The 268,072-nt window shown below is 46.2% G+C and overlaps 4 protein-coding genes, 5 long non-coding RNA genes, 1 other non-coding gene and 1 pseudogene across 16 annotated transcripts; 5 read left to right on the top strand and 6 right to left on the bottom strand.

Annotated features, from left to right (window-relative positions):
- Positions 1-32,732: 32,732 nt before the first annotated feature.
- On the bottom strand, positions 32,733-34,864 carry LOC131504105 (uncharacterized). The gene is made up of 3 exons (XR_009257776.1): positions 34,689-34,864; positions 34,377-34,576; positions 32,733-33,739 (listed from the first exon to the last, which is right to left on the bottom strand). It is a non-coding gene; the product is annotated as an uncharacterized LOC131504105 (long non-coding RNA).
- On the top strand, positions 34,738-120,434 carry PTGFRN (prostaglandin F2 receptor inhibitor). Its single transcript, XM_058716076.1, has 9 exons — positions 34,738-35,139; positions 76,412-76,780; positions 79,636-80,049; positions 84,374-84,754; positions 97,547-97,972; positions 102,910-103,329; positions 112,276-112,383; positions 116,869-117,174; positions 118,683-120,434. Exons 1-9 carry the CDS (start codon positions 34,743-34,745, stop codon positions 118,847-118,849), a joined length of 2,988 nt encoding a protein of 995 aa, XP_058572059.1. The 5' UTR covers positions 34,738-34,742; the 3' UTR covers positions 118,850-120,434.
- A 1,311-nt stretch (positions 120,435-121,745) lies between these two features.
- LOC131504106 (uncharacterized) lies at positions 121,746-124,237 on the bottom strand. Its single transcript, XR_009257777.1, has 2 exons — positions 123,744-124,237; positions 121,746-122,427 (listed from the first exon to the last, which is right to left on the bottom strand). It is a non-coding gene; the product is annotated as an uncharacterized LOC131504106 (long non-coding RNA).
- An 8,670-nt stretch (positions 124,238-132,907) lies between these two features.
- CD101 (CD101 molecule) lies at positions 132,908-172,341 on the top strand. Its single transcript, XM_058716074.1, has 9 exons — positions 132,908-134,162; positions 142,268-142,648; positions 144,198-144,614; positions 149,401-149,787; positions 153,108-153,491; positions 154,171-154,575; positions 156,661-157,071; positions 160,141-160,536; positions 168,869-172,341. The coding sequence occupies exons 1-9, from the start codon at positions 134,120-134,122 to the stop codon at positions 169,096-169,098; spliced, it is 3,054 nt and encodes a 1,017-aa protein (XP_058572057.1). The 5' UTR covers positions 132,908-134,119; the 3' UTR covers positions 169,099-172,341.
- A 3,161-nt stretch (positions 172,342-175,502) lies between these two features.
- Positions 175,503-188,560, bottom strand: LOC131504103 (uncharacterized). Its single transcript, XR_009257775.1, has 2 exons — positions 188,397-188,560; positions 175,503-178,873 (listed from the first exon to the last, which is right to left on the bottom strand). It is a non-coding gene; the product is annotated as an uncharacterized LOC131504103 (long non-coding RNA).
- LOC131505814 (U6 spliceosomal RNA) lies at positions 181,221-181,323 on the top strand. Its single transcript, XR_009258586.1, has one exon. It is a non-coding gene; the product is annotated as a U6 spliceosomal RNA (small nuclear RNA).
- Positions 188,561-188,639: 79 nt separating the features above from the next.
- TTF2 (transcription termination factor 2) lies at positions 188,640-231,027 on the top strand. Of its 3 annotated transcripts, XM_058716068.1 has the most exons (23): positions 188,640-188,720; positions 188,805-188,907; positions 191,501-191,587; positions 202,966-203,032; positions 203,877-204,836; positions 205,403-205,517; positions 205,888-206,070; positions 207,584-207,711; positions 209,153-209,234; positions 211,503-211,622; positions 212,992-213,142; positions 214,915-215,023; positions 217,325-217,509; positions 218,470-218,623; positions 218,890-218,981; positions 219,848-219,933; positions 220,546-220,682; positions 221,643-221,813; positions 224,051-224,109; positions 225,626-225,776; positions 226,466-226,548; positions 228,252-228,326; positions 230,245-231,027. In XM_058716068.1, the coding sequence occupies exons 1-23, from the start codon at positions 188,693-188,695 to the stop codon at positions 230,387-230,389; spliced, it is 3,471 nt and encodes a 1,156-aa protein (XP_058572051.1). In that variant the 5' UTR covers positions 188,640-188,692; the 3' UTR covers positions 230,390-231,027. The 3 variants fall into 3 exon arrangements, 2 of the variants coding, with proteins under 2 accessions (XP_058572051.1, XP_058572052.1); XR_009257769.1 differs by lacking the exons at positions 224,051-224,109; positions 230,245-231,027 and having other exon boundaries at positions 228,252-228,306; XM_058716069.1 differs by lacking the exons at positions 188,640-188,720; positions 188,805-188,907; positions 202,966-203,032 and having other exon boundaries at positions 191,515-191,587.
- Positions 197,268-197,623, bottom strand: LOC131504099 (large ribosomal subunit protein eL36-like; annotated as a pseudogene).
- Positions 231,028-236,626: 5,599 nt separating the features above from the next.
- On the bottom strand, positions 236,627-239,651 carry LOC131504101 (uncharacterized). The gene is made up of 2 exons (XR_009257774.1): positions 239,141-239,651; positions 236,627-236,907 (listed from the first exon to the last, which is right to left on the bottom strand). It is a non-coding gene; the product is annotated as an uncharacterized LOC131504101 (long non-coding RNA).
- A 1,349-nt stretch (positions 239,652-241,000) lies between these two features.
- On the bottom strand, positions 241,001-249,387 carry TRIM45 (tripartite motif containing 45). 2 transcript variants are annotated; one of them, XM_058716072.1, is made up of 6 exons: positions 248,562-249,387; positions 246,160-246,893; positions 244,754-244,883; positions 244,061-244,175; positions 242,127-242,287; positions 241,001-241,268 (listed from the first exon to the last, which is right to left on the bottom strand). In XM_058716072.1, exons 1-6 carry the CDS (start codon positions 249,047-249,049, stop codon positions 241,190-241,192), a joined length of 1,707 nt encoding a protein of 568 aa, XP_058572055.1. In that variant the 5' UTR covers positions 249,050-249,387; the 3' UTR covers positions 241,001-241,189. The 2 variants fall into 2 exon arrangements, with proteins under 2 accessions (XP_058572055.1, XP_058572054.1); XM_058716071.1 differs by having other exon boundaries at positions 242,127-242,253; positions 248,562-249,385.
- Positions 249,388-249,664: 277 nt separating this feature from the next.
- LOC131504100 (uncharacterized) lies at positions 249,665-267,855 on the top strand. 4 transcript variants are annotated; one of them, XR_009257770.1, is made up of 5 exons: positions 250,052-250,385; positions 250,601-250,690; positions 256,435-256,568; positions 258,285-258,373; positions 267,366-267,855. It is a non-coding gene; the product is annotated as an uncharacterized LOC131504100 (long non-coding RNA). The 4 variants fall into 4 exon arrangements; XR_009257771.1 differs by having other exon boundaries at positions 250,081-250,228; XR_009257772.1 differs by lacking the exons at positions 250,052-250,385; positions 250,601-250,690 and adding an exon at positions 249,665-249,752.
- The last annotated feature ends 217 nt before the right edge of the window (positions 267,856-268,072 follow it).

The raw sequence follows: 268,072 nt of genomic DNA, 5'->3' as shown, positions 1-268,072 counted from the left end.
ATCCGAAGCAGGCTCCAGGCTCTGAGCTGTCAGCACAGAGCCGGACGCAGGGCTTGAACCCGCAAACCATGAGAAACTTCAGGGGCGCCTGGGTGGCTTGGTCGGTTGAACGTCTGACTTCAGCTCAGGTCATGATCTCACGGTCCGTGAGACATCCCATCCAAGACATCACCATGTCTTTCCTGTGTGGTTAAAAAGTTCCTAATGGGCCTGCATTTCTGTGTTTGTCTTTTCTGTTTTCAATGCAGCAACGGGAGTGCTCTTGTTCAGTCATAAGCCAAATGACATCACTCAACAGCTCAAGGCCTTCCAGCGGTTCCCAACCCATCCAGAATGAAGGCCAAAGTCCTTGCTCTGACTCACAAGGCCCTGCTGATCTGTGCCCCCAACGTCTTCAACCTCATCACCAGCGACCTCACCCTCCTTCCCTCCGTCCCAGCTGCATTTGCCTCTATGCTTCTTGATTCTCCCAGATGTGCTGCCATTTCAGGGCCTCTGCAGTCACTGTTGGTGCCCCGGGGCATGACCCAGGTAGCCACATGGCTAACTCCCACTACTTTTAGTTTCTGACTCAAAAATCTTCTTCTCAGGGATCCTTCACCAGCAACCCTAGCCAAGCCTTCCCCAGCCCCCTCTCCTCTCCTTTTCTACTTTATTTTCTCTCCTGGGCCTTTATTACTATTTGTGTATTTACCTTTTTTATTGGCTACCTTTCCTGCTAGCCTGTGGATTCAGGAGGGATCACATTTTCATTCATTTTGCTCACTCTCCAATCTCTAGAACAGTGCCTGGCTCATTTAAATTATCTATTGCTGTGTCATAAGCCATCCTATAAAATGTAGTGACTTAAAGCAACAGTCAGTTCTAATCTCACAATCCCATGGGTTGACTGGGCTTGGCTGGGTGGTTCTTCATGGGGAATCTTCCGTGTGGTTGGAGTCAATGGCACCTGGGCTGGAGTCATCCGGAGTGCACGTGACTGGCACCCAGTGCTCACTACTGTCTACGAGTTCGGCTGGGGCTGTGGTCTAGAGTGCCTACACATGACCTCTCCAAGTTCATTGGGGGTGACATTTTTGAAGATTAGCTACCACCGCATTCGAGAAGTATCCGTGGGTGGCAGGAAGGCAGAAGGGAGGAGAGGTGGTAGGAGGGAAAGAAGTAGGACTTTAGAAAGGAGAAAATGAGGAAGAGAGGGAGAAATGGAGCTCCACGTCCATCTATGAATATGCACGATAGCCCTGGAATAAAACCCTTTTCCTATCTGACTCTCCTTTCCCATCTCCCTCAAGTTGCACAATGACCTGGCCTGAAAGCAGAAATTCATCCAACACTGTATATCAGAACTAGAGTGCTCTTGGCAGAATCTTTTACAATTTATACCCCAAGTTCCAATTTGAGCCAAGGCATATTTCCAAGGGAAGAACAACACAGCACTTTATCTTGATGTAGCTTTTTCCCCCCTTGGTAATTTCAAAGCAGTTTTATAAACAAGCACCATCATTGTACAAGAGAGGAAACGGAAGGGAGCTAGTGATATTTAGGTAACCAATAGCAAAATCATTGAATCAGTGTTTATACCGAGGTGATTAAATAATGATGTGGGATCAGAGGCAGGCTTCAACGGCAGCAAATTCATAAAATATAATTTGGAAGAAACAGAATCTGAAAATTTCCATATAAAAAACGTAGCCTATGAAGATATAAGGAGTTAAGAAATAAAAATAGATTTATACCGAACTAGATGGAACAGAATTTCCACAGTTGTTGGGATATTAAGAATGGATTTGCTTTTAAAATAGTTTGGAATAGTTTAGTCATTTTCCAGAGCCACAGATATTCTGTGCCAGTCGGGAAATTTTTCCTAAACCAACCTGGCAGACACTGGTCTAATAAGGGAGCTCTTTGCAGACAAGCTCCCTGGCTAAAACCCAGGAAGTAAATGAATTTGGGTTTCTGAAGTTCCAGTGTCTCAATACAGAGGGAGAGGGAATTCCCTGAGCACGGGATTCTCCTCTAATTTCTGTATCATGGGACAAGGTGGCATCTTGTTTAATTCTGTTGATGGCCTCTGCAAGCCATTTTCGGTCTTCAGCCTCCAAAATATGCTCACCTTTAGGAAAATCGGGATAACTCAAGAAAGTAACTTCTCACGTATTAGTTAGGATTAGGTTTGCCAAGCAGGAGGTTGAACTCTCCTTACCCTTCTCCCCTACAAAACCAAACCAAAAACAAACAAACAAAAACCAAAACACACACAGTGGCTTAACCAACATGAAAGTTTATTTCTTTTTTTTAATAAGCCTGGGTAAGGAGTCCACAGATTGTAAAGTGCCTCCAGTATCAGGGACTCAGATTCCTTTTCCTCAATTTTCTGCCTTGCATAATCTCGAGTTCCCAAACCATTTCATGGTCCAAAATAGCTGCTTTAGCTCCAGCCCTCACATCCCATTCCAACTAGGAGGAAGAAACTCCTCCTTCCTTTAAGAACACTTGTTAGAAGTTGCTCACACTACTACTTACATCCAAGCGACCAAACCTTAATCGCGTGACCTTATCTAACTGGAAGGGAGCCAGGAAGACTAGGAAGTGGAGTCTTTCCAGCAGTATGTGCCTGCCTAAATATGAGATGTTCTGATACTATAGAATTAAGGAAAACAAATGTTTTCAGACAATTAAGCAGTCACTGCCGTAGTTCAACTCTTGACTTCCCCAAAATATGTATGAACCTTTCTTTCCTCACACAGGACATTTTCCTTCCCCAAGAGAAGAAACACCAAAATTTTATCAAGGGTCTGCCTTCAGCTCAAAATCGAGCTCAGCGGGTATCATGCAGTCTCCTTGCTTGAGTCCAGATGTGATGTTACACGATCTCGCAAACCACCAATTAAAAACTAGCTGTCTGCCCCCAACCACACTACATACACGGCGATGCAGTAGGAACAGGAAAACCACAATTAAAGCTACCGTTCCGAAAATGGGAAAGCCTAAGCAGTCACAGTCTACAGCAATTATCAAATCCTGCCGAGCAAGAATAGAGGAGGTTGCCTTCTCCCACAGAAGAGGTCAGCCAGCCGTCCTCTGGGAGGCACCTGTATGTCCATTATCCTCCGTGGCCCTCGCGGGGGCATGAAGCAGCGAGCATGCCCTCTGGGGGTGCACAGCTTTCATTGCCTGTTTCCCGCTGTTGCAGATTTGGAGGTACCAAGGTTGCTTTGACACTGCTTTTGCAGGCACAGGCTTTTGCACGTCACGTCTATGGTTTCTTTGGGAATGCAATTCTTTCAAAACCTCAGTAGGTATCTCTTCCATTTCCCTTCCATCACGTCCATGGACCAGTAACGGCAGCCAAGGATCTTGTCTAAAAATAGGTTTTAAATGTGAAGACTCCGGCTTGTACTTATACACCTTGGTCCTCTGTCCACCCCCCCCCCCCTCAGTTTAATGGCAGTTAGTTGACGTTACTTGAAACAATGCATTCTGGAAGGAAAGCAACACCTTTACCCTTTTAAGTTTACTTTCATTTTTGAGAGAGTGAGTGAGCGGGGGAGGGGCAGAGCGAGAGGGAGAGAGAGAATCCCAAGCAGATCCTGCACTGCCAGAGCAGAGCCTGACATGGGGCTTGAATGAAGTCCTGAACCGTGAGATCATGACCAGAGCCAAAATCAAGAGCTGGATGCTTACCCAACTGAGCCACCCAGGTGCCCCATGGAAAGCATCACTTCTTTTCTTTAAATGTTTATTTACTTTTGAGAAAGAGAGAGAGAGTGATTGAGAGAGAGAGAGAGAGACAGTGTGAGTGGGCGAGGAGCAGAAAGAGGGAGACACAGAATCCGAAGCAGGCTGCAGGCTCTGAGTTGTCAGCACAGAGCCCCACTCGGGGCTCAAACTCAGGAACTACGAGATCATGACCTGAGCCAGAGTCAGACGCTCAACTGACAGAGCCACCCAGGCGCCCCAGAAAGCATCGCTTTTAATTGCATCCTAACAGCTAAGCTGTCACCCATTGTCTAGCAGAGAGTTTTTTTGTTTGTTTGTTTTTAATGTTTTTTGAGAGAGTGCAAATGGGGGAGGGGCAGAGAGAGGAGGACAGAGGATCCGAAGCAGGTCCTACATTGAGCATCGAGCCTGATGTGGGGCTTGAACTCATGAACTGTGAGATTAGGACTTGAGCCTAAGTCAGATGCTCCACTTACTGAGCCACTCAGACGCCCTCGGCAGAGAGCTTTTAATGGCACTTAGAAGAATGCAACTTACTATAGTTTTAGAGCCACTGCTATGAATGCATGTTTTGAGGGGGTGAGGATAATTGTCTTTTTCCCTTTTTAAAAAAATGTTTATTTATTCTTGAGAGACAGAGAGAGAGCATGAGTGGGGGAGGGGCAGAGAGCGCAAACCCAAGCAGGCTTTGAGCTGTTGGCCCAGAGCCCAATGCAGGGCTCCTTCTCACCAACTGAGAGATCATGACCTGAGCCAAAACTATGAGTCGGACACTCAACCGACTGAGCCACCCAGGCACCCTGTTGTCTTTTTCACTTTTCACTTCCCAAACCACTGGACTGTTCATCAATTTAGATGGCAGGCCAATGGCAGGAAGCCATTATCGCTTATTGCTTTTCTGATATCTTACAGATTGGGTAGACTGAGCTTCAGTTTTCTACTCTTCCTGATGTTCAAGGATTTTAGGAATATGTAATGACGATACTCCACAAACCCCCAATCCTGATACTAATTTTATGTGTGAGCCAAGATAGATCCACTACCAAAAGCGGACCCAAGAATTTTACCACGCTAATACAAAAGAAATGAATTTTCCTTTGACGTAACTATTGGAGATAGGTGTTCCAGAGATCTAGGGTCCCAGACCACCCGAGGCCATCTTCATCAACTTCAGCCATACTAATTCTAGAGAATAGGTTGACTAAGGGCCTCTTATCCTAGGCCCTGGCCTGTCAAGAGATACTGATGGAACCTACCTGCAATCTACACAGCAGATTGCTATGTAGGCAAGACTCAACGTTTCCAACTAGTATTTCATGTGTGTGACCACAGAGCATCTGTATTAGAGAATGTCCATTCCCTAACCGAGAGATTGGCTTCCCTCAGTTCCCCAATCTGAACCTGTGGCTCTAGGGAACTCCTGGGCTTTACACAAACCTGGGTTCCTATATCCCCTACTGTCATTATTTACTATCGCTGTGACTTTGGGCAAATTGACTTAACCTTCCTGCTTCTCAGTTTGCTTAACTGTAGAATACAGATTAAAAAACAAAACTACCTATTGTGTAGATGTTTATATATATATATTATATATATATATTAATGTATTATATATATAAAAATATATATTAATGTAATATATATATATTATATATATATATAATGGTGTTTGGCATTTAGGAAGTGTTTTATAAATGGTAGCTATACCTATTTAAAAACATGTGATCAGGATGTTCGAATTGGGTCTTTATTTGGATAATCTCTGCTTGGATTCTCATTCTGTCTCCTGCAATTTGTGTCACCACGGGCAAACTCTCTCCATGTCAGTTTCCTCTTCAGTTAAATGGGGATCATAATGCTCATCTTAGAGTGTGGCTGTGAGGATATAATAATATAAAATAGCAATGAGCATAGAGCATAGCAATGATCACGTAATAGTCATTCAGTATGAGGTTATAATTTTTTTTAATTTTTTAAAATATTTATTTTTGAGAGAGAGAGAGATTGAGAGAGAGAGAGAATGAGCAGGGGAGGTACAGAGAGAGAGGGAGATGCAGAATCCGAAACAGGCTCCAGGCTCCGAGCTGTCAGCACAGAGCCCGACGCGGGGCTCCAACCCACCAACCGTGAGATCCTGACTGAGCCGAGATCAGATGCTCAACTGACTGAGCCCCCCAGGCACCCTGAGATGATCATGTTTGCTTTTATTTTTCATCACTTTCTGATTAAGACAACGTGTGCTTGGGGCACTCGGGTGGCTCAGTCAGTTAAGTGTCGAACTTTGGCTCAGGGCTCAGGTATGATCTCATAGTTCATGGGTTCCAGCCCTACTTTGGGCTCTCTCTCTCTCTCTCTCTCTCTCAAAAATAAATTAAAAAAGAAAAAAAAAAAGAACATGTGCTCAACTAAGTTTGGAAAATACAAAAAGTTAGGAAGGAGAAAATAAAAATCAGCTGAACCCCTACCACCCAGGATGACACTATGAGTATTGTATCTCAGCGACTTCATCACAGTCTTCCTTTTTCTATCAGGCTATTATTTTTAATGCTGTGGGCCCTGTGGTGTCCTTTGATTATACACACAGGCAGCTCCCCACTCTGTTGCGGAAGGGAAGCCAGAAGTCCATGAGTGTGAAAATAACTCCCCCATTAGAAACAAAAAGGCTTTGTGAATACATACCAAGTTTCAAGGGACTGGAGAGTAGCCTTTCCTAAATGAGGAGGCAGTGGGATGATCCAGGGGCGTGGGTGAGTCTAGGGCTACTGTAGACGTTGAACCAGTTCACCATCTCGCCTCAGGCCAGCTCTGCTGAGGAACGTCCAGTGCTCATTCCAGTCAATAGGGTATTTTAGTCACAGAGGGGTTGTGAGATTTGGCAGAGAGCACAAAGCAAGAAATGCAGACAGAAACACTTACAAATTGCAGCTCGGCACAGGGCAGAAAATAAAACCCCGAACTCTGGATTTGCATATTCTGACATACCCAGTCGAACGGGAACAAAGATCAAAAAATTTAAATTGGACAGCTACCAGCCAGGACTTATTTCTTCCCCGATGGACTGTGGAGAAATTGGCACTCAAGGTCTATTTTTATAATAATCAGCGATAACCTGATAATAGAATAACAGATCAGTTTGTCATTTTTAATTTCTAGACCTCTCCTTGCTATTAGTATTGAATAGACATTTTTGCATTCGTCCTTAAAATGTAAATTTACCTGCAGCTATTCATTCTGCCTATTCTAAAGCCTGTCAAACAGAGATGAAAGAAAGCTGTGCCAAGGCAAGTCTGAGATCTTTGTCTCAATCAGTAAAATCTTCCGTGGAAGATTCTGTGGAACCCTGCACTACTCAGGCAAGACAGATCTGAGCTCCTGATATGGTTAGAAAATGTGACCTACTTTAAAACCCAGCAGTGTGCGTGTGATGAAATGAAAGTGAATTGTTTTGCTGAAATCTGACACTAAAAATAGGGCACCGGATCCTTCCCCTGCTGGAAAAAAAAAAAAAATAGGCATTAAAATGAGTGTGTGTCTGTATGTCTGGGAATATGTCTCCATAGCAACCATTGTCCCACCTCCCCTATCAACAGCATTACCCCTTTCTACAGAAAGAGGTCATATGAACGCCTTTCCCCAAACCCCTCCCAATCCCTTACTCCATGAAATCTAATTAAAGAGTGAAATGAATTTTAGCGATGGTTCCAGAGGCTGGGAGAAGTCCAAGGTTGGGGGGGGGGGGGTGCGCAGGGTTGGGGGAAGATGTCTGGGGAGAGGGACCAGGAGATCTGTCTTTCCACATCGGAGCAGCGACATGCAACTCTGTTCTCATGTTTAAAAAGAGCCACCACTCCCCCGCTGAGGGACTGCCAGGGAGTGATAAACCTGGCCCGCTCCGATGTTATTACTTTAATGGATACAGGACTGGTTGAGCACTTTATTTCCACCAGGGCTGTTTTACGTGCGTCTTCTCCCCTTCACGCAACATCCAATTTTCCTCGGGTCCCCCCCTCCCCCTTTATTAAGGAACATTGTTCCCAATTCTAATCACACTCTCACGAGGCATAAAGAAAGCATCACTTGAGATAATAGGTCTGCCTCTAGAATGAGGTGTGTGAGACAATCACGCATAGGGACAGCCCCCCTCCCCTCCCTCAAGCGCCCTTTTTTGTACAGATTGGAAGGCCGAAAAGAATGGGGTGGGGTGGAGTGGTTGAATGTCTTCCTGACACTCTGGGGGAGGTTGAAGAAGATTTGTGCAAACCAGCTTCACATTTTGGGGTTTTTTTTTTGGTTTTTTTTAGCATCTGCTGGGGCCTCCCTTCTTCCTTTCCAGCAGCTGCCTCCCTCCCTCGTCCCCACATCTTTAGTGTCCAGTCAACAGCATTCTCAAGCACCCCCTCTCCCTCCACTCTCACTATCCCTGCCCTTGCCATCTAGGCATCTGTGCCTCGTTTCTGCATCCCAATGTTTTCTCCAGGCTGTACGTCAGTCTGGCGTTGAGCTGCACGGGGTCCCAGCTGGAGCAGAACTGTCCTCCTGTGGGGATGTGGTCAAGTCTGGGCTTGTCCCACTGGTAGGAAGGAGGCGGGTGGCAGGAAGGCCTGTGGGGCCTCAAGGGAAAGAAAGGAGCATCTGTCACACACAGTTTTCAACCCTTGCAGTGACTTAGGGGCGGAGAGGAGGGGCAGAGTGAAGAGAAATGGAGCGTTTGCCACCCAGACTTGCCTCCATCCGAAAGGGCTGAGTGTGTGTGGGGTGCATGCATGTAAAAAGTGGAAGCCATGCTGTCACCAGGACCGGGTGGCAGGGCACAGGGGAGACTGGCGTGGGGCAGCTGGCGGGTGACTCTGGGCATCCACAGGAGACGGCACCAGCTGTGGCATCTGGGGTAGCCGCCACCTCGGCTGCCAGGCTGCAGCTTGAGCAACAGGCACCTCCCTGTCCTTGGAAGAGATGGCCAGCCTCTCTGCAGTGGGCCGTAAGCCCGCAGCTAGTGACCCAGGGCTTTTCTCTTGCCAGCCTGCCCAGGCAGCAAGGACCCCTTGCTGGCCAAATACCCCCGGAGCCTCCTGGCAAAAAAAATCGGGAAAGATTTGCAAGACCAGGTCATGGCCAAGCCAGAGAAATTTCTATGATCTTGGTTTTTTGCCCGGGCTGATGCGGCTTGGGGCGTATGGCTTATCCACAATATAATCACGAGAGCTGATATTTACGGAGGGCTCACTCTGGGCCAGGGATTTTTCCAAGCCCTAGATATATACTAACTTAGAGTTCCATTTGCCGATGAGGTAGACAGCATTCTTATCTCCGTCTGACAGGTGAGATAAGAACATGTTCAAGGTCATATAGCTCGAGAGTGGCCAAGTATCTCAAACCAGACAGTGAAAGCCAGAGCCCATGCTCCAGCTTCTGAGTGGACACAGACCCACCCCCCACCCTGTGTGCATCAGACCTTCTTCATTTTTTCCAAAGTGCTTAGAAATTTTTCAAGCACCAATATCGTTATATAAATAACATCATTAAGAACATGCTTCAACTGGCGGGGGGGGGGGGGTCGGGGAGCAGTGACTGCTGCTAAAATCACTTTCTTGATTTTATATACGCATGTTTCCACAGTCCAGACACTCGCATAGTTCACAGACCGAACATATAATTCTGTGTTCTGTGGGCTTTTTCATGTAACATTATAAGGATATTTTCTTTTTTAAAAAAAAATTGTCTTAATGTTTATTTTTGAGACAGACAGAGACAGAGCATGGCGGGGAGGGAGGGACAGAGACAGAGGGAGACACAGATAACCCACAGAGCCACTCAGGCACCCCAGGATTTTCTCTAATTTTAATCGCCGCATAACACTCCTCCGAGTCGATGCACTGTAATTCGCTTAGCCGGTCCCCTATTTTGGACATGTAGGTTATTTGCACCATGTCACCATTTTCAAGAGGAAAAGACACAACAGTCTTTGCTCCCATGTTTTCCTTTTATTGAACACATCAACTGTGTTTAGACAGAGGAGAGCCGCTTGAGCTGTGCAGCTGGAGCCATTCTGATAACCTCTGGCCTGCTCTCAAGCTTTCCTCAAAGCTCAGAGGTGTGTGAGCTGGGAGGATTTCATCAGGTGCTATTTTTCGCGGAAGGATGTGGAAGCCGTGAAAGAGCGAACGGAATTCTGCTCCTTCTGGAATGGAATGTTGCCGCCGAGGCGTCAGAAGCTGTGTGTGTAACAGACACCAGCAAAGCGGGCTGAGCAGCAGACTTGCAGGGGTGACATTTTTAACTTGGTAACAGATGGCCCACTGGCCAGAGCGCAAAAGGTCGGGGCTCCTTAAACCGACAGGCCACAGGCATACAATTCAAATGAACTGCCACCGTCTAATTGCCGAGGGCCACCGTGCTGCGTGTGAATATGCAGGAGATGTGAATTATTTCTGCTCCTTTAACCTCTCTTATCCCTATTTCATTTTCCTAGCCTCAGGTAGAGGCTTTTAAAACTCTGAATCGCCACCAACTGCATTCCCAGCTCCATCTGGCCTGAGCTCCTCTGGACTGATGGGAAAACCTCAGGATCTAGTATAGGTTTAGACCGGTTGGAACTCCGCTTCAACCCTGGTGAAAATGGTCCCTCTCACCATATCTTAGAAGGCACCTCCCTGGCCTCACCCTAGTCCTGGCCCTGCCCTCACATCCCAGTAAGGCTCTGGCTCGATCATTGCCACCTTTCAGAAGCCCACCTCCCCGTCGGACTCTGAATAACTAGTTAAACGTGGTAGGTTAAAAAAAAAAAAAAAAAAAGGTCACCTCCACTAAAAGATAGCAACAGTGGAAGGGGTAGGCTAACAGCCTTTCTGTGCCTAGTTTGCAAACGTGAGCCCACGTACACCCACCGGCTGCCAGCCAAGGCTTACAGACAAACGAGAGGCACAGACAACCCAGAGCATGACTTCAGGCGGACGGGTGGGCATGGTTTTTGGCCTGCCGAGAGAATTAACATTCAACGGCTGCTCATATTCACACTGCTGAATGCGTCTTACACAATTTTATCAGACATTCTTCTACGCGGAGCAGCATTATTGGCCCACCGGGTGGGTGATTCACAAGGTTCCAACGCCACCAGGGAAAGAGACCATCAAGATTTGGGGCATGAGAGAAATTGTAGCACATGGTAACAGAGGAAGATGGACCAGATATCTTTTTGGGCTGGATCAAGGAAAAGCTTTGACAGACTGAGATATGATTTTCCTTTATTCGACATGCCGCAGGTCTAGAGAACTCGGTGCAATTTGTTCTGTGTGTGGAACAATGCAGTGAGGATTTCTGTCCTGAACAGCTGGGAAAGGAGAGACGTGAAAAGCACAGAGGGAGTCAGGTGAGTCCACGCTTGAATAAGAGGTTCTCTCGGTAACAAAACCACAGAGGAGGCCAGGGCCAGCCCAGGTCTGGAGTTAACACGCACCTCTTCTCGACCAGCTTAGACGTCCTCATCTGCCACCTTGGCCATGCCTCTCCCGGGAGCAAGACTCTTTTCAAAGCTTTCCCGGTGGCTGAGCCAGTGGCCTCTAAGGTGGCACGTATGTACTGATCAATTGGGGGTAACCGAACATATATTAGATTGTCTTTGATAATTATTTGGCCCCTGCCTCGATGTCTAGTCTGGAACAGGTTGTAGAGCATACATCGTATATTAGCACAGCCGTGATGAATCTTCGTTTGACAAGGAGCAATCGAAAGGTGTCAGACTCACAGGTTGCACGATCAAAGAGATGTACAAGTGATTGGTCTAAGCAAGATGAAACCTTAGCCTATTGCCCCAAGTCCTCTGCAGTTATCGGTTCTACCTCCTGTCCTGCTAGTTCACCTCTCAGCCCACCTACTGCAGTAAAATGGATCTGATTATCCAGAGATTCTGGAGTTTTTTGTTTTTGCTTTTTTTTTTTTTTTTAGGTCTATTTATTTATATTTTGAGACAGGGAGTGTGAGTCTGGGAGAAGCAGAGAGAGAGGGGGAAAGAGAGAGTCCCAAGTAGGCTCTGCACTATCCGTGCACAGCCCCGTGAGGGGCTTGAACTCACAAACCATGAGATCATGACCTGAAGCTGAACTCAAAAGTCAGACGCTTAACCAACTGAGCCGCCCAGGCACCCGTTTTTGTTTCTAACACGTTCTGTCTTTTGTGTATAGGCTGGTAGAACACCAGCAAGTGAGGTCGTGTTTGCTTGGATACATGGAGCCTCCAACCACTTTACCAGCAGAGATTCCAGTCCATTCTAGGACACCCCTTCCTAAATAAGCTTCCTAAATAAGTAACTAGTATGTTCGTAGTTCTCAGTGAAACAGAGCCCACTGTTGTCTGGAGAGGCGGTGACTCAGATATAATCAACTCTCGTGGACAAATTAGCTATAGTTACTGCCTCCCCCACTCACAGCTGCCCCCCACCCTCTACCCCATGCTCTCTAGACTATGGAGCATCAACATCATAAGGATCATTACTACCTGCGTACCTAGCCACACCAGCCTGGGTGAGAAGACAGTGGCATCACAAAGGAAAAATAGGGGCACCTGGATGGCTCAGTCGGTTAAGCATCCGACTCTGGCTCAGGTCACAATCTCACGGTTCATGAGTTCGAGCCTGCGTCAGGCTCTGTGCTGATAGCTCAGAGCCTGGAGCCTACTTCAGATTCTGTGTCTCCTCTCTCTGCTACTCCCCTGATCATGCTCTGTCTCTGTTTCTGTCTCTCTCTCTCTCTCAAAAACAAATAAACATTAAAAAAAATTTAAGGAAAAATAATTCCAGGAGGTACAGTATGGGGGGGATCCAGAAAACATTCCTACCCTTCAATTCACTCAGTCAGGGGTCTTCTAAAGCGAAACTGCTGGGACTGAGGGTGCCATATGTGTTTCTGTAACAGGTGCACTGCACAATCGCGCTCAGCGGGGCAGTAGATGAAGCCTTCAATCTCCTACCTTTTCCCAACGTACCCCCTGGCAGACGGCATTTTCCAAACATAGCAACCTCAGAATCTCCTAACCATCTTGTTCTTCTGACAACGTGACGTGGCCACTCCTCCCATCTAGTGGTGAGGCCGCACTCCCTTCCCTTTAAACGTGCATAGATCTTTGTGACTGCTTTGATGAGTATGGCAGAAATGATGTGTGACCTCTGAAGCTAGGTCAGAAAACTGCCATGCCCTTCTACAAACATCTCCCCAGATACTTCATCATCTGTGGCACCTACCGTGGTTGGCACCAGACAAGCTGTGGGACTGGGGGCAAGCTGCCCAAATTCTGGGAACCTTAATTTCCCCATCTGTGGAATGGGGATGATACTAATGCCTGTTACACGAGGATGAAATAAGGCAATCCAAGCAGGTGCTTAGTGTAATGCCTGGCATATGGTAAACTCTCATGGTTAGCAATTACTATTATCACCATCTGCCATTGGGTAAGGGGCCAATTAACATTTGCCCACTAATCAATCAAATTGTGCTGTACCCAGACTAAAAAAAAAAAAAAAAAAAAAAAAAGATGAAGATCCAGTTGGTATCCAAAGGCACGGAAGGCTCTTTGTGTCCTGGCTCCATTCATGTCTCCGGCCTCCCGCCTGTGCACCAGCTGCCCTGTGCACACCCCCATGCAGCATTCTACTGCTGTGCCCCCCGGCCCCAGTCTTCTCTGCACCTTCCCTCAGACCCCATGTTGGCTCTTGGCATTTGTTTTTGCAGTTCCCTCTTCCCGAGGGATTCCCTTCCGCTCCTCATTCCTCTTTCAATGAATTTTCACAGGCACTTCCGTTCCCAGCCTTGAGGGCACCTCTTTAGAAGCCTTTCCTGACCTCAAGGTTAGCTAAAGTCCTCTCTCTGCTCACCCTGTCGTAAGCTTCAGTTATCTGGAAAAATAATTTGCTCGCAGTGCTTTAACAGAAGATGTTAAGTAAACGAGAATGCTCTCTAGTTTTTTCGTTGGCCTCTCTGCTGGATAAGCTCTTGGGAGGGCGGGGGTGGGAAGGAAAAAAAAGCACATGACTTCCACAATGCCAGGGATGGAGCATTGAACGCTTAGTTGCACAATCGATGTTTGACGACAGACTTGTAGAGATTTAAAGCCATAAGGGAACTTGATGGCTGACGGAAGATTGATTGAAAACTGAACCGAGTAGGAGCCCAGGGAGTGGAGCACAGAGCCAATGTCACCAGCCAGGAGGAGAAAGGAATACCCCTGTTGCACCAAGTGCCTCAGGTGTCTGAACTGAATAGCTTTCCAGGAACCCAGTGGCCCCTGTGAAGGCTGCATTTTCTGGACTTTTTGTCCAAATGCGATTATCACAGCATTCTGTCGTATTCCTTTCCCTACTGAAGCTGGGAAAACACCCAAAATTTCTGTTGTGATGGGATCCCCCAGGGTGAGGTTAACATCGATTACTAACATAACTCAGGCCATTTAAATTTCCCACAGAAAGCTTTCTACCACCCAAGGCTCGGCCTTGCTTTGCGTGGCCAGAACCTGTTGGAACAGTGCATGCCATGACCTGTACCTCTCCGTATGTTGCCTGTTATCAGAGTGCCCAAGACAATGACATAATGGCAATAACCTGCAGAATCCCAAATGAGTCTTCTCCTTGCTTGGGAAAGTCCTCTTCTAGACAGGATATGACATGTTGGTCTGGGAGATCTTGAGTTAAATTTTTCGGCCACCACCCAGGGTTATTACCCTGGAGGTAGGTGTGTCCATCATTTCTAAACCTGCCTTAGTTTCTTCCCCCCAACAGGTACCACACCGACAGTCCTGCCCAATGAAGTCTAGTATGTGATTCAAACTTATGCCAAGTTTCAGCACAGTATGAAAAAATGGGGGGGGGGGTGTCCAAAGAGCCGGAGCTGCTGGGTTGCCCAACTCCAGGGGGCGCTGTTCACAGATATTCTGCCAACAACCTGGAGTTGGCCATCTCACATCATTTCTCAGTTCTTTTGGCACAAATATAAAATCTCTAACATTGGAGTCCTGGGTACCTCTCTCGTCTTACAGCCCCTTCCCTTAGGCTATGACCTCGGGAGTTGACATTTCTTCCGGTTAACAAGAATAGCTTACTTTCATTTATGGTTAAGAAAACACTTTCAAGTACTTTGTAGCACATGAAACTCAATATGCCTTTGAAGGGGTTAGGCAGTCATGGTGGCCATGTTTTACACGGGAGAAAACTGAGGCTTAGAGAGGTCACTGACTTGCCAACGGTCCCCCAGCCAGGGGAAAGCAGAGCGCCAGACTCTTAGTTTATTGTTTATGCCATCAGAACAAACAAGCTTCGGGATGTGAACAGAATTACCCTCCTAAGTGCTATCGCTGGCTCTCCAGTCAAGCTTGAAGTCTCTCGTACTCATGTTTGGGGCCCCCGGAAGACTCTTGTGTGCTCATGCACAAGCCCTTTCAGCTGTCATGTGGCCTCCTCCATTCTCCTCCCCTCATTTTCTGGCTTCCACCAGTCCTGTGACGTTCTGCTGCTGGCGCCTACAGCGAGGAACCCTGGATCGAGTCCTCAGTGCCCGAGCCACCATTCTGGGTCAGGGCCAACAGTGGAGAGGGGGAGGGGAGGAAGCCAGGGAACAGCCCAACGGCCCCTACTGTCGTCCTAGGGCGAACAGAGGTACCACCACAGAATGGGAGGTCTTGACACAAGACTATAGGTCTTGCTTTTTGGGATGACTTTTTCCAACAGTCCAAACACTCCCCGTCTCTTTATGCCAATAGTCTCCTGGCAGCCTGTGCCTTGACTCCTCCAGATATGCCCAGATGCATCTGAATTGAAGTCAGAGCTGAATTAAGAAGATCCAACCAAGCCACTACCCAGGGTAGCAGCATGTTACAAATGGGAAGGGTTGCCACTTCCTTCAGATTTCCCTCCAAGTCATGGGAACATTGGTCTCTTTCCTGAAACCACACAGCACGCTTGAGCGATAGATTTAAAAACACTGCCAGTGGAGCGCCTGGGTGGCTCAGTCGGTTAAGCGTCCGATTTTGGCTCAGGTCATGATCTCACAGTTCGTGAGTTCGAGCCCCACATTGGGCTCTGTGCTGACAGCTCAGAGCCTGGGTCCTGCTTCAGACTCAGTGTCTCCCTCTCCCTCTGCCCTTCGCCCACTCATGCTCTGCCTCTCTCTGTCTCTGTCTCTCAAAAATAAATAAACATTAAAAAAAAATTTTTAAAAACACTGCCAGATTGAAGTATCTCTGTGGATTATGCTCAGATATGCCACATACACGTGTTTGATGTAACCAAACCAAAAGTCACAATTAAATGAATTCCGAAAGGCAACAGGGCAACATAGTGCTACTTACTAAGGCTGAATAATCTAACTCTTTTTGTTGAAATTTTAAACCCTTTCGTATTCCTGTCATGAAGCTGTCTTGTTTAGAAAATCGTGAAAGAAAACTGAATCGAGAACAAGAACATCAGAAGAGAGGACAACATTGTGCCAAGTTTTTTGCAAAAACATAGAGTCTGTTTTGGCCAGTGGGTGTAAACGAACAAGAGAATCTGTTTCTAGATGCAATTTTCATTAATAGATCAGTTTACTCTGACAGGCATTAAATAAATGTTGAACAAATATTTCAAAACAACTCACGGGCGCCTGGGTGGCTCAGTCGGTTAAGCATCCGACTCTTGATTTCCACTCAGGTCATGATCTCACGGTTCGTGGGTTCAGCTCCCGCGTCAAATTGGGATTCTCTCTCTCTCTCTCTGCCCCTCCCCCATGCACGCATGTGGGCGCCCTCTCTCTCAAAATAAATTAATTAGTTAATTTAAAACAGAAACCAAAAAACAACTCATTAGCCTGGCAGGTGCTGACAATTTTGCTCTCGCCCTGATCCTCGGGGGGCAAATCAGCTTAGGCAACTCCCTCACTGGGCCTTTGGTTTGCTCTCCTGTGAAAGGAAGGAATTAAAGTCCAAGCTTAACACACGTTTGTTAATTGAGTGCCTTTAAAAATCACACAAATTTGGGGCACCTGGGTGGCTCAGTCGGTTGAGCTTCCGACTTCAGCTCAGGTCATGATCCTGCAGTCCATGAGTTCGAGCCCCACATCGGGCTCTGCTGACAGCTCAGAGCATGGAGCCTGCCTCAGATTCTGTGTCTCCCTCTCTCTCTGATCCTCCCCCATTCATGCTCTCTCTCTGTCTCAAAAATAAATAAACATTAAAATTTTTTTTTTTAAATCACACAAATCTTTGACGTCCTTCCTTGAAGGAAGTAGACAGTCAGCTGGAATGTAGAAGTCACCATGCTAGGGACCGTACCACACCTGTTTTGCTGTGATGACAAGATTTCATCTGAGAAGGGCATCACTGTTCCATCGCGCTGAACGGAGCCTCGCCCAGGCGGGCTGGATTCCTCCCCACGCAGCTCATTTCTGTCTTCTTCTTATATAACGTAAGGAACATTGTGGGCCAGATGAGAGCCAGCTTGAGTGATGGGAGGAGGTGCTTCCAGAGGCTACCAAGCCCCTTGTATGGGGTCAGACCCCATAAAAAGGGCATGTGATTTCATAAACTCAAGCTCATGCTCACCATTCACTTCCGTTAGCTTCTAACCCAGGGCTTCTCAAACTGGAATACAGATCACCTAGAGCCTAGAAAAGTCAGTTTCTGATTAAATCGGTCTGGGGTGGGGCCTGGGAGTCCTCATTTTTTTTTTTTTTTAATTTTTCACGTTTATTCGTTTTTGAGAGACAGAGATAGCATGAGCAGGGAAGGTGCAGAGAGAGAGGGAGACACAGAATCTGAAGCAGGCTCCAGGCTGTGAGCTGTCAGCACAGAGCCTGACACGGGGCTTGAACTTGCGAACTGCGAGATCATGACCTGAGCCAAAGTCGGACGCTCAACCGACTGAGCCACCCAGGCGCCCTGAGTCCTCGTTGTTAATAAGCTTCCAACCAAGTGATGCTGGTGGTGCTAAGGGTCTGTAGACCACACCTGGAAGAGTGAGGCTCTCATCTGACACGGGAGCACAGCATTCGTGGCCTTATGGTCCAGGGACCGTGGATCAGGGAACTCAAGGGCTAACTACGTGTGCCGACGATCACGTTATAATTAGTAAGCGTGGGGTGTCTGGGTGGCTCAGTCGGTTGGGCGTCCGACCTTGGCTCAGGTCATGGTCTCGTGGTTCGTGAGTTTGAGCCCCGCATTCAGCTCTGTGCTGGCAGCTCTCGGAGCCCGGAGCCTGCTATGTATGGATTCTGTGTCTCCTCCTCTCTCTGCCCCTCTCTTGCTCTGTCTCTCAATAATAAATAAACATTAAAAACTGCTTTTTTATAGTGTAGTAAGCGTTAACAAAGGTACGTATAAATATATACAAGCACAGGGGAGAAAAGGACAGAGCAAAAGGGCTTAAAGACTTAAAAAAAGAAAAACAGAAAGAAAAGGTCAGGCAGAATTAGGATAATTCCCAATTCATTAAGGATAACTCCCCATTCCCCCCTTCTCCCTGCCCCCCTGGCAACCACCATTCTGTTGTCTGTGTCTCTCAACTTAACGACTCTAGGTACCTCATAAAAGTAGAATCATAAGACATTCATGGTTTTGTGCTCGGCTCATTTACTGAGCACCGTATCTTCAAGGTCCATCCATGTGGTGGTGTGTCAGAATCTCCTTTTTTGAGGCTGAATAATACTCCATTGTATATTTACACCACATTTTGTTTGCTCACTCACCTGTTGGTGGATGTTTGGGTTGTTTCCACCTTTTTGGCTACTGTGAATAATGCTGCTGTGAAGGTGGCTGTGCAAATACCTGCAGTCCCTCCTTCCGATTCTTTGCGATATATACTCAGAAGCGGAACTGACTAGGTCGTATGGTAATTCTATGTTTAACTTCTCTGAGGAGCCTCCATACTATTTCATCTCATTTTAAATTTTAAACATTTAATTAAGTAGTACAGGAGATAAGCAATTTAAACATCTAGGTTCTCCTTGTTGGGAGAAGGGAGGAATGACCTTCAAAGCTGGTGATTTAGAAAATGGTTTAGCTTTGTTTAACCTCCCTTACCAGATGTGCCTAAAGGTAAGCTGGAGGCTGGATGGACCTCTCAGCAGGGGGACTGTCAGGCCTTTGCATTTCTTGACCGACCAGCCCAGACCTTTCAAGAGTCTCTCTGCCCACCCTACCGCTGCAGAGAAGAGAGGTGGCCCCAGGTCAGTGCTGCGTGGCTTGATCCCACGGGAGAGCCTAGGGAAAGGAAAGTCAGCAAGGCTCCTTGTGCCAAAGGCAGGCTGGTTTCCGCAACTGGTGATACTGGCAGTAACATTTTCCAGGGAGCCAATCTAACTCAGAGACAGTCAAACCTCTGGAAGCACAGCCTGCGGGAGGAGCAGAGTGCTGAGGGTGTGGCTAAGGCCCCCGGAGGGGCTGGTCCGGCAGCTGGAGGCCATTAAAATGTGGCAAAGGCTCCCTTCTTTGTTCTCAGGATCAATTTAAAGTGCTACCAACCTCTTGAGCGGGGATTCAATTCCAGGAACAGGGACTCGGGCCTATGCACACAGAATCCTGACTCTCAGACCCGGGATGTCATTTTGAAAAAGGTATTTTTCGAAATAACAGACTTAAAAAAAAATCATTCACAGTTCCACCCCACCCCCATCCCCAGCAAATTCACTGTTTGCATTTTTCCATGCTGCCCTCCATAGCTAATGCAATTTTTATTGCTTTTTTTACTCAGTCAGCCATGCCTAGATTTCTCTTGTCTCCTCCCCTATCTCTGAAGGCAGTTCTACCCAAACTAGTGTCATTTGTCGGTTTTTGGGATCGGAGGGGGGAAGAGTGGCTCTTCCTTCTCTGTCTCTTGGCTCACACCTCCCAACACACACACACACACACACACACACACACACACACACACACACACACAGACACTCCTTCACTCCCACCCTCTAGGTGCCTTCCTTTCTATTGGTGATGTGTCTTCACTGACTAGCTGACTCACTCCAGTTTATTGCCCACCTTCTTTGGGAAAGGTACTTGTTAGGAACAGAAACGTGCGTTTTCAGCCTCATGCCCGTTCTGGTGGTGAGCCTGCCTGGAGTGTGTCATTGCAGAAGGATGTGCGAGTGCAGCTGACCTCCTGGAGCCCAGCCTGGGCATGCTGCCCTGTGCCAGATCGCCCCTCCCCTCTCCCTGCTCCCGTTCTCTGCTCCTGCTCTGGAGTTCTCTCTCTCTGCTAACAGCTCTCAGAACCTCCACTTACGTTAAGTGACTAAGGGAAGAGTTTTCTAAAGGATTTATGGTGTTTGTACACTGTCATAATGCATCCCATCTTTTACATTTCTCAAAGTCTTAAAACTATGACTTTGGTATTCCTAGCAGGCAGAGTGTGATTTAGGGATTGTGATTCTTTGCAGTCCCTCTAAACTAGCACCATTCACGTTCCTGCCATAACAGGACCCTGACGTGGGCCGTGGGCCATGGGGGCTCTTCCCCAGCCCCTTCTGTTTCCCACCTGCTGTGTCACTCACTCCCAGTTCATCCTTCCATTCTGATGTCCCTGATAATGCTCCCTGGCTGCTTGATCAACCTTGCCCCACATCTGGACCTTTTGTTTCTGGGGACCTAACTATTTCCTGAGTGCTCGCTTGCTTAGGTTTCCTGTTCAGCTATTTTGTATTACGACTTGGCTAGCTGCCATGACTTAGCAGAAAGCGTGCGGACTCTTTTTCTCAGAAATGTGCAGGCCGGGGAAGTCAGGACACAGGATTCGGATTAGGACTCTCCTCACACTGAATCTGGACTAACACTCACTGCCTTGGATCCCTGTCTTGCAAGGTAATTTTTTTCATTCATCGTTTTTCTTCTTTTTTAGTGAAAAGAACTTTGGTCTAAATTAAATTCAAGGACTTGAAAACCAATGTTGGAAGACTAAACAACTGTGTAACTTTGAAGGTAGAGAGGCCGTGATTGGATCTTGGCTGGGCCATAGACTAAACATTGTACGCTTAAAAAATGTGCTGGTCTCTTAGCCTCAAGTTCTACATATATAAAATGGGGTTAATACTAACCACCTCCTGGGGGTGCCTGGATGGCTCAGTCGGTTAAGCGTCCGACTTAGGGTCAGGTCATGAGTTCGAGTTCGTCTCACAGTCCGTGAGTTCGAGCCCCGCATCAGGCTCTGTACTGACACCTCACAGCCTGGAGCCTGCTTTGGACTCTGTGTCTCCGTCTCTTTCTGCCCCTTTCCAGCTTGCATGCTCTCTCTCTCTCTCAAAAATAAATAAAAATGAAAAAAAAATACTAACTCCCTCCTAGGTTTGCTATGGCATTAAGTGCAATATTGTATATAAAACTCTTAACACCCTACCTAGGTAGCACACAGTACACTACAACTGTACTTTTAAAATTGCCCACTGGCCATTACTGAGCAGTTACCATTTTATTAGTACATTAATTTGTATTAATTAGGGCACTTTAAGTGACAAATAACAAAAATCCCAACCCAACTGGCATAAAAATTAAGAAAAACATTTTTTTCACGTAGAGGTAAGTCTCCAAAGTGGGGGGGGGGGGGGGGCTCCAGGTTAAAATGATCAGTGGATCAACAATGTCTCCAAGGACCCAGGTGATTTCCATCTTTGTTTCCTGCCGTTCTTGTCGTGTTGGCTCTGTCTGTAGGGCAGCTCTCTTCGTGTCTATAGATTGGCTTACACACAGCCAACATCACAACCAGGAACGACAGCTTCCAAGAAAGAGATCATATGTGTGTGTGAATTTTTGTTTTGTTTTGTTTAAAAAAAAGAGAAGTTTCCATTTCTGGCCATGAAACTGTAGCTGATATTGGAATTGCCTTTTTGCCATAAAGAATGACAAAACTGGACAAAATATATTGAAAAGTTGTTTCCCACCATTGTATGCAGGCAGGGCAGGATGATTCTCCAGAGAAGGGGGAAAATTAGATGAGCCCTACAATTGCCCTGGCTTTCTTCCTGGAGATATTTCTGGATCCCGGAGCAGGAAGGGGACCACACAGAGCATGGCAACCTCTTTATGTTTGGGAGACAGAGATCAGTTGAAGATGGAGTTTGGAATGGGGGTCAGAGTCCTGGAGAGATGACAAAAAGACCCCCTAGGAATCTGCTTAAGGGGAAACTCTGAATCTTTGGATGAAACCTAAATTCAGAGGAAAACTGCACAAGGCTGGGCAATAAAACAAAATTCCATATTCACGCAGGAATGACAGCTGTTTGTATTCTAGCCAGCTAGAGTGGAGAGTCTTTTCTGGAGACCTGGGCATTCACTGGGGACTCCAGATGGGTCATGCCTTAGTAGTAAGGCTAAACGAACCCTAGATTAAAGGCAACTTGCTTAACAAAGGTTAAAAAGTACTCAAAAGAATCAAGTTTTGTTTTTGTTTTTGTTTTTGTCTCATGCAATATTTAGGATATACTTGTACTAAAAATATCACTCATTGTCTGAGGTTCAAGGTTAACTGGGCATTCTGTGTTTTTAGTTGCTAAATCTGGCAACTAAATGTACTGTAGTTATGGAGATGTTAACATCAAGGGAAGCTTGGGTGAAGGAGACACAGGAATTCTGTGCTACCTTTGCAACTCTTTTGTAAATCTAACATTACTTCAAAATAAAAGGGCAAAAAATTATGTTTATACAAGATTTTTAATGATATGAGAAAATATTTTTTATAGGAAAACAGAACTGTGTGTTCATCGTGATAATACCTATGTATTTTTAAAAAACAAAATGTATTCTTACGGGGTAAAAAACATTGAAAAGAAATATATAAATATTAACAGTGGTTATTGCTGGATAATTATATTTTGGACTGCTTTATTTTATTTTTTATATTTTTCAGATTTCCAAGTCTTGTATAAAAAACAAACATTACTTGTTTAAAAATTTTTTCCTTAATTTTTTATTTGAAAGAGAGAGAGAGAGCATGCAAGTTGGGGAGAGGGGCAGAGGCGGGGAGAGGGGCAGAGGGAGGGAGAGAGAGAATCCTATGCTCAGCATGGAGTCTGACAAAGGGCTTGATCCCATGACCCTGGGATCATGGTCTGAGCCTAAATCAAGAGTCAGACGCTCAGCCAACTGAGCCACCCAGGCACCTCTAAATATTACTTCTAATAACAAAAACATCTTAAGTAGTTAAAAAGAACCAAGCTGATCTGCAGGTAACCTAATTGCCTCTGCATGAGAAGCCTTTAAAAGACAGCAAAATCCAGATACTTAACATAACCTTCACAAAGCCTAGCATCCAATAGTTACTGAACATGCAAAGAAGCAGAAAAATGTGTCTTAACCAGAAAAAAAAAAAAATCAGACTTAAGGTGACAGTCATGGTGGAATTTTCAAAAAAGGAATTTAAATGGTTATTATAAACATATCCAAGAATTCAAGACAAAACTGAAAATAATAAAGATATAGATAAACTACAAAAATAATGAAATAGAATGTCCAGAACTGAAAATGCAATATCTGAGATAAAAAACATTTACTGGATGGGCTTCCCAGAATAATCAACACTGAAGAAAAGATCAATGACCTTGAAGACGTAGCAATAAAAGCTATCAACACTGAAGCACAGACTGAAAAAAAGTTCTTTTTTTAAATAATGGGCAGAGCCACAGTGACCTATGGAATAATACCAAGTGACTAATAAACATATGATTGGAGTTTAGGAAGAGAAAAAAAGCACAATGAGGGCCAAAAATATATTTGAAGAAATAGTAGCCAACATTTTTCAAAATTCGCTAAAAACTATACAAACACAGGTCTTAAAATTTTCATAAGCTTCCTGACAGGATAAACACAAAGAAAATCACAGCAGAACACATCATAATAAAATTGCTGAAAACCAGTGATAAAGAGGAAATCTTAAAAGTAACCAGAGAAAGAGATACATTGTAAACAGCAAACAAAGATAAGAGTAATGGCTGACTACTTGTCAAAAACCCTGCAAGCCAGAGACAACGAAATGACATCTTTAAAGTTCTGAAAGAAAAAGAAAACTTACAACCTAGAATTCCATATCCAGGGGAAATAATATCCTTCAAAAATGAAGACGAAACAAAGACATTTTTAGGCAAACAAAAGCTGAGAGAATTTATCACCAGCAGACATATATTATAAGACATGTGAAGAAATTTTTTGAAGTGGCGGGAAAACAACACCAGATGTAAATTGGGAACCCCACAAAGAAACGAAAAGCTCTGGAAATGTAAGCATGTGTACTAATATGAGACATTTTTTCTTATTTAAAAAAATTTTAAAGTAATTGTCTAAAGCAAAAGTAACAATGATGTAGTCTGAGATTTATAACATATGTAGAACAAAATTAATGGAAAAGAAATAGTACAAAGGAGGAGAAGGGGGAATGGTCGTAGAGTGTTGTAAGATTTTTATATTTACATGAGGTAGATCATGACAAGTTGAAGATATATACTGTAAACTCAAAAACCACTTTAAAAAGAGTAGCAGAGAGATACAGCTAAAAGCCAAAATAAGAAATAAAATGGAATACTAAAAACAAAATAAAACTCAATCCAAATAAAGGCAGAAAAAGAACAGATGAGACAAATAGAAAACAAATAGCAAGTTCATAGACTTAAACTCAATTACGTTGAAATTGCATTAAATGTAAATGTTGCAGACATCCTGATTATGAGGCAGAGATTGTCAGAATGGATAAGAAAGCAAAACCCAACTGTATACGATCTACTACAATTGTACTTTAAATATAAAGCCACCAACAGGTAAAGGTAAAAGGATGAAAAAAGACAGACCATGAAAACATGATGGTGGAAAAAACAGATGTATAACATATATTGGATAAAGAACTTGTATTCAAAATATATAATGAACTCTTATAACTCATTAATAAGAAGACAAACATCCCAATTAAAAATGGGCAAAATATTTGAATAGACATTTTATCACAGAAGATATACAGATGGTGAAATAAGCACATGAAAAGATACTCCACATAATTACTCACCAAGGAAATGCAAATTAAAAGCACAATGAAGGGTGCTTAGGTCCTCAGGAGTTGAGTGTCTGACTCTTGATTTCAGCTCAGGTCATGATCTCACAGTTTGTGGGATCAAGCCCCGCTCTTAGAGCCTGCTTGGGATTTTCCCTCTCTCTCTCTGACCCTCCCCCACTTACGTGTGCGTGTGTGTCTGAGTGTGCGTGCATGCACGCTCTCTCCCTCTCAAAATAAATAAATAAACTTAAAAAAGAAACCGCAGGGCACCTGGGTAGCTCAGTCACTTAAGCATCCTACTTTGGCTCGGGTCATGATCTCGTAGTTCATGAGTTCAAGCCCTGCATTGGGTTCTGCACTGTCACTACAGAGCCTGCTTGGGATATTCTCTCTCTCTCTCTCTCTCTCTGTCTCTCTCTCTCCCTCTGCCTCTGTCCTGCTTGTGCACACTCTCTCCCTCTCTCTATCAAATTAAATAAGTAAACTTAAAAAAAAACACAATGAGATTCTACTACAGACCCACTGGGATAGCTTAAAATTAAACACAGCTGACAATACCAAGTGTGGACAAGGATGCAGAGCAATGGAAACTCTCACATGTTTTGGGTAGAAATGCCAAATGATAAATCCCAAAATGTTATTTTGGAAACAGTTGGGTGATGTCTTATATAAATTTAAACTTAAAACTTAACACATGATCCAATAACACCATTTCCAGGTATTTTCCGAAGAGACACGAAAACATACGTCCAAGCAAACACTCTCCTGCACGTGCTTATAGTGCCTTTAATCATAAGAAACAAAGACTGGAAAGAGCCCAGATATGCATCAGTGGGTCAATGGAGAAGCAAATTGTGCTATATCTGTACAACGGAATAGTCCTCAGCAATCATAGGGTATGAACTACTGATCCATGCAGCGACATTGATGACTCTCCAAAGCATTATGCTAGGCGAAAGAAGCCAGACATATAAGACTATTGAATCTGTAGGATTCAATTTATGTAAAATTGTAGAAGGGTAAGACTGTAGTGATAGAAGACAGATTGGAGGATGCCAGAGCCCAAGTGTGAAGAGGGGAGACTGACTACAAAGGGGCATGGGGATGTTTAGTGGGAGACGGCAGTATTCTTCTTTGCAACTGTCGTGATGGTTACAGGACTTTATAGAAACTCCTCAAACTGTATATTTAAATTGGTGAATTTTGTTGTATATAAATTATACCTCAATAAAGCTTACAAATAAAATAAAAGGAAATAAAAGGAAAACAGAGACAAGAGAAAGCAGTAATCGTAAGTGACATTGATATAAGAAAAGGACCTTTGCAAGGCTTCCCTCACATCTCGTTGGCCAGTTTCCTCACCCGGTCATGTTTAAACCAATCCCTGACAAGGGTATTAAACTTATACGCCTTCAAGAGTAGGGGGTGCCTGGGTGGCTCCATCGGTTGAGCGTCAAACCCTTGATTTCAGCTCAGGTCATGATCTCATGAGTTCATGAGTTCGAGCCCCACATTGGGCTCCACACTGAGCACGGAGCCTGCTTGAGGCCTCTGCTTCCAACTAGCAGATGGGAAGAAAGTATGAGAAAGCCACGTAACTACTTTTTAACCTGCTCCCCTAGGTGTAAGTTCTGTCATTTCATCTAGGCGGAGAGGGAGCTGGGAACGTGGTCCCCGGCAGCTGGACCGATTTCCGGTGACGGTCCCACACTGCGGAACGGGGCACACATTTCGGTAGGCAGCCACGGTGCTCGTGGGGACACCCACTGCTGAGTGGCGCACCAGCAGCTTCTACCTCATAAATATGTCATGAGCCCTTTCTCAGTTCCCAAAATAATGCTTGGCCATAAATATCACTATCGTCCCCGTTTTACAGACACGGAAACTGAGCCCCAGACAGGTTAAATGACTCGTGCCAGGTCAGAGAACTTTTGTAAGAGGCACAGCCTGAATGGGTGACTCCGGTTCAGGTCTCTTGGCTTCATTCTGCATCGCCTGCAGAAAAACATCACCACTTTATCACTTGGCTTTCGGGGCTTCCGGCTCAGGGGAGTGTCAGAAGGAAAACTGTGGAGAATGGACCACACAGGGGAGAAGCAGGTGTCTGCTTTACATTCATCAAGTTGTTTGTTTGTATGTTTTTTGTTTTTGTTCTTTTGTCACGGTATGATGGACTGTGAAAATGCTAAACTGGCCCCTCTTTCCTAAAGTAATGTTGGCCCGTGTCTGGGCAAATAAGAAAAGTTTAGTGGGAGTATGTCTGCTCAAGCAAGTCCTAACTCTCTCATTTGGCAGGCCAACTAGCTCCCATGACTCACAATCTCCCCCGTCCACTCAAGTTAAAGTGTTTCACTGCTGGGTTTTTTTTGTTTTTTTTGTTTTTTTTACATTGGCATGCAATGAGGAGTGGTAAACTTTTATTTCTCTGGGCTCTCATCATAATCTTTGACCATCCCTGGCATTCTGAATCTCACACACGTGCCCAAGACTGCAGCAGAAGGTTTTCTAGAGGTAGGAGGGAGCATAGGTGAAGGGGAGGGCTGGCCGAGGTTTTTTTTTTTTCTTTCAATTTATTAAGATAGTTGTGCCATCCAAATCTCGTTGTTGTTGTTTTTTTTTTTTTTTTAAATGAAAATGCCTCTCCCTATAGCTGCCACAGTCGGATGAATGGGTTGGAGGAAGAGAATGCTAAGTAAGTTCATTCTGATTCAAAGTCCTTGGTACATTACTTGAAAATGTGTTTACAGAGGGCGAATTTCTTCTCCTAGAAGAGAGAGCCCCATTCAAGCCATTCACCTCTTTAATCAGAGCTCAGGAACTTTCCAAGTTAATTTATTTTGAGCAATTTCCTGCTGGAAATCCAGCACAGAATGGTCATACCCTCCATTTCAAGTGCTAATAATTTACATTGTAACTCCGGCTGGCTCCCCTGTCTGCATTTGGCATACTTTGTGGAATCATTTTAATATTCCATAATCACTTTAATATACTGTGTAATCTCAGACAACTTACTTAGGCTCTCTGGGCCTCCGATGCCTCATCTGTAACGTGAGAGGGTTGGACTAGATAAGTGGCTTTGGATATTTTTTTCCCCCAAATAAAATTTTACGTGGCACTCCCCTGGATGAAGGAGATAAAGCTACATTCGTTGGAGCTGACACATTTATTGAGCAGACCTACTCTGTGTCAGGCACTGTGCTGGCTGCTGGGGTACGAAGCTGAGTAGAAATCAGCCTCTGCTGTCATTAGTGTAACGATATGTCGTGTAACTATAAGACGTGCCTTCAGTAAAGAGCTGGAGATACTCACAGGGTACTGTGGGAGGGGGACACCAGCCTGGAGATAGGAGTGATGAGTAAGCTCCAGCAGATGCCCCAAGTCACAACCCTCGGCCCCTCCTGGGGTTTCCATAAAGCGGTGGGGGACAGTTCAGTGTGTGCCATCAGTGGCCCACCTCAAGCACACCTGTGTCCCTCCTGCCTGCTAGGCCAGGACAGGTGCAGACCAGAGAGAGGCATGAAGGAGTTAACGTCCCCGCGGGCCAATTCCAACTGTTGGAGCTGGAAAATCAGAGGGTAATGCCTGACCCTTCTGTTTCCACTGGGGGCAAGGGCGACGGTTCAGAGGCACAGAAGTGTGAACAGTGTTTCAGAGGCTGGGTATGGTGGCAGCAAATGTTCAAAAATGAGAAGCAGCAGAGTGCAGGGGACACTGAACAGTTCAGGGCCGGCTGGACCAGCGCACTGGAGCTGTTAACTACATAGAACCCAAGGTCCATTACCATCCTTCCGCCCGGAACGTTCTCAGACCACCCCAACCCTCCACCCGTTGTGTGCTTGGAGAAAGCGAGTTGATTCTAACATTTGCTAGCCAGTGCTGCGGACACACGAACAGTGCGCTGAGCTAGGGTTAGGGGAGGACAGGCAGTTGTCTGTCTGCTGCTCTCAGAAAGGATTTCCTTTCTCAGGAGCTCCAGGGGCTCTGATGGGATGTCATGCCTCTCTCACACAGGCCCCGAGTTCAAGGGCAGCTGCCTGGGCTTAATCACATTCCAGACTTTCCCTGCAAGCAGAGTTCATTGTGATTATTACCTCATTGTATTTAATCTGCAAATGAGGAGTTAGAATTTAAAATGTCTCTTGAAGGGCAGGAGGTGTGGAACAGAGTATCACCGTGGCAGGGAGGACGGGAAGCGGGTTCCTACGTGGTGCAAGCGCAGGAATGTAAAAGAAAGGAAAATGAAGAAAGTCAAATGAGGGCAAGGGAAAAGAACAGGGGCGAGTGAGGCTATGCAAAATTTGTGCTTTTTGTCTTAGGCATCTGTTGGGGGCCGGGGAGGTGCGGATTTCACCATAACCTGTCTAGTCACTAGCATGAAAAGAGAAATACCACCAGTTATAACATTTACGGAGCCCGCGAGGTAAAAAGAAAGCAGTCACTAAGGAAAAGCGCAATCGTTTGTAGTGCTGAGAACAGAGTAACCTTTTTCCGTGATCTCCTAAGCAGAGAGGCTGCTGCCTGATGTAATGACCTGTCCTTCCAGGAAAAGACAATGACAAAGTGCGTCGGACTGTTTGTTAGGTCATCCCTCATTATAAACTGATGGCATCAGGACAATCTGGAATTCAGTGAAAGCAACGTCATGGGGGTGCCCATATGAGATAGCTAGGTATGAGCTCACTGTCTGCTTAACTCATAATTCAGGGGTAGACCGTAGGGTATTTAGAAGAATGTACAGACTGCATTTACTTCAGGTAATCTTCCATAAATGTTGTTTCTCTCAGGTGGGCTTTTGAAAATGCTGCGGAGCGGTGAGTTTGCAATCATCATCTGGATGGTGGCTGTTCTGGGTGGCTGGTTAAGCACAGAGGCACTTGCCCGGCCCGTCAAGCAGCTGACATCCTGTCGTGACGATGCAGGGGCCATGCGAGGCCAGCCCACCGAGGCTCAGAAGCGGGGCCTCCTGTGTTTTCATGGGCAAGATGCCCAAGATTCTCCTCAGAAGGTAACTTTGCATTCTTCCTAACTCAGAGGCAAATGGATGATCAAGACCCCCACAGCTTTATGTCACAGAGCATGGATGCAATTTCAGGCCAGAAAAAAAAAAAAGAAAGAAACACATTAAAATGGGTGCTACAAACCGGCCTCTGCTACAGGGGACAAAAGTCATTCAGTAAAGTACCACGAAGTGGCTGGCTGGCAAAATGCCACTCCCCATGCACCTTCCAAGGTAGACAAAATTGCAAAATGTACCCCTCTGCTAAATGACTTGCTGAGGGGGGTTTATGAGCTACGGAGTGGATAAAAATGGGGAGATGTCCACCCAAACCGACAGCTGGGTTTTAGAATAACTTAGCTATGGGTCCTCTTCAGTAGAGAGTAGGTAGGTAGGTAGCAGGGGTAGCAATCCCAGCTTTCCACGAGAAAGCTGTGGCTGGTGCATGAATTCACCCTGTTCTCTAAGCTCCAGGGCAGACAGCCAGCCCCACCCAAAGGGGTGGAAGTTCCAGAAAAGGGAAGAGCAGCATGGACAAAGATTTCACTTTGGAAGAGGGACTAGACAAGAGAGTTGGCTGGCCTTAGATAAATCACAGGATCTTGAGGTTGGAAAGGATTGCCTCTGAGGTCAGCTTCTCTGTCCCATCCCCCCCCACCACGCAATAATCCCCCCACAGCCTCCCTTACAGGTAGGCATTTAATGTCTGCCTGAAGGCTTTATAGAGAGAGCAGGATACTGACACATAATGCAGCTCCCCTCATCATTGAGCTCACTCTGGTTGTGACAAACTAGGCCGATTCTGTCTCTTGGCAATTTTTACCCAGTGACTCAACATAACACCCCGAAGCAAGTCTATTCCTCCTTTGAAATGCAAAACTTCAAAATAATCAGAAGATAACTACTGAGAGCTCCCTGTTGTCCTTCTCCAAGTCTTTTGGAAGAACCTATTTCCATATAAGGTAACTCCTCTCTGGACAAGGGTTGCCAGACTCAGCAAATAAAAATACAGGATGCCTAGTTGACTTCAAGTTCTGGATAAACAAGGAATACTTTTCCCAGTATGAGTGTGCTGCATGTGATATTTGGGACATACTTACCCTAAAGAAGTATTCCGTGTTTATCTGGAATTCAGTTTAACTGGGCATCCTGTAGTTGAGGTCGCATCCCTACTCTGAGTGAATTTTAGGTTGCAAATATTTTTACAATGTCGTGCCAAGAACTGGAGACCATATTCCAGTTAAGCCCTGAAGCAGAGCTCAAGTGGGGTGAAAAAGGCTGGTGGGAGGTAATGGCAAGGGGAAGGAAGGCGGACATTCAATGAGGGGTAGATCTGGTCATCTAAGAACATTTTCTCCACTATCTCCCATTCCAGCCTGAGGCCTGAGGTCACAGAGCTCAGCTCTCCGCAGGACCATGCTTAACCCAGTCCAAACAGATGAAGCCCTTACTGTCTTTAAGTTTGTCACTTGGGCATTTCGTAACATCCTCCACAGGCTCACCGGCTTTGAATGACTGTCACTCATCAGGAAACGAAGGCTTCCCCTCCCCACTCTTCCTTTCTAACTTTTAATTCCATCCTCTAATTTGATGATTAAATCTTACATTTCTTTTTGATTGGTAACCCCCTCCGTACCTTCAATGGGGGGAAAAGACACCTGCAAAGAAAACAAGGACTATGTTAACGAGAATGATTACTGGAATGGAAAGGTTGGACACCTTCCCTTGCCACTCTGCTCAAGTAGGGCCAGGGGCATCTGGAGACTGTGTGTGTGTGTGTGTGTGTGTGTGTGTGTGTGCGCGCGCGCGTGCGTACATGGGCTGGTGCGGATGGCATCACTAACACACCACGTGTGGGTGAATCTTGGAACAATCAGCAAATTCATTCACAGGGACCTTTTAATAATTCCATTCTTAACTTTAAATAATAGGGCGTCTTTCCTGATCTCAGCAGGAATATCTGTCAGGAGTGAGTGTGAGGACATTCATGGGGTTTTCAGGGGGACATGCCCGAAGACAGAGAAGCGTAATCAAGAGACAAATCCTGGCTGTCTTGACCAGAGCCTCCAAGGGTCCTTTGTGATCTGGCAAAGGAAACCCAGGGTAGGACTCACCTCCTTGGGGATTGGGTGTGGGTCAGAGTTGCTGGAGAGTGAGTCTTGCCTTAGGCAAGCCCACAGATGAACCAAACTGAGAACAATTGGTTGGGGCAAAAGCCTTACCTGTATAGGAGGTTACTCACTCTGGCATAAATATCTTTCATAAGCAAAGCATCATTGGATTCCAGAGTCATGAATTAATAAATTGTGCTAGTCTGCTGCAGGTGTTCTGTTTCTTCAGGATTTTATCCTTTGGTAGTCAGGGCTATGCAAAGAGCAGTGGTTATGAGCAACTGTCTGGAGTTGAGTTATTAATTTACACCCATTTTCTGCAACAAAACGGCTGACTTGGGCTGACTCTCATGACACAGCTCACTGCCCGCTACCAACAGGCTATCCACTTCTGTCATCATTCTGCCTGCCCTGCCTGGGCAGTCTTATTTATTATTTCCATTTCAACTACTAACCACTGCTATTTCCATGATTGAAAATGCACCATTAATTTAATAACACCTGGGGGTGGAGAGGGGAGGGGAGGGGAGAAGAATCCCTATCATGTTAAATATACAACATCTATTATAAGCACATCCCTACACCTCACAGCTAAAGACCTCCCAATCATTCGAAACTCATTTCACAGACATACTCTCTGATCAGCTTTATTTGACAACTTTTCCTGGGACCGACCACTCCCTGTGTCACACCTGCATCTCGCCTACGCTGTCACACCTTCCAAGTCATGATGCGTGGACACTAAGCACCTCAAGGGCAGGAAATGCCTTGTCCATCTCTGTATTCCCAGGGTCTAGCCCTGTGCCTGGCATTAATTCGCTGTATAAATATTTGCTGAAGACCTATCATGTGTCCAGACTTGTACTTATTTGTTGAACAAAAGAGTTTTTAGCACCGACTCTTTCCTTTATTACACAAAAATACGAGTAGTATGCATGTTGTACCATTTTAGTCGGCTCAAGCTGCTATGGCAAATGCCATAGACTAGGTAGCTTAAACAAAAAAACACTTATTTATCATAGTTCTGGAGGCTTTAAGACCAAGATCAAGCTGCTAGATGGTTTAGTTCCTAGTGAGGGCCTTCTTCCTGGTTTGCAGACAGATATCATCTTGCTGTCTCTTTACATGGTGCAGAGATCTTCTTATAAGGGCACTGATTCCATTCATGAGGGCCCCATCCCATCCTCAGGACCTAATTACCCCCTAAAAGCCCCACCTCCAAATACCTTTTGGGATTAGGGCTTTAATGCATAAATTTGTGGCGGGTGGGGGCGGGGTAGATACAACCATTCAGTCCATAGCACGTGCTCACTTGAATGTGACCAAGTGCCAAGACATGTGGTCCAGACATTAAGCGCTGTGGTGGGGTTAAGAAAGGAAAAGATCCCAGCTTCTGGAGGGGCCCAGCCTTCCTCTTCTCTGTGGTTCCAGCATCTCCCAAGGCCTAACATCAGGCGTGCATTTAAGGTGGATTGAATTAAATTCAAAAACTTCCCAGAGAAATTCTAGAGGGTTCCATGGGATGGCAAGTGGAAAGGGATTTCAGGGTGGGTGAACAGAACGAAGAGCACCTCGGTGGCAAAAATGAAATAAAAATGTTTTCTTTATTGTGTTAAACTAGGATTTACCATTTTAACCGTGTTTAAGTATACAGTTCGGTGGCATTAAGACATTCATATTGTTGTGCCACCTGGGATGAATTTTTTTTAATGTTGATTTATATATTTTGAGAGAGAGAGAGCATGCATGCACACGCATGCAGGAGTGGGGGGGGGGGTGCAGAAGGAGGGAGGGAGACAGAATCCCAAGCAAGCTCTGTCCGCCCTGTCAGCCCCAAAAGGCTGGATCCGAAATCAAGAGTGGGACGCTTAACCCACTGAGCCACCCAGGCGCTCCTTTAAGAGTCCTTTTGGGAAGGTCCATACCTGGCTAACCACACACCTGTTAATGGAAATGATGCATCAGAGTAAAAACAGGGTTCCCCTCCCCAACCCAGGCAGTTTGTCCATTAACATCTGTGATCTGTTTTGCGTGTATTAATGAAAGGCCTTGGTGTTGGGGGGGCATGGCACTCCACGATGGTCCCTTATAGGAGCACTGGGTGGGGGGCACTCTTGTGAATCACCTTTGTGAAGTTTTAAACGAGGAACGCTAACAATTTTTTTTTTCAATACTGTGCCTTTTGTATTCAAATCGGAAGCTCAGAACCCTATTGTAGGGAAAAAAAAGAGTATTGGTAACCAGTTGTGTCCGCTTAAAGCAACACCCGTTTAGTCTTAAGAGTACATTCCATACCAAGAACTGTAGCTATTCATACATGGATTTTTGGTCTTGTTTTTTTGTCTTTTCCCCATGGGTGTATTTGTGGGAAGTGTTCTAATCAATGCCATAGGCACCCGGGAGAGGGAAGAGGCCCACCCGGCCACAGGGCGGTGAGCAGAGCCTGTGAGATCGAGGCTCTGGTCTTGCCACTAGGCCATGAGTCCTTGGGCAGGTCACCTGAACACGAGGTCTCGGTACCACGAAGAGATTGGAATCGGTGACCGTTAAAGTCCTCTCACCTCTGGGGAAGTCCTACCTGAACAATGTTTGGCAAGAGCCCAGCGGCTTGTCGGTGGGGTGCTGGGCTGGAGACGAGCGGTGGTGGGGGTGGGGGTGAGTGGGAGGCAGCTGAGGGAACAGCAGACACGCGTGGGTGCGTCCAGAGTGGCGGGACGCGGGCTGTCGGGGAAGAGAGCTGCAGCGATGGGGCTTCCAGCGGAGTCCTTCCAAGGCCAACTTTTAAAGGTCGGAGGAAAGTTGGTCGTGGGGCGGGGGCCCGAGGGGAGAGTGGGGTGGGCTCCGCCGCCTCCTCCCCTTTAAGCGGGTGGCCGGGCGCTGCCTCCGTTACCTGGAGCGGGGAGGGGCTTGGGAAAGTTTGTGTTTGTTGCTGGCAGAGCGCCGGATGGGAGGCGCGGGCGGGCGGGCGCTGCGGCTCTTCCCTTTTGCTTTCGGGAAGCGGTCGGGGCTGCGCGCTCGGCTCGGCGGGGCGGCTCCGGCGCCCGGCTCCCGGTGCCCGGCCGGCGGGAGGCGCGAGGCGGGAGGCGGGCGGGGGCAGGCGGGCGGGCGGCGCGGAGCGAGGGGCTCACGTACGGCCCAGCGCTGGGATTTCTCGGCTCGCGAGGAGAGCGGAGCAGGCGCGCGGCCCGGGCGGGGGAGCGCGGACTCTGGAGCAGCCGGAGCTGGAGGAGGAGGAGGAGGAGAGGCGGCGGGGACGCAGGAGGCGGGGGAGAGCCGCTCCCGCCCGGCGAGCATGGGGCGCCTGGCGCCGAGGCCGCTGCTGCTGGCGCTCCTGGGGCTGGGTGAGTGCACGCGCGGGGCTCGGCGGGGCGCGGGGGGCCCGGGGGAGGCTCGGCGGGGCGCAGCTGCGGCGCGCGGCCTGGGGCGCCGAGGTGCCGGGCGGCTCCCGGGAGAGGCGGCGGGGTACGCGGGCGGCGCGGGCCGGCGGGGAACGGCGCCGAGCCGCCCGGAGCGGGGCGCGAATCCAGCGGGGCCGCCCGGCCAGGCCGCGCGCCTCGCCCCACCTGTGCGGGGAGGGCGGGGGAGTGGCCCGTGGCCGGCTTCCCCCCGCCGCCCCGCAGCCCTCCCTACCTGTTGGCCGCCGGGAGCCGGCTCACCTTGAACTCCCGGCCTCGGAAGGTGCCCGCGGTCCCCAGCCGCGTCCCCAGGAGGGGGGCGGAAATATGCGCCTTTGATGTGCCCCGCCGTAGCCGAGACGGGCCGAATCGCCCCTGGCACATGCCAGCCCACGCTGAGTTGCCTTTCCAGGGATGGCAGGGAATCCGCCAACTTCCTTCTACGAAGGTCACGGGGTGGCCCAGAGCGCTACAGGAAAAATCGGTGTGCGCGTCCTTCGTCATGTTGGCGGTGGCTCGATATTCTGCCTCAGCCTTTTCCTTCAGCTCTTCTTCAAGCTGCCTAGCTGCACATTTGCACACAAAGACCTGGGAGCCGTGGCTTCTCCAACTTTTCCTACCTGTTACTTTTCTTCCCTTTCCCCTGTCTTCCACCCTCCCCAAATCTGGGTGCCTCTGGATAATTTGGCCCAGAGCCTTCCCCCAACCCAAGGAATCTTTGGGGTGTGTGTGTGTGTTTTCTCTCCATTTTCCTTTTACCCCATACACACAGACACCATCTTCGTGTAAATCTACGTGATTATCATAGTAGGGTTATTTAACATAACCATGCTGTTAGCAACAGTAGAAATGCATATGTTTGTTAAGTGACCACCAAGGTACCTGAGGTTCTGACCCCAGTGCTTTGATGTTCTTTAATATTCTTGGATCCCTTTGGTCTGTGTCAACCAGAACAGAAGGAGGCCTACGACCTGACCCGGGGTTCCCTTCCAAACCCCGAGAGAAGGCAGATCTGAATCATTTGCAGAATGCATGGTGTATGGTGTTTGTCCCAGCCAGGCCCCAGCTGCACACAGGGCAGATGACTACTCTGCACTTACAGGCAGAGGTCCCAGTGGAAGCCTTCCACAGCCACTCCTTTTCTGCTGACACCAGGGCCCACACTGTCCCAACCCCCACGACTCCTGCTGCTGGTGGGCCAGCCTTTCTAGCTGCTACTGGGTTTTCTTTCTTCACCTTTGAGGGCTTTTTCTATAATCCACTCCCTAAGAGAGCTCGTCCAGCCATATTGCTTTAGCTGCAACCATGTGCAGAAAGCTTCCAGATCTTTCACTTAGTTTTGTAGCATGCCTTGTATGGTCTCGGATCCTAAGGCTTTCCCCTTCACGCTGGGACCCTTGAAGTTTTCTGCTGTGATAGTCCATACCCGTTAATGGACTGATGTATCAGGATCAAACCAAGCCCATGGCCCATGGTTGGTTGCACAGATCGTGCACTGCACAACTCTAGGCCACGTTATTCACATTGTAGCCAATGTGAGTGACTCCCCCTAGAGTTGTGCAGTTTACAACCTGTGCACCAGTTCAGATGGTGGGCTCAGGTGGAAGTTTGAAAAGAGTGCCCTTGGGTGTAACTACATCGAGGGAAAGGCAAAGGGGGAAAAGAGATTGGCAAGAGCAAAAATAGAAACGGGGAAAGCACAGCTTGTAGAAGTCTTGGTTGTATGTGTCCCAGTGTATCCTATGCTGGTTGGGCATTTCGTGTTAACTATACATGAACGTCTATGGTGTTACCAGCTAGTGCCTTTTCCTCTAACAGCTCCTGAGCTTGGTATTCCAGATGATAGCTCTGCCCTACAGCATCACACTCGCTGTGGCTTCGTTGTGACCTCTGGGAAGCCCTCCGTGCTGTACTGCCTCCAGAAACTTAATATGTTGATGAACAAGCTCATCTTTCCTCTTGTGTTGCATCCTGGTGTAATCTTGCTGTCACTGCTCTTTTTTGACCTCTGTGTTCACACAGTCCCTCGATTTTGTGGCTTTTTTCCCCTAGCACAGACTCCAGCTTCTTCCCATTCTTCTTGTTTCTGCAGCTACTATCCTACTAGCCCAGGTTCTGATAGTTCCCCCCACAGATAACTTCTGACATCTTCCTGGTTGACCTTTTCCTCTAACCTCCCTTCTCAGTTCATCATTGTTCAGAAGGTTCGTTTTTGGGGGTCCCACCTGTGCTCATTGGTTCTTTATGATTTTTTCCTCCAAGGTTGCTATGCCCCTTGTGGTCTTTTCTCTCTGGTTTTCTCTCTGAATCAAATACTTCGTTCTGGGTAATGTTTGCTGTCCTTTGCATAGATTGTATGTGAACCTTCTGGACTTTCTATTTCCCATGGCCTAGGAATGTTTTTCCTGCTTCTCCCCTCTCGCCTGTGTATTCCCTTTCCCCCTAAAACTCGCTTCCTCCATGAAATTTTCCTACATCTGCCTCTCCGTGATCACATCAGAATCCACTCAGCTTCGCAGAGAAGGCTTTCACTTCTGTTGCCTGCGTCTGACCCGTCTTGTCCATCCATTCAAATACAGCATTTCTCGAATACCCATTAGAGCCCACAGAACGTCCCAGATGGATGCCTCATGGAGTGGTCGGTGCGGGTGGATGGACAAATAATGAAACAGCTAACTATAAGACAGAATGAAATACCTGACAGAGGAACCATGTGCTGGTAGGAAGCAAGGAAGAGGATGATTAATTTTGACTTGGGGTTGGGGTTGATTTTGCTGAAGAGGTGACATTTGAGCTGAGCTTTGAGGATAATTAGAATTTTGAAAGAAGGGGTGGGAGAGCATTCCAGGAAATGCACACTTGTGGGAAGGCATCAAGTTCAGATGAGTGAGAGTGTGTGGCTGCTTCAGGAAGGGCAGGGAAGCTCCTTGGAGCTGGAGGGAGGAGGAACAGGTGGGAGGGGAAAGGTGGGTGTGGGGTAGGTCCTGAAGGCTTTCTGTGCTGTGCTGAGAAGTCTGGGCTGCGAGGGATGAGTTTGTTGGCCTCATGGGTGTATTCTCCAGTCGTGTCACTTATTTATCTCACTGTATATAATTGTCTGTTTCTGGGCTAAATCCCCACCCTGATTATAACCCTAGAGCCAGGGACCATGGTCATCTTGTTCACTGTAGTATCCTTACTACTAATAGGGCACCTGGCCCATAGTAGGTATTTGGTAAGTGTTGGCTGACTGAATGAATACACGTATATATCCCTCAATCTGCGGGTAATGGGTAGCCATTAAAAGCTTTCAGGGTAAGGGGCGCCTGGGTGGCTCAGTCGGTTAAGTGCTGACTTCAGCTTAGGTCATGATCTTGTGGTTTGTGAGTTCGAGCCCTGCGTCGGGGCTCTGTGCTGACAGCTTGGAGCCTGGAGCCTGCTTTGGACTCTGTCTCCCTCTCTCTCTCGAAAACAAAATAAACATTAAAAAAAAAAAAAAAGCTCTCAGGGTGAGAGGAACACAACGTGGGGATGTATTCGAGGAGGTACGTCTTGCTAACACACAGCATGGATTAGAGAGTGAAAGGTACAAAGATCTGGGGAGGGTTTCAGATATTCTCCATGTGTGTCTTTAAAGAAAGGAATAACTTGCAAATCCATCGAAATCGTTTTTAAATGACAAAAGCATTACATCTATATTTTAAAATTCAAATAGGATAGAAGAATTTTGTACTAATTAGGCCAGACTGCTTTAACAAAGAAAGATTCTCGAAGCATAGTGGTTCAAACGATATAGAAGTGTCTTTCCAAACAGTCCCAAGGGGATGTTAAAGGTATCCCTGCCCCTCGCAGCCCTTCTGGCACCCTGGCTGATGGCAGTCCCCTGTCTTCAGCCCACCTAATGTCAGCTTGGTTGTCACCATCACTGTGCCAGCCCCATATTGAGGAAAGATCATAGAGGAGAACACCTGGGGGTTTCATAGGCCAGGCTTGGAAGGGGCGCTCATCATTTCTGTACACATTCCATTCAAGAGAACTTGGTCTGGTCACCCTAGCTGCAAGGGAAGCTGAGAAAAAGTGGCCTGGCAGCAATGGAGTGCCAGCTGCTGTGGAAGAGAAGAGTGGATTTGGCTGGGGGGGGGGGGGGGGTGGGTGGGATGGGGGGAGGACCAGCAGTCTCTGTCAGTTACAAAGGATGTAAGGTAAAAAGCAAATATGCCCACCCTTGCACGGCCCAGGCTCAGCCACTCGCATGATGTGCGTGTGTCCATATACTGAATGTTTCATTGGTTCTTGTTGTTTCTTTTTAAAAAAAGTTTTTTTAATGTTTGTTTATTTTTGAGACAGAGAGAGACAGTGTGAGTGAGGGGAGGGGCAGAGAGAGAGGGAGACACGGAATCCGAAGCAGGCTCCAGGCTCTGAGCTGTCATCACAGAGCCCGACGCGGGGCTCAGACCCATCGACTGCGAGGTCATGACCTGAGCCAAGGTCGGACACTCAACCGACCGAGCCACCCAGGCGCCCCGGTTCTTTTCGTTTCTGTAGAGGGCTCTGCACGTGACAGTAACGATATTTGCTGTTTCTAGAGCGCATATCAAGCATCAGGTTTTATTGTGCATTCTCTTACTGAATCCTCACAATACGTTGAGAAAGGTGCTGTTCTTTTCCCCATGTTGCACATGAGGAAACTGACTTCCCGTGTCCCGAGTCATTCAGCTGTTCCATGGCGGAGCCAGGATTTGATCACTGGAGTCCACTGTGCCTGTTACCACGGAAAAGTTGACCGATGTTCGCCATCATCTTATGCTGTTTGTTGCATGAGATTAGTTTCGCCAGAAAAGGGCAGCAGCATTTGGACACTCGGAGCGCAGTCAAACAGAGGAGGGTCTGGGACAAGTGCAGTCCAAGTGCAATTCCTGAAGGGGCCATCGCAGGAGCCACCTCCCAAATGTGGCAACTCTGCAACCCTTAGGTCACCGGGGACCCAAGGGCAACTTCCTCCAGAAAGCATGGGAGGAGGGGAAGGCTGGCAGGAGGAACCTAGTGAATGCATCCAGCTTAACGGTCTTTGAAGTGCCGTGGCCTTCAGAGATTCCTTGGCACTCATTTTAGCCTTGTTAACAGAATTCCTGTATCTGCCAAGCTGATTAATGCCTGCCCTGGCTATAATTATTCTTATTAGCCTGCTGAATAGGAAGCCTAGTTGTCAGTGATGGCTCCTTACAAGGCGGTCCGGCCGGTCGGCATTCGTATGACTATTTTGTTTTAGCGTTTTCTACCCCCCCCCCCCCGCCCCCGTAGATTGAACATACATTTTCATATCAGCACGGTGTGTGGAAGTCCCAGAAGCTGTGTGCTTGTCCGGCAGTGTGTCTGCATCTCACTTTATATCAAATGCAGCTGAGGGGAACCTGTCAGGGCACTTCGTAGCTGGTCAGTTTAATTGCCTTGCTTCCTTAAAGGCAGGGGAGCAAGGCCATATGACTCTGTGCCTTGGGAAAATAACTTGAACTGGCAAAGACGCTTCATAATTTATCTTCTGGAAAAGGCGAAGTGCTGCAGTTGGCACAGTCAGTGGTTTTTAGGTCTTGGAATAATCACTCCCCCCTCACACCCCCCCACCCCCAACTGTAGAGTCTTTGCAAAGCACCAGAATGAGACCCGGTCGTTAACGCAGTTGCGGACCGGCAATGTGATTTCCCGGAGACTAGAGATAATGGCACCGTGTACACGTTTGTGTTCTTCGAATGCTGATTTCTCCACAATGCTCCCTAAGTGTTTGTGTGAGATTACGGAGTCGCTCAGCAGCATGATTCAAGTTTAAGTATGATGTTTCTGGGACCTTAATTGCATCCTGCTTTGCACCTTTATAAGCAGCTGGAACGTGAGCATTTGCATCATTCGGGATATTTCAGGGGAGTCGAGAAACACTGGCTAGGGTTGCTGTGTCTCAGATGAATTTTTCTCGGCACTGTGAAGGACAGGATTACGTTGAAGGGTTCAGGACGCATTTCAGAATGGGTGCTCCCTTTGAATCCTAATGAAATAGAAGCAGTGTGCAGATGGTTAGGTTACTTCTCAGACCTTCAAAGTGGCACCAAGGGGCGCCTGGGTGGCTCAGTCGGTTAAGCGTCCGACATCGGCTCAGGTCATGATCTCGCGGTCTGTGGGTTCGAGCCTTGCGTCGGGCTCTGTGCCGACAGCTCAGAGCCTGGAGCCTGCTTCAGATTCTATGTCCCTCTCTCTGCCCCTCCCCCACTTGTGCTCTGTCTCTCTCTGTCTCTCAATAATAAAGAAAACATTAAAAAAATTTTTTTAAATAGAAGTGACACCAAGCCAAGAATGTCCTGGTAACGATTCTTCTCCATCCTTATGTAGAGCGGGACTGGGCCAGAACTTCGCAGCCTGTCGGCCATGGTAAGAGGAGCCAGTGTCATGATGCAGATGCTCTCAGCCCCCGGAGCCCACAGGTCGGAGCTGCCTCTAAACCAGACGCCCTGTTTACTGAAGAAGGCCCTGCAGATATTATCACTTCCCGTGTGCGCTCCGGTTTGACCGCGATTGCTAGTTGTCTCTTACCGGTGAACCACAACCCTTTCGCCCCGTTCTGGCCTTGGGAGGTGCTGTTTGAAGGTGGAAATTGAGCAGTCCAGTGACCTGGTGAGAGGTCACTTATCCATTCAGTGACTACTGAGAGCGTGCACACTCCTCGGCCCAGGCATTGTTTTGACTGCCGATTGGACAGTGAACCGAGCTGACTCAGGTCTGCCGTCCCTCAGGTGGGACGGGATGCATGGGTGTGTGGTGGGTGGTGTCCCCACAGGGTGCAGCACCTCCTGGATGATGGAGGTGAGGGTCAAGGGCATGCAGCCGGGGATGGCAGCAGCTAGGGAGCAGGACCAGGAAAGGAGAGTTCTAGAAGGAATAGTCAGGGCTGGAGGAAGATCCAGGAGAGCCCCCTGCCAGAAGCAAGCAGAGAGGGTTTGAGGAGACCCGCTATGGGGGTTGGCCAAATGCTGCTGAAAATGCAGGAAGATCAAGGTGAAGAGAAGCCTTGGATTGCGAGATTGTGATTGTGACCCAACAGTGAAGGACGAGGCGGAATCGCCGACGTCGAGGAGTGAGTGAAGTGGGACCGCCATAGCAGGTGCCACAGCCCACCTTTTCAGGGTGTTGCCTGCTGGGAGGCCAGGCTGAGCGGGGCAGAGGGCTGCTACAGGATGATTGCTGGGGCTGCACTCCAGGGACGGGAGGCAGCAGGGTGGGAGGCTTCCAGAGCGCCCTGGCCTTGGAGGTCAGAGTGCCAGGCAGTCTCCCCGAGAGGAGGGAAGGGCGAGGTGGAGGGGGGATGTGCAGGGAGCAGTGTGGCATGGGAACCATGGGCTCGGCCACGCTTGCAGCCTTTTTAGCCTGAAGAGTGGTCACAGAGTCCCCAGACATGCCCGATAGAGGTTGTCCGTGTGTTCCCTTTCTCTGCACAAACTGAAAGTGTTTCCCGTGTTCCTCTGGACGTCTTCTTCCTTGTTGATTGGTGGAATTAGCCTCCTTTCTGATGGCTGCTTTTAGACCTTTAGCTGCTAGGTGGGACTTCCAGCACAGGGACTTTGTGGCCATTTTTATAACCCATCTTTATCTCATGCTCACCGGCTAAGAAGATTTCAGCAGTTTGTATTCCATGTGCTTTTTCTAAACTCTTTCTGCTCTCAGAAATCACTTTCCTGGAGGCCAAGTAGGGATCAGGCTTTGGAATGTGCCCTTTAGCAGCCCTCCAACATCGGACGGGTTTCTTCACCTCTCTGACCTTGGCTTCTACATCTGTCAAGTGGGACTAATATCTCGCTCGCAGGTTTGTCACGAAGATAAAAATCTAGAAAAATGCAAACCTACACTTTCTGTGCTCCTTAGACCTTTGCTACTCAAAGTGGGGTTCGGGGACCGGCTGCGTTGGTGGCATCAGGGAGAATCTCAGGGCCTGCACTCCAGTCTGTGGAGTCAGAGTCTGTGTTTTAACTGGATCCCCCGGGGATTCAAATGCCTGCTAAAGTTTGAGAAGCACTGGCCTGGAAGAGAGCTTGGCATGTATCTGGTGGCCTTGGCTTCCCTTGGTGAGCTCTGTCTGAGGCAAAGGCCGTGGTCAGGGTTAGAGCTAGAAGTGAGCTGGGGTGGGCTCTATGGGAATGTGACAGGCGCTCAGTTGGCCACGAAGGATGCGGTTCACGTAGGTCTGTTGTGGTGGCAATTATATCGCGTCCAGGTGTTGTAGGGAAAAGGCAGGATCCTGTGACTAGCAGGAGTTGGGGGCTGGAGAGCAGGTATGCCAGGGAGAAGCCAATATGGGGATTATTCCTCCCTAAGAAATTCCTCCCTACCTCTTACATAGCACTTAGTTTGTGCCTGGCACTGCACTTACCGTATATGAAGTCCTTTAGCGAGCTTCAGAACCCATGAGGCAGGTGCTGTTACCACCCCCATTTGAGAGATGATAACACTGAGTCACAGAGACATGGAGCAAACTGCTCCAGGTTACGGGCAGTGGCGTTGCTGCTGGGATTCAAGCCCACACCGCCTGGCTCCAGAGTCTGGGCGTGTTACCACAGTAGGCTGTTCTGCTTCTCTGTGTCAGTACAGATATGCAGAGTCTGACCTGGGTTGGAAAACAGACAGAGGAATTGATACAATTAGCCAAAATGTGATAACATGTGTTTCCTTGTCTTTTAAAACAGCAGGTGCAGATTCTGGCCCTGATCTTCCACTCACTAGTTTTGTGACCTTGGACAAGTTGCTGACTAGCTCTTAGCCTCAGTCCAGTAAGGCCTGGGCTAGCTGATCCCGAAGGCCCCCTTCCATCTCCAGAACTGCTGGAATCCGCGCTGACCCCTGCTGGCGGCCATATGGGCTGCTTGGTCCAGCCCTGGGATCCCTGGCTCCTGGCCTACCTTCCCCAGCTCTCCTCCTGTCTATAGCCTGTGCCTCTCACCTCTCACCTGCCTGGCACCTTTCCACAGAGGGACGGCTGGGGACCCAGAGGGCTCTGGGAATTGTTTGTTGTTCTGTGTCCGTGTTGGTAACTGCTTCCTCCTTCCAGACCACTTCCCGTGCTGGGAAACAGGGTATCTTTCCCTGTGGTTCTTGAGGTCACGGAGGTATCCCAACCACCAGGCCAACTGCGCCTTCAGACGGACTTTCTGGGAGAAGTTGCAGAAACAGTAAAACCAATTAGGCATTTCTAGATGGCGGACATTTTCTTATTACTGATTCAGTTGTTTGCAAGTGTTGTTGAGGAAATCAGCCATTAGTGAGTGAGTCGGGGTGGAGATAATCAAGTCTCAGCCCTCAGAAATGTGACTTGTGTTTTCTTCCACATTTAGCCTTCCAATCTAGGAGAGAGCCTGGGAGACGGTTACTTTGCATAGACTCTCTTTTTCCTAACAGTCTCCACCCCACAGTGAGAAGAGACAAAGACATCTTTAAATGTGTCCACATATCGACACTAGTTTGGATTTTCCACTTGCCTAAAGGATAAGAGGGTCGAAATTCCGACATTTCCAATCAAGAGCCTTAACTGGCTCAGGAATGTGTTTCTCGTGTGTGGGGACTTTCTTCCTTCTCATTCTGTTAGTCTGAAGGAGGAAGGTAAAAACGACGTTGGATGTGATACCAACGAAAAGGGTGTACCCGGAGGACCTCCGTGTTGTTGCTGTGGCCTTGGTCTTTGCTGCGTCCTGGCTGCCTTGAGATGTAATGTGTGCTGCTGACCTAACAGTGCTCCTCACTCATCTTGGATGTGGAGATTTTCCCAGGCTTACCAGGAGCCTTCCAGGAGTGAGTTCTTGCATGTGTTTGAAGGTGAAGGGCTGGCTCGTGCGGTATAAATGCACCGTCCCCTAGGATGTCCTAAGAGCGGAGTGCCAGCCGATTTGGTGTCTGTCCAGTGCGCTGCCGCTCTGCTTCTGTTGCGGCGAGGACTTCAGAAAGCGAAGCCAAGCCACTTTGGGCATGGCGATTCATTTTTCCATTTTCCGAAGGCTGGCACATCCAAATGTTTTCTTATTTATTACAGGGCACCGTAGTCCGTCATCTTCGACTGAGGAATCCGTACAGTAAGCCTGAAACTCAGGCCATGGTGCCTAGCCCAGAGCCTGGCATGTGGCGGGCCCCTGGATTGCGCAAAGTGGTGGCAGTTGTGGATTAATGATTTGTGCCCAGTTGCTACCCTACTCTGCCGTATGAGACGTTCCTGCTTTTCCTCGGGAGCTTACCTTTTAGTGCTTCAGCAGCACTTAGGGACTATTTACTGTGTTTCTGACACTGGGAAATTACAAAGGAACTAGGAAAGGGGGGGCCAACGTGGAGACAGAACCCGTTATAACAGAGTGGATCGCCGGTGCTTTTGAAACGTCGAAGTGGCTGAATCGTTAGATAGCTGTGCATATGGGGCTGTCAGGATCCCAGGGACAAAAGCGAGGCCAGGAGCTGTTAATTATGGAAAGGCTCCACGGAGCAGGTGGGACTAGAAAGCACTTTGAGCCAGGAGCAGGCAGAGCATTTCAAGTTAGGAAAATGACCCGCACAGTGTCTCAGAGGTGGGAGTAGATCGGTGTCGTGCCGGTTGGCATTCCGTCCGGGAATTAGCTGACTTAAACTGGAACGGTACGAGAGACCTCAGGGGATGTGGATATTAAGCTCTGAGGAGGGGAGGTTGGCGGAGAGGACGAATGTGAGCAAAGTCACCCTGAGAGGTGTTGTCAGTGCCCACATAGCAGCTCAGAGCCCACGTGCATAAGGCTGGTGAGGTCTGCTGGGGCTTGCAGGGAGCTTGCCTGCTAAATTAAGGTGGTAAGTCAGGCCCTAATCCTATTCTGGGTTGTTTCCTACAAGGAAAATGGCTCACAAAACAATTACTGATGTTCCCCATAGGTGGTCGGTCAGAACATTTCTTCAAAGGACTAACACCTGATAAGAGACACAGATACCTCGTAGAGGAGAAAAGGGGGATTTTAGATGCTTTTCTCTGGAAACCCAGTTTATGCAACCGCGTGGTCCGTTCATCAGAGCCCCCGCTTTAATAACAATTTATCCCGCAAATAAGCGTGCAGTCGAAACACCAGGATGAGTCTCAGCTCAAGGGTTGTACCTCGTGCAGTCGAAACACCAGGATGAGTCTCAGCTCAAGTGTTGTACCTGGCTCGTAAGTGGCAGAGGAGGGAGCTCTGTGGGCGCATCTCCGGAATATCACAGCGGTGTAGTAAGGTGGGGGTATACTGCCCAGTTGTAGCCTCAGGATCCACGAGCCTTACGGGAGTTAACCCCAAGGCCGGGTGTGAGTTTGGTCCTAAGGAAACAGCAGTGCTCACACGAGCTCTGTGTCCCGTCCAGCACGTTCATCGAAGGCATCCGGGCCTCAGAACAGACAAGTGTGAAAACCGAACCCGTGATCGTTTTCCCCAGTCACCCTCACTCCATGCCCTTAGGAACCGACTCTACAGCCTATGTATGCAGTGCCCCTCTTCTGTTCATATGTCATCTTGGAATTAATTCCATTTGTTTGAGTCTCTGGGGCTCAGGTCAAGCCTTGCTGCCCTGAGAGAGGATGACACGTTCTGACCCAGGGTGAGGCTGCCTGTAGCACATTCCTTTGTCATTGGCTCTCGTTGAGCCACGTTCCTTCACAGCACAGCCATCAATTGATGGTCTGTTTATTAGGAAGGGTTTTATCTCCCCCCAGCTGGAAGGCCCGTGAAAACGGGACGGTGTCCGTTTTTGTTTACCCTGGCGTGTAGGCATGCAAGCCTGCGGATGATTAGATTAGTGTGTGTGCTTAGAAAACGTCTGTAGAGGGGCGCCTGGGTGGCACAGTCGGTTAAGCGTCCGACTTCAGCCAGGTCACGATCTCGCGGTCCGTGAGTTCGATCCCCGCGTCAGGCTCTGGGCTGATGGCTCGGAGCCTGGAGCCTGTTTCCGATTCTGTGTCTCCCTCTCTCTCTGTCCCTCCCCCGTTCATGCTCTGTCTCTCTCTGTCCCAAAAAATAAAAAATAAACGTTGAAAAAAAAAAAAAAAAAAAAAGAAAACGTCTGTAGATATCTTGCATATGTACGTGTGCAAATAGCGTGTGTACTGTAGAGGGCATGTACCGCACCTCTGTGAGATGCACATGTAAAATCTGTGTTGTGGAACCTTAATCACAGGATTCAGAGGTGACCTGTGTGTCCTTCTCTCTTTTGCATGTGTGCTTGCGGTCTCTTTTTGTGACTACCACAGTATTTCTGGAGGACTTGACTGTGACTCCATTTCTAGGACAGAGGGTTGTGGAGTGGGCTAGGAGAAAATGGAGTCCACACGTGAAGAAGAAGGGACGGGAAAGCCTCCAGTCTTGCTTGGGAGGTTTTCCTCAGTTCTTTTCCTTGGCAGCTGGTGTGGAGGACCGACGACTCGTGGGCTCTGGCTATTGTCTTTCCACCACCTCCACCCCTTCCTCCCTTTGTGGGGTTGACATAACCTCTCCCATCCCCAACTAGCATCTCCTCCCTTCCTGGGCTTCCTCGTGCTCACAGCGTGGAGAAGCAGGATTCTCTACTCGCAGTGCGAGCCTCAGGGGCCCCGTGGCGGGGTCAGTCCAGACCACAGCCCGCAGGGCCTGTCACCCCTGCTCCGGCCAGCAGCCAGCTCTGGCCACGTCTGAGGGAAGGGGCAGTGTGCTGCTGCCTGCGGCCCGTGGCTCGCCCCTCCGTTTGCCTCCTTCGTAACTACTACTTCCTCTCCACCCTGTGCCAGGCGTTACTCTAGAGCTCTGGCACGTAGGGACGTAGACACAGTCCCTCGACCCCTGTAGCTGCCAGTCTAGATGTGGAGGCGTGACCCACACACGGGAAGCGAGGTGACGTTGAAGAGGTGTCCGAGATCATTCGAGACGAAAACGTGTGGAGAGAAGGGAGAGTATTGGGGGCTGGTTTAGACGGAGGCGCTCTTGCAGGAGAGGTAAGGTGACGGACATAATGCTCCATACCTGTGTGTGTTACTACCTGTGTCTCCTCTGTACCTGTCTGTGCGTTTTTTAGGCTTTGGTACCGTGTCTGGAACGAGAACCTTTTATAAGGATCCAAAGCACCCAGCTGTGTTGGCTCCTCTAGCCCCACGGCTGAGTGATAATAACCCTGAGGTGTCAAAATGTGGGCTTTGGAATATTGGGATTGCGTCGCCTCCCGAGGTGCCGAGGTCCCCACCCCGCGGTGTTCTTGACCGATGCTGTGTGTGACAGGTACCCTAGCCCTGTGCTCTTTGCTTTCTGCGCTGAGCTTAGCAAAGAGCTCTTCTGGAAGTTACTGATCAGGGGTCATTTCTGATATCAGTGAGATGAAGTAACTCCTGTTCACCCCCCTAGACGATGATCCAAAGATCAGTTTGGGTTCTGACATTCCAGTTTGCCAAAGCCCACTGAGGTAGAAGTGAGTGATCAGTCATTCTGTCACCAGGCACGTTGCTGGGCTGGGAATGTGGTGATGAGGAGGCAACGATCTGCCCCTTCAAGGGGCTCACAGTCCTATGAGGGCAGCACACGAGCTTCCTACGAGCGGTGGCTGAGCCGAGTTGCCCCTCAGAGGCACATTCACAACTCTGGCTGGGGACTGAGGCAGGGGGAAGGGGGAGGTTGGGGATCAGGAACGGCTTCCGTCAGGTGAACTTCTATGAGCTTACTGAATCTTGTCGATCATCGGGGTTTTGTCTGACAGAGAAGGGGTGGGGTATTTGTTTCAGGCAGAGGGGAGAGCAAGGGTAGGGAAATTGACCCATTTGTAAGGGCATTTTTGGGGCTAGAGCTGAGGGCCTCTCCAGAGGGAAAGGGTTGGGACGGGAGAGAAAATCGTAAGATTGGGAAGCGCTTTGAATGCCACCTGGAGGAGTTTAAGTCTGATGTTGTAGGTGAGTGTCTGTTTTGTTTTGTTTTTTCAGGTGCTGTGTTCCCTAGAATGCTTTAAGCCCCTCCTGTCCTTTATTTACTTATATCTTAGGATTCCCATTGTTGGAGAACTCCTCTCCTCCTGGCCTTTCTGCAAAGCTGCCACACTGTTTCCGCCTCCTCAGCTCTGGCACTTGGCTAGGTATTGGCTCAGTCACCTTACCTGGTGATGTGGTTCAGCACACGGTAGGTGTGTGAAATATCAGACTGATAGAGCTAAAGTCTTCTCCTTAAAGGGCGTGTGAACCCAGAGTCTTCTGTTGAAGACCACCACAGTGTATTGCTTACTGAGCCTCAGTGGGGAAGATGGGCAGGGACGTCCACACCACCCATGGCAACTGGCAGTGTGCCTAGAGGTGTCAAGGGTGGGCTTGAGTGAGGCCTCGCTAGGGAAGAAGGGTGGACAAGGCTAAGAAAGAGCAGGGAAAGGGTACCGGAGACAGTAAAATAGAGAGAGAGAGGACAAAGCTGGCTACGGTAGGAGTAGGGGAGTATTTCACCGACGACTGTCTCAGGTGCCTTCCACGCACAAATGCGAGTTTAAACCCAATGTGAATCCCCCATTCTCTTGAAACTAGAGGCTGAAAGGAGGGCCAGGTGTTCGCCCAGAACTTGGCAGACCACGCTGGCCAGTTCGAACATGGGGAGAATTGAAAATGGCTGAGCAGTGAGGGATGCTGCTCAGTGCTTGGGCCGCTAGCAGCTGTTAATTTTACAGAACGCTCCAAACTAATCCTTCTGGATAGATCTTGCCGCAGCCTTTTCTGTCTCTGGTCCTTGGGCAGAGAATTGTTTAAATCATTCTACACGTAGAGAGTTATTTTGGTTATTCATTAGCGCAGGTTGCCTCAAAGTGGTCTCTGCGCGTGTCGTTTGGCCACCTAACTTCTCGGAACCTCAGTTTCCTTATTTAATCCTCTCAAGGTTGAGTATTAAATCATGTGAGCAGGCTTTGCAAACTGTAAAGCAGGGCTATAAATGTAAGGTGGTTTCTGTCCATTACTGAGTCTTTGAGGGCAAAGCTGTCTGCTCAATACTTGGCCTACTGTGTCCGTTAGGGTTCCATCAGGGAAGCAGAGCCACTGTAAATATGGTGGAACAAGGCCCGTGTCAGAGGAATTAATCTTTACACAATTATGGGAGATGCTGAGGAAGTGAAGGCTTGAAAGGGGGAGCCAGAGGAGCCGAGGAAAACCACCGGTCAGGCCTCCTGAAGCACCGGTGGCCAGGTTGGGGCTTACAGAGGACCTGGGAGCCACGCAGAGTGGGACGGTGAAGCGGGGGAGGGGGTGGCAAAGGGTCTGGGAAAAGCCTGTTTAGAGCTACCGCCTCTGCCTTTGCAGCCGAGCTGGTGGTGGTCTTGGGGTCACGCTGGTCGCTAGGGATAGTGCTTGGGAAGAAACCTGGAGCAGAAAGAAAAACCGGGACAAAACTAGTGCTCGCGAGTGCCCGCGCATCTGTCTCTCGCCATCTTTAGCCATGGCGACCACCAGAGCGTAATGGCTGCAGCTTCCCTTCCCTCTGCCTCCCAAGTCTCACAGGTGCTTCTGAAAAATTCTGGGTTCCTCTCAACCCGGAGCTGCACAGGGAGGAGGATGCTGGGAGATGTAGTGCCAGCTTGGCCGAGCTGACACAGTAGAGAACCCCCACGATTTCATAACGTAGAATTAAAGATTTCGCAAGGCTCTGCCCCCACCCCGGGGTCTCTCAGAGGCCCCGGAACTGGAAGCAATGTCATGCTTATAGGATACAGCATTTTACTAGGAAGAAGTTCAGTCAGTTCGTGATCCAGTCTTTTTTTTTTTTTTAACATGAAATTTATTGTCAAACTGGTTTCCATACAACGCCCAGTGCTCATCCCAACAGGGGCCCTCATGAACCAGTCTTTTAAGAAGTGGCTTGCAGTTGCGTTTTTCAGCCGCTGGGGGCCCTGCATCTCTCCTGTTGTCCTCGCCCTCCTGTCCATCATGCCAGAGGTAATGGTTATCTCAGCACCAGAAGCTAAGTGAAGGCGGGTTGTTCCTGAAGAGCCTGTCAGTTCCGGTGGAGTCAGTGTTGTTCGTGTCACCGGGTTCTTGTTTGACCCACGGCATATGGATACTAGCTCCGCCTTGCCCTGGATGAAGGCTACCCCATGCCCATGAGCAGGTATGAGCAGCTACAGACCAGAGCCAGATATCACCGGAGATAGATGTTAGGTGAGAACAAGGCTTGCCTGACTGGACCGCCCTTCCCCGCCCCGTGGTCTGTTCGCCACCCTGCCCCTCCCTCATGTTGCGGCAGCCAGCCTGGGCCAGCAAAGACTCAGGGAGGGTCTTCTACGGTAAGCTCAGCCCCTAGGAAAATCCCACTGTGTGAGATTTAATGGCCATACCTGGACCTTGTTGTCACTCAGAATTCTTCTACTGTTTTTTTTTTCTTTTAACATTTATTTATTTGTGGGGGAGAGCACAAGCAGGGGAGGGGCAGAGAAGGGACAGAGGATCCGAAGAGGGCTCTGCGCTGACAGGCTGACACTCACGAGCCCGACGTGGGGCTCGAACTCACGAACTGCAAGATCACACCTGAACCCAAGTCAGACGCTCAACTGACTGAGCCACCCGTGTGCCCCTCTTTTCCCTTTTTGATTGTCCACTCTGATTTTCCTCATGACCACAGCTTCTTCCTTCTTGCCCCTTTTAAGTTCCCTTGTATCTCTTGAACCTAATCTTCATCCTCACTGTGATCGCTCGATCTTGAATGTTCCTGTTGTCCAGTCCACCAGGCCACGCTCACTGTCCTGGGCTCTACTCCTAGTGTGGCGTGCATTTCAACGGTGGGCTTGTCAATATCCCATAACCCACTCCCATAGTCCTTTGCCAGTTCTTGCACGTGGTTGAGTTATCCACACCGACCATTGTCTCTGATCCTGAGCTGTATCATGCTGCTGGGGAAAATCTCGAAACCTGCCCGCCTGAGTTTCCTCCAAATCAGGGGGTCATTACTGCATTTCAGCCCTCCCTTGTGTTCATTCTGTAATGGTTTCCTATTACAATCCTTTTTTTTAATGCTTTTATTTAAAAATTTTTAACGTTTATTAATTTTTGAGAGAGAGAGAGAGAGAGAGACAGAACATGAGCAGGGGAGGGGCAGAGAGAGGGAGACACAGAATCCAAAACAGCTCCAGGCTCTGAGCTGTCAGCACAGAGCCCGATGCGGAGCTCGACCTCACAAACTATGAGTGAAATCATGACTTGAACTAAAGTCGGGTGCTTAACCGACTGAGCCACCCAGGCGCCCCTCTATTATATTCCTTCTAATGGCTTATTCTAAACCTTTTCCATGATAAGATCTAAACCCCTCTCTGCTGCTTTACTGAGACATTGGGGATGGACTTAATGTTCCTCAAGCTTTTGCCTCAAAACTTTATTATAATTTGGGCATCTGGGTGGCTCAGTTGGTTAAGCATCCAATTTCGGTGAGCTCCGGTCATGATCTCACTGCTTGTGAGTTTGAGCCCCGCGTCGGGCTCTGCTGACAGCTTGGAGCCTGGAGCCTGCTTTAGATTCTGTCTCTATCTCTCTATCCCTCCCCTGCTCGCTCTCTGTCTCTCTCTCTCTCTCTCTCTCAAATATAAAATAAAACATAAGAAAAAGGGGGGGCTTTAATTTTACCCATCCTTTTCTCCTAAATTCTAACAAAAGTAAGGGCCCTGTCTTTGGCTCCTTTTGTCTCTATAATTATGTATACATTCTGTCTCCCTGTATGACCCCAGGCAACCTGTGGCTTTAAATATCATCTATGTGCTGGTGACTCTTCAATGAAGCTCTTTGCTTGGGCCTCCCCCCAGCTCCAGATATACACAGTTGACTCTTGGTCAACGTGGGTTTGAACTATATATGCAGGTTCGCTTACATGTGGACTTTTTACAGTACCATACAATAAATGTATTTTCTTTCTTCTGATTTTCATAATATTTTCCTTTTCTCTAGCTTACTTTATTTTAAGAATATAATATACACTCCGTAGGACATACAAAATGTTGTGTTCGTCAACTATGTTATTAGGAAGGCTTTCGGTCAACAACAGTAGGCTATTCGTAGCTAAGCTTTTGGAGAGTCAAAACTTATATGTGTATATTTGGCTGCCTGGGGGGTTGGCACCCCTAACCCCCATGTGGTTTAAGGATCGACTAACTATGCAAGGTGTATCCTGAGTCTGACCACTCTGAGAATGACTACCATTATAGCCTGAGGACAGGTGCCCATCATCGTGTACTTGATCTACTGTACCTTGTCCTCGCTTCCCAGTTGGGTCCACCACAATCCGTCTTTCACACAGCAGCCGGGGGGAGCTTTCTAAAAAGCAGGGTCTGGGGGCGCCTGGGTGGCGCAGTCGGTTAAGCGTCCGACTTCAGCCAGGTCACGATCTCGCGTTCCGTGAGTTCGAGCCCCGCGTCAGGCTCTGGGCTGATGGCTCGGAGCCTGGAGCCTGTTTCCGACTCTGTGTCTCCCTCTCTCTCTGCCCCTCCCCTGTTCATGCTCTGTCTCTCTCTGTCCCAGAAATAAATAAAAAAAGTTGAAAAAAAAAAAAAAATTAAAAAGCAGGGTCTGTCTGTCATTCCCTAGCTGATGTGCTTCCCATTCCAACCAGAGTCAAGGCCTCTGCCCCCTCCTTCATTACAGTCCAGTCACACTGACATTTTTTCTATTCCGTGAACACCCCAAGCTTGCTCTGTCTTGGTGCCTTTATACTAGCTGTTCTCTCTGCCCGGAGCAGTCTTGCCCCAGCATTCAGCCCCTGCCTCCTCCTCATTCTGGTCTGAACTCAAGGTCAAGTTGACCTTGTGAGAGGATCACCTTTCCTGACCTTGTTGGCAAAAGCAGCCTGCTACCCCTCCCCCACCCATCCCTGTCACTATCCTATCAGGTTATTTATCAGCACTCTGGGTTTGTTCCTTGCCCCCTTCCTTACTAGAACACCAGCTTCTTACGAGCAGGGACACTGAGCTGCGTGTCCCCAGTGCCTAGAAGGTGCTTGGAGAACTGACTGGTTGACTTTGCAGGATCAACTTCCCACTTGTGCCCTTTGTCTTGCCGGCTTTGGATCTTTTTCATGGTTGTGCCCTCTCTGGATTGCATCCTTGACCGTTCCCTTTCCCCTGGCTCTCTCTCTGGAAATCCCACACTGCATCACTGAGAATGCATTTCCGTGGTTACCAGTGACCAGTAGTTATCAATTCAGTAGTCGTTTCTCAGCAGCGCTCTGCCTTGACTTTTCTGCAGGTTTGACATTGCTATTCGTTTTTTGTTTGTTTTTTTCCAAACCGAAACCTATCGCAGGAGTCTGCTCTCAATACTGTGCAGGATGCAGGGTAGGGAGCAGGTCCCGCCTGACCAGCTTGCAGGCTGCCAGGAGCAAGGAGATGGGTATGTGCATAAGGGAATGGCACGTTACTCTCAGCCTTTTAATCTTGAAAGCCTTGCATCCCATGGCTGCCAGGATAGAAGCCTTTCCTGTTTTTTCCCTAACTCTGTGTCTGTGATTTTTTGTTTTCTTTGCTTTTGCTAAGTCTTTTTCGGCTGCTTGTGTCTTAAATGCAAGAGATCACGGTGGTTTGTCCCTCCTGCTCTTGTCTGCACTCTGTTTCGTGGTGACCTCAGTGATCCCACGTCTTTACCTTTACACAGATGCCCTCTTCACCCACCTCCCTCCATGCGTGTGACTCCACATTCATTTTGGGCTCAGATACCTTTTGGGGGTTTTCCATCCCCACTGCCTGGCGGACCTTTCAACCTGCCTATGTGTCACTGGCTCTTTTTCTCCACTGTTTCCTTAGGCAGCTGTTAGCCCTTCCTTGCTGTCTCTAATGCCACAGGTCTATCAGTTGAGGCTGCTTCTTAGCGTGGCCCTCAGAGCTGCTGCCTTTCCATTGCCTGCATTGCCCTAGTTTTGGTTCTCCTCTGTCCCGCCTGTCCTCGTGCAGAGGGCTCCCGACGGACCTCCCATGTGTCCACTCCTGTCTGCCCTCAGTCACTGCTCCAACCCCCCTGCTCCCCATGGGTCCCTCCCCCGACCCCAGGCTCTTTCCTTATGCTCCTCCCTTCTGCAAAGGATTTTTTTTTTTTTTTTTTTGCGAAAAAAAGCACTTTGATCCTCAGTGTCCCCAGTCCAGCACCATTCTCAAAAGGCCTAATTCAACTGTTGACACCCATGAAGCTTTCCACTAAACCCTTTGGGTGGACATGCCCTCACTTTCAAACCCCATGGCACTCGTTAGTACCTCTCTTTGGTTTCTCATATTCTTCCTTTTATTACAGTTTTCATGTGCACCTTATGGCTCTTAACACACTCTAAGTCTCCCAAGAGAAGTTCCAGAGGCTGGTTAGCCCTTCTCTCTCCTGTCGTCTCGCACAGGGGCTTCCTGCTCGGTAGCTGTTTGTCGAGTGAGTAATGCTGTCTTATATTTGTCTAGTGCATCCCGGGGAGGTCTGAGCCAAACCTTGCTTTTTTTCTTTTTCTTTTTTTTTTAAATGATTATACGACCTGCTCTTGTAGAACCTGATTTGCGTTCAGATGGGATTTTGAAGTACCACCATATGTGACTCCATTACACGTTCTCTGCTGGCTCTGACTTGTTTCGTGTGTACATGGCTGCATTTTTGTCACTTAGGGAGAGCTGCCACCGTCTCTTCCTGCCAGACCTCGCGATGGCAGACGTGAAGAGACAAAGGTTTTTCATTTGGTGAGTCCGACACGCCAGGAAAGGCTCTACTAGAGTTTGCAAGTTTGACCTTCTCTGTGTTCATCTCTAGCTCACATGTGGACTGGGGATTCCGTGTGGAAATCCGTACCCCGTGCGCCCCCCCCCCCTCCCCGCCCCCGGTCTCTTTTAGTGGCCTTGTAAGGACTCAGAAAAGAGGGATTTAGATGTCCTTTGACAAGGCAGACTGCAATACCATAAGCTCTTTGTTGCAGTATTTCAGCTCTCCCTGTACCAATGGATTCAGTAACTGCCAATATTCATCTTACAAATGGCTCAGGTTGGAAAGTCAGATTATTTGCTTCCGGGCAGCTCAGTGAGATGATAAAGTTTGTGCAATAATGGAAACAATCGCAAAAAAAAAAAAAAAAAAAAAAAAATCCTTTACAGATACACTGTACTCTGTGGGTCTTGATTTAGAATAATGTTGATGATAACCCAAGAAATAAAATCTGCATATTTCCCATGGATATCATGAAGGGGTGGAAGAGGGTAGATAAATACGGTTTAGTCTTCATTAGCTTGTCTCTCTTAATGATTCCTCACGGTTGCCAGTAAGCACTTATTGAAATAAGTGTTGCAGGAATAGCTTACCTTGAAAAACTTGCCTGACTTTTCTTTCCCATCCCTATCCATTCGGCACGCTACAAGAAAGTTGAAGGCCTTTACTAATTTTCTTGAATACTTCAAAGGTAGGGAAATGGTAATCTGGAAGCGATTACCTCTTGCTTCTTAGTTATCCCTACTGCTGAAAAGTCACAGCAGTAGGGATTGCAGAAGTCCTTCCTATATGGGAAGGGATAAAGTTCTTTTCCCTTTTTTGAATATGATTGTGTGAAATGTTCAGGTTAGTATCGCTTAAAATAATGAAGGAACAGGTCCGAGAAGGTTTTGAAGAAACTGGAAATGGTTTATGACAATTCTCTTTCTCTCTATCTACATCATACTGAGAACGTGTAATATTTCCTCTCTTAGTGACTCGTTGTTACGTTGCTGCCTAGCCGGTCCACACTGCCCTTGGAGAATTTGAAATATTTCATATGGAATTTCGAGCGGTTTCTTCTTCCTACTAGGAGCAAGGACAAAACCAACTGAAGGTGGTGATATCAACAATGCAGTCGAAAGCAAACCATTCCGGCCCATCTTTGGACAGGGCAGCACATAGGCCAGATGAATCTGGGTGGGAGTCCCTCCTTTAATAGCTGTGATGGCCTTCTGCAAGTTGTTTAACTTCTTTGCATCTGTTGTCTCAGCTTCGGTCCTCAGTTTCATCAGTTCTCTGATAGGGGAGGTAGTGTCTACCTTCTGGTTCTGTTCTGTGGATTCATTAAGGGAAGTTTTGAATAGCACCCAGCTCGGTGCATGGTATAAGAGACACACAGCGGATTATACCCAACTTATTGTTGGCAGCTATTTGCTGATGAATCGAAGTGAATAGATTACAGAATAAATGAGAAGTGCTTCTATGAAGTTAGCTGAAATGATGGCTTCTTTGATTAATCAGATATTTTTTCATTACTCCCCTCCCTCCATTAGTTTGTTTGTTATTCATTCTGCCATTTTGGTGGTTATTTTAGAGGTTGGAACATACATCGTTGACTTATTAGTGTCTACCGGTGGTCCTTTTTATCACTTCCAGGATCATGCAAGACCTTAGAACATCGAAGCTCCGCCTCGCTTTTGTGCTGTTGATGTCATATATTTTGATTATGCATATATGTTAAATTCTAGAAGACATTACTAATATTGGACTGTATAGTCAGCATCCAGTAGATTTGCCACAGAGTTATCCTTTCTGTTGCTCTTTATGCCTTCTTACATCCATGATTCCATCTGGGATCATTTTCCTTCCGTTTGAAGAACTCCCTTTAGTATTTCTTTTGGTATTTCTTTAGTATTTTTTCAATTAATTCTCTTTCGCTTGTTGAGAGTTGGTTGAAGCATATTTATTCTGTCTGCCTTTTAAGGAAATTTTTTTCTGTACACAGTTGTAGGTCGGCAGTTATTCTCTGTCATTACTTTAATTTTATTTTTTATTGTTTTGAATTTACATCCAAATTAGCATAAAGTGCAACAATGATTTCAGGAGTAGATTCCTTAGTGCCCCTTCCCCATTTAGCCCATCCCGCCTCCCACATCCCCTCCAGCAACCCTCTGTTTATTCTCCATATTTATGAGTCTCTTATGTTTTGTCCCCCTCCCTGTTTTTATATTATTTTTGTTTCCGCTCCCTCATGTTCATCTGTTTTATCTGTTGAGGTCCTCATATGAGTGAAGTCATATGATTTTTGTCTTTCTCTGAGTGACTAATATCACTTAGCATAATACCCTCCAGTTCCATCCACGTAGTTGCAAATGGCAAGATTTAATTCTTTTTGATTGCCAAGTAATATTCCAAGTAATACTTCTTCTTTATCCATTCATCCATCGATGGGCATCTGGGCTCTTTCCATACTTTGGCTATTGTTGATAGTGCTGCTATAGACATGGGGGTGCATGTGTCCCTTCGAAACAGCACACCCGTATCCCGTGGACAAATGCCTAGTAGTGCAATTGCTGGGTCATAGGGTAGTTCTATTTTTCGGTTTTTGAGGAACCTCCATACTGTTTTCCAGAGTGGCTGCACCGGCTTGCATTCCCACCTCTGTCATTACTTTAAAAATGTCATCCCATTGTCTTATGAGCAGTGTCTGTTAAAAGTCAGCTGTTGGTTGGATTCTTGCTCCCTTCTCTGCCTTTAGAGTTTTACCACAATGTTCCTAGGTGTGGTTTTCTCTGTATTCCTCCTGCGCAGGATATGTAGCACTTCTTGAATCTGGGACATGATGTCTTCTGTTAATTTAACATCTTGGCCATTATCTCTTCAAAAATTAATTTTGCCTACTTCTACCACATTCTTTCTTTCTCCTGTAGGACTCTCTTACACTTGTGTTTAACCTTTTTACTGTTTTTTATGTGTCTTGTACACTATTTTCTGTATTTTGCATCCTTTTTTTTACCCTGGGCTTCAGTTTGGATAACTTGTATTGACTTTTTTCCTGCTCCTTCTAGTCTACTATTAAACCTGTTTATTGAGCTCTTTTAAAAAAATTTTTTTAATGTTTATTTTTGAGAGAGAGACAGACAGAGACAGGGCACGAGAAGGGGAGGAGCAGAGAGGGAGGGAGACCCAGAATCCGAAGCAGGCTCCAGGCTCCCAGCCGTCAGCACAGAGCCCGACGCGGGGCTTGAATCCACAAGCCATGAGATCATGACCTGAGCCGAAGTCAGACACTCAACTGACTGAGCCACCCAGGCACCCCCGTTTATTGAGCTCTTAATTTCAAATATGTGTTTTTTATTTTGTTTTTTAGTTCTAATATTTCAATTTGATTATTTTAATAGATTTCAGTTAAGGGGTCAAATTCTGTTGTCTATTTCTGTAGTAAATTAATCATAGTTATTTTCAAGTCCACGCTGATAACAGCAGTATCTGGATCCCTGTGGATCTATTTCTCTTGTCTGTTTTTCTTTTTTTTTTTTTTTTTTTTCTTTTTTCTTCCTCTTTTGTAATTCAGTCATTTGGTCCTATCATCTGGAACGTCAGATAAGTTTCAATTGAATACTGAAAAGCCACAGAGACTCTGCACCTCTGCACGATGCTCTCTTTTTCCTAAGAAGATGTGCTTGTTTTTCTGGCAGTCCAGCAGAATAAGAGCTCACCACGATCCCGTGAGGGACTGAGATGTTTTGAGACTGGATCTCAGTGTCGATGACAGCTGATTCTTTGAGCTTTGCTCTCACTCTGAGGGCATGGCCCTTCAGGGCTGTCCCCAAACGCCTGGGGTGTTTACTACAGTCTACCTTCCTTTGTGAACTCAGAATTCCAATTTTCGTCTCCCCAGTACTGTGAGATGGTTGAAAACTTTGCTTAACCTTTTAGCCTCCTACTGTTTACTTTCTTCTTAGCTTCTCAGCCACTTACCCAGCCCTGTCCCCCTGAGTGTAGCTTTCATGTCAGTTCGCCTTGAGGAAAAATCAGTGCAGCAGGTCAGGCTGGCTTCTCTGTTTTTGCCTTTTTCTCTGGGATCCTGACTTCTCCAGCTATGACTTCCTAAAGGGGTTTGAACTTCAGTTATCGTCTTGGCCCTGTGAGGCACTGGGAAGCACCTACGTCGCTTAAAAATCGGCAAATGTCTTGGGGCGTGTGGGTGGCTCAGTCCGTTAAGCGTCTGACTTCCGCTCAGGTCATGAGCTCATGGTTTGTGAGTTCAAGCCCTGCATCGGGCTCTGTGCTGACAGCTGAGAGCCAGGAGCCTGCTTTGGATTCTGTGTCTCCCTTTCTCTCTGCTCCTACCCCACTCATGCTCACTCTCTCTCTTTCTCTCTCTCTCTCTCTCAAAAATAAACATTTAAAAAAATTGGCAAATGTCTCAAGAGAAAAAGCAGTAGACATTGTGGGGCCCACGTTGGTGTGTTTCTGGGATCTTGGTCCCCTGATCCTACATACCTTGATTACTGACAATGCATTCAATTAGCTGTTTCTTGTATTTTAGCCATCTTTTGTAGTTGCGAGGCTGGAGTTGATCTGATACAAGCTACTCTCCTTCATAGCAGAAAGGGAAAATCTCCCTAAAGAGGAAATCTTAATTATTGGTCTTTAGAAATGTATACCCTACTTCCTTCCCCTCCTTCCAAAAAAGCATTGGAGGCAATTTACAAAGACATCCATGTACATACATGCAATAAAAACCTTAAGATGAAGGTAAAAAAAAAAAAAAAAAAAGTACAAGGGCAGTAGGGACATATAGAGATAGAGAAAGGTATGGAGATAGAGAACAGATTATTATTAGAAGTTTAAACTGTGTATGGTTTCCATAGTTGACCATATTTAGTACTGACTTGAAGCTAAGGTATGGACGGACACATGAGTTTTGTATATGTTGGGGGAAACAGGAGTTGGAAGTTGGGATAGAGAAAAGAGAGATGAAGTTAGCAGTAACAATTGCATTAGGTATTTTTTCTTCGAGGTTGTTTTGTAGGCTTAGGCAAATTATTTGTTTAAAGTTTATTTATTTTGAGAGAGACAGAGTGCAAGTGGGAGAGAGGCAGAGAGAGAGGGAGAGAAAGAATCCCAACGCAAGGCTTGACCTCACGAAACCACGAGACCTTGACCTGAGCTGAAACCGAGAGTCAGATGCTTAACCGACTGAGTCACCCAGGCGCCCCGCAAAATTTATTTAGAACGGGAGTTAGGAGACAGTAGAAGCTTCTGAGACTTACCTGTAAGGGTTTGGGATGTGGTGCTGGGCCACTTAGTAACTGGGAATGCTAATGCTTTGGCACAGAAGCTTTCATACCGCTACACAGATGTGAAGTTGCTGTGCCCTTTTTTTGTCTTGAATAACAAAGGCACTCTTGGCTGTGCCAACTGGCTTGAACGCAAGGAATGCCCGCGTACTTCTTGTTTTCTGGGGAAAGAATGTACAATGGTCCATCAACAGGTATTTTTTTCTGGTACTACATTTTGAGGGAATTTTAACATACGGACGGTTGAGTCATTGAACAACACAGTAGTGTCCTCAGTGGTGCTTTTAAGGCTGATGAAGAAATGCTTTTCGTATGAGGGGTTCTTACACTGAACCCTAAAAACAAATGAAAGCACAGGTTAAAATCGTTCCTTTGTAAAGACCTCTTTGTGGAGAGCTAAATTAATACGTTTCAGTTGCCATTAAGTGTCTGGGGCTCTTAATTTGAAATACTGGTAGAATTTGGAAAACCAAAGGAGAAAATTGTTCTTTTTCCATCAGTTATGAACTGATACAAGAGGTTTTGACAAAAATTGGCAGTGGGTGGCTCTGCAGACACTCTTTTTGATTTGAAAAGGGCCATATGCTTTAATTTTTACAAACTATATTTAAAAATATTATTAGCTGTTATTTAACAATATTAAAGGAAATCTGTGCTAAATACCAGACTGCTCAGAGCAAGTTGAAATTCTGTTACCAAAATTTAACATCTTGGTTTGTACGGATGAGGGAACATCTCTGTTCTGCATGCAAGATGCTGGCTGGGTTTATATCTTTTTAGATTAGAATTTGATCTTTCGAGCATCTGTTCATACCTGCTTTACTTTTCCCAGTGGCACGCTAACGTAGCCAGCACTGAAGGTATTTTTGCAGGTTGAGCTGGAACATGGAGGCAGGAGTGCCCAAGTGATCCCAGGAGAGAGGGGGAAGGCTTCACCGAGGAGGTGCTTCTGGGACAGTGTCTTCCAAGAGGATGAGGAGATTGCTGGGAGGCATTCCAGGTGAAGGAGATACAGAAGCAGGGGCCATGAGACCTCAGAAAGCATGGCATTTCCAGAAAATGAAGGGTCCTCTGTTTTGTCAGAGGCTGAACTTTAGAGGGTGGAAAAGTGGCAGGAGACAAAGCCACCCGGAGTGGCCAGCCTGCCGGTGACCTCGTATGTCTTTTATTCATTCACTCATTAAGCAAATGTTTATTGAACAAACTGCTAGGTACCAGGCCCTGTTCTGGGCACTGGCATTCAGCAGTGAACAAAGTAGATAACCATCGCTGCTCCTGTAGAAACTCACATTCTAGTGGGAAGAGACAGACAATAAATGATAGTAAAAATATACAAATACACATAGAGTCTATTAGTGATGAGTGATAAGAAAATCTGGCAGGAGTAAGAATGGGGGGTGTGGGTGTGTGCACAAGATGCTGACCCGGGAATAAAGATCTGAATCCAGTGAAGGAGGCTTCGAGGTGGAGTGTGCTCTGAACTCTGGACCCGCGGAAGAGCACGGAGGTTGGAGAAGATCTGGTTTGTTGCAGGAATGTTAGGGGGAAGGCTTGGCTGGCTACCATCCAGCGTGGGAGAGGAGCAGGAGGTTCGAGAAGCAGCGCTGGGTCCCGTGAGGCCTCAGATGCTAGTCTGTGAGGCCTCTGTGGGTTTGGGCTTTGACCTGAGATGGGGAGCCATCAGCAAGTTTGCAGCAGGGTGATGACCTAATCCAGCCTAAGTGTTTAAAATAGTGCCTCAACTGCTGGGTTGGGAGTACAGGGCACGAGTGGAAGCCAGAGGCCAGCTGGGAGGCTCTTGCAATAATTCAGGTGAGAGGGATGGTGGCGTGAACTGGGGGAATCACGTGGGGGGGCCGTTGGGAAAGATCGATTGTATCCTGGAGGTGGTAAGGAGCCATCACAGACCTTGACTAGTGAACGGACGCATGATTCGTGGGTTAAAAAGATGATTTTGGCAACCACGTGGGAAACGGATTACAGAGCTGAGACTAGGGGCTGGGTTGGGTGCCAAAGCTCCAATCACTAAGAAGAGGGAGAGAGACGGCAGAGAGACCTTATAAGGGATGTAGGCTCCTGCCTGAGGGTGCTGTGGGCAGCTTGCTAACCCTGGTCAAGTTCTTGACCACTGACAGAAATTGACAAGATTTGTACATTAGGGAATTCCTTTGTAAACCTTGCCAAGAAAGCAGCGTGGAAGGTTGTGATGAGGTTAGCTCCTTACCACCGCAGGGCACTGCGGTGAGGGTCCACAACTCAGTGACTCCTTACACAGTATGGGTGTGTGTTGGGGGGGGGTGGTGGTTATTGCTGTCTCCATTTCACGGATGATGAAACTTGGCCCCAAGGAGGTTAAGCACCGGGCTGCACTGCCTCTTTTTTTTTTTTTTTTTTTTAATGTTTTATTTATTTTTAAGACAGAGAGCATGAGTGGGGATGGGGCAGAGAGAGAGGAAGACACAGAATCCAAAGCAGGCTCCAGGCTCCAAGATGTCAGCACAGAGCCCAACGCGGGGCTTGAACTCACGAACTGTGAGATCATGACCTGAGGCAAAGTCGGACTCTCAACCGACTGAGCCACCCAGGCACCCCTGGGCTACGCTGCCTCTTAAGGGTCTCCCCCACAACATTTCCTTCTGAAAGTTCTCTTAGGGATCTTCACAATTGTCTGGTCATCACTAAAAGTAAATATAAAAAAGAGATTGCATATGTCCTTTGTGAACTCTGGTGACGAATGGGTTCAGGGCTGAATGGTCATGTAGGATTCCAAGGCCCTGGGTTGCCAGTGATAGAAATTCACTGAAGGGATATGAGTGGGAGTGAGTGAAATTGCAAGATACTGAAATGTGCGGGGGAAGAAGTATGTACACGTGTGTGTGTGTGTGAGTGGAGTGATTGAGGTGGTGTGGCTGGATCCAGTGGCTCGTGATGCCAGGTGAGGTTCAATTCACCTGTCTGATCCAGGTGCCTGCCTGGCTCTCTTTGCTGTAGATGGCCTCCTCACATAGTCAGGAGGGCTGTGCAAATATGGCTTCAGAGCAAATCATCTCTTTTTTTTTTATTAAAAAAATTTTTTTTTAATGTTTTATTTATTTTTGAGAGAGACAGAGACAGAATGCGAGTGGGTTAGGGGCAGAGAGAGAGGGAGACACAGAATCCGAAGCAGGCTCCAGGCTCCAAGTTGTCAGCACAGAGCCCGACGTGGGGCTCAAACTCACGAGCTGTGAGATCATGACCTGAGCTAAAGTCGGATGCTCAACCGACTGAGTCACCCAGGCGCCCTTCTCTTTTTTTTTTAAACTGAAGTATAATTGACGCAAATACATTCGTTTCGTACAGAATAGTGATCCAGCCTTTGTATGTATTGTAAAATTATCACCTCAGTAAGTGTAGTTACCATCTGTCTCCATACAAAGTTAATACACTATTGTTGACTGTGTTCCCCAGGCTGTCCATTATATCCCATTAACTTATTTCATAACTAGAAGTTTGTACTTGTTCATCCCTTTCACCCATTTCACCTCCCCCAAGCCTCCTCTCCTTGGGCGACCACCAGTCTGTTCTCCGTATCTATGAGTTGGACTTTTGTTCTATTGCTTTGTATTTTAGATTCCACGTGTAAGTGAAAGCAAATGTTATTTGTCTTTTTCTGTCTGACTTGTTTCATTTAGCATGGTACCCTCAAGGTTGGATAGATACCCAGGAGTGAAATTGCTGGATCATAGGGTAGTTCAATTTTTAATTTTTTGAGGGACCTCCACACTGTTTTCCTGAGTGGCTGCACCAATTTGCATCCCCACCAACAGTGCACAAGGGTTCCCTTTTCTCCACATCCTCGCCAATACTTGTTATTTCTTCTCTTTTTGGGGATACCTCGTTGTGATTTTGATTTGTATTTCCATCATTATCAGTGATCTTGACCATCTTTTCATGTGCCTTTTGGCCATCTGTATGTTTTCTTCTTTCTTTAAAAAAAAATTTTTTTTTTTACATTTATTTATTTTTGAGAGACAGAGAGAGACAGAGCATAAGTGGGAGAAGGGCAGAGAGAGAAAGAGACACAGAATCTGAAGCAGGCTCCAGGCTCTGAGCTGTCAGCACAGAGCCCAATGCAGGGCTCTAACTCACAAACCATGAGATCATGACCTGAGCCAAAGTCGGACGCTTAACCTACTGAACCACCCAGGCACCCCTCTTCTTTCTTTTTCGGAGAGAGAGTGCAAGCAGGGTCGGGGGTGGGGAGAGGAAGGGCAGAGAGGGAGAAAGAGATTGAGACTCTTAAGCGGCCTCCACACAGCACAGAGCCTGATGCAGGGCTCAATCTTACGACCCTGGGATCATGACCTGAGCCAAAATCAAGAGTCAGACACTCAACTGATTGAGCCACCCAGGTGCCCTTGCCCTCTATATTGTCTTTAGAAAAAAGGTCTGTGCAGATTTTCTACCCATTTTTAATTTAAATCAGATTGTTTGGGCTCTTTTGTAATTGAGTAGTATGAGTTCTTTATATGTTTTGAATATTAACTCCCTACTGAATATATGATTTACAAATATCTTCTCCTGTTCAGCGTGTTGCCTTTCCATTTTGTTGATGGTTTTCTTTGCTGTACAGAAGCATTTTAGTTTGATGTAGTCCCATTTGTTTATTTTTGCTTTTGTTACCCTTGCCTTTGAAGTCAGATCCAAAAAAACATCACTAAGACCAACTTCATAGAGCTTAACACCTATGTTTTCTTCTAGGAACTTTGTAGTTTTATGTCTTACATTCAAGTGTCTAATTCATTTTGAGTTGATTTTTGTATATGGTGTAAGATGGAGGTCCAGTTCCATTCTTTTGCCTGTAGTTGTTCAGTTTTTCCAGCACCATTTTGTATTCTTGCCTTTTTTGTAAATTAATTGACCACATGTGCATGGGTTTATTGCTGGGCTCTGTTCTCTTCCATTTATCTTTGTAGCTGTTTTTATGCCAGTACCATACTGTTTTGATTGCCGTAGTTTTGTAGTATAGGTTGAAATCTGGGAGTATGGTACTTCTGACTTTGTTCTTGCTTCTCAAGATTGCTCTGATGATTTAGGGTCTTTGGGGTCTTTTGCAATTCCATATAAATTTTAGAATTATTTGTTCTAGTATTGTGAAAAGTGCCATTGGAATTTTGATAGGGATTACGCTGAATCTGTAGATTGCTTTGAGTGGTATGGAGATTTTAACAATGTTAATTCTTCCAATCCATGAACATGGAGTATCTTCCCATTTATTTGTGTCTTCTTCCATTTCTGACATCAGTGTCTTATAGTTTTCAGTATACAGGTCTTTTATCTCCTTGGTTTATTCCTAGGTATTGTATTCTTTTTTTTTTTTAATTTTTTTTTAATGTTTACTTATTTTTGAGAGAGAGAGAGGCAGAGAGAGGGAGACACAGAATCTGAAACAGGCTCCAGGCTCAAGCTGTCAGCACAGAGCCCAACGCGGGGCTCGAACGCTTGAACCTTGAGATCATGACCTGAGCTGAAGTCGGATGCTTAACCGACTGAGCCACCCAGGCGTACCATCTAGGTATCGTATTCTTATTGATGCAGTTGTAAATGGGATTGTTTTCTTGATTTCCATTTCTAATGATTTGTTATTACTGCATAGAAATGCAACAGATTTTTGTATGTTAATTTTGTGTTCTGTAGCTTTACTGAATTCATTTTTTCTAACACTTTTTTTGGTGGAATCTTTAGGGTTTTCTATCTCTAGCATTAGTCATCTGCAGATAGTGAAAGTTTTATCTCTTCTTTTCCAATTTGGTTGCGTTTTATTTATTTTTCTTGCCTAATTATTGTGGCTAGAACCCCCATACTATGTTGAATAAAAGTGGGGAGAGTGGGTATTTGTCTTATTTCTTATCTTTCTTATCTTATTTCTTATCATTTGTCTTCTTTCTTTCTTATTGAACATGATATTAGCTGTGGTTTGTCATATATGGTTCTTGTTGGGGTATGTTTCTTCAGTACCCACTTTGATGAGAGTTCTTATTGTAAATGGATGTTGAATTTTGCCAAATGCTTTTTCTGCATTTATTGAGATGATCATATGATTTTTATCTTGCGTTTTGTTAATGTGGTGTATGACACTGATCAATTCGTGGATGTTGAACAAGACTTGCTCCCCTGAAATAAATCTCATTTGTTGGTGGTGATCCCTTTAATGTATTGTTGATGGTATATGACGGTGTGTGTGTGAATGGGTGTGATCCATTTAATGCATTGTTGAATTTTGTTTGCTAATGTTTTATTGAAGATTTTTGCATCTGTGTTCATCAGGCATATTGGCCTATAATTTTTTTTTTTTTTTTAATGGTGGTGCTATGTGGTTTTGGTATCAGAGGAATGTTGGCTTCATAAAATGAATTTGAAAGCATTCCCTCCTCTTCAATGTTTCTTTGAATGTTTGGTAAAACTCGGAGAAACCATCTGGTACTGGACTTTTATTTGTTGGGAGGTTTTTGATTACTGATTCAGTCTCCTGAGTAATCAGTCTTTTCTGATTTTCTACTTCTTCCTGATTCATTCTTGAAGATCAACTATTTCTAGGAATTTATCCATTTCTTCTAGGTTGTCCAATTTGTCGGCATATATTTATTCACAGTAGTGTCATAATCCTTTGTATTTCTGTGGTATCAGTTGCAGCTTCTCTTTCATTTCTGATTTTGTTGATTTTTCCTTTTTTGCCTGATGAGTCTAGCTAAAGCCTTGTCAATTTTGTTTGTTAAAGAATTTTGTTTATCTTCTCAAGGTTCTTAGCTTCATTGATTTTTTTTCCCCCTGTTCTCTTTATTTCCTTTTAGTCTTTATTAATTTCCACTCGTGATCTTTATTATTCCTTTCCTTGCACTAACTTTGGGCTTCTTTGGTTCTTCTTTTTCTAGTTCCTTTAGGCATAAAGTTAGGTTATTTATTTGATATTTCTCTTGTTTCTAGAGGTAAGCCTGCATTGTTACGAATTTCCCTCTCAGGACCACTTTTGCTGCATCCCATAGATTTTGGTATGTCGTATTTCTGTTCATTTTCCTCTAGGTGTTTTTTTAATTTCTCTTTTGATTTCTTTGTTGTCCCAGTTGTTTAATCTCCACGTATTTGTGTTTTTTTTAAGTAAGTTTTCTTCTTGTAGATGATTTCTAGTTTCATACCATTGTGATTGGGAAAGATGCTTGATATCATTTAAGTTTTCTTGAATTTATTGAGACTTGTTTCATGGCCTAACGTGAGCTGTCTGGAGAATGTTCCATGTGCACTTGAGAAGAATGTATATTTTGCTGCTTTTGAGTGGAATGTTCTGTATATATCTGTTAAGTCCACCTGGTCTGATAATGTGCTGTTCAAAGCTGATATGCTTACTGATTTTCTGTCTCGATGATGTATCTATTGATGTAAGTGGGGTGTTAAAACCCTCTACTATTATTATATTGCTGTCAACTTCCCTCTTTAGGTCTGTTAATATTTGCTTTAACATTTTACTTTATTTTATTATTTTTTAACGTTTATTTTTGATAGAGAGAGAAACAGAGTGCAAGCAGGGAAGGGGCGAAGAGGGAGGGAGACACAAAATCTGAAGCAGACTCCAGGCTCCGAGCTGTCAGCACAGAGCCCGACGCGGGACTTGAACTTAAAAAGCGCGAGATCATGACCTGAGCTGAAGTCACATGCTTTCCTGACTGAGCCTGACCAGTGGCCCCTGTTAATATTTGCTTTAAATATTTTGGTGCTTCTATGTTGGGTACATGAGTATATATAAATGTTGTATCTTCTTGCTTGCTTGTACCTTTTATCATTATGTAGTGGTCCTCTTTGTCTTCTATTACAGTCTTTGTTTTAACATCTATTTTGTGTGATATGAGTATAGCTACACCAACTTTCTTTTCGTTTCTGTTTGCATGGAATATCTTTCTCCATCCCTTCATTTTCAGTCAGTGTATATCCTAAAGTAAGTCTCTTGTAGGCAGTATACAGAAGAGACTTGTTTTTTAAAATGCATTCAGCCCCTCTATGTCTTTTTATTGGAGAATTTAGTTCATTTACATTTAAAATAATTAAAGATAGGTATGTACTTCTTGCTATTTTGTTCACTGTTTTCTGGCTGTTTTGTAGTTCCTCTCTGTTCCTTTCTTCTCTTTTTCTCTTGCCTTGTGGTATGATTTCTTTCTTTAGTGTTACATTCGTTTCTCATTTTCTTTTGTGTATTTACTATAAGTTTTTGCTTTGTAGTCACCATTAGGTGCACATATACTGTCCCATGTACATGACAGTCTATTTGGATCGATAGCAACTTAAATGTGAACACATTCCAAAACTCTACACTTTTACGCCCTGCCAGCTCACATTTTGTTTTTGATGTCACATTTTACTTCTTTTTTATTTTATGCATTTATTAACTAATTATTGTAATTTTAATTTTATTACTTTTGTCTTTCAACTTTTATACAAGCTTTACAAGTGATTAATCCCCTACTTTTAATATATACTTACCTTTTCTGATGAGATTTTTTACTTTTGTATGGTTTCTCATTGTTAATTAGTGACATTTTTTTTCAGCTTTAAGAAGTCCCTTTAATATTTCTTGTAAGGCTGGCTTAGGGTGATGAACTCCCTTAGCTTTTGCTTATCTAGGAAACTCTCTCTCCTTCAATTCTGAATGATAACTTTACCAGGTAGAGTATTCTTGGTCAGAAGTTTTTTCCTTTCGGCATTTTGAATATGTCATGCCACCCTCTTCTGGCCTGCAGAATTTCTGCTGAAAAATTGCTGATAACTTTATGAGGCTTCCCTTGTATGTAAGAAGTTGGTCTTCTCTTGCTGCTTTAAAGGTTCTCTTTTTTTCTTTGACTTTTGACATCTTAATTATAATGTGTCTTGGTGTGGCTCTCTTTGGGTATATTTTATTTAGAATTCTCTGTGCTTATTGGACTTGGTTTTCTATTTCTGTCCTCAGGTTAGGGACGTTTTCGGCCATTATTTCTTGAATTAAGTTTTCCACACCTTTCTCTGTCTCTTCTCCTTCTAGGACCCCTATGATGTGAATGTTATTCCATTTAATATTGTCCTACAGATCTCTTTTTTTTTTTTTTTAATTTTTTTTTTTTTCAACATTTTTTATTTATTTTTGGGACAGAGAGAGACAGAGCATGAACGGGGGAGGGGCAGAGAGAGAGGGAGACACAGAATCGGAAACAGGCTCCAGGCTCCGAGCCATCGGCCCAGAGCCTGACGCGGGGCTCGAACTCACGGACCGCGAGATCGTGACCTGGCTGAAGTCGGACGCTTAACCGACTGCGCCACCCAGGCGCCCCAGTCCTACAGATCTCTTAAGTTATCTTCATTTTTTATTTTTTTATCTAAAAAAACCATTTTATAATGTTTGTTTATTTTTGAGAGAGAGCACAAGCGGGGGAGGGCCAGAGAGATAGAGACATAGAATCCAAACCAGGCTCCAGCTCTGAGCTTGTCAGTGTCACAGAGCCTCATGTGGGGCTTGAACCCACCAACCGTAAGATCATGCCACGAGCCAGAGTTGGATGCTTAACTGACTGAGCCTCCCAGGTACCCCATATCTTCATCTTTTAAAATTCTTTTTTCTTCTTGCTGCTCTGTCTGAGTGATTTCCAATGCTTTGTCTTCCAGTTCACTGATCCATTCTTTTGCTTCATCCAGTCTGCTCTGAATTCCTCTACTGTATATTTCAGTTCAGTCATTGTATTCTTCAGCTCTGTAACTTTTGGTTGGTACTTTCCTCTATTTTCTTATCTTTGTTGAAATTCTCACTGGGTTCATGCATTCTTCTCCCCCAAGTTTGGTGAGCATCTTTATGACCATTACTCTGATTTCTTTATTAGGGAGATTACTTATCTCCATATCATTAAGGTCTTCTTCTGAGGTGTGTGTGTGTGTGTGTTCTCTTGTTTGGAACATATTTCTCTGTCTTACTTTGCTTGACTCTCCGTTAGTTTTTGGGTATTAGGTGAAATAGCTACCTCTCGGGCATGAAGGAGTGGCCTTGTGTAGGTAATGATCGTTCTTGTTCGACCTTGCCGTAGCTCTTAGTTGTCTCTCAAACCTTTGTGATTGTCTAAGTAGCCTGATTTATTCTTGATATGTCCCTATTGTTGAGGGTGTGCCAGGATCTGTCACTGCTCCAAGGGGACAAATCTCATTTATCACCTCGTTTCAGGCTGAGTAGAAGCCAGACCCTTAGGCAGCAGTTTTTAAATTATGCAAATGTATACAGTCCTGTGGGACTGCACTTGTAAACCCTGCTGGCCTCCAGACCAGGAGATCTGGAGGTGTCCCTTGGGGAACAGTTGCAAAAATTGGGGCCCTGAGAGAGTGTACAATCTTATTGGAAGTTCTCATCAAGCTGTAGTGAGGCCAGTGGGGTGCACAAGGATGGTGTCTCTTTGCTTATGTTCCCTGGGAATGCCTGCATAGCCTCCGGATGTGTTGGAAACCTGAGGGTTATCCTGCAGGCTGAAGCTTCAGGATAAGTAAATAGGCCTTTTTTCGCAGGAAGACCCTAAGTGTGTTGCCGTCTGCTGTCTGGGCAGTGTCCTGTGGGTGTTGGCTTGCTAAGAACTGTCTTTCTGATTGTCCTAGTCCCCTGGAGTTCAGGAACACCAGCCCCCTTGGCCACCAGGGCCAGGCAGATAGGGGGTATCTCCTGTGTGGTTTCTGCATGTCTGCTGGCTTTAGCAGATCAGCTAGCGAATGTAGGGGTGGGGTACCCTGCCAGCTTCAGAAAGGCAGTGGGAAGATGCCCGTGGGCTTCAGCAGTGCAGCAGGAGAGTGCCCTGTCTGCATGCATGCTTTGGCCCGAGTTGAGGGTGGGAGAATGCCATGACCACTAGGGCTTGCCAGCCCCAGCCAGGGTGTAGGGGAGCATCACAACTGCCACCTGCACTCATCAGCTTTGGCAAGGGAGGCCGAGAATGCCGTGATTGTTCTTGCTTGCTTACGCCTGCCAGGGAGCCGGTATTATTGCAGTCACCCAAGATCTCCAGCCTCAGCAAGGCGGCAGGATGGTTCCATGACCACTCACCCCTACCCAGCCCAGTGAGGCCATGGGAGGGTGCTGAGTTGTGCCCAAGCACCCAGTCTACACCAGCAGGGTAGGTAGAGAGCTACAAATGGTCTCTGCCAGTGCCCCCATCTCTGGAGAGAGCGCCAGCTGTCTTTCCAGCAGATGCCCCAGACCAGCAAATGAATCTCCTTCACATACAGTCTGGGTGCTTTTGGAATGGGTGCTTTTTCACTGGATTCTGGGGCAAGTGAGACTGCAGGTAATCCCTTAAATTTTTTTTTTAACGTTTGTTTATTTTTGACAGACAGAGCACGAGCTGGGGTGGGAGTGGGGGGTGGCGGGCAGAGAGAAAGGGAGACATAGAATCCGAAGCAGGCTCCAGGCTCTGAGTGTCAGCACAGAGCCCAGCGCGGGGCCCGAACCCACAGACCGCAAGATCATGACCTGAGCCGAAGTCTGACGCTTACCTGACTGAGCCACCCAGGCATCCCTAAGCAGGTGATCCCTTTAAAAGAAGAATCTCCATTTCCCGTGGCACCGTAGGTTCTTTGGATGTCAGCCCTGTTGGATTCTAAGCCAGATGTTTTGGGGCGCTCGTGTCTCCAACATGGATCCCAAGGGTTGGAGTGTCTGATGTGGGGCCCTGACCCCTTGCTCCTCCAGGAGAAATGCCTGTCTGGCGAGATGTTCCTGCAGTGGGGGGGTGGTTGTTTTAGTGCGACAGTGTTCCTAATTCTCCCACCCATCTCAGTGTAGTCCTTTTGTCTTCTGTTGTGTGGACACAGTTCATCTAGTTTTCAGATCTTTTTCAAAGGGAAGTGATCCCTACATAGCTGTAGATTGCATATGTCCTTGGGAGGAAGTGAGTTCAGGATCTTCCTACACAACCATCTTGGATGCTTTCTTTTTTTCTTTTTTTTTTTTTTATATGAAATTTATTGTCAAATTGGTTTCCATACAACACCCAGTGCTCATCCCAACAGGTGCCCTCCTCAATGCCCATCACCCACTTTCCCCTCCATCCCACCCTCCATTGGACTCTTTCTTTTTGAAAATCATCTCTATAGTACCCTGATTCCAAGGGAACTGAAAGTTTCTGATTGGCTTCCACAAAAGTGAGCCAGAATGATTCTGATTGACCCGGTTTCCACCAGAGTCAGCCCGATCTGAGGAGCACTTGAGGAATGCTGGGCAGCAGGAAGGCTATATGCTGTGTGTTTGCCAGAAGCAGTAGATGTGAGGTCATGGGCCACATCCTGTAAGCACCGGGTTGTCCTAGGAAGAAAGCAGCAGCATGTTTGAGTGCTGTTCCGTAACAATATGACAGTCCTGTTGTCTGCAGGAAGACACGTGACCCGCAGTTCCGAGTTATTAGCACCAATAACTCTATTTTTAAGGAGAGTGTTTTAGGGTGTGGCATCTTTTCTTTGAACGGGGCAGCAGTCCAGACCTGCCCCCCGGTAGGCTGACAGACAGCCCCCTGCATAGAGCACACACTAACCTTATCACTATTTCTGTTGTAGGGATGCTTCCTTTTCCCCCCCTTCAAGGAAATGGTAATGGGTGCAGAAAATAAGAGATGGATTTTAAAAAGTGTTCAACTTGTTTTTCTTTTTTTTACCCCAATACAAATTAAGATATATAATTTTCATCATCATCTGGTACACACACACCTTTGTGTACTTAACTTTGAATGCAACAGTATTTATTCCGTACTAAATGCAGTGGACTCTAATATTTCCTCTTCTGTTGCGTTGTATTAAGACACACACACACATGCTGGTCACAGCCACTACAAATTCGTTTCACAACCACCGAATGGCAACTCAGACTTTGAAAACCATGAAGTGAATCATTGGAGAGCGAGCAACAATGGTGTATCCGTCTGCTCGGGCTGCTGTAACAAAGAACCACTACCTGGGGGCTTCAACAGCAGACAGGTGCTCTCTCACAGCTCTGGAGACTAGCAGACCGCATGCCAGCGGGGTCGATTCCTTCGGAGGATGAGGGAGAGTCTTCTCCAGGCCTCCCTGCCCGCTTCCGGTGGTTTGTGGGCAACCTTTGGTGTTCCTTGGCTTGTAAACACCTCACCTCCCGTCTCTGCCCTCATTTTCACGTGGTGTCTTCCCTTTATACACGTCTGTGCATAAAGAGAGGCTTCCCTCTCTTTAAGGATACCAGTCATAGGGTTAGGGTCCTGCTCTGTTCTCGTATGACCTCAACCGATGATGTCTAATAACAACTGATAACCTCTGCGGTGACCCCATTCCCAAGTATGGTCACCCGTTGAGATACTGTGGGCTTGGTCTTCACCATAGGGGTATTGTTGGGTGGGGATCGTAATTCAACCCTTAACAAATGATAGAAATACAAAATTGAAAATACATAACAGAAGTTCCCTTTTTATTGAGCTCTTATTACACGGCAGACTCTCAGCCAGGCATTTTCCGTTTCACAAATTCAGTAAATCCTTCTTTCCCCATTTTATAGTTGAGGCAGCCAGAGCTAAGAGAGGTCAGTCTCTTCGGTTTCCTTCAGAGTGTATACTCCTATCAGCGTGTATTTGAGGGCAAATCTGGTGTGGTAGTTGTTCTTACAACTAAACTTTCTAGGGAAATTACTCAATTATGTATGTGATTTCTGTATAAGACATAACTGATTCCCTTATAAAAATCTAATTTCTTTGTATTGGGAATGAGCTCTTTCCAGTCCTTCTAATCACTTCATACTTGCTTTTTTAAAAAATTTTTTTTCATGTTTATTTAGTTTTGAGAGAGAAAGAGAGAGCGCAAGCAGGGGAGGGGCAGAGGGAGAGAGAGACAGAGACAGAGACAGAGACAGACAGAATCTGAAGCAGGCTCCAGGCTCCCAGCTGTCCGCACAGAGCCTGATGGCGGGGCTCGAACTCACAAACCCTGAGGTCATGACCTGAGCCGAAGTCGGACGCCTAACCGAGCCACCCAGGTGCCCCTCTTGTCTTTCCATTATAATTGTTAGTATAGTGTTGATTTTGTTCAGTTTTTTTTTTAAACAAGGAGTATTTTATTTTTTTAATTCTTGTGATTTTTGAGTGATGTTCCTTTTGACCTAGCCATACCTGACGTTAATACTGAAGAAAGAAAAAGAGTTAATTTCGAGAAATCTAGTGAATGTGCACTCATCCTAGTACAAGGTATATGAATACCCAAACTTAGACCTCCTGGATGTCAGAGCCCATGGCTTCCCCTCTGCCTTAGTATTGTACCAGTTTGTTCATAAAACTGGTACATCAGGCAGGAGCCAGACAAGTTCATTTGGTCCAAATTGAAATGCTGTACACAGGTCATAAATGTACCACAAAATCACCCTCAAGTTCATGGGAAAGATGACATCTTAAAGGCCACATAGGTGCGGTCCCCCTGGCCCTATCAGAGGCCTGGGAGGTATGTGCTCTCGGGGCAGGGAACACCAGTAAACTCTTGGCTTTGTCCTCTGAACTCGGCAAGCTGCCGCGTTCCTAACAACGCCCAGCAACCAGCCAGACAAGGCGCTGTCTCCCTTTGTGTTTCCCTATCCTCATTCTGAATTTAGATCAGGGTGAAGAGTAGAGAGAAGGAAATGAGCCAGAAAATAGAAAATTAATACTTGGTGGAGTCGTCATATTTTAATATTAATTTATAGGCAATGTCAGATAACCGGAGTTAAATCTTTTTATCAGCAGGCTGCTCTCGGGTTTCGGGATTGGCATCCATCAGTGTAAATCAGGTCTCAGGAGCCCTAGGGAATGGTCTCCAGGGATGAGGGTTGATCCAGGGTGGGCAGAAATGTAAATACTTGATTAGCTGTGTCCTTTTCTTTCGCACCAACCCTAAAATATTTCTGCATCACGCTGAGTGACAATGGTATGTTAAATAGTAACGGGAGGGAAGAAGCCTTTCAGGTTTATGGTTAGCCTACTTTTAATACTTGTCTTCTTCCCCGCCAATCCTAGGAAACTGTTGTGTGAGAGGCACGCACTTGAGGGTTGTATTCCTGGCTCGGGGTTCTAGGGATGGGCTTAACCTTCTCAGATCGAGGCAGCGCCTCATTTTTCCCAGCTGGCCACATGTCACATTTTTGCCACAAGCCTGTGAGCAGGAACACCCAACGGGGTTTTGACCCATTTATCCTGGGATGACCTTCCACGACTCAACGCCCGCCCGTCCTCTCTTGTCATTGCAGCTCTGTGTCGAGGGCGTGTGGTGAGAGTCCCCTCGGGGAGCCTGGTGCGGGTGGTGGGCACCGAGCTGGTCATCCCCTGCAACGTGAGCGACTATGACGGCCCCAGCGAGCAGAACTTCGACTGGAGCTTCTCGTCTTCGGGCAGCAGCTTCGTGGAGCTGGCCAGCACCTGGGAGGCGGGCTTCCCGGCCCAGCCGTACCGGGAGCGCCTGCAGAGGGGCGAGATCCTGCTGCGGCGGACCGCCAACGATGGCGTGGAGCTCCACATCAAGAATGTCCAGCCCTCGGACCAGGGCCACTACAAGTGTTCCACCCCCAGCACTGACGCCACCGTCCAGGGCAACTATGAGGATATAGTGCAGGTTAAAGGTATAGCCTCTCGGGGGGGGGGGGGGGGGGGGGGTGCATCGCGTCAGGGGCCAGACCTTCCCCGGCCACTCGGCTGGGGGTGACTTTGCCAAGAAAGGAGACTCCTCTGGGGCTCTGCTCCCTCCGTCCAATGGACAGAAAGAAGCACCTTACCTGCTTAACAGCAGAGGGTAGGCGGGGTCACCTGGGAGGGTCCTTTCTCTTCACTGTGATTCTGACCCATCCTTGGCTGGCGTGGTGGCAGGGCCCAGGTCTGGGCCAGGCTGCCCGCACTCGCTCCAATGACTGGCGTGGCCGTGGGCATGCTACATGGCTCCACTTCTCCTCTGTGAAACGGTGCTCCCCTTAAAGGCTCCGAGCACAAGGTGATTAGCAGATTTGCAATGAGAAGGTGACGGTCATGATAATGTTCACTCTCATGAGACTATCACATACTTCCAAGCTTATGCCCTTCTTCGTGCCCTTCATGATCTCAGTGCCCACTCTAGAATTTGTGTGGGTTCTCTGTAGAGACAGGACGACGTGGTCACTGCTAGCTTACAACGGACTCTGCTAGCTTACTGGCCTCTCTGCGGAGAATCATACCTTACGTACCTGGAATGTTTGGGGTTTGGTTTTGTTTGTTTGCTTGTTTTCCATTTCCCAAGTCCTATTAGATTTATTCCCACCTTTGATTCTCTGAACCCAATGAAGAAGACCAGGCAGGATATTTGCCTAATTTACACACGAGGAAGTAGAAGAGCATAGGTTAATTACTTGCCTAAAATTCTCTCAGCTAATTAGTAAATAAGCAAGAACAAACTATTTTCATTTGGGGCCAGCAAAATAGAAACATTATTATCGTTATTACTTAATTATGCATTTATTTGTACCCTGCCTTGTTCCAAAAAAGTATTTATTTATGTATTTTTTTAAGTTTGTTTATTTTTGAGAGAGAGAGAGAGAGAGCGAGAGTGCACGAGCAGAGGAGGGGCAGAGAGAGGGGCACAGAGGATGCGAAGCCGGCTGACAGCAGGGAGACTGATGAGGGGCTCAAATTGATGAACCGTGAGATCCTGACCTGAGCCCCAGTCGGACGCTGAACTGACTGAGCCACCCAGGCGCCCCGCCATAAAGCATTTATATTAGAGCAGGGACTGTAGGTAACGATTGGGCAAGTAGAAGATGTACACGATGATCTAAAAAAAGAGGGCAGACCCAAGTATCTGGTCCCTCCGTAATCATGCGCAGAACTCTGCCATGTCTCAGCTGCTGTTCCCCTGCCCCCCACCCCGTTCAACCATCGTGAGGGAATAAAACAGCCACATGCATTATGTAGGTGTTGACACATCAAATCTGCCTCTTCCGTCACCTCTTCCTTATTCTAACAGAAAATCCTAAAGATGTTTTTTAGAAAAAAGTCCCATGAGACATTCTTGATTGCAGTTCAGTAATGTGTTGCTTTTAGTCACAAACACGCTCTGCCTCTATTAGGTCAGATGCACACTTATGTCCCCTGTAATTCTCATGTTGAGGAGTAGGGGGCAGCCGGAGAATTTCCCCCACCCTGTTCCCCCAGTGGTTTCCTGTTTCTTCTCCAGTCTTTGGAAGGAAGAAGCAAGGAGAGGCTTTCCTTGGGTGAGGAAAGGAGATAGATAAACGGTCACAAAAGAGACTGGCTGGCTCCCCAGGTGGTGCCTCCGGTGCCTGCCCGGCACAGTCCAGGGTCTGTGTGGCCCTCGGCTTTGTGGCTGTGTGCTAACAGATAACTGGCCACGGGAACTGAGTCATGTGAACCAGACTCACAGACCGATGTATATACTAGAAGGTCATTCATTGTGCAGTAGAGATGGTCTTTAGGATAGGTCTTTCTAAAGATGTAGTTTTGTCTTAAGGACGCTGAATTCCTTTCTCGGTGTGGAATGTCGAGAAAAACGGAAGAGATCATGAATAGGGGTGTTTGAGGATTCTTTTATCCAGCTTGTAGACCAGCCTGGGAGATTGTCCTTGCCCCCTGGTAGAGGCCACTTTTCTGGTTACCTCGGTTATCACTTCCCTTCCTAACGTGCACTCACCAACACTTTCTTGATTTCTGGCCCCTTATTCTAGACTCTGTAAAGAGGCAGCCTTTTTGCAAATGGCCCTAATAGAGTAAATAGCTGAGGCTTCAGGTTTCCTTAAAGGGTTCCTATCCTGCAGAAACTTTCTGCTCACCCTAGTTATTCTTAGGCATTTCCTGGGCCTCAGGACACAGGCAGCTCATGCCATGCTTTTGCCGTCTTCCCATCATGCTGCTTTATCTGCTAGGAGATTCTTCAGGCTCCCTATTGCAGCCCTGTGCCCGAACAGAGGAGTGTTTGACAGTAACAGCTAGTTATCTTCCAGCTTTGCCGAGTGCCAGGTACCTTCCCTTATCACTCCTTCAACTCCCTCAACTCCCTGAGATGGGTCCAGTTGTCACCCCTGTTTAGAGATGAGGAAACTGAGGCACAGGGTAGTAAAGCAACTTGTTCAAGGGTGGCAGAAACGCATCCCCAGGGCACAACTCCCAAAAGGGAGTGTTTTCCATCCAGCTCGGGGAGGGGGGGGGGGGAGTCTTCTTAGTGCCTCTTCTTTTTTCTTTTTTCTTTTCTTTTTTTCTTTTCCTTTTTTCTTTTTCCTTTTTTTTCTTTTTTCCTTCCTTTTTCTTTTCTTTTTTTCTTTTTTTTTTTTTTTTTTGCCTTACGCACAAATTAAAACGGGGAGTGTACCCACGTGGGCGTAAACAGGGCAGGGGCACACGGCCGCTTCCCCTGGGGCCAGAAAGCCCTAGAAGGGGCTGGTGCCTGCAGGGGCGGGGGGCGCGGCGCGACTGACGCCTCTCCTTCCTCCCGCAGTGTTGGCCGATGCCCTGCAGGTGGGTGCCGGTGCGCCGCCCGAGCCGGGCCTGAGCCTGCGCCTGGGCGAGCCGTTCGAGCTGCGCTGCTCGGCCTCCACGGCGTCGCTGCTGCACACACACCTGGCGCTGCTGTGGGAGCTGCAGCGGGGCACGGCCCGGCGGAGCGTGCTGGCCCTGACCCACGAGGGCCGCTTCCGCCCGGGGCCCGGCTACGAGCAGCGCTACCGTGTGGGAGACGTGCGCCTGGACACCGTGGGCGCCGACGGCTACCGTCTGTCCGTGGCCCGCGCCCTGGCCGCCGACCAGGGCTCCTACAGGTGCGTGGTCAGCGAGTGGATCGGAGAGCAGGGCAGCTGGCAGGAGATTCAGGAGAAAGCCGTGGACGTGGCCACCGTGCTGATCCAGCCGACAGGTGAGCTCCTGGGACTTATCCGGTTGACACCCTGGCCTGTGTTCTGGCCGGTGCCGGGGAAAGAAACAGTCAGGAGGGAGCCCTGTCCTTTGCTGACAGGTCACCTGCGGCCCGGCTTTGAGGGGATGGGGGAGTAGGTGGTGGTGACAGCTGGGGAAAGGCGCATTGGTGTTGTGCCGTGTGCCTGTAGTGTGGCTTTACAGCTGCTTCCCGTCTGGATTCATACTCAGGGGACGCTGCAGGTTGCAGAAAATACTAAGACAGTTTGTTGACTGAAAGCTTAAGTCCCTTTAAGTGTCAGAGTGAGGTCCGACCTGGTGTTCCGAGGGGCTTTGGGGCCGAGCTGTCCCCACCCTGCTCCCTTTATTGTGTTTTGGCTTTATCTTGCTCGGGTGTTTCCTGAATTTCTGAATCCTCCATTTTGCACAGCTGGTGGGGATGTGTGTCTGTCTCATGTGCAGACCTCTCGTCTATCTTGGGTCCTCTGGGTCCCCTCAGATGGGCCGTGCCCTGCTAGGTGAGACTTCTCTAGGGCTGGGCCTCTTCTCATTCCATGTATGACACACACCCCAGGAGCAAGCATCTGGCCCTGGGGTCTCCGTGCAAGAAGTTCTGAGTCCTCTCATCTGTGAAGTAGCCTTTGTTTAAAAAAAAAAAAAAAAAAAAAAAGCCAACGCTTTCCTATTCCTACTGGAGAAGTAAGAAAATACAAGAGACATTCAGGAAAAGCCATGAAAAGACAGGTACGAGAGAAAAACAAGCTGTTGTTGACTCAGCATCCAACAGGCATTAATGGAGAACCTACCAGGCGGTCAGCCCTGTCTGGGCCCTGGGGTCAGAGGGGTTTGAGGAACGTTTCCAGGCACCGTAGAACCTCCAGCTTTGACAAAGACAGCGTAAAGAGACCATCTCAAGATGTGGCCCTTGCTGTGGATGGATGGCTGTCCTTGGTTTTCTGGGAATCTAACGTGTTCACATCTGTTGCTGCCACCCCCTGCTTTGTACGGTGGGAAGACAGACTCATTTCCTCAGTGTAAATGCGAATGTGTGGCCACTCTGTAACTCAGACGGGAAGGAAAACAGGAAACCGTGCACACGGGGAGTATTTTTCCTCTGCAGACTGCATGGTCCTGAGCATTTTGCTCTGCCTTTATACCACTGCCCAGGAATTGGGTTTGGTAAAAAAGCAGGTTCCTGAGTGAGGTTCCCGAGTGACCGCAGCCATTAGTGAGGTGAGGCAGGAGGTGCTCTTGCCGAGGAAGGATGCTACCCATCGCAGTCAGTCTTGGTTCCACTGGCCGCAGAAATCACTTTCTAAATGGACTCAGGTCACCTTCCTTTGAGGAGGTGGTCTGCCTGGAATCTGCCCTAAGAAGCTGGGATGTTCAGCTTGTATCAGACAACTGTTCTCACAGGGCAGAGGATTAGGGGTTTCAGCTTTGCAACAAGTTACCTTTTTGTGCAGGAATCTCAACTGTAAAGGTATTTGTTATTTCAAACAAGCCACAGAACCCGTAATAGCTAGTATGAGACTTGAAGACTCTGAGCCTGCATGTACTAGCCTCTGACTCTCACCTGAGCCTGGGGTTCGTAACCATTTTGTGCCATGGGCCGCTTTGACGGTCTTTTGACAGTCCACAGATGCTTTCTCAGAATTAACGTGTTTTAACTTCTAAAACGCATATTTGAGGTGACAAAGGAAAACAATTACATTAAAATAGTTATCAGAATATTTTAAGACAAATTTGTTATGTAGTAATATTGTGCTTTATTCATTCATTAAATAATCTGTAGTGGCAGGCTTAGTAACTACTGTACTTTCCAAGTAGCAGTGGATGCAAATGATATTTTAAGATACGTGCAACAATTACAACGTCCTTTGAAAATATCTGTGGCTTCTTTTTTTTTTTTTTTGAGAGCAAGAGAGAGATCACACATGTGCACAAAGGCAAGATTTTTTTCCCATCCATGTCACAGAGTTTCTAAACTGCCTTCTTGGACTCCAGGTTGAGAGCCACCACACTGGAGTGCTGGCCTTTCTCTTTTGTCAACACCTGCACTCTCCAGAATTACCTTCTTAAATATTCTTATTGCATTGTTATGATAAACAGCCCAAAGCCACTTAAACAGTGGGGCTGTGTAATGTATGTGGCAATACCCGCCTCCCCGCCATGTCGGGAGTGGTCTGGTTCATGCACATCTTGGTGTCTGATTTATGGGTTCAGTTCTGTCCAGCCCGAGAAAGCTTCACCACCACAGGCTTTGTCTGAGGTATCCCCTTGCGTTACGAGTCCTTAGAAATGATTCTTTTTCTTTCGCCTGCACTTTCCTGTCTCCCAGCTGTGAACCAGCCTCCCCCGCTCCCCCCCCCCCCCCCCCCGCCCCCCAGTCCAGAACATACGGGAACAATGGTTAGTGATGTGACAAGCTATTTCGCAACTTGCGGAGAGAAAATTACAAAGTGAACTGTTCAGTTGAAGAGCCGTTTCTGCCGATATTCCTAAAGCTAAGAATCCGTTTTCTCCATATGTGCAGTCTACAGCTGTGTATTTACCCCTGCTTCCCTCACGTGGCTCTCTCCCGAGCCTCCTGCCTCCAGCCACACAGAGGGACGCTAGCAGCATTCCAGGGTCTCTGACCACAAGCATCATGTGTGGGGCTGTTCACCACAGCACAAGCTCAGAGCAGAAGTTTCCATACTGACTCCTCTCAAAAGATGCCCTCAAATTACTTTTGGCCCCTTTCAAGACGTGAAGGAGGAAGCACAATTTGGAGGGTGAAAAATTCGACTTATCAGTTCTCTTTTATACTATTATACCCACTTCGTTTTCCATCTTCGTCAAGGTGGGTCTTGAACGTGGCCTGAAATGGTTGTCGGAAATATTGTCGGCTCTGGAAGTACTCCTGTGAAAACCATCTACTCCAGAGGGCCTGGGCTTTGGGGTTGGGCCATTTCTGAACTAGGCACCAGGCTTTGTTACTGAGCTTCCTCAGGATAGCTGAAGCTGAGCCAGTATTGCTGGAAGACCAGGACTGCGCCTGCACTTGAACCCCCTGGGAGGCGTTAGCTATTTCTCATTTAAGCAGTTGTTCCCAGAGCATTACCACGAATTGAATGTTTTTCTACTCTGATTACAGATGTTCAACTTCTTAAAAAAAAACAAAAACAAAAACAAACACGCTCGAATAAAGTAAAACGTTTCCATGTAAAAAGCTTTGACAGGGGAATGCTGAAACCAGATCTGTCTTGAGACTATGACCCCAAATACTTCAATGCTTCATCTAAATATAGTCTACTTTTAATCATCCACACTCATGCGAGAAGGCAGTGGTGTGGGGAGGTCAAAAGTCATGGCGTTTTGCAAAGTTTTAGAATATATGCTTTATGTTTGACTTTAAGGTGGGCGTGCCTAACGGAATATGTGATGCTCTAAGTACATTGCATTTTGAAGACTTGACTCATAAGGCATATTGTCTGGTTTCACTTTCCTGGTCCTTCTGTTTAGGATTTTCTCCTGTTGTGCCCAGAAGATGTTTCCACCCTTACCTCCTGCCCGCCAGCCTCCAACCCCAAGGCCCTAGTCCCAAACTAGTTACGTCAGCCAGTCAGAACTGAGCTGTCCTTTCTCTGTAGAAGCACCCAAGTTTTATCACACACATGGTGAAACTATAATTGTAGTTTTGCGATGTTCCGACTTCTTTTCAAACAGTCGCCTGTGTGACCTTGGGCAACTCACTTAACTTCTCTGTGCTTCGGTTTCCTTGTCAGTAAAAGGGAGATAATGCTAGTACTTACCTCCTAGGGTTGTTTTGAAGGTTAATATTTACAAGGCACTCAGAACAGTGCCTGGCACATAGTAAGTGTATTAGTGTTTGCTGCTGTTAGTATTTTCATGGAATGAAAAGAAACGAGTTATAGTTCCTTAATTTATTCAGTAAATATTTCTCACACACTTACAATTGCACAGAGCCTTCTGACTTTAATGCCATAAATAAGATAAACGGAGAGGAGGATCTAGGAGCACATGGGTGGCTCAGCCGGTTGAGCATCCGACTTCGGCTCAGGTCATGATCTCATGGTTTGTGAGTTCGGGCCACACATCGGACTCTGTGCCATCAGCCAGAGTCTGGCTGGGATCCTCTCTTCCCCGCCTCTCTCTGCGCTTACCTGTCTTGCACATGCACTCTGGGTCTCAAAATAAACATTAAATAAATAAATAAATTAATTAATTAATTAAAAAAAGGATCTAAAGCAGGGAGGGGCAAACATAACCCTGTTTATCTAGATGGGTTTTGTTTCTTTTTTTTTTTTTTCTTTTTCAAGTTCTGCGAGTGGCTGTGGCCAGGAATGTGTCTGTGGCTGAAGGAAAGGGGTTGGACCTGACCTGCAACATCACAACCGACCGAGCAGACGACGTCCGACCCGAGGTGACATGGTACTTCAGCAGGACGCCCGATGGCACTTGGCCTGGCGCCCCCGTGCTGGCACGGCTGGACCGGGATTCCCTGGTGCACAGCTCTCCTCACGTGGCCCTGAGTCACGTGGATGCACGCTCCTACCATTTACTGGTTCGAGACGTTAGCAAGGAAAACTCCGGCTACTATTTCTGCCACGTGGCACTCTGGGCACCCGGACACAACAGGAGCTGGCACAAGGTGGCAGAGGCCAGGTCTGCCCCAGCCAGTGTGGATGTGACCTGGCTAGGTGAGTGCCTGGTCGGGGGGGGGGACGGGGTGGCTCTTAGCCTTGCTGGCTCCCTCCCTTCCCTGGGATATCCGGATGAGTTAGAGCACTGTGCCTTTTGTGTGATCTTGGCGTTCTTTACATCGGGACCAGCATACTCTAGCCTGGCTAGATCCCAAGGTGGGGGGAAGGAGGGGCAAAGCAGGCTGAAATAGAATCTGGCAGGCAAGGGCAATGTTTGGATAATGTGGCCTCAGTTGTCTCAATACCCTCATTTGAGAGGATATAGTTTCCTTTTGTTGTCAAGATTTGCAGGGTCGGCCCCTCCGAAGGGCTCTTTGAAATGGATCTTTGTTGGAGCGAGAGCACTGCCATTCTCCTTTTCCTTTGCCTATACTCTGAGGTGCTCACTGGCAGGAGCCGGTGCCTTCCTAAAGCCCAGAGCAGAAAGAGAATTCCTTCAGTTAATGGAATGCATTTTTTTTTTTTTTTCTGCTGAATGCCCTGGAATCCCCAAATGATTTTATTTGCAGCTGCCAGTTCAGTGCAGGGGTCTTCCTGCTCCCCAGGCTCTTCTGGTGGGCCCTCTCACCGGCTGCCAGTTCCCGCTGGAGGAGCAGGGCCGTTCTCACCTGTCGACCACCTTAACCCTCACTTTATAACAACTGCGCATGTATGTGACATTGTCGTGCCCTCGTCCTTTTTTGCCATTCTCATCTCCCCCGGCCCTTGTTTTCCTACACGCTTGCCCCCACCCAGGGCTGACTTTCCTCATTTTTGTTCCTCTCTTATAATTAATTACAGAGAAGCTTAAGCAGGATCGGGGATGAGCGGAGATCGGGGTGCACCATTAGACAGGTGGGGACGGGCCCACTGTCAGACTCTTCTGTTTTGAGCTTGATCTCTCCGCCATCCCATGGCTGCTCTGAGCCCTGATGCAGGCATTGGGCTCTGCTGTGATTGTTAGTAGGTAAACCAGATCTGTAAAGGCCAGGAAATCATTTCCTCCATTGTCTGATGCTAAGTGCCCTCCCACCATGACCCCCATCCCACACTTAGCTCTTCCTCGTCTCAGTGTCAAAAGTCTCCCGGGTCAGTGGCACAATCACGGTCTGTTTCTTCCTAATTTATCAGCAGAGAGGGGGAGCCGGCAAGTGGGGAACAGAGGGGGCAGGGAGGGGACGAGGAATAAGAGTGTGAGCAGAAGGTATGGCCGATTCAGAGCGAGACCAGGCAGGGTGTTAATCATCCCTGGTAGCAAAGTGATTCTTTGATATCTGCACAGTAAAAGGAGCAGGGTTTATCTGGCGAGCTTTTATTCCTGCCGTCTGAGCCCTGTGCGAGAGTCTCACTATGAAGTACTGAACTGGAACAATGTTGGCCCAGCTAGAACTCTCCTTAGCAACCTTCAAAATAAAACAGATGTTGTCAGCACCAAAAGAAGATTTTTCATCTCTGGAGCTGAATTTGTCTCCCGGCTCTGATCCTTGGTGCATTGTATGGTGCGTCAAATCCCAGCGCCAACTCCTGGTCCCCCCTCCTCTCCAACTTAGAATCACAGCTCTGGTGGGTTTTTTTTTTTTTTTTTTTTTTTTTTTTTTTTTTTTAGAAAGCGCCGCCTGCAATCCAGTGTGAGGGCCTCTCTGAAGTGCTGGTGCACTGATCCCGGCGTCGCCTGGGGGAGATGCAGGGACTGTCAGAAAGCAGGAGGGTTGCTCCGGGAGGGAATGGGCTCTTTTAACTGGAAAGGAATTGTTGCTGGCCGTGTCCTCCAGAGAGTGAGAAGAAATAGAGAGACTAAATGGTGGGAAAAGGCTCCATTATTGTCCCAAGGATCCAGCCGTTTGTTTGCCTGCAGAGCGCCTGCACCACTGTCAGGAAAGTCATCAGCGTGCTTTACCCTGACCGATGGAAGGTTCGCAGAACGCCCACACCTTGTGCGGCGCTCTGCACTTGGTGGGCACTCGGGCAACATTGGCTGAATGGGTAGATAAACATGGAGAGTATTAAAGCATGTGCATAGGAAAACAAGAATTGCAAGGACAGCAATCATGTTTAGCTTCCAGAATGCACAGAGATATGTGCAGAAGGATAACTTTCTGGGGGTGTAAGTGGTAGGGACCCCGCCTGTGTTCTTTTTCTTCCTCTTAAACCTCCTCCTTCCCCGTGCCTGTGACTCACTCCATTACAGCTGCCGGGACACTTATCAGGGGTGAGTCGGGCACGAGTACAGCAGCAGACCTTTCTCCAGGACCTCCCCTTTGGACTCTGCCCAGAGACGGATGGGCCTGGCCTGACACTCTATGATTATCTCTAGATACTCGACGTGTATGTGCGTGCGTGTGGACACCTTTCCGCAGGCACCTTGGGGGCTGTTGGAGGTGACTGAGAGGTGTCCAAGAAAAATAGGAAGACAGGCGACCTGCCAAGGACTCTGTTTATGTAGGTCATTTTACATTATGTGACTATGGAATGTTGTCACAAAACTGCATCTTGCCAAAGTTGCTTCCCTAGGCAGGTGTTACACAGAACTTTCCGTTTTGCTACTTGACACGTTAAAAATAATAATTACCGTTTATCAAACACTTACTGTACACCGGGCACTGAGCTAAGGGCTTTACATGCATTAAATATTTGATCCCCACGATAACCTCATGAGTGAGGTACTGCCTTATTCCCATCTGAAAACCACTGATTTTTATTTTGGTTATGATTTTGAGGGTTAGGATTTAGGGGAGGACCCTCCAGCATTCATTTCTTTAAAAAAAAAATTTTTTTAAACATTTATTCACTTTTGAGAGACAGAGACAGAGCTCACATGAGCAGGGGAGGGGCAGAGAGAGAGGAAGACACAGAATCTGAAGCAGGCTCCAGGCTCTGAGCTGTCAGCACAGAGCCCAGTGCAGGGCTCGAACCTACGAATTGAGATCATGACCTGAGCCAAAGTCAGATGCTTGACTGACTGAGCCACCCAGGCACCCTGAGACCCCATTTCTTTTTTTTTTTTTTTTTTTTAACATTTTTATTCATTTTTGAGAGACAGAGACAGTGTGAGCAGGGGAGGGGCAGAGAGAGGGGGAGACACAGAATCCGAAGCAGGCTCCAGGCTCCGAGCTGTCAGCACAGAGCCCGATGCGGGGCTCGAACTCATGAACCGCGAGATCATGACCTGAGCTGAAGTCGGATGCTCAACTGACTGAGCCACCCAGGCGCCCTGGGACCCCATTTCTTAATGAGAGAGTAGCAAGGTCATATTCCGAAAGGGCATGTAGGCTTGGAAACATAACTGCAGACATGTGTGGAAAATAGAATCTACCAAATGGTGAATGCTTGTTTCTTTTATTTCAGAAGAAACGTTTAGAATGGCTTATAGAGAATTATGTCGCAGTCAAATCTGTTCCAAGTATTGTCATATTTTTTTTTAATGTTTATTTTTGAGAGAGAAAGAGTGTGAGCAGGGGAGAGGCAGAGAGAGAGGGAGATACAAAATCCGAAGCAGGCTCCGGGCTCCAAGCTATCAGGACAGAGCCTGACCTGGGGTTTGAACTCACGAACCACGAGATCACGACCTGAGCCAAAGTCAGACGCCTGACTGGCTGAGCCACCCAGGCCCCCCCAAGTATTATTATCTTATGTAGAAACATTCTGGGCTTTGGGAATCCGCTTTACCCCTGAAACTGTAAAGCATAAAGTTTTAAAAGCTGGGCCGTTCTTGTCCTGATGGCTTGGGGTTAGTGCACTGAGCAGAGGAGGGAGTCGAAGCTGATTGGGGTCTTCTCGTCTCGTACGTGCCATTGTGTTAACCAGACAGAGATGCATGGGTCTGGTGAGTCCAAGAGCACTTGAAGCAGCCGGGAGGGCTGTGATGGTTTTGTAGAGGGTAAGAAAAAGCCTCTTTTACTTAGGATTTGTGTCCTACTTTTGAAGGAGAGAAAAAAGATTTAAGTTGGCTTGCAAAATGAAGCCCGATTTAAAGCAGGAGATATAAAAATAAAAGCAAGATCAAAAGGGGTGAGAAACAAATCAAAGAATAGATATCGCAAGGTGGTTGGGATCCATTAGTTAGCTCCACTTGAGTGCTGAATTTGCTTCTGAAGTTTTGAAGAGTCGGGGCAAGAAGAAATGTGATTGTACGGTTCACCTCTGATGAAGGAAAACAGAGAGAGCCAAACTTTCTGTTGGCACTGAATTTATCATGTGCTTTTTTTTATGTAAGGGCATCAGAGAACATAATGGACAGTGCTTTCAACTGTTCCTTTATGAAAGGCTCTGAGTGATTGTTTAAATGGATGTTTCTCATATCCACTCTATAAAAGCTGAGGGCGTAAATCTTAAGTGTGTGAAGGAGTTTCTGTAAGAAGCTGTTACTATGGAGGACAAACGTTGCTTTGTGTTGACCCAATTTGGTATATGGCTAAAACGAGAGGCTCTGGAGGAAGGGTTGGTTGATCTACACAGCAGGCCACCTCTCTCTGCAGTCAGATGCCTGAAATGAGTCTTTGGCACGAGTTGGATCCTAATCAGTTTATGGTTGAGCTGTCTGCCCAAAGTACCAGACCTCTGCGGTGTTAATTGGAGGGCGTTCCGTGGGTTTCGGCTACAAGAACAGGAGGAGGCAGAGCTGAGCCAGGCTTTTCAGTCCCAAGAACCTGATTTGCATTCTTCCCCACCAGAGGACTGTCCCTTCTTCCAGCCGTGTGCCAGCGAGGAAGGTAATTATTTTCCTTTAAAGGGAGCTGCTAATCTGCTAAGTACTTGGTAGAGACTTCAGAGTTCTGGGCCGTCCACAGGAGATAAGATTCAGATCTGCAGAACTTATGGGCGACTGTTATCAGCTGTCTGTCCGGGGTTATCTCCGGAGGCAGAGTAGCATGTGGGCCGGTGCTGGAGAGCGGGGATGTGCTCCACCGCTCTCTAGGCATGTTATCTTGGGTCCGTTGCTAAGGTTGTGAGGCTTCGGTTTTCTAGGTTTCCGTGGAACGCTGCCTATGAAGTGCTTTTAGCACAGTGACCGGCGCTCGAGTCCTCTCGACATCCTCTTGGCGGCGATAACGAGGATTTATTGGAAGGGAGGGTCAATATATAACGTACTCTTCCGCACCAAGTCCTTAACCAAGTAAGACGTGGGAGTGTGTCTCAGAGGATGGAGGGACTAAGGATGTGGGTCCCAGAGGCAGCTGCTCCCAAGGAGAGGGGGTCGAGCTGACCATGCCCAGCCCCTTTCCTGCCCCTGCTCCCCCCAAACCCGGCAATTCACTCTTCCTTCTCTGGGATCGGTGAGGAGGATGAAGCGAGAGAGGAAACTGCGTGAGGTCGTCCAAACGTTGCTACTTTCTTCTCTGAAGTGGCTGACGCTGAAAACAACCTCCCAATCATGGTCCTGTAAGGTGGGGTGGGGGTCTCCCCCAAACAATGAGTTTTTATAGACTGTTTAAACCTCAGAGAATACGCAGTAATTGTTACGCAGATGGCGAGAGCGGCCACTCTGACAATTAGCCAGCCGGTTCGCTGCCCCCGTAGTACCTTCCCAGTGCAAGGCAACAGAACTGGCATCGGCAGACACGGGGGCACGCCCTCTCCCGTTCCCTCTAACTCGTGCGTGCAGCCTGCCCATCTGATTAGCTGTCCCAAGTTAACAAGGCTGCAGAGCGGGTATTAGAGCTGGGCCCTGTTGCACACAGTTTGGGATTAGTGCCTCGGCTGTGATTACCACTCTCGTCTTCTGGGATGTTGGTGGGTCTTGAGAAAGTGTTCACAACCGGGTATGTAAGGAGGCTGTGCACTTCGGTCCTGGTCGGGGAGCCAGGCCAGGATCCTGCTCACATGTGCGGTGCAAGACCTGAGGCTTCCAACTTCACACCTCTGGGCTCTGGGTTTTGTTTTGCTTTTTTTGTTTTTTTTTTCTATTTAGGAAACGTACGTGGAAATAGTACCTATATTCAAAGGTTGTTAAGATTAAGCAAGAACGCGAGGAAATGTATATGGCACGGTGTGTGGTGTATGGAAAGTCCTCAATAAATGCCGGCCGCTATGATTGTCATTGTAAAACAAGTATAATAATACCATTGTTGTGTAATTCCTGTTCAAGGAAAGGAGGTGATCTGTGTGAAAATGTCCACTGCAGGCCCTACACACAGTAGGCACAAATTACCTGCTTTATCAAATGAGCCAAGCCTTGTGACAGCTCCTCATTGTGTTTGAAAGTTGTAACAAGGGAGTTCAGTGACATATATTGAAAGAACCAAGCCTTTCTTTGGGCAGGGGGTGGGGAGTCTATTAGAGACTGTAGCTTTGGTGGGGGGGTGGGGGTGTGTATATGAGCGGAGAGCCTCGTGGAGCCAGATTAGGGAGCAGACCCTTGTTTCTAAGAATAGTAGTGATGATGTCATGCTTAGTCTGGTCTCTGTACTCTGTGAAAGGGCTTACAGTGTGGGTGAGTTGTTTGTTAATTTTTTTAAACTTTTTGGAATATAAATGTAAAAAAAACTCACGCAGAAGCGGAAAGAGCCATCAGCTTCAGTAATTGCCAGTAGGTTGCTAATTGTATTTTGTCTCTCTTCCCTCCTGCAGACAGACAGACACACACACTTTTTCTGGTAGAATTTAAAGCATATCCCAGACATCATGTCATTTTGCCATTAAGTACTTTCGTGTGCATCCTTAACTGATAAGCAGGTTTTTAAACATAACCACCATTGCATTCTTAGCTGATTTCTTTTTTTTAAAATTTTTTTTTCAACGTTTTTTATTTATTTTTGGGACAGAGAGAGACAGAGCATGAACAGGGGAGGGGCAGAGAGAGAGGGAGGCACAGAAGCGGAAACAGGCTCCAGGCTCTGAGCCATCAGCCCAGAGCCTGACGCGGGGCTCGAACTCACGGACTGCGAGATCGTGACCTGGCTGAAGTCGGACGCTTAACCGACTGCGCCACCCAGGCGCCCCTCTTAGCTGATTTCTTGATGAGATCAAGCAGGATACATCAGTAGTGAAATGCTTATGCCACAAACGAGCATTTTTATGCAAAATATTAAATATACTCCAATTCGGCAAACGGTTTAATATCATTTACGTACAAGGCGCTACATGCCTGGCACAGAAGGAGGAATTAGGTAGCTGGTCTCTGGCCCTGGGAAGCGACGTACAGAAGGTCCATAAGACATACCTATGATAATCAAAGTTCAAGGCAGTGTTCAGATAAAAGGCTTGGAGAGCAGGGAGCCTGGTGGGTGTTGGGTCTCTGTGAAGATTTGTTGAACAAGAAGCAGAGGTATGACAGGTGAATTCCAAGTAGGCGTTCTCTGGTCAGTAGAGAAGGCTATACAGAAGACAAATGTGCGTGATGGAGTTCGAGGAACGGGCACGGTTCTCCACAAACAAGGTTTAAAATCGCAAAACAACAAAAAAGGGAAAATTTCTACCCATGTGCCAAAACAAAACTGAAAGAAGAACCCACCTGTACTCCCGCTGTTCTGACATAGAGGGGCCGTGTATGCCTCCTCCAGGAGTCCAAGTCCAAAGTCGGCCTGAAAGGCTGGTGGGTAGTTCACATGGCCTTTGAACATCCTTTAAATCACTGGAACCTGTGCCTTGTAAGTTCACAAGCCGAGCACCCACTTGTTTTTGTTCGTCTTTGCAGTAGGGGGGCCTAAGATTTAGTCTTAACAGAGAAGGAGACCAGCCAGTCAATGAGAATCTCCTGTCCTGCTGAACTAGACGTTCACATGCTGCAGCCCCGCCGTGCTCTGCCTTCTCTGTGTTTGGATTCATCGGGTTTAAACTGACTCACTTGGGGGTGGGGTGTGGAGTGGAACGGGGGAGTCTGTTCAGTCGTCTCTTCAACAGCCACCGAGCAGGTGTCGCAGGTGCCGGGGCAGAGGGAGTGGCAGGAAGGGAGGTAGAAAGCCTGGAAGCGTGGGAGGAGGTCAGGGAATGAGAAGAGGTGTCACCCCAGGGGAATGTAGAATAGATATAAGAAGGCAGCAGGCGGTGAGGCCAGATAAATGGGGTAGACTCACACTCACGAGAGCCTCGTGTGCCAGGCTGGGGAGTGTGCCCATCACCCTGGAGGTGAGAAGGAAAGCCATGGGAAGTTTATGGTACAGATGACCTGATACCTGTGTCCGCCTGGAGGTGGGTTGATTACTTATAATAGTCTCGGCCAGAGGCAGAGAGGGCCGGGATGAGGGCGGTGTTCATGAGCCTCCCACTTTTGTTCACAGATACTTACAGAGACCTACTGTGTGCAGGTCCTGGAATGGGAGCAGTGTGAGGCTTAGGGCCCCTCAGAGTGGAGAGTCGGACACGGCACACGCCTTGAGCAGAGGTGACCTGGAGAGCGAATGGTGGGTGTGGCAGCAGGAACACTAATTGGGAAGTTAGGAGGAGGAGCTGGCCGAGTCTGGAGCGGGAGTCAGCTGTGTGTGCGTGCGCGTATGTGCGAGTGTGTATGAGTGTGCGTGTGTTTGTGAACGTGTGCTTGCGTATGTGTGTGCGTGCGTGTGTGTATGAGTGTGCATGTGTATGAACGTGTGCTTATGTGTGTGCATGCGTGTGTGTATGAGTGTGTATGTGTATGAATGTGTGCTTATGTATGTGTGTGCGTGTGTGTGTGTAGGAGTGCGTGTGTGTATGAATGTGTGCTTACGTATGTGTGCATGTGTGTGTACGAGTATGTGTATGAATGTGTGCTTACATGCATGTGTGTGCATGTGTACAAGTGTGTGTGAATGTGTGCTTATGTATGTGTGCATGTGTGTACGAGTGTGTATGTGTATGAATGCGTGTTTGCGTATGTGTGTCCCTGCATGTATGAGTGTGTGTACGTATGCGTACGAATGTGTACGTGTGTGTGTAATGCATGAATGTGTGCTTTGTGTGAGCATATGAATGTGCTTGTATATGTGAGCATGTGTGCATATATGAATGTGCGTATGTGTGTGCATGCATGTATGGATGTGCTTGTGCATGTGTGTGCCTGCATGCATGTGTGTGTATTATATATTTGCATGCGTGTTTGTGTGCGTGTGCATTGGCAGAGGCAGGTGGGGAGCGAGGTGATGGTACAAATGTGGTACGCTGGCCATGCCACAGACACACCCACCTGAGATGCCTAGAAGCCAGCTCTGTGCTGGTGTTCGGGTCTGAGCCTAAGGAGGAACCCAGGGGAGCAGCTGGATTCCAATATCCAGGGAATGAGCTGTGGGGGTGCCTTGTGGTCTGACCACAGACAGATGTCACTGCTTCTCTACCATCCGTCTTTCATGGTAATTTTAATAGCTTTATTTTCAGCATGCCTCTGGAGGAATATGCTCAGGGAAAGAAAGTAAACCAGCAAGGACTGAGGGCTTATTTAAAAAAATATTTTTGGGGTGGGGGGTGCCTGGGTGCTCAGTCAGTTAGGCGTCCGACTTCAACTCAGGTCATGATCTCACGGTTCGTGGGTTCAAACCCCCACGTCGGGCTCTGTGCTGACAGCTTGGAGTCTGGAGCCTGCTTTGGATTCTGTGTCTGCCTCTCTCTCTGCTTCTCCCCCACTCATGCTCTGTCTCTCTCTCAAAAATAAACAAACATTAAAAACATTAATTTAAAAAAATTAAAAAAAAATTTTTTTTTAAGTTTGTTTATTTCTGAGAGAAAGAGAGCATGAATGGGAAGGGCAGAGAGAAAGAGGGAGACACAGAATCCGAAGCAGGCTCCAGGCTCCGAGCTGTCAGCACAGAGCCCGACGCGGGGCTTGAACCCACGAACCGTGAGATCATGACCTGAGCCGAAGTCAGACGCTTAACCGACTGAGCCCCCCAGGTGCCCCCTGAAGGGCTTATTTTTAAGAGCTGGTGACTGCTAAGGAAACAGAAGAAAAATCCGACAGCTTGCTTCTCGGCCATTTGGATGGTGCTGGTCATCCAGGCTTAGGTGACGGCATGTGGAGGGGAGCTGCCTCTGTGGGTGAGATTCCTGGTGATGGTGCCATACCAGTGTCGTTGCCAGGCACGACATCCCGTGATGCTACAGGTCATTGTGCCAGTCAGTGGGAGTGAGAAAATAGTTTCCAAGACGGAACGTGGTTTATCCGGGAAGCGAGGCTGTCCTTGAAAGGCATTAGAAAGGATATGGCCCTGGGTTCAGATCCCACTTTGGAGCTGTATGGGCACGTGACTGACCTCTTTAAAGCTCTGCTTCCTCAAATATGAGCTGGGAATGGTGAATGGAGTTTGCCAATATGCACGTGTGTCCATATATATACGTATATGTGTGTGTGCATAGGCATACACACACGTGCCAGGCACCAGTGTAAGCACTTTTGTGTATATTTTAACTCCTTTTTTAAAAAAACATCTTATTTTTAAGTGATCTCTATACCCAACGTGGGGCTCGAACTTACAAGCCTGAGATCAAGAGTCACACGCTCTACCGACAGAGCCAGCCGCGTGCAGCCTGTATAGTTTAACTCTTAGTCCTCACAAGCAGCATTGCGAGCCAGTAACTGTTACTATCTCTATTTTTATAGGTGAGGCACCAGAGAGGTTAAGTAGTCTGCCCAAGTGCACAGCAAGTAGATGGCCAAGCCAGGATTTGAACGGTCTGCCTCCGGATCCCTGGCTCTTCACCACTGCCCTTTACTGCCTCAGTTTGTTGTTCTGGTTAACATGGAACTACATGAAGGGTCTTTGTGTTCTGCTCGTAATGGGGGTGGGATCCGTGCATGGCAGTGGCTTCTACTGCCGTGTCACGAGCACTCTTGGTGTGGCTCTCCAGGTCAGTCCTGACAGAGCAGTGCGATCTTGCCATGCGCCCGGCCAGTCCACTGCTGTCCTTGCCGCGCAAGAGGAACCTGGTTGTCCTGTCTGCGCTCAGGTAGCTCTGGCAAAGTCTGCGAGGAGGAAAGGGTCTGAAGCCTGGGATGTAGGGTAATCTGGGAAGGTCTTAGGCACGGGACGGTGTAAAGGCATTTGGGTGGTATTTATTCCGCAGGCGGTGTCATTGCCGAGGCAGCATGGGGTGCCGGCCCTGTGCCTAGGAGGCAGGACACCCCCCAGCTGTGCGACTCTAGCGCATTCACCTGTCCGATGAGGAGGCAGCGTGGCATTCTGGCAGCCCATGCTGTTTCCGTAACCTCCACCCCGCAGCACGGCGTGCTCCCGTTGGTGGGCCAGGTCCCCTTGGTTTAACTGTATATGCCACAGGGCCTACCCTCACTTGCAATGAAATGCTTGTGAAGATGCCATTTGAAGGCATTAGGATTTTGCGTTCTTTCCATTTCCTGGCCACTGAATCATTCTTGGAGAAGTCATGATGTTACACATTTTATTAGAGGTGTAAATCACAGAACAGTTCCTTGACCTCAGCAGTTTATAATCTGAATGAGTCATCAATAAAAGCAACGTTAAATAAAACTAAACTGTTTGGGGTGATGGGAATAAAGATCGCCGTAGCAGATGGAAAGTTCCCTCTAGGGAGAATTAGTTTTCTCCTGGCGGACCATATGCCACAAGAGAAGAATGTGACTTTCTGTAAAAGCCAGGCAGCACACATTGATTGAGTGCCCGCTGCATACAAGGCTGTGTATCTGGCACTCGGGGATGAGATCTTCAACGGTAATAACAGGGACGCTGCTGTACGAGCGTACCTCCACGGCTTATGGGAGCAGGGAGAAAGGGTGCCACACTCTGGGGACCCCGAAGGCGGACACAGAGGAGGTTACAGTGAAGGATGAGTGGAAGTTTGCAGGGCGGTCAGGAGGAGACGGCCACTGCCAGCAGGTGACCACAGTGGTGTGACACGGTGTGGGGGCTGGAGAACCTCAGATCGTTGAAAATGACCCGAGGAGGGGGTGGAAGGCCACAGAGAGGTTCTAATGCCAGTTCCTTGGCAAGTGTGGAGGAAGGCCTTGGGGACAGCAGAGACAGAAACGTGGAGTGGTAAAAATGGATGAGATGGGTACAGCGAACCTCCGAGGAAGGAGGGTTTTCACACGAGGGAAGAATAAAAGTGAGAGGGCTGTGACGGCAGTCAGGGGACGCCAGGAGGGTGCTGCCTTCCCTCCCACCCCCGGCAGAACGTGCACCTGGCAGGGAAGTGGCGTGGTCCCAAGAGAGCCCGCTCTGCTCTCCCGTGTGCGGGAACTATGCAGGAGAGTCACGTGGGGCAGCGAAGACAGTGTCGTGTGGGGAGGCTGTACTGACTACTGAACACATTGAGAGGAAAAAAGTCAGAGGACCAGGAAAGTGAGGATGAGAATCTTCGGGGCGAATGGTGACCTGAGGGCCTTGCCTTTGGAGCCTGGCCAAGGGTGGCAGGAACCAGGCCAGGGTGGGGATCGGCCTCGAGTGCTGGAATGTACTCTGGGATGGGGTTTTCCCGTGCTGCTCCAGCGGGGGCTTCGGAACTCTGTCGGCACAGCCTGGCAGGCTGGCTTTACCGGGCAAAACCTCAGTAGAGCATGAGCACTGAGCCTCTCGGCTCCCTCGCGGAAGACCGACCTGCTGGGGTAACTGACACAGCCCCCGAGCCTATGGAAAGGTCAGGACTCTGATTACAGGCATTTGGCTTCTGGCCTTGGGAGGTTTCCTGGGTGGCAGCGTTGTACAAGTTTTGCAGGAACTGACTCTTTCTAGACCCTTCCTCTCCAGCGCAAAGACTTTGATTCCTGAGTCGGCAAAGACCGACTTCCCTGTGGTCAGTAGGATGGGCATTTGACGGTCAGGACGGGAGTAGCGCTTGTCTCGTTCTTTTTGCTAATTCTTAGTATGTTGCTGTCTGGTTTTATTTATCCTGTCCCTTCCCCCCACCTCTCTCCCTCTCCCCCTCGTTCAGAACCAGACTATCAGGTGTACCTGAATGCTTCTAAGGTCCCCGAGTTTTCAGACGACCTCACGGAGCTGGAGTGCCGCATAGTGGACATGAAGAGCTTGCAGGCCAGCGTCCGTTTCACGGTGTCCTGGTACTACAGGGTGAACCGGCGCAGCGATGACCTGGTGGCCAGCGAGCTGCTTGCAGTCATGAACGGGGACTGGACGCTGAAGTATGGAGACCGGAGCAAGCAGCGGGCCCAGGACGGAGACTTCATTTTTTCTAAGGAGCGTACGGACACGTTCAGTTTCCGAATCCAAAGGACCACAGAGGAAGACCGAGGCAGTTATTACTGTGCTGTGTCTGCATGGACCAAACAGCGTAACGACAGCTGGGTCAAGAGCAAGGACGTCTTCTCCAAACCCGTCAACATATTTTGGGCATCGGAAGGTAGGCGCGTTAGTCTTGTTCAGGGACGGTCCGTTTTCTCGTTTGGGCCTGGGTCGTCCCACTGCGCGTTTTTACGTGCCCGGCCCACCTGCAGGCTCCCTTGCTGCCAGGAAGCCCAGAGAATGCAAACTCGAGTGACTACTGCATTTATCAACAGCGTGAACCCCTTCAAGAGGCTGATGCTCGAGGAGGCTCAGTCCCGGGGAGAGAGGTGGGGCTGGGTGGGTGGTAGACGCTCATCTCGTAGGTGCCCGCAGTGTGGAGGGGCTCCGCCCTTGACACTTGCTCTGCTGGGTGGTCTGGGGTGTTTGGGGTGGGTTCGTGTCTGCGAGTTCCTGCTGGATGCAGGCATGTTTGCAGTGCCACAGATGAAAGGGCAGCCACGGGCCACTGCACCTGCCCCTGAGGCGTCAGTCATACATTCAGAGAGATTGTTTCTGGGGAGAGGTGACAAGAACTTGGGGGAAGCAATTTTGTCTGCCTTGGGACGCCCGACTCATCAAGTCCTTCACTGCAGGGAGCCCAGGCTTCCTAGGTCCCCCTCGCGCCCGAGGTGTTACGTACCACATGCCCTTCGACACACCTCAGTTGACTGGTTGCCACCCCCTCCGTACTACACGCCCCCCCCAAACCCAAACAGGCCCCTCTCAGACTCCGTGGGATCTCCTGTTGCCTGAAGCTCAGCTTGGAACATTCCTTTCTCTTTCCCACCTGAAACATGACCAGCCTCGCTCTGTCCCCTGAGGCCGCTGTTTCCCCTGGGGTCTCCTGAGTAGAGGGGTTTCCTCCCCACGCTCCTTCTACAGCAGGGCCTATTCATCAGCTCATGCCACCCCTTCATTGGACTCCTGGTCCTCATTCCTTCTGGGAAGGGAGGCACTTTTGTTTCACGGCCACACCCTCCAGTCCTCTTACTGACTTGCTAGCTTCTCTCTGCGTACAGCGCTGGCCCACACTTCGGCTGCACATTGCAAATACCCGCGGAGCTTCCAAAAAACCCTGATGCCTGGGACGCCTGGGTGGCTCAATCGGTGAAGCGTCCGACATCGGTGAAGCGTCCGACTTCGGCTCAGGTCATGATCTCGCGGTCAGTGAGTTCGAGCCCCGCTGTCTGTGCTGACAGCTCGGAGCCTGGAACTTGCTTCGGATTCTGTCTCCCTCTCTCTGCCCCTCCCCCACTCATGCTCTGTCTCTGTCTCTTTCTCTCTCTTTGTCAAAAAGAAATAAACGTTTAAAAAAAAAACAAAACACCCTGATACTTAAGTCCCCCAAGGGGTCCTGTCTTAATTGGCCTGAGGGTATATGCAGTCTGGGCTTTGGAATTTTTAAATGCTGCCACGCCACTTCTCCTATGTGGCCAGGGTGGAAAAGCCTGGTGAAGATAAACCTTTCTGTCTCAGTCCCCTGCCCTCCTCCCGAGTCATCGTGTCCTCTGCGTGGCTTGGTCATTTCCTCCCACGTTCACACCCTACACTAGACCGTCTGAGTTGTGATCACCAAAAACCTTCTGCGCCCTCCATTCCAGGCGTCCTGTTCAATAAACACACCTTCCGTTTCTTCCCACCACCCCCTCCGGTACTCCCGCATCAGCCCTTTAATCCTACCGGACTGGCAGTCCATGACCTTGTATGTACTGGCCTTCATTTCTCTCTCCTGTCATAGCACCACTTGTCAAGGGCAGTCCAGTCTACACCTGTTGCCCTGTGTCTTTTTTTTTTTTTTTAATTTTTGAGACAGAGAGAGACAGAGCATAAGCAGGGGAAGGGCAGAGAGAGAGGGAGACACAGAACCCGAAGCAGGCCCCAGGCTCCGAGCTGTCAGCACAGAGCCTGACGCGGGGCTCGAACTCACAGACTGTGAGATCATGACCTGAGCCGAGGTCGGACGCTTCACCGACTGAGCCACCCAGGTGCCCCTGCCCTTTTTTTTTTTTTCAACGTTTTTTATTTATTTTTTTGGGACAGAGAGAGACAGAGCATGAACAGGGGAGGGGCAGAGAGAGAGGGAGACACAGAATCGGAAACAGGCTCCAGGCTCCGAGCCATCAGCCCAGAGCCTGACGCGGGGCTCGAACTCACGGACCGCGAGATCGTGACCTGGCTGAAGTCGGACGCTTAACCGACTGCGCCACCCAGGCGCCCCCCCTGCCCTTTTTTTTTTTTTTTAATTTTTTTTTTTTTAACGTTTATTTTTGAGACAGAGAGAGACAGAGCATGAATGGGGGAGGGTCACAGAGAGAGGGAGACACAGAATCGGAAACAGGCTCCAGGCTCTGAGCTGTCAGCACAGAGCCCGACGCGGGGCTCGAACTCACGGACCGCGAGATCATGACCTGAGCCAAAGTCGGACACTTAACCGACCGAGCCACCCAGGCGCCCCGCCCTGCCCTTTTTTTAATAGCCCCTGCTTTCATTCTGAGGTATGTCTGGGGGTGGAAGGGAGAGGGTAGATGTGCAGTCACCTTGCTTAGATTCCCAGCCAGCCGTCACCGCCCCCTTGCACACTGAGCTTTCTTTTGCCCTGCTCTGGTTTTGCATGGTGCTCTGACCTAACCAGGGGCCAGTTCAAAGCCACCTGCTCTCCCCCCTACCTGCATTTGTCATTGGACAGAAACATTTAAACGTGTGGGCTGGCTTCTCTTTAAATCTCAGATCGTTTATGGCAGCGGAGCTCTTAACGCTGCCTGGCAATCATTCTGCATTTCCCTAATCTGTTCACTTCCCTCCTCTCCACAGTGATTATTGCATACCACCTTCTCTGAAATCCTCCTCTCCCAGCCTTACCTTCAGCTGTTTGCCCTGCTTTCTCTTTCCCTAAAGAAGCAGAAACCATCAGAGGAGAATTTCCCCACGCTCGCCCCCAGCCCAGGTCCTTGCAAAGGGCAGCTTCTCCCACCAGTCAGGCATGTGGCTCCCCCCTCTTCTGTTGTCAACATTACTACAATTTCCAGACCTTTCCTGTTGACCTATAAACGTACTGTTAGACCTCTTGTCTTTTACTTTTGTATTTTATGAAGTAACTTTTTTAATATTTATTTTTGAGAGTGGCGGTGGGGGGGGAGGGGGAGGAGCAGAGAGAGAGGGAGACAAGTTCCGAAGCAGGCTCCACGCTGTCAGCACAAAGCTCCACGTGGGGCTTGAACTCACGAACCATGAGATCGTGACCTGAGCTGAAGTGGGATGCTCAACCAACTGAGCCACCCAGAGGTCCCTTTAAAGGAATTTTTTTTAAGTTTATGTATTTATTTTGAGAGATAGAGAGCATGCATGCATGTGCATGTGCAGGGGAGGGGCAGAGAGAGAGAGAGAGAGAGAGAGAGAGAGAGAGAGAGAATCCCAAGCAGGCTCCATGCTTAGTGTGGAGCCTGACTCTGGGGCTTGAACCCACAAACTGTGAGATCATGACCTGAGCCGAAATCAAGAGTTAAATGCTTAACCGTGTCACCCAGGTGCCCCTATAGAGTAATTTTGATCTCACTTCACCCTCCATCTTTCCATTCCCCAAGCCCCTTGGCCCCCACTCACTGCTCTTTCTTTCGTTTTATAGCCAAAGCATTTGATTTGTCTGTACTGGGTGTCTCCAGTTCCTTTTTTCCTATTCCTTCTGGCACCTGCCCTGATCAGGCTTTTGTCCCCGGTCCTCACGTTAAGGTCGCTAGTGATTGACATACTGCACAATCCAGTTGTTGGCTGTCCTACTTGACTTAGGATTTAGTGCCGGTGATCATTCCCTCCTCCCAGAAGTACTTTGGTTTTTTCTTGGCTGTGGGACGCCGTCCTCTCTGGTCTTCCCTTGGCTGTGGGACAGTGTCCTCCCTAGGCTTCCCTCCTACCTCACAGCTCTTTCTTCTCCGCCTCGTTTGCTGGCTCATCTTCATTTTCTCACACATGATCCCCCGCTAACCATACTGTATATTTTACTTATTTATTTTGTTCCTCTTCCTCTGCTAGCATATAAGGCATTCTTTGTTTATCGCCAGTGCCTGGAATATGGGAGGCTCTAAGTACTTGGGTAATTAATCAGTGGATTACCAAACTCATGGGAGAACCAAGAAAGAATGTGGGTGGCTCCATGGGACCTCAGGAACCGGTGACACTGGACAGACACTATATAACACACGTGTTCTGCCTAATAGGTTTGGTGCTCCCGCAAAAACCCAATATAAAAATTTCAGTTTTTAGCTAGGCAGATTATAGAATTAATAATCTTATTAAAGGATAAAAAGAATATGTTTAATTCATTTATTCATCCATTCAACCAATATTGAAGTACCTTCCGCATGCCTGACATTGAGCTGTCATAATATAGATGACTCCTAATGTGTATATGCTTAGGGATTTCTGTTTTCACAGAGAAGCAGGGAGTACCGTGCTTAAACGTAAAGTTAGTGTAGCCATGGACACTCGCCCAAAATGTTAAAACAGTGTCTCTGTGGGAAGGACTAGAGCTACAGGTGCGTGTTCCAGTCACTTGAGTAATAACCCCATTCTGACCGAGAGCATCATATGATGTAACAGAAAGAACCCATTTCTCCCTTGCTCTGCTCCTCCCAGCGGACTCTCCCTCACCCAGCAGAACCTCAGGGGAGGGCAGGCAACTGGCATGGCCTAGAGTCCCCCTTGGGTGTTGGGTTCAACCACGTCTCCTCCCGTCCTCTAAGCGTGAGCTCTGCCTCCTGTCCTTGAGGGCACCACAAGTCTCCCAGATTCCCTCACGCCCACCAGATCGTTCCAGACTCTTCTGCTTCATCCAGCATGGTGGCCTGTAGCCTGCTTCCAGATCCGTGTGGTTTTCTTTCCGGGTTTCCAGATTTTCTTAAGTGCTGTCGTGTGGCAGTTTGCGCCTAAATTCCAATTCCCCCGTCATTGTGCTCTCAGACGTATGTCCATTTTAACCAGGCCTGTTGGAAATCACCTCTTTCTGGTACTTCGTTCCAGATTCCGTGCTTGTGGTGAAGGCAAGGCAGCCAAAGCCTTTCTTTGCTGCAGGAAATACATTTGAGATGACGTGCAAAGTGTCTTCCAAGAATATTAAGTCGCCGCGCTACTCTGTTCTCATCACCGCTGAGAAGCCTGTTGGGGACCTCTCCAGCCCCAATGAAACCAAGTACATCATCTCCCTGGACCAGGATTCCGTGGTGAAGCTGGAGAACTGGACAGACGCATCGCGGGTGGATGGCGTTGTGCTAGAGAAGGTGCAGGAAGATGAGTTTCGCTATCGAATGTACCAGACTCAGGTGTCGGATGCGGGGCTGTACCGCTGCGTGGTGACAGCCTGGTCTCCTGTCCGGGGCAGCCTGTGGCGAGAAGCAGCAACCAGTCTGTCCAATCCTATTGAGATCGACTTCCAGACTGCTGGTGAGTAGGGAGCCCTGTTGAACCACACACTGCACTAGAGAGACCCTAGGATCTTGATCCAGTGGCTTACTTTTTTTTTTTTTTAAAATGGCTTTCTTTATTGAGGTGTGATTCACGTGCCATACAGTTTACCCATTCAGGGGGCATAATTCAGTGGCTTTGAGGACAGTCACAGCTGTGCAGCCATCACCACAGTCGATTGGAGAATATTTTCCTCATATGCCTGCAGAAATCCTGTACCCCTCCGCCGACACCCTTCAATCCCTAGTCTCCCAGCAAGCACTCCCCTTCTTTCTGTCTCTATAAACGTACCCGTTCTGGACACTTTACGTTAATGGAATATAATATATGGTCTTCGTGTCTTTTTTTTTTTTCCACCTTAACATAGGGTTTTCTGTTTTTTGTTTGCCTGTATTCTTAATTGTTAAACAGTGTCCTCAAGGATATCCATGTTGTAGCATGTATCAGTAATTCATCCATTTTTATGGCTGAATAATACTCCAGTGTGCAGAGACACTACGTTTTGTTTGTCTGTTTATCAGCTTGTGACCATTCGGGTGTTTTCTAGTTCCTGGACCATTGCGAATAATCCTTGTGAACATTCGTGTATCAGTTTTTGTGTGTAAAAACTACCTTTTTTTTTTTTAAATAGATGAACCCAAACTCAGCTATTTTAGATCCTTTAGAGAACACGGTGGAGTACAAAGAGAAGAGGGAGCTGAACCCCCAGAGGGGTTGTAAATGGCTTGCCAGAAGTGCAAGGTTCAGAGCCAAGACCCCCGTGGCATCCAACCCCATAGCTTTCACTCTTTAGTGGGTCTTTAGGGGTCCCCAGGACTGAAGGTGATGGGCACTAGTTTTGGTCCAACTTACAGAGCAGTATTTCCCCGTAGGGGATGAGCTTCTGACCTTATGCCTCCCCTTGCTTTGGGACTGGAGGAAGATTTCCCGTCAGTTAATCGAGTTACCAGAGCTGTGGTGGTATGGATGAATGAATGTACCTGTCACCAGTTCGTTAGGAATAATTATTGGTGGTGTTCAGGTATGGGAAGATCAGTTAAAACAAGGGCATTTTTGTGTCTATTTCCGACTTGATTTTATCTTTGGTTAAGTAGAATGTTTTTATGCCTGTAAGGCAGAAAGGTCCACTTTTTTTTTTTTTTAATGGCATGGATACATAGAGAAATGTTTCTTTTCCATCTGTGTAATTCATGAAGCTCTTCTGAAATCTCTGGGTATGTGTGTGCATTTTGGTAGGTAGGTCAGTTAAAAGTTTTTGATCCCCAGTTTTGTTTAGGATATCAAGGTGAACGATCATCATTTGTGAGTTTAATGTTGAATGTTTTCAGTCAATCTCCCATGGATCGCAGGGAGAAATTTCTGAACGTGTACATTTATGCTCACCTGTAAAAATTCAAGTGTTAATTGAATCAGCATAGTGAATACGAGATATTTGTTGAATTAAATGATTACTTTTTATATTAAAGGTAAACTAGACCTTAAAGTTTATTTTTTTCTGTTAAAGTTTTTTTTTAGTATTATTTTGTATTAACATAAACTTTAATACTATAATGAAATTATCTTGGGGCACCTGGGTGGCTCAGTTGGTTAAGCATCTGACTCTTGATTTTGGCTCAGGTCATGATCTCATGGTTCCTGAGTTTGAGCCCTGTGTTGACATCAGCCTCTGTTGATAGCTGACAGTATGGAGCCTACTTGGGATTCATTCTCTCTCTCTGTCACTCTCTCAAAATAAATTTTTATTATTTATTTTTTATTTATTTTTATTTATTATTATTTTTTTTAACATTTATTTATTTTTGGGACAGAGAGAGACAGAGCATGAACGGGGGAGGGGCAGAGAGAGAGGGAGACACAGAATCAGAAACAGGCTCCAGGCTCTGAGCCATCAGCCCAGAGCCTGACGCGGGGCTCGAACTCACAGACCGCGAGATCGTGACCTGGCTGAAGTTGGACGCCCAACTGACTGCGCCACCCAGGCGCCCCTCAAAATAAATTTTTAAAAAACTTAAAAAAATTATCTTCTCGCATCTTCTAATCCGTTAACCTTTAGGTTACTGAAGAGGAAATATTGATTTAAACCCTGAAATTTGGAAAGAGCAGAGAAAGTGCAAGTTTCTTTTATTGTGTATTTGCTTGTTTGTTTTTTAGTAATAGCTTTATTGAATTACAGTTAACACATTGGAAAAGTCACCCATGTGAACTGTACAATTGAGTAGTTTTTAGTATATTCACGGAGTTACGCAACCGTCCACAATCTCTTCTGGAATTTTTCATCACTCCAGAAAGAAACTCGACTCATTAGTACTCCCCACCCCCACCCCCAGCCCCCGCAGCCACTAATCTTTCTGTCTCTGTAGAGTTGCCTCCTCTGGACATTTCACATAAATTGAATCACATATGTGGACATTTGTGCCTGGCTTCTTTCATTTTACATAATGTTTTCAAGTGTCCATGTTACGGTGTGTGCCATTGCTTCATTCCTTTTCGTGGCTGAATAGCATTCCATTGTGTGGACGTCCCACATTTCATTTATCCATTCGTCTGTTGATGGACATTAAGTTGTTTCCACTCTTTGGCTACTGTGAATCATGCTGGCATAAACATTAGCGTACAAGATTTTGGATGGACACGAGGGTTCATTTCTCACCAAGGAGTGATGCTGGGTCATACGGTAGCTCTCTTTAACTCTGAGGAACTGCCATGTTTGTTTTCCAAAGCAGCCGCTCAGTTTTATATTCCCACCGGCAACGTGTGACGGTTCTAAGTGTTGCGCATCCTCACCAACCCTGGTATTCCCCATCTTTTCTAGAAGAGCCAACCTGGTGGGTGTGTGAAGTAGTATTTTATTGTGGCTTTAATTTGCATTTCCCCAATGACTGTTGATGTTAGGCATCCTTTCGTGTAGCTATTGGTCATATGTGTATCTTCTCTGGAGAAATGTCTGTTCAGATTGTTTACTCATTTTTAAATTGAGTTATTTATCTTTTTATCATTGATTAGTTGAGTTTTTCATATGGTCTGGATACAAGCCCCTTCACAGATACATTGTTTAAAAATACCTTCCCCCGTCTGTGGGTAGTCTTTTCACTTTGTTGATGGTATCCCTTGAAGCATGCAACCTTTTAATTTTGATGAAGTCCAATTTAGTTTTTTCTTTTTTTGTTTATGTTTTTGGTGTCTTGTCCAAGTAACAATTTCCTGATCCAAGGTTGTGAAGGTCTATGGTTCTGTTTTCTTCTAACAGTTTTACATTTCAACTCTTAACATTTAGGGCTATGATCCATTTTAGTTAATTTTTGTGTGTGGCAGGGGAAGGGATTCAGTTTTGCCTTGTTACATGTGAAGAACCAGCTGTTCTTGCACCATCTGTTGAATAGCCTCTTCTTTCCCCCTTGACTTGTCTTGGCACACTTGTCAAGAATCATTTACCCATAAGTGTAGGATTTTTTTAGACTCTCAGTTCTATAACATTGCTTTGTATGTCTGTTCCTATACCAGTACCACATTGTTTGATTACTGAGCTGTGAGGTAAGTTTTGAAATCAAGAAATATGAGCCTTCCCAACTTTGTTCTTTTTCAAGATTGTTTTGGCTTTTCTAGGTCCCTTGCATATCTGTATGAATTTTAGGATCACCCATTAATGTCTGCAAAAATGACAGCTGGGACTTTCATAGGACTTCTGTTGAATCTGTAGTTCAGTTTGGAGAGTATTGTCATATAACAGTACTGCCTTCCAATCCATGAACATGGTACATCTTTTTATTTATTTGGGCCTTCTTTAATTTCTGTCAGTGATGTTTTATAGTTGTCAGCATACAAATCTTGAACTTCTTTCATTAAATTTATCCTAAGTATTTTATTTTTTGATGCTATTGTAAATGGAATTGCTATTTATTTATTTATTTATTTATTTAGAGGGAGGGAAGGAGAAAGGGAGAGAGGGAGAAAGGGAGAAAGAGAATCCCAAGCAGGTTCCATGCTGTCAGCACAGAGTCCGACATGGAGCAGGAGCCCACGAACCAGCAGATCATGACCTGAGCCAAAATCAAGAGTTGGACGCTCTACCGACTGAGCCACCCAGGCACCCCTGAGATGGCTCTCTTAATTTCCTTTTCTGTTTATTTGTTGCAAGTGTATAGAAAGAAATACAACTGATTTTTGTATATCGATGTCAGGTTCTGCAACCTTTTATATTGATGTCAGACTCTGTAACCTTGTTGGGCTTATTATTAGTTTTAATTGGTTGGTTTTTTGTTTGTTTGTTTGTTTTGTTTTTTTTTTTTTTGGTTGATTCCTTGGGCTGTTTTAAATATAATGAAATGGCATCTGTGAATACAGACAATTTTAATTTTTCCTTTCCAAACTGAATGCCTTCTAATTCTTCTTCTTGCCTAATTGCCCTGGCTAGCATCTCTAGTACAATGTTGAATGGTAGTGGCACGAGAGGATATCCTTGTCTGGTTCCTGATCTTATGGGGAAAGTTTGCAGTTTTTTACCATTAAGAATCATTGTAACTGTGGGTTTTTCATAGATGCCCTTTATTGAGTTGGGGAAGTTTCCCTTCATTACTGGTTTGGTGAGTGGTTTTTTTGTTTGTTTTTGTTTGTTTGTTTGTTTGTTTTTACCATGAGAGATGGTGAATGTTGTCAAATACTTATTCTGTATCTATTGATATTCAGAGGATTATGTGGTCTTTGTCTTTCATTCATGTATCTGTTTTACTCTCTATAGGAGTTTATTCCATCTTGTTTTACATTTGTTATTTGCTCTTCCTCTCGAATTGTTATGGGAAAGAAGGGAGACATAAGATCTTTTTATTCCTGGGTGAGGAATGGGTATTGAATCTATTTCTCAATTCTTTAAAAATCTCTGCACAACAGGGGCGCCTGGGTGGCGCAGTCGGTTAAGCGTCCGACTTCAACCAGGTCACGATCTCGCGGTCCGTGAGTTCGAGCCCCGCGTCAGGCTCTGGGCCGATGGCTCGGAGCCTGGAGCCTGTTTCCGATTCTGTGTCTCCCTCTCTCTCTGCCCCTCCCCCGTCCATGCTCTGTCTCTCTCTGTCCCAAAAATAAATAAAAAATGTTGAAAAAAAAATTAAAAAAAAAAAAAAAATCTCTGCACAACAGATAAAATGATAAAAGGTTGAAGACTGGCTTCGGTCTTAGACTGGCTAAGGTTTTTATTGTATTTAATCCATGCAGTTGTCATGGCCAGTTCACAGTTGAATTAGGAGAAGTTGCCATCAGATCCTTCCAGCACAGTGCCCTCACATCGATTGACTCCCAGCAAGCACTGACTTGATATTGAAGAGTGTTTGCTTCCTAAAAATCAGCAGCACACCATAAGAGCCATATGACAAAGAGGTCCTTCCTGGTGTCCACCTTTCTATCCTCTGGTTTGGGGGTACTTGCCTCTTGGTACGAGGACGGTGTTTCCCAAGGGGCCCTGCTGAGTCATGAATTTCACTGACCCAAAGTGTCAGGGGGAAATATGGATTAAATGTTATGGTGTTCAAGGTTTTGGCCTTTCAAAAAGGATAATACGAAAGCTCTTTTCCTTAAGAGAGAAAAAATTTTAAATATGATACAGTAGAAAAGGAAAAGAATTACCCATAACCTACCAGACCTTGTTAATTGGTGTTGTCTGTCTTCCTAGAAATCCTCTCTTACGTGTTTTCTTCATGACTGTGACTTCAGGCCATATATACATTTTCATGATCTGCTTTCCCGCCTTAACCTTGTAAGATACGTATTTTTCATGTTAAAACAAATTCTAGGTAAATAACAACTTTAATGACTACACCTCCTAGAAAATTTAGTTAGCCATTACCCTATTGATGGACATGCGGGTGGCCTACAGTTTGGGCTTTCACAAAAATACTGCTGTTGATAACCTTTTTTTAGGGGCTGGAGTTGGAACATGGTCCTGTCGGTGTTTGTATTTAAAAACTAAGTGGTCCATGTGCTTACTCTCTGCAGACTAGGAATCGGGGGACATCTAGTGACTCTGATTGTTCACTTACATTCTCTGTGCCGACGTCTGTCATCTGTGAAGTTAACCAAATTCCCTCGCAAAAACAGCATTACCACAGAAATTGACCATAATAAAAATATTTCCAAGGCTGGCATAAAGACCCATATTAACAGCAAGTTGTTGATTTCATTAGAAGGAAGTGCACCGCCGTTTATATATCACAATGAAGGCCTTTTCCCAGACCCTTGTCTGCATCGTGAGCCGTAGCACAAGTGCTCCGTTGTTCCCACAGCCGTAGCCGCTAGGGGAAATGACAACCATAACTTGTGACCTACAAGGCATTTTGGGTTTTCTTTGGACATACAAAGAAACGAAAGTGAAATTTGTCCAAATTGGTAAGTCTTCCTTTGAGGGTTCAAATTTCGAAACCTAAATCCATGATGAGGATCTTCCTGTTTTATTATCATTTTGTGGTCTGTCAGAAGGGGGCTGGACACTTCCAGAAAGCCCCTTGGTGGAGCTCTGTTTCTAGTCAGAGAAAAGAAAACGTGTGGTCCTCACGGGTCACCTTGGCTTCTACTAACATGCACTCCCAGGGAGCCATCGAGGTAGATCAAATCCAGGCTGGTCAGAACCTGTGGGAACCGTGGCTGGGAGGGCAGTTAATTGAAGGGCAGGCCGTCCACACGTAGGTCAGGCTTCCCTCTTCTCTCTGCTTTCGTCCCTTTCCCCATGCCCGGGACCGCCATTCTGTCATGATCCCCCTGCCCTGCTCCCAGAGTTGATGCCCTCCTGCTGCCTGTGGTTCATCTGAACTCTCCCCACAACCTGCTCAGGGCTGCCCCACCCCCCTGGGCTGCCGTCTCCTCCACCCACCCTTTGCCTTTCTCCCAGCAGAACAGACCACTCTGGTCCTTGGTGTGAGGAAATCAATCCGAGCAGTTCATCTTTCCACTCACGGTGAAGTGAAAATACAGCCTTTTCGACTCTGCCTCGTTGGTTCGCATGACCTTCACACTCTTTCTCGGTCATTTCTTGTAGGTGTTAAAAAAAAAAAAAAAGTACTTCCTCCTCTTTGATGATCTGATTTAAAAGTTAGTAATCACAATATTTTTAGCTTTGAATGAGTTTCAGAATCTGTGTCCAGGGCCATCTCTTTTTGCTTCCCAGGAAACCCAAGAGAAGTCCCATAGGTATTCTGGAACCTTCTTCAGGTTTGCCTGTTCTGAGATTTTAGAAATTAGAATAAGGTAAATGCTGAGCTCTTCGGATCAGGTTGGCTGAAAGCTATGTAATGCTATCACATAAAACTGAGGAGTAAAAGGAGTGAAGAGGATAGGAGCCAGATTGCGGCCATACAAAGGGATACTTTTTTTTGAAGTTTATTTTATTTTTTTAAGTTTTATTTTGAGAGAGAGAGAGAGACAGAGAGAGACAAAGAGAATGAGAATGAGCAAGGGAGGGGCAGAGAGAGAGGGGAACAGAGGATCTGAAGCCGGCTCTGTACTGACAGCAGTGAGCCCAATGTGAGGCTCGAACTCACAAACCGTGAGATCATGACCTGAGCCAAAGTCAGAAGCTCAACCAACTGAGCTACCCAGGTGCCCCATATTTTATTCTTAGGGAGAGGGGGAGGGAGAGAATCCCAAGCAGGCTCCGCACTATCAGTGCAGAGTCCGACGTGGGGTTCGAACTCACAAACCGTGAGATTACAACCCGAGCCGAAACCAAGAGTCAGCCGCCCAACCAAATGAGCCACTCAGGCGCCCTGGCATACTTTTTTTTTTTTTTAATTTAATAAGTCACTTACTTATGTCTAGTAATCAAAGAGCATAATAGCAATTATATCTACAGTCAGATGCATCTAACTGACTCTGTGGCAAATATTATGAAATTCTAGCACTAAATCCTCTTTATGTGTTCACTCTTTATACTTCCAATTTTGTTGCTCATTTTTGTGCTCACAACTCGAAAGCTTGGAGTACCTGTGCCCTATACAGTTAGCACACTTTGTTTTTTATTTATTTATTTATTTATTTTATTTATTTTTGGGACAGAGAGAGACAGAGCATGAATGGGGGAGGGGCAGAGAGAGAGGGAGACACAGAATCGGAAACAGGCTCCAGGCTCCGAGCCATCAGCCCAGAGCCCGACGTGGGGCTCAAACTCATGGACCGCGAGATCGTGACCTGGCTGAAGTCGGACGCCCAACCGACTGCACCACCCAGGCGCCCCAACAGTTAGCGCACTTTGGGTGGCACCATCTTCTGGCCTCTGGAAGAAGGAAAAAGTTCTTTTTTTAAAGCAAACTGAAAGTCAAGGAGAGGTGTTCTCAGGAAGGTGTGCCAGACCGATCCTGTGTGGGTAGTGTTTTGAAGCAATACCCATGCTGCCTCGATTTCCCCTGACAGATTGGAGCCTGTGGTGCCCGCCAGTGCCCCCTACGGTGTCATCATTGTTGGCAAGTTGGTCTGCTCACTGGATCTCAGCCTCCTAACGGCAGAGCCCCTGTCCCCAGCACAGCGAGGCCGCTCTCCCCGTCGGGGGCCAGAAGTGTCCCCAGTCCAGTCCTGTTCCCTCTGCTCTCCTGCCACCTTGGCCTGGAGGTGACCCGCACAGAAGCAGAAGCAACCCAGGCTGTATCAGGCTGGCAGGTGGGGGTGGCCTTCGAATGGGACCACGGTTGTCATCAGAGAAGAGGTACGGGAAAAGCCAGAAGCAAAAGTAATTCTGTAGGAAGAGTTCTGTGGTGGCTGTAATGAAGAGGACGCTCATTTGACTGTGCGTGATGCACGTGTCTCTCTGAAGAGAAGCAAAGCCACCTTAGACCGCCACCTAGCCCAGGTCCAAGGAAGGCGGGCCACGTTTAGATGGCCATTAGAGCGCCAGGAATGGAATTTAAACACGAGTGTGAACGGGAATAATGAGGTGCCATCACTGTTTTCCAGGTCCTATATTTAATGCCTCCGTGCATTCAGACACACCGTCGGTTATCCGGGGAGATCTGATCAAGCTGTTTTGTATCATCGCTGTTGAAGGAGGAGCGCTGGATCCAGGTATTTCTCTCTGTCTTGCCTCCTGCTCCATGTTGCTTTCCCTGAATGTGTCTCGTGTCTTCCCACTGTGTTGCGTAGACCTGGAGGCCAGGGATTAGACTCTCGGCTGATCCCAAATTGCCTAGCTCAGGACTTGGTACTCAGTAGGTGTTTAATAAATACTTGTCGATGGAGGCATCTGTGCCTTAGATGATTCCAGACACTGGAACATGAGCTCTCAAGGCAATCAGTGGGCCACTTCCGGGGCCGACACAAGCTGCTTTGAAACCTACCAGCAGAGTCCAGCCCCTTTCCCTGGTCTTTCATTCATTTATTCATTCAGAGATGCATTGAGCGTCTTCTGTCAACAGGTACTGGGAATAGAGGAGGCACTAGAACACGTCTCTTCTCACGGAGCTTGCCACCTGATTAAGGAGACAGAAATCACCATATAATGTAATATCAGGTGGTGTTAAGTCTGTGATGAAATACAGAGCAGAGTAAATGGGGCGAGCGACCAGGCGGTGCTATTGTTTAAATTCTTGGGAAACCTTTGTAAACCTTTTCTTTGCAAAAAATATTAGGACTGCCAACAGGACGCCTGGGAGCCGTGGGCCATCAGTCTTACACCTGTTCTGCCTGGCCCCCTTCAGCGACCAGTCGGTGTCTTCGCCTGACACTTAGACCCGCAGGGTTCGAAAGGAATCGAGCTCTGCACAGAGACCACTGGATGCGTGGCCCTGGGGTGGGCACGGGAAGCAGGTTTTCATTCTGTATTCAGGGCAGGTTGCAAGCAACGCGAGGACGGTCTGCAGGGAAACCAGAGTGAACGGCACGATCCCTCTGGCATCGAGCAGCAGAGGCCTGGGTGGCCGCAGGCCCTCCGGCCTGCGGTTCGGGTAGCCACTACCGCAGGGTCAGCAGTTATGTTCCATAAAGGGTTCCAGTGAGAAGTATTTTTGGCCTCGTGGGAGGCCTGCAGCAGTCACCTCCGCAGCGAGAGCAGCCGCGGACAGTATGTAAGCAAATGCGTTTGGCTGTGTTCCACCGAAGCTTTATTGACAAAAATAGGTGGTGGGCTGGGTCTGGCCTGCGGGCTGCAGGTTACGGACCCCGGGACTAGCTGGTTGACACCGAATTGGTTCTTGCAGGGAGCCTCGACATGGTTGAGGTTTAGAGGTGGGAGAAAGAAGAATTGGTGAAAAAGAAAAGAAGTCCCTCCAAGCCACCAGTTGGTTAGCTCTGTTCTCAAGGTGCGGGGTAGGGTGCCTCGGTCTCGAATAAGCTGAGATGTGGACGGGGCGGGGGGGGGGGGGGGGGGGGAGGACAGAGTGGGATTCAGAAGTAGAAACGAAAGTGAAAGTATAAGAGGCTGGCGGGAGGAGGGGAGGTACGTCCTTTTCAGCGGTTGGTACCATGTTTACCCTTGAAGCTCGTTTGTGACACGTGCAAAAGTAAATCATGTAAATGTTCGTTCTCAGCAAATGAATGGGTCCCCGTATATTAATCATGCCCTTAATATAAGAGTCTTTTCCCCCAGGGTAATTACCGAAGCTCTAGGTGGCTGTTATCATGCAGATCACAGTTTTCCAGAACTTTGCCCCCGTGGACGGTGTGGGTGGAAGATTCTGAATAATTAAGCACACGCTATAATTCAGGTTTTCCTCACGCATCCGATGGGCCGTGAAGGAATTCTCTTTTGGAAAGGACATATCACATACGTGGGCCAAGCGCCAAGGCGCTCTTGTGCCCAGAAGGGGAGGGACGGGGCAGATCGTGTGGCCCTTTAGAGGCAGTGTCTTAGGTCACGCCCTCTAGAAGCAAAGCCCCGAGACAGGTGTGCAAGTGATTAATTGAAGTTGTGCGCCCAGGGAGTGAGGGAGTCCAGCCGGGCAAGGGAAGGAAGCCAGGCAAAGACGTGACTTCAGAACGAGTCTTAACTCCCCACGGGGAGTTCTGGTGCGTGGGTTGTACCACAGAGTATGGCCTCCTTGAGGTGAGGGACTGGGCTTTTAGATCCCCGCCGTCAGTCAGCCACTGTTCACGGGCTGAACGGTTGGGGAGCAAGGGTGTTTCCTAACCTCCAGGAGGTGGCTTCCGTCAGCTGAGGCTGACCCTCGGCAAGAGGGCACGGGTGTGAGAGTGTTAGCAGTCAGCACCGTCAGCAGCTGGTCGGGGCGGGCACCGCGAGCCTCTGCTACAGGAACTAACCCCCTCCCTGTTAGCACCTGTTTGTGGACGGTACGTGTTGTACTGTGGAGGTAGGGCTAGCGAGCGCTTCCTACGTGCGAGGTGCTGTTCTAAGCATCTTGCAGAGATAGCTAACTTAACCACGGTGAAGCCCTAATACTCATTTTACAGCTGAGGAAACTGAGCCTCGGGGAATTAAGTCACTCCTCCAGGCCACGTGGCCCGCCAGTACTGGTCCAGCCCAGGAGCCTGGCCCTCCAGGCCGGCCTCAGCTCTGTGAGGCGCGGCGGGACTGGGGCACGAATCGGAGCCCACATAACGGGGACAGCAGTTGTGACTTTGCCTTCGGTAACCTTAGCCCCGCGTCCGCAGGCGACAGCTGCACTGAGCACGTGACCATGATCCCGGGGGCCCCCTCTGCCCTGGCGGCGTGAGGATGTTGACAGCACTTCCTCTGCCCCCCCTTCCCCCGGGGAGTTGGTCTTCTTGGCAAGAGATGACCCACACACTGAGAACAATCCGATTTTCTGCTCAAGTGCCACAGCGGACGAGGGGGAGGGAAAGCAGGTATTTTGAGCGTTGGCGTGGAGAGCTGTCATCCTGTGGGTAGGGAGCTGAGGTTTGCTCTGGCGCTTAGCATTTCCAGAGCAAGTTGGAAAGGACTTAACCATGTGGATAATTTTGTACAAAGTCTTGCTTTTGTTTTTTTTCTTTTAATACGTAAGCACCTGAATACGGTTTGCCTTGACGTAGCGCTATTGGAGGTCACCAGTGTATTTTCGCTAGTGAATAAATGTTACTTTTTGTTTAACAGACGTGGGGTAATTTCACATGTATGCAGAAAGCCTTGTCAAGTGAATTTGAGAGAAAACGGTGTTGGGGGCGCCCGGGTGGCTCAGTTGGTTGAGCGTCCGGCTTCGGCTCAGGTCGTGATCTCACGGTTTGTGGGTTCGAGCCCCGCGTCGGGCTCTGTGCTGACAGCTCGGAGCCTGGAGCCTGCTTCGGATTCTGTGTCTCCCTCTCTCTCTGCCCCTCCCCTGCTCACGCTGTCTCTCTCTCTCACTGGGTCTGAGAGGTGAATAAACATTTAAACACAGAGAGAGAAAACCGTGTTTGTGGCCTCGTGGTCCTTTCTTGCCTGCTGGATGTGTCCCAGTTCTGACACTGCTGCTCCACTGGGAACGGCCAGAGGAAGAGGTCAGGGGCTCATGGCATGTGCTCTGACTTCACACCCTGTGAGCATTGCCTCTTGTACCAGTCTTCTTTGTCAGATGCCCATCTTCATTTATTTGACGCTGTTAGAGCCCTCGTTTTGCAGAGTACTTTAAGGTTCAGTAGTATTCCTCTCTGGGACTGTTAAGTTGTGTTCAATTTTCTCAGTTTGACGGTTTTTTTTTCCTCTTGTCTGGAACTTGAGTGCTTGGGCCAGGGAAGAAAAGGACTGAGAACAATAAAATCTAAACTGTTGACACTGAATTGTGTACCGGTCACTTTATGTACCTTTTGTCTTTGACCGCGGTTAGCGGCCTCTGGGTCTGGGCTCTTCTGCCTGAAATGTCAAGGAACACTGCTGTGGGAGATAGTTTGGGGTGCCCGTTGGACTGGGCAGTGGCAGGATAGAGAGGGCAGATTCTGGGGGTGCCTGGGTGGCTCAGGCGGTCAAGCATCCGACTCCTGCTCTCGGATCGTGGGTTCTCGCACCGCATCGGGCTCTGTGCTGACAGCAGCCTGCTTGGATTCTCTCTTCCCCCTCTCTGTCTGCCCCTCCCTTGCTCACTCTCCCTTTGCCTTTCTCTCTCAAAATAAATGAATTAAAAAAAAAAGAGGGCGGAGTCGGGGCGCCTGGGTGGCTCAGCCAGTTAAGTGTCTGAGTTCGGCTCAGGTCACGATCTCACGATTTGTGAGTTCGAGCCCCGCGTCAGGCTCTGTGCTGACAGCTCGGAGCCTGGAGCCTGCTTTGGATTCTGTCTCCCTCTCTTTCTGACCCTTGCCCGCTTGTGCTCTGTCTCTCTCAAAACTACATAAATGTAAAAAAAAAAAAAAAAAAAAAAAAGAGGGCAGAGTCCGCAGCTACGCTCCCTGGGTAAAGCCACACGTTCTCCCGCCCCTGGCTCTGTGACCTCGAATAAGGTATTTGGTCCCGCTGTTCAGCAGGCGGTGTGACAGAGCCGTCATCGTGGGGTCGCGAGGATCCAGTGAGACCCAAGGCATACAGGCCAGCGCTGGCCCCTGGCGAGGTTACGCGCGTGTTAGCCTCGTGTGGCGTTTCCGCCCGTTGCGCTGACCCAGGGTTTTGGCGTGGTCTGTAATCCACAGACGACATGGCCTTTGACGTGTCCTGGTTCGCGGTGCACTCCTTCGGTCTGGACAAGGCTCCCGTCCTCCTGTCATCTCTGGATCGGAAGGGGATTGTGACCACGGCCGAGAGAGACCGGAAGAGCGAGCTCAGCCTGGAGCGTGTCGGCGTGCTGGAATTCTTGCTGCGAGTCCATGGCTCCGAGGACCAGGACTTTGGCAACTACTACTGCTCCGTGACCCCGTGGGTGAGGTCCCCAACAGGCTCCTGGCAGAAGGAGGCAGAGATCTACTCCAAGCCCATCTTTGTGACTGTGAAGATGGATGGTAAGGAGGACGTCCGGTTATGTCTCTGGGCTGTGCGGCGGCCGACAGGGTCAGGTGGCCGCCCTTTGAGGAATGTGCCACCCAGCACCCGGCCCTCTCTCTCTCTGTAGACCTGCCCTGGGCCGGCACACAGAAGGAGGCCTTGCTGCTACCCCAGGTGCGGCATCGTGTGCCCGAGCCGCCACCGGGAGGTGGTGGTTAGGACTTACCGGAGAGACGGTTGATGGTTTCTCCGAATTCTGTGCAGACCCCTTTCCCTGTCACGGGGCTGGCATGGATTCTGCCGGGCAGAGCCAGAGAACAGCATCGAGGGAGTGGGTTCAGGGCCCCGGGAGAGGCGGTGAGTGGGTTCCTGCCCCTCCTGCCCTCTTGGTTTTGCTTCTTGGAAAAGGGAGGATCCAACTGGTGTCATTAGCATGCAGGGGGTTCTCTCCGGAACCCTGGGACGAGAAGGGGGCTCCCTGCCTTGTTGGCCCACACCGACCTCCAGAGTCATTCTAACTAGGTGGTCGGAGGGCCCCCTTCCCACCCCTCTGTTCCCCGAGCATCCCAGAGCGGGGGCAGCTGTTCCTGGGCTAATGAGAAACCTGTCTTCTCTGCAAAAACTTCAGAGTACACGTTAATGGAGAAATTCCCCAGAGAGAATTAAAGCCCCGGCGCCTCCGAGGGTTAGGGGAGAGCTTTGAGTGGGTGTCCCTGAGGAGATGTCAGTGTGGGGGAGACTGGAACTGGAGCCCCAGCTTGTCCACGGATGCCTTAGCCTCTGTGGCGCTCTGTCTCCTCTGCCGTACGATGGGCTCTTCCGAAAGGTGAGCGACATTAAATGCCAGCTGCCAGCAGGCGTGCTAGCCCCCGCGCAAAGAGTGCTGCTGCTTCTGGGAGAAGGGACTTGGGATTTGGGGGTGTGCGGTCCGTACCGTGTCTGTGCATTCCTGAAACTTCGTCATTTATCCCCTGTTTGCATCGCAGAAATTCCTTGCTTCAAGTAGCTCCATATGAAAAGCCAGATTTCCTGAACAAGGGAGGGAATTATTCACTTTCCTGGATAATCGACTCTAGTGTTACTTAAAATAGCCCCGCTAGTACACTTCAGTTATTCGATGCACAGAATTGATGTATGAACAGTGTTGTGTGTTATTTTTTTTTTTTTTAAGGACGCATCTGCTGCTGAATGTGCGGCGCCCTTATACTGACTTTTAAAAATCAGTCTCCTGCCAAAACCCTAAAAAGCAAGCTGACATTCAGAGACATCAAACGAACGAAATCTTTCTCCCGGTTCTTTGTTTCTCCCCCACAGAACCGGGCGGGGTGTCATCTGCTCACTTTGTGGGCAGATAAGAGGGCTCCTGCCCGGAGCGCTGCGCTAGGTGCTGGGGACAACTTGAGTGCGAGCTGGGCCCCGCGGGGACACCTGCTTGGGTGGGGAGGGGAGGGGAGGGGAGGGGGCAGGCTTCCCGAGGCCGCCTCCTCGCACCACTGACCGGCATCCCCCTGTTCCTTCCCTCCAGTGCTGAACGCCTTCAAGTACCCGCTGCTGATCGGCGTGGGCCTGTCCACCGTCATCGGGCTCCTGTCCTGCCTCATCGGGTACTGTAGCTCCCACTGGTGCTGTAAGAAGGAGGTCCAGGAGACAAGGCGTGAGCGCCGCCGCCTCATGTCCATGGAAATGGACTAGGCCACGCCGGGGGAGCCGCGACAGGGGCGGTCTAGGAGCGACGGGGCGGGAGGAGGACCGCGATCTTTTTCACGCGCAGTGTGTGACACTAGAAACCAGTCCTCTCCAATCTCAGGTGGGACCGGGCGCTCTCTCCCCGCCGCATGTCAAGTTCTGAGCGCGGACACGTTTACCAGCCCACGACTCTTCTTCCCACGGCACTTTCTGGTAGAACAATCGCGTGTGTGTGTTCCCGGCTGCAGCTTTTTAATGGTTACCCTTTGTCTAATTTTTTTCTCCTACCGGTTTATAGATCTCTGACCTGTGTGTGTTCGTATGTTTGGTTTCGAGGGGTCGCGGTGAGGAAGGACGGTGGCTCTCAGAGTTCTTTGTCTTAGGTGAGGACAGAGCTGCCCGCCGGGAGCCAGCTTCCATGTCGGGCCCGTGTTAGGAGGGCCGCTAGACGAAGCCGTCCGCCCCGGCCCAGCGACAACACAGACCTGTGCCGCAGGCTCATTCGTGGCTTTGACCACCCTACCCACCCCGTATTTTCAGGGGTTTAGACATTTGAAATCTAAACTTGCAGTATGTAACTTCTTACTGAGCCCAAATGCTTTTTTTTCTTTTTCTTTTCCTTTTCCTTTTTTTTTTTTTTTTTTGCTTCTCTGCCCCCTTTCCATTTCTTTCGTATTTGCTTTATGTGAGCGTGCTGAAATGGCCCTGGAATCTAGAATTTGGCTCCCCACCAAGCACCTTATCTTGCCACCTTAGCCTTAAGAATGAATATGAAGAAAAATACACAGCCACCTCTGTCCGGGGCAGTAAGAAGGTCCTCAAGGAAGACGAGGTTGGGGACGAGGGAAGGAGCAGGCCCTCACTCCAATGGTTCTGAGGCCGCCGTGCCTCAGGGGGCCCCAGGGAGCGCAGAAGAGGGTCCTGGGGGGTCAGCTGTCCTCGGCTCGGGCCAGGAGTGTTGGGGGTGCCGGGGCTGTGTCTGGAGTAGGACGCCACCTCCGTCCCCCTCTCCTGCCCTTCGTGGGAGGCGAAGGCCTCGGCCGCCGAGGGACACCCACACGTGTACCCCACGTCCTTCGTGGCTGCTTGGGCTCCTTAATGTGAAGGTGTATTGCTGCTTGCAAGACTGACCAACTTCACAGAATCAGAAATTGCCTGGAAGAACCGTGCATTTTCCATGACCTTTTCAGCCCTTCGAGTCTTCGTAAGACCCCCCCGCCGGGGGTCAGCGAGCAAGGGTACGCTTTGTGGTATGTTTGCTTTCCTGTTAGGAACACGAAGGAAACCAGCAATTTACTGCCGTGTGAACAGCCTACAAAGTAGATCTGAGAGCAATCCGTTTTGCCCGACTGCTCGTACCCGGAGTAGGACGCGGACCAAAAGAGCTCCTCTGCTCCCCGAGGCATCTGCCCCTGCATAGCACTGGCCTTTCGGAAGCATCCCAGTGGGCTTTCTGAGGCTCACTGGTGAGTCATGCCCCGCACTGCAATCCTCTGCGCTTTCATCCTGGCTCTGACGGATCTCACGCTGCTCTGTCTTCCGAAGGGAAAAAAGATTCGTTTGTTTTGAGCAATAAAGTCCTACAAAATGATGGCCATTCATGTGCGGCTCTTTGTCACAAGGGGCCAGACGAGCCACACTCCCCCGCCCACCGGCTCACCATCGTCCCCGCTGCTTCCCTCCCTGCGCTGCCCACAGCCCACTCTGCCCTTGTCACTGAGTTGCCCCCAGGAGGCAGATTGCCACCCCGCTTCCCTTTTTGTCCTGCTCACCTAGGGGACCACCCACGGTAGACGCCGTGTTAACGGTAGTGGCACAAATGAGTTCCAAGCCCAGCACCTGCCCCACCCGAGCACGGGTGACCAGAGGAACAGGAGGAGGCCTTGATGGCACTAGATTCGGGTCTTTTCTACCAGTTGTTTCTTAACTATGCTATCTCAGAGGAGGTGGGTCCCAGGTGATTGTATATATGGGAACGGAAGAGGGAACACACATTCACAGGTGCTACGTTAGGGACACCAGTGCCCTTTGAGTCCACACAGTTATCACCATTAAAAGAAGGTTCAGGATTGTCGTAGTGCAGGCCCTTCTTGGTAGAGCAAAGGGTACCTTGCTGTGAGTGTGGCCAGGTGGCCCCAGGTATGCGTAAAACCATGGATGGGTCACGCCAGACACACGGCAAGTGACAGGTGTTCACATGCTGTACCTTCTGCTCTCAAACCGCCACTGCTGGGGGTATCGCTCCGTGGTAGAGCATTTGACGGCAAACTGCCACTGCAGCTCGAGGCTGGGGTTGCTAAGGCATTGACCCCAACCCCACCCTGTGATCGTGGGGCTGGCCACACTGCCAGTCGCCGCGGGGCTGGTACAGAGGAGGAAGAAATCCCAGGGTGTTGTACCAGGGACCTCACTCCATCCAGGGCCAGAAACTGGCCTGGAATGTGTGTCCTTTTAAATATGTGAGATACACTCTCTTCCTGTACCAAATACGGCTCCCCACCCCCACCCCCCAAAGTGCTCTTCTGGAAGGGGGTTCCTGCCAGAGGCACTGGTGTGAACAGAAGAAGAACCTAGCCACAATTCACACAGATGAAATTGCACTTCTTAACAAAAAGAAACTTTATAAACAGTTTGGGTTTGTTTTTGTTTTTTTTTTACTAATCATAAAAACAGCCCCCAGGAAGAGCCTAAGCTATGTTCAGATAGAAGCCTCAAAATTACTTTCAATTGTTTACTTTATGATGTTTACATAACACTTTTCACTTTTTAAAAAAGAAAAAAGAAAAAAAAATGCAAACTGACTTTTTAACAACGCTTCGGATTTTTCATGGGACGATGGAACTCTGACTCACCAACTGGATTTAAATGTTAATTTAGAAATGTATTTATTTGTGTGTTTCCCTCCCCCCCCCCCCCCACCACGTGGCTATTCCTTAAGATCCTGGCAAAGGACATCCCTCCTGCCCAGACCCTTGTCTGTTTCCCCCGGTGGCTCTCGCTTCTTGCTTTACAGACTGCCTGCAGCCATGATTTTGTCACTGACATCCGTGAGCCAAAGACTGAGCCTTTTGGGCAGGAATAATAAGCAATACTACACAACTTGCTACTTTCAGAAAACTTGTGTTTTTTTTTTTTAGCTTCACCAATGGCAGCAGAGGAAGAAGGGATCTGGGATTTCGGTAAGTCCTCCTCTGCTGTTTGACCAAATTCTCCGTGATAAATATTGCGCGCAGATCACTAGGCGAAGAAAAAAAAAAAAAAGTTGACTCTCTGTCTTTCTTAGCGTCGCACAGAAGGATCTGCCAGATTTGACGTAGACAAAGAAAGGGTCTTGTGTATTTTTGTCCATACCCGATGTTATATGAACTAATTGTATTGTTTTATACTGTGACCACAGATATTATGCAATGCACCGTTTGTTTTTTATTTCATTAAAGGAAGTTTAATTTAAATTGAAGTCGTGTGAGGAACTTGGTCTCGTTACCTTTTGGTCCCCTCTGCGTGAGGCATCACGGCCGAATGCCAGTGGCAGCTTTAACACCTTCCGATCTCTCTGACTCCTGCAATAACGTTGTAGGTTTTCACTAAAGATAGAAGTGAATCTAACAGGATCAGTACTGAGAGCCCCACCACACGGAAAGCTGGGGGCCAGGATCCTGTTGCCGAGGAAGGTCTCCTGGTTCTTTGGTAAGTTCTCATGACCTTGTGGGTCTCGTCATGAGAGGGGGAAGTTGGACGTTGTTCCTTTCTGCGGATGAGGAAACAAACGCAAGGTTCTGTGACCTTATCGTGACTGGAACACAACGGCTTTTCTGACTCATGACCCAGTCTGGAGCCAAACTGGTCCAGGAGGTGCCAGCCCCTGTGATAGAAAAACAGTGCTCCTTCCCAGGCCACTGGCTTCTGGAACCCCAACTCTCTGCTGGTCTCTGCCCCCCACCCCACACTCCCCTGTGGGTCCCATAGTGTCCTGGGTAGGGAGCTTCTCTGTGAGGTCTTCAGGGGCCGGGTCTGCGTCCCAGTTACTAACCTTGCCTAAGGATGTAGAAGGTACATGCAGTGTATAAATGCACAATTAATGCCGTACTGTGGGAGATGGCCCGTCGCTCATGCTTCTCGGTGAACCAGGAGGGTTCTGCTCACATCAGAATGTGACATAGTCACAGCTGGGTTTTAGCAGCCCCCTACCGATGACTGAACCTGTTCCTACCTCAGTTTAAATCAAAGACAAAACAACAGAGCGCCTAGGTGGCTCAGTCGGTTAAGCGTCCGACTTCGGGTCATGATCTCACAGTTTGTGGGTTCGAGCCCCGCTTCGGGCTCTGTGCTGACAGCTCAGAGTCTGGAGCCTGCTTGAGATTCGGTGTCTCCCTTTCTCTCTGTCCCTCCCTGCTTGCATTCTCTCTCTCTCAAAAATAAACAAACATTTAAAAAAATTTAAATTAAAAACAAAACAAACATTTGCTTGCCCACATACCATTTGCTTGCCTGGCTAACTTGTACTTGGGTCCCAGGGAGCCTTTTCTGCTCCTCCCGGCTAGCTGAGGGCCCCCTGACAAATGCTGTGGAAGCCTGAAAGTGGTGTGAGGGCAGGGACCATTCGCTGCTGTGGCCCCAGGGGCCTCATCATGGCAACAGCAAACACGGGGATTATTGTAATATGCCGTACACCAGGTTAAGTACCTCCAGTCTTCCCACGGTGGCTTCAGCAGACGCTGTCTTAACTGCTCTCCGTGTAACTGGATCTTCCCGATAAAAGCCACTCATTAACTCTGACCCACAGACCACTGTACGTCGCACCCTGTTTTTTTAACATACGGGTTTTGTTATTATTAGGTGTTACAGGGCCAGCAGAACAAGAGATGACCGGCACTGAAAAGCTAGTTTGTTTTATACTCACCGATCCCAAGAGGAGGGGGCGCACCGTGCCACACGCTGGGAGGCCACACGGCTGAGACCAGGGTCCATCAGGAGGCGGAGGGCGGGGAGAAGCACAGGCAGCAGCCTTTATCGTGGTTTTCACGGGGAAGAACGGGCAAGGCAGGGTCCGCAGTTTGGTTAATTTCATTGGGCTCTGGGGTGCAGAAAACCTAGTTTTCTGGTACCTGGCCCTGGGGTGAGGAGGGCAGGAGACAGTGGTCCTGAGTGTGAGTGCCGCTGGAGAAGGTGGCGGGGGCGTGGGCTCTGGGTCCGCGGCTTTGTGCGTGCAAGGCGTGCTCACAGTGAATCAGTTCCTCTCGCTAGGAACTGGCCGGCTCTGGAAGGAGCGGTCTCCAGGGTCAACGAGGCCCTAGATATTAGAGTCTCAGAAAACAGCATAGAAGGACATGATTAATACGTTCGCCACTTGAGGCTCGCCGGCTGCACGGGCACACCTGAGTTCCACCTGCAGCGGCGACGTTCACCTCAGCCCTCGCCGTCCTGGTTATCCTCCAACCTGTTTGTGCCACCAGTGTGGCTCCTGTGATTATGTAAGTCCATTGCACGGCCACCAGTTGAGATGTGAGTGCCAGAGAAAGAGGTGCGGTGACGAGACGCCTAGACATTTACAGGTGACAACCCTACTCCCACCCAGAATTTGGACACTTAGGGAAGGACTTGAGTTTAGGAATCCTGCCATCAGTCCCCACTTTGTGTTTCTCTGGACACCTTTTGAAGTAGCCACTTGGAGGGGCTCTTTGGGAACAAGACCCTGTAATACATGCGTTTGTAATTTCAGAAGCTCACATAGTTATTTATTGAACAACTTAAAATATTTTGTCACAGGGGCACCTGGGTGGCTCAATCGGTTAAGCGTCTGACTTCTTCAGCTCAGGTCATGATCTTGCAGTGTGTGGGTTTGAGCCCCGCGTCGGGCTCTCTGCTATCAGCACAGAGCCTGTTTCCCACCCTCTCCCTCTGCCCCTCCCCAGCTCCTCCTGTCTCTCTCTCTCTCTCTCTCTGTCTCTCAAAAATAAATAAAAATTTAAAATAAAATAACCATTTAGAGTGAAGCCCTGGAAAACTTGGAGTGAGACCCTCCACCCCAAGCACCTTAAAGTTAATAGGGGTTTGCTCCCCTGCTCTCTATCTCGTGCTCACCCGTGACCTTGGCACGGAGGCCACCCTAACCCCAGCTTGGTGCCCCTACACCCGTTGGCTGGGATGTGCAAGTAATAAATCTTGTGACTTTACGTCCTTTGTGTGAGTGTCTGGAAACTGCACCTTCCATCAAAGCGGCCCTGGGGGGCTTGGATGCTGAGAAAGCTACCTGCTGACCCCACGTGTGTGGCTCGTGCCCCCTCATTCAGCAGGTCATAATCTGCATATTCTTAACTGCATACAGAAGCTCCAGCTTGCCAACCAAGTGTGGATAAAAGTAAGATGAATTCTCTGGAAAGGCTCAACCAAGACAAATTGCTTTAAAAAAAAAAAAAAATGCTATCAGTAGGTCCAGGCAAAACTGTTAAAGACTGATGGCGGACAAATCACGAAAATGTGGAAAAGATTCTGTACTTTGTTGGCTTCGCAAATGTTTCTTAAATTCTTCATTTGAAAGAAATCGTAAGTTCTTACTTCATTTGAAAGAACTCAAACTTTAAAGTTTTAGACTAGACATGATAGGTTTGGTCTCTGCAGGAAAGGGTTAGAAGGCTCCGGAAAACAGACCCATGCTCCAAGGAAAGACCTGGGCTTATGTCGAGAGATTGGCGAATGAATATGTTGGTTGACGTGAAGATAACGTGTAAGATACATAGGAATCTTTTTCCAATTGAAAATAACATGCATAGGGGCGCCTGGGTGGCTCAGTCGGTTGGACGTCTGACTTCAGCTCAGGTCACGATTTCGCGGTCCGTGAGTTCGAGCCCCGCGTCGGGCTCTGTGCTGATGGCTCGGAGCCTGGAGCCTGCTTCCGATTCTGTGTCTCCCTCTCTCTCTGCCCCTCCCCTGTTCATGCTCTGTCTCTCTCTGTCCCAAAAATAAATAAACGTTAAAAAAATTAAAAAAGGAAAAAAAAAGAAAATAACACGCATAACGTACATAGGAATCTTCTTCCAATTGAAAATAACATGCGTAACGTACATAGGAATCTTTTTCCAATTCTCAACTTTTCCTGACATTTTCTGTTCATTGACCAACAGCTCTAATCATTTCAGATGATAGAGTTCCTGCTGTTAATATTCCCGTTCTTAGAAATAAGGAAATTACGACACATTAATTTGCTCAAATGAACTAGGAATTGAATTGAGACCTTTCTGACTCCAAAGTCTATACATTCATGCCCCCCACTCCTTATCTACAGAGGATACATTCCAGGACCCCCAGAGGATGCCTGAAACCACAGATAGTACCAAACTGTTTACTTAATGTTTTTTTACTATGTGTACATGTATACAGTTTAACTTACAAATTAGGCACAGTAAGAGGTTAACAACAATAACTACTAATAAGATGGGACAGGGGCGCCTGGGTGGCGCAGTCGGTTAAGCCTCCGACTTCAGCCAGGTCACGATCTCACGGTCCGTGAGTTCGAGCCCCGCGTCAGGCTCTGGGCTGATGGCTCGGAGCCTGGAGCCTGTTTCCGATTCTGTGTCTCCCTCTCTCTCTGCCCCTCCCCCGTTCATGCTTTGTCTCTCTCTGTCCCAAAAATAAAAAACGTTGAAAAAAAATTTAAAAAAAAAAAAAAATAAATAAGATGGGACAATGATAACAATATACGATAGCAAAAGGTGAATGTAGTCTCTCTTGTTCCCAAAATATCTTGTGGTCCTGTAACTCTCCTTCCTGTGATGAAGTGAGGTGAGTGACGGATGTCAGCATTGTGATGTAGCGCTAGGCTACTACTGACCTTGTGGCGGTGTGACAGAAGGAGGATCACCTGCTTCCAAAAGGCTGCAGGTGCCTCCAGAAAGTAAAGCTGTGGGTAAGGGAGAAATTCCTGTGCGTGTTGTAAATCAGTACACCAGCCACAGAGCCTGAAGATTCTAAGCTTTGAGTATTTGTTGACTAGATAGATGAGTCAGCACTGGATCCTATCACTACGAAATTTCATAGGTCTTGTAGGAGAGGGTGGCACATAAATAATTCATTTTATTACCATATAAAAATGACAGAATCTACAAGCCTAGATTTTAAATTGTTTTGAATGAACAGGTATTTCCCAGGTAGGGAGGGGGCAGGGTTCCAAGGAGAGGAGTTAGTATCTGCACAGTTAAAGAGGGAAACAATGGTAAGACCCAGCAGAAAGACACTGTTCTGTGTCTGAAGGGCAGAGAGTTGACAAGGGCTGGCTCATAAAGGTCAAGTCAAGGAGTGTGGACTGGATCTTCTAGAAATATTTGAGGAGCCGCCGAAACACTTTGGTCAGGAGAATGCCTGGCTAGGTTTCTATGTTACATTATCCTGTTAGCGGGGAGGATGGTGTGCAGGGAAGGCTGGGAGATGAATTGAACTGCGTTAGTCCAGCAGGAAAATCGAGGCCCCCGGTTGTGACAGCAGCAGGTAGGATGGACTCCTCAAAGATTTGAGGAAGAGCCGATAGGACTTTATAACCGGATGTGGAGTGTGGAGGCCAGAGCGTGGGTCTGGGTGGATACAGGCGCGTCCAACCACATCGGACACTCAAAGTGTGAACAAGAAAACAAGGATTTCAGCTTCAGACTCCAGTTTGAGTTTCCTGGAGGACCTTCAAATGGAAATGTTCTCCACCAGCAAGGTGGTTGGGCTGGCACGTAAGGGACAAGGTGGGGTTGGAAGTGTATGTGATGGTCTGCATACAAATGGGGGATGAGACACAGCTGTCAGTTACTCCCAGGTAGGAAATTTAAGGACTAGCCCTTAGCAAGGGAGTATCTGGAGACGGCAGATGGCCTAGGAATCCCTTCTGCTGCTCTTTCTCTTCTGCTACCGTCCCCGACTCCCCATCTTCTACGCCCAAGCCGCATCCCCACCCAATGCCCTGGCTCTTGCCCCTGCCCACAGAAGTCCAGTTCAGCCTTTGCCCCACAGACAGGAGTCGCCATGCCCCATGAAAAGCTCTTCGGCCTTGGTTAACTAATTGTCAGCCTCTGGTGGAGCCAGGCAAATGGGAAGAGACCTGGGTATCATTCTCCATCGCGGGGCCAGGTCACAGCTGGGCCCTCTCAAAGCCTGTTTCTTCCTCTGCCTCACAAGGGTGTTGACTGAGGTCAGTATGGTCCCTTCCTGTGGGGTCACTGCTTGGTGCTCCACGAATGTAGGCTTGGTCCGCAGGCTTCCTCTGCCTTGGCAAATTCAACACCTGTGGGATGGCCCTCAATCTGACCTAAGTTGCAAGAGCTCAAACAGGGAAAATCATGACGAGCTTCCTACTGACCCCTTGGGGTTTTTCTTTTCCATCTCCCCCCACACTCTGCCTTCTGGAATCATGAACGGCAAGCCAGAAGGTATAATAGCAAGAGCACTCTCACCACACACCTGTCAGGATGGCTAAAATCAAAAACACAAGAAATAAATGTTGGCAAGGGTGTAGAGAAAGAGGAACCCTCGTGCATTTTGGTGGGAATGCAAACTGGTGCAGCCAGTGTGGAAGACAGTATGGAGGTGCCTCAGAAAGTTAAAAATAGAACTACCCTACAATCCAGCAATTCCACTACTGGACATTTACCTAAAGAATATCAAGACGCCAATTCAAAAAGATACATGCACCCCTGTTTATTGCAGCATTATTTATAATAGCCAAATTATGGAGGCCGCCCAAGGGTCCAGTAATAGATGGCTGGATAAAGATGTGGTGTATGTATACACACACACACACACACACACACACACACACACACACACATACACACCCCGCATACACAATGGAATCTCATAAGAAAGAAACCTTGCCATTTGCAACAGCATGGATGGATCTAGAGGGTATTATGCTAAGCGAAATAAGTCAGAGACAAATACCATATGATTTCACTCATGTGGAATTCAAGAAACAAAACGAAAAGCAAAAAAGAGACAAACGAAAAAACAGACTCTTAACTATAGAGAACAAACTGATGGTTACCAGAGGGGAAGGGGGTCGGGGGGATGGCTAAAATAGGTGATGGGGATTAAAGAGTGCACTTACTGTGATAAGCACTGGGTGATATACGGAATTGGTGAATTACTATATTATACATCTGGGAATAATATAACACTTGCATGTTAACTGTACTGGAGGTAAAATTAAAAAAATAAAAATCACTGAGCCAAGAGCAAATAGGCATCCATTTCCTAGCCATACAGTCTTGGCTAGGTCAGTTGATTCCTCTGAACCTCCGTTTCCTCATCTGTAAGATGGGATTAGTCGTACCTGTCACATGGTGATGTGAGCTATTCTCTAAAATCGTGTATATGAAAATATCTTGCATAAAGCCTACGTGTAAAAGGTCCCTGTTGAAATAAGTTGGGGCCTGAATGCTTCAGAGAGGAGGCCACATATTTAGCTGCTGTGATTTTGTGGGCTACGTGTGCATTTCAAGTCTCAAAAAAACCCCACACATTTCTTTTTATTAATCTTCCAGGAACTGGAACAAAATTGTTTCTTTTGTACATTCCTGTGTTGCTTTGTCCATTACTGGCTCTCTCCCTCCATCTGATTCAGGAAGTACATTTTTACATTCTTTTCAGCTGATACAATTACAATGCAGTGATTCCCCAGGTAATGGAATAACACTCTCTCTGGCTCTCTTTCTTCTTTCTTGTTTTTTCCCCCTGTGGACAACGGAAAGCTTCTTTTTCTTTTCTTTTTTCCTCTCCAGAAAAGAAGCGACATCACTCAGTCAGTGTTAATTCTGGCAGAAATGGAGCCACTAAAATGAAAAGGGGAAAAAACCATTCTTTCTGGCAACGGCTAGAAATGAGAAGTTGCATCATATTTATTTGGTTGAATGTATTTCAGGAATACCAATACCGTGTATTATTGGCAACGATCGTCTCTGTGGTCAATGCCCATTTCTAAACTAATTCTTTTTTCAGGGCATGTGGCAGATTGATTACATCAGTGCCTCCAGTTCTTTACCTGTCCTTCTGCCCCTGTCACTTTGCAGTTCTCCTCACTAGAAAGATGATGGAGGCTATTAACCCATCTCTTGCATTTGGAGTTGGCCATGTGACTTGCTTTGATCTATGGGATGTTAGCAGCCATGATGAAAGTAGAAGCTTTAAAAAGGGTTGTTGTGGGGCGCCTGGGTGGCGCAGTCGGTTAAGTGTCCGACTTCAGCCAGGTCACGATCTCGCGGTCCGTGAGTTCGAGCCCCGCGTCAGGCTCTGGGCTGATGGCTCGGAGCCTGGAGACTGTTTCCGATTCTGTGTCTCCCTCTCTCTCTGCCCCTGCCCCGTTCATGCTTTGTCTCTCTCTGTCCCAAAAATAAATAAAAAACGTTGAAAAAAAAAATTTTAAAAAAAATAAAAAGGGTTGTTGTGTTTCCATGAGTTATTTGGCCCCCTGACATCACCATAAAAACCTGCTTGGGCTAGCCTACTAGAGGGAGTGCGAGGGATGCAAGCCAAGGCTGTTCTAGACCGTCCAGCTCTGGACAGGTGACCCACAGGCTTGTGAACAAAAAGAAATGTTTTCTGTTGTAAGCCACCAAAGTTTTGTGGTTTGTTCCACAGCAATAACTAACTCATACAGTGTGTTTGCCTAAAATTTTGGTGCCTGGGGATGACCCATGACTTCTCCAACTGAAATGATGAACAAATTACTGTACTTCAAGCCCCATTGATGTTACAGTTAACAGCCTGGAGAGTAGTTTGAAATCCCCATTCAAGGTAAACTATCCTTTAACTGTTCCCTAAATATAACCTGCACATCCCTGCCTCTGTATCTTTGTACATTTCATTTCTCCCTACTGGAATTTCCTTCCCTCCCTCCTCTGCCTGTTTGAATCATACAGATCCCCAAGGACATACTTAAAACCAGCCTTTTCGGAATGACCTATGGCTGTTCCCTGCCTACAGTGGCCTCTCCAGCCTATTAACTCTTAGGATATTTCTCGTTTGAGCCATAAAGTGGATACTCAACACACGCTGCCTTATTTGGTTACCCTCCCCCTCCCTCCTTCCTTCCCATTCCTTCCCTCCTTCCTTTTTTTCTTTCTTTCAAACAAATACATACATATTCAAGCACATATATAAAGCACACATGGAAAAAATGTTAAAAATTGTTTGAATATAGGTGTAGGTTTGTGGTGATTTTAAAATAATGTCCATGAATTCTTGACACTCCTCCTTTCAAAACGCACAGCCTAATTTCCCTCCCCTTGAGTGTGGGCTGGACTTAATGATTCCCTTTTAACAAGTAGAATAGGGCAGAAATGGTAGTGTGTAACTTTGAAACTAGGCCATAAAAGGCACTACATCTTCCTCCTTGGCCTCAGTCTGGGGGGAGCCAGCCGCCATGTTGTGAGGACACTCAACCGTTGCTGTGGAGAGGCCCACGTGATTAGGAGCTCATGCCAACTGGCTACTGCTTCTTATCTATGGTTGTTTATTAAACTAGATTTCAAGTTCCTGGAGGGAAGGGCTCATCTTCCACTTGTTTTATCTCCAACCCTTGCATCATAGTACCTTGAAAAGGGAAGTATAGAGCTTTTCACTAAACACATTAATATTTATAGGTTGACTAACATTGGAGAGCTAATTGTTAGGTATCATCACCAATAAATAACACCAGAGGGAGAGAAAGTGAAAACTAAAAAAGGGTAGAAGCTAGAGGCTTCCAGACCTGAGTTTGTTGAATGTTACCCTATCGTACTATAATTGCCACTGGGAAAGTAAGTCCTATCTTAAATGCTGCTTTTACCCTAAAGATTGGCCTGATTTCCCATTCTCCTCAAATCAGCTATGCCTTCTCCCTCCTTCAAATGTCCATCTCTTTATTTGCATTTCTCCCAGGCGACCTCACCTAACTTACCTTGTGTGATAGCCAATCGTGTTCCTGTTCACCTCCACCCAGCTCCAGCATCCCTCAGAAGAGCCTCAGATCAGAGGCTACCTTCTAATTCCAAATGCATCTCTAGCTATTTGTCCTATATATATATATATATATATATATATATATATATATTTTTTTTTTTTTTTACAGAGTTGATCAAAGTTTATTCATTTATTATTTTTCCCCTGATATTTAAATCAGCTTTACTAAGCTAAAATTTTTAAAAATACAAAATGCATCCACTTTATGGATACAGTATAAGGAATATTTTAAGTACTTTATTTTCTAGACTAATTTTAGGCTTATAGAAAAAAAATTACAGAAAGTACAGTGAGTTCCCATAGGATTTCTCTGACCCCTGAAAACATTTCTCTGTCAGCAAAGTAGCAGGGTACAAAATCAACGTACAGAAATTGGTTGCATTTTTATACACCAATAATGAAGCAACAGAAAGAGAAAGAAACTGATCCCATTTACAAGTGCACCAAGAACCATAAAATACCTGGGAATAAACCTAACCAAAGATTTGAAAGACCTGTATGCTGAAAACTATAGAAAGCTTATGAAGGAAATTGAGGAAGACATAAAAAAATGGAAAAACATTCCATGCTCATGGATTGGAAGAATAAATATTGTTAAAACGTCAATACGACCCAAAGCAATCTACACATTCGATGCAATCCCAGTCAAAATTGCACCGGCATTCTTCCCAGAGCTAGAACAAGTAATCCTAGAATTTGTATGGAACCACAAAAGACCCCAAATAGGCAAAGTAATATTGAAGAAGAAAACCAAAGCAGGAGGCATCACAATCCCAGACTTTAGCCTCTACTACAAAGCTGTAATCATCAAGACAGTATGGTATTGGCACAAAAACAGACCCATAGACCAATGGAATAGAATAGAGAACCCAGAGTTGGACCCACAAATGTTTGGCCACCTAATCTTCTATAAAGCAGGAAAGTATCCAATGGAAAAAAGTCTCTTTAGCAAATGGTGCTGGGAGAACTGGACAGCGACATGCAGAAGAATGAAACTAGACCACTTTCTTACCAGTAAGATCTGCCCCAGCCTACCTCTGTGGACCCTTCTTCCTCCATACCAGCCTCAAACTTCACCCCAACAGGGGTGCATTAGTATCCACACTAGACTGCTTCTCCCCCAGCTGTACCTGCCCCTCTTCATTCCTAATTGTCTCATTTGGCCCAGCCCCGCCCAGCCTGACCTTGCCTCCTGCCCACTGACTTTTCCTACCCCTTTCAGCAGCTGCATTGACTGTTGTGCTCGAAAATATTGCATTGTGATTATCTGAGTAGGTGGAAGTTTCCCGAGAACAAAGCCTGGGTTGTTAACATCTTCGTTTGTGCAGAACTTAGCAAAGCACCCAGAACACAGAAGTACTAAACAAGTTGGATGGATGGATGAATGGATGGATGGATGGATGGATGGATGGAACGAGCAGAAATCTGCCTGATACTGTGGCCTGAAGCAGACTAGTTCATTCTTGACGTATCTAGATGTAGCCTTGACCTAGGGAATGAATGTCTTCAGTGAGCCCGTCCTTGGATGATCTTGTCTTCTAGGGTGAGTTGGCCTGGGTTCAGTGCCAACTGTCATATTTAGGCATTCATTGACCATCCTTGGTGCCAGGCCCATATTGGGCAGATGAAGATTCACTTACATGTCACATGATGGTAGATGATTTTACTGAGCATTTACTAAGTACCAGATACTGTTCTAGGTGCTTTAAGTGAATTAGTTCATTCAACTCACACAGCATCTGATGGGGTACATACTATTAGTATCTCCATTTTGTAGATGAGAGTTAGAAAAGTTAACGAGCACATAGAGCTATGAAAAATAGAATCTGCACGTAAACCCAGGCAGCCTGGTTCCAGAGACTGACATTACCAGCACCTCATGTCCCCAGGTTCGTGTTTTCGGGGGGGTCCTTGCATTTCTCGGTCCCTTCGTCTCCCAAGTTGGAAGGACAGGTAAGGGCTAAGAAGAGAAAATTTCAGCTTGGTTTTTTTTTTATTTAGTCAGTTATATTCCCTCGTGATTACTTCAGGATACGCAGTTAGCCAGGATGGGGTCTGTATTTTCTTCTTTCTATCTGTATACGTTTACTTACCCAGTGTAACTTTTCTCACCCAGATTTGAGTGATTAGCAAAAAAGTTCATGATGCAAACGGTTTTGCTCTGTGCAAACCATCTGTCTTTCTCAGTGGGCTGGAAACCACACCACTGCTTCCTCTTTACCTTTGTAGTGAGAGCACAGCCTTTGTCACTGGGTGTCTGAACAACTTCAGTGACACGGCCAGGAGAGGTCTGTACTGGTCCAAATGGCACACATCCTATACGTGGCATCTCTCTTTCTCCTTCTGAGTAAGTGTCATAATTGTGCCTGTCTCTGTTGTCACCGGAGCTAGTCAACAGGAGGCTGGTGGGTGGTGGAACAGGACAACTTGGTACTTAACGGGAAAAACCGTGCCACACATCTCTGGCACACGCAGTAATTTTTGACTTACTGATAATGGTTTCATGGTTTGCCTCAGCATCCTCGAGTTCCAGGGAGGCGCAGTGCTTGGTTGAGTCCCACAGACCTGGTCCCACTGTTTTTTTGTTTTGTTTTTTTTACATTTGTCTGTGGGGCCAGTTCTGCCAGTTTTGCTGGTCCTGCCTTTACCTTTTCTTCCTGGGCTAACCCATCCCTGGAGAGAGTGAGGGCCCAGCTCCCCAGACTGACAGGTGGCCTGAAGGTTTCTCTGATGTGTGAGCCTTGGGGATGTGGCTGGATGGAAGGAAAAGGTATTAGGGTACTTAGTAGTTTTAGGTTAAGCTAAAAGAAGGTTCTGGACATCACCCATGAACTGAAGCGGGGGAATTGACCTGAGGGACTGAGAAGGGGCCAAGAAGATTCACTGGGCTCCGCTAAAGGGCATATGGAGGGGCCTTAGCTATGGCCCAGGAGCATCGAAACATATTAGAACAGGGTGGAGGAAGGGGACATTTGGGGGTAGACTGAAAAGCTGATGGCCTGGGTTGGGGATGAAATCTTTCCAGAGCAAGTAGCAGGTACTGGTTTTGTGCTCTGGGTTCCTTTAGCATCTGGTGAAGCCTAGAGAACCCACCTTAGCATCATTTTTTAAATGCCTAAAATGAAATGCATAGGATTATAGGGGAAGTCAGTCATGCTGAAATGCAATCATCAAAATATCTTTAAAGAGTGACGTAGTGATGTGTCTGCTTCTTTGCGGATTCCATAAGATCTAGAGGTGGTCCGTCAACCACCATACTTCAAAGTAGGAATGAGTATGAATCATATTTCAAGATATTTTCAACAACTGTAATATGATATGGAAATATCTATGGTTTGCTGTCTACATTTATGACCAAAGGAAATGCTGAGTTCTCATTAAGACTTGTGAAGATAAAGATGTAGTTTTTTGTTTTTCACTGGAGTTTATGGGCCCTGGGATCCTGTGTGTGGACCCAGGCTAGGAACTCCTGCTGTAGAGACTAGATTGTGTTAGTGCGGGGACTCAAGTGATGGTAGGGGAACTAAGTGCTGTGACTAAAGCATGGAGAGGCTACAGCATTCAGTACACTGGGGTGCTTCATGAACACTGGCTTGAACTGAACGGGGTACAGTGGATGTTGGATTGTGTGAGGCAAGGCTCAGATCTGGGGCCTGATGGGTAAGAGGTGGTCTGCAGGATTCATTACAAGGACCAGTTAGTTGCTGGGCGATGGGCACCCACCAGACTGGCTTGGCAAGCTTTGATGGCTGGGTAGTTGGATGGGGACCTTCCTATGTGCCCTGGTCACTTGTTGAGTATGAATCTTGGTGGGTTTTTTTTTTTTTCCTGAGTATGATTCTTAAGTGTATGTGCTTTGTGTATTTGGCCTGTGTGTTTGGCCTGTGTATTGGGGAAAATGGAGTGTACATCGTGCAACAAGTCAGACGTTGCAAACTCTCTCACACGCTTTCTTTTTTTTTTTTTTTTTTTTTCTGGTGAGCAGGCTGGAAGCCCTGGGTGAAGGCAGGTTGTAGGCAGGTTCAAAAAAGAGAAGCTGGAAGCTTTTCCTTAACTCATGTAAACAATTATAAATATATATGAGGTGTATATTTACTACTTCTTTTATTTTAATGTTTAGTATTTTTCTTATGAAAATTTTTTAATGTTTGTTTATTTTAGAGACAGAGAGACAGAGCACAAGTGGAGGAGGGGCAGAGAGAGCCAGAGACAGAATCTGAAGCAGGCTGTAGGCCCTGAGCTGTCAGCACAGAGCCCGACGCGGGGCTCGAACTCATGAGCCGCGAGATCATGACCTGAGCCGAAGTCGAACACTTAACCGACTGAGCCACCCAGGCGCCCCAATATTTATTATTTTTGAGAGAGAGAGCGGGGAAGAGGCAGAGAGAGAGTGAGAGGACTCAAAGTGGGCTCCGTGCTGACAGCACAGAGCCCCATGCGGGGCTCAAACTCCCCGTGAGATCATGACCTTTAACCAACAGAGCCACCCAGGCGCCCCTGTATTTATTTCTTCTAAATTCTGACTCACTATCCAGCACTCATTTTGTGTACAGCCACAGTTTTTATGAGAACACATAAATCAGGAAGTAACTTGAAAGAACTTTGGAAGCCCACGCTTTGTCCTTCCTTATACATATGGAGGGAAAATTATAAATCATGAAGGAAATTCAACCCTGATCAATTGACCAGTTGTGTTGTTTAGCAAATGTATACTTTGTCCAAATTATTTTTTTTTAATAAGCGTAAAGACCGATCGGTTCTGTTAGAACATGGTGTATGTTCTAGATGAGGTGAATGTCATGGGTAGATGAGCTCTTGGACTTAGCTTTGCCTGCCTGATCCATCACCCCTCACGCTGACTGCCCTACATATAAAAACCACTAAGGTGGGAGGGAGGGTGCTGGGGAGGGGCCGATTTTTTTTTTTTTAATCGTACTGAGACTTTATGCATAGAAAAAAAAATGTTTTTGGTTGGAAGTTCTCTCAGCCTCCAAGTGTATAGGGTTTTTAGACGTGTAACCAAAGAGATACTGCTTGTCTTGCTTGACGTTCTCCAGGTAGGTTTTGTGTAAAGTGGAATCATTTGAAGTTGCTGTTTTTGTGTGTCAAAAATGGTCAGTTATGGGCCATTTTATATGATTCAGCCTAACAGCTTCCATTTAAGTAATATTGCAGTCATAAATTTGGCAGTCCCGGGGATATTTTTGAACGAAGCCAGTACCTGGGAATTCTCTGTGTTTCAAAAGTGTGACCCCAGTGGAGTATGTCGGCACCCAGATGTGTGCCCATTAGGCAGTGGGAACTTGAGCTGCCATGCAAAGATTTCTAACCCTCTGATTGGAAGAGAAAGCAACAGAAGAGCCCTCTGAAGTAGTTTACCCCTGAGGAGGAGGAGAGATGTGTACAACATATCCCACAGAGAATGTCCTTATACAAGATGCTTCAGCGCATGGTCCCAATGCATAGCCATTTGAGTTGACCTCTGTCAGCCATTCCTTTCACATTAAAAATACCTATGAAGCTTCCACACGGTTGCTCCACTTCTCTGAGAAAGCAGTCCCTTCCCACTCATGTTCTTGACCTCACGCCTCTACGAGGACCTTCCTCCATTCATCATCCTCTCCGGCGTCATCTATCTTTACCCCTCTGCACTTTCTCTGTCCTTAAACATGTCCTTCCAGCCCTCCCTGCTCCTCCCCTCTCAGCTACTCTTTCCAGCTGCCACCCTATTCTGCTTCCTTTCTTACCCTTGAAATCCTCTGTTTCTGCTCTAGTGAAATCTCTTTTTACAAAGATTTCCACTGATATCTTCCTCATCAAATTAAAAAGACTGTGCCCTGCCTTTAGGGTCCTTACCCTCCCAGCAGCGCTCAACAACCAGACAAGCTCTTTTGTGTCAAGTTTTTCCTCCTTTGGTTTCCGAGCTGCTGTGTCCTGGCTGCTCTCCTATCTCCCTCACTCTTCCTTCTGTAGGTCTGTTCCTCATCCTGTCCCTGAACTAGAGAGACCCTCTAGTTACCTCTCTTCAGCCTTCCTCCTTGTATTCCCTATCATTGCCCAGCACTGTCAGCGACCGAATCTGTACCTGTGGCCCAGACCCCTCGGTGGTTACAAGCAGACATTCACAAGAAGCAGTGAGAAGCAATGGAGACAGCCAGGGATTTGACATTTGCAAATCTGGGTTGGAGTCTGGTTCAACCATTTGCAAGTCTCACATTGCTAAATATGGGGATATCACAGAGTTCTTAAAAGGATTAGATTACAAATATTTTCCAAGTTGAGTAGACTTGAGTTGAGTAAGTACCAATATATAGGGGTTCCTGGGTGGCTTGGTCAGTTGAACCTCTGACCCTTTTTTTTTTAAGTTTATTTATTTATTTTGAGTTGGGGGGTAAGAGAGAGAGGGAAAGAGAAATCCCAAGCAGGCTCTGCACTGTCAGCATGGAGCCCCGATGAGGGCTCAATCCTAAGACCGTGAGATCATGACCTAAGCCTAAATCAAGAACCGGATGCTTAACCAAGGCACCCTGAGCCTCCGACTCTTGTTTTCTGTTCAGGTCATGATCCCAGGGTCGTGGGATCAAGCCCTGAATCCAGCTCTGTGCTGAGCATAGAACCTGCTTAGTATTCTCTCTCTCTCTCTCTCTCTCTCTCTCTCTGTCTCTCTCTCTCCCTCTGCCCCTCTTTCCTACTTGCATGTTCTCTCTCTAAAGTTAAAAAAAAAAACAACAATAATTTAAAAAGTACAAATATATATATATTTAAATATTATTTCCAAATGCTTGCTGGATATCCTTCCTGTTTACCTAATGGTGTTCGAATTTCGTATTTTCAAATATCAAACGCATTATCTTCTCCCTCACCCTTGAACACGCAACAGTCTCTTCCTGATACCCTTATTTCTATTAACAGTACTATATCACCCTCGGTCAGCCTCACAAAACCTGCCATCATTTTTTATTTCTTCCTGCCTTTCATCTCCATCCACCCCTTCTACCTCCAAGCATCCAAGGCACTGAAAAACTCTCTAGATTTTATCTCCACAGTGGCTTTGAAATGACAGTCCCTTTCTTTCCATTCCTATTGCTGTCATTACTTCTTTCCCGGGCTACCAGAATTCCCTAATGTTTATTTCTAACTTCCATCATCCTACACAGCTGTCAAGCTAATTTTCCTAAGACCTTTCCAACACTTCCAGTGGATTCCCCAGCACCTAATCAGTCAAGTTCAAACTTTCAGACATGATAGTTAAGTCCTTCATGCTTTGGGCCCCAAATTCCTATCAACCTTGCCTCCTTCTATTAATCTTGATGTAACCCTTCCCCTGATCCAGTTTATCGCTCCTTAATTCCTAAACAAGTCTTCCAATTCCTACTCATACAATTTTCTCGTGAAGTCTCCCCACTTAAATTATCCTAATCTTTTTGATTCTCCAAATTCCACTTCTCATACCATCTCTCTCCCATAAACCTTCCCTGTTTCCCCCCTTCCTTCAAATTCCTCAGAACAGTTTTATCATCCCCTGTCTCAGAGAGATGACCACCACCCTCCTTGACTTATACAGTCACAAAGTTAAAGACCATCCCCATCCCATCTTCGTTTCTTAGTTCCTTGAAGTATCAGGAATACTATAAGTTGTTGAATAAATATTGGATTGGCAAATAAAGCACTAGAAAATGGAGTGCTAATTTTTGCAAGAAAATATTTCAGATGTGGTATCCATCACTGAAAAGTCATGGAAAATGTTGAAAAGTGTTGCCTAGCCACCAAAATAATATTGTGGTCACATGCCGTGTTAGAAACAGGTTAGTGGTAACTTAGAAACCATACTTCTAAAAGCAGTCTTTTTTGAGAGAGAGAATGAAAGGGGGAGGGGCAGAGGGCAGGAGAGAGAGAGAGAGAGAGAGAGAGAGAGAGAGAGAGAATCCCAAGCAGGCTCCACACTCTGTGCAGAGCCCGATGCAGAGCTCAATCCCACAATACCTACATCATGACCTGAGCCAAAATCAAGAGTTGGACGCTGAACCGACTGAGCCACCCAGGTGCCCCAGAAACCATCCTTCTAAAAACATTTTTATTGTGGAACTATAACACATAAGGAAAGTTAACAAAACATAAACATGCAGTGTAATAAATAAGTAAAAAGTAAAAACCATGTGATCACTATCCAGGTCGTGAGCTAGAATATTGCTAGAAGCACCCGTCCACCCTGCCACATGCCCCATCCAGATCATAACCCTCTCTGCACACACCATCACTGTCCTGCCTTCCGTGATAACCACTTCCCAGCTTTTCTTCCTTTTTAATAAGTGGCTTTATCCGTTATTTTTCCATTTATTGAACACTCTAGTGTGGTTTTACCTGTTTTTAAATTTTTATAAAGACTGAAATCACTCTGTATATAGTCAAAAGGATTCTCAAGTATTCTGCATCGTTCATTAAACACAGTCATCCACAGTACAACCAGTCACAATCCATCCACTTTCACTTCTGTGTAATATTCCATTTTATGGACATACCACAGTCATGTCATTCAGCTGTTGATGGACATATGGGTGCTGTCCAGACTGGGGCCACAATGAACAGTGCTGCTGTGGGTGTCCTTGCACAGGTAGCCTGATGCACGGGCACACATTTCTTTAAGATATGTGCCTAAGTCTGGCTGGCGTTGCCAAAAATGCCTCAAATGGTCTCTGTTGAGTAATGTTTTGGTAAGTAATAAGTTATGTTTTTCCTATATTTATGTTCTAACTTCCGTTCGAACATAATATAAATATATGACATCAACCGGGATTTATGAATAAATTGGCGTATTTTCATTACTACGGGAAATGCGTGTGGTGGATTGGAGGTTTGCTTGTTTCCCAGTTTTGCATTAAGCATTCAGTCTGTGATCTGTAGTGGACTACATCAGATAACCACTTGCCGTTTCTCCCCGTTTTTTGTAGGGCCCCTTCTATCAGAATTGTGTCCGTTCCAAAATTCCTATCCTCAGCCTTCTCATGGTCTCTGTAAGGCCATTTTTCCTTTCTCTCACTTTCTTCCACTCTAGTCTCCTTGACTTGCTGCTGTTCTCGTGGATTTGCAAAATTCAGCGGGTACTCTGCTGCCGCCCTACCTTCTTACGAACTCTATTCTGTTCGTTCCACAATCCCAGCAATTGCTCCCCATCGGACTCTTCTGACGTCTTTCCATCTTTCCTCTCATCTTCAGCCCCCAGGCCCCCAGTGAAAGATTCAGCTCACCCTTTGGCACCTGTCATTAGCTCTTTGCTCTTTGTGTAACACAAACTAACCTTTGGTATTCACATGCTCCATAAACACAGACATTTTAATTTCTGCCAAATGCCGGAGTTTGAAAAGGTGCAAAGAAAATGCTGCTATTTGGGGCGTCTGGGTGGCTCTGTCGGTTAAGCGTCCGACTTCGGCTCAGGTCATGATCTCTCGGTTTGTGAGTTCGAGCCCCGCCCGTGTCGGGCTCTGTGCTGACAGCTCAGAGCCTGGAGCCTGCTTCAGATTCTGTGTCTCCCCGTCTCTCAGCCCCTCCCCTGCTCATGCTCTGTCTCTCTGTCTCTTAATAATAAATAAATGTTAAAAAAAAATTTTTTTAAGAGAAAGAAAATGCTGCCATTTGATCATATTCTGTCCTTTCACCCTAATGCTTGAGATGTGTGTCTCAACAGGCAGCATTCCTGAGTAGTCCCAACTGAAAACTTCTGGTAAGAGGAGAACTGAAGTGAATTTGATCCCAGATCCTGGTGGACTTGATGAGCCATCTTTTAGGAAGCTGTTCAGTAAGGCTGCAGTGGCTCTTTAAAAAATTACAAAAAAAAAAACCAAAAAAACAAAAAAAACCAAACCCTCCCCAGTATAGAAAGGAAATGCCTCGCTCTTCAGATGCTAATTTTAGCTAGTCCTGCATCAGACCTGGCCACGGGCTACAAATAGTTCTAACCAAGTAGCAAGACAAAGAAAGCTGGGCACCGTGGACAGCGTGGGCGGTGCCCTAGACTTTGTCTCTACAGCAATGTCTGTGAGGACAGCCTGACAGCCACCCGGGAATTGGAGTCTGGAGGAAGTACTTGCTGAATTTTCCCGTAAAATAATGTAAAAGGCGAATTATCATGCATTGTATTTACTTTCAAATAAGTGCCCTCAGATAACACTGGGCACTAAGCGTTACCAGTCATAACACGGGTGAAGCTGACTTTTTTTTTTTTTTAAGAGCCTAGGAATTACTGTGGAAGTTAAAGTTGTAAAAAACCCAATGAACTCATGAAGGCATTCCACTGCTCCTCAGCCTGGAGGAGGTGTTGAACATTTGAGTTGATTATAGCTAATAACCTGTGATCTCATTTACTAGAACTATAATACAGGGAGCTGTATAAGGTGGCACACGGGGGACCTGAGCACTAATCTATTTTTATTCCCCTTTCTTCCTCCTCCTTGCAAGCTAAGCTCAGCATTGGCCAGAGAAAAGTAACGGTCCAGAAAGGACCGCTGTTTCGGGCTGAAGGCTACCCTGTCAGCATTGGCTGCAATGTAACTGGCTACCAGGGACCTTCTGAGCAGCACTTCCAGTGGTCCGTTTACCTGCCGACAGCCCCCACTCGAGAAATCCAGATCATAAGCACCGCGGATGCCACCTTCACTTACGCGGTGTACGCGCAGCGAGTGCGAAGCAGGGGGATCTACGTGGAGAGGGTCCGGGGCAACTCAGTCTTGTTGCACATCTCAAAGGTCCAGCTGAAGGATTCTGGAGAGTATGAGTGTTACACACCGAACACGGATAAAAAATACTACGGCAATTACAGTGCGAAGACTAGACTCATTGGTAAGCTGTTTGGCCTCCTGCGCCTGCCGGTCCCCCGACAAGCCAGACCCCCACCATCACGATGCCTTGCAACGTGACGTGCCTTCACGTTGTGTCAAGCCCTTTGGCAAGAGAGCCCTCGCGGCCCACTGGATGTGTTGCAGATTGGTCACAGATCGGTATCCCACATTCTCTAAAACTCTCAATTCATCTCTCTAGTCAACCTTGCCATGAAGATATAGATAGTGTCTAAGTCTCCGAAGGCCTTGTCCATAGCTAGCTGCAGGTTGATCAGACAGAACTGTGTGGGTTCTCCCCAGGCCATGTCTCTTCTTGGAGGGAGAACATTAACTTGGTAAAAGAGCTGGTATTAGCACGATCAGTGATAAGTCGTCAACGTGGAAATTATGATTCCCCAATTACTCTCTTCTAGCATATTTACGTAGAGAGAGAGGTTCATAGTCCTTGCAATGACCACATTGCCCCTTTGCCTAGAATATCTTAGCACCCGTCTTTCAGTCTAGCCAACTCCTACATATGCTTGTGGACCCAGCCTAGGTATTCCCTCTTCTGTGAAATCTGTCCTGTCTCAGGCAGTGCTCCCACATCTTAGTTTCCTCCTGATGCTCTATTCACATCACTATTGTTAGCACTCACCCAGGTTATGTGATATTTGGCTCCTTACATGACCCCTACCTCACCCAGAGCTCCGTGAGCACAGCTACCTCGGCCCCCAGCACAGTGACTGGGACTGAGTAGTTGCTCAAGCAGTATTTGTTGATTGAATCTAAGTGTTGCTTTCACATAAGCAGAGGCTGTGTGATTTCCCTTGAGGAAGAACACGATGATAGGTGAGTAGGGTGATTATCAAAATTGTGGTAAGGGTTGCATTTTGGCTCTGGGTGATAGATTATAAGAGATTATTTCAGGGGCGCCTGGGTGGCTCAGTCGGTTAAGCGGCCAACTTCAGCTCAGGTCATGATCTCACGGTCCATGAGTTCGAGCCCTGCGTCAGGCTCTGGGCTGATGGCTCAGAGCCTAGAGCCTGCTTCCGATTCTGTGTCTCCCTCTCTCTCTGCCCCTCCCCCGTTCATGCTCTGTCTCTCTCTGTCTCAAAAATAAATAAAACGTTAAAAATTTTTTTTTAAAAAGAGATTATTTCAGAACTTTACAAAGAAGCAGGTTAAGTAAGGCGTAAGGAAGTGAAGCGACTTGCTCCAGTTCCTGTCGTCAAATAGGGACAGACTCAGGATGAGAATGTAGGTCTCCTAGCTCCCAGTGCTTTTCCGTCTTAAATACTCCGTGTCTAAGTAGCTAAATTGGTCACAGCCTACGCTAAAAATGTAAAGTCAGGGTCAATACATCACTGAGCCATTAGTTTTGCCAAGTTCCATAGGCTATGTGTATAGATGCCAATGTTCCCCTTGGCAATAAGGAAGGCATATGGCTGGTGGAAAACAACTCAAAGTGTGTGCTTTACAGATGGTGGGTCAGGGCACCATCTTCGTTTAAGGAGGCTTGTCTGATGGGTTCCTGGGCCAGTCAGTTGTCATCTTTCCTTTGCTTTCAGTTATTCCAGATACCCTCTCTGCCACCATGAGTTCCCAGACTCTCAGTAAGAAGGAAGGCGAATCATTAGAACTTACGTGTGAAGCATCCAAAGCGACAACTCAGCATACCCACCTGTCTGTCACCTGGCACCTGATCCAGGATGGAGAAAGAAGCCAAGCTACTGAGATTATTTCCCTCTCCAAAGATTTCATGTTGATCCCTGGGCCCTCATTTACCGAGAGGTTTGCCGCTGGTGATGTGCATCTCAACAAGCTTGGGGTCACTACCTTCAGGCTGGCCGTAGGGAGGCTCCAGCCCTCCGATCAAGGCCAGCTGTTCTGTGAGGCAACCGAATGGATTCAAGATCCAGATGAAACCTGGACTCTAATCACGAAAAAGCAGACGGATCAAACAACTCTGAGGATCCAACCGACAGGTAATGATCTTCTCAGGAAATTCATTAGTATGTTGGTAGTGGGTATTTTGGGGCCATCTTTTTTTATTTTTTCTAATCTTCGGTTGAATCTAAAAAAAAAAAACACATTTAGAAAGTTTGAATAAAATTTGTTTTGGGCATCTAGGAAGCATCAATAAGAAGAAAGACATTTGGTTTGGGGGGGTCTGCCCACAGCAGAGTTTCTATGGGATAAGGTCTGTTGAATGGTTAGATAGATTCCACAAATCATGCATGGAAACGGTGTTATTCTTGCCAAGCTCTGTGTAAGCACTTTATCTGCACTTTATCTAATGTAGTCCTTACCCTATGGGGCAGCTAGTCATCTCCCCATTTTTAAAACAAGGAACCTGAGCCTCAAACAGGCTAAATACTGGTAAGAAGTTGAGCTGGTGTGTTTCTCCAGTGATCCTGCACCACAGATACCCGGGCCCCAGAGTAGCCCGCTTCCAGGGTGGAGGCTTTCTTCGTCACGGCCAGGCTTTCCTCCCACCTGACACCATTTCCTACTTGGGATGGTGTCCCTCTTCATGATCCATTGGCGTTTTCATCAAAGCAAGCAGGAAGCCTCAGCTGTGATTCCTGGTTTCTCTACATAGGCTATGGTCCAATAGGAAGAGGTTGTGAAAACTATATATATCCATGCTAAAAGCAGTGATCCAACGGCGGATCATTGGAAGTTCCTTCTTTTTTTTTTTTTTTTTTTTTTTTTTTTTTTTTTTAGGAAAAGTGTTATTCTGTTTCATTAAAAAAATTGTCTTTGGCCTTGAGTGTCCAAGTTATACTCAGTGAGTTCTGTGGGGGCACATCATGGGTGCTTTTTCTCTCTGAGAACTTTTTATATAAAAGTCTTTATTTATGTTGACAAAAATTGTATATATTTAAGGTGTGCATGATGTTTTTTTTCATTTGAAATTTATTGTCAAATTGGTTTCCATACAACATCCAGTGCTCATCCCAACAGGTGCCCTCCTCAATACCCATCACCCACCCTCCCCTCCCTTCCACCCCCCATCAAGGTGTACATGATGTTTTGATAGACATGCATTTTGAAGCCATTACCACAGTCAGGCTAACTAACATATCCATTATCTCACATAGTTACTTTCTGTGTGTAGTGTGTGTGTGTGGGGGGGGGGTGTGCATGTGTGTATGGTGCGAACCCTTAAGATCTCTGTTCTCAGCAGATTTCAAGTATGCAACATGGTGTTATTAACTGTAGTCACTTGCTATACATTAGATCTATAAAACTTATCTCACATAATGGAAACTTTGTCCCCTTTGATCAAAATCTCCCTCTTCCATCCCCTCCCCCAGATCCTGGCAACTACCATTCTACTCTCTGCTTTTATGAGTTCGGCAGTTTTAGATGCCACATACAAGCGAGTTCCCGCAGTTTTTGTCCTTCTGTGTCTGGCTTATTTCACTTAGCCTAATATCCTCCAGGTTGATCCGTGGTGTTGAAATGACAGGATTTCCTTTTCTCTCAGGGCTGCGTAATATTTCAGTGTGTATATATACCACATTTTCTTCATTCATCCATCCATCAGTGGGTACTTAGGTTGACTCCATTATCTTTGTTACCATGCATAATAAACATGGGAATGCAGATCTCTCTTTGAGATACTGACTTCATTTCCTTTGGATACTACACCCAGAAGTGGGATCACTGGGATTATATGATAGGTCTGTTTTTAATTTTTGAGGCACCTCCACACTGTTTCTATAATGTTACATTCCCACCAATATTACATTCCCTTGCCTCCACATCCTTTTTTTTTTTAATGAAATTTATTGTCAGATTGGTTTCCATACAACACCCAGTGCTCATCCCAACGAGTGCCCTTCTCAATGCCCATCACCCACTTTCCCCTCTCCCCCACCCCTCCCATCCACCCTTAGTTTGTTCTCTGTATTTAAGAGTCTCTTGTGGTTTGTCTCCCTCCCTCTCTGTTTGTAGCTATTTTTTCTCCTTCCCTTCCCCCATGGTCTTCTGTTCAGTTTCTCAGAATCCACATATGAGTGAAAACATATGGTATCTGTCTTTCTCTGCCTGACTTATTTCACTTAGCATAATACCCTCCAGTCCCATCCACGTTGCTACAAATGGCCAGATTTCATTCTTTCTCATTGCCAAGTAGTATTCCATTGTATAGAGAAACCACATCTTCTTTATCCATTCATCAGTTGATCTCCGCATCCTCACCAATACTTGCTTTCACTTTTCCAACCCATGAACCCAGAATATCTTTCCCTTTATTTGCATCTTCTTTACTTTCTTTAATCCATATTTTGTAGTTTTCAGTGCAAATGTCTTTTGCCTCCTTGGTTAAATTTATTCCTGAGTATTTTCTTCTTTTCAACTATTGTAAATGAGCTTTTTTTTAATTGACATAAAATTAGTATATGACATTAAGTTGCAGGTGTGCAACATTAGAATTCGATGTTTGTATACACTACAAGGGATCACCACCATAAGTCTAGTTACAATCCATCAGCATACAATTGAACCCCTTCACCCATTTTGCCCACTCTCCAACCCCCTTCCCCTCTGGCAACCACAAATCTGTTCTCTGTATCTGTGAGCTCATTTTTATTTTGTTTGTTCATTTGTTTTGGTTTTTAGAGTCCCCATATAAGTGAAATCATATGGTATTTGTCTTTCTCTGCCTGATTTATTTCACTTCAAATAATACCCTCAGGGTCCATCCATGTTGTTGGAAATGGCAAGATTTCTTTCTTTTTTATGGCTAAGTAGTATTCTTCTGTGTGTGTGTGTGTGTGTGTGTGTGTACCACATTTTCTTTATCCATTCATCCACTGATGGACACTTAGGTTGTTTCTGTATCTTAACTATTATAAATAATGCTGCAATGAACATAAGGGTACATATATCTTCTTGGTGTTTTTGTATTCTTTGAATAAATACCCAGAGGAGGAATAGCTGCATCATAAGGTAATTCTATTTTTAATTTTTTGAGAAATCTCTATACTGTTTTCAATATTGGTGGCACCGATTTACATTCCTAACATCAGTGTAAAAGCGTTCCCTTGTCACCGCATCTTCTCCAGCACATGTTATTTCCTGTCCTTTTGAAAATAGCCATTCTAACAGGGATGAACTAATATCTCATTGTGGTTTTGATTTGCACTTCCCTGATGATGCGTGATGCTGAACATCTTTTCACGTGCCTGTTGTCCATCTGCAGAAATTGTTTTCTTAATGTCTTTTTCCAGTACAGTAAAACCTTGGTTTGAGAGCATAAATCATTCCAGAAACATGCTGGTAATCCAAAGCACTTGTATATCAAAGTGGATTTCCTCATAAGAAATAATGGAAACTCAGATGATTTGTTCCACAACCCAAAAATGTTCACATAAAAATGATTACAATACTGTAATATAATATAAAATAATAAAGAAAATACAAAAATATAAAGAAAAATAAACAAGTTAACCTGTACTTACCTTTGAAAATCTTCATGGCTGGTGTGAGGGAAACAAGAGAGAAGAGGGTTATTGTGAAGGGTGACTTTCACTATCACGAACAGATGTTGATTACGGTATAGTATCAATAAACTCTTGTCATATACTGTATTTAATGTAATTGGCAATAAGGCAGCAGAGGAAAGGGTCTATATGTGCAGACAGGCTGACATATAGAATTCATAGAATGAGCAAAGCATTTCTAAGCTTACTCTTGTCTGGAAATCAAAGGACTATCCATAGGCACTTTGAAGTGACAAAAATACACTGGTGCCAGTTGTGGGCACCTTCCAACGTTCTGAAAAATCACTGACTTCTGCCAAACACCACGGTGTGAGACTGAGCATCTGAGCATGGGAGACGATCACCCACAATCCCACAGCAAAAGAGAGAGAAAGAGAAGAACCATTGGCTCAGTTGTGATCATGTGACGTTTGATGTCACGTACTACTCATATTGCAAGACATCGCTCGTTTATCAAGTTAAAATTTATTAGAAATGTTTGCTCGTCATGCGGAACACTCACAGAACAAGTTACTCGTGATCTGTACTTTGTTGTTTCGCCGTACTTTGTTGTTAGTGTATAGAAATGCAACTGATTTTTTTTGTATGTTCATTTTGTATCCTGCAACTTTACTGAAACTATTCATTTTAATAGTTTTTTGGTGGAGTCTTTTGGGGTTTCTATATATAAGACCACGTCATCTGCAAATGGATGATTTTACTTCATTTTTACTTTATTTTTTTTACCCTGACTAATTTCTCTGGGTAAGGCTTCCAGTACTATGTTGGATAGAAGTGGTGAGAGTGGGCATCTTTGCCTTTTCCCAGTCTTAGGAAAAACTTTCAGTTTTTCATGGTTAGGGATTATGTTAACTGCAGACTAGTCATACATCACATGTGCTTTAACTTAAGAAAATTCCACTGGATATTCTCAGCCAAAAAAAATCCCAATTTATAGCAATTCAACATACCATAAGATGTTATATATTTTTTATTAAAAAAAGATACATTACTGTATACTTTATATTTCTATGCATACGTTTTGCTTAATAGGATTGCATTCAGAAAGCTATGTATGCTGTTCTTTCTGAATGATTTAAGGAATAGTCAAGGGCATCTTTGCTTCTAGGCATTTCTTTGGCTGACCTGCTCTTTGGAGCTAAACTCCCACATGAAATTCAATCCTTGTGGATCCTTACAGGAGGTATTATCTCCCTGCGGTACTGAAAGGACAGATGCTGTGACTTCTCTAAATATCTGCTTTGCTTTTGTTTCCTAGTGAGAGATTTTCAAGTCAACATTACCACCCAGAGCACGTTTACAGCAGGGAAACCCTTAGAACTGGTTTGCCTGGTCGTAGGCAGTGGCCAGGACCCACAGCTTCAGGGCATCTGGCTCTTCAATGGTAACGAGGTGGCCCGCATCAATGCTAGTGGTGTTCTGGACCTCAAGAGAGACTACAGAGAGAGAGCAAGTCAAGGACAGCTCCAGGTTTCAAAGTTAAACCCCAAGGTTTTCTCTCTCAAGATCTTTTCTATGGGCCCCGAGGATGAAGGGGCCTACACATGTGCCGTGGAAGAGGTGGTAAGAAATCAGATGGACTCCTGGGATGTGCTTCAGAGAAAGCAGTCACCGGACAGCCGCGTGCATCTGAGGATGCCAGCAGGTATGTGAAGTCAGGGCCACACGTGACGGGGCTGTTCTCAGCTTCCCTCCTTTGTGAGTACAGTATGACTTCACGGACACAGCGGACTTCTCCTGCAGAGGCAGGTGTCAGTCGGATCACTTTGAGGTGGCGTGAAAGACACACAATTAGATTGTCCTGAAGCCTCTTCTTGCTGTCTTAGGTCTTCGATTCTTTGATTCTGTCTGCTGTTAGTCCTAATTTTTGCACCTTGGGTTTTTCTTTAAGCAGGGAACACCTGTATCAATGAAACCCTCTGTCTTCTATCGTTGTCTGTGTGATGTGAGTGTGTGAAGAGGGAAAAATGACACTTGGCCTCCTTCCTGGGGAATGCACACGTACATTATGCTCCTCAACCCCCCCCCCCCCCAAACACCTTTCAGGTACCTTTGGTCAATCCTCTGTTATCTTAACCTGATACACAGGATGATAGTGCATCTTAATGCTACATCAAAGCATGACTCAGACTAAGAAATGAAGAGGTAAATGATAGCAGGCAGATGTCGTCCCCTGCATTTTGCTGTAATGTGACGTGCCTGTCCAAACCACTTTGAGTATCTGTACGCATGAAAGTGGAAGGCCACTTAGGCCTTGTTTGGTTCATGAAGGTTGGGTGACCTGAAACATGGTTGAGCAGTCAGTGCTTTTTGTGTGAAGAGAAAACAGACAAATCTACAACTAACATTAGGATGCTCCGGGCTGGGTATTATATTCTAAGTCTGGAAAGACTAATTGCCCAAGAGCACAAAACACAACCCAACAAAAAATAAAGATACCCTTGTCTCACTGGTTCCTTGGAGGCATCTCCAAAGATGGACACATTTCCCTTTCATGCTTTTCTCCGTCACCCCATTTGCTAGCAATGAAGATCACAAGCTTTGGCCTAGAGTGGCAAGCCAGGAAGCATGTTGGTGTTAGTTTTCATGCTAAACATTTGGTCAAACTTTCTAGGATTCAGGAAAAACTAGGTGGGCGGGCTTACATACTTACACAGGTCTAGGTCTCTGTTTCACGCATCTCAGTCGCTGCTGAAACATATCGGTAAAGCTTTCTTAAATTCCACATGTGGGAATTTGTGCCAAAGGGTGCCCAGATCCTAAGCCCATCAGTAGGGTGGTCTTCCAAAGCAAAAAATAGTTCTTTGTACAGGCTGGAATCCAAACTGGGCCCAGTGTGCAGAAACAGAAAAAAATTGTTAGCAAATTTATTAAGGATCCTGTTGAGCATTCACAGTTTTGAAAATCAAACCAAAGTATGAGCAGAGTCTTATCATTCTATGAATATTTTAAACAGAAGGGGGTACTCGCTACCACTGTGAATCTGTAACTTACACACACTTGATAAGTTTATTACTTCTTTTTTTAAAAATTTTTTTTCAACGTTTTTTATTTATTTTTGGGACAGAGAGAGACAGAGCATGAACGGGGGAGGGGCAGAGAGAGAGGGAGACACAGAATCGGAAACAGGCTCCAGGCTCTGAGCCATCAGCCCAGAGCCTGACACGGGGCTCAAACTCACGGACTGCGAGATCGTGACCTGGCTGAAGTCGGACGCTTAACCGACTGCGCCACCCAGGTGCCCCAAGTTTATTACTTCTTACCAAGAGGCAGTAATGACTGTAATGAGTTAAGGACACCTCATCTTTTCTTTAAAAAATTGATGTTAGTTGAAGCTAATCATAATGGTTATATTAGAGTAGTGAGATTATGAGTAATAATTTCCTCTTTACGTTCTAAGCTTCAGTTAGGAGTCTATTTTTAACTTGAAAATGACTCTAAGTATAATCCTGCCTCTAACACCCAAAATTTGGAAGCAGGCTTGCATATATGTGATATAATATATAATATATATAAAATATTATTGAAATAAGAATCAATAGTATTATTAATTATATTAAAATATTAAATACATATATTAAATTTATTTGTGGATATCAACCTTCATTCTGCCTTTGTAACATACATATACATACATATACACATACGTATACATACATATATATGTACATATACATATATGTATATATATATATATATATATATATATATATAAAGCAGGAGAAGACTAAACTCCTTCCTCAGCAGGGAAGAACAATTTGCAAATTCACTTAGATCCTATTTAAATTTCTCATCCCAATTCTATTTTGTTTGTTTCTCTTTTGTCTTTGAACCACCCCACTTTCACTAAGCACCTATCATTACAGCCAAAGCTATTAGCTTCCCCTTGCCGGCAGGCTAAGCCCTTAAGCATGTACCACTTTTAGTCCTCCCAACAATGCCATAAGGTGGGTGCGATTATTACCTTTGTATTTGCAGGAAAGAAAATCGAGGCTCAGGGAGGACAGTGTGTTTCCCAGGATAACTCTGACTCCCAGGACTTCGGCCTTAAGCCTGGGATGTATGAGCTACCACGATGTCTTTGCCTTGCCCACACAGCACCCAGGACAAAACCTTGCCCAGGACGCGTCCGAATGTTTGCATTTCCACGTGTCTTGAATTTCTGGGAGCCAGACGTATATTTGCAGTTTAACATTGTAGTTCAGCTGTAAGAAGGATCTTCCCTCAATCAAACCATTAATATATCTCTAGCTATATGAATATATGATTTGAAAAAGAGAAATCTATGTATGTGTATTTTCTCCCAAGTAATTGCTTTTAATGGTAGTATTCTGTTTATTCTGTTGTTCTTGTTTTTTGTTTTTTTTTTTCAATAAACTCCGCAACCAGTGTGGGGCTTGAACTCATGACCCGGAGGTCAAGAGTCACATGCTCCATGGACCGAGTGAGCCAGGCACCCCTAATAGCAGTAATTTGAACAGAAATCTAATTATCAACACTCGTTCCCTGTTCAAAACACATACTAACTAGGAAAAGATAAGTAGGGAGAGGAATGTCATTTTGAACTGTGAAACACAAAATTCCAAAAAACTAGAAATTTAAATAAACACAGCTTTGTTACTTTCAGGCTCATATACCCACCCTAATTAATCTAAGAAAATATTACCAGATGTTTTCCCAACTAGATGTTCTTAATGAAGGGCTGATTTAACAAATCACTAAAAACGAGGGCAAATTATAAATTGTTTAAGTGTAAATAAGTTCTCCTGATATTCTTTCTATTGTCTTGTGCCCACTATTTAAGTGTTTAGCCAATCTCTTTTCTGAGGGTGGTCCAGGACTACACGGCCTGATCTGATTGGTCACAAAACGAGTCAAATCCTAATTAAAGAGATGTCACTGTGTTTTCTAAACGTTTTCATTTACTTGAAACCCTTTTTTTCCTCTCAAATCTGTAATCCACAGCAAGAAATGTGGCCTTATCTACCAAGAGCAAGCAGCAAGCAGTGTGGGAAGGAGAGGTATTAACCCTTCTCTGCAAGGCCGATGGAACCGAGAGTCCCCTGTCTGTGGAATGGTGGCGCCTCCCACAGGGCCACACGCAGCCAGAGTTCGTGGCTGGCATGGGGCAGGATGGCACGGTGCAGCTAGGCGCCCCCTACAAGGAACTCAATAACCACGGCAACACAAGGCTGGAGAAAACGGACTGGGCCACTTTCCAGCTGGAGATCGCCTCCACCACCATTACGGACAGCGGTATATATGAGTGCCGAGTGTCTGAGAGCGCCCAGAACCAGGCCAGAGGTCAGAGCTGGACTCAGAAGTTGTCGGTCACCATCAGATCTCTGGGTAAGTGTCCAAGAAATCCTTTTCTGAACTTGCGGGTCGTCGGTACCTTCCTCTGCAGTGCGACGCAGTAGAGTCTGATTGTGTGTCACCCTGAACCCCCCAGTTAGGGCACGTACACCCCAGGACACGGAGCATCGTTTCTGGCTGCCATGTCCGTCAACTACTCTCTAAAGTTTCCTCATCTTTACGAAGATCATCTGTAGGGTGCCCCTTGCAGGCTATTATTCACAGCTAAAAACAAAAGCCTATGACCTGGAGTAGACTTACAGAGGACACATGGCCAGTGGAGCTGAGCCTCATACATTCGGGCTTTTGACAGCTGTGGCCCTGTGTTGCAGAGTCTTCTAGCATGTTCCCAACAGTGACACTGAGCCTGTGAGTGGAAATAAGGGAAGGAGGCCAGCCACTGGGCTGGGGAGTGCTCCACCCACTCCGTAGCAGCTGTCTAAGCAGCGGGCTGGAGAGACACTGCCTGTTTGTTGTCACCACTGAGAACACTCTCAGAAGAGGGTCAGCTTTGGAAATCTGAGGACAGGCTGTACTATGAGTCAACTTTTACCTCCAAATATTTGATTCTCCCGATGTACAAATGCATGGCTCTGTGTGAATAGGTGAATAGGAAGGCTTTTATTTGATAAGCATATTAGAAATCCTGTTTCCCATCTATTTCTGCCCACAGAGTCGAGTTTACAGGTTAAGCTGATGAGCCGTCAACCCCAAGTGACATTAACCAACACCTTTGGCCTGTCCTGCATAGTGGAGGCTGACTTCTCCCACCTCAGGGTGCCACTCACTGTGACGTGGCAGTTCCAGCCAGCAAGATCTCGGGTCTTTTATCTGCTTGTGCGAATCGCCTGGAACGGCACTATTGAGTGGGGGGATTTCCTATCTCAGTTCCAAAAGAAGACAAAGCTTTTGCAGTCCTCATTTTACTCTCAACTCCTAATCCACGATGCCACGGAGGAAGAAGCAGGAGTTTATCGGTGTCAAGTAGAAGTTTATGCCAGAAATTCCCCAGACACGAGCGGCCCCCCGAGGGCTTCTGCCGTCTCTCACTCGCTGATGATAGCCATCACTTTGCCAGGTAAACACCACCTGAAATTAATCCATGCTTTAAAAACAAACCAACACATTTCTCCCATGTTGGGTAAGTTTGTAGAATTAAAACATAAAATACCTTCTCCCCATGTTCTTACTGTATAAGTTAGCACCACAGAGAACCAATATCCAGGTTGACATTGAGTTAACGTGCATGGGATGGCCATACTGATTGTTAAAACATTGACAGACTTCCACACTGACTAATAATAACTGTGGCTCCATGCCCCTTCCCCCCTTCCCATAAGTTCCCAGCACCTGCAAGGTACCATGTGGCACAACAGGGGGCCTCTAGGACCAGCTCCTAGAGCTGGGGGAGGCGTTCTTTTGGATTGGTCACTGCCCATGCCTCATGAGTCATTAAATGTTTGGAATGTCTCCATTAGTGGTATGGATAACGTAAATTCCATTAGAATACATTTACCCTCTTGTTTTACCACGTGAATGTATAAGAGAGAGGATATGATTATAGTCAAATATAATTTACCTTGTCAGCTGGTAAAAGAACAGAGGTAAAAAGTATGACACAACCTGGGCAAAGTTCTGCTGGGTCATGCATCTTCTTTTATGGCTTGCATTCTTTTAAGGCAGAGTGTTCAAGAGCCTTTGAAGTCATTTCAATCTGACAGGCACCAGACAGCAGCATAGCTGTGGACAAGTCACACAATCCATCCAAGTCTAGGTACTTCATCCATAAGTTGCTCTTTAAAGATGCGCACGTTAAAGGTGGTGACACATAGATAATGTGCCTAGTACAGTGCCGATGCGTGGAGTGGATGCTCAGACATGGTAGTGGTCATTCTCTCTGCTGCTGAGTGACATCTTTTGTACTAGTAATGATCTCCTTGTCGATTGACTCATCTTCTACTTTCCATCTTGAATTTGAGCTCCAGCCACACTGAGCTAGTTGCAGGCCCTCAAATACTCTATGTTCTCTCCCTCTTTCAGTCTTTGTTCAAGTCATGTGTTTTGTGTGGAACGCTTTAGCCTCTTCTCCATCAGACTAATTCCTATTAACCCTTAAGACTTAGGTTAGAGGTCTCTTCTCCAGAAAGCCTCCCCACACTCCCATATTTGAGTTAGGTAGTCGTGCCCTGTGCTCTGACTTCTGCATACCTCTGTCACTCTTGGGTGACACAGTCTTGTAATCCTAAGCCTCTGTGACTGTACTAGTGTCTCCCTCTAGACTGTGAACCCACGGAAGGGAGGTAGCCACAGAGCGGGGAATAGTCTGACAGAGAACACAGTGTGTGCTTAATAAATGTTTGTTGAAGGAAGAATAAAGGGATCTACTGGCAACTTCAAGAAGCAGTTACAAAAGCAGAATCAGTGATGTCAGCAAGAGGTTAGAATAAGGTTTGGAAGGCAGGTTTTAGCATTCATCTTCCCGACGGAGCAGAAAAGCTGCTGGAATAAAAGGGTAGTTGACTATGTATCTGTATGAGATTCTTACAGTTGACTGGCTGCAAAGAAACATATAATGTTAATAGCCCCACGTACAACTTGCTTTTGTTTACCTGAGTTCAAGGGCAGATACCAACAAGGGCGTTTGGCAAACTGTGAATCGGGGGGTACTCTGGAGAGTGAGCACACAGACAAAGCATTAATAGGGGCACTTTCTCTCACTTTGATTTATGAAATGCTGCAGAAGAGAAGATGTCTAAGCTTCAATAATGAGGCATTATCATGTGGAAGAGATTAGTTTCCTGTATGACACTTCCTCCCACCCCATATTCCCATCCCACTCATCCAGGTAAGGGTAGAACCAGGACCAGTGGCTGGAAGGTATGGAGTGGTAAGATTCAACTTGATATCAGAAAGAATTCTCTAGTGGCAGAGATGTCCAAAGATGGAATGGACTGGTTTGTCAGTTGGGGAACTGTTCAGAGGCTCAATGGGCAGTGAGTGGGGCTGCTGGGGAGGAAATTCCCCCATCCAGTGGATGGAGGAGACATTGTCCCAGTTGGCCTCTAATGTCCCTTCTGCCTTAAAATTCTATTTTCTAGCAAAGTAACAAACAAAACAAAGTAACAAACAAAACAAAGTAACTGTCACCATTCTTTTCATTTAGAGAGCAAGCTAAGAGTGAACTCAACCAGTCAAGTCCAAGAGATCTTCATCAACTCCAACACCAACATAGAATGTAGCATCTTGTCCCAGTCCACTGGAGACCTCCAGTTAGCCGTTATTTGGTACTTCTCTCCCATTTCCATGAATGCAACCTGGCTGAGGATCCTGGAAATGGACCAAACCAATGTTGTAAAATATGGGGATGAATTTCACTCCCTACTGAGAAAACAAAAATTCCACCCCAAGAAAGTTTCCCAGGACTTGTTTCAGCTACAGATTCTGAATGTGGAAGACAGCGATCAGGGCAGATACCACTGTGCTGTGGAAGAATGGTTCTTGTCCAGAAACGGCACTTGGCACAAGCTTGGAGAAAAGAAGTCAGGTCTGACAGAATTGAAACTCAGGCCCACAGGTAAACCTCATGAGTGTATTCTCACAACGGCTTTCTATAGGATGGCCTTCTTCTCTTGGGCAGTTCCTCAATGGAGTGATTATGTTGAAGGTAGAAAGGTGACCCAGGGCCATAGGGATAGTGGCCACCTACACAATGAATGCAGGACCTGGTGGCCCAGCAGAGGATGTGGCAGTCACGTAAGGTGAGTCAATCTGAGGTTTTGAGGAGTCTGGATGGGAACAAGATCCCTTTGATTGGTTTGCCTATCAGCCTGGCAGTCTGCTCTATGCAGCTACCCAGGGTATCGTATCTCTAGATCTCTGTAATAACAAGCTGTGTCATTCCAGTGGGGCTCTACTGTAATTTGGCAAAGAGAGAGTAATACGAAGCATATTTCTCCCACTGTGAACAGAAACTGTACAACTCTATAGGGATGTGTGGAGAAATTGCTTTTCAACATTTGGCTGCCTAAACATACGGCAAATAAGAGTAGTTAACTGTCGGAATGCTTACTGAGGGAGTCTCCTCTTCCTCAGGAGAGCTTTAAAACTGTAATAGAAGTTCCATCCACATGCGCTGGTCTAAGAGCGCTGCAGTTGAAGTGTGGGCAGGGTTGGTTAGATCTCTTGGTATCGGTTTGGTCACCTCCAGTGTTGATTAAAATGAGACAGATGTCATGGCTAGGGTTCGGGAACTGGCTGAGATCCAACAGCACAACGCAAAGAAGTTAGTCTGGTTTGGTGCTTAAAATTGCATTTTCAATGGTACACCCACAAATAAGATTATAATAAACGTTACTATGTATTAGACAGTTAGAGATACAAAGAGAAATAAGGCATAGCTCTTGCCTTAAGGAGCTTACAGTCTGTAGGGGGGGCAGTGGAGCCAAACAGTAGTGGAGCATAAGGCTCTCTTTTCTTGCTGCTCTGGTTCCCCTTCTCTGTGTTCTTCAGGCCCTTCTTCTCCCTGGTAAATGTGGGTGCTCCTCAGGGACAGATCCTGGGCCCCTTTGTCTCATTATTCTCTGCTCTCTCCAGAACTTCTCAAATACTGTGTTGGTTTCAACTACCACCTTCGATGAAATAGCACAAAGTCTTTACACTTCGCTCTGATCTCTTGAGCTCCGGCTCTTTCTTCCCAACTGCCTGTTGTACATTTCTGCTTGGATGCCCCTGAGACCCTCACACGCAGCACGTCCCAAACCTCATTATCATTCTTGCCATCCCACAAGACCCGTGCAAACTTCTGCATTCTCCATCTGTGTGGCTGGCAGCCCTTCCTCCCAGTTGCCTAAGCCAAATCTTGACAGTGTTTGCACAGCCTTTAAGGAGGCAGCCGCTCCTTGGCTCAAGCTAGCAAACCCTTCCCATCCGGAAATGTGGGCTCAGTGTTGCCCAATCTTTTAGTACATCAAGAAACGCCTAAAATCTTTTTTGGTGATATCGCTTGGTGGAGACTATACACAGCTAATCCAAATTTTTAAAAAAGACTGTGGGAGTCAAACAAAACATATCTGTGGGTTAGGTGTGGCTGGCTGGGGGTGGCCAGCTGTGTACCCCAGGGCAGGGAGTGAGTTAAGAGGCCCCAGGGAGAGATACTGAGAAGGAGTGCTCAGAACCGCAGGAGAGACACGTTCTCTGAAATCAAAAGAAGAGAGAATTTCAAGAAGAAAATGGACTTCGGTGATAAAACCCACAGAGCGGACAACAAAACTAGAGTGTCTTGAGCTGGGAAATCAGGCCCATACTAATGATCTTGGCCAGAGCATGGGATAGAATTAGGAGGTGTTTGCATTAAAGTAGGAGGAATTTGAGATGAGGAAGCAGAGACAGAATCAGATAAACTAATATTTCACATACTTTGCCATGAATGGAGGGAGAGAGTAAATATGGCGACAACAACAAAAATCCAGGATCAGACAAAGTTGTCCTTTTAGAGGAAGATATGGGACGCCTGGGCGACTCAGTTGGTTGAGTTTCCAACTTTGTTTCAGGTCATGATCTCATGGTCCATGAGTTGGACCCCCGAGTCGGGCTCTGTGCTGACAGCTCGGAGCCTGGAGCCTGCTTCAGATTCTGTGTCTCCCTCTCTCTCTGCCCCACTCATGCTCTGTCCCTCTGTGTCTCTCAAAAATAAATAAACATTCAAAAAAATTTTTTTTTAAGATTGATCAATAAATGTGTTTGTAGTAGAATTGAAAATTTAGCGTATACTATAGTTTACTTTGTTAGTAACTGCTCTTGTCTTCATTTGAAGTTCTCACCAGCAGGTTAGGAGGGGAAAATTTTTCTTAAGTTTATTTATTTATTTTGTGAGGCAGGGGAGGGGCAGAGAGAGAGAGAGAGAGAGAGACAGAGACAGAGAGAGACGGAGAGGGAGAGAGAAAGAATCCCAAGCAGGCTCCATGAGCACGGAGACTGACATGGGGCTCGAACTCACGAACCATGAGATATGACCTGAACCAAAATTAAGAGCCAGATGCTTAACCAACTGAGTCACCCAGGCACCCCAGGAGAAAATTTTTAAGAAGTAAATGTCAAAATCTGTTTAAGACTTAGTCTAATCCAGTAATTTAAATCGTCTTTCCTTGAGTGGTATTCTAACACTTATATAAAAATGTTGAGTCTCTCAGATAGCCTCCTCTTTCCCTGCATCTTGGACTGAGATGATATCTGGGTATATGGGAGGAAGGTAATTTGCCAAGAGTGAGGGGCAGTGGTGCATTAATGACCTGAGGGAAGAGCCAGAAGTTTTGGATGGTCCATCTGGGCAGAAGAAGAAAGAGTTGGCCAGGGAGAGGTAAAACAGCAGAGCAGAGCACCCACTGAAGCTGGGTGGCTTCAGAGGCAGGCCTTCAGCAGACAAGAGGTAGGGCTGAAGGGAAACGGCTTGTTTGCTTCATCGCACAGAATGTTCTAGCACATGTTGAAGAAGGACAGGGGTCAAGGGAAAACGTTAAAGATGAGAGACCTGGTTATCTAAAGAGTTTAAGATGGCATCTCCTCAGTGAGAACTAGATCTTTCAGAGGGGGTACCCAATCTAAAAATCTGGATTCTTCTCTAACTTATTGCCATTTTATTTCCTAGGAAGCAAGGTACGCGTCTCCAAAGTGTACTGGACAGAAAATGCTACCGAGCACACGGAGGTGGCCATCCGCTGCAGCCTGGAGAGTTCTGGCAGCTCGGCTTCTCTGTACTCTGTGATGTGGTTGCGCAACGGGGAGCATTCAGGAAGGCAAATGCTGGTACACCTTCGGCATGATGGCTTGCTGGAGTATGGTGACGAGGGGCTCGGGGGGCATCTGTACTGTTACCGCTCATCCCCTACAGACTTTGTCCTGAAGCTTCATCGGGTCAGAATGGAGGATGCTGGTTTGTACTGGTGCAAGGTGACAGAGTGGGAGCCACATGGTACCCCTGGCACGTGGGTCAACCGAGCATCAGATGAGTCCCAGCCTGTGGTGCTCACGGTGCTGCCTTCAGGTAACTAGGGGTTAATCTGCCCCGGCCCCTGGTCAGGAGAATCTTTGTCCCCCGCCCCGTCTTGTGTTTCCCTCCCAGTTACGTTTTGCTGAACGCAGTTTACAGATTCCCTAAAGAAAGTGACTTTGCAGTTTCTGTCAATAGTGATTGCTAGTTCTCATTTGGACAGATGAGGTCTACGCAAGTTTTCGGGCACAGACACGGAAATGTCAGGGGCATCTGACCTGCTTCCCCCGCCCCTTCTCCTCCCGAATCAAAAAAGCCATCCACATCGTATCCCTTTCAATAACAAAATTACGTTCGAAGCGGACATCTTTACCCCTTGGCTGGTTCTCCAGTCTCAGAATGCTCGGATCTGCAGAGGGAGTTGGAATGAGGGATAGGGGCCTGGTGATGGGATGTTTCATTTGGTCTCACTGCAGTCAACTGCCTCTACATGCTCCCCACCTCCAAACCAAAGCGAAACTTTTCTTAATGAGTAAGTGCCATGTTCTTCTCTCTCGATAGGTCAACAAATCAGCAGGGCTTTGAGAACGATAGTCATGTGGTGGGTGGGCCTCACCTGACTTCAGCTTGAAAGGCATCAGAGAAGGAAGTATGCCCTGTGGAGCTTGCTTATGGGGTCCAGCGAGGAAGGCAGCTACTTAAAGACCTTGGCCCAAGAGTGACCACTGTCCACGTGGGAAGGCCAACCTACTCAGCTAGTGCACAGCTTGAGGAGGGGTGTGGAGCAAGAGGCTGTGAAGGAGAAGAGGGCAACCTTCCAGCCAGTACAGTGCCAAGCATGTAGTAGGCATTCATTAAGCATTTGTTAATGAAAGCAAAAATTTCTCCAGCCAGACCAGTAAATCTTCCCTGGTGATCAGTGTGTTGGCTAATATGGCCAGCTCATCTCTGAGCTGCTTGCTTCTTTCTTTCTTTCTTTCTTTCTTTCTTTCTTTCTTTCTTTCCCTTTTTATGTAAATTGTTTTAATGTTTATTTATTTTTGAGAGAGAGAGAGAGAGAGAGAGGGAGGGAGGGAGGGAGGGAGAGGGAGAGAGTGGGAGAGGGGCAGAGAGAGAGGGACACACAGAATCTGACACAGGCTCCAGGCTCTGAGCTGTCAGCACAGAGCCGGATGAGGGACTTGAACTCACAAACCCACATGATCATGACCTGAGCCAAAGTTGGATGCTTAACCGACTGAGCCACCCAGATGCCCCTGAGCGGCTCCTTCCTGGTGGGGTTTAGGGAAAAGGCGAGAGGTGCGCTGAACTTAATAGTGGGAAGGGGACACCGGAGATGCATAGCTGTGACCTTGGTGCCCCACACCAGCAAGAGTAAAAAGGATCAATTCTAGGTAACATTCCTGAAACACCAGCTAGCTTTGGTGACACTCTCTGGGGAGAAAAAGCGGTGCTGGGAATAGGTGGCAACTTCTCCAAAATAGGGACAGTTGTGTCCCCGCCCCAGCCAGGCTTCTAGAGCAGAAGTCAGAGTTCTCTGACTTGCTCCCTAGGGCTCCAGCATCCTCCTCCCCCAAGTGTTCTTCAGCAGAAGTTTTCTCCCCAGTGTCCAGAAGATATTTTCCTTCTATTCCAACAATTACGGGAAGTCCCACAACCTGAGCACATTCCATACATGTTTTCTCCCTGGAATCCCTAGGCTCTGTAGAATCAGCACTTTTTGTGGCAGAATAAATAGATAATAACTGTAATAAATATATATTCTGTGATGAAAAAGCACATCTCCTCTGAGAGACATGGGATCCTACACAGCAATATATATATATATATATATATATATATATATATATATAGTTAATCTTTGTAGAATCCTTACAAGTCAGGTGTAAGGTTTTTAGAAGATAAACTCTGGAAAGAAAACATTAAAAGTTGGGAGGTCTTTGTATTCTTTACAGTTGAAGAAGCTTGAAAACCTGTGCCATGATAAGCTGAGGGTTTTTGTTATAGACACAGTGGGGGTTCCCAAGTAAATCCTTGCTTACAGCATTTTGCTTCCTCTACCTGGCTGTTCTTTCCTGGTAGTTGGGGAGGCAGTGGGGGGGGGGGGGTGTGGGATGCGAAATCCCAGGGTTTGGAATCAGACAAGCCTAGGCTTGGATCACAGCCCCCTGCCACCTATGAGCTGTGAAATCATACCCTGGTTCCTTAACCACTGTGAGCCTCAGCTTACTCATAAAATGAGGATCGTAATACAAATGTGTGTAAAGTAGCTAGCATAGTCCATGGATATTGTAAGTGCTCAAGAAATGTTAACTCTCTTTCCTCTTATGCCTCCAAACATGCTATACACACACATATACACACACACATATATACTATATCTATCTATATCTATCTATATCTATATATATGCAAAATATTTTTAATATATACCTCTTACTCCTTTTATTATTTTTAATGTTTATTTGTTTTTGAGAGAGAGGGAGAGAGAGAGACGGTGGGAGAGGGGCAGACAGAGAAGGGGACACAGAATCCGAAGCAGGCTCTAGGCTGTCAGCATAGAGGCCAACAAGGGGCTTGAACCCACGAACTGCGAGATCATGACCAGAGCTGAAGTCTGATGCTTAACCTACTGAGCCACCCAGGCGCCCCATGACAAAATATTTTAAGTTGTTCAATAAATAACCATGTGAGCTTCTGAGATCACAAAAACATGTATTACAGAGTCTGTTCCCAAAGAGCTCAGATTCTTTTCCCTTTTTTTTTTAATGTTTATTTTTTTTGAGAGAGAGAGAGTGGGGGAAGGAGGCAGAGAAGGAGGAGACAGAGAATCCCAAGCAGGCTCCGTGCTGTCAGCACAGACCCTGATGTGGGGCTCAAACTCCCGAACCGTGAGATCATGACCTGAGCTGAAACCAGGAGTCGGATGTTTAACCAACTGAGCCACCCAGGCATCCCCCAAAGAGTTCAGATTCTGTTGGGGAAGTAAAGTCCAAAATGGTAGGTGTCATCAAAGAAATAGTTTTAGGGTGCTGCACAAGGAGCAGAGGCAGGGCTGGGGTGAAGGGCTGGGTGGGGAGGAGATCTGGGAAACTCCCCAGAGTATGGGGCCTATGAAAAGGAAGAGGACATATTTTAGGGAAAGGAAAGGCTAGGCAAGATGATCATAAAAACTGTGGTGCAAGGGCAGGGGCACCTGGGCGGCTCAGTTAGTTTAAGTGTCCGACTTTGGCTCGGGTCGTGATCTCCTGGTTCATGGGCTCGAGCCTTTCATCAGGCTCTGTGCTGACAGCTCAGAGCCTGGAGCCTGTTTCAGATGCTGTGTCTCCTTCTCTGCCCCTCCCCAACTCATGCTCTGACACTCTCTCTCTCCACTCATCTCTCTCTCAAAAATAAATAAACATTAAAAAATTATTAAAAAAAAAAAACTGTGGCGCAAGGGTAAGAGAGGCAGCTAGTGAGATGGGAGGGTATGGATCTCAAACTCATCCCACATATGTAGCTAAGGAAGGTGAACTGAGTCATGAACCTTATGGAGTGTCAGCGAAGTTCAATCAGGGGAGTGACATCATGAGATTTGCATTTTAGGAAGCTCCCACTGGGAGCCCTGTTAAAGATGAGTTGGAAGGGAGGCAGACACAGAGCAGAGAGCACTATTTGAAATTGATAGTAGGAACCGAGGTGAGATAAGATGAAGGTCCAAATTAAGGCAGTGCTTTAATGAGGGATGAGAGAAAAGCAGGCAGTCAGTGTTAGGCAGCAGCATCTTCAGGATTTAGAGACTGATTAGGTGCATGTGGAGGGTGAATGGGCAGAAGGGGAGAATCAAGGATGAATAAGAAGTTTCTAGCATGGGTGGTTAGTGGGGACATTCACTAAATGAGGTAATATAAGGTCTGATGGAGAAATTAGTTCAATTTTGAATAAGTTGAGCTGGAATTGATGTGTGGAGTATGTGTGAGTTATCCAGAGAGTTCTACCCAATAGACATGGGGATTTCCAAGAGAGATCTTTGCCAGAGCTGTAGATTAGTAGGCATCAACTCATAGCCAATAATGGTGTCCAACGATGCATCCCTGAGATACTATTGATCAGGGAAGTACAGAAGAGGAGACTGAAGGGGAACGAAAGGAGTAGCCAAGAGGTAGGAGGAGAACCAGGGTTTGGTGGTATCCTAGAAACCAAAAGCAGAGAGCACAGCAAAAGGGAAGGGAAAGCCAACAAACTCAACTATCGTAAAGAGGTCAATTAAGATAAGAACGGGCAAGTGTCCATGGGATTTCACACTGCAGGGCAATTGCAGAGAAGTAATGAGAAAAGGCAGACCACAGTGAAAGAGTGGACACATCAAATATAGATTACACTTTCAAGAGCTTTGATGTAAAGGTAAGAGAGAAGATAAGTGGCAAGAGGTGTCAGTGAAGTTTTACTTTGTTCTGTTTTGGTTTGGAGCTGGTAGGGACTTGAGCACTTTAAAAAATTCTAGAGGGGAAAGAGGCCGCGGAGAGGAAGATGATGACGCTATACCACCTGCTGGCTGCAGTGCCCCTCCATGCCACCTTTGGTCAACACCTACTAATCCTTCACCTCCCAACTTATCCGCTACCTTCTCAGGGACTAACATGCTACCAACTCTCCACTTCTCAGATGGTTTTCTGCCACCTCCCTGTGGCAATTTCAGGGTGGGTTAGTTTAGGACTACCTAATAAATCTGTGGAGCGCCGTGGCTCAAGTGGAGACAGAAAAGTTAAGACACATCTCCCTGGGGGAATGGAATGGACCTGGCATTTGCTTCTCCATCTGACTTCCTTACCTATGACTAAGCCAAGGCAGGGGCTAGAGATACCTTAGTCTTCCTACCTCACCCTCAGACCCCAGACATAAATGTCTTATTCTAGAGAATTCTCTGTAATTAATTAATAGACAAGATTATAAGGCTTTCTGGGGACTGGATTACTTGTCGTCATATGTATTTGTTACACTTCCCCAGCTTCTAGGTGGGTAAGGATATACTTAGAAAGTGACCCTTCAAAGGAGATATGTGCCCCTACCACATTGAAGTTTCTGGAGAGATCATAACATTTTTCTATGCTACCCCGGTGCCTCCCACAAAGTCTGGCACGTAGTACTCAATAAATGCTTCATGAAAGAATGAGCAAGCGAGTCTTCAGTTGGGATGAAACAGGATACTGTCAGGCACCATTCATTCTGGGATGCGCTTGTATTGGGTTCCCGAACCCTACTTTCATTTCTTGGCGGGAGCCAACTCTCTCCCGTGGCCACACTTGGCATGGTCCGTTGCTGAATTTGGGTTGGGGTGGGGGCAGAATTGGTAGCCCCCTCGCTCTCCGGTATCTGTCCTCTGCTGAAGTCAGTACTTCTGAGGTAATATGGAAAAGGAATGCTCCTCGTGGTGTATTTGGCTGTGGGTGGGAGCAAGTTATCAACCAAGCCTCGTGATGAAGTGTTCTCATTACACTTTTGGCTCTGTCTTGCAGACCTTGTACTTCGAGCATCGGGCACTTACTCGGATTGACTCAAAATGCCAAACCTTAATGGTTTGGGATGTCGCTAATTCTAATCCAGATATGGGTGAGAGGCAGATGGTGGGGACTGGTGATTGTGGGATCCAGAGCAAACCCTGCCCTCCCAGGAGAGGTAATTTAGAAGCATTGGAGCTGACAGTTGCTAGCTGTTGGCCAACTCGGCACTGTGAAGAGCGCCTGTGCTATCCTTTGATGGCAGATTGCTCCACACAGAGCAGTCTCCTCCCCATTAAGATACCCAAGCCCTCTGGCAGTCCCTTCACGCTGAAGGTTAGAGTCTCAGGGGAAAAAGAAAAAAAGCCAAGTACCGGATTTCTTCTCACCTTCTGGGTGCTGGTGCAAATCTCTTCAGTATCGCACCACCGTCCTAGCAACGGTGACACAGAGGTGGACTCTCATTTCCCAATTCTCTGCCTCCCATGATAGGGAAGGGAAGTCAGAGTCTCCTACGTAATCATTCGACTCTCAGTGGAACGTCACCCAGCCACGGAGATGGAGGGACCAGAGACTTGAGGGAGAGACTGGGCCTGCGGAAGAACGTGGCCAAGCTTGTGGTGCCTGTGTGGGGAACCAGCTGGTCGAGCCCCGTTTTCTACCCGGTCTCTTGGGAGAGCATTGCCTGTGATTTTCCTACCAGTGTACTGATAGTTATTCCTTGCTGACTCAACAGATGTGCTGAGCGCTCTGTTAAATACTTCATTATCTTATCACGACTCTAGAAATTATTATCTCCATTTGATCGATGAGGAAACTAAGCGTTATTGAGGGCAAGTAACTGGTCCAACGTCAATAACAGTATGTGGAAGAGCCAGAATGTGAACCTGGCTCCCTTCGAGGTGGAAGAGGTACTCAGTCGCTATTGTGCATACGAGTAGCGTGAAGTGTCAAGGCCCGTGCTCTTCTCCGCTGTTTTCTACAGCTCCGGTCTCTTTCAGCACTGCCATTTCTACCTCCTTCCTACCCACATGCCTTCAGATATATTAAGATAAGACCTGGGGAGATTTATTGTAGTCAAGCAGGGCCTTGGAGAGAGGGGTCAGGTAGGATATAGAGAGAGAGAGTGATAATGAATTAAAAGTCTAGCTTTATCATTGCCCACCCTTTCAAAAACCAAAACCAACTTGAGGGCGAAGAATATACATGAGACCAGGGAAAATCCAGCTGCAAACTCCTTTAGCTCGTCAAATCCTGTTCAGAGCTAGCCTCATGTTCAGTGATGGTCTTTACTCTGTGTAACAGGACGACAGCCACCCCTGGGTTTCTGTGTGTGCAATGCACTCACGCAATTGATTCATCCATCGGTTTCCATTGATGACCTATGGACAAAGTGCTGTACAAGATAAAAAGATGCATAAGACATGGGCCCTGTCCTTCAGGAGTTCACAAGGCAGGAGCCGGACAAATGTTTAAGGCTCTTTCTTGACTTCCAACAAAGAGACGTTCTTCAAGGTGCAAATGCATCAACAATGCCAAAAATGGGATTCTTGCGGTAGAGGTTGGTGGAAATGACCTCCAAAGCCGTTTACATCTCTAAGAGTCTATAATCCCATGAATCCTATAACTTAACCTCTGAAGAAGAACTTGCTTATGTCATTACAATTTTCCAATAAAAGCACAGCTACTATTAGCATCAGAGTTTTCCAAAAAGCCCCAAGTTCAAATATCCTGTCATAAACAAATGTCGTCGGAAGACTACATTTAGTGGTTGGTGTCTCTCTAAGCATGTGCCTTTGTGCATGGAGGCTGTTAGGCACTGCGTCCTGGAACCTGTGGTGTTTGCAGCCCTGTCCCTTTGCCTCTCTGGCCGTGTGGCCAGGAGCCACTTTGGGACTGCTTGTGCATGCCTGGCGTGTCTGTGCGCTGACAGGGCCCCCCCCCCCCCCGCCCCCGCCACGGACTGCAGTTGCTGGAAGATCGTGTGCTTTAGCTTGCCTTTATATAGTAGCCTTTGCCCAGGTGGTTGCAGTCAGTCTGGTTCGATTCAGATCAGCCAACGTTGTCAGGCAAGTGCCAGGCATAGCAGGGGACACAGAAACCAATGACTCTATCAGTGGCTATCAGTTGTACTCAACTGTGGTGGAATGGAGGGGATGGATAAGGAGGAACAAAAGTGGTCTACACCAGGGGGTATGTGAGAGGAGCATTGGAGAGGACTGTGCCCGAGGCAGGTAGAGGACCCAGGAGAGGAAGTATTGTCTGAGCTGGGTCAGGAGGACCCAGAGGATTAGGATGCAGAGAGTGTGCGTGATGGAGGCAACAGTAAGGGCAACACAGGAGGGGAGCCAAACGGAGGGTGCCTGGGTGGGGGGATCCCAACAGGAGAGTCCGGACCGAGCTTCTCACTGTAGTTGCTGTTGTGTAAAAACAGCGCACTGTGTGAGTGTGCACACATGCATGTGTGTGTGCCACGTGCATGTCCATGTGAGTACGCACACTTAAGCAGCAGCCGTGGGAATAACTCAGTTAAAAATTCAGGACCAGCAACAGAGCTGAGAACGAGGGTTGAATTATAGATATCTTTTCTGAGGAAAGAAGATTAAAGGAGAGGTTTTCTTTTTTTGTTTTATTTTTCTTCGCGGCTGTTGGTTTTAAGTAGGTCATTGGAACCCCCCCCCCCCTCCCGTCCCAGTGGTTGGGACAAGCTGGGTGAGGGCAGCTAGGCTGGAAGAGCCCTATTCTGGACTCCTCTGCCCACATACGATTTAAAGGGCCCACCACTACTTGGCCCCACTATTTTTACATATATTTCCCTGTAACAATAAATCCCCCAAGTGTTTATCATTGATTAGTGCAGGTAAGCTGGAGACTAATTATCTTCTTTATTGTTCTTTTCATTGCAGAGCCCACATTTCCCTCCAGGATCTGCTCATCAACACCTTTACTCTATTTCCTATTCACCTGCCCCTGCATTCTGTTTATCCTTCTGCTCATTTCCCTCGTCTGCTTGTACCACAAAGCCAGGAGGTTGCGGGCACTGAAGCTAAACGCGCTGAAAGAAAAGACTCTCTGGGTGGATTTGAAATGGGCTGGAGACTGGGTAACCACCTGGAGAGAAGAGGAAGACCATTGAATCCCGAGAGCCGTCTGCAGCCCTATGGAAAAGTGTGGGCTCTGGAATTGGACTGAGCATTGGTGTGAATGAATCCTGATTGTGTCCTTCTTGGTGTGTGTGGCCTTGGGCAAGTTACCTAGGAATCAGAGGGAATGTGTATGTGGTTTCTTTGTGTGTTAAGTCATCTGCCCCTTGCCTTCTCCCAGGAGCTAGATGATTTACCCTGTGTTTCATTTGCCGCACCTCACGGAGGTTCAGGGTCCCCTTCTGTAAGGAGAGAACCTCCCTCACACAGCCTCTTGGGTATTAGTTGCAATCCTATGGCGAAGCCCAGGGTGAGGCTGCCCTCTGCTTTCTCCTCCCTTATGTCGCTGATTCCCAGGAAAGCATTCCGAGTGGTCCAGTCACACTGGCTCTAGGTAATCTTTTGCCCCAGATAAGAGGTGTGGGAAGGGGCCTGATGTCAGCAAGGCAAAAAGGAATTGGGAATATGCCCTTCATTGACATCAGATCTACTTCCCAATGTGGATGTGACTTCCTTCAATGCAGAAATCCTGTCTTGCCCCCATCCCATCTATAAATGCTACTCAAGGACAATCTCTGCGTAGACGGTACCTAATTAATATTGATGGGTTCTTTGAAGAAATTATAAAGCATTTTGTAGTCTGAGTTTCTGCTTCCTCTTTCTTCCTCCCTCCTTTCCTTCCTCGCTTTCTCTGTTTTCTTTCTTTCTTTCTTTCTTTCTTTCTTTCTTTCTTTCTTTCTGTCTTTCTTTTCTTTTCTCCTCACCTCACCTCTCATCTCCTTTTCTTCTTTTCTCTATAAGACTATTAGGTCATTAGGAAAAACTTTTTTTTTTTTTTTAACGACAGTCAACCCCAAGGCCTCATATCTCCCCTTCCTCCCCACACCAAAAGATCCATCTGGATCCTGGCTTTTAGCCAATGCCTTATTTTCTTTGACCTGACAGCACTGGGTAGTAGCACAGAGTGTTGTGGTAGTTCTTTGGGGGAGGAGGAGTAACAGGGCCCCTGTCCCCTCCTTCTCCAGCAGGGGCTGGGAGCCCAGGGGGATCACTGGGTCAAGTCTGGTTCCTCAGGGTCCCCAGTTCTCAGCCAGGAAAGGTCAGGAGGGCTGGGGTTGGGGAGTGTCATGGCTTACAGCTTTTAACAACTGGCCCCAGGATATGATAACTGTTTCCACTGGGCCTGAGGTCTCCTCATCTTTGTTTCAAAAGCTGCTCAGGCCCTATCGGAGCCAGAATTGGAAATCAATCAGTGCCACCTAACAGACTTGAGAAAACGCATCTATTTCTTATCTATGTGACCAATGGGGTTGCTTTAACACTTGGCGATTTGCATGTCCAAGGAGAGCAATTTATTTTTAATTATTTTATCAAGCACACACGTCTTCTGCAAACATAATTAGTTCCCTTGCCAGGGGATTACCGGGGCTCTGAGAACTCCCACTGTAGCCTATGGGTTCCTTACGTTTCTCTCCCTTTATCGGCTCATTTGAAATACTACAAGTATTTCCTTAAATGTGTCAACACATCTGTCTCTTGTCTCTCAGGTAGGGTGGCATATTTTTCAGAAAACAAAGCTAAGGTTATGACTCCTTAGAAAGTGTGATGCCCCCTGCCCACCCCCCGCCCCCGGCAGAAACCTGGAGTTTAATTGGTATTTTGAAGAGAGAGAACAGAATTGAGCCCCGTCAGATAATCCCAGCAGACTCTAGTACTGTCCCCTGCCTGGGCTACTCTTTCCCCTTATCTCTCTTCCTCTGTCCTCAGCTGGGCCCCGCCTTTCAGAAGCTTGGAGCTCAGCACTTTTTCACGTTTGAATCCGGCTCAGACATTGCACAGAGCAGACACTCAAATGTCCAACCGCACCGCCCGGCACAGAGCACGGGAACGATTATTTCCCAGTGAGCACCTCCTAGTGTCTGGCAGAGATGGGGGTGAGGGATCTAATGGTGACCCGCCCCATCCCCTGGGGTCATCACCTTGCATCTTCTGGATGCTCTGCTTTCATACAGCACGTTAGATGTCCAGAGAAGCCACACGGCTCCATTTGGCCCATGGGGAATTTTCAGGCAACCAAGCCCCAAAGTCATCTTTTCTCTTTTCTTGAACTGAATAAAATTTTTCACCTAACTCCGGAGACATTTTACATGAAACCTCTTCTTTTTCCAATTATGTACTTGTTCCATTTTCCTGTCTAAAACTTAGTACAGAATTGTACTTTTGTTCATTGATTTCAACTTTTCCGTTCTATGTCAGCACCTGGTTTTCCCGTCAGCATCTTGTGTTTCAAACCCTCTTTGGTAACAGAACAACCCTCTGTCTCAGGAGTTGGCCACCTATGGCCCACAGGCCAAATGCTGCCCACCACCTGTTTTTTAAAATACGATTTGTGTGAATACAGCCACTCCCGTTTGCCTACATATTACCTCCGGCCGCTGTCACAATAAAACGGCAGTGGTGAGTCACTGCCAGGGGGGCTATATGACCCGCAATGCCTAGAATGTTTACTATCTGACGCTTTACAAGAAAAGTTTTCCAACCCTGCTCTTTTTTAGTGGCTAGTGTTCTGTCTCCGCCATGCCCTGTGCTCCTGGGAAATTTTATTTGACCTGTTGTATCTGTATCTGTAATATACCTGATTAACTGAAGAATAATCCTAAGCCCTCTGGATCAGTGTCCAGTCCAAACAGTTGTGAAGTTCGAATCCTCTGCCATACTCCTACTGGAGATGGAAAATGCGTCACTCCGGAGGTATTCCTACTCTGTGTGGGGTGAGACGACAAGGAGGTGACAAAGGCATGAATAGGCTGTTTTTGTTCTTTATAGTCTATTGAGATGTATAGGAAACAAGATCTTGAACGTGCACAAGAACTTGGCCTTTATTTGGTGGACAGTGGTGAGCCATTGAATGTTATTTAGCAGGGAAGGGGCAGCTCCCTTCAGGAGAATTGAAAAAGGAGCAGCATAGATGATGGGTAGGGGTTGGGTGAGGGCTGGGGCAGTACCAGGACAAAATGACACCGCTAGCCTCAGGACACCACCTCCACTGTCCTCTAATTTGTGTAACAGGGATAAAAACAGCTTTATGAGGTTTGTGGACTGAACCAAACTGTCAGAAAGTTTCAAGTCTTACAGCAAGCTCAAAGAGGTAGCTAATGTATATTTGTTAAAGACAATGACATGTTATGAGATTCTTCTTCTGGTTAATAAATATTAATTTTCTATTGATAAGTGTAGAGATGAGAGAGTAGTATCCTTTCACTTAATTGGCTTTCCATTTACCTTATCTTTTGTGTTTTTAAAGATTTTATGTATGTATGTATGTATGTATGTATGTTTATTTTAGACAGAGAGAGAGAGAGAGAGAGAGAGAGAGAGAGAGCAAGCATCGTGGGGGAGAGACAGAGAGGGACACAGAACCCGAAGCAGGCTCCAGGCTCTAGCTGTCAGCACAGAGCCTGATGTGGTGCTCGAACCCACAAACTGTGAGATCATGACCTGAGCTGAAGTCTGACGCTTAACCAACTGAGCCACCCAGGCACCCCTAAAGACTTTATTTTTAAGTAATCTGTACAACCAACGTGGGGCTTGAACCTACACCCTTACCTTATCTTTTTGATGCTTGCTTTTTTGTTTAATTTACTTGTTAGACATTTGGAGTTTCTACTATGTCATATTTAAATCCAAGGCTCCTTTTGGATCAGCTCTGACTTCCAAATAGAGATATTTTGACTAGAAGAATAATTATCACATTAAACCATTTGCTGAGATGGTTTTGGCGAGGAGGTATAAGTTCATATGTCATAAATAACCAGTAAATGAAAACCTGAATTCGTTATGCCTTTAAGGTCACAATGGCACAGGGTGTTGAAAGTGTGTGCTTCAGTTTTAAATGGAGAGATAATCCATTTTTGTGGATGGAGAGTCTCAATACTGTTAAGATGCCAATTTTCTCCAGATCGCTCCATAGATTTGATGCAGTGGTTATCAATCGGGGAGAGAGGGCAGGGCAGTTGTGCTTGCCAAAGGACATTTGGCAATTTACAGACACGTTTTTTTAAATAATTTTTTTAATGTTATTTACTTTTGAGAGAGACAGAGAGAGGCAGTGCGTGAGCAGGGGTTGGGGGCAGGCAGAGAGAGCAGGAGACCTAGAACGTGAAGCAGTTCCAGGCTCAGATCTGTCAGCACAGAGCCCAACGTGGAGCTCCAACTCACAAAACATGAGATCATGGTCTGAGCCTAAGTCAGATGCTTAACCCACTGAGCCACCCAGGCGCCCCTTGACCTGTGTGGCACCACCTGGGGTGGGGGGAGGGGTTACTACCGGCACTTAGTGGGCAGTGGCCAGGGTTGCTGCTAAATCTCCTGCAATGCACAGGACAGACTCCTTTCCCCACAGCAAAGCCCAAAATTTCAATAGCGTTGAGGATAAGAAACCCTGGTTTAATGGAATCCTAATCCCAATCCCAGGCAATTTTAGAAATCGATGAGCTCATTCTAATAAATGAAAATATAAATAATCTAGACAATATTTAAGAAGAAAAAGTTGGAGGAATTATGAGCTCAAGTTCCAGGACATTCTATAAAACTATAATAATTACAACAGTGTGTTGTAGGAGCATCTGGCTGGCTCGGTCCATGGAGCATGTGACTTTTGATCTCAAGGCCAGGAGTTTGAGCCCCATGTTGGGCATGGAGATTACTTTAAAAATAAAGTGTGATGGTATATATATTTAAAAACTGCATATTATAGGTGCAAGTATAAACAAGGAAATCAATGGAACAGAATGGAGTCCAGAAATATACATACATATGTAGATTCACCTAATTTCCATTATAGGTGCTACTGCAGTGGGGAAATCATGTTTCTTCTAGCTGCTGATGCCATCGGATATTCATATGAAAAAAAAAAAAAAGAACCTTGACACCTACCTCACATTTTATACTACAAAGGAAAAAAATAAACTGGGTACCACTAAAATAAAATATTCATCAAAGATATCATTAAGTGATTATACACAAGCCATGGATGGGGAGGGAAAATATTCACAAATCATATCTAACAAAGAATTTATATCCAGAATATATACAGAACTCCTATAAATAAATTTTTAAAAAATGTTTAAATGTTTATTTTTGAGAGACAGAGAGACAGAACGTTAGCAGAGAGGTGCAGAGAGAGAGGGAGACACAGAATCCGAAGCAGGCTCCAGGCTCTGAGCTGTCAGCACAGAGCCTGACGCAAGGCTCCAACCCACAAGCCACAAGATCATGACCTGAGCCAAAGTCAGATGCTTAATCGACTGAGCCACCCAGGTGCTCCCATAAATAATTTTTTTTAAAAAAGGAGGAGCATGAAGCTCAACTTAAAAATAGACAAAAGACTTGTACAGGGGTTTTACAAAAGAGAATTATCAACAGTCAATAATCACGTTGGTCAGTTCAGGCTTCATGAAGCATATGCCAAGATGGGATTAGACATGCAAGGGGTCTACTGAGGGAAATGCCTATGAAGGAAAAGGGGGGTGGGGCAGGAGAAAGTGGGGAGAGCCCTGGACTGTGGTGCAGGTTTGACATCTATAAAAGGATCAGGGAAGGAAGGCGGATGATGTAGGAAGAACTTTAGACACTGCAGTTTTGAGGTAATCTGGGCCAAGCTGATGGGAGTCTCTTAAACAAAGATTGGCTATTGGAGAAGGGCTCCACTGGGCAGAAATGGTCTAAGTCTAGTATCTCTGCCCTGCTTAGTCTTTGACTGGAAGCAGCAAATTTCCTGGGAAAATGTGGCCTCAGTGTGAGCATCGTGACAGATATGATGATCTAGCTGCTGGAAGCTGTCAGTCAGCTATGTTCCCTGCAGAAGGTTCCCTTGAAGTGAGATCTGAATAGTGCAGCCCCGTGGCCACAGCATCTGAAAAGACGCTCAACATCATCACTCATCAGAAATCTACAAATTAAAACAACCATGAGATACCCGGATGATTAAAATGTTAAAGACAATACCAAATATCAAACGCAGGTAAGAATTTAAAGTTACCAGAACTTAATACGGTGCTGGTGGCAGTGTAAGTGTGTTCAACTATTTTGTAAAATAGTTTGGTAGTTTTTGATAAACATGTACCTGCCCTATGACCTAGCAACTCCACTCCTGGCGTTTACCCGAGAGAAAGGAACAGCTCTATCCACCAAAAGACATAAACAAAAATACAGCTTTATCCATCATTGCTAAAAACTAGGAACAACCCCACTGTCCATCAGTAGGTGAACGGACGCACAGTTTATATATATTGTGGAATACTACACATAATAAAAATGAACAAACTGCTGCATACATGACGGCATGGATGAATATCACAGCATTTTTTGAGTGAAATAAGCCAGGCACAAAAGGGTATGCACTATAAGATTCCTTTATTTGAAATCCAAGAACCGGCAAAACGAATCTATGAGGACAGAAGTCACCATAATCATTTCCTCTGGCAGGGGAAGTATTGACTGGGAAGTAGCAGGAAGAACCTTCTGGGGCAACTGAAATGTTTTTTATCTTTATCTAGGTGGTGGTTTCATGGGTGTATGTATACCTACGTAAAAATTTACTAAGCTTTCTTAAGATCTAGCAATTTATGTAAATAATCTAATATATAACTTAATAAATATATAAATATAGTAGTATATAACTGAAATAACTGTATGTAAATAACTTACACCTAAGTTAAATTTTTTTTAACGTTTATTCCTTTTTGAGAGACAGAGAGAGACAGCACAAGTTGGCTGGGGGGGTGGGGCAGGGAGGGCAGAGAGAGAATGAGACATAGAATCTGAAGCAGGCTCCAGGCTCCGAGCTGTCAGCACAGAGCCCAACACAGGGCTCGAACTCATGAACCACGAGATCATGACCTGGGCCAGAGCCAAAAGCTTAACTGACTGAGCCACCCAGGCACCCCACAAAAAAAATTTTTTAAGTGTTTGAGAACCAACTAGATGACCAACACAGAGAGAGCGATTTTAATACAGTGGGAAAAAAGATTTTATTTGTTCCACAAACATTTCCAGATATTCCGCGTGTGCCAAGACATATGCTGGGAGTTAGGAATGCAGAAATAAGTGATACCATCCATTCCCTCTAGGAGGAAAGGAGCAGGGAGCTGATGTTCACTATGTTGAGCCGCCATCATGGGTTAGGAGCACCAGAGCTTTACAACAAACTTGTGAAGCTGAGATCTAACCATAAACCAGGAGAAAGCAGTTAAGTATCATGCTTTAAGTATCAAAAAGAGCTGGCCCTTGAGCCCAGATGCATGAACTCCAAAAGCAACACCCTTTCTATCACACTGTGCTTCCTTTACTTATAAAGATGCCACCATCTCATTCTGAGCAAAGAGCTGCACACACAAGGTAGAACAGGAGCACCATTGGGACAGAAAAACTAATGCCAGATGTTTGCTTTGTCACATGTTAGGATCCGGTTTGCTCTCAAAAGGGGAGACTAAATTCAGACAGGGGACAGGGGACCCCTTTGCACTCTTTGCCCTGGTTCCCACAGATGTCCATTCAACCCCATGCGTGTTGATTGCATGGCTACTCTGTGCTACCACAGGATGCTGCCCAAATAAACACATGAGAGCGTGTTTTTGTTATGGTCTCCCATGACTGAAGGCAAATGCTACCAGTTCTTGAGTCTGTCTGTAGGGAATCTTCGTACTGTTTAATAATCTCACGGCAGCTATTGGTACCACCCTGCTGGCGGCTAAGAATTGTTGGAGGATCTCCTCTTCTCAATACCCAAGATATGACCCTCCCCCCCCCCAATAAAATGGTGCTGATGTCAGGATGGCCTTTACTCCTACACGTGGGCCAAATACCTCCTAGTCCCAGAACTGACAGATCGGGATGCTGTGCGAAAAAACCCGATCAGTATTAGGACCTAACGTCAGGTCCGAACGTACACGTACTAAGTTCTAAAGTCTAAGTTTCCAGTCCAAATTCCTTGCTCAAAACTTTTCTTCATCGAGGGAAGGTATCCAGGGTAGTATTCAGTTTGGGTCGCTCAGAAGCAGTAAACCAGGAGCCGTCCCAACCTGGCAATAGAAAGCTAAGTGGCAACTATGATATTTAGTAATCCTTTCACACAAAAGGAAGAGCCAACACGTGAGCCCCCGTGAGAAGAAAGCTGCAGCAAGATAAAATTGAGGCTGCCAAATACTCCCTTTTAGGGCTCTCCACTTTGACCTCTTGCTCCTTTTTGGTGGGACGCCCAACGAATACATCTGGGTTTCTCAGTAGTCAGGAAGGTGACCTCTGGATTCAGACTGCCTGCGGGGAAACCCTGACATCCTTCGCTGGCCGTCATCTTTGCCAGTTAATCTTTCTTTGTCTCACTGCCCTCATCCCTCCAGGGAGGGGATCCCCACTACTCCACAGAGTCTGTGGTGAGGGCTAAATGAGACAGGCGCGTAAAGGAGACAGAACTCATAAGTGTTGGGCATCATAGACAGGCTGGACATTTTAATCGTCTCTGCTCCGGAAAAGGAAACCAGATACCTGCATTTCGCCTTCTAAATTCTTAACATGATCGTGGAAAGAACAGGGTATAGACATGAGGTCCAAGCATGGGCTTTGCTACAAAATGGGATCATTGTTTGGGTCCACCGCCCATGAGCCTAATTTGGGGAAGGATAAGTATGAAGTTTCAGGAAAGAGGATATCAAGGCAAATGTGGACAGAGGAACATTCGGACAAAATTGTCTGAGTGCTTTACAGTTAAATGAAGAGACAAGGGAGTTTAATCCAGGAGTTCCAAGTGAAGATATATAAATATATGGGAATTAATGGGGAAGGGAGTCACTGGAGACTCCTATCCTGAGGTAGTGTATACCTGTATTAATTAGCTAATTCAATTTGCATGCAGATTTGAGTGCAAATGGCACATCTGGAAAACAAATGTTATGGTAGATAGCAAATACTTAGCTTGGGAATTTGTTTTAGTCAGCTCGAGCTGCCGTAACAAAATGCCATAGACTGGGTGGCTTACACAACAGAACTTTAGTTTCTCACAGTTCTGGAGACTAAAAGTCCCAGATCAAGATGCCAGCCAACTGGCAAGCACCCTCTTCCCAGCTTGTAGACTGCCAACTTCTCTCTATGTCCTCATGTGACAGAGAGAGAGAAAAGAGAGAGAGAGAAACACACACACACAGAAGAAGAGTCTCTCTGGTATCTCTAATAAGGGCACTAATCCCTTCATGAGGGCCCCAGCCTCAAGACCTTACCTAAACCTAATTATCTCCCAGGAGCCCCACCCCCACATACCATCACACTGGGAAACTGAGCTTCATCATATGAATTCGGGGAGACACAGTTCAGTCCACAGAAGAAATTGACAGTGTAATTAATGCACTGGACGGTGCTTTGCTCCACACCTGTGTTCTTCATGCCTGTTAACGTGCTTCAGATGCGGTAAGTTATCTGGTATGTTTTATTGTACGTGCACACTCTTGGGTAGGGTGTACGGCTTAAAAACAAAATCACTCATGCGAACAGAATGTCCCCACCTACCACTTAGCCCTGCTCCAGCTGTTCTGTCAGACGTAGGCAATGACGAAAGTGGCAGGAATTATGTCACCTCGAGAAAAGTGTGAGGATGGAGAGGGACGACTTCGACGTGCACGCAGAGCTCCGGGCCGGCAGGCAAAGAACCCGGGTGAGTCCTCCTGCACAGCCAGTCCTTAATGCTGTCTCCCAGCTCCAGGACTGAAGACGAAGACCCTGAGGGTTGGCAGGAGGGGTAGCGGGAGCAGGAAGAGAGAAAGAGGAAGGGGAGGGAAGAATGAGGCAATTAGCATAAAAGTGAGAAAGCAGAAATAAAAGCCAAGGTCCCACAGAAAGAAGAACCCCACCCAAGCTCTTCTCTGGGGCTTAGGTGGGTCGGTCCCATCCGCAGCACCAGGCACCAGTAGGTTCTGAAGGAACCCACGGACTGGGAGAAAGAAGGAGGCTGCCTGCTTCCCGGAAGAAACTTCCGGATGGCAGGAGGGGCGCTAAGCTCTACGGTACTGGGGCCAGGCCTCACTGGGCCCCCCAGGCTACTGCAGAGGGGAGGCTGTGTCTGCTCTATGGAAGACTTCTGCTTCGAGTGAAAGTGGAAGTCGTCCAGGAAAGCGGGGAAGCTCTAAAGGGGAAGTGAAGAGCTCAGAAGAGCTCCATCTTTTGAAGGGGATGCTCTGGGCTACCCAGGAAGGCCGCCTCAGCTCTCCCTCAAAAGAGTTATGAACTCTCCTTCTTCTCATTGTCCAGCTGGAGCAAATCCCTCAACTCGCACCGGCCCGCCTTCATCCCGATGCAGGTGAAGCCGGAGAGAGGACCCGGAGGGAGGTGGAGGATTAGATAAGAAGTGAGAAGTGACAGACGGGTGTCAGGCAAAGACAGGGGACTGTGTGACTGTCACTGAGTGAATCATTAGCCTGGTGTGAGACAGGGGCCTCTTGTCCCAAGGAACCACATCCCCCTGCAGCTTCTGGGCCGCTTCCTGTGCTGCTCACCAAGAAAAAAAAATCACCCAGATTAACCTCACTTTCTCATCTACTCTGCTGTGTGGACTGGTAAATCGGGACAGGGACAGAGTATGCACGAGCTGCAGGGAGGCATCGAGGCAAGAAAGGGCAACGTTTCATTTCAGGGACTCTGTGCCTGACGGAATAACCATACCCAAATCATGAAGCTGCGGCCGGCCCATGTGCCTTGGGCACATGATACCCAAGTGCTCTGCCCGGTTTAGCATTTCTCATGGCAACTCAGATGGAATCCAGGGGAGCGGGCTTGTCAAGTGGTCGGCTGACACACACAGTCAGGAGGTAGCACTAATAGGTCAGCTGACAGGAACAAGATTCAAAGAGATCTAGACAGGTGAGAAAGATGGATCCAAACTAGCAGGATGAAAGCTGGAATCCAGAGTTTAAATTTAAGCAATTAGGTGCACCAGGTAGGGGAGACGCGAGTTCATGCATGAAAAACGAAAGCAGTGGTTCTGGTTGATTGCACACTTGATGTGAATAACTAGTGTGACATATTTGTTAGAAAGCAGAGAGAAATTTTGTGTTGCCTTATATTGCATGTATATATGGTCGTATCCCAAATAAAGGAGATAATTATCCCACAGGATTCTTCATGCCGAATCCTGTTTGAGAGGCCTCAGATTAAGCAAACATTCATGGAAAAGTGCTGGTGAGGGGTTCCGGAGGGGAGGGAAATGATCACAGCCGGTGGAGCAGGCTGAGGATGTGGGGAGGATGAGACAGCCATATTCAAATATTTGAAAGTGACACTGAAAAGAATTAAGTGTATTATGTGTCACTCCAGATTACAAATAAGTGGAAGTTTCAGACAGAAAGACGTATTTCTCCTCAACAGACATTAGAATTAACTGGCAATTTGAGATACCCTAACAGAGAATTTGCTGTCACTTGAAGTCCTCATGCTGAATCCATTAGGGATGAAGTGGAGGGGATCGGGCAGGCACACTTGATGACTTTAGTCCCTTCCGCTCTACGGTTTAGTTCATTTCACTTAGTAGATATTTACTGAGTATCTACGCAGCATGGTGAGCAAAACAGAAGTGGTCTCTCTTGGCACCTACATATGTAATCTATGCGGAGGACACAATCAACAAATAAACAGACCATGCAAACTAAATGTTATGCAGAAAGCAAACAGGGAGCGGAGGCAGGGAGTAGCAAGGAAGGACCTCTTTAGATTAAGTAGTCATGGAAAGTCTCACTGAGGTGATACTTCAGATGAGACCTGAAGACCTAGGGGCCAGGCTTTTAAAGAACTAGGGAAAGGGCGCCTGGGTGGCTCAGTCGGTTAAGCGTCCGACTTCGGCTCAGGTCATGATCTCACGGTTCATGAGTTCGAGCCCCACAACAGGCTCTGTTCTGACAGCTCAGAGCCTGGAGCCTGCTTCGGATTCTGTGTCTCCCTTTGTCTCTGCCCCTCCCCAACTCGTGCGCGCGTGTTCTCTCTTTCTCTCTTAAAAAATGAATAAACATTAAAAAGAAAAAAAGTTAAAAAAAAAAAGAAGATCTAAAGAAACGTGTCAGGCCGAAAGTACAACATAGTGCTTGCTTCAGCAGCACGTATACTAAAATTGCAACGATACGCAGAGGATTAGCACAGCGCCTGTGCAAGGATGACAAATTCTCAAGGTGTTCCATATTTTTGGTTCCACTCAGAACCAGCCACACGGGAGCATGGGCAGAGGGTTATCAAACCCTTTCCCCTTCAGCATGGGCTATGGCCACTGGTTAACTGTCTAGCTCTGTCCAAATATGGAATATAAGGCCAGGCAATCTTGCTCATGGAAAAATTATCCCTGATTGGCATATTAACATTAATCTTCTTTGAGTGTGGGAAAAGAAAGGAAAGGAAAGGAAAGGAAAGGAAAGGAAAGGAAAGGAAAGGGGAAAAAAGAAAAGAGAAAAGAACAACCGAACAATGGCCTTAAGGTAAGACAAAGCCTGGCACGGGGAGGCAAAGAGCGCAGGTCAGGACAGCTGGAAGACAGAAGGTGAGAGAGAGAAGTGGACAGGGCCAAAGTCACATGGGGCCCCCATGAGCCAGGATGAGGGTTTCAGCTTTTTTCTAAATTCGATGGAAAGCCACAGAAGCATTTTTAAGCAAAAAACAACAGAATCCAATTCATGTTTTTAAAAGGTGGACGAGTTCTTTTTTTTTTCCTTTAACGTTTATTGATTCTTGAGAGAAAGAGAGAGAGAGAGAGAGAGAGAGAGAGAGAGAGAGAGAGAGGGAGACAGAATCTGAAGCAGGTTCCAGGCTCCGAGCTGTCAGCACAGAGCCCGATATGGGGCTCGAACTCACGAACTGTGAGATCATGACCTGAACTGAAGTTGGACGCTCAACCAACCCACTGACCCACCCAGGGATTTTTTTTTTTTTTTTAAATAATAAGAGTAACACATGAGAGTTGTAGAAAATAAAAATAAAAATCTGACCCATCTCCCAACCCAGCCTCTCAGAGCCATAGGAATGGAACCACACGATATGTACTCTTAAAAGTTAACAGTCTGTTGTAGTTAAAAAGTATTTTTCACATGACCATGATCATAGTGTATATACAATTGTGCTGGGGCGCCTGGGTGGCTCAGTCGGTTGGGCAACCGACTTTGGCTCAGGTCGTCCTCTCACAGTTTGTGGGTTCAAGCCCCGTGTCGGGCTCTGCGCTGACAGCTCGGAGCCTGGAGCCTGCTTGGGATTCTGTGTCTCCCTCTTTCTCTGCCCCTTCCTGCTTGTGTTCTGTCTCTCTCAAAAATAAATAAACATTAAAAAAAAAAAGTATATACAATTGTGTTACTTAACATGATCACAAACCAGAACTATTTCTTTGATGTCCTTGGATTTATAACAATTGATGTCATTTTTACTTAGGTTTTAGTTTAAGTTCCATACAGATCTTTAAAAGAAAAAGCCTTGCAAAACCATTGAAAAAGCGGAAGATGATGGTTAGCAACCACATGCAAAGGAGCTCAACTGTTGAGTCATCAGGAAATGCAAATTAAAACACAGAGGAGACACCACTTCACCACAACGAGAACCAGTATCATAAAAAAGGCAGACAGTAACAAGTGTTGGTGAGGATGTGCAGAAGTTGGGACCTTTATACACTGCCCATAAGAAAATAAGATAGCATAGCCACTTTGGGAAACAGTTGGGCCATTTCTTAAAGACTTAAACATAAACTTAATACACAACCAGAAATTCCACTCACAGGTATGTACCTGAGAGGAATGAAAACTTTGTCCACACAGAGGCTTGTTAGTGTTCATGACAACACTGTTCTTAATAACCCCAAAGGGAAAACGACCCAAATGTTTATCAATGGATGAATGAATACAATAGGATACTCTTTGGCAATAAAAAGAATGAAATATGGATACATGCTACAACATGGAGGAAACTCAAAAGCATTAGGCTACTGAACAGAAGACAGCAATTTGTTACATGTTGCATATTCCATTTACATGAAATGTCCAGAAAGACGAAATTTATGGACAGAAAGCACATCGGTTGTTGCTTGAGGCTGGGGGTATAAGTGAGGATTGCTATACACAGGTTCAAGGGAAATTTGGGGGGCGGTGGTAACAGAAATGTTCTAAAACTGGATTGTGGTCATGGCTGCACAACTTTATAGGTTTACTAAAAAAGTACTGAATTGTACATTTACCAAAAAACCACAACAAGGAAGTAGATGAAGGAGAGCACGCTTTGAACCAGTTTGGGGACAATATTTTAAGAGCAGTGAAATTTGGACCCTAATAAAGAATATTGGTGCAACAAAAGCAGGTCTTTTGGCTTTTCTAAAAAAAAATTTTTTTAATGTTTTATTTATTTCTGAGAGACAGAGAGAGAGAGAGAGAGAAAGGGAACAAGCAGGGGAGGGGCAGAGAGGGAGACACAGAATCTGAAGCAGGCTCCAGGCTCTGAGCTGTCAGCACAGAGCCTGACATGGGCCTCAAACTCATGAACCGTGAGATCATGACCTGAGCCAAAGTCGGATGCTTAACCAACTGAGCCACCCAGGCACCCCAGGTCTCTTGGCTTTTTATTTTTTTAATTTTTTATTTAATTTTTTTTTTTAACGTTCATTTATTTTGGGGACAGAGAGAGACAGAGCACGAACGGGGGAGGGGCAGAGAGAGAGGAAGACACAGAATCGGAAGCAGGCTCCAGGCTCTGAGACATCAGCCCAGAGCCTGACGCGGGGCTCGAACTCACAGACCGCGAGATCGTGACCTGAGCCGAAGTCGGACGCCTAACCGACTGAGCCACCCAGGCGCCCCTCTCTTGGCTTTTTAAATGATAAACCATATTTATCTTTAGCACAGTATCATTCTGACTGTGCTTATGTCAAAGGATAAGGTTAAAATGGTCATATATTTGAAAGGCACAAAATGAGAGGAAATTGAATTACCATTACATATCCTTAAACAAACAAAAAAAATGAAACAGCAGGAGGGACTTGTGTTTGGTTTTTATGTTCGTAGGCTGCCACCTCGTGGTCATTTATAAGATGGCACAACTTGCTTTGCTTTTTTAATCTTGAATTTGTCAAGCCCTGTCGGCATATCACAAATATCTGAACGCTTGGCTATGCGTAGGTTAAATCCCTGAATGAATCACTGAATAATCTATACCTCATAAAAATACGGTAGTGGCAAGAATTGGACTGGGAATCTCAAAAAATCGCTTCCAGCCCCTGATCTGCCTGGTGTCAACTTTGTGACTTTGAGCCAGAACAAGAGTAATCTACTGGCCCTATCTGGTCCCAAAGTTCAAGCACAGGCTCTGTAAGACAGTGGTTAGGAGCATGACCTTGGGGTAAGTTCCTAACTACCCTGAACGTTGGTGTCTTACTCTTTAAAATGGGGATAAAAGAACACCCACTGCCAAGGTAGGTGTGAGAACCAAGTGTGAAAATGCATGTAAAATCACTGATCTCCGAACACCCTTCTGCAGTGACAGTGAGGGTTTCCTCCCGTGACCATGTGCTTCACGGGCACAAATCCTTTATCTGACGTTTTAAAGTAGTTACCTCTCCTCACCCCACCCCAAAGAAACAAGCAAAAACCCAGAAAGATACAAGTTCAGAAAACAAACTACGTTTCTTAGAATTATCAGCCGACTCGAAAAACACATTTGAACAATTTAATTATTATTTTTTTTTAATTTTAATGTTTATTTACTTTTGAGAGAGAGAGAGAGAGCACGCAAGCGAGAGAACACATGAGCAGGGGAGGGGCAGAGAGAGGGGGAGAGAGAGAATCCCAAGCAGGCTCTGTGCTCTCAGCCCAGAGCCTGATGCGGGGCTTGAAATCACGAACCATGAGACCATGACCTGAGCCAAAGTCAGTCACCCAACCGACTGAGCCACTCAGGCGCCCCAACAATTTAATTATTAAGATGAGTGAAGCCAAAGTCTGCACAGAAGCTGGAATTTTACAAATAACTTAGAATCACCGATTATTTAAAAAAAAAAAAATACAGACAGTGGCAAGGATGTCAAGAGATGACTGGTCTAGCTGATCCTCTCTCTGCCAGTATCTTACAGGTGACTGACAGGTTTAACACATGCCAGATGGCACAATGGTGACCAGAGAAAAGAGAATTCTTTCATTTTCCCAAGAATTCAAATAAGTGTTTGCATCAAAGGGATGTTATGGCATAGGCCAGCGAACCAGTCTGCCTAAGGATCCACACCATCTGAAACTTAAGAGTTTCTACTATTTAACTCCATCACCCATTATATTTCCCTAGGATGTCAAAATGTCGAGATGATCCTAGCTTTTATTTGCCAGGCGGATGTTTTGGCATCGCTTATAAATTAAGTTTTTTGTTTGCTTTTAAACAGCTTTATTGAGGGATAACTTAGATACCGTGGAATTCCCTAATATATAGTTGTCCGAGCCTTGGTAAACGTATACAGTTACGCAGTCATTACCACAATTTGATTTTAGAACAATTCCATCATACATTTTGCATCTGACCAGCCCTATAGGGAAAGAATTTACTGGATCATTAACGTGTGAGTTTAAATCATCTAGCCCTACAGAAGACGTGAATAGACATTTTTCCAAAGAAAACATCCATGTGGCCAACAGACACATGAAAAGATGCTCAATGTCACTCATCATCAGGGAAATACAAATCAAAGCCACACTGAGATACCACCTCACACAGGTCAGAGTGGCTAAAAGTAACAAAAGTTGCTGGCGAGGATGTGGAGAAACAGGAACCCTCTTGCACTGCTGGTGGGAATGCAAACTGGTGCTGCCACTCCTAAAAAGTGTGGAGGTTCCTCAAAAAATTAAAAATAGAACTACCCTATGACCCAGCAATAGCACTACTAAGAATTTATCTAAAGGATACAGGAGTGCTGATGCATAGGGGCAAGTGCACCCCATTGTTTATGGCAGCACTTTCAACAATAGCCAAATTATGGAAAGAGCCTAAATGCCCATCAACTGGCAAATGGATAAAGAAGATGTGATTTATATACACAATGGAATACTACTTGGCAATGAGAAAGGATGAAATTCTGCCATTTGCAGCAACGTGGGTGGAACTGGAGAGTATTATGCTAAGTGAAATAAGTCACTCAGAGAAAGACAGATATTATATATTTTCACTCATATGTGGATCTTGAGAAACTTAACAGAAGACCAGGGGGAAGGAAAGGGGGAAAAAATAGTTACAACGAGGGAGGGAAGCAAACCACAAGAAACTCTTAAATACAGAGAACTGAGGGTGGATGGGGGGGGGAGAGGGAAATGTGGGTGATGGGCATTGAGAAGGGCACTTGTTGGGATGAGCACTGGGTGTTGTATGTAAGCCAATTTGACAATAAATTATACTCATAAAAATAAACTAAGCTAAAATAAAATAAAATAAAATAAAATAAAATAAAATAAAATAAAATAAAAATAAGCCACCTAGCCCTAGAACTTAGCTTAGGCATTCCTTTTGAATAAATTAGCTTTAGAGGAAAACAAACTAAAACTCTCAACTTTACTCAAAATAGAAGTTGATGAAGCACGTTCTCTCCAGGGTCTGCAGGCTAATTAGAATATAAAGTAAATGTATAAACTAAGCATAAAAGTTAATACACATGCACTAATGTATGTATATATTTTGAAAAGTATATATTGTAGAATTCATTACAGTTTATGCCAGGATTATGGCCACCTCTCACCCAAGGACAACCTTATCTGTTTTCTCACTCTTATAAATATGGTTATCAACTGTCTGGAGCTTAAACATTTTGATCTGGCATATTCCAAATTTATGGAAGAAATAGTCTCCTTTTCTTTAATTTGGCTATGATTAAATTAATCACAGTTTATTGACTCCACTCATCTTGACATTGAATATCATTTTACTTGATTAAGTGTTCGTTCAATATGTGCTAATGCAGTCTCCTTCATATACTAAGCTCCTTGTGGTTAGAAAAACTGTTTCAAACTTTGCGTGAAAATGAGTTTTATTTTTCTCAAGCACCTAGTTCACACTGGGCACACAAAAAGCTATTTAATAAGTACTTGTTTCATTAATAAATGATACCTCAGGTCCGTCTCCCTTCCTGTGAAGCTTCTGCCCTCCCCCCACATTTACATTTATCATATACCCTAGATTTCCTAGACATTACAGAGTTTCTGTCCAACTGTCCCATAAGAACAGTTGCAAGTGCCACACCACATGTCTCGGCATATGGTCCTCAATAGCTGTAATATGAATCCATCTCTACTGCAATACATCTCTTGATTTCAATTCCTCCCTTTCTGCTCACTAATAGTTCTGATTACCATTTCAAATACAGTTCCCTTTCTTTTACTTAACTTCATTCTCGATTTTTTCAAAGTTTGTTTTGAGACAGAGAGAGAGAGCGCGCACGCGCGTGCGCAAGTAGGGGAGGGGCAGCGGGAGAGGGAAACAATTCCAAGTAGGTTCTGCGGTAATGAGGGGCGGGGGGTAGGGACCGCAGGCGGAGCTCCATCTCACCAACCATGAGTTAGTGATCTGAGCCAATATCAAGAGTCAGGAGGCTTCCCAACTGAACCACCCAGGCACCTCTCAATATTTTTTTAACATTGCAAAAGCATACTAATAGAAAAAGTCTGACGATACAAAATACACAGAGTACACCAAAGGTAATCTATTTCTCTCCTGTTGTTTCCACTTGGACTCTTACAACTCAGGGCTCCTGCACCAAGAGGCCCTAGAGAACATTCAGTACACAACAGGATGCAGCTGGGCAGCCCCCTGGGCACCTGTCGGTGGATCACCCACTCACTAATTCTGTGACCTTGGGTGAGTCAAACTTCTGGGAACCTCGGGACCTTCCGTATAATGCCCGTCTCACCAGGCCGTCAAGTCAAGAGACACGTCTACGTGTGAGCACCCTGCGAAGTCTAAAGCTCCACGCACACTTAAAGGATCACTGGGGGGTGTTGCAGAAGTCTTCGCGCCTGCGTCCCCCACGACGCGCCCAGTAGTAGCCCGCACCCCACTTCGCCCCAGCCCTGGAGGGGTTCACAGGCTCCTCCCGCGGTGGCAGCTTCTCCGGGCCTACCCTCCCCAGGGACCGAGCGCCAGGCCCCGGCTCGGAGACGACCGCCAAGCTCCAGGCGCCGTCGGCCTCCGGGAGAAGGGAGCCTTCCTTGCAGAGCTCCCCTCTGCAGCTGCAACGTACGTTCCCTCTAGGACCGCCTCTAGGTCTCACCTATAAACTGGAGTCGCCCGGGCCTCAGCCTTGCCCTTGCCCCTCCCGGCAACAGCCAATCGAAGCTTCCTAACGCGGAAACCCCCACCTGGAAGAGCCGCGCCAGCTGCAGCCACGCCCCACCGTTCAAACGCCGAGTTCCCGCGAAGGCGGCGGGTGAAGGCCACGCGCGGTGAATTATGGGGGTTGAGGCTGCAGAAGCGGGGTGCTGATTGGCTCCTGAGAGAGGAGGGCGGAGTAAAAGGCGGAAGCAGGCGTTGGGGCCCGGCTCGCTGGAATTGGAGACTGGAGCGGTCATGGAAGCGCTTAGGTGCTCGGAGCACGGTAAGGGGCCCGCATCTTTTAGGGGCTCCTCCGGGAGTCTGTCAGTCTAGCGTGGCATAATCGTTATCAACCTTCTCTCCTCAGGAACCGTCTGCTTTCTCAAGACTGGCGTCCGCGATGGTCCCAACAAAGGAAAGAGCTTCTATGTGTGCCCGGCGAACTCTTGCAGCTTAGTGCTGGCAGCCGAGTAAGTCTCGAGCTGGGCACGACTGCCTGTCACCGCCAGCTCCCCTCTGCCCGGCGCCACAGGCACTAGGAGAGGTGGGGACCCTGGTGTGTGCAGCCAGGGCCCTTTAAGTAGTTGATAATCCCCGGGCAGCCTGGGGTGTTGGGGAGACGCTCTGTACCTTCTTGCTGTTGGGCCCTAGGCAGTTTACTCACCCTCTGGGCCTCTGTTTCCCCCTCCTGTAAGATGGAGGGTCTGCTACATCTGGAACCTTCTGGTCCTTTCCAGCTCTGGGTTTCTGTGCGCTTGTCAGGCCTTCTGCTCGGACATTGCTTCTCCCTGCTAAGTGAGGACATGCAGACATAGTAGAAAATAATTGGTCCCTTTTTCGCACTACTTTTAGGCCGAACTTGTTTTTAAATGTTTGAGGTTAAAGCACTCTGGTGGTCAGATTATCAGCTCCCTTTTAAAATAGGATTCTGTGCGTTTAAGGGGGTGAGATTGACAATCCAAAGAAACAGGTTACTTTAGGGATTGACGCTGGAAAAAAAGGCAAGTATCTAATTCAGCACTCTGGTAGTTATTTTTTAAATATAATTTATTGTCACACTGGCTAACATACAGCGTGTAGAGTGTGCTTTCAGTTTTTGGGGTAGATTCCCATGGTTCATCGCATACATACTACCAGCACTCTGGTAGAAGCAAAAAGTTAATACTGTTCTCATAAAGTGTTAATGTTTTGACACAGTACCAAGTGTCCACAGCCTATGCGAATTTTTAAACTATCACATTAAACGTTTTTCCTGATGTCTACGGAACTTGGTAGAGAAAAATAAATTTTCTCCTTCTGAAATAAGACACAAAGTGGGTATCCATACTAGAAAATGAAGTATTTTTCAATGTGTGTATTAACCTGTGTTTTCCCTTACATGATTTAGACGATTTGTGTCTTTGTTGGGCTTTGAAACTAAATGAAGTAATTGGTATACTTTTTCAGATTTGACAAATACACTTTTAGACAAAATACTTTCTTGGCTCCCTAATAAGTTGTCTTTTTATTTGAAAGAAATTACTGGGATCCAGTTTGGTTACATACGAAATGATTTTGAGAAAAAGTGCCAAATCTTAAGATAGAAGGGACAGGCCAGGGGTGCCTGTGTGGCTTAATAGGTTGAGTGTCCAACTCTTGATTTCCACTCAGGTCATGATCTCACGGTTCGTGAGATGGAGTCCCTCGTTGGGCTCAGTGCTGACATTGCGGGGTTCTCTCTTTCCCTCTCTGCCTCTCCCTGGCTTGCGCACTCTCAAGTAAACATTTAAAAAAAAAAAAAAAAAAAAAAAAAAAAGAAGGGGCGGGGGCGGACAAGCCGCGTATACTATCAACAACATATCATTGTGATTTACTATTTATTTCTAATTTCTTTACTGAGTTTCTTAGGTTCTAGACCTAGCTCAAGTTTCATGCAACATGGAAGAACATTCAGATTTGTAGGAAGTAAGCATTAATGGTAGCGTAAGACTCAGTTTTATGTTAAAAGAAATATACTCTTGGGGCACCTGGCTGGCTGAGTTGGTGGAGCGGGAGAATCTTTGTTTCCGGATTTGAGTTCAAGCTTCACGCTGGGTGTAGAGATTACTTAGAAATAACGTCTTAAAAAAAAAAAAAAAAAAAAAAAGAAGCCCTTCTGTAGACTGCCATTTATACAGATGCACTGCTATCAAAGCAGTACAATGTAATGACAGTTATTTGATAAACTTGATCTCTTTGGAATATGTCTGGGGAACTAGAATATAAGCAAAACAAAGGAAGAAACAAGTGCCACAGGCCCTATGAGAGTATATTTTAGGTCTACACTCAAAATTGTTTATCCTCAAATGTTATATATACATTGTCTCATAAGAAGTTGTAAGAGAAGAGTTAAAAACTTATGCCAGGCATGAAGCAGGTTAGTGGAGCATGTTTCTAGAGCAGGCGTGTGAACAACACTGAGGGACAGCAAAGAGGTTGTAACAGACAAAGGGATGATGGAAGAAGTTCACAGCTAGTCTTTGATATTCACTCGTTTCTGGGGCGGGGTGCGGGGGGGGGTGGCTCTCACAATGTAGAGGTCGCACAACAGTATGGTTTTAAGCTTTTGAGTCATCAGGAAAAAGATGTATTTATTGTTGTCCTGTCTTTGGGGAAGTGGGGAAAGAAATGAAAGCTGCTGAGTGAGCCTTTCCCCAGAGGATGGCACATAGATGTAAAAATGTATGGCATCTACAAACCCTGTGGAGGTCATAGGTGCACTCCTACATTTAAAACCTGTAGTTAGGGGGCGCCTGGGTGGCGCAATCAGTTAAGCGTCTGACTGTGGCTCAGGTCGTGATCATGCAGTTTGTGAGTTCAAGCCCCATGTCAGGCTCTGTGCTGACAGCTCGGAGCCTGGAGCCTGCTTCAGATTCTGTGTCTCCCTCTCTCTCTGCCCCTTCTCCACTCACATGCTCTCTCTCTCTCAAAAATAAATAAACATTTAAGAAAAGTAATAATGAAACCCATAGTTAGGACTTAATTTTAGAATGTTAATTTCTGATGTCCCCTAAAACAAAATTTCCTTTTTTCCTCCCCCTCTAGCATTCCTGTTTCTCATTGTTTATTGCATGAGGACTGTGTGGTAGCACTTCAGGGTTTGCTGCTACTGCCGGGCAAGGAAGAATACAGGTAAGTGTCCAAAATGAACATCTAAGTTTTTGTTTCTTCGCCGGATTTACAGCCAGGTGTGTTTTCCTAGGATGGACTATTCTTTAGAAATCATTTTTAACAAACAGAATTTCTCTATGTATTGAATGCCTTCTGAGCTGTCACTGTCACTGCTGAGCACCTGGTCAGTCTGAGAATCTGGTTAGTTTCAGAATCAACTGCTCTGCCTTCCTCCCTCTCTAGCTGTTAAGTAGCTGATAACATCAGCCTGCCAACAGTTACTAACTTGCAGTAACTTGTCAACTTTTCCGTCCTAGTAATAGAATGAAAGTAATGTTGCAAAATGTGTCAAGTATGTTAAGCACTCAATAAATGTTAGTTTCCCTTCTTTTTTTTTTTTTTAATGAAAACTCAGATGTAGAGCAGGGAAGTCTATATAGGTGGCAGGTGATATTGGTCATGAGTATTGGAAAAAAAAGTAGAAATTCACTAGGGGCAGGAAAGGGGTCATATTTAACAGATCGATAACCCTGCATTAGCATACAGAGTTAGGAAGTAATCAGGAATTGCAAGCATTTGGTTTGGTAATAGTTTAGCATGTGTTCGAGTAGAGATTTCAGAAGGTAAGGCTGGCCAGGAAGGCAGGGGCCAGCTGTGATGATCTTTATATGATATTCTGTGCAGTTCAGAATTTATGTATTCTAGATCGATCCCCCCCCCCCACCACCACACCCAACATTGGCATTTAAGTTCCATCTTCACAATTTTTACATATCTGAATATTGCCTGTACTGCTTTTTTTCTTTTCTTTTCTTTCTTTTTTTTTTTTAATGTTTATTTTTGAGAGAGAGACCATGCAAGGGCAGGGGAGGGGCAGAGAGAGGGAGGGACAGAGAGGGTTAGAACCAGGCTCTGTGCTGTCTGCAGAGCCCTCTGTGGGGCTTGAATTCATGAACCGCGAGACCATGACTTGAGCCACCCAGGCGCCTCTGTTTTTTTCTTAATTGAATTATGGATACAGTATACAGTAGTCTGCATAGATTTTAAGTGTTCAGCAGTTCAGCTTGAGAGATTTATATAACCATCCTTATAACCGAGCCTCAGTCAAAACACAGAGTATTTCTGTCACCCCGTTAAGTGCCATTGGACCCCTTTCTGCCATACACCACCCTGGTTTGGTTCATTCTTCAGCGTCTGGCTTCTTTTATGTAACAGTATCTGAAACGGGTCTGTACATCATTGCTGAGTTGAATTCCATTTTGTGAATATCACAGTTTCTTGGGTTTGTTTCTTATCTCTGTATTTTTCTTTGGCGATGTGTCTGTTTAAATCTTTTGCTCACTTTTTTAATTGAAAATTTTATTGAGGTAGTTGTAGATTCTCATGCGCTTATAACAAATAGAACCTAAGGGATCTCTGTAGACCTTTCCCAACGGCAACATTTTGCACAGTGTATATAAACAGTATGTAATGTGACAACTAGGATATTGACTCAGTCCACTGTTCTTATTTGGAAAGATCGTTTCCCTTGTACTGACGTGTGTGTGTGTGTTTAGATTTCGTTCTATATAGTTTAGCACGAGTGGTTATGAGTATGCACTACCACAGCCAGGATACGGAACAGCTCTATCACCACTCCATTCCTCCCACTCCCCTTTATACCCTCTCCCTGCTTCCCACTCCCTCCACCTCACCTCTGGAAACCAGGAATCTGATCTCCATTTCTAAAATTTGTCATTTCAGGAACGTTAACAGAAATGAAACAGTGAAGTGTAACTGTGGGGGATTTTTGCCTATTTTAAAAACTGTGCCCTTTGTCTTTTTATCACTGAATTGGAAGAGGTCTTTGTATATTCCCTATATAAGTTCTATGGTAAATACATATATAATGAGTATTTTCATTTTTCTAACTCTCTGCAAAAATAGAAGTTTTTAATTTTTATAAAGTCTGGTATTTATGTATGTATGTATTTATTTATTTTTAATGTTTATGTTTGAGAGAGAGAAAGAAAGAAACCAAGCATGAATGGGGGAGTAGCAGAGAGAGAGGGAGACACAGAATCCAAAGCAGGCTCCGGGCTCTGATCTGTCAGCAGAGAACCCGATGCAGGGCTCGAACTCACAAACCTTGGGATCATGACTTGAGCTGAAGTCGGATGCTCAACCGACTGAGCCACCCAGGCGCCCCATAAAAGGTCCAGTTTATCATATTTTTATCCTTTGTGCTTTTTGTTTCTCTTTTAGAAATCCTTGCACAAATTTCTCCAGTGGTTTCTTCTAGAGGTTTTATAGCTTTTGTTTTTGTTTTCATTTTTTTTTTTTTTCTTAATGGCTTTTCTGTTTAGTCTGTGATCTACTTCAAATTAATTTTGGGTATCTTATGAGATAAGAGTATTTCATTTATTTTTCCTTATATTACTGAATGAGTATTATTTGGTTGGTTCAGCAACATTTGGAAGACTTTGCCTCCCCCATGGAAATGCTTGGCACTTGTAAAAAAAAAAAAAAAAAAAAATCAGTGACTACCATGTTCTGAGTCTATTTTTGAACTTGCCCGTCTGTTGGCCCTTTTCCCCACCCCCACACACTCAGATGAGATCATGTGAGTGTTCCAGCATTCATCTTTTTCAAGATTGGCTATTCTAGGTCCTTTGCATATAAAAAGTTGTATCAACTTCTAAATTTCCTTAGAAAACTTTGTTGGTATTACGCTGAATCTGTATAGATCATTCTGGAGAGAACTGCATTAATATTGATTTTCTGATCTATGAGCATGGTGTATTTATGCTTTAAAATTTTTTGTTCAGCATTGTTGAATAGTTTTTATTACAGAGTACTATACCCTTTTTGTTAAATTTAGTCCTCAGAGAGTGTTATGTTTTTGATGCTATTATAAATGGAATTTAAAATTTTTTCACTTTTGGACTGTTTTTTTGGTAGTACAGTGGGGCTGGTAAGCCTCTAGGGCGTGAAGTCAGGATGTCCTGACATCTAAAACCACTTACATACTGCTGAGGGCCCCCTACCTTATGGGAATACTGTTTAGGTTGTAGGAAGCCACTGAAGACTTTTGGGTCCAATTTGCATTAATTAAGGAGGAACTCCGAAGAGGGTTGGTTAAAAAGGAAAGTGGTGGAGGCAAGGGGACTGCTGAAATAGAACTGCTATTGAATGTCTACTAAATGGCATAGTCTTTATCTCTTCCTACCATAGACTCTTCTGTGGTAGGTGGATGAGGCCACCAACATTTAGGGAGGTTAGAAAAGGAATCTGATGTCCCATGGTTGTGAAGTGGCATTGCTGGGATTCAGACCTAGGTCTGGCTGATTTCTAGCTGCATCGACTTTAGTCTCTAAGTGAAAGGTGTGCTTGGATTGAGGCATTGGCAGTGGAGTTAGGTGCGCCCAGACTGCAGAAAACTTGCCGAAAGGAAATCAGTAAGACAGTGTTTTGGTAGGCATTTAAGCATGTACTTTTCTTCCCCGTTTCCTCCTCAGGAACAGTGATCATGGCAGTCCCGACTCCCCTGGCTTGTGAGGATTCAGTGAGGTCCTATGTGTGATGTACATAGTCTGGCGTTTGGCTCACTGTCAGTGCTCAGTAAATGGTTGTTAGGTTGGGATGTGTGGCTAACCCAGACAGCTTTGGACTAATTGTGTCTTACATATACGTGAGACCAGCTAGCTGCAAAGAAAGGTCTAGACCGAAGATGGAGTTTTGAGAGCTTACCATTCACATTCTTCATACTAGGTGGATGAGGCTGAGAGTTGATCATTACTTTAAAATAGAAAAGTAAGGTATGCTAATGTTTTTCTTTTAGGCCAAGTCTAGAACACTATTACTGAGTTACTCACTGGAGGTTTTATAAGATTGTTTTAGGACAATAAAATACAGTTATACAGCACACAGTAAATTAAAAAACAAGAAACAAGCAGGGGCGCTTTGCTCAGGTCATGGTCTTGCAGTTTGTGGGTTCGAGCCCTGTGTTGGGCTCCGTGCTGATGGTGTGGGACTTGCTTGGGATTCTCTCTCTCTCTCTCTCTCTGCCCCTCCCACACATTCTCTCTCAAAATAAATAAATAGACTTAAAAAACAAAAACCAAGCACCCCTGTAGGTAGTACAGGCTGGAAATTTAATTTTTTTTTTTCCAACATTTTTTATTTATTTTTGGGACAGAGAGAGACAGAGCATGAACGGGGGAGGGGCAGAGAGAGAGGGAGACACAGAATCGGAAACAGGCTCCAGGCTCCGAGCCATCAGCCCAGAGCCTGACGCGGGGCTCGAACTCACGGACCGCGAGATCGTGACCTGGCTGAAGTCGGACGCTTAACCGACTGCGCCACCCAGGCGCCCCCAGGCTGGAAATTTAAAGAAGTAGGTAAGCCGGTGGCTGATGACTTCCTTAGCAGACAGTAAGGGCATTTAGCTAGAACTCCTGTACTCTGGAAAATGACCTCAGGGAATGTAACCTTTTCTTCTGAAACCCAGTTTTCAAAAGAAAAGTTTCTTTTCCAGAACTTAAAGTACTTTACATTTTGACTTAATGGCGGTATGTTTAAAGCTTAACCCAGCTAGGAGACAGGAGCAGCAGAGTAATGGGGGGGAGGGGGCGGTGTAAGCCCAGGTGAGGGTAAGATCTTAGCCCATTTTTGATACCTTGGCCGGTAGGTGCATTTATGTGCAGTTCTCCTACTTAAACACCAGATGGTGCCACTCAACCGGCATTTGGCCCTTCAGCCTTGGCCCTCTGTTTATGGGCAATAAAGAAACAGTCACTCAGTAGAACCTGAAGGAAGAACTCCTGCCTTGCCTTGAATGACGTGGCATACCTTGATTTACAAATGTTGGACAACATCATTGAGCTTCCTGAGTTCTTGTTTCCTCCCCTCCTTCCCCTGCCGCCCACCCCCACCCCCACCAACCTCTCTTCTAGCTTCTCAAGGATATAGGATCAAAATAGCTAGAAGTATTCTTTTATCTCCATCTAGGTAAAACAAATTTTAGTTCTTTAAATAACTAGTTGTTGCAGGATGTTCAGAAAATTTTATTTTTTAATAACAATTGAATCTTTGAGTGTCTAGAAAATTCTTTGTGTAGGGGCGCCTGGGTGGCTCCGTCAGTTGAGCGTCCGACTCCGGCTCGGGTCGTGATCTCACGGTTTGTGAGTTCGAGCCCCGAGTCGGGCTCTGTGCTGACAGCTTGGGGCCTGGAGCCTGCTTCCGATCCTGTCTCCCTCTCTCTCCGCTCCTCCCCCGCTCATGCTCTGTCTGTCTCTCTCTCAAAAATAAATAAAGATTAAAAATAAAATTTTTTTTACTTAAAAAAAAAAATTCTTTGTGTCGCCGGTTATTGGGTGAAATGGGCAAACAGCTGGTATGGCCCAGTGATGATTATCTGGGTGGGTGATAGGGAGGAATTTGAATGTGAGCCGGGCCCGTGAAGAAAGACCTCTGGTCCCACCACCCCGTGAGCAGTCCCACTCAGTGAAGCTAGTATGGCTTGTGCGGTGCATCCATTGTACAGTGTCAGGCCCTGTGCTGTGCACTTGAAGGAACCCTCGCGTGTGAAGAATATTAGTCTTTGTGATATGTGTCACAATCACTTTTTTCCATTTGCCTTTGTCTTATAATTTCGCTAATGGTATTTTTACCATATGGAAGTTTAAAATTCCCCCCCGCCCTGCCCCAAAAGGCCTTATTACATACACAGGGGAGAGGTTCACTCCTTTTTGGCTGCCGCTTTCCTCCTGGCTGCCAGGACGTTGCTCAGCTCCTCTCTCTTCCTCTTGGCATGGATGTGTGTCTCCACTGTTTTCTGGAAGAACTTGAGGGCACTCTTGTCCTTGGGGGACCTTGAGTGGCTCTGTGACGTGCCCTTGTGTGGGGTGAAGCCCACACCTCTCGGATCATGTCCCATAGGGACATGTGCTCTCAGGGAGGCGTCCTCACGTTCCATATGAACATGTGCTCGGGGAGGTGCCCGCGGCGGTGGCTGTGCCTCAGCTTGCTTAGTTCTCAGTCAAGTCGCCTGTGGCCCTTGTCAAGGCCCACGGCCATGGGGCGGCACAGAGCCCTGCTGCTGCTCCTCACTGGCTCCCGCAGCCGGAGGTTTAAAACTTTCTTCTGGCCAGGTCTGTGGATGGGACACCTAGCTGGCTCAGTCGGTAGAGTGTGCGACTCTTAGTTTCAGGGTGGTGAGTTCGAGCCCCACGTTGGGTGTAGAGATCACTTAGGAAACTAAAATCTTAAAAAAACAAAGCAGAAACCTTTTATGTGGTCAGAATTACCAAATCCAGGATTTTAGGTCACACTGAGAAAAGCCTTCTTCGCTTGAGGATTAAAAAAAAAAAATTCCTCTCTCTTTTTTCCCCAGAACCTTTCCAGTTTCATTTTTTTACACTTATGTTTTTGTTCCATCTTGAATTTTCATGTAAAGGAATGAGGTAGAAATCCAGCTTCGTGTTTTTCCAGTGCTGGAGCATACAGAAAAGTGAACCTGTCTTCCTAATGGCCTCTGACACCATTGGGGTAAGAGTCAGACGCACGAAGGTTGGCGCCCAGCACGATCTGTGTGTGTTAGCACGAAATTGGATGTGTTCAGGTGCAGGTGCTTCTGTGACAGTATGATCTACAGCAGGGGCTCAAGGCTGGTGCAAGTTACTGAGGAAGTGTGGGAACTGAGACATGAGCTTGGCCTTGAATGACCTTTAAAATTTGGATAGAGTAAAAGACAGTGTTGGGGCTAGAAACAGAAGTGTGGATACAGCAAGATGGTCAGCGAGAGTGAACTAATGACTGCTACTGCTTAACAAGTCCTTAATACGGGTCAGGCTTTGATCTGAACCTTATCTTTACGTGCATTAATGCGCGTGGTTTTCACAGTGATCATATGAGGTAGGTACTGTTTTGGTTTTGGCCATTTTACAGAAAAGGAAACTGGCAGAGCGGCCAAATGAAGTATCTGAGGTTTCAGAGTTAATTATGTAGTAGGGCTGGGGTTTGAACCAAGGGAGGATGACTCTGGAGACTTGAGAGAATCCCAGCCTAGCTGAAGTGAACGTGCCTGACAGTGCAAGCCAGGGTTGGACGATCACCCAGGGGGGATTTGCCTTCTGGTGAAGAAGACGGCATTGAAGAGGTCTGGCCTCCTCTGGCTGTGTTCATCAGTATCGCTTATTACTTATGTCTCGGAAAATGACGTACTGCAGAAATTACACTCTTCATAGTGGAGTCGATATTTGCTTTCTCGGGGCACCTGGGTGGCCCGGTCGGTTGAGCATCCGACTTCGGCTTGGGTCGTGATCTCGGGGTTTGTGGGTTCAAGCCCCACGTCAGGCTCTCTGCTCTCAGTACAGAACCCGCTTCGGATCCTCTGTCCTCCTCTCTCTTCTGCCCCTCCCCTGCTTACGCGCATGCGCGCTCTCTCGCACGCTCTCTCTCAAAAATAAACGTTTATAAGAAAAATTTTGCTTTCTCTGTGAGAATGTATTTCCATTGCTTTCCTTGTTGATTTGCAATTTAATAAACATAACAAAATTTTTATCCTAAAAACAGAGAAACCCATTCAGATAGGTTTTAATAAAAATGCAAGGAAAAACATTTTTTTTAGCACCATGCCTAGAACTAAGTAAATGCTTAGTAGATGCATGGTAAGTGTGTTGTTTTTTTTCCCCTTTTTGGACTCCCAAGTCCTACCCTTCTGAAAGTCTGCAGTGGCTTGGGCTTTAAAATAGATATGATTTATGAAATGTTCTTGTCAGTAAAGATTTCAAGTACTTGATGCACTTGAAACCACAGCAGCAATTTATTCTTGATTCACATTGATAAGTAATGGTCCTGCCTAATAGTAGCCAACACTTTGAATTTTTGTGCATTCAGAACATTTCATAAATTTTATACATAGTTCAATTATGTATTTTTACATAGTTGTATTTTACATAGTTTTTTTTTACATGGTTGTGTTTTACATAGTATTTTACATGTAAAATACGTGTATTTTACATAGTTCAATTATGTAATTATCCTGTTTCAGTGAGAAAAACTAAAAAGACCAGTATGGGTTTTTTGTTATTTTTTTTTCATTGTGAGCTTGAATAGGAAAATTGTGAGTTTTTATGAGAGGGGCTGACCTATTTTCTTTAAAAAAATTATTATTATTATTTTTTTTTTCAACGTTTTTTATTTATTTTGGGGACAGAGAGAGACAGAGCATGAACGGGGGAGGGGCAGAGAGAGAGGGAGACACAGAATCAGAAACAGGCTCCAGGCTCCGAGCCATCAGCCCAGAGCCTGACGCGGGGCTCAAACTCACGGACCGCGAGATCACGACCTGGCTGAAGTCGGACGCTTAACCGACTGCGCCACCCAGGCGCCCCTAAAAAAATTATTTTTAATGTTTATTTATTTTTGAGAGAGAGAGAGCACAAGCGGGGGATGGACAGAGAAAGAGGGAGACACAGAATCCGAAGCAGGCTCCAGGCTCTGAGCTGTCAGCACAAAGCCCAATGCAGGGCTCGAACTCACGAACTGCGAGATCTGAGCTGAAGTCAGACGCTTAACTGACTGAGCCACCCAGGCACCTCTGGACCTGTTTTCTTTCTAGCTTGACTTTTATGTAATATCTGTCCATTTGGGGCCTATCTTTGCTTATACGTCCAGGTGAGGTATTGACGTCAGGGGATTGAGACCCGCTCAGGATTCATCTTGAATTAGGACTCAAACTGTCACGATTCCTGTTGTATGTCACAAGACTATTTTAAGAAGTTAGAAGAAGAGCAAGAAATTAGACCGAAAGAAAGGAGAAAAAAAGGGATTCATGTAGGTAAAAATTGTATTTAATGAGTTAGAAAACAGCAAAAAGAGCTAATAAATAAAATCTACAAGCCAATTGATAAAGAAAAACGGAGAAGGCCCTAATACACAATGTGAGAAATAGTTACCCTACAGATATATTAAGACACATGTGAAATGATATATGTAAAAAGTTATTTGTTGTGATATTGTTTTTAGTAGGAAAGAATTGGAAACAACCAAACCATCAAGAGGGTTCTAGTTAAATGAATAATGGAACTCTAAATTGTGGGAGATTGTGCAGCTGTGTAAAAACTGTGCAGTTGTAAAAAAGAAAAATTATGTGTAAAAATTGTATATTGCTTACATATATTATATAATATATATTATACATGTATTACATAATAGGAACACCTTATGTATATATTCTGGAGAATCTTGACGATATTGTTAAAAACAAGGTATTTAGGGGCGCCTGGGTGGCTCGGTCGGTTGGGTGGCCGACTTCGGCTCGGGTCATGATCTCGCGGTTCGTGGGTTCGAGCCCCGCATCGGGCTCTGTGCTGACAGCTCAGAGCCTGGAGCCTGCTTCAGATTCTGTGTCTCCGTCTCTCTCTGACCCTCCCCCGTTCATGCTCTATCTCTCTCTGTCTCAAAAATAAAAAATAAACGTTAAAAAAAAAATTTTAAAAAAACAAAACAAAACAAGGTATTTAGTAGTATGTATACTATGCTATCCATTTGTGTGGAAAAGCAAATTAAGATTTATATATTTATGTTGATCTGAATATACATTTACAAATCTCTGGAGAGGCAAACAGGAAACTAATAGGAACAGATGCTTGGGAGGAACGTGAACTGGGCAGATGGGGTACCATGAGAGGCTCCTTTCCATGGCCATTTTATTGAGTGAGTTTATTACCTAGTTGAACAATTAGGTAAAATTCTATTTGAAAGAGCTTATTTAACAGATTAAATGTTTTTGAGGAATCATTTTGGGGAAGGAGAAAATGAGTTGGTTCTATTTAATTCAGCAATACTTAACAATTCTGTACAAAAGGCAAGGCATAGTTGGGAATAAAGAGATCATATAGGATTATAGCCTTCCAGTCACTGAAGGTACAGTCATGCAGGCAGGCAGACACAAGTGTAATACAACTAAATACAGCAGAAATCCAGAAGCAGCCCAGTGGATGAGCAGGGAAGGGAATGTGGGAAGACCCTGTGAAGGAGGCATGGCTTGAAGCCAACATGGAGGGACATACAGGACTTTGACAGCTGGTGATGGGGGAAGCAGTGGGCAAATAGGGATAAAGAGGACATCTTTTGGATGGAGGGAGATATGCATGGAAAATCTGGGGGCTGGAGAGCGTATGCGTGGTTTGCTTGCTAACGGAGTCACGTGGCCATTTCTGTGCAGTGGGTGTGAAGGCTGGGTTTACTTGTGCAGGAACGGTCTTGTATTTGGATGTATGTCTGAATATGATCTTTTTTTTTTCATGGGTGATTGCAAACATACACAAAAGTAGGCAAGATAGAATAATGCAGCATGTGAACTTCAGCAGTTACCAACTCTACCCACTCTACCCTCCAGCTCTCGCCATATTTTGGAACAGATCCCAGATAACATTTCTTCTGCAAGTGTTTCAGTATCTAGCTCTAAAAGATAGGGACTTTCTCTCTTTCTTTTTAACCAGTTGGAGTGCAGATTTCCTGTCGCTTCATAGGTGACAAGTAGTTAATTTTAATAGTTTTTGTTTGTTTAAATCAATGAATAAGGTTCACAGGTTGCAATTGATTGATACGTCTTTTAAGTCTCTTAAGTTTTCTCTCCGTTTTGTCCCTCCCTTGTAATTTATTTGTTGAAAGAATACAATTGTTTGTCACAGAGCATTTCCTCCTGTCAAGGTGTTACAGATCACATCCCTGTGGCCTCGATCTGTGCATTCGTCTGTTGTCTGTGTTTCCAGTAAATTGATAATTGAATCTAGGGGCTTGGCCAGATCCAGGGTAGTTCGTGTTTGTTTTGGTTGGCTAGATTTTGTTTTACTTTATAGGCGGTATTATCGTTTCCTGTCAGGGATTTGATTGTCTCTCTTTTTCTGATTTTAACAGCCACCACTGATCATGTTTCCATTTTAGTCATCCTTTACAGAGTAAAAAGAACAAACCAGTACACGTCTTGGTTTCCATGACATCTCTAGTCTTTCACTTCGTATCCCTTATGAAGATCCTGTGCAGTAGAGAATTTTTAAATATAAATATATTTCAAAACTGGTGTCAAGAAGTTGCAAGATGTTTTCTTGGATGAAAACTAAATGTATCTTGTTTTTTTTTGTTTTTGTTTTTTTTTTAATTTTTGGGACAGAGAGAGACAGAGCATGAACGGGGGAGGGGCAGAGAGAGAGGGAGACACAGAATCAGAAACAGGCTCCAGGCTCCGAGCCATCAGCCCAGAGCCTGACGCGAGGCTCGAACTCACGGACCGCGAGATCGTGACCTGGCTGAAGTCGGACGCTCAACTGACTGCGCCACCCAGGCGCCCCTAAATGTATCTCGTTTTAATGGATTTTCACAGCCTTGATTATTTGTGTTTTGTACTTCACTAGATTGTTCTTCCAGTGCGTTAGAAGTAAGGCAGCAGGGAAGCAGTGGTGCGGAAGTATCCCATGGCAGGTAGGAATTATTCCTGTCTTCAGACCTGCTTCGTTAAGACTGTTTAATCTGCAGTGTTGCCTGAAAAGACTTTGAAGTCCGGTATGAACTGGTTTGTCTTCATCATACTGTCCCTGAAAGATCTTTTCTTTAAGCAGCGTGGGCCATGTCGGGTCTTTTAATTCAAAGGACTATTTGGTTATAGTGAAGATTTAATGATTTGCCTCCTATTTCACTTAAATATTTTCCGAGGTTTTAATTGTAGTCACTGTTTTCTCTAGGGAAAATTTTGGATTCACCTAACTTCAGCATCTTTTTATGGACTGCTGACTCCTTGATGTTGGTATAAATGGGGTGTAATTCATAAGCTCCTGGCACATGAGAGACTCACAGATGCCTGGTGCCTGAGGGGCTAGGCCAGGGAGGCAGCCACACTTTCATTGGTGGAGGTGTAGCTTAAACTTGTAACCCTAGACTCGCACAATGAAACCTTCCTAAAGCCAGACTCAAAGCAAGCTGAGGGTATTGTGTAGGTTTGGGGATAGGTTCATCCAAGAGAATAGTTTTTCATGAGAGGTATACAATGTGGCTATTACAATTGCAGAAGCACTTGATTTGGTCACTGCTTGTCCTTGAAGCCTGGGAAAGCAGTGGTCATGATCAGAGAAGGAACCGAGTGTTGGAAGTTCTGTTCAGAAACTAATACTCTCTGAGTTAGGCACATGGTCTTTCCTAGAGGTAGAAATGGTCCCAGGAATGTTCAGAAATACTGGACTACTGTTTCCATTTCCTTTGGGGCGGGGGGAGGCATTCTAGATAGAAAGCTTGCATTGATGTTTTATATGAAGATTATTTTGTCTTTTAGGAGCCCGGTTCCAAAGAACATCCTGTAACCCACAAGTGTGAGAGCGCCTCTGAGCCACTTCATTATCCTTCCAACCAGCAGAGAAACCCGTTCAAGGTACTTGACAAGAATCAAGAACCGTCTCTCTGGAAACAGTTCACCAAAGGCGAAGGTGAGAAAAAGATGGCTGACAAGAATCAAAAGGAAAAAGGAGATGTGTTCTTGGATCCAAAGAAGGAATGGAAGGCTGAATCCAACTGCTGGATGAAGAAAGATCTCTCCTCTGGCCTGGAGGTAAAGAAAAAACAAGCTGCAGGTCAAGAGAAGCATGGAGTGGAGAAAGAGTTCCAGTGTGAAGCAAAGGAGAGCAAAGGGACGCACAGAAGAGACCTTTCTGGGGTTGAATCCAAACAGGGCCACGGCGATGAGCTGAGAAAACCGTCCGGATCTCTTCAGGAGAAATCAAATGTTGAGAGTCATCATGTCCAAAAAACATCAGAGCCTCTGAGGGAAAAGGAACCCAAGCCTTTGCCTGGAATTACTCATGGTCAGAACCCAACAATCAAGCCCCAGACAGGGGGCCGCCTCAACAAAGAGCACTCCAAGAGCCGGGAGCCTGGAGAAGCAAAGGCAGGGGGTGACCCAAGCACGCAGTCCGATCAGCACTCGGAGCCTTGGGATGTGCCTGCCCCACAAGGACCGTCTGCACAGTGCGCACCAGCCGCTGCGGCGCGCCCCCTGGGAGAGGGCCCAGAAGCGGGCTCCAGCCATGGTGACCGTGGGCAAGGTACTGCTGTTTCCCCGAAGTCTCCCTTGCTCTTTGACTTGACTCTGGACTCACAGAATGAGAACCGCCTTTCATTCCCTGGTCAGAGCGTGCAAAGAAACACATCTGCCGCCTCAGGAGTTTCCAAGAAGGTGGAACCTTCAGACCCGGTAGCCCAACGTGTGTACCTCACGACACAACTGAAACAAAAGAAGGTAACTGCTGACCTGCCATGTGCTTTATTTTTGTTTTGGTTTAAAAAAATTTTTTTAAGTTTATTATTTTGAGAGAGAGAGAGAGAGAGAGCGTGTGCGCACCTGCTTAGTGGGGGGGGGGCAGAGAGAAGGAGAGACAGACTCCCAAGCAGGCTCCATGCCATCAGCACAGAACCTGATGTGGGGCTCAAACTCACAAACTGAGATCATGACCTTAGCTGAGATTTAGGAGACGCTTAACTGACTGCACCACCCAGATGCCACCCGTGTGTTTGTTTCTAAGGTCAGAGCATTGCTTTCTGTGGGCTGCAAACCAGTCAGATAGGTTAATAGGACAAAGGTTTTGCAGGTGGTTAGTTTGTCTTTGCCTAGGCTTATATTTTCAGGGTCAGTAGATCAGCTGGGTTTAAAAAAAACAAAAGCCCCCAAAAAACAAAAAAAAACATGGTTTTCACACATACACTTAATGGACCATAATTTCAGTTTTCACATTTTAGGCTACTTTAACTTGAAACTGTTTTTCTAACAACTGGAGAAGAGAGGATCTTACAGGAGGTGTTTTTCAGAGCACACTGAAATCCGTGAACCTCCAGGCTCTTCCAGACAAGGGTCAGAAGTTGCTTAAGCAGATCCGGGAGTTGGAGGAAGCCCTGGGAGCTCTTGCCCTCTCCCCAGAGCCAGGTGAGATGGGCTGCACCCCAGAGCCAGGTGAGATGGGCTGCACCCCAGAACTCAGGGTTTGCGTGAACTTTACAAGAGACATTCGAGAAGCCCTTTTGATAAAGAAGACACTGATTGATTCACCGCTCCTTTTGATGATCTACTTCTGAGCTTTTCAGAATTACACTTGTGATTTAGAAAAACTTCCTGCATTGCCTGTGGACTCTGCTCGTTCCCATTGGTTAAGAGACTTTCAATGCTGTGCCCTTGAGGTCTTCCCGGCTCATGGGAATAGAAGTGGTCCCACCCTCTCCTGACCTCCTCCTACACAGATAATTCCTTTGCTTTCCTCAACTGTAGCCTGTTCTTTCCTTGTTTTGTTTTTGAACAGACGCTAATGAGAAGAGTGACACTCAAGTACCACAGCAGAGAAACCTCACCAAAACTGCCGCTGACCTCCCTCGCTTGGTACCTCCCCCACCCCTGCAGGATCAGGGACTGCAGCCTCTGGGTTCTCAAGGACTGAAGGCCGTCTGCCCACTAGCTGCTGGGGGATCCAGCTGGTGCTATGGAGGTAAGATCCAAGGGCCTGGCCCTGCTGTGAATTGCTACACCTCCAAGTTCAATGCTGCCTAGCAGGTGTCTCTGTGACCATGTGAAGAGAGAAGCCATTCTGGAATTGTGAATTGCCCCTATAATAAAGACTGTGGTGCTCGCCGGGTTTCCACAATGTTTAGATTTCTGGGCCTGCCTTGTTCACGGGCCTTGATCGGTCAACGCAGTGGCCGGCACATGGGAATCATCTGGTAAATGTAAGTGAAAACTCGAACCCACGCCACCATGAGGTAGGCAGACCAGCGGGTACATTTGCACTCCTGTGTGCGTGTTAAGGCAGGGGAGAGGAGCGACGTGAGTCAAGCTGATGACCAAAGAGCCACCGAGAGCAGTGTCACCCTATTTAAATTAGTGCTTCTGTCCTAAACTTTCCAGAAAACAGTGATTCAGAAGTAACCGCAAATAACGATGCCAGTAGAGCCTCAGATATGTCCTAAGATGGGTTGGTTTGTGGATCAGGAGTTGGGACCTGATGAGCTCTCTGGTTAGGTGGGCTGGTAGCGACTGGAAAAGCCAAGGCCAGTTTTCTCCCAGCTGAGGACCTCTAGAGGGACAGAAAGAGAAAAGGAGAGAAGCAAGGAAGCAGAAAGAGGAAGGAAGGGGAGAAAGTCGAGGAGCAATAGTTAACAGAGGGTAAGAAATAGGCTTGGTGCCAGACGAGCTGAGGCTTGTCTAAGAGGGAACGGAAAATGCGTGTGTTTGAGTAGCAGGACAGTCCTGGCTGAGAGCACTGCTGTGAGAGCATCATTCAGTGAGCATGATGGTGACTGAGTCACCTGGACAAAAACGAAATTATGTTAGAGTCTTAAGGTGAGAAAGTATATAATACGTTTTGAAAAGCACTCCATTAAAATGGTTTATCGTTTAAAAATATTGTAACGTTTAAAAATATTGTAAACATTAAAAATATTGTAACGTTTAGATGGTTAATTGCTTGCTGTTTATCTAGAAACCATATTTGGGACACCTCATCCCTGACACTGCAAACAGCTGAGGTGCTTGTCTAGCTGTTCCCTGTGGGACGAGGGAGCTAATACCGCCTGGCTCAGGGCGGTCAGCGTGTGACATGCATGTCAGGGGCTGTCTCCCCCTCTGCCCGAATTAATATCCACAGACTTCCACTAGCTCGGCCTTCCCTGTTGCTGACTTCCCTTCTTTGTCCAGCCCCGAGGATCTTTTCTTCCTGAAATAACAATGGCACTATTTTTTCCTCTGCCACCTCTCCGAAGCTGGGGGGAAAAAGAAACACATCCAAAACGTTGCAAGTTACCTCTTTATTATCCTTTCTGTTATTTTGCCCTTTATTAGAATGTGTAATTAAACAGACAGAAAATGGGGATCGAGGGGCCTGGGAGGCCAGGAAAATCGAGAGGCAAGAATCTGTAGTCCGTGCAGATTGATTATCTGGCGAACCACGAATTGCCGGGGTGAAATACTTGAGACACCTTGAGTGAACGCCTGTTTGTTCCCAGGCCCTCCCAAACCAGATGGCCCTCACGCAGTGTGGAAAATCATAAGTAAAGCCATTGACGAGCTACATCAGTCACTGGAGTCGCGGCCTGCCGAGACAGCTTTGGCAGAGGATCCCCCCGGGCTGAAGGTGAGCCGGGGAAGATTCCTGGCGCGGAGTGTCCCTGCACCCACAGACCCTGGGTCTCTGCCCGGCAGAGTGCCGTCCTGGTGGATCTTTCCTACGGATAATGCTTCCGCGGCTTCTCTTGTATTTTCTCCTCCTGCTAAGCAGTGAGGGAAAAAAAAAATAGTTTTTTTTCCCTAAAGCCATAAAATTATAGAAGTCTATAGCAGTAAAAGATCCGTTTACGGAGCTTCACTGGGTGCCACGAAAGAATTGCGAAGGAAGGATGCGAAGGAATTGCGCTCTTAGGGAACTGGTTGGGGGGAGTGCACATGCAACAGATATAAGCCAGCCAGAAAATGATGCAAGAACAGAGGTACCGTGTGCATTGTAAGGGACCGCAGACAGTATGCAGCATACAGAGGAATCAAAATAAGGGAGAAGTCACTCTAGGTAAAGAACTCTTCGTTGCCTGCCTATTCCGTGCCTTAAAGAAGTTGCAGGCTAAAGATTACCGAGAGGGTAGAAGCCGAAGGCTCCGTCAGAGAGGAGATACGGGGCTCGATTATTAACAAGTGAAGAGCGAGGGCAGCAGGTGGCGCTACTGAGCAGGGTGGCCCTGGCCATGCAGCCTGGCATAGGGAAGCAGCTCAAGAGAAATGACGGAATCACTGTAGAATTTTGAGCGAGGCGTTTTCTGAAGATTGTTGTTGTGGTGGAGCACAGGATAAAGTGGAGTGAGAAAAGACTGGAAGGGAGTGTCAGTCACAGGGCTGTTGAAATTTAGGACTCACAGTGTAGATTGGGACATTGCCTACAGAGTGGAGACTCGCATTTATTTTTTTTTTTTTTTTTTTTTTTTTTTTTAATTTTTATTTATTTTTGGGACAGAGAGAGACAGAGCATGAACGGGGGAGGGGCAGAGAGAGAAGGAGACACAGAATCGGAAACAGGCTCCAGGCTCTGAGCCATCAGCCCAGAGCCCGACGCGGGGCTCGAACTCACGGACCGCGAGATCGTGACCTGGCTGAAGTCGGACGCTTAACCGACTGCGCCACCCAGGCGCCCCGAGACTCGCATTTAAAGGAAAATAAGGAAGAGCCATCGAAATGGCTTCGTCAGTGAAAGGAAGGTGGCCAGTCAGAGGTCTTGGCAGCAAGCAATAGAAACTGCCTGGCGATCAAAGCAGACACACCAAGACTCTCCCTTGAGGGGGTAGGGGACGCTCTTGATAGACATGCTGGCTGGTGGTGCAAGACTGTCCCAGGCACACCAGGACATATGGTCCCCCTAGGTCAGAGGCGGACTCGGGGACATCCGAGGATCAGTGAGCAGCCCTGTGGCAGCTAGGATATTGGGAGGATCACTTCTAGACACGAGAATCGGAGAGCATGGAGTCCATGCAGTCAGGATCCAGCCCCTCATGAGCAATTTATACTCAGCTTTTGATTCTTACCTCTATTAGGTCCCTTTGCTACTGCACCAGAAGCAGGCGTTGGCCTGGTTACTATGGCGGGAAAGTCAGAAGCCACATGGAGGAATTCTGGGTAAGTCTGACATTATGATAAGAGTCGACATATATTTTGTAATTTTTTTCTCTCCTCTCCTCTCCTCTCCTCTCCTCTCCTCTCCTCTCCTCTCCTCTCCTCTCCTCTCTCCTCCTCCTCCTCCTCCTCCTCCTCCTCCTCCTCCTCCTCTCCCTTCTCCCTTTCACGAGAGCACGTGTGAGCCAGAAAGGGGCAGATGGAGAGAGAGAATCTTGAGCAGACTCCACACTGAGCACAGAGCCCAGTGTGGAGCTCAGTCTCACAACAATGAGATCATGACCTGAGCTGAAGTCGAGAGTTGGACACCTAACCAACTGAGTCACCCAGAGATGCCGCCTCATTTGACCCTGTCACCAGCTCTGGGGTGGGCACTATGATGCCCCCTGTTTACAGATGAAGAAACTGAGGGGCAGGGTGGGAAAAGCAACATACTCAAGAGGTGAGGTCGTGGTGGCACCCAGTAGAAGCTGACTGTGGCTCATTAAGCAGAAGGAGAGTTCATTCTCTGGTGGCACAGAGAGTGTCTGGGAGATGTGGAGAGCCAGGCTGGAGACCAGATATCTAGGAGCATGGCCAAAGCCAAGTAATAAACTCAGTGTCCTGTGGAAACTGTCATGGCTGCTTTGCTCAAGCACCAGAGGAGAGCATTGCCACCCTAGAGTCGGAGACTCCTATCCCCACCCTTTCCTGCAGAAAGGATGTCACAAGGAACCTCATTTCTCACGTTGCTTACATCTGAGTTGAAATCTTATGTGAGTTGAGTGCATGTGATCTCCAGAGCCAGGTCACGCTGCCAGGGCCTTAGGTGCAGGGGACCTTAGAAAGTAAGTTTTCCAGGCTCTGCTTTGGAGACTCCTCAAACTAAAATTTTCCAAGGGGTTCAGCTTCTAGAAAACATGACAGACGGCCATGATGGCTAGTAAGTGGCCGTGTTGGGGATCCTCAAGGTTCGATGATTTGCTAGGAGGATGCACAGCATGTGGTCATACTCATGGCTGTGATTTGTTACAAAATAAAAAAAGTAGGGGCGCCTGGGTGGTTCAGTCGGTTTAGTGTCTGATTCTTGATTTCGGCTCAGGTCATGATCTCATAGGCTTGTGAGATCGAGTCCCGCATCAGGCTCCGTGCTGATGAGATTCTCTCTCTCTCTCTCTCCCTCTCTCTCTCTCTGCCCCTCCTCACTCTCTCTCTCTCTGTCAGAATAAAACAAACTTTAAATAAGTTAATTAATTAAATTGATTTTGATTTGCTAGAAATCGAAGTCAGCAAAGGAAAAAGGCACATGGGGCAAAGCTCAGGGGATACCAGGTGCAAGCTTCCAGAGACCTTTCCCAGTGAAGTCACACAGGCTGAGCTGTGATGACACATGTAAGATGTTACCAAGCGGGGAAGTTTGGGCCCCAGGTGTTTGCTAGGAACTGGCCACAATGGCAGCTTCCGGCCTGTTGGGTCCTGAAATTCCAGACTCCCAGAAGGAAAGCAGCTGTGCAGCATAAACCACATCATGTGGGCACAGTTTAGGCACAGTGAGCCGCTCTTACAAGGTCTGGGAACGGTGGGAACCCTGCTTGAATTCGTGTTCCCACACGCCAGCCCAGGGCCGACCTTGTCAGCGGGCCTTTCCCGGGATGGGGGTCAGATGTGTGGTGCTAAGTCTGTCTGCATGGTAGCAGGGTCAGAATGCGAACCAGAACCCATGCTGTGACATTTTACTTCTGCTTATGTCAGAATGCTTATTGAAACTGTTCAGGTGAAGATGAGAATATTCTATAGGGTACAAACAATAAATTAGGAAAGTTCAGTGACTGGCACAATGACACCACCCAAGAAATGTTCATTTATGGCGCTCTTTGATGAATAAATGAAGGAAATGGAGAAGGACTGTTTTGAATGAACTCCACCTACTGGATCCTTTTGCTTTGGCGGAGTAAGAAATTAAAAAGACCAGGCAATACCACCAAACTGAGATAGATGTCCACGTATGCATCCGTTAAGTAACATTTCAGCATGCAGACTAGAATAAAATCTAAGTCCTAAATTCTAAGTTTTGCAAATGTCACGGCAAACGCCTTTGATCTAGATAGTAAACAGCAAGAGCTAGGGTTCATCTTCAAACGCAAGGTGAAGGATTTGTCAGGCTTGGAAAGGACCTAGATCCACACCGACAGCACAGCAAGGGCTAAGGTCTGCCAGTGGCTTCTCTCTTCAAGTGGAGGTGATGCTTTGCCCTAAGTAATGGACTGTCCGATTTTTGTTGTTGTTTTCCAGCGGATGATATGGGATTAGGAAAAACTCTGACAATGATTGCACTCATCCTGACCCAGAAGAATCGGGAGAAAAAGAAAGAAGAAGACAAAAACATGGCATTGACCTGGCTTTCCAAAGATGGTATACAAATAGCCTGTTACTTTCTAAGTGGACATTTTTAAGAGTAGACATTTTTAAGCTCTGAAAGAACACATTTGGTCATATTTAATTCGTCTATTGGAAAACTAGTGTTAGACTCATTCCTGCGCCATCATTTCTGATGCTAGATCTGCTTAATTACAAGTGATCATTTCTCCTTTTGCTATAAACTTAGCTTGACCTGTAATTAGAAAAAATTTTATAGAGAGAGACAAGGCTCTGGAAGGGCTCTGATGATTATTTCTGTTAATGTTGAGGACATAACCATAGGTTAGGTACAAATTAGTTAATATATTGTTTTCTTAAGGAAGGTCTGTCACAACCTCAGATTGTAGCCACCATAGCAGAAGCTGTTTTCCAAGTGTCCCGAAATTCCAGAAGTTTCCAAATTCTAGACAATTTCTACCTTATCTCAACCTCTGTTTGAAAGTAAAATGTGCAAGTGCGTTAAAGGTCCTACATGTAACATATTGGCATCACCACATCACGTGTAAGTTGCTAACATCCACCAAGACAGTTGGTGGGTCAGTTGGTAGGACTGTTATAAATCTGCCGTCCATTTGCAGGGCCTCTAATGAACACGGTCGCAGCTGGGTCCTGTGCCCCTGGGTTCATGCAAAGAGATGGGGGTGCGGGCAATGGTACAAATACTCCATCACTAACCCATTCCAAAGCAATCTTGGCTTTTCTGAGGGGTTTTGTACTTACATTATAATGTGAATGTAATTAAATTACACTTTTCAGAGAAAATAATACTCTCCTGTGACAAATCTACTCGGGACAAGATAGGAAATGATCCTACCTCTGCCTCCTCGCCACTGTGGAAGCATAATGTTTTTTCTAGACTGAGGCCATGTACTGTACTTTCCTCTCTCTCCTCAGCCTCTCTCTGTCTGACATTTGTACAGGGGAAAACATATACGTGTTTTGAGTTGACAGATCACCTCTTTTATTTCCCATTCTGTGGTACCCTGTGCGTGGAAGTAAGAGCAGCGGTTTGTTAAAAATATTGATTGAGGGGCACCTGGGTGGCTCTGTCAGTTGAGCATCCGACTTCGGCCCAGGTCATGATCTCACGGTCCGTGGGTTCGAGCCCCGCGTCGGGCTCTGTGCTGACAGCTCGGAGCCTGGAGCCTGTTTCAGATTCTGTGTCTCCCTCTCTCTCTGACCCTTCCCTGTTCATGCTCTGTCTCTCTCTGTCTCAAAAATAAATAAACATTTAAAAAAAAATTTTTTTTTTTTTTAAATATTGATTGAAAGAATGAAAGTCAAGAGAAAGAGGAAATGCCTTCAAGGAGTCAAAGACGGTTGAATGAGCGTAACGAGGTACTGATTTTTTTCCCCCCTCAAGACTCCTCTGAGTTCACTTCCCATGGAACGCTGATCATCTGTCCTGCTTCCCTGATCCATCATTGGAAAAATGAGGTGATGAAACGTGTGGGCAGCAACACACTAAGAGTCTGTCTCTATCATGGGCCCAACCGGGAACAACGTGCAAAAGTGTAAGTGTGGAAATACGGCAGTTGGTGTGAGCCCTCGGCATCTTGGCTGAAGGGGCCTGTTGGCCTTCCCCGCTCTCCCTGGGCTTTCATTTAATCAGGGCTGGTGATTTGTGAAGACCAAGGGCACTGTTGTCAACCCAGCATCCTTCACCTGTGAGAAGAGATGCAGGTTGTTCTTTTTGCTGTATCCTCATCCCCGTCCTCAACAGGAGCTGCCATATGAGGTAGCCTGAGGTGTCTGAGTTGTCAGCCAGGGAGCAGCAGCATTTCCTCTGGAACAACAGGATCTGCCACAGTCACTCACGATTGTTGAATATCTGAGTCCAGCTTCACGTTCTTCTTCTGTTCATGCACATGCAGCCAGCCCAGTCAGCCCAGTCTTACAGAGCATTCTGTAAGGATTGTGTGATACAGACTGGTGCTCTTTTTCACATATGAACCATCTAAAAAGTTTTAGACTCAAGAGTTAAGGGTGAGACCTAACCAAATTCCTGAAGGGAGATGATCAGGAAGGAGGAATGAAAATCCTTCCCCATATGGTCATTTTAGTCCTAATCTTTGCTTTTGGTTTTCAAGGAATTATTTTTTGGTAAGACTTTAAGTAATCTCTACATCCAACGTGGGGCTTGAACTTAACAACCCCAGGGTCAAGAGTCACGTGCTCCACCGACCAAGCCAGCCAGGAGCCTCTAAAGGAATTTTTTGTTCCTAATTGTGATGTGATGGTCTGGGTTGAATACTTGCTATCTAGTCACGAACAGAGTTGTTTCTGCTTCCGAATAATCTCCCCAACCTCTAATACTAGAAATTTGACCTCCTAAAGAACAGTGAGTTGCACAATTGGGGGCCTTCAGTCTTACAATACACCTACTCTCATGAGTGAGGGTCGCCTCAGCGGATGAAAAGTATCAGGGCAGCAGTGACAGGCCTGCGTGCCTTCTCCAGCAGAGTGCTGTCAGTGGCCTTTGTTCCAGATATTTATTAGAAATAAATTACACCTCACTTGATTTGCGCTTTGAGCATATCTGATTTGGTGTTCCGAACGCGCTAGTTGACAGTTTGGAATCATTCTTAATTCTTCTTCTCTGTGTGAGACTAAGGCAATGTGTAGACTGCACTCCCTCTGAATTAGGCATGTCATTTTTATCAGAAGCATTTATGGACATTCGCCTAGGTGCACAATATTACGTTTCGTTGGAAAAAAGATTTGTACCTTTTGGTAAGAATCTTTACGTGTAGAGTACAGGAGAGGTAAACTCCAAGCTTACAGCATGTATTTGTGTACCCAAATGTCAAAGCTGGGTTAATGGGTTTTCAGAAATCCGTTATAGAATCATAAGACGAAAGATCAGCTATAGATGAACAATGCTTTGAGATTTTCTTACCTCCCTGAGACTTCAGTGTCAGTCTAGGTCAAATCATTACTAAATGTTAATTCTCAATCCTACGCTGCTTCTGTTATTGCCAGATTATATCAAGCTTAATATGATGCTACTCAGAGGTTTTTCTTTCTGACTCGTGGGATGGGAACAGGGAGGCTGTTTAGTAATAGTGAGCAGGCTATAAAAATGACCGGATGTCAGAGCTAAGGAAGCCTCGTGAGTAAAGTTTACCCCTCCCAAACCATGTGTGTGTGGATTACGGACATGAGTTAACGAATTCTGCTGACTGTCCTTGCAGCCACTCGCATTTTTTATAAACGGGTCATCCCCGCCTGTTTTGTCAGTCACGGAGGGATTGTTTACTGCTTACTCTGTGTTATATCTCTGCAGACTGTCTACATATGACATCGTGATCACCACCTATAACCTTCTGACCAAGGAGATTCCCACACAGAAACAAGAGGGAGTGATCCCGGGTGCAAACCGCAGCGCGGAGAAGGTGAGTCTGGGAGCCGCCAGGGAAACTGGAGCCACACCTCACTTAACTGGAGTCTTTCCGCAGCATCAGAGTAAGGAAAGGTACCTTCCTGGGAGGGCAGGAATGGCCTAAATATTCCACCTGCGGAAACAAAGAGTCCTTCCCTCTGTTCCTTCTCTTTTATTTTAGACAAACTCATCAGTAGTAAAGGTTGAGGTTTGGCACAGTATTTAGTTACTTTCTTGAACTAATAATGGTAACTACATTATAGTTGTAATGGTACTCATCACATGAATATGGGAAACCCCACTTGCAATTTTTAGAGTCTTCGGAGTATATACTCTTAGGGTGTGTGTGTGTGTGTGTGTGTTTACACACACACACACACACGCACACACACATTTTTAAAAAAATTTTTTTAACATTTATTTATTATTGAGAGAGCATGAGCAGGGGAGGAGCCGAGAGACGGGGAAACACAGAATGTGAAGCAGGCTCCAGGCTCTAAGCCGTCAGCACAGAGCCTGACGTGGGGCTCAAACTCACCAACTGTGAGACCACGACCTGAGCCAAAGTCAGACGCTCAACCGGCTGAGCCACCCAGGTGTCCCGATATCTATATATATATATATATCTATATATATATATATATAGATATTTTTTTTTAAGTAGGCTTAACATCCAGTGCAGAGCTGAATGTGGGGCTTGAACTCATGACCCTGAGACCAAGACCCGAGCTGAGATCAAGAGTTGGACGCTTGGGGTGTCTGGGTGGCTCGGTCAGTTAAGCCCCACATCGGCTCAGGTCATGATAACTTCGGCTCAGGTCATGATCTTGTGGTTTCAGGGTCAAGCCCCACATCAGGCTCTGTGCAGCTCAGAGCCTGGAGCTGCTTTGGATTCTGTCTCCCTCTTTCTCTGCCCCTCCCCCTCTCATGCTCTTTCTCTGTCTCATAAATAGTAAAAAAAAATTTTGTTTTAAAGAGTCGGACACTTAACCAACAGCCACCCAAGCACCCTGGGGTATTTTTTATATTCAATGTGAAGACCAGTATTTTAGTACAAGTATTTTTGTATTAAGCCATTAACAACTGCCTCTCCACCTCCCAGGAAAAGAGGTTGCAAATAATAAGTCTACAAAAGGGCCAGAAGCTAAACGATAACCAGACAAAAAACCCTGAATGTTTGCTAGGACGGCCAAGTAGTCCCAGTTATATAGCACAGAGGCTTTATTGCGTAGTTACCGTGGGGCTTTTTTTCTCCTGAAAATACTGTGCTGTTCCAAGAACTAACCTAGCCATATTCGGGCTAATCTCTAGAATGCTTCTCCAGTCAGAACAACTCTTGACTTCTTGCTGGTAATTAATGTTTGAGGTTCTCCAGCGGCTCCTCATTGCTTTCAGGATCAAACCGTAGTCCCGTTGCAGGATGCGGTAGACCTTGTAGGAACTTGAACTTGCACGTCCCTCGTCTCCCACCCCCTGCGCCTCATGCTCACTTGTACCAAGGGGCGGACACCTGCCCTGCGCTGTCATGCTGTTCTCCCTCCGAGTGGAATGCTTTGCCTCTGTTCCTTTTCTAGGTCAGTTAGTTAGTTAGTTAGTTAGTTATACCTGCTTTGAGAGTTCTTTAATCCTCTGGTTAAATGCCTCTCCTAGACCTTGTGCTTACTTACGTCATAGCACTCTGCACATTCAGCGAACGTTAAGGATCTACTATGTGCTAGATGGTGTTTCAGGTATTAGGGATGTAGCAGTGAGCCGGACTGAGTAGATTTTTCCGGCGTGTATTGAATTACCCAGCAGGACTTAATATATAAACATCATGCTAATCTGGATGCCTGATTTTCTTCCCTGCCAAATTGTGAGCTCCTTGAGGCTAGGAACTGTCCTTTAAGTCTGATTTCATATCTTACGCATAAAAGTAGACCCATCAGTACAGTTCTAGTGAATTTTTATAAATCTGGTCAATATGTTATTGAGTGAGTGAATTTCCAGGCTTGACACCTAGTGTAGTCCTGACCCATGGCCATTGCTCAGAAGTGGGTAGAAAGGATAAAATGAACTTAAGTTAAAACATTTTACTACTAAGCATCTTAAACCGAAAGTTGGGGGCTCTCAAGTTGACTTGTTTATTTCTGCCCATTAAGAGTTTCCACTTTTGGTTTCTTCAGCTCAATTCTTATTTCAGTATACCTGATTTAAGCCCTCAAACTTGAAGGTAAGAATGGATCCTCCATACTTTTTCATATTTTCCCTTAACTTCTTGAAGACATGTACATTCTCCCATACAGTTGATGGATTTCACTTGGGTTTCTTCCAGGAGATAGCAAAAACACCTTTGCTTCGAATAGTCTGGGCTCGAATCATATTGGATGAAGCTCACTGTGTTAGGAACCCCCGAGTGCAGACTTCCACAGCTGTGTGCAAGCTAGAGGCCCATGCCCGTTGGGCTGTCACCGGAACCCCCATTCAGAACACCTTGTTGGACATGTATTCACTGCTGAAGTGAGTAAAACTCTCCAGGATTATGTCAGTGTGAACCGTGTCAATAACCCTTCATACTTGTTTCATATCTCATGATAAAGTTCCAGAGTGTGCCAGATTATCTCGGATAGCAAACCTGACAACCTTTAAAGGACAAAAGAATTAATATCCATGAGAAAATAACCAGTTGATTGATTGGCAGGTACAAGACTTTGATGACATCCAGCCCCTGTGTGTGAAAAAATACAGGACGGATTAAAATGAAAGGAAACAAAACCCTCTTTCTTCAGTCTGGTGAATGTTCTGGGCTTTTTCCACTTTAAAGCATATGTCCTAGGGTCAGGCCTACTATTTTATTCGACGCAAACAGAAAAGAATGCTGATTTTAAAGTACTTGCTTTAATTCAAGTCCACCTGCAAGAGGATAGGGAATTTCTCTGTCAACCTTTGAAGCTTTAGGAATAAATTCTACCTACTGATTGCATGTTTTGCTGTAGCAATATGGACAATGTTAATGGGAAAATTCACATTTTATAATGTGGTTTTATTACTGACTTGGGTCCTTTTGATATGTCTGGCAGAGCTTTGCTATGAAATTCACTGTTAAAAATGATTGAATGACAGATGTAACAGAAAATCTGATTTGTTTCTCATCTTTTTTTTTTTTTAACGTTTTATTTTTTTATTTTTGAGACAGAGAGAGATAGAGCATGAACGGGGTAGGGTCAGAGAAGAGGGAGACACAGAATCTGAAACAGGCTCCAGGCTCTGAGTGGTCAGCACAGAGCCTGATGCAGGGCTCGAACTCATGGACCGTGAGATCATGACCTGAGCTGAAGTCAGACGCTTAACCGACTGAGCCACTCAGGCGCCCCGGATTTGTTTCTCATCTTAATGTGTTTCCTTGGACCCTTTTCTCCTCCTTGAACTATCCTTCAATACTTCCTTCCTACTCTCTGTCTTCTTCCCCAACAAAAACAGATTTCTCCGTTGTTCACCATTTGATGATATCCGACTGTGGAAGAGCCAGGTTGACAATGGTTCAAAGAAAGGAGGAGAACGGTTAAGTATTTTAACCAAGAGCCTTTTGCTGAGGAGAACAAAAGACCAGCTGGACCCCACCGGCAAGCCCTTGGTAATCTTACTTTCACGCGTCCCTGGGCGAGGCCAGGGAAGGGGGGTATCCGTATCCCTGCCTTGGCTTGACCAGCCATCGGCTTTGCTCCTGGGGGTCTCTGAGTGTCCCGTCTTCCTGTGAGGGGGCCCCACAGCAGTCCTGATTTAGGACAGGGGGAAGTGCTGGCCAGGCTTTGACTAGGTTTCCAGTGTCCACTGTGGGGATTTACTCTGTAATGCTCAGGTCATTTGTCTGACTTCACTGGCTGCTTTCTCCTCCTCCAGGTGATGCTGCCCCAGCGGAAATTTCAGGTGCACCGATTAAAGCTCTCTGAAGAGGAAGAGAATGTTTACAGTGTCCTTTTGGCAAGATCCAGGTGTGTGCAGTGAGGAAGCACCTCACATTTGTTGTTGTGTTATTCCTGTCCCTGCTTGGGAGTGAGTCCAGGCTTGAGGAATACAGAATTCCTCAAACTGCATTTATGCTATTATCGATGAGTTTGGATATCTGTGTTCCTCCTGTTTGTTTGTTTTTTCTCCCTTTTTCTCTCATCACCCACTCCCCAACTCCCCTCTGTCTCATATACACACTATGTTCTTCATAGGCACTAGAAGCCTATGCAAGGGCTTCTTCCTTGCATAGAAGCCCTACAGTGTGGTCACTGTACATCAGTTCTATATGGTCCTATGGGGCCGTATTGGGAAAGAACATCCCTTTGACCTTTGACCTGATCAGCATCTGATCGGACTTAAACAAAGAAACTGCTCTGTAATCCTTGTCGTCTCTTCTTTATGCTGTCTCTAAAACTCTTGTCCTTCCCTAAATTCCGGATTTACTCTCTCCCTCTGGGTACCTCTCATTTCCAGTGTGAATATGTTTTTTTCTTTGTAAATGCATGTAGTATTATACTATTTATTAATAAACATAAACTAATGCTAATTAATGTTAGTGTTACATTAATGTGTTGTAAGTTAGTAGTAAGTTATCATTAAGCATAATGTTCTATAATATTAATGTGTTTATTAACCCTTATCAATCATTTAAAAAATGATTTGGCTTTTAAAACAATTAGTTTTCATTACCTTTGGCCAGTACTTGCCATGAGCCTGGCTTTATTCTAACAGATCTCCCCTTTATAGGTTTGCAGGGTCCTACTGCAAGCATAGTTAAGCAGTGACCATTGTAAATGTCTTTGGTCGTAGCAAACATTATATGTCCATTTTCTCTTTCGATCTGAGGCAGGTCAGCCTTGCAATCCTACCTCAAAGCAGGGCACGAAAGTGGAGGCAACCAGTCTGGAAGAAGCCCTGATAATCCATTCAGTAAAGGTAAGCAGTGGGACCCTCATAAATACATACAAGAAATGAAAATGTGGATTTAGAGACGGGACATTATGAATCCTTTTTTTTTCCTTTTTTTTAATGTTCATTTATTTTTGAGAGAGAGAGAGACAGTGGGAGCAAGGGAGGGGCAGAGAGAGAGAGGGAGACAGAATCCAAAGCAGGCTCCAGGCTCTGAGCTGTCAGCACAGAGCCTGATGAGAGGCTCAAACCCACGAACCACAAGATCGTGACCTGAGCCGAAGTCGGACCCTTAACCGACTAAGTCCCCAGGCGCCACTATGAATTCTTGATCTGAGAGAGTCGATCTTAGCTAGGAACCTCAAACCAAGCCAACCCAAGCTGATCTCCATGCACCAGGCCCGGTGATGTAAACTTCTTTTCAGTTACTTTTGAAATCTGCTTTATTAAAATGCAAGTAGGTCTGCAAAGAAAACCCGTGTTTCATTTGGCTTAATTGGTAGGGAAGTCAGTTACAGCCGTGTTACCGAATCTCATATCAGAGAAGTTCACAATGGCCTCCTTGAGTTGGCGATTCCTCCCCATATTTGTGCTTTAAATCCTGCACTGTTTCTTGTGGTTTGTTTTCCTTTGTGGAAGTGGCTCGGGAGTTTGGGTCTGGCGGGCCTGGAGCCTCTGCGGCCACGGACTCACACCGGTCTAGCACCCCCCACATACTGTTGACACAGCTGCTGAGACTCCGCCAATGTTGCTGTCACCTTTCTCTGCTGACGTCGGTAAGAAAAGCCCTTTGCGTGCATCCCCAGAGTGGCTGCCAGAGAAGTCCATTTCTTCTGTGCTGGGGTCCAGCCGCTGGATCAAGGGAAATGGCGTTTTGGGGTGCCTTCTGGGTTTTGGTGGGGCAGAAAAGAGAAGTCTTACTTATTTTACTTTTCACCGATTTTGAGATAATTCCCCTAGTATTGAGAACAGGTTTTTTTTTTTTTTTTTAAGTTTATTTATTTTGACAGCACAAACAGGGGAGGGGCAGAGAGAGAGAACACCCCAAGCAGGCTCTGCACTGTCAGCGCTTTGCATGGTGCGGGGCTCAAACTCACAAACCCAGAGATCACAACCTGAGCCCAAATCAAGAGTCAGGCGCTTAACTGACCGAGCCACCCAGGCGCCCCGTGAGACAGCTTTACTGTTCTTTTTGTAAATAAACCTTATTTTAGAATGGAAAATGTCATTTTGTGAAAACCATCCATGAATACTTTGGTATTTGAGGATGTCATAAAGCCAATTTAGCTGCTAGTCTTTTCTGCCTTCTGGTGGTATTGGGGCTTTTAAGGCTAGTTGTGAAAACTCGAGTATTTATACAATTGGAAAAGTGGCCCTCACATCTGATAGAGGCACATCCATAATTAAGATGAGTGTTATTCTTTCTGAGGAGCTGTAGTAATGTGTTTTGATGACAACAGCTTAATTAACTGTACTGCTTCCGCTGGGGAAAACAGAATGGTCATGGAATCTGGCATCATTTCTCTGAGAAGTGCCATCATTTGATTTATGTTTAATCTGGTGAACAAACTTGCAACACTGCATTCTGATCAGGGTTTCTCTGAGGAGACACTGATGATGAATTAGAAGACAGTTGGCTGTGTGAAATGTTAGATGGTCATCACTGCCTTGGCAAATAACCTGTCTCGCTGCCTCGACTATGCACCACCAGTTCCCGTCTCCTGTATCCTTCTCAGGCCCTGGACCCGGCAGAACTGAAAAGCGAGGGCCTGGTCCTTTCTCTGGAAGAGCATCTCAGTGCCTTGACGTTGTCCGAACTCTGTGACGCGGAGCCTTCTCCCATCATTTCCCTTAATGGTGAATGTTTCAAGGCGGAGATCTTTGAGAACACAAGAGCAAGCAGCAAGGTACTTTGGTCACCTCTGTTCTGGTAGAGAAACTGGGATTCCTCGTGCAGGTTCATGTGTGCGAGGGGCATGTTGGTCCACACACGTACAGCTCTTGCATTTCAGGGGTAGAACTGTTAGATTTTAGCTGGCGCGGCTCCGCCTCCAGTCTTAAATTCTGACTCTATTTCACAAGTAAAACTAGGCTTTCAGAGGGTGACCTGGGCCAGCTGCAGCAGCAAGGCAGATTTTCAGTCACGGATCGTGGGAGGGCTACCTCTCAGGTTTACGCCAGTGGTGGGGCCTAAGTGAGCCGACAGTTTGTTTCAGGAAAGCTTTAAGGGACAACCACAAAGGGTTGACCCTGGAGACCGCTGTAATCCATCTGAGCGCCAGTTGCTTGGGCTTGCTGAAAGGCATCCATCTTGTGTTATCTCCTAAATAGCCTTCTATCTTGGTTAGTCGTTTTTGTTCCGTTTTCATGAAAGCTTCCTAAGGCTGAAGCATTCCGGTAGAGGGAGGCTGAGGTGTGCTGTAACCGGAGTCCTGCCTTTCTGCTGGCTGGCTTGGGGCATTCACTATGAGGCTGTGCACCCCGAGAGTGGAGCGGGTCTCCTCGCGGCTGCTGTCGAAGCTGCCATTCCCAGCCTCGGCCTCTCTTCCAAGGCTTTAAAAATAATAATAGTTATATATATATGCATATATGTGTATATATGTATGTATGTATATATACACATACATATATATATTACTTAAAATATATATATATATATATATATATATATATATATATATATATATAAAACTAGAAATGAGGTCATTGCCAAGGGAATGGTGTTAAGAACTATTTTAAAAAATTAAAAAAATTTTTTTTTTAATTTAAAAAATTAAAAGACAATGTTTTTTAACATTTATTTATTATTGAGAGACAGAGAAAGACAGAGCATGAGCAACGGAGGGGCAGAGAGAGAGGAAGAGACACAGAATCCAAAGCAGGCTCCAGGCTCCAAGCCATCAGCACAGAGCCCGATGCGGGACTCGAACTCACAAACCGTGAGCCGAAGTCGGATGCTTAACCGACTGAGCCACCCAGGCGCCCCAAGAACTAATTTTCATTAAATTTTGAAAGTATTTACTGAGGTCTTGATCACCAGCAAGTGGGAGAAAACATAAGAAGAACACCGTATGTGGACAGACTTCATGTCCTCGCACCTTCAGAGTGAGCTCTTGGCTTAGAACACAGAGTCCTCATAGCCTGTGCTCCTCATCTAATACTCGGGTGATATATATTCACAAGACTTCTTCGTGCAAGCCCATTAATAGTGGTTCAAGCCACTTCAGGCTTCATGTGGAGCAAGGAGTTTGGGTAGAACACACCTAAACTCCTGCAGAGTGTTGCTGGAACTTGACCCCAGCTCGTGGACCATGACTCTGGCCCTCCCACTACAGTTTTCTCAGGGGACCTCTCACCAGCTTGTTTGTGTGGCAGTCCGAGCACTTTCCACAGCCCCAAGTCTCCAAGACATGAGGGGTTTCATATGCCTGCTTTTTTTGCTCCCCACGAATTCACAATGGTCCAGTCCTGCGCCCCAGGTCCTGCCCAGCGTGTTTGTTTAGATAGGAAAGCAGCCTCGCTAGTGGGGGTGTCTAGAGGTGACCTCTTTAACAACACCAGCATGGGACAGAGCCCTGAGGGCACCGCAGGGTCCGTCTGAGTCAGCTGCTTGTTCACTGATGACGAGTCTGAGCCCTTCACCAGGAGTCCCAAAGGGGTACAGCTGCGTGACGGCACAGTAAGAGCTGTCTTCGTCTCCTGATTCCTGGTCCGGTTTTCTTCCTCCTCCACCATCCGGAGGATGCACTCCAGCCCTCCAGGCTTTGAAAAGGTCATTCGCATTAGCAGTCGCGAAGAGTGAACCCAGCGGCTCTCCCAAGTCGCGCTCGTGTTCTTACCAGCTGCGCCCATGTGGACTTACATGTGCTCTGAGGGGGGTGAGAAATACCCAGAGAGCTTCTTTGGAAGCTTAACAGGTGTTGCTCAGATTGGACGGGTCCTCTTCTTCAACAACCTGTGGAGCAGGCCTTCAGAGGAGGAAAGTGACAAACCAGCATTTTAGAAAGAGCCTCCTGGCTGCAGAGAGGAGAATGGCCTAGAGTGGGGTACGACCAGAGGCAGAGGCCAGTTTAGTAGTTCAGGGAGGAATGATGGAAGAAAGCGAATTTGTTGCAACTTACATGTGTTAAATAACGTTTCCCAGATTTCATCTCTGTTGGTGGAATTGGAGGCAATCCGAGGAAATGGAGGGTCCCAAAAGAGGTAAATGTGTTCTTTTGTTATCCAAGTATTGTTTGTAATTAATCAGGAAACTTTGACATTGCTGATAGTTCTAAGTGTTAGCTTTTATAAATCAAGGACCTTAAATCATCCTCAGGAGAAAGCACTGAAGTTAGAGCACAAATTCTCTATGATTTCTAGTTTACATATTTGTGGCATTGATTCAGAAGGAAATCCCTAGAGGATCAGAGTAAGTCAAGCACCTAGAGAAGTGTTTAAAAGTAGAAAACCATAGGGGGCGTCTGGGTGGCCCTGGCAGTTAAGCGTCTCTGGATTTTGACTCAGGTCATGATCTCATGGTTCATGGGATCAAGCCCTACATCGGGCTCTGCACTGACAGTGTGGAGCTTGCTTGGGATCCTCTCTCTCTCTCTCTCTCTCTCTCTCTCTCTCTCTCTCTCTTTCTCTTTCTCCCCTTTCCCTGCTCACACGCATGCATGCTCTCTCTCACTCTCTCTCTCTCTCAAAGTACATAAATATTTTTTTTAAAGAGGTAGAAAAGCTGGGGCGCTGGGTGGCTCAGTCAGTTGGTTGAGTGTCCAACTTCGGCTCAGGTCATGATCTTGCGGTTTGTGGGTTCAAGCCCTGTGTCAGGCTCTGTGCTGTCAGCCTGGAGCCTGCCTCAGATTCTGTGTCTCCCTCCCTCTCTTGTGCCCCGCCCCCCCCCCCCCCCAACTTGTGCTTGCTCACTCACACACGCTCTCTCTTAAAAACAAATATTTTTTAAAATGCTTTTCAAAAGGTAAGAAAACATCTCAAGAAAAATAAAGGAGTAACAGATGTGAAAGGCAGGGGTGAGGCGTGGATCAGGGAGCCCCACGGTGCTGGGAATTTTCCTGAGTTGGGTGCATGGACCCATTTGTTATTTGTTATCCTTACCTGTGTGTTACAAACCTGCATTTGTGTATATGGACTAATTTGATTTAAAAACTTAAAACTATGGGGTGCCTGGATAGCTGAGGTCATGATCTCAGGGTTGTGAGATCGAGCTCCACGTCGGTCTTTTGCTGCGTGTGGAACCTGCTTACAATTAATTCTCTTCCTCTAAAAAAGAGATAGAGATAGAGATTTATAGATAGATGTAGTTATAGATACAGACATATAGCACGGAGGCTGGGGGTGGGACTAGAGATGTCCCAGCATCTTGTTGTTGTGGCTGGCAAAGGGAGGGTGGCCTGTATCCCTTTCCTGCAGGACCACAGATCTCTGGGTGAGCACTAGGCCCCCAAATGCTAGGAGGCTGCAGTCCTTAGCCACCACTTTATTCTGACCTCCTTTAACTTGAGATACATTACACCCTGGATCTGGAAACAGCCAGCAGCCTTATAACCTTAAAATGTGACCTGAGCGTGCACCTTTGCCCCCCAGGGAGCAGAAGGCCTTTCCTCGTCCACATTTGATGACTGACTCTTAAGAGTAACAGGGGCGTGAAGGCCCTGCAGATGAATTTGTTTCCTGTCTGCCTGGGGCTGATGTTTTGTTCTCCGCTTGCTTCCAGCGTCATCGTCTCCCAGTGGACCAGCATGCTGCACGTGGTAGCCTTGCACCTGAAGAGGCACGGCCTGACTTATGCCACCATCGATGGCTCTGTCAGCCCCAAACAGAGGATGGACCTGGTGGAGGCATTTAACAGCTCCAGGGGCCCTCAGGTACGAGCTGGTCACATCAGAGGTCTGTAGTCGAGAGCAAATTATTCTCCGTTATGTACAGAGAGCATTCCGGTGAAGCAGCTCAGCTATCAAAACATTCATTGCCTTGCTCCCTCCACATGCTGTTAATTTAGGAGACATTTATTGGCGTATGTATCAAAGTGTGCAAATCCTTTAAAGAGAATAAAATATGAGGGCTGTAGAAGCAGAGGAAGAGCAGAACTGGTTGGACCGAGTGAATCTTTGTGGAGGAGGCAGGCCTTGAAGGTTAGGTGGGGGTTTGACGAGAGGGAGTGTGGGGAGAAACGAAGTAACAGCAAGAACACGGAAAACTTTGGTGGACTGATGGGCAGGAGCATTCACAGCGGCAGGTGTTGGGGTGCAGAGACCCAGGGAATGGACAGAATCTGGTTAATGGAAAGTCTGCTGCGCCAGCCGCCCCAGTGCTCTCAACTGTAGTATTTGTGTATTTTGGCAGGCATGCATGCCTTGTGTTTTGAGGTTGACCCACAAAAAAACTACAAAGTGAGTTTTCTTAAAGGTGAGGCATGGGAGATAACATCTCAGAGTTTTGGGCCAGCAGAAGGAAATTTGATAGGGATTGATCTTGGGCTTGAACCTGAGACAGAGGGAGAGCTGTAGTAGGAGACCAAATCCATATAAAGGGAATGCTGTGCTTTCTTTTGAAGGTTATGCTAATCTCTCTCTCGGCTGGAGGTGTTGGCCTAAACCTGATTGGAGGAAACCATCTTTTTCTTCTGGATATGCACTGGTAATGATTCTGGATTCTCCTTGCATCGTCAGCAGCATAGCATGAGGATCTAGGGGTTACAGGGGCGTTGGGGCCTGACTTCCTATGTTGAGAATGCTCTTTTTGCATTCTGGAGATGCCTTCGCTGCATGGGTGTGTACAGGTACAGGGCTAAACAGGGTGTAGGACTGCTGATGGGCCTGAATTCCTGAGCAAGCAAGGCTTCAAATGACTACTTAAAATAGCATTCGCTTTATTGTTAATCTGACATCTGTTTCCATGGAAACTGGGAAGAGGGCTTTTTCTCAGGGCTAAGAGCTATCTCACTCAGTTTTACCTCCTCAGAATACCGTATTTCACACACATTTGTTGACGTCCAAGGAAATTTCAACCCTGAAAAAGAAGGAGCAGCTTTACTGCAAAAGGAAAAGGAATTTTCTAATTATGTTAGGAATACACTTAACACAAGGCCATTGGTTTTGCATGTAGCATCAACATTGAGAGCATAACAGCAAATTTCCTAGACATAAGATAAATGAGTTTGTGTGTTGGTAGGAGGAAAATGTCATAATTAGTCTCAGTTTGGGGTTTTCCAATTATGCCAAATAGGGCTTTTGTCTGATTCTCCAGGCGGCCCAGATTGGCGCAAACAGGCCAACCTGTTATCATCTTCTGGGAGAATGTGCTTTGGTCTTATTTGGGACTCCCTGATACATGTGAGGGAGGAAAGCAGAGTGGGAGTTAAATGCTGATTTCTGGGGGCGCCTGGCTGGCTCAGTCAGTGGAGTGTGCGACTCTTGATCTCAGGGTCATGAGTTCAAACCCCACAGTGGGTGTGGACAGTACTTAAAAATGTATTAAATTATTTTTTTATTTTTTTATTTTTTTATTTTAGAGAATGAGTGAGAGCAAGTGAGGGAGAGGGGCTGAGGAAGAGAGAGAAAGAATCCTAAGCAGGCCCCATGCTGAGCACGGAGCCCCACGCAGGGCTTGATCCCATGATTCTGGGATCGTGACCTGAGCCGAAATCAAGAGTCAGACCCCCAGCCGACGGAGCCACCCAGGGGCCGCTAAAAATAAAATCTTGAGTACATACGTAAATACATACATGGCTGTGTTTTGAAATGGAGAAATCTTGTCCAAGATTTCAAAGAGGAAAGATGAGAAACTAGCTTGAAGTGGATAGTGAGAATCTATAAAGAAGACAGGAAATTAAGTTCCCTTAGTTGAATCTTAGGGTATGGAAGTTAAAAACGGTGTTCAAGATCATTAGGCAGCCCTCACGTTTCCAGGTAGCAATCTGAAGTTGAGGTTCCAGCTAGTTAGTGATCGAAATTGAGCATTGGCGTCCCCCGTGTCACTTAACTGTTGTCAGCTGATGGTGGTGTGGGGTTTCTGTCGACACACTGACCCGAGCTGCTCATTCGAGGGCGAGAAGATATTCGAAGCTAATCTTTCTGAGGCCAGCGTAGCATAGGACAAGGGATTTGCAAACTTGCTCTGCAGATATTTTAGGCCCGATGGTAACTGTTTTAGGCTTTGCGGGCTACGTAAGTCCCTGTCCTTTGTTCTTCTCTATGGGCTTTTCTCAACCCTTTGAAAATGTGATCACCGTCTGTAGCTCCTGAACTCTCCGGAAGCAGCCGCAGGCTGGCTCTCCTCAGGACACTTGCCCATCCAGCCCAGGGCGACAGCACCTCTGAGCTTTGCCTCTTTTCTAACAGGAATCCATCACTCGAAGACCAGGCTTGTGACCGAATTTACCGAGTAGGGCAGCAGAAAGACGTTGTCGTGCACAAGTAAGTCAAGGCCTCCTGGGACCTAGGCCCCTTCCCAAGCTTTACTTTTGTGAAAGTCTTTCTTGGGGGGTGTTTTCATAGAACGTAAAGTATTTGGTGAGCGCCTGACTAACGATGCCCGTGAGGCACAGCCTCCCTCGTACCCACAGTCCAGAAGGGAACACAAGCAATATGGGGGTACCCTTGGGGTTGGTCCCTGCAAGATTGCATATTAGGCTAGGGAGAGCATCCTCCTCCCCACCCTTTATTTATTTAGTTCTTGCTTTTAACTTTTATTTTGACATACTTTCAGACGTGTGGAAAAGAACGTAAGAGTTCTTAAAAGAATAATATCCCCAAAAAAATTTTGTTTGCAAAAATAACACCAAAAAATTCTCGTGTGCTGTACCAGGTATATGTGTGTGTGTCAGGGCCATCAGTGAATTCCACGATCTGCCATACACAGCGACATGCTGCTTTCCCTGTCGTCAGCTCTCTCTTCACCCTGTATGCACCTCCATTGATAATCCTGTCTACTCCAGGGAGCCCACGGTCTGTGTCCTCATTCCCAAGCTCTCCGACACATCAGACCTAGATACCCAAATCCATGCTAAATATCTGAGTCTCTGTGCACCTACTCATTCACTCGTGCTTTCGTCTCATTTAACTCCCAAAACTAATACCCGTTGAGCACTCACTGTGTAGCAAGTACTGTGACATGTTCCAGGCACTCAGAATGTCGCAGATGGAAATGGGATACCATAACCTCATGTCTCTTGATGCTTCTGAATTCCTTGTCTTTGTGAATATCCAATTCTGGAGCCACAGACTATGTTCCTCCCTTTTTTCTCTTCACATACCAAGTCCATTAATTTTATTTTCTAAATGTCTGTTATTTTTTTTTTTAATTTTTTTTAACGTTTTATTTATTTTTGAGACAGGGAGAGACAGAGCATGAACAGGGGAGGGGCAGAGAGAGAGGGAGACATAGAATCTGAAACAGGCTCCAGGTTCTGAGCTGTCAGCACAGAGCTCGACGCGGGGCTCGAACTCACGGACCGCGAGATCATGACCTGAGCCGAAGTTGGCCGCTTAACCGACTGAGCCACCCAGGTGCCCCTCTAAATGTCTGTTATAACCATCCCTTCCTTTCCCTCCACACTGCCACTACTCTCAAATCTAAATTTCTTAGCGTGACACGCAAAGCTACTCACAAAGTGGTCCCTGCCATCCTCTTGAGCTTTTGCCATTGCGGTACAACATGGCGGGGTCCTTTTGACTTTTGCCCTGGCCAGACTGGACAGCCTGCTCTTTCTCCAACACACCATGTTCTACTCTTTCTGCACACTGGACATATTTCTGTAGCACTTTCCAGCTGCCTTGTGTTTATTTTCAGGTCTCTCTTCTTTGTGTGCTCTTTGAGAGCACAAGATACACATCCCTCCATTCCTACACACCTGGCATGTTGTAAATGCCGAATCAGTGCGTGTCGAACGAGTGAATGACAACAGTGGCATTTCTTCAGGTTGTACAACCTGTGTTCGGTGTGAATTAGCCAAGAAATGAGACACTGCACTCACACCAGCACTCATACACTTAGCAGAAATTTGATAAGCTTTAAGGCCTTCTGACTTGATCAAGATTGAGCTTTTTGGGTGGAAGCTGATCTCTACAGTTTTGGATGGAGATATCTTTGGCTTATTTTGGCATTTTTTCAGTTACCTCAGCTTCAGAAAGAAATGCAAAATAATTTACGTCACATCATTTTAAATGGGCATATACTTAGTCAAGGTTGTTTGCGTCTTCTAAACGTGGAGTTTTTAACTAAACCTGAGAAGACTTAAAGGAAGAAATCTTAAAAACTAAAGCCTTGAGTAGAAGTTTGAACGTGTTATTAAATATGCTGTTTTGGGTGTTTGTTACATATCTATTTTTTTAGGTTTATTTGTGAGGGAACAGTGGAAGAGAAGATCTTACACCTTCAAGAAAAAAAGAAAACTTTGGCCAAACAGGTTCTATCAGGATCTGGAAAATCTGTCAAGAAGCTCACGTTGGCTGACCTCAAAGTCCTTTTTGGCATCTAACTTCCTGTTTACCGGGCTCAGGGTAGTGCTGCTGTTGGTTTGTGTTAGGATCTGGGAGAGCGACCTACACGTGACCCTCCAAACCCTCCTTGGCCCTAGGCCCTCCCTGGAAGGAGGCGTCATTGAGCCTCAATTACCATGTTAACTAATTGGTGAGTCAGTCAGGTTAATCAGTCGACTTATTTAAGAGTGACAGAGAAACTAATGAACTACTTCAGAAAAAAGAAAATGCCTGAGAGTTCAAGAACTTTGGAAAACAGCGCCAGGACAGTTGTAGGAAAGCTTCAGTAAAAGCTCAAAACGCCGTCTGTTGCCTTTCTCTTCTCAGCTCAGGGGGGACCAGTGTCCCAGCTCCATGCCATCTGTCCCTCTCCCGCCAGTGAAGCTGCTCCTTTTAACATGTCCCTGGGCGTAGCAGAGAGTGGACCCCGCGGCCATGCCTCTGTAGCTGTCTCCACCAAACAGTTCTCCGTCACAGGCGTGAGACCAAGGAGGTGCCTCGTACGTGAGCAGGTGTCTGTTATGGGCATCATTACAGCATTCAGTATTTGGTATCGTTTCACCTAGTGCTGTTCCACTGTTTCCTGTCACTGTAATATCATGTGCTACTTGTGAAATAAAATGGACTATGTGTCTTTTTTTTTTTTTTTTAATGTTTATGTATTTTTGAGAGAGAGAGTGAGCAAGTGCAAGCAGGGGAGGGGCAGAGAGAGAAGGAGACACAGAACCCGAAGCAGGCTCCAGGCTCTGGGCTGTCAGCACAGAGCCCGACACGGGGCTCGAACCCACAAACTATGAGATCATGACCTGAGCCAAAGTCGGACGCTTAACCGACTGAGCCATCCAGGCGTCCCTGCTATGTGTTGTTTTTTACAGTACAGGCAGACCTCCCTTCATGGCGCCTTGTGGATACTGCATTTCTTAGCAACAGCATTTGCTTACTTCCTGTCGGGGTCACAGTTCGGTAATAATGTTTCAGGCTTTTCGTTATGTTATATTTGCGTGGCTGGGATCTCATGATCAAACTTGAACAGATGAGGAGCTACTTCTGATGGATGAGCAAAGACAGTGGTTTCTTGAGATAGAATCTGCTCCTGGTAAGGATGCTGTGCAGACTGTCGAAATGACAATACAGGATTTAGAATAGTCCAGAAACTTACTTGATAAATCAGCAGGGTTTGAGAGGATGGACTCCAAGTCTGAAAGAAGTCCTATGGTGGGTAAGATGCGGTCACACTGCATCACAAGCTACAGACAAATTGTTTGTGAAATGAGGAGTCCCTCGTTACAACAGACTTCACTGTTGTCTTAAAAGGTTGCCACAGCCAACACCGTGATCCATGTCAAGGCAAGACCCTCCACCGACTCTCTGAAAGTTCAGATGATAGCATTTTTAGCAATAAAAGATTTTTAAATTAACATATAATATTATATAATATATACGTTGTTTAGACATACTGTTGCACATGTAACAGACTACAGTATGGCATAAATATAATATTTATATGCACTGGGAAACCAAGAAATTCATCTGACTCACTTTACTGTGATATTTGCTGTACTGTGGCGGTCTGGAACCGAATCGGCAATATCCGAGGTATGCCTGTTTTTGCATTTTTACAGATTTACAATATTTGGAGCACTTTGTATCACAGTCTCATTTAGTATTAGATCATGTTAGTATTTCTGCCATCATATCCTTTAGTATTTGTGTGACGGTTGGTTTAACCCGATAAATGTGTGCCTGACACTGTAGCAAAGATAATGCTGTGTGCTCACTCAGCCTCTTCTTCCCGGACACCCAGAGAGACCACATTTCCCAGTCTTCACTGCAGTCACAGGGGCCCGTATTACTGAGTTCTAGACAATGGAATGAGGAGAGAAGGGATGTGGGTCATTTCTTACCTCCCTCTCAAGCTTCAATGATTCATCAAGCTGTTTCTTCCCTCGTTGCCCCACCAGATGCAAGGAACTGATGGACACCTACAGAGTCCTAGAGAAGCCACTAGGTCAGGGATTCTTGGCCTACTTCTGGCCCATGGACCCTTTCGGCAGACTAGCAAGTGTCACTTCCTCAATGGAACAAAGTCTTCCCCATGTGTGCCCCTACCCGCCCCCCTCACCCACACTGGATTGTCACAGGATCAGAAAATAGTATTTTTTTAAGCCACTGAGATTTTGGGGTTGTTCATATAGCAGTGAGTAATCTAGCACAAACTCGTGATACTTTTATACTTGGAGAGACTCTCCATGTTTCCTTCTTCCCATTAGCAATCATTTCCAAAACACATCTGGTAATTTCTGTTAGAAAGGGTTGTGGTTGTCCTAGATAGAACTATTGCCCTCATTTAAATTAGAGTTAGGAGATGAAGCCCTTTGTTAACCCAGCCACAGTATGGACCAAGGCACCCGAGCCTGGGTAAGCAACGGTGCTGAGGACAAGGACTAAAAGCCTACAAAGGCAAAAACAGCACAGCCTGGTAGGAAGCATTCTGGTGTAGAACTTAGTCTTGAGTCAAGTTCCAGGTTCGTCTTAGCTGGGGGCATAAACCTTGTACAAGATCATTAACTTCTCTGCACTTTGGTTGCCCTGTTTGTAAGGTGAGTATTATTTTCAGAACTCAGCAACTAAAGTGAGGTCCCTGATGAGATCAGGAAATGTAGGAAGTAAGATTGCCCTTTCTTGCAGGTTTTGTTAAAAGTTCAACACACCAAGGCAAAGATACAGTCCCCAGTAACAATGGCTCCCAGGCCGGCGAGAATGCATAGAGCCCCGCTCCTCTCTCTGCTGATTGTCTGATATTGGGCCAGTTACAGATTCCTTGGGCGCCCCAGCTCTGTCATCTGTAAGGTGTATGGATTAATCTCATTATGTGCCACTGGGAATTTAGTAACTAATACATATGCTGTAACCCATCTGACTAAATGGAAGGCAGTTGTGTCAGTGAGAGGCCTGTTAGAGGAACACAATGCATTCCAAGCACTGTTTAGGACAGAGGCACTGTTAGCTTTGCGATTCACACATTTGAGAGAGAGCGCGTGCACAGGCATGAGCTGGAGAGGGGCCGAGAGACAGGGAGGGAGAGAGAATCCCAAGCAGGCTGACCGTGTAGATCCTGACGCAGGGCCCTATCTCACGAACCATGAGGTCGTGACCTGAGCCAAAATGAAGAGTCAGAGGTTTGACTGAGCCGCCCAGGCGCCCCAAGGGCCAAGCATTTTTGCTTTAGTTTGGAGATGGATGCAGGGATTATAACATACAATCTTCAGGTATTCAGAGCCCGCTGACATGTAATCTGTAAGATCCCGTCTGATACTTTAACCAGTTTCTGTAGTGTCCCTTGTGATTCTAAGCTAGCAAAGCCATATAATTATGTCCTGGGTAAGTATTTCTATACTAATGAGATGCTATTGGCATGAAGTAGACGCAGAAAAAGTTGGAATGTTGTTTCAACGGGATGGAATATACCAAACCATGCATTCTTTTTTTTTTCTTAATATTTATTTATTTTTGAGAGACACAGAGCATAAGTGGGGGAGGGGCAGAGAGACCGACAGAACCCAAAGCAGGCTCCAGGTTCTGAACTGTCAGCACTGAGCCTGACCCAAGGCTCAAACCCATGAAGCATGAGACCGTGGCCTGAGCCAAAGTCGGATGCTTAACCAACTGAGCCCCCCGGGTGCCCCCCAAACCATGCATTCTTACATCCTAGTCCTGGAGTAGAAACTTCTCGTGATTAATGTTAAGTAGCATTCTGGTGTCTCTCAGGTCCACATTGATTTTAGTCACTGTGAGTCAGTTTCTTAAGGCCTGGGCATGACATGATGGGTCTGCACACCCTCTAGGAACAGGCAGCATCCCATACTAGTGATCGAATTGGGGTTCTGCCAGTGTCAACCAGACTTCCGTATGTGACACCCCTACTGCCAGATTATCTTCTTACGGCTGCCTGCCTACCTTACCAGACTCGGGCAAGGACAGAACGGTGTACTAAATGCTTTGTAAACCGTGGAAGTGTCGTACAAGTGCTAGTGTTACCACTGTGGGACCAGGTCTGGGAGTGAGAGTAAAACAGGAGCATGGGTGCAGCTGAAAGCCAGATGGTGAGTATCTGTCACCAAAGGGCAACACTGCTGAGCACCCAACTTACAAGGTATTTCTTATGTGACAGATGTGACTTCATGGGAGCTTTACAGTTTGACTTCTCTTTAGCAGCGTTGATCTTAAAAGGGGGCATTGCGCATGCCATGGCTGGACGGAATCCTGAACCCTTTAAAAATCCCACCAACGACTCTGAAGATCCCACCAAGAGCTCCTGTTGCCATGCAGTCGTTATGACCAGCAATAGGTAGGATGATATCTTTGTGGAATATGACCCTTTTCCCTAGCAGTTTCGTGTGTGTGACTTAGAATTGCTATACACGAACTCTGACTTGTTTACTCTCTGATTCTCTCTCTTGCCCAATGAAGTGGCCTGCACCAAGGCTCAAAGGCGAAGCCAGAGTCTTCCCTACTAATAGGACAATCATGGAGTCACCGGTGTCCCGTATGACCTCTGTGGTTGTCTGGAATCTTGATGTTGACCATGATGCCTTGAGAGAATTGGGTTTACAAAGTGGGATATCGCACTGCTATTTGCCATCTAGCATCTAGCGCTGAGAAAAGGCAGGAGGAATGTAAAAAGCATAGCTGCAGGCACAAAGAATGATAATGAGAACTTGGAATTCCTAAGCATGTAACCTAGAAGAAAATGCTTGCAGAAATAAACATGAAATTAGGATCCCTTATAGCACAAAGTGCCACAAGAGTCCATCGGTCAGGATGGAGAAGGAAATGGCCCCTAGGGCCTGGCCCCTAGGGGGCAAACAGGGGAGACAGACCTGCAGTCACATGACCTCTTTACTAGCTTGAGTCCTTTTTTACCCAGAATCCTTAGCTAATCTGAGTGTAGGTAGAGATTAGGTATAAAAGGTAGGATGGGGAGACTATTTCCACTGCTAAGTCCTTCATACATTCAAAAATATACATGAAATGTGCCAGGCATTGCCGGGCATTGAAAGTAAAAGGGCAAGCAAAAGCCAACACAGTCCCTGTCCTCCCTGAGGCTTACAGTCTCACAGGGGAGGGCATTAATCACATCACATACGGCTGTGAAGGGACAGTGATGTGCAGTGGAGAGCGGTAGTAGCTGGGAGGGTTTAGAGCAAGGAGCTAGGACAGGAACTGGTCAGGCAAGCCTAGGGAAGTGATGACGGAATTGAAATCCATATGTGGATGCTAACAAGGCCGAGTGAAATGCGTCTTTCTGTATTCTGCGTCAGTTGGCATTCGCTTTACCCAACCACCTCTTGAGACAAACTTGGCAGAGATACATCCTCTGGAGGAAAGCTGAGTGACAGTTGCTTTTTAGCGATTGGAGTGGGTGGGCTGACAGGTATACGTGTGTGTTCATGATCTAAGGCAGCCAACGTGTTTATCCTGTTACGGCGTCCCACGGGACAGAGGCCCTCGTTTTACTTACCAGTAAACCACAGATCAAATTTACATCATAACGCTGCACCTGGTTGGTGCTTCAGCGCTCACAACTCCAGAGTGATTTCTGAAGCACTTTGTTACACTGGGGACAATTCCTAAATCCTCAGACTTCTTTTTGTCCTCACCTTGGGGATCTTGGGCTCTGCAGATTACTCTTAACTTTGCCGGCAGGGCAACTGAATTGAGTTTAGACTCCATTGTATCGCAGGCCAATGAACAGGCCACCACCCCCGCCCCCCCACCTCCCACACAAACTGTCATGCTATTTGTTTCAGAATTGTTACTATTAATATTGCTTAAAGGCGAGGGCACTTGCCGGAACCTGGATGTCTCCTAGAAAATTTCTGTTGCAATATAATTTCATCTATAGTAGAGTTATACAATTACCAAACCCTTTTCCCAACTGAAATAAATGGTAAGCTTTTTATCCTGAGTTCTGAAATCTGATTCATTAAAAGACACACAGGGAAAAATGATGTAATACAACAGGCTTCTTCATGGCAAAGCTATTCCCTGGATGTCTGAGGTAATTGGAAAATTCAAGGCTGGTTCCTAAGGTGCATATAATTTATAGAGCAGGGTTGAGAGAAGGCTGAGATTTTTTTTCCAAGTGGGATTTGGTTACATGACAAATATTGGAGTTTGGGGGAAGGGCAGTGTGGCTTGTAGAAACAGATACCAAGGAGATCCAAACTAAAACGTGTACCAAATGATACCTTTATTTATTCAACAAAATGATTAAGCCTCTCCTGTGTGCCAGGAACTGTCCTACATGGGGACAATATAATCGATAATGTCAAGTCCCTGTCTTCACAGAGCCGAGTGTCATATGAGAGAACAGACATTAAACAAGTAGAGTATGTGTGTGAGGTGGTGAGGAAGCCGAATAAGGGTGATACAGAGTCCTGGGGTGGGGAGATGCTATCTTATCCAAGGTAGCTAGAGACCGCTCCGATGCGATGTTTGACACAGGAGCAGAAACCTGAGGAGAAAGAGAGTGAATCATTAAGTGTCTGTGAGAAGAGCACTCCAGATGGAGGGGCAGTGATTGTAAAGGCTGCTAGACAGACTACTTGGAGAGTTTGAGGAGCCCGGGGCAGGTGGGTCTGGCTGGAATAGAGAGACGGAAGGATGAGGGTAGGAAATGAGACAAGAGCAGGGAGCTGGGGTGCAGGCTCTTAGAGGCCGCTGTAAACGCTGGCTTTGTCCTGAGTAAGATGGGAGGCCATTGGCGGGTGTTGAGCAGAAGAGTGACATAATCCGAGGTATTTCAGAAGGACCCCTCTGACTCCTGAGGGGAGAACAGGCCCCAGGAGGGGGTGGGGGTTGAAAGCAGGGAGATGAGTAGGGGAGGAAGGCAAGGGAGGAATCTTGGTGTCTTACACCAGGACAGTAGCAGTGCTCCGGGGTATATTTTGAAGGGACAGCCAAAAGGACTCGCCCATGGATTGGATATGGTGCTCGAGAGGGGAATCAAGCATGTTTGCAGGGCCATGGGCTCTACCGCCTGTAAGCATGGATTGGGGCTTTCCTTTTAAAGAGGCGGAACAGACTGCAGGAGAAGCAGGTTGGTAGTGTAGGCAGGTGGGAAGCGAGAACTGGAAACTAGGGGTTCTGCTGTGGACATCTGGAATTTGAGGTGCCTGTGATACATCCAAGTAGAGGGGTGAGCCACTGGATATAACCCTTTGGAATTTGGAGCAGGAGATAAACATAGGAGTTACCAGTATCTAAATGGTATTTAAAGTCAGCAGGGGATGAGATAGCCAAGGGAGGGGGAAGAAATGGAAATGCAAGAACGGATCCTTTGGGCTGTCCAATGTGTAGGGCCTGGGGAGACGAGGAGGAACTAGCAAAGATGAAAAGTCAGGGAAAGTCAGTGAGATGGACGATTAAGGAGAATGATGCCACGGGAACCAAGGGAAGAGAACGTTTCAAGGAGGGGAAAGTGATCAGCTGTGTTACATGCTGTTGATGGAAACATTGGAAACTGATCATTGGGTTCCATAATGTGGACATTACTGGGGACCTTGATAAGTGTTTTCAGTGGAGTGGTGAGGAAGAAGGGCTGACTGGGTTAGATCTAAGAGAGGGTGCAAGGACAAGCAGGGATAGCAAACAACAATTATTTTCGAGGTTTTTAAAAAGGGAAGCAGAAAAATGGAGCGGTTGTCAGGGTAATGAAAGATTTGATGGACTGAATTTTGTCCCCACCCCCACCCCCACCCCACCATTCATAGGTTGAAGCCCTAATCCTCAGTGTGACAGTATTTGGGGACAGGGCCTTTAAGGAAATAACTGAGGTCAAATGGGGTGAGAAGTACAGGCCCTAATTCAGTAGGACCGGTGTCCTTATAAGAAGAGGAGGAGACACGAGGGATGTACGTATCTGCATGGAGGCAAGGCAGCAGTCATCTGCAAGCCAAGGAGAAGGGCCTCCATCTTGGATTTCCAGCCTCCAGAAATGGGAGAAAGAAATTTCTGTTGTTTGAGCCCCACAGTCTGTGGGTTTTGGTCATGGCAGCCCCAACAGACTAATACAAAAATCAAGGGAAACCTGTTGTTTGGAGAGTGGGGCGGAGGAATACTGTAGCATGTTTCTTTTCTGAAATGAGCAGTGAGCAGAGTGGGGAGTTCTGGGAGCAAGGTTCCTGGGTTGGAGAGATGGAATGGGGTCTAGTACAGACCCCACGTGTATAGAGGTTTGCTTTTGATACGAATGCCAGCAGATGCGTAGATGTGGTGGGAAGGTAGGGGATTCTCTTCTGAATCCTTTGGTTTTCTTGGTGAAATAGGAGGCCGGGTCATGAGTGGGGAGGGGAAGTTGGGTAGAAAGGGGAGTTTGAGAAGAAAGTAAGAAATAATTTCATCTTTTCAGGGTGGGGGAGCGAACAGACTAGAGAGATGTCGTCAGGCAATTGGGCGATGCTAAGGGCCCACTGAAATTAGTGATCGTGGATTTAAAGTGAGGCTAGTCCTCGTGTTCTTGTGTTTTTCTCCAGGATCATTTCTGCAGGGTTGGGTGGAGAGTCGGATCCAAGCGGGGGCTTTGTCATGAATGACAGGGAGACCCACAGGCAGGAGAGGTTGTAATGATGGTCTGGAGAATCTAAGCGGAGAGAGGATGAAGGAAGGCACGTGGGGGCAGGAGGGGAATGGTGGGAAGCACGTGGAGGCACTGCGTTGTGGGTCCCCGAGCAGAGTCAGATTATTACAGCGGGTGAGCCAGAGAGATGGGAGCTTGTGGTCGTAGGAGGCTGGAAATTCAAACTCTGCAGACGGTGCAGTTGGAATCCAGCCAGGTCCGGGGGGTGACCGACTGTATGGCTGAGGTAGGGGGAACAAGAACAGAGAACGGGTCATGGAATTAAGAAGGCTGTGTGGATACTGAATTACTCTGGTTCTGCAGCGGCAACAAGCTGGGTGCTAAAATCTTCAAGGAACGAGGAGGGACGTGGGGCTGTGTAGATGCTGAACCACGGAGGGGCAGTCAGTTATAGAAAGGCATCAGCTTTAAGGCGGGCCACTTTTTAAAAAAAAGCGGTAATGGCCAGGAACAGGGCTTCTCAACAGCGGCCCATTAACAGTTTGGACTGGATATTTCCTTGTTGCAGAAAGCTGTCCTAAACTGAGCAGTTCCTGACTTCTACCCAATAGATGCTAGGAGCGAGCACCAGCCCCCGTTGTAGCAAGGACAAATGTCCCCAAGATCACGCCTGGCTGAGAAGCACTGATCCGAAAGCAGCAATGATGAGCTAACAGGACACCTACCTGAGCTCTGGTTGGAGCAGTTGGAAGGAGTGAGGAAAAGCAAGTAGCTAACACTTCATGAGGGTCATGGGGCCATCAGTGTCTTCTGGGAAGACCAGATGTGGGTTAGAGAGCATGGAGGGGAATCTTCCCAGAAAAGGATGAGAATATAGTGAACACCTTCGGATTTACGGCTCCGATGTAGCTCCTATCTGTGAGCCCTAAGGAGGAAATGAACGCGTTCCATGATGACCTGACAGTCGTGTGTTTCATCCGCTAATTTCACTTCCTTTGCCTGACCCAATTCACTGCTCAAATGAGTCACCTACTTCTTAATGGATCTTGCGGTGCCGATTTCAGAAATTATACTTAATACATGCTGAGTTTTTGCCACATAAGAAATCAAGAGCCACATAAGAAATCAAGAGAAACACCAAATATATACAGTGAAGCCCTGGGCAGGGATGAGGCACTGGCACTGTGTGCTTCCTCTTCCAAGAATTCTCTGACAGCTAAGCAGGTGCACTCTAGGACTCAAAGCTTCTAGTTAACTCCCTAGCTTTTCGGACAAAAGTGAAGACTCCTCTCTAAATGACAAAGGGCTGAGGGATGTGAGGAGGATGAACGTATCAAGATTGCCTGGCGTGAGTAGAACTGCAATAAATTTATGAGGTGGTATTTCAACACTGTTCCTACTACTTGTATGGCCTTGACCAAAGAGTAATCCAGGCTTATGAGTACGAGATGAGCGTGGTGTACAGGTCCAGCCGGGACTTCCACCTGAACGGCAAGACCACATTATAATCCATGTAGAGTGTGCTAGCAAAAAGTGGATACGATGAAAGGCTTTCATTCCTTGATGAAAATAGCAAAAATGTGGCTCAGGGAGAAGTAAAAGAGTTACGCATTCAAAAGCAAGGAACTAGGGGCGCCTGGGTGGCTCAGTTGGTTAAGCGTCCAACTTCAGCTCAGGTCATGGTATCGTGGTTCGTGGGTTCGAGCCCTGCCTCGGGATCTGTGTGGACAGCTCAGAGCCTGGAGCCTGCTTCAGATTCTGTGTCTCCCTCTCTCTCTCCGCCCCTCTCCCACTCACACCTTGTCTCTCTTTCTCTCAAAAATAAACAAACATTAAAAACAAAAACAAAAAAAGTAAGGAACTAAACATCCCCATGATAGAAGTTCCAACTGCACAGATCCCTTGGTTCCCGTACAAAAGAGCGAACACTGCCAATCACCACGAAGAGAAATGTGCTGGTCCCTTGTGCTCAGCCATCCACACATATGATCAGTGAGGAACTGACAAAAAAGGACTTGGAACTCGAGAGTATAAGACAAGGCACTTTGTTTTATTCTAACAGATTCTTCAGAATTAATGTCTGGGGTCCTCTGGTCATCTGAAGGCTGGGCACCGCTCGGACAAGCTGACCGCGTAGCCAGGAAAGCATCAGAGGGCTACGGTCCTGAGTAGACTCCTCGGTGCACTCTCCCCACCTGTCCATGTGCATTCCGACTTCTCAGCAAACTTCCCGCAGCATGACCAGTGCGGGCGGCCTGGGTGACCTTTGTGTCCGTGGCCACAGCCCAGGTACCCACCTGCATGGTGGTTCAGAGAGGAGACAGAAGACAGCCATTAGAGTGAAGTCCAGAAGTTCACCAGGGAAACTAAAGCTTCTGGCAACGTTTAGACTCATGGATGTGAAAACGTTTAGTAAGAACCCGGTGAGGAGAACAAACTGTCGCCTCCGTAGCAGGAGGGCTCCCGAGGGCTGAAGACAGTCAGTTAAGACTGTCAGTTAGCCGAAGTTCTAAGAAGAGTGTTGTTTTAACGTTCTGCTAACTCAAGGAGATGAGCTGGTTTGGATTTTCACTGAAAAAGAATTGAAATAAGAGAGAAGGGAAGAGTGGCAGAAGTAAAAAAGAACGTAGTTCCTGTAGTGTTTATGCAAAACGGTGCCTGAGCCCATCTTAAGGCCCACCATCAGAGCACAAACACAGTAGAATACTTTAAAAGAAATAATTAGATCTCTTGCCTGAGCTGATGCCCCTACCCCCAAGGAAAGAGCCAGACCTTCTCCCCATCCCTGCCTTGCTTGGAATTTCTTTAAGGTTTTAAAAGGAACAGAGTGGACTTATAGTTTTTAAGTGCCAGGCTGCGGGAAAGGGTACAGATGGAAATCGAATGTGCTGGGGAGGAGCACAGGGCTCATAAGATTGGCGAACTGTATCAAAACTAAAAGAACTCCGAACTTTTCAGCTTACGATTTCACTTTTCAGAATAAAGAAGTGTTAAGTGAAACTTCTAGAAGTGTGGTATATTTACAGGCACAGATGATATTCCCAGCAAGAAAGCCTATGTCTGAACATCCTAAACCTAGTTGCTGTGCGGTAGGTGACCCCCACTGCTGGGAGACAGGCCCACAGGGGCAGGACTTGGAGAGCGAGCCTCCTTACCTGGCATGGTGCCTCCACAGGCACAGCGAGCCGTTTTCTGGCCTCCGCTGGAACAGAACGTGCAGCAGTGAAACACGCCTGTGTGTGAGCGATGCCTTTTCCTCACGGTCACAGTGAATGGTGAGCCCTTCAGTGTTTAGACCAAGAGCAGAGAACAGCACCTTATGAGTCAACAGGGGTGTGCTGAGCGTCACATGTGCTAAATGCGGTGTAAGTCCCAGGGCCTGGCCGTGGAGGACAGGGACCACGGCAGGGAAACAGACTAGGGACGGTAACTAGCTGGGTGCTCAGCTGGACGGCGCCAGGTACAAATGCAGTGAGAGTCAAGGAATGTGTGTGGCCCTTCTGGCACGTGGCCCACCTGATACACGAGTAAACCCAATCTGTGCTCCTGCGTCACGGATGTCATGGTCTTCTCCGTCCCGGAGGGGTGTTGGTGTGCCGCAACCCCGAGGCTGGGCCGTCACTCCCTTCCTTCCACCCGTCCCCCCTGGACATATCCATTTACCCATCCGCTTAGTCTAGGTCTATGAGGATACAGGCAAGGGAGAAAGGTGAATAATTCTCAAATTAGAAACTCTCCTACCTGCCCCTTCAAGGACAACTTCCACTCTCCAGTTTCTGTCCTACGTTAGACCACAAATATTTAATAAGTGTTGCTTACGTGCCTGTCCCTGAGTGGGAACCGTACTGTCTGCAAAAGCACCAAGCAGAGGAGTGTGGCACCTTAGAAGCCTTTCAAATGTTCCATCTCTCTTCCCTTAAAGAGTATATGATCTATTTTAATCTTTATTTATTTTTGAAAGAGAGACAGAGTGGGGAGGGGGAGAGGGGCAGAAAGAGAGGGAGACACAGAATCCGAAGCAGGCTCCAGGCTCCAAGCTGTCAGCACCAAGCCCAACACAGGGCTCAAACTCACAGACCGTGAGATCATGACCTGAGATGAAGTCAGTCACTTAACCGACAGAGCCACCCAGGCGCCCCTAGTTTATGCTCTGTTTTAAAAAACAAACCAGAGTTCAAAGAAATGGGTTCAAATTCTGATCCTGCTATACAGGGACTGTGTATTTCAGCAAGTTTGTTTCTCAGTCCGAGTGGACGATGATCGCTATGCCTGAACGGTTTGGAAGAAAGGTGTGAGAATGTCTGCAAAGGGACCTGGCCCACCCCAGCGTGCCGTAATCAGACAGGCAGGAAGTGGCTGCTGAATAGGAGTCTTCCTGGTGCATACGCCACAAGCCCAACATATCACGACACTATGGTATTTTATTGTCCCTGTCAGTATTGCTTTCTGGTCGGGGAACACCTGTGACTACTTGAGATTCTGTTGGACATGCTGAGTATTGCCCAATTTTTAAAAATTTGTAATCTCTAAACCAGAAGGTGTTATCCTTGCTGCGGAGGTCGTGTGGTAACCCTGGTAATGGCTAAGCACGTATGGAAAGAGTGACGCGGGCAGATGGCCAGGCAGAGAGAAGACTGGTCAGTTGAGGGGACAGGGCCTAACTCTCCCAAACTGCGTTACAGTAAGTTCCAGTACGTCTGGTCACAGTCCGAAGAAAGCTGGAAAATCCCGAGCTAGATTATATTGCTTGAATGTGTATACTTGTTCCCAGGCAGATTGCCCACTGTGACTGAGGTATCTTTCCCAAGTCAAGAAGTCTCCAACTGGGAGAATGATGAAAGGCAAGCCTAACTGCCAGGAGGTACAGTAGGGATAGAGTTCTTCTGGTCACCAGCATCCTTTAGTAAGGCTAAAAGTAGCAAAGTCTGGGTCATTTCTAATGTGAACAGAGTAAAAAAGAGAATTCTATTAGGCCCCTCCATACAGCTGATCCTATGAGACATGTCCCCACGTCCTGAGATGGTAGAAGCCAGAGGAGCCAAGGGGAAAGGAGCCCAGGGAGGCACACACGTGGGTCCCACTCACTTACCTGCACATGCTGCTCTTTGACGCAGACCAACACGGTATAGATGCCAGGCTCCTTGGGAGTATAGGAGACATAGTACGTCCCATCCTTGTTATCTTGTACCAGCGTTCTGACCGGACTGAATGCACATGGAGTTCAATAACCACTCACTCTCACAAGCCGGCCGCAACTGCCCGCTACTTTAGGGTGTAAACTCTACACCATTCAACCCGATATTAATTTGAAATATCCCCCAGCAGGACACTTCTTCCACTGGTCTCAGAAATTAATTTTACAGCAGAGGGGAAGCGGCATAAATGCTGATCCAACCTGATGTACAGATGAGTTCCTTGAAAGCGTTACTGTGTTCTTTGAGGGGTTTCTGTTGTACCCTCCCGCTCTCTCCTCTCTCCTGATTCCAGAGACATAAAAATACACTCCCAGCACAATGTAGTAGCAAAGTGGGGCTGAATTTTGAGAAGGGGGCCATTCAGTCCAACACAGAATATTTTTCAGACAATCTGCGGGGCAGAGCATTGAGTACTGGCATAAAACCCACACAAGAAAACACATCTGCTCCAAAAGGTCATATCACATTTTTTAACAGCGTCAGGGGAGTGGGATCTAACCACGCAGTTATATCACTACTGGGAAGGGCTCAAGTTTCCAGTTTCATCACCCCCTATGACCCCTGACACCTGACTGTGTAATACAAACCTGTCTTTCTTATCTTTGGGGACTACAGCGACGTGCACGCTGTCTCCTCCCCTGCCCATGCTCTCTCCTGCTGCATCCTTGCAAAGCAGGGTGAAAGAGGCTGTCTGTTTCTCCCGGGCTCTGTGGAGATCTGCAGAAGATAAACACTCCGTCCTCATCTCAAAGGCCAACCATTGGTGACTGCATCCCCAGATCAGACACCATCTCGCCTTTTCTCTTTAGAACAAACAGTTGTGCTTCCTGTTTACTGTGATGGCCCTGCTTCCTTTTTCTTCTCTTCTGGCTCTTTCCCCTAGAGCATACTTCTTGGCACTCCCTCCTGGCGAGCCTGGTTGTCTCTCAGCCAGTAGCTGCTCTTGGATCACGCAGGATCCTGAACCTGAACCTCAGCCCTAAGGGAGCTAATCCTAAGGACAAACCTACGTATTCAAAGAGAAGTTCTAGACCCTGTGAGAGAAGGTAGTAGCCCCCAAACCGCTCTCCCTGAGCTGTGGATCATGCTGGAACAGGCAGGGGGGTCGGTTAATCAGCTTCGAATCTTCGGCCCTCCTGCCAGCATGCTGCGGGGAATATTCAGTAGCTACAGCCTCTGGTCCAGCAGGTGCAACAGGGCTTCTTAACCTGCGGTTCATGAACTACCATGTGGTCTTTGGAGAGGCTTATGAAGGGTCTAAGAATCTCCTGAAATGGTGTGCCCAAAGTAATAGCTGTTCCTTGGGGAGAGATCATTCTCAAAGGGATCTGTGACCTCCAAACAGTTAAGAATTCCCGCGCCAGAGTCAGCCTGCCCCTACGGTACCGTCTTGCTGTCAGGACCGATCTCTAAACTATATGTTTGAATGACATGCCTCCTTTAGGGACAGAATGGGCAAAAGAAATTGTTTCTCCCCCTACTGAATGGAATGCCTATCATAATCTTTTCAATGCTGAGATGTGACTTACATGAACCACAAAGGGCATAGAAGAAAGTACATTATAACCCTGTCTTCCTCACTCCTCCGAAACTCTCTTCAGAACCAGATCCAAGTACTCTGGGGCCTGCCAGTCTCCTCTCCAAGCAGGCAGGATTTCACCCTGGCCTATCCTGTTGTCTTCTACGGGCACGGGCTCCTCTGTCATCTGATAGAAATAGCACGCTCCTTGAGGTCCTTGCTAGTTACTACTTTGCTCAACTGGAAAAGGGTCAAGCCTCACCCCTGTATGGGCTACGCACCGTACCCTGACCAGAACGAAACAGAAAGAAACGGCAAGGGAGGGGTCACTGTCCTTCGGACCGGTATGGCTCTCTCCCTTGGTAAACCAGTCAGGAGGAAGCTCTTCCTAGCTGGATGAAGGCCCCGGCTGAAAAAGCCGTACCTCTTTCAACACCATGTCCCCATCCACTGCCCTCTCAAATGCCTTCCTACCTTCTCCTTGAAGGACACATTTAGCTGGATCGACCTCTTTCGTATTGATGGTTCCATAAACTTCATAGCCACGGCACCGGCCTGCTCTCTGCTGAGGAGAGAAGCGTATCTTATCGTTTACTCCAGGATGGGCACTATATTCAACTTTGTTCAGCTTCGTGAGCCGTTCCACTACCACCCCCTTGGTGATGAGGATCTCCAAGTCCGAGCCACTGGTCAGCAGGTGCTCAGTGAACTCCACGCCCGTCCGCATGTCCGCCAGCAGCTGCTCGAGCTGTGCCTTCTGCAGCTGCAGGGAGTTTTCCTTCTGGACCCGGATGTCTTCCAGCTGCTTCAGCAGCCTGTCCCGGTGCTCCTCAATGGCCTTGACGTAACCCTCGGAGAACGTTCGCACGTCAGCTGCCACAGCCTCCACTCGCTTCTGGAGGGCACTGTTCATCTCTGTGATCTGTGCCAGGGCTTCCTCCAGGGCCTCCACGTGGGGCTGGGTGCCTCTGAGAAGCTCCCGCACGGAGTCCCCGTGCTTGTGGATAACGTTGCTGGCGAAGTCATAGGGGTGCTCCCGGTGCTCGCCCACCACGCAGTCCCGGCACACGGGCCGGTCACAGAGCTCACAGAACAGTCTCAGCTCCTCTGCTGGGTGCACGGGACACAGAATGGGCTTCCCGATCCTGCTGTAGCCTTTCAAATCTTTTAGGTCCACCACCGTGTGGTAAGTTGTTTTCTTCTGCCGCCTAGGGGCAAACAGAGCCAGGATGGGGACATTAGGGGACAATTCAGTTGGGAAACAGTCGGGCAGTTTCAAAAGCATGGGTGCTGAAGTCAAAGAAACCTGAATTCGGTCCCTTGCTCTAACCTCTTACTAACCACAGGGTCCTCCCTGATTCCAGTTCCTCATCTGTCCCAGGGGGGATAGTACCTACTTGAAAGGGCTACTATATTGAATAAAGTGATAGTGGACTAGGGCTCTCTGGCCTGGAACGGGACTCTGCCAAAGGTTGCGACACTAAGGCTATGTCCTGGAACTTTCTCCGAAGAGTGAATTTGGCAAGTTTCAACAACAGCCATGGCCTGCTCCTTCAGCAAGCTAGAGGTGAGAGCATGGTGGTAACCCAGCACCAGGAGACAGAAACTATGCAAGAGGACACAGCAGCACACCCTAGGCAATTAAAAAGTGTCTGGCTGGCCATGACATTAAGTCTCCCTAAGATTTCGGTAAAGCATTTCCATGACCAGCGCCTCCATCACCCCAAAGCAGCAAGCTAGAATTTTCCTCGAGTCATCGAAATTATTAGAAAGAGTGAAATCAACGGTCAGTAGGATCACACTTCTCTTAATTCCCCTTTTTTGTAGCCTTCTGGAGTTTCAAGGAAATCTCTAGAAAACCTGATGACTGTTGAGCGATCCCCCCAGTTAGCATTATATCAACTTGGAGCTTACATGCCTATTCTGGCACCAGAAACATGGCTGTAGAGAAAACAGCATCAGCTGTTTGACTGGCAGCAAGGCAGTCATAATTACCAGTTAAAAATAGACTGAAGACTACTAACTTGTTCTGTGGGTGAGACCAGAAAACAAATGGAAGGCAGAATTTAGAAACTATTTTAAGCTAATCCTAAAATCATGGCTATTTTCTATTCTGATGCCCTGGAATGGGGGAGAAGGTGGACAAGGGACAAAGAGTGATCCATGTGGCAAACTTCACCAAATGCCACGAAAGACCTAAATCTGCACCCCAACAAGCACCTACCGGCCCACCTCACCAAGCTCCAGAGTGACTCTAGGTAGTACAAGGCAAAGGCTGAGGTGGGGCGCCGCCAAATAGCACCTTATACTGTTTGGAGGGCAGCGTGGATTAGCAGAAAGAGCACAGAATGCAGCCAGAAGCCCTAGATGTAAAATTCGGTTCTGTTACGCACTCCTTCCCAGCTGGCGGACCTTGGCAAATCACAGTGTTGAGCTTCAGTTTCCTCAAATAATAAATGGGAGTGAAAACAGTGCCTGCTTTTCTATAAGAGCGGCAAGGCATCAAATGAGATCAAGGCCAGGGGCTATGCTCTTATATTCTTCTGTTTAGCCAGCACCCACTACCATTATCCCTTATACAAAAAGCGATTAATGACCCAAGGAAACTGTGAATGTGCTTCCCAAACCGCAAAAGGACTATGCAAACCTTTGATTCCACTATTACTACAGGTATTATGTAAGGGTGCAGGAGTTAACTACTATCCTAGAGTATTTATCACAGCATATATTGCTGTTTGACCTTACATGGCACTTGAGAGCGCTTTCCTTCCCATCTCTTCACAAGGGATTTCTGGCTTGACACCACTTTTTTTTTTTTTTTTTTTTTTTTTAAATTCTGCTCTTAAGCTACACCAGGTGGGGTATCCCATCTTTACCTATGAGCCTGGCAGCAGAAGTGGCAGAGGTTGGCTCTGCAGGTCTGACATCTCTTCTCCACTTCCCTGTCGCTGCACAGGTCACACACCAGGCCCTGGCCTTCCCCACGAAGACTCTCCAGCATCACGTCATTCATGGCCAGGTGGTCTATGGTTAAAGCCTTCACTCCACCCATGGGCAGGTCCACCTGAGTGTCACATACCGGACAGAGGATGCCGATCTGGGGCTGCAGACTGGGTGGCTTGAGTTCCTGGAATATTGACCCCTCAGAGCTTGTGTCAGAGTCGCCCCCTCGGATGTCCACTACCGAGTAGGGTTCCAGCTGCTCCAGACACGTGGTGCAAACTGTGTGCAAACAAGGCAAGAGCCTGGGGGCTTTGAAAAGCCCCATGCACAAAGGGCAGTGAGTCTTGCCTGAGTTCCCAAGCGCAGTCCCACTGGGAAGTTTGCCCACGAAGCCCAGCAGCGGCTTCCTGTTTTCTGACATATTCCCCACGTTTGTGCCCAGTATCAGGAAAGGCTCTGGGTAGTTCTATAATAAAGTAGTAGGTGATTAAGCCCACCCAAAGAGAAAGTTTCCAGAATTTGAGCAGAGACCATGGGGACTCTCTCTTCGGCAAAGCAAAGGGCAAAATGATAGAAGAGTCAAAGGAACCACCCACGGATCTATTTAGGAGGGTCCCCTCCTTTCCATGGCATCCCATACCAGACGCACCCACGCCCTCCTCTGCCCCCCAAGTCCTCCGCCCCGGAAGCACTTCCAGGTCTAAATCCTGAGCTGGTCCTGATGCCAACTCCTGGACCCCTGCACCTCTCACTTCCTCCACTACCCGCCCCCCTCCCGCGTCCCGGCGCCCCCTCCGGCCCCAAGGGTCCTGCGCCCGACACGCGACAAGCGCCTCCCCCGCCCCCGCGTGATGAGGTGGGGAGGGGGGGGCTCCCGCTCCTTCCCTCGACCCGGCCCTTCGCGGACCGCACACGGCTGGCAAAGGAACTGCGAGTCCGGCCGGCTTCTCGGCGGCCGCCACCTCCCCGACACCTCGGCTCAAGGTGCCCGATGGCTCTGGCCCCACCTCGCACCAATCCCAGCCCGGTCTACTCAGGCGAGTCCAATCACCGTCCGAGAGGGGCGGCCTTCGCCGCTGGGGGTCCCGCCTCCCCCCAGAGTGACACCACCACCATCCAATAAGGTTTGGAAATTCCACATCTTCGCCGGGCCACTCCGACGGGGAGGGGAGGGATCTTTCTAAGTGCCGGGGGCCCGGCGGCAGGAGGGCTAGGGCGGAGGGGAGGAAAAGAGCGAGGCTGGAAGTGAGCGGCATAGTATAAGCAGCGTCACCCTTTTACGGGGACGATCCCTCTATCGCTGTGGCGACCAGAGAGGCCAGAGCACCACTTAAAAAGCCCCGCTGGTCTGCCACGGGGACGGCCTCCTTTGCGCCCTTGGATTGGGCCCACGGACCCAGACCGGGCCCTTCCATTGGCGGGTGGCGCTGTCAGTTGCTCAGCGCACAGCTTGCTGGGAGTTGTAGGACGAGGGGTCCTCGTCCCAGAGGCTTCGGACGCTATGAAGGACGTTTCTGCTCGGCCGGCCTGAGCCCACGAGTTCCCGCCTGGGCCTCCTTAGCTTATTTTAGTCCAGGAATCCCCCAGGCTCAGCATGCAGGTTACAAGAGCTTCGTTTCCCGGGGCTCAGGGCCCCGAGGTTCTGGGGACCCGTCTGGGAGACCGTTGAACCGAGGGCTGGCTTCGTGGTTCCCTGGGGTGAAGAAGCCGTTGTGTGACCCGTCGGGGCCAGGGGCGCGGAAGGCCAGAGGGGTTAGGTATTTGTCACCCAGAAGCCTACAGTTCCGTACACCAGAAACGGAGCAAGTTTGTCCGGCTGTTTTGATCAGTCAGTCCAAGGGGGGCCGTGACTGGTCACAATGGGAGAGTGGCTCCTGGCCAAGAGGGAGGGAACCCTTTGTGGGCTCACAAAATAATTGGGAAGATGAACGCGACAGGCAGCCTTGGCAATTTCTTTGTCTCCTTCTTCAAGTATCCTCACCAGGAGTCTCCTTATTCGGCCCTGTGGGGGCTTTGCCACACCCGAGATCTGGGACCTGTATCTCCACAATTTCCAGAAATGGTAACCCTCTAGCTCCTTCCCCTCCACTGTTCTATTTCCAGTCCCTCAAGCTTGTCCAGTATGCCTGGTTCTCTCACTGCTGGTTTTGTTCCTGACCTTCCCTAGTTGATTTGGACCCAATGGGCAGCTGTTTCATTGAGTTCATGCTAGAGGCACACTTAGCCTGGAGCCTAAGCTTACAAAAATACGGAATCTGAAACCCAAAACAAAATAACACTTGACTTTAGAGTATGAAAACTATAAACGCTTTTAAAAATGGAAATGTTTGGCCATTTCCAAAATACAGCATGGCAATGAGTCCAATGCCACTGTTACATAAAAATGATTTGTGATTTCTAAAAATGAGTATGACCATGAAGGTCTTAAAAAATAGTCTTTACCTGGATTTCTTCAGCTTCTCCTCCTCCTCCTTCTGACCCAGACTCTCCTTTCTAGCATCTAATACCTTATGTACTCAGCAGGTAACTTGAATGGGGTGAGAAAAGCAAGACTATCTGGAAAACTCACTCACTTTCTGCTTAAAAATCTATGGTTTGTCGCACCTCCTCTCACACCCATCCTGACTGCCTTTCTTCTCTTCCTCAAGACCTTTGCTCTTTTACTCCAACCTCTCCTGGCTCTTCAAAACTTTGCTGCTCCTACATTTTCAGTCACTCCTTTACTAGCATGTTCTTTCTGCCAAGAGTTGTGATCAAGTCCTAAAGGGGGATGCACATCCCCCCTCGACTCAGCTGACTTTCAATTTAGCTGACTTTTGTGACTCTCATCACTATATTCCTCAAAAGAATTGTCCTGCTTTCTGTGTTCATCACCACCCATTTTTTTCCTCCCTCAAATAAACTATAAAAAATTTTTTTTTCATGTTTATTTATTTTTGAGAGAGAGCACCAGCGGAGGAGGGGCAGAGACAGAGAGGGAGAAAGAGAATCTGAAACAGGCTCCAGGCTCTGAGCTGTCAGCACAGAGCCCGATGTGGGGCTCAAACCCATGAACCGCGAGATCATGACCCGAGCTGAAGTCGGAAGCCTAACCGACAACCACCCAGGCGCCCCAACTCCTCTCTTCTGTTGAAACTTTTCACTTGTAGATTACAAGTGACCAAGTCACTTTTCGCCAATATACTTTCCCCAATATACAGCCTCTTTAGTACTTACCATTGTTATGTACTTCCTCATCCTTAAAACTTGCTTTCTTTTTCTAAATCCTCTACTCTTCTGGCCTAATCTCTTGGGCTGTTTCTCACACTCTCCTTCCCTGGTTTCCCTTCGTCCTCTTTATACCCTACCTTTTTTTCTCTATTTGTCATGTTACGTAGATGATTCCCACATCCACACTTTCTCCCCTGAGCTTTGGTCACAGCTGTTCTAAACCTGCACTCATTGTGTCCCCATCTTCCTAAACCCCACATACCTTAAACTTCATTGAACTTCTTTGCTCACTAAACTGTGCTCTCTGAACTTTCCTATTTTATTCTCTCAAGGATATCATTATTCCCCCTTCTCTCCAGCTTGAAACCTTATAGTGTTCCTGGCTTCCTTTCTCTTTTTCCATGTCCAGGCAGGTACCAATTTCTTTCCATGCCCACTGCCAACATCATACTGCATAGAATTTTAGGATGATACAGGACCCTTACCTGTAGTATTAAGCCCTCACCTCAGATATTACAGTAGTCTCTGAATTATCCCTGCCCTCCATTTTTTTTCAACCAACCCTATGATTTTTCCCAAATTAATTCTAAAAACAGGTGAAAACATGGAACAAGTCAGTCTTCATTCTAAAAGTTGCACTAGCTCCCTATTGCCATAGGATAAAATCTGGATTCCCTAATACATCGATAAACCTGGCCTTTTAGTTACCCCCCTAAACATGGTCAAACACGCTTCTTGGCCTTTGCCAGTTTTGTCTGCAGAATTCTTCCACCTTTACTATTTAAACCTCCCCGTCCTTTGATGTCAGGCCTGCTTTACACTACTGCCTCGAAATTCCCTGTTGCTTCAGAGCCCCAAATTTGAGCTCCAGTGGCTCTTTTCCTCTACTTTCCTCTTTTCATTTTGTGTCACATGGTAGTATTAAGTGTTTTTATTATGTATGTATGTGTGGGTGCATGGATATATGTATGCACCACACACACGCACAAATACACTGTGTCTCTATTAAGATGAGAACCCTTGGGAACCAACCTAGTGCCTAATCAGTAGACATGTAATAAGGACTTGTTATTGGCGAGGCAGGAAATGATGATGTCCAATTAAGGAGGATAAACAGGACTACAGGCAACCAAGAGTTTTGTGGCTAGTGCAGACCAGAGGTGATATGGCGTGAGATCACAGGCGAGGATTAGTTAAGGATTCTCCTTTCCCAGAATCAGCTCAGTGTTTTATTCCATGCTAACAGACTGCTTCATCTTTTCTGAGGACCCTAGGCAGCAAATAGTTACAGGGAAGGACAGAAGTCACAGGGTCAGAGGAATAGGACTGATGAAAGTGATCAGGTCCATCGGGGTGTCTAAAGAATTTCAGCCCACTCTCGTAGCCCAGGACAGGGAAAGTACCAAAGGCAGGAAGCATGGAAAAGCAGGGTGACCCATCAAGAAATCAGGGCTTGCTTGGACATTTTGATCGATTAGTACCAGCAGAGACTGAGTGAATATACATAGAAGGTGAACCAGAGAGCTATGCCGGACTTACCTTTCACCGTTAAACTTCTTTCTCACTCCCCATCCTTTTTCCTTCCTTCAAGGGAAAGAGAATCCTTTCTCCTAGGATCTGTGCTCTGAGGCCAGACTCATCTGCCTGTTCTCTCTCCTCTGTCTTCGTCCGTTCCTTTCTGGTGGACTTTTCTTTCAACTCCTACTCATGCTTAAATCTCCTACCCTATGCTCCTCTCTAGCTCCTGATTTCCCGTGGCCTCTTAAAAAGAAGAGTCTACACTTGCTTCTCTAATTCTTGCATTTTACTCCTAAACACTAGGATCTGGCTTTTGCTGTCACCATTCCTCTGAAAATTGCTTTTGCCAGAGTCCCTGGTAACTTCCAACTTGTTAAATCCAGTGAATACTTTTCAGTTATGATCGAACGGAATTTGCTATCATTTTTGTTTGTTTTTAAAGTAAGCTCCCTCCCGGAGAGAGAGAGGGAGACACCCATCGTGGGGCTGGAGCTCAAGACTTGGAGAGCCACATGCTGTACCAGCTGAGCCAGGTGCCCCTGCTTTCAACGCTGCCTCATTTCTTGAAACTTTCTCTTTCTCCTCCCTTGGTTGCTACAACACTGTTCTCGATTTTCCTTCCACTTCCTGCCTCTCTAACCAATCCTTCTCTTTCTTCCTGCAGCACACTACTTCTTCCACCGGGCTCTTAAAACACTGGTATTCCCCAGGGTCCTCAGCCCTATTTAAAAACAAAAACGGGCGCCTGGGTGGCGCCGTCGGTTAAGCGTCCGACTTCAGCCAGGTCACGATCTCGCGGTCCGTGAGTTCGAGCCCCGCGTCAGGCTCTGGGCTGATGGCTCGGAGCCTGGAGCCTGTTTCTGATTCTGTGTCTCCCTCTCTCTCTGCCCCTCCCCCGTTCATGCTCTGTCTCTCTCTGTCCCAAAAATAAAAAAAAAAAAATAAAAAAACGTTGAAAACAAAAACAAAAACAAAAACTTCATCCTCCCTGATGGTTGTGAGATTTGGAGGTGGCGTTTATAGACCACTAGCCCATGTTTTATATGGGGGCTCCTTTTTTTTTTTTTTTTTTTTTTTTTTTACTGTTACCATTATTGCCCACATCATATCTCTGAATTTACTCCTTCCCTTCTATGCCTATTATTCCTGCTTTTTAGTTCAAGTCCTTACCAGGCTTTCTTTGGATTACTAATTAGTGTCCCTGGTTCCAGTCCATTCCCTATGACCCTGTCAAAAATCTTTCTGAAACCCTAATTTGGTCATGATCTTCAGTGGCTATTCAGGACCTTCATTTCTTCATCAGATATTCTTTGAGCACCTGGAGTATGTTTTCCCCAAATGTCTTTGTGGCTTGCTCCCCACTAGAACGGTAATGAGGGCAGGGACTTTTGACTGTGTGCCAAGATACATCATTGTGTAGAGCAAAAATCCCTGCTTTCATGGAAGCTGTCTTCTAGGAGGGGCTTCCCTTAACTCTACCTTTCCCTCTGCAACCTCGGCCTAGTCAACCTCATTTCTCCTACTGCCTCACCCTGATTTTTTTTTCCCCCTAAAAGAGCCTGATTCCTAAAAGAGTCTTTAGTGCCATCTAGTGGAAGTAGCTGCAATAAAATGCTCTCCTACTTCCAAAGCTTAGCACACACTTCTATTTTGCTTATTTTGAACTGAGATGGGTAAGAGAAAACTTGGTCCCATTGCATTATGGCTGCTTTGCATTTTATCTAGAAATTCGCCGTGCCTTGAGATGTTTCTTTTTTTTTTTTTTTTTTTTTTAATGTTTATCTTTGAGAAAGAGTGCCCACGCACGCGAAGAGAGGTGGTCCAGAGGGAGAGGGAGACAGATAATTTGGCACAGAGCCAGATGCGGGGCTTGAACTCACGAACTGTGAGATTATGGCCTGAGCCAAAAGTTGGACACTCAACAGACTGAGCCACCAAGGTGCCCCAAGATGTTTCTAATTGTGAGATCTAGTAAGTATAAATAGTTCCTTATAGCTGAGATTTTATGTTAACTGGGCAGCTCTTCACTCTTGAGAAGGTGTGGGATGAAAGGCCTAGAATGATCTGAGCTTTGGAGCTCTGCTTGTGTAACTACTTTCAGGTCAGACTGGAGCTAAATGACTCATAAGATCCGTTGTTACTTATTACCCACCGTTTCAGAAAAAATTCTCCACAGTCTTCTTTAACATCTCACTTGACTCCTAGCTGCCTGACCAAATGCTCTGCCCTGACCCCAAACACCCCATAGTGGATATAGTCAGGAAGCTGCACCCAATCTTAATTGGTTTGGCATAAATATAAGCTATTCTTAGATTGTACTTGATTACACACTTTATTCATTTTATTCATTTTCTGTGAATTCCTTTTTCTGTGTTTATGAAATAATAAAGCTCATTATTAACCTTTTTTGAAATAAATATTTTATGAAGCCCCTGATAGATGAACATATTTACTAAAAAATTAATGTGGATAAACACTTTGTGATTAGATTATCTTTTATATAAATTCATCTTCCACATAAAATATACATAAATAAATTGGGTAATAATACAAAGAAAATGGCACATTTTGAGATTGGATTTTGTACTGCGGATGGTGATAATTCTTGTGATTAAAATTAGAGCAGTAGTTGTGAATGTTCTTAGAGAACAGATACTAAAAGGCATGTTTTAAGTGAGTAAACAGACAAAAAAAAAAACACACCTGTATGCACAGAGAACGAACTGGTGGGTGCCAGAAGGGAGGGAAGGGGGGAAGGGCAAAATGAATAAAGGGCAGTGGGAGATACAGGCTTCCAGTCTTGGAATGAAGGGGTCGCAGGAATCAACGGCACAGCATAAGGAATATATTCAATGATACTGTAATAGCGTTGTATGGTGACAGCTGGTAGCGACACTTGTGGTGAGGATAGCATCATGGTTAGACTTGCCGAATGACTGTGTCGTATACCTGAAAGGTAACATTGCGTGTCAACTACACTCAAAAAAATTAATGAAAAAGAAGAAAAAATAAAAGGCATGTTTTGCACTCTTTATAATATTGCATTATAATTTAACATATGCTATTTTTTCCCCTTAGGATTCCTTTGTTATTTGTATTTAATGAACATGTCAACTTGCCAGATTAATCACGAAACTTTTGATGTAGAAGAGACCCTTTGTCTGGACTACATTCGCCCCAGATATCTTCATGGCTTGTTCCCTATCAGAATGGTAAGTCTCTGAAGATAAAGGCTATTGTCTGTGGTGTTCTCTGTGTATTCACAGTATCTAGATGCATGTCTAGCCCGTAACTGGAGCCCAATAAATATTTATTAGATGGATATATGAGAAAATTGAGGCACAGCTAGGTAAAGACATGGCCTGAGGTCACATGAAATTACTGGAGAACTGGGACATGAATCCATGTCTTCTGATTCTTACTCTGTTGAGTTGTTCAGTATAACAGCTGGTCTCTATTCAGTACAGCTTATTTATTTATTCATTCATTCCTTCATTCATTCATTCAGAGAGCATGAGCAGGAGAGTGGCAGAGAGAGAGAGACTGGGAGAGAATCCCAAGCTGGCTCCACGTTGTCAGTGCGGAGCCTGACGCAGGCTTGATCTCACGAACTATGAGATCATAACCTGAGCCAAAATTAAGAGTCAGACACTTAACCAGCAGAGCCACCCAGGTGCCCCAAATCGGTACAGCTTTTAGTTCAGGCACCTGGGTCCCCTACCCTGAGCTCTTTGCTTTGAAAGGAACTACTCAGGCTCCTCTGCAGTCGCATCCCTACCCAGGGGACAGGGAATACTAAGAATACATTATCCCACTCTACCCCTTTCACCTTGGCCTCAGGAGTGGTCAAAGGGCAGCTGCTGGGGGTGGTGGAGCTTGATGGAGTTTGTTGGGATGTCCTCCATGGGGTGGAAAGAGAAAAACAATATGGGCTAATGCGTCTTTTTCTCCTTTTGCTCCTGGCCCCCCACATGTTAGGAGTGGGCCTGTCTCCATAGTAAATCTAGTTGTCCCCAAGTATTAAATGTCATTTAAATCAACACTGTGTGAATACCTATATTGTGCCAGACACTGTGTTGGGTATTTTCAAATGTATTTTTTTCATTTAAATGTTATCCTTATTTAATAAGGCTCAGAAGTAACTTGATTAAGGACCCACAACTAATCAGGTACAGAGCTAAATGCATAACCAGTATCCTCAGGAAGTGTTAAGTGTTCTACCCTTACCAAAACACTAGAGTGTGTGTGTGTGTGTGTGTGTGTAGATTTTTTTTAGTGAGAAAATAATGTTTGATCAAAACATGTGAACAGTTTAAAAGGGTGTAAGTAAATAGTAAATCTCATGTGCCAGGCCCTGAGTCAGAAATAACCAGTTAACAATTTCTTTTGTTAAAGATACCCATATATTTTAAAACTTACCACCCACAATTTTGAACCTTTTTATTTGGAAAACCTTAGATATGAGCTATACATAGTGGAGAGAGTATAACAAACCTCCAAGAATCTATCATTCGGTGTCACCAGTTCATAGCATTCTCTCATTTTTATTTCATATATTTCTGCCACTGTTACTTTTATTATTATTTTTATTTGTTGGGGTATTCTAAATCAAGTCCAAGATATCATGTCATTTTATTAAATTATGTTAAGATTATATTAATATACTTATTTGGAAAGGTTTACTTATAAATATGGAAAATATTTTGACTTTTCATGTAGAATTCTTAATTTGAAAAATACCATATATGAAAAAAAATAAATTAAAAAAAAAAGAAAAATACCATATATGGTTAAATACTAATTTAAATCCTCTCCTTCATTTCAAAGAGGACTCGGATGGGAGCTAGGCATTTAAAAATGGTTTTTGTGACTATAAATAAAACTTATATGTGTACAGCCTGTGTTATATCATGCTCTTTTCTTTTCAGGATTCTGTGGGACTGCATATTTTTTTGTGATAGTCAGGCCACTTTCTGTTTTTTTCTTTTCCCTTCCTTCGGAAGAGCTGTTCAAAATGGTAAGCAAATAAATGTCTTTTTTCCTTCTCGCTTCTCTGAGTGATAGAACCTGAAAATGATGAATATAAAAGGGCAGATTATGATTTAATGTGGTGCCTTTTCTAATTCAAATGACTGCTAACTTTTCTGAGCTGAGGTGCACCCACATCTTGGTAATAGCATTTAGAACATGAGTAGATTATAATATATCATGGCTTAGAGAGAAGCCTATACATTAGTTCCAGGAATGTTGCTAGGAAATATATATAAATAATGTTCCTGGTTCCTGGTCCAGAAATCTATATAATCTCCACCAACTGAGGCAAAGCCCAGTTATTTATTTCTATATTGACAGCAACTATTTTTTTCTTAAGTACCTATTTTCTAGGTAGCATTCCAGTCTGCACTGCCTTTTAATAAATTCTTCACTTTTTTTGCACAGTGTGCAGGACCTGAAAGCTTTTTGTCCTTTTATTAATGAGGAGTTCATGGTGTTTTCAGGAAACTCTGGTGTGATAGGTCCCTTATATTCTTCAGTGTTCACGCCTCTCTTTTAGACAGAGTCCCAACAGGAAAATCTTTGGAGTGATGCTCTCTGGGGGGTTGGACTGGGGAGGGGGTCCTTGGGGAGGCTGTTCCTAAATATCTATATGACAAGAGCTGAGAGGCAGTGACCTGGGTGGAAAGAAGACTCAGAAGCTTGATTGCACAGCAAAAACATTTTCCTCATGTACGTATCCGGCGTGGCTTGGTGCCGCTGCTGTCTAGACTTGCGCTGTCCCACATGTGGCTTTTGAGCACTTGACATGTGCTTAATACAAATTAGAAATGGTCTAAGTGTACAAACATGCCGGTTTGAAAAGATTTATAATGAAAAAAGGAATGTCAAATATCTCAAATGTAACGTTTTATATGGATTGCATGTTGAAATGGCCTATACTATAAATACACGTATATTTTAAAATAGACGCTTTATTTTTTGGAGTAGTTTTAGGTTCCCAGCAAAATTGAGCAGAAAGCACAGAGAGTCGTTATAGGTCCCCTCTCCTCTCACGCACAGCCTCCCTACCATCAGCATCCTGCACTAAGGAATTACCTTTGTTGTAATTGAACCAATATTGATACATCATTATCACCAGAGTGCACAGTTTTCATTAAGGTTCACTCTTGGTGTTGTGCATTCAGTAGGTTTTGACAAACGTATGACGTCATGTATCCACCATTACAGTATCACACAGAGTAATCTCACTGCCCTAAAAATCCCCAGTGCTTCGCGTATTCACCTCTTCCTCTCCTCACACTCCTGGCAAAGCCCTCATCCTTTTACTGTCTGTGGCTTGTCCTTTGCCCGATGACGTATCGCTGGAGTCATACAGCATGTAGCCTTTTCAGAGTGGCTTCTTTCACCTAGTAACAGACATTTCAGATTCCTTCGCATCTTTTCATGACTTGATAGCTTATTATTATTATTTCTTTTGCACTGGCCACTGTTGCAATATATGAAAGTGGTAATCTTTTCATAGAACTCTAGTACATAAGATCTATTATTAAGCTTATTTTCACTTGTTCCTTTTTACTTTCGTAATGTGGCTTCCAGAATAAAATTGCATAGACTGCTTACGGTAAATGTGTGCTGAACAGCACTGCTCTAGACCTTGGTAAGACGGTGTCGTTGATAGTTTGTCTTCAATAAAATCTTCTCATTCCAACGCCTGCCTAAATTTTGCTGCCCTTACAAAGAGCATTCTCCATCTCTAGGACTTCTGTACTTTGGGTCGGTCCCTCTACGTTGCCCCCAAACTACTTGGGATTACTATGGTTCTCCCCCTACCTTTCCCAAAAGAGACTTACGTTATTTAATTCATTTTGTCAGGACCAGGTGACAACTGATGAATTAGGTCCTTTTTCACTCTGTTGGGTTCTCTGGAGCATGTTAATTATGGTGTTAATTATGGTGGCCAAGTGGCTTATAATAAAAAATTTTTCATGGAAGATGTGACCCAAAGACTTAGGAATGAACTTTTTTTGGTTAAAAAATCTTTGAATTGGGGCGCCTGGGTGGCGCAGTCGGTTAAGCGTCCGACTTCAGCCAGGTCACGATCTCGCGGTCCGTGAGTTCGAGCCCCGCGTCAGGCTCTGGGCTGATGGCTCGGAGCCTGGAGCCTGTTTCCGATTCTGTGTGTCCCTCTCTCTCTGCCCCTCCCCCATTCATGCTCTGTCTCTCTCTGTACCAAAAATAAATAAAAAGCGTTGAAAAAAAAATTAAAAAAAAAAATCTTTGAATTTATCTTACTTTACATTTAGAGAAGAAGCTAATACATTAATATTGTTTCTAGAAACTAATTGGAATAGGAATTCATTCTATCATAATCTGATTTATTCCTCTTTGTATTAGATCTGTTCATCCATGCATTCTCATTGGGAGTGATATTGCCCACAAGAAGGCAAAAATTGGTTCTCGGGGTATGAAAAAATCTTTTTTAAAGTATAAAACATATGTACTATATATACATAATATATATAATGTATATGTATATATAATACACATATACGCACATTACAAAGCCAAATTACAGCTTATCTGTGTATTAAAGTTTCCTGAGGAGACAATTAGAAAAAAAAAAGTCTGAAATTTTTCCTTAGGGGCTTAGTTATGAAAGATGTGTTGAGAGACACGGGTTTATCTGGGCTAAATATTCCCATTACCTGCACATTACAGCAGAGTGTTTTTATGACCAGTTAATCTTAAAAGTTTCTCAAGTAGGGAGGGGAGGAAAAACTGGAGGAAAGATCTAGAAAGATTTCTATTTACAGATTGGAGGAGAAGGAGCATCTGAAGAGTGTTAGAAATCCCAATTGATCACCAGTTATTAACATTTTGCCAGATTATTAATTTTTTAATTTTTTAATTTTTAGAGAGAGAGAGAGAGAGAGCACACAAGCAGGGGAGAGGGGCAGAGGGAGAGAGAGAGAATCCTAAGCAGGCTCCACACTCAGCACAGAGCCCGATGTGGGGCTCGATCTCACAACCCTGGGATCATGATCTGAGCTGAAATCAAGAGTTGGACACTCGACCAACTGAGTCAGCTAGGCGCCCCTGCCAGATTATTACTGATTGGTTGATTCACGCGTTCATTCTCTCTCTCCCTCTCCCCGCTGACCCCCTCCACCACTCCCTGGAGTAGCTGGGCGGCAGTATATGGCTATTCATTGCACTAGTTTTTCAAGTGTTTTCTGGGTGTGAAAATTTTCAAAATAAAAGGTGGGGTAAAATGTCATCCTTCTGCAAATCCTATCTTTACCCACTTCGGTACCCTGATTCTACATGGGGACCCTGTTGAACTAAGTTTCTTGGTAACGTGTTTTCTGTCTCCTTTTGTCTTTTGCATATATTCCTTTCTTCCTGGACATATTATTTGGCCTCCTTTTCTTCCTTTACCCACAGCCTTTGCCTGGATAACTCCCAGAAGTCTTTCAAGGTTTGACTTCCTCCAGGAAGCCTTTCGTGACCACCCGGCCCCACTTAAGTCTAGGTTAACAGTCCTCCATATATTCCCTTTATTGTGATTGCCCTTGTCGTATAATGTCAACTCGCACATTAAACTTGTCTGTCTTCCCTGGACTGAGTTCCGTGAAGGCAAGGATTATGACTTCTTTTATTCATCTTTTTTTCCTTGGCAGTTACCCCAGGGCCTCACACAGTATTTATTAAATAAAGCAACAATTAATTTTTCTATGAGATACACATTTGTTTTGTATAATTGCATACAAAAGGGAAAACAAGAAAAATTAAAGAAGGCATTGATGTTTTATTTAGCTTATAAAGCTGTACTGCTGATAATAGTATAATATCAGGTTAGACTTTTATAAATATTAAAAATAGCTCCAGGTCCCTATTATTACCCCTGTAAAACTCTTGGCAAGATGTCCCTGACAATTCCAGAAAAAATTGTTTCTCTCAGCTCCAACAGAGCTCTGTTTCTGCTTCTATATTAGAGCATTCTGGGGGATTCGGTGGGGAGATACAAAGCAAGGGTGTTGTCTTTTAGGAGTTTGGAGTTTAGTGAGAGATACAGATTGGGAGTGATACTAATAGTTTTTCCTTACATTTGTACCATTTTTTAATAGTTTACAACTCAATTTCACATCATTTATTCCTCACAAAAGCCCTGTAAACTAGGTACTATTAAAAAAAATTTTTTTTTAATGTTTATTTATTTTTGAAGGAGAGAGAGAGACAGAGTGTGAGTCGGGGAGGGGCAGAGAGAGAGGGAGACACAGAATCTGAAGCAGGCTTCAGGCTCTGAGCTGTCAGCACAGAGGCCGACGTGGGGCTCGAACTCACAAACTGCGAGATCATGACCTGAGCTGAAGTCGGACGCTTAACCGACTGAGCCACCCAAGCGCCCCTGAACCTGGTACTATTAACTCTATTTTAAGGATGCTGCTAATAAGAATGTGTTATGAAGGTAAGAGATTCTCTTTTTTATTTTCTAGACTTTAGGCATGTTCCCCATATCTGGAGTCCATTGATTTTAAATGGGTAGCACCTTACCAAACTCTTCACCCTTCCTTTTGTACAAAATTGTGTAGGTACAACCAGGCTCCAACTTCACCCTTCACCATTAGGAGCTATTCTCTAATGAATGATGTCCTTACTCCAGATTGAAAAGTCCTCCAGTGAAATGCATGAGATTAGGTAGAGTTGATTGTTTTTCTTTTTTAAAGTTTATTTATTTTTAGTAATCTCTACACCCAACGTGGGGTTCAAACTCATAATCCTGAGATCAAGAGTTGTAACACTCTTCTGACTGACCCAGCCAGGTGCCCCAGGTCAACTGTTTTTCTAATTTAGCGCATCTTTAGATATATAATTCTACATATTTACCGAAGACAAAGGCTATGATTGAAGCTATCTAAAATATGTATGCATATTGGGAAAAGACTAGAAGAGTATGCACAGACATGGTAGTCATTACCAGGTGGTAGATTTAGGAGTGATTTTTTTCTCTATAAATTAAAATTTGTTTTATGATTTTTAGAGTGTGTACATATCCGAGTTCTTCTGCATATTAATTAAGGAAAGCTAAGGATCACCTATTTTTTTTTAATTAAATATAATTTATTGTCAAATTGGTATCCGTACAACACCCAGTGCTCATCCCAACGGGTAAGGGTCACCTATCTTGAGTCCTAATAGAGTCTCGGCTAATTTAACCCACTAGTTGAGTAGCCATTTTCCCTCTGTCTTCCCATCTCTCATCAAGAACATCTCCTCTCAAGAGAATGCATAGAATTCTGCCAAAATCATTGGATCAAACCATAGCATCAAGTCACATTGACCAGGAAAGATTTGTCCCTGTATTCCTCAGCTCTGTCACTTTTCTGCTGTGAATTGGACCTAATGAATTCTTGCTTTGTCCCTCCTGAAGCAAAGTACTTTGTTCAGGAGAGGTCAGGCTTATACTCCCATCCACCATGTTTCACAGGGGTGGTTCTCTGATCAAAACTCAGAAATGAAAATGAAACTGGAGGCAGGAAGATTAGTTCAGAGGCTGAACAGTTGTTTACTTGAGAGAAGATACTGAACTAAGGCAGGAACAATAAGGATCAAAACTGTAATAGTATGAAAACAGAGGCCCTTGAGCAGTATAATTGATACAAATTGATGATCAATTAATTAGGACCTAGGGGTCAACGATGACTGAAAGCTCTAACTTGGATGACTTCAGTAGATAGTATAACTCACAAAACTGAGTTTGTTTTGGATATGCTTCGAATGAGGTAGCTTCAGATGGGGGCGCCTGGGCAGTAGTTGGGAACGTGTCTGGGTTGGGAGAGATGAAAGCTGGAGATAAAAATTTGAGAATCATCAGATTTTTGTTTGGTTTTTTTTTTGGTAACTACCAAAAATGTATGCAATCTTTTGGTTAAAGTGACACTTATTCCTTTGATGTAAATTGCGTCTGCTCCACAATATATGCTTCAGACATTTTTACTGTCTTCATAGTGTTAATGATAGCATTTGGACCACCATTCGTCCAGGGTCCAGGGAGCAAATGAGCGCAGGAGGCAGAGTGGAAAATCAAAGGAAGAGATTTCATCACTTAGTGAACTCAGAGGGCTGTCTGTATTCTGGGGATGAGAGACTGTTGGTAGTCTTCAAATGACGAAAAGGAATCTGCACATCCCTTGTTCATGGCCCTTTCTCACAATGTGACTCCAGATGGTTTTCTTGTTTGTTTGTTTGTTTTAATGTTTATTTATTTTTGAGAGAGACAGAGATAGAATGCGAGTGGGTTAGGGGCAGAGACAGAGGGAGACCCAGAATCCAAAGCAGGCTCCAGGCTCGAGCCATCAGCACAGAGCCCGACACAGGGCTCAGACTCACGAGCTGTGAGATCATGACCTGAGCCGAAGTCAGACGCTCAACCGACTGAGCCACCTAGGCGCTCTTTTGTTTGTTGGTTTTTAAATTATAATTTGGGCCTAATGCAAAAAAAGAGTCCTGCAGTGTCCCGGCTCACCCTTCGTGTGTGGCCACACCTATGCAAGAGCTCTTAAAGAAAATCAGTTACACTACGTGCTGCCATTTCAACTGACCTGCAGTAGTTCAGTGATATTTGTAGGTAGCGAGGATTGCCCTCCCTACGATGGCAGGTACATATTCTTTTCCTTGACTGAGCAGAGCCCATCTGGAGGGCCTTGAAAGCCCTTGGAGGGAGAATGACCTAATACTAGGTCCTGAGCTTTGGGTGATCCCCTTTTTAACAAGGCCATTTTCTCAGTTGGGGGCTTCCATAGCATCATATTTACCTACTCTTCTTCTACAAATACATAGAGCGATGTCGGGGGGAGGGTCACTTTTCACTGTAATGGGAGGTGGGTGACTACTCTCTACTTAAATGCTTGGTCCTGATAAGTCTAGTGAAGCTATGCCCTGCCTAAGCTTACAACTCTACCAAGAGCACAGAGGCTTGCCCTGCTCCTTCAGATCTGCCTGGAAGTTTTTTCCCCAAGTAAGCCCTCTTTTACATTCACAATCTATAGCACTAGGGGTAAGCGTATTTGTGCCCCTTTTGCATGACTTTGCCCAACACACAGACATTTTCCATCTTCAAGGACTGCAAGAGGATTTTAGTGAGAAAGAAAGAAAAAAGGAAAACGCTCTTTTCTCTCCTGAGAGCCCCAGGACAGAAAAGACTGTGATCTACCTCTAGCCCAGAGCTGGCTTAGTACTCAGCAATTTAGTTTAGTCACATGCAGCCAAACTGCCCCTATCACTCAGTTCTCCTCCTTTGAAGATTGGACCCACACTGGTTTTATTTTTCATCTTCTCATGCTCCATGGTCTTTTGTAACATTTAAAATAGTAACCTATGGTTTGGGGAGGCCATTAGCCAATTCACTTCCCTTAGCAATGTCCACCTGCTGAGCTGTTGTGCTCTAGTCTTCAAGTATCCTCTGACCTGGTTTGAATCAGTAGCTATTTGGACAAGGCTTTCTGTTGTGTCCCAGCTGTTCGAACATTAGACATCTATTCTTTGTCAAAAAGGAGGAAAGAGCAAAGTTGTTCATATGTTTCCTCTTGTGGTTGCATCAGTATTCGTTTGCCTTGCCCGACACGTGTACTTCATAATCGCTAATTTTTATTCGTTCCTTCATATATGCCAGTGTTACTGTGTGAATCGTATCCCCCCAAAATTCATATGTTGAACTTCGTATGTTGAAGTTCTGACCCCCAGTATGCTTCAGATTGTGACTGTACTTGGAGATAGGGCCTTTAAAGAAGTAATTAAGATTAAATGAAGTCATGTGGGTGGGCCCTAATCCAATATGACGGGTCCTTATAAAGAAGAGGAAGAGACCCCAGGAAGGCAGGTGTACTGAGAAAAGGCAGTGTAAGGACACAGTGAGAAGGTGCCATCTGCAAGCCAAGAAAAGAGGCCTCAGGAGAAACGCACCTTGATGACACTTTGATTTTGGATTTCCAGCCCTCAGAACCGTGAGAAACTTAATTTCTGTTGTTTAAATCACCCAATCTACGGTGTTTTGTTATGGCAGTTCTAGCAAATGGATACAGCCAGGCCATGTAGTAACTGCTTTTCATGAATTATCTCTTTAATAGTTGCAGTTACCAAATGGGGCAGGTCCTATTGAGACAGGGACTCCCAGGATAATTTTTGCCCACAGCAGGAACTCTGTTCAGAGTATGCTCAGGCCTGACCCTGAAGGTGGGTAAGTAAATAAAATATGCTGGCTCATGAATAGGTGAGGTGGGGAGAGGAATTAAACGGAGCCAAAGCATTTTTCTGACAGGCATGTCTCTATCTTGATTATGCTTACTCCTTTTTCATTACATTAAAGGAGAACGGTAACACTTCATTTACACCGGGGCAAATTCTTGCGAGCTTTTATTTATTGAGCTGGTAAGTCCCTTCTGATTATTCACTATTTGTTTTTAATTTCCCCCGCTATTTTGGTCTCTTTCTTACCCAGATCCAGGGAACAGCTGGGAAAAATGTATTTGCATATACCTATTATTTTTCCTTTCCTATATAGACTGGCTAAAATTGTAGGTCTCAAGGTTTGTCAAAAGTACAGAAACTGACACAAGTATGTATAAGAACATGCAATGTAACGTCGTAAAACGTCAGTGGGGTAAGGATTAGTTAATAGTATTGGAGAATAATTTGAAAAAACAATAGTTAACTCCCTTACCTCACAGATTATACCCAAAATTAAGTTAAGATGGAGTGAAGATTTAAATATTAAAGAAGAAACATGGAAGTATTAAAATGTAAAGATAAATATTTTAATATAATCTCAGGGTGCAGAAGTTATGTCTAAACATCCATAAACAGAAGTCCTAAAAGAAGAAACAAAACTGGAAAAAGTGATAGATTTGATTGCAGAAAAGCGGCATGTTGGCCATGGCAGAAGAGGTAGGACCAGTGCTCAACATTAGTGGATTCAAGGAAGAATTTATAATAATTAAATCTCTTCTTTCCAGGTGTCCTTGAGGCTGAACAAGAATGAACGCGTAAGCTGGTCTCGGAAGCCAGGTCGGACCAACCGGAAAAGGCATCACCTCAGCAGATGACACCCATCTTCTGAAGGCTTAGAGGTGGTCCCCAAAGGATGCTTGGGGACACGACAAGGTGGTGTCATTAGAACCAGTTGGGAGAGGCTTGCGGTTCCACTGCCAGCCCCTTTGTGAACCAGGGGAGTGCTGTGATGGAAAATGGCCCGAGTGTAACTGAGGAAGCATTGCGGTCTCCTCCAGGGAGGAGAGCTGTCCTCACCGACAGCTGAAAATCCACGTGAGCAGCAAAGCCGAAAGCTCCCGGTGAATCCTCATGTGTTAACACATGTAATAATGTGATGGTCAGTATTTATGTAATATTTTAAACCTCTTGTAGCACTTTTACACATGACCCTACTCTTTTAGAAATAGTATGGGTCGTGATGATGGATTTGAGTTTGCATTCTGGTTCAACCTATTGGCTGTGTGATCCTAAATAAGTTACTTAACCTCTCAGGACATGTTTTCTCCTCTGTAAAATGGTGATGGTGATGGTGATGGGTCAAGGTGAGACCCACCTTACAGGATAAGGCTTGAATGAGACAAATACCTAGTATGACATTCGACCCACAGGGGGCACTGCATTTCCTTCTCTAAAGGTAGCTATTTGCATTGGTTGACCTCAAACTTTCACA

Source organism: Neofelis nebulosa, chromosome 2, assembly GCF_028018385.1.
Source record: "Neofelis nebulosa isolate mNeoNeb1 chromosome 2, mNeoNeb1.pri, whole genome shotgun sequence".
Lineage (NCBI taxonomy): Eukaryota > Metazoa > Chordata > Mammalia > Carnivora > Felidae > Neofelis > Neofelis nebulosa.
Note: the sequence above shows the minus strand (reverse complement) of the source record. Positions and strands in the feature narration are given on the sequence as shown.

Bases quoted from the DNA above. Each gene is read 5' to 3' on its own strand.
- PTGFRN (XM_058716076.1), top strand. From the start codon at position 34,743: ATGGGAGGCGCGGGCGGGCGGGCGCTGCGGCTCTTCCCTTTTGCTTTC. The intron at 80,050-84,373 runs GTGAGCTCCTGG...TTCTTTTTCAAG, and splicing joins CGTGCTGATCCAGCCGACAG to TTCTGCGAGTGGCTGTGGCC. The intron at 117,175-118,682 runs GTAAGGAGGACG...CCTTCCCTCCAG, and splicing joins TGTGACTGTGAAGATGGATG to TGCTGAACGCCTTCAAGTAC.
- CD101 (XM_058716074.1), top strand. From the start codon at position 134,120: ATGGCACACATCCTATACGTGGCATCTCTCTTTCTCCTTCTGA. The intron at 153,492-154,170 runs GTAAGTGTCCAA...TTCTGCCCACAG, and splicing joins GGTCACCATCAGATCTCTGG to AGTCGAGTTTACAGGTTAAG. The intron at 160,537-168,868 runs GTAACTAGGGGT...TTTTCATTGCAG, and splicing joins GCTCACGGTGCTGCCTTCAG to AGCCCACATTTCCCTCCAGG.
- TTF2 (XM_058716068.1), top strand. From the start codon at position 188,693: ATGGAAGCGCTTAGGTGCTCGGAGCACG. The intron at 209,235-211,502 runs GTAAGTCTGACA...GTTGTTTTCCAG, and splicing joins GCCACATGGAGGAATTCTGG to CGGATGATATGGGATTAGGA. The intron at 220,683-221,642 runs GTAAGAAAAGCC...TATCCTTCTCAG, and splicing joins ACCTTTCTCTGCTGACGTCG to GCCCTGGACCCGGCAGAACT.
- TRIM45 (XM_058716071.1), bottom strand. From the start codon at position 249,049: ATGTCAGAAAACAGGAAGCCGCTGCTGGGCTTCGTGGGCAAACTTCCC. The intron at 246,894-248,561 runs GTAAAGATGGGA...GTTTGCCCCTAG, and splicing joins TTCTGCTGCCAGGCTCATAG to GCGGCAGAAGAAAACAACTT. The intron at 244,884-246,159 runs GTAGGAAGGCAT...TATCTTCTGCAG, and splicing joins ATGTGTCCTTCAAGGAGAAG to ATCTCCACAGAGCCCGGGAG.